The following is a 270,069-nucleotide window of genomic DNA, read 5'->3' on the forward strand; positions in this document are numbered from 1 at the left end:
CTAGCAACTTCCTCTTAGGCTGGAGTTCGGCTTCTTTCTGGAAATAAAAAACAAAACAAAACAGCGGCACACCCCGCAGAGTCGAGGGCACCCTGACATGGTTGCCTAGAAACCCCGTCGCTGACGCTGTGATTGGACCGTTCACTCGACCCTCCTCCACCACGGCCAGCCACCCGAAAGGACCTGACCGGAAACTTAATCTCGCTGGAAAACAAGGGCTGCGTGCGCGTTGCGCAGCAACCTGGCCCCAGCCCCGCCCCGTGCGGCCGAGTCAGAAACTGGCGCCCCGCTCAAAGATGGCGGCAGGACGCGCTGCTTTCAGCAGGTTTCTCTCTGGACCGTGCAGGAAGTCACTCCATTTTCCGCACCAGCTCTGCGAAGGGAGTCGCCTCGTTCCGTCCCGCTCGCAGGAGGTGCGAAGGGGGACGCACTCGCGAGCGAGGCACGGCGACTTCCCCGCACAAACATGGCCGCCGGCGCGTCAGGCGTGGAGCGCGAGCTTCCGGGGGTGGGGGGCGCTCCGCGCAGGCGCACTGCCGCTCCTTCCGCGGTGGCGGCGGCGGCGGTGGCGGCGCTCGCTCGGGGCATGGTCCCCGGGTCCGAGGGCCCGGCCCGCGCCGGGGGCCTCGTGGCGGACGTGGTGTTTGTGATCGAGGGCACGGCCAACTTGGGGCCGTACTTCGAGGGGCTCCGCAAGCACTACCTGCTCCCTGCCATCGAGTGAGTGTCGCTTCCGCGACGCCAGCCCCGCCTTCCGGCGGTAGGTTTCCACGGCCTCGGGCCTTACTGAACCCCGCTTTTCGCTTCCACCTGCGCAGGTATTTTAACGGCGGGCCTCCTGCTGAGACGGACTTCGGCGGAGACGTGAGTCTGGTGTGGGGGGGTCTCCTGGGTCTCAGGGAGGAGCTCGGGTGTCAGGCTCCTGCGTCGGAGGGAGCAGGGCCTGGAGCTTAGACCCCGGGGTCCGAGGGAGCAGGGCCTGGGCACTTGCACCCCTGGATCTGAGGGCTGAGAAGCTCGGGGATGGACTTTTGAGTCAGAGGGAGTAGGGGCTGAGGTGTTTGCACTGCGAGGTGTGATGGACGAAGAGCTGGTGGCCCGGACCCCTCGTCTGAGGGAGGAGGGACTGCGAGGCTGTATCCTCCAGTCTGAGGGAGGAGGCGTGGGGGCGGGTCTGAAGAAGAAGAGATCTGGGACCCCACACGAAACGTTTCTCTGCCCTCCCCTCCCAGTATGGGGGCACCCAGTACAGCCTCGTGGTGTTCAACACGGTGGACTGCGCGCCCGAGTCCTACGTACAGTGTCATGCACCTACCAGCAGCGCCTACGAGTTTGTCACCTGGCTTGATGGCATTAAGTGAGCTCTTTCCCCTGCTTGGGTCGCCTTCTGGGGTGAGGGCTGGGGAAGGGATGCAGGGGCGTTTGGAAGTAGCAGGAACCACTCTGCCCAGAATGCCGGCAAGGGGCATTGTGTTTGGGTTCCTTAGTCATTTGGGGGGGGGGGGGGACTCTGGGATGTGGGCCCAAGGATTGGAAGTCGTGGCCCAAGGATTGGAAGTGACGACTTCCTGGCTCTTCCCTAGCGACTCTCCTGCCTGGTCTCACCTTCCTCTTCCTCTTTCTGCTGCTGGGGTCAGACTGCACCCAGCCCTATGGGCTGTGAGTGGAAGGTTTTTGTTTGTGTTTAAGTTTTTATTAAAGCACAAAGTTATTCGTAGTTGATGCGTGGGAGAGCCTGGCCAGCTCCCCGTGGCGTATTCATATGTCAAAACCGGTAACAATGATGGGTCTCATTCCCCCGATCCTGAAAGAGCCTCCAATGCGGCACCGTTGGGAAGGACGAGTAAAGAGAGGCTGCTAAAATCTCAGGGCTAGGACGAATGGAGACGTTACTGAGCAAATCGACGATCAACGGGATGATGATGATGATTCGTAGTTGAACTTTAGACATACAGTGAGTGGTCCAGCACTGATCTTAGCACCCGTGTCAACTTCCTGCCTCCAGTGTCCTCAGGTTCCTCCCCCTATAGCCCCCATGGCCCCGCCCCACCCTCTAGAGAGGCATCTTTTAAGTTCAGTTGTTAATGTAGGGATTGGATTGGAGTTTCGATTACTCAGGTTCTTACAGGCAGAAGCTTCTCATTCTTTTCCTGCCCTGCCCCCCGAATATAATGCATGCAGGGTCCAGTACTTCCAAGGGCCTGGGAGAGGGAAGCATAGGCATTAAAATACTTTCTTTGCATGCAGCAGTCTCAGATTCCTTCTGTGCTACCTCACAGGGGCCTCTGTACACCCCCAGGAGTGGCCCCAGAGTATAGAGCACGGAGTAAGGCCTGAGTAGCCCGAATCCTAAGAAAAAGAAGTCCTGATTTCGGTTACTTATTGCTGACATTCCTGAAAGCTTCATTCCGGAGACAATGCCCTGCCTATCTCGGTTTCTGGAACAGGCGTGGCATAACTCAGGGTCTCTTTGTGAAAGCTGTGACCTTTGCCACCTGATGACTGGTGGCCTGGGTTCTTGGTGGTTTGCTTCTCAGTCTCCACAAGAGTCCCGGAGTATACCCCCACGCTTTCTAGAGTGGTCCTTCACTCTCCTGGACCGAGTCACTGGCCCTCGCCTCTGCCATGTTCTGTCTGGGACACCGGGCAATGGCTTTGGGGTGGACGGAATGCATGGTCAGTTCCTCAGTGTGAGGCAGGGCGTGGGGGGCTAGCAGCGCTGATGTCAGAGCCCATCCGGGAGTGCCGTGCATGTCTTGAGTTGAGAGAAGGGCACGGGTGCGCATGTCCAGTGCCCTGTGTGGCGCCTTGTTCTTTGCTTGTGGCTTCTGGAGGCTCTACCAAGCCCCACATAGGCCGCCCAGTGCAGGGTCCAGGCTCTGCTCAGAGCGTTGTGGGCAGCAAGTATTTTTGGGACTTGCTCTTTTTCAGGGTCAGGTTTGTGACTGGAGGCAGTTAACGGCCACACTGGCTCCTGGTGGTGCTTGGACTCAAGTCAGACCTTGCAAGGGCTGGGCCATGGGGCTCCCGCCTGCCCCTTCTGGCTGCTAAGCCTGGGTGATTGGGGGTTGTCCGGGGCCAGGTGGCCTCCACCCCCAGGTGCCACTTCTCTTTCAGCTGTCTCAAACAGAACTGTCTCCTGAGAGCTTTTCCCCCAAGTAAGAACCACTAGGACAGTGGGAGGGAAGACCTGAGTAATGAATGTGCACTCCGGGCTCCCGGATCTGCGTCCTTTGGGCTCTCAGCCCACACAGAACTTGGCACAAAGATGGCCCTCAGAAAACTTGGTAGAAGCAAGTAGAAAGTCAGTAAAGATGGCCCTGAATGGGCTCCATGAACCTTTGCTCTTTTTTCAGGGTCTTGATCATGCATTCAGGCGAGCGGCATCCATTCCCTGGGGGTGCCCCCCACACCCCACTGTACCGGGGCTTTCTCCTGCTGGGGGGGGGGTTGTTTGCAGCAAGAGGCCTCTAGGGACAGTGGCTGCAAAAGTGAAAAAGTGATCTCGCTCTGGGGAGGAATCCCCCCAACATTGATGCTCCTGGGGTGTCTCAAGGGCAGGAGAAGCTGCCAGACCCTTTAAAAATGAGGGTTCAGGGCAGATAAGAGGAAATGCCTTGCTCCTGCTTCCAGCGCCCAGCCCCCTTAGAACACAGGGTACTTTTAACGGAGAAGGCAGAGGCTGGGAGCTGCCCGCCAGGAGAGGGATCCTTCCAGCCAGATAAAATCCTCAGGCTCAGCTGTCTTCATTGTTCTCTCAAGGCAGGTGCAGCTATCCAGCCCCCCAATACCCATTTCTGGGAGCCGGGAGGCAGACCTGGCACAGAGTGCACAGTCAGCACGTTGCTTCGCACTCGGGCAGTTCTTATCTTGTCCCGAACGCTCCTGCTCGGGAACTAGGCCAGCTCTGCTTTCCCGGATTCCTGTCTGAGGCCCATGTCCCCTCCCACAGACACTGACCCGGTTGGTGGAATTGCAGGGAGAAGGAAGATGGCCCCTGGCATCTCCAGAGCCCCAGGCTGCTGCCAGAGGCCTCCTTCCTCCATGGTGCGAGTGGGCAGAGTCCTGGCTTTCTTGGAACTGGTGTTGGCGCAGGGTCACCAGTTATCCTAACTCTTAGCTCCCGGTCATAGTTGGCGGCTCACATTCATTTACTTGGGCGGGGAGGGGGTTCTTTGTGCTATTTTCTCAAGTGGACCCTAAAATCAGGTGGCAGGCAAGCAGGGCTTCCCAGAAAAGGGGACACCAGCTGGTGATAGGGCAGAGGCTGGGTCACAGGACGGATAAGGAGAGTCTCTGTTGGGCTGGGGCGACGGGTCCCTGGGGGGTGGGCAGCACGGGCAGCGGCCAGCATACACGGCAGATATGGCTGGAGAGATGGGACAGGGCTGAGGTGCTCCAGACCCGATTCAGTCTCTGCCACCACACCTGGTCCCCATAGCAGCATGAAGTGGCCCCTGAGCACTGCTGGTGTGCCTCCTGATCCTCAACCCCCAAAATAGGGCCTGGAGGCAGTTTAGTGGTCCTGGTCTCCATCCTGGGCACCACCAGAAAATGCAGTCGAGTGCGGGTTAGATGGAGTTTCAGGAGCCCCGTCCCCAGATGAGGGTGCCTGGGGAGTGAGCAGGCCTGGGACTTGACCATGTCCCTTGTTCTTGGGGTGGGACCGCTCATGTGGGGGGTGTCAGCAGGGCCTCAGTAGCATCAGCACTGTCCTGAGGGGCTCAACTCCATCCGGCTCCCTGTAGGTTCATGGGCGGGGGTGGCGAGAGCTGCAGCCTCATCGCCGAAGGTCTCAGCACAGCCCTGCAGTTATTCGACGACTTCAAGAAGATGAGGGAGCAGATGTGAGTGGGCACCCGGGCTCTTTCTGTTGGGGGAAGGGGGTGTTGGCTTGGTCTGACCTGGGACTTGTCACCCCCCTGATACATGGCTGGGTAGGCTCTGGGCTGCAGATGACCCTGGGCAACGCCCGTGTCCTTGTTGGGAAGGTTGCAGCTCGGAGGGGGTCTCCTGCCTCCTCCTGCTGCCTACTGAGCGCCCCCTGAGCCCCCAGGGTCCCGTGCTGTCAGTGGGGCATTCCTCTTGACTTCTGCGGCCCAGCCCCGTGGGAGAGCCTCACGCCTTTCCTTTCCCTGGCAGTGGGGAAACGCACCGCGTCTGCCTCCTTATCTGCAACTCGCCGCCCTACCTGCTGCCTGCTGTTGAGAGCACCACGTACTCAGGGTACACCACCGAGAGCCTCGTGCAGAAGATTGGGGAGGTGAGTGCCTTGAGCCTGAGGAGGAGGCCTGGATGCCTCGGCCACGCGCTCACTGAGTCCCCTGCCCCCTGTGCCCGCGGCCTGGGCTTCTTGCCAGCACTCCAGCTACCCTGTTGCCAAGCCTGATGGGAGCTGGGTTTAGGGCTCAGCCTGGCCCAGTGCAGTGGTGCTGAGCCTGGACCTGACGGCTGCCCATCCCCCTGTTCTGCAGCAAGGCATCCACTTCTCCATTGTGTCTCCCCGGAAGCTCCCCGCCTTGCGGCTCCTGTTCGAGAAAGCGGCGCCCCCAGCCCTGCTGGAGCCGCTGCAGCCACCCACTGACGTGAGCCAGGACCCGCGGCACATGGTGCTGGTGCGGGGGCTGGTGCTGCCAGGTGAGCCTGCCCAGGACTCGCTGTCCCTCTGAGAGTCTCCTGCCCTGTCCTAAACTCCTCACTGCTTCATCCTATCTTCTCGCAGTTGGCGGTAGCTCAGCGCCAGGCCCCCTCCAGCAGAAGCAGCCTGGCCCGCTGCCTCCAGCCGCGACCTCTGGCGCCTCACTGGCAGCAGTGCCCCAGCAGCCTCTGCCCCCTGTCCCCCAGCAGTATCAGGTAGGTGCCTCACCAAGAGGGAGCCCCAGCCCCCTGGGAGAGAGCTGGCTGCATCTGGAGGGTGGGGGGTGAGAAGGGTCTCCCCTGGTACCAGGAAGGTGGGCCTCTGGGTGTGTCCGTCTCAGGCACAGGTACCCTGTACACCCGTGGCATCAGAGCTGGTGGGTCAGGCTTCCTGGTGCTCACCAACCTCTGCCCGGTGCCTCAGGTCCCCGGGAACCTAAGTGCTGCCCAGGTGGCTGCCCAGAATGCCGTGGAGGCTGCAAAGAACCAGAAGGCTGGACTGGGGCCCCGCTGTGAGTCCCAGGGGAAGTGGGTGGAGGGGCAGGGCCAGCCAGGGCCCCTCTGACCCCAGCTCCCTACCTCTCCCCTTTGTCTTTCCAGTCTCTCCCATCAACGCTCTCCAGCAAGCGGCTCCAGGAGTGGGTCCCCCCTTCAGCCAGACTGCAGGTTCTCAGCTTCCCTCAGGGCCTCCCGGGGCCCCTAAGCCCCCCCCTGCCTCCCAGCCGAGTCTGGTTTCCACTGTGGCCACGGGCCCAGGCCTCGCTCCTCCTGCACAGCCCGGTGCGGCCAGCATGGTAGGTAGCACCCACTCCTCAGCCCCCGGCCCCCGCGCGGGGTTGAAAAGGGCTCCCCAAGCCTGTGGGCCATGGCGGAGGGGGGGATGTGGCAGGATGTGCCCGTGTGAACTGTTTGCTCAGGTTTGGATCCTGGAAGTCCGGAACGTCATGGGACTGAGATCCCCGAAGTCCCACAGTCCAAACACTTGGGGTCCCACAGCCATGTGGTGTTCGGGCCCAGAGGAGGGAATCTGCGTCCCCTTTCTGCTGGCCGGGCCCTCGGGCCAGCCCCTCAGTGACGATGACGGCCCTCACCTCCCGCCTTCCCTTGGCAGGCGGGCGCAGTGGCCCCTACAGGCGTGAGTGGCCCAGCGGCAGCAGCGCAGCTGGGAGCCCCGGGCCTGGGTGGGCAGCAGTCGGTCTCCAACAAACTGCTGGCCTGGAGTGGGGTCCTCGAGTGGCAGGAGGTGAGGGGGCCACTGTGGGTGGGGGTCCTGGGTTGGGAGTACAGGTGAGGACCGGGGTGGTCCAGAGCGTCGGGGTCCACTGTGGGTGGTCACAGATTGTGCTAGGGTTGTGGGGTGGGGGCCAGAGGTGGGGCCCCACCGTCCTGCGGTTTGAAGACGACTCAATTATAGACTGAAACGGGGGTGGAGGGCAGGTGTGGAGAGCCCAGTTTGGGCAGGGTGGCGGATGCGGGGGCTCAAGAGCCCTTCTACCTGGAACATGCCCATCACCCCCCCCCCCCCCCCGCAGAAACCCAAACCAGCCTCAGTGGATGCCAACACCAAACTCACACGCTCGCTGCCCTGCCAGGTCTATGTGAACCACGGCGAGAACCTGTAGGTGACCCACGGGGGTGGGGCAGGGTGGGTTGGGCATCGGTGGGGCTGGACTCACACTTCCACGCGGCCGCCTCTGATCCCCCGCCCAGGAAGACAGAGCAGTGGCCCCAGAAGCTGATCATGCAGCTGATCCCCCAGCAACTGCTGGTGAGTCAGTGGGAAGGAGGGCCTGCCTGTTGCCCCGCCCCTTCCCCCCATACCCTGCCCCTTGCATACCCATGGCTTCACAGGCCCCGCCCCTTCTAGCCCCACCCCATTTATTTGCCCTGCCCCTTACACACACACACACACACACACACACACACACACACACACACTCACTCACTGCCCCCTCCTTTAAAGTGCCTGCCCCTTCTTCCTGCCACGTGTCTTTCATATAGTGTCCCTCTCCCTGCCACATGGCTTTCATATGTCCTATCCCTCTCCCCCGCCCCACCCCTGTCACATGCCCGGGCCCTCACATGGCTCCACCTCCCCCAGACCACACTGGGCCCTCTGTTCCGGAACTCGAGGATGGTACAGTTCCATTTCACCAACAAGGATCTGGAGTCCCTCAAAGGCCTCTACCGCATCATGGGCAACGGCTTCGTGAGTTTTGGATACTCTTCTCCTGTCTCCTTCAGCCCTGCGGGGATCCCCGAGGCCAGGGTCTGAGGGGGCCATTTCTGGCATTGGGGGCTTGGAGATTCCAGGCTCCTTTAGGTTCTCCTGGAACTGGAACTTTCATGAGCCGTTTCAGTTCAGGCCAGGTGAAGGTGAACTCCGTGGTAGAAATCCAGGCATTGCACGGACTGTACCTTGTCCATCTGTCCATCTGTAGGTCCCCCCAACCCCCATGGTCGTCCCTGGAGCCAGGCTCAGCTGGGTCCCCTCTAGGAATCCTGCCTGTACCCTCAGAGCAGTGTTAAGGATGCTTCCATAGTGGGGACCAGCAAGGCCTTTTGGCATGTTGTGTTGTGTCACTGTCTGTGAGTTCCCAGGGTTGGTTCCCTCAGGACCTCTCTGGGGGCACAGAGACCGTGATCCTCTGAAAGCTTGGCGACCTGGGGAGCCAGGGGCCCTCTTGTCTCCTGGGGTGTTCCTATAGAGGGGGGAATCTTGTGTACCCCTGTGTGGGGCCTTCCCCTGTGGTAGTGGGCTTCTGAGGGGCATTTCCCAGTTTGAGCACTGTCTCAGGCATTTGTGTTGCACACAGGCTGACAAATAGAGGGGAGGGTTCTTCGGGAAACTTGTCGTCCCGATGCTGAGGCCAGGCCCTCTGGTTCTCCCCCTCTTATGTGCTCCCTGAGGGTTCTGGCAGCTCAGGAGTCTTGTTGGATTCGGTGCAGGAAGTTGGGGCCCGGCTTCTGGCCTGGTAGACCATGGGGGAGCAGGACCCAGTGCCGCCCCAGGCAGAATTGGGGTTCTGTCCACAGGGGAGAGAGGCGGGGGACTTTTGGGGAGGCAGAGAAAACAGAGGGGACTGAAACAGAGGAAACTAGAGTGACTTCACGTGGACCCTGTCCAGGGAGACCCGTGGCCCTCCCAGCCCCTTTTCTCTCCACGTTTCCGGTCCTCCGCCCTCAGTGGGCAGTGCATGCGCTTTCCCATGGCCAGGACTCAGGCGCTGGGCACTCCCTGCTGCAGCCTTGCAGGCTCAGTGAGCTCACCCCTGACACCTCCGGGGTTGCTTGGGACCGCCTCCCTGGTCAGGCCTGGGCCCCAACGTGCATGCTTTTGGGGCCAGCTCTGCCGAAGCTGTGCCTTCCCCTCCCCCACGTGGCTATCAGCAGTGTCCAGGTCCCTGAGTCCCCAGGCCTAGCACATTCTTCTCTCAGCACCAGCCCCGGCCCATGGCTGGTGACACCTCTCTGTCTGCAGGCGGGTTGCGTGCACTTTCCGCACACGGCCCCGTGCGAGGTGCGCGTGCTCATGCTGCTCTACTCGTCCAAGAAGAAGATCTTCATGGGCCTCATCCCCTATGACCAGAGTGGCTTTGTCAATGGCATCCGCCAGGTCATCACTAACCACAAGCAGGTGCAGCAGCAGAAGCTGGAGCAGCAGCAGCAGCGCGGGGTGCGTGACGCGGGACCCCAGCACCCTGCTCTAGGATGCAGGACCTCAGCCCCATCCTCCAGGCCTTGGCGCCAGGCTTGACCCTCCCTGAGACACTCTCCTTGGTCTCAGTGTTTCCTTCAGGCCCCTTCTTCATTCTATTTTGATCTGTTTTGGGGCCACACTCAGTGGTCCTAGGGGCTCCCCCATGCCAGACCTGTGTGAGCTATTCCCTCAGCTCCCCATCAGTGCTGATTGTCTGCAGGATTGGCCATGAGTATCCACCACCACCCCACAGACGTGGCCGCTTCCTCCCAGAATCTACCTGAGAGCTCAGCGCCTCTAATGCAGCCCCTCTGGGGCTGGAGCAATAGCACAGCGGGTAGCGCGTTTGCCTTGCACATGGCCGACCGGGGTTCGAATCCCAGCATTCCATATGGTTCCCCGAGCACCGCCAGGAGTAATTCTTGAGTGCATGAGCCAGGAGTGACTCCTGTGCATTGCCGGGTGTGACCCAAAAAGCAAAAAAAAAAAAAAAAAAAAAAAAATTAATGCAGCCCCTCCCTGCTTGCCACTGACCTGCTCTCTCTCCATACAGATGGGGGCCCAGCAGGCTCCCCCTGGGCTTGGCCCCATTCTGGAGGACCAGGCAAGGCCCTCGCAGAACCTGGTGAGGAACATGGTCCGCACGGCAAGGGCTGGGGCAGGGTGGGGAGAAGCAACCTGGGTGCAGGCTGTAAGGTCGGGGGTCTCTGTCCTCACCTCTCTCTCTCCCTACCAGCTCCAGCTCCGCCCACCTCAGCCCCAGCCTCAGGGCACTGTGGGGGCCACTGCGGCCTCAGGGCAACCCCCAACCCAAGGTGCTGCTCAGGCCCCCCAGGGCGGCCCCCAAGGCCCTCCAGGAGCAGCCCCTGGGCCCCCTCCTCCTGGACCCATCCTTCGGCCCCAGAATCCGGGGGCCAACCCCCAGCTTCGGAGTCTCCTCCTCAACCCGCCGCCGGTGAGACGTGGGGCGAGGCAGCGGGAGCCGAGGTCCCGGGCCAGGGGAGTTCCATTTTCGAAGCCTCACAGGAGGGGGGGTAGCTCTTCCACTGGGGGTGAGCAGAGCCTGCCAAGGGTCCCCCTTTGTCCTGTGGGCTGCAGCTAAGACAGACACCTGTGCCCCCATCTACTGGACATGACACCCTCTTGATCATGGGGTGGACACTTTCCTGGAGCCTCTGAGCCACTTTCTTTGTTCCCTCAGCCCCAGACTGGGGTACCCCCGCCTCAGGCCTCCCTCCACCACCTCCAGCCACAAGGGGCCCCTGCACTGCTGCCCCCACCGCACCAGGGCCTGGGGCAGCCTCAGCTGGGCCCCCCTCTCCTGCACCCACCGCCTGCCCAGTCCTGGCCTGCTCAGCTTCCCCCCCGGGCTCCACTGCCAGGTAAGGGGGCCCCAGGGAGGGTGGAGGTTTGGACAGGGGCCCTGCAGACCCCAGGCCCAGGGCTTCTGGGAAGCGAAGTGGGATTTGAGAGCAGTGGGCCCGCTTGTGTGTCCTGGGGGGCCTCTGAGGCCTGGGAAATTCGTCCAGGGGTTGATGGGCCTAGCGAGGTAGAGGTGTGACCCCCGGTGCTTGTCGTCACAGGGTCCGGGAAACACTGTAGTGTCAGAGAGACAGGTCAGGGGCAGGGCTCCCGAAAGGCTCACGGGAGACAGTGCGTTTGTGGCCAAGTGGGGTCAGAGGCATCTCTGCCACGCCCCACCTTTCTGGGCTTTCTAGAACAGTGCGTGGGGTGCTCAGGTGGAGGGAGGAAGCAGGTCCAGGGCCCTCCAGGGCCCCAGGGCCTAGTGGGAGATGCAGTCCCTTCCCCACTGCCCCCCAGGTCAGATGCTGCTGAGCGGGGGTCCCCGGGGCCCGGTCCCCCAGCCGGGCCTGCAGCCCAGCGTCATGGAGGACGACATCCTCATGGATCTCATCTGAACCCCCGACCCCCAATAAAGTTCCTTTTAACACACGCCCCGGCTCCCGTCACTGACATCCCCCAGGATTGGGCAGGAAGAGGCCAGAGGGGAGCCCTCACTTCAGACTCCCTAAGGCCCCGGGCTGGGGGCCTGCACTTTGTGGGGTGGCTGGCAGGCAGGGGCCAGTAGGTGTCGGACAGACAGGCAGGGGTCAGCAGGTGGGAGATGGGCAGGTAGGGGTCAGCAGGTGGCAGATGGGTAGGCAGGGGCCAGCAGATACGGTATGGGCAGACAGGGTCCAGTGATTGAGGGATGGGCAGGCAGGCAGAGGCCAGTGGGCGGGGATGGGCAGGCAGGTAGGGGGCAGCGGGTGGGGGACAAGCAGGCAGGTGGGGGTCAGCGTGTAGGGGACGGGCAGGCAGGTAGGGGCCAGTGGGTGGGAGATGGACAGACCGGTGGGGGATGGACAGGCAGGCAGGCAGCCCTGGCCCACAGGGGCTGCTGGCCCACAGGGGCTGCTGGCCCAGCGGGACTCGGAAGAGGTGGGAGTCCGTGAGGCTGGGAAGGAAGGTGAGTGGTCACCTGGGCTGAAGGGCAGCAGCATAAGGGCTGTGTGTGGCTCCACGTTTGTCCTGAGGACGCAGGGGAAGCCACGTGGGGCAAGCCCCACTAGATGTGTCGGGCAGAAGACTAGAGTCAGGCCAGTGTAGGAGGCTGTGTGACACACTGTGGGAGGGGTGCCCACGCAGAAGGGTGAGCCTAGGGGCTGGCCCAGGAAGAAATTGGGGGTTGGAATCAGGGCCAGCCCCTGGAATCTGGTGTGGGAGAGCAGGAAGGAGGAAGCCATGGGGATGGTGGCCTGAGAGATAATCCAGGTGACTCGGGCCAAGGCCACAGGGCATGGTCGAGTTTGGCTGTTTGAGCCCCAAGAGCGGAGATGGCCTTGGTGCAGGGGGCAGGCGGGTCCCATTCGGACCTTCTAGGGCTTTGGATGGGTTGGATGGGGCTGGGTGGTGGAATGGGGGGGGGGTCCAGTGGGCTGCGGTCAGGCAAGGGACCTGGGACCCTCCAAGTTGGAGGTGAGAGGGTGGGAGGTGTCTGTGGTCAGACATGAGCCCACAGCACGTGGTCCACTCCTGGACCACCAGCTTTCACCTCTGGGACTGCTGATGACAGGTGGTGTCCTGGGCCCCTTCCCAGAAGAGAGGTTGCAACCGGGGGACCCTCTGGGGCCGCTCTGTAGTTTTGTGTGGCCTTCCCGGTGAGCAGGAGATATCCCAAGCTAGTTGTGAAACTCAGGGTCATGAGCACACACGCACACGCACTCGCACACACAGTTTCAGTCTTGGCTGGCCTTCACCAGTCCGGAGGTCTGGCACCCGGGGCCGCCCTTCTGCCTCACAGTCACGGGCTGGAGCCGCCCCTCTGTGGGCCGTGCTCCCTGGTTCGCCACAGTCCCCACCACTCCCTCTTGGCTCTCCCCACTCGCCCTCTCCCCCCGGGAGGCAGGGGATCCTGGCCTTGGGCCCGGGGCAGTGCCGCGGTGGGCCCGGTGCCGCGCGGCGGACAGTGAAACCTTTCTTGTACCCATGTCTCTACCACAAGTGCCTAAACGCAAGCGTGAGCGAGAGGGCGGCGTGTTCCGAGAAAAGTGGGAGCGAGCCTATTTCTTTGTGGAGGTGAAGAGCATGCCTACTTGTTTAATATGCAAAAAAATCGTGTCTGTGTTGAAAGAGTACAACCTGAGGCGCCACTACAAGTCCAAGCACAGTAAGAGCTACGACCAGTACACGGAGCAGACGCGAGACGCCATCCTCGATGAACTGAAAAAGGGGCTCAAGTGTCAGTAGGGGCACTGCAGGGCCCGTGATAGACAGACAAGGCGCGGCTGCTGCCAGCCCACCTTGCGCCCCGTTGGAGCCGCCCTGAGCATTCCCCTCCTGCACGCGGCGAATTTTTTAAGGAGCCGTAAGAGACTCTGGGGACCAGACACTCCGGTCTGTGTGCGCCCACGCGGCTCCTGCTCACGGGCGGCCCGTGGCGTGGAAGAGCTGGCCAGTGATGTCCAAGTCCACTCTCCTGAAAGAATCCAATCCATTGTGGCCTTTCCTGTCGCTGCTCATGAACCCTTGTCACCTGTTTAGCTTTATTTATTCGCTGGGTCAAGAACTGGGGTGTGACCGAACGGCTGTGACGCGGGCCTAGGGCGGCCCACCGCTGGGAAGTGACTTGTGCGCAGGTACGCGCTGGGGCAAAGTGGCCCATTTGCCAGGTCCAAATTCCTTCACGCAGCTGTGTGCATCAGACCATCTGTCACCCGAGAACTTCTCAGGCCATCTGGAGCTGGGACAGAGGGGTTCAAAGCAGACCCCCCTCCATGGACAGCTGCGCCTGTACTACTTGAATTCAGGCAGGTGGATGGCACCCTCAACTTGATGTATTGTCCAGAAGCCTGTGACCTGGCCGACCCTCTGCCTCTGGGAGCATAGCTGTCCACCCAGTGGCCCTCACAGAAGGCCAAAAACACCCCTGGGCTTTCCCTGAGGAGGCTGGCGACAGCCCCAGTCGAGGTCACAGCTCTCCTGAATGCTCGCATGTCTCCACAAGGACTTTTCACAAACAGCAACTTGAATGTATGATGGTGTTGGGCAGACCGGGAGCACCCGTGGGCCAGGCGACCACAACACTTGGTCAAATGACATCACCTGACTGTATTCACCCAAGTAGGGGCGAGGGGGTGAGAGCCCAAACTCCCCCCATCCTGCCCCGGAAGGCTTTGTGACAGTGACCAACGTGTCGGCTAACGTGCTCCAAGGAGCACAGGCGTGGCTGGCTTTGGAAACGCGCAGTGCAATAGGCCCTGTTCCTAGGGCACCGGTTCCAGCCCCGCAGTGACTTCTGGTCGTTCATGGCCCTGCCCCTCTGTCCGTTCGTTGGCCCGAAGCTCCGTGTGTGAGGGCCGCTGTGCTTGGCAACAGCTGTTTTCCGTTACGAAACTGAATCCAGCAACACATGCTGAGAAGCTCTGGATTCTGGAATCTGCCCTTGGCGGGTTCGCCACGGCCTATGTTCCCCAGGGCAATCCAAGGCCCGACCGAGGTTCTAGGGGTCGCAGGGGTCGTGGCCACCTCTTAGCTTCAAATCACAGGAGCAGAAGAAATGATGAGAGAAGAAAAATTTTTTCATAGTTAAATATTTCTATTTTTCAATTTGTATTTTTTCAAGTTTGAATTTGAAATATACAACGCCAGTATCATACCTGTTTGTATTCTGTTCCATGCCTTCACCGTAGTTCAGTAAAGATGCAATTTGACTATATTTCTGGCCGTCGACTTTCCTTAGACCTGCCTCGTTCACTCATTTATGTGGCCCGCCTGGCCCTTGGAGGCATTTGAGTTGAGGGGCCCTGCCTTAGAACTGAAATCTGGGGGAGGCTGGGACTCAGCACATGGACAGAGCGCCAGCAACAGATGGAGGAGGCCTCGGAGGTGCAGGTGGGATGGGTGAGGCTCCCTGGCAGCAGAGGGTACAGCCGGGCCCCGGAAAGCTCAGGCAGGTGATGGAAATGTGTAATACAAGGGCCCGATGGGGACTATGGCGAACTTGGAGAGGGCTTGACCTGCCCGATAGCCCTCAAATTCAAGCAAAAAAAAAAACATTGCAAGGACCAAACAAAATTCGCTTGTGGGTCGACTGAGGCCACCGGGCTGCCATTTTGTGACCTCTGGAAGCTGGAGAGGACCGAGGACAAAGCCAGAGCCCTGTGGAAGGCCTACAGGGGAGGGCCGGGTAGAGGGTAAGGGGCTGCAGGACCACCATTGATATTTTCAAGGCCACTGAAGGAGCAGAAGATGGGCAGAGCGGCCAGGTTCCCTGCAGGGAGGCCTGTGTTCGGGCCGAGACAGATTGACCCAGAAATGTTACCAGTTGCCTGCCGTTTTGCTGGTTGGTTGAGGCAGTGAGGCCTCTTTTTTTATTTTTTTCGGGGTGTGAGGGGCTTTCCAAGAATTGTTCAGGAGACCTGAAAGGTTGGGGGGCCCAAGGGAGCCCCTCTAGGCAGTTGTCAGCCATCAGGGACTGTTGGTTCAGAGCAAGCGCCTGGGATGCAGTGTTGGTTGGGTCCTTTGGGGATGCTCAGGGGACTGTGATTGCAGAATCCAGCTGGGTCTGGCACTTGCAAGGCATGTGCGCTCCTGCTGTTCTCTGTCCTGACTCCAGCCCTTCCCATCCGAACACTGAGTTAGATGGAGCAAAGGGATTGTCCTGGACAGGGGGTGGGTGTGCATCTGTGAGGTCAGAGAGACCCTTGGGACTCCATGGGGCCAGACCTGGTACCAGACGCAGATACGCTTATTCACCACCGGGATGATGAGAGCTTGGCCTTGTGCTTAATCGTCAGTATGGGGGAAACTAGGTGGTCCAGTGATTCTTTGGCACACAGGAGAGGTGTCAGGTGGCTGGCAGAGCGTGTGGATCGCAGACCTCGGGCCCTTGAGGCCAGGATTCCCACTCTCTGCCTTTGTGCTCAGATCAGACTGTTCTGTCAACCCATCCATGAATATCAGTGACCTAATCTGCGTCAGTGGGAAGGGCCATGCAGTTTCCCAAGGTGGGGGGCTATTCAGGAACCCCCCCTCCTGATCACTCTAGCCTGTGGCCTTCAGCTGGGTCTTAACTAGGAAGCGTAGGGTTGATCCTGACCAAGGCCACGTGGCCACCCATTGGTTTAGGTTTAGTCCTTTTTTTAGGTTTTGGACCACTATTGGCAGTGCTCAGGGCTTACTCCTGGCACGCCTCAGGGACCATATGGGATGCCAGGGTTTGAACCTGAGTCAGCTGTGTACATAGCAAGCACCCTAACCACTGTACTAGGCTCTAGCCCCCCAGAGATTAGTTTGTGTTTTCTTTGGGGGGGTCACACCCAGTAGTGCTCAGGGCTTACTCCTGGCTTTGCACTCAAAAATCATTCCTGGGGCACCATATGGGATGCTGGGGATCAAACCCAGATTGGCAAACACCCTGCCCACTTTACTATCCCTGGTTAACTTCTTATTTTATTTTATTTTATTTTTGCTTTTTGGGTCACACCTGGCAATGCACAGGGGCCACTCCTGGCTCTGCGATCAGGAATCACCCCGGCCATGCTCAGGGGACCATATGGGATGCTGGGATTTGAACCCGGGTCGGCCGCGTGCAAGGCAAACGCCCTACCCACTGTGCTATCTCTCCAGCCCCTAACTTCTTATTTTAAATGTTTTTGGGGGCTGCAGATAGTACAGGAGATAAGGCACATAAAGCACTGGCTTATATGTGGCTGCATTCCCTCCCTGCTCCCTCAGCACTGCGGGGGTCACTCAAGCACACAGCCAGGAATAGCCCCTGGACAACACAAGCATGCGTCCATCCCCAATCAACTATCATTTCTAGTTTTGGTTATTGGCATTTTGTCATTTGGGGACCGCACTTCACAAACCCCTTGAACTTCCGGGGGTGGAGTGGTGTTAACTATTTCCAGCTGTATTTGGAGATTACTTTTGCTCCGAGCTGTGCTTGTGGGACCATGGGGTGCAGGTATCAACCCTGGGCCTCTGGCATGTGAAGCATATAACCAGTCCTTTGTACTCTCTTCGCCCTCCTCCTTATTTTCCTCCTCCTCCTCTTTTTTCTTTTTGCTTTTCGGGGTCACACCCAGCAGCGATGCTCAGGGGTCACTTCTGGCTCTGCACTCAGAAATTAGTTCTGACAGTGCACGGGGGACTATATGGGATATGCCAGGGATTGAACCTGGGTTGGTTATGTGCAAGGCAAACACTGTCCCACTATACTAGCACTCTGCCCTGCCTTCTTTTAAGTCATAGTTTAGATTACTTGGTTGCAGTAGTGTTAAAATATGGTGTGGCTGTTTGTTGTTTTAGGCCATACCTGGTACTCCTGGTTCTGTGTTCAGGGATCACTCCTGGTGTTCAGGAAAATGTGTGGGATGCTGGGATCCAACCAGATCTTGTGTTTCATTCCTCTCCGGTCTCTCCAGCCCCAGCATTTAGGATGTGGATGCACAAAGTTATGGCACTTTCACTACGTTGCAGTGCCCAAGACCCTCCGGCATTGACCCTCTCTCCCCTCATATCTGGGTCTCTTCATCCCTTCCTCTCTTTCCCACCCCTCCTCTCTGCTTGGGAATTCCCGTGCCCAGTCCAACCTGGAGTTTGTCATTTGATCATCCATTGCCTTGTTTTGTCTGTGTGCCACAGCGAGTAAGCTCATCTATTTGTCCTGCTCTCTCAGATGGATTTCACCATACGATGATGCCTCCAGCTCCATCCAAGGTGCCACAAACTGCAGGATTTTCCTTCTTGGGGAGAGACAGGACAGCAGGGAGGGCACTTTCCTTGCACACAGTGGACCCAGGTTCAGTCCCTGGCACCACAGAAGGTCCCCTGAGCCCCACCAGGAGTAATCCCTGAGCAAAGAGCCAGGAGTTAGCCCTGAGCAATGCCTGGTATCCTCCAAAAACAACAACAACAAAAGATTTAATCTGGTAGCCAAATAATAGACCATTAGGTAAATATGCCACAGCCTTTTTTATTTTGAGGGGGCTGTTTGGGCCACAACTAGCAGTGCCAGGAGCAACCACTTGTGGTCCTCAGGGGACCATGTATGCTGCTCCAGATTTGAATTGGGGTCTGTACCAGGCAAGGTGAGTGCCTCAACCCTTAGGCTTTTTCTCCTTCTGTACCACAGACTTCTTTTTTAAAAAAATTATTTTGTTTTTTGGAGGACCACACCCAGTGATGCTCAGAGCTTACTCCTAGCTCTGTCCTCAATGATCATTCCTGGTCTTGAGGGACCATGTGGGATGCTGGGAATTGAACTGGGGTCTGTGATGTGCAGGCAGGCACCCTGCCCACCGTGCTGTCTCTCTGGCCCCATAGCCTTTTGTGGGGTGGGGGGATCACTCCCAAAAGTGATGCTCAGGGGTTATTCCTGGATCTTCAGTTAGGAATTACTCCTGGCAGTGCTCAGGGGACCATATGGGATGCCGGGAATTGAACCCAGGTAGACCATGTGCAAGGCAAACACCCTACCTGCTATACTATTGCTCCCTCCCGCCCCCACCCAGCCTTTTTGATCCATTCGTCTGTTGTTGGCCATTTGGGTTGTATTAATGCTGCAGTGAACACAGGAGGTGAGCCTGGATCTTTTTGAGCTCACAGTTTTGGTGTTCTTTGGGTAGATGCCTAGAAGCAGAATCGCTGGGTCCTATGGAAGCTCTGTTCTTTTTGTTTCTTTTTGGGTCATACTAGGCAGTGAGTGCTAAGGGGTTATTCCTAGCTCTGCACTCAGGATCACTCCTGGTGGTGCTTGGGGGAACCATATGGGATACCAGAGACCGAACGAGGGTTGACCAGATGTGAGGCAAGTGCCCTCCCCGCTGTACTGTCACCTCAGCTTTCGCTCCTCTTTTGAGGGTCCCCACTACTTTCCACAGAGGGTCGACCCAAGGACACTCCTCACACAGTGAGGGCTCCTTTCTCACTGCCGTCTGCCAGCCCTGGTGGTTTCCAGGCTTTTCGATATGTACCATTCTCACTGCTGCCTCACTGTCCTTGAGGTTAGCATCTTGCTGTTACGTGCTGAGGAACATTTTTTATAATGTTTCGGGTGTTTCTGGCCATCCTTCTGTCTTTTTTGTGATGGTTTCTATTCGTCTCTCCCCATTAAAAAAATTATTTTTGGGATGGTGATGCTCAGAGCTTACTCCTGAGTCTGCACTCAGGACCCGCTCCTGGCAGTGCTCAGGGTACCAGGGAACGAACCCTGCTCAGCCACATGCAAGGCAAACGCCTTATGCACTGTACTCTGGTCCTGTGCCACAGATCCACCCCTGCTGATTCCGGAGCTCTCTCTAGACGATCCTCCACCATCCTGGGCCACATCTCTCACTTCTATCACCCAAGGAGGGGCCCTCTACCCTTCTCTGCCCATCCAGATGCTCTCTTTCCCTCTCACTAGTGTGTCTGTACAGAAACAAACCCATTAGCCTTCACCCCATTCTCTCACTCTCTGGGACTCTGCCTGAAAACAAAAAGAAAGGATAGCTCCCATTGCACCCCTCACACTGGCGCTCCTCCCTGGGCCCATTATTATGACTTTTGGTTTATTTTCTGGGACACACCTTATAGCACTCAAGGCTTACCCCTGGCACTGTGCTCAGGGTCACTCCTGGTCGAGCACGGGGCACCACATGGGGTGCTGGGGATCAAACCTGGGTGGAACCTGCCCTCAGCCTGTTCTCCCTCTGGCCAGAAATAGTACGAATAATGATGGTTCTTGACAAAAGGGGGGCATTTAAGCCTTTACTGTGACCAAATACAGATCCGAATACTTTTTCAACACTTTGGATCTTCATAACTGTTTAAGGGCTCACTATTTTTCCACACTTCAGGAACAGATACATCATACAAACTACTGGTGAATGAGGACACGGTGAGTGACTGAAAGTAAGAGGCGAGTGGAGAGGCTGGGGGGAGGTGCACAGCGGCGGGTGGTGCCTGGGTGGTGGGGCGCGATGGGCCTCCGTCACAACCTCGGAACCTCCCTGGGTGCCTGAACATGCTCAAGCACCTAACTTCCAAGTGGCTTTCTCTCCCCTGCGCCCCGCCAAGTCCGGGTTTCTCAGGTCTCAAGGGGTAGTGGGCCAGATCCGGGTTTCCGGGCTTACCGCCCGGCAGGCCAAAATAGACTCAGCATCTCAGTTTCTGCCTTCTGATCTTTCTCCACCACGTCTTCCCTGCCACACCCCCCCAAATCGGTTTCTCAGCGGTCCTACACGGTTCCCCTGAGTTCTCAATCTAGCCCCGCCCCGTCACGCTCCTGGGTCTCCCCCAGTACTAGGGTGGTACGCACCGCTCACGCCCCCACAACACGGTTGGCTGACGCATGCCACGCCCCATGACAGTTGCCGCTCCGGCCATGCCCCCTCACCACGCTCTTGGCCTGCTCCGGCCACGCCTCCATCGACGCTTTCGGCGCTCTGGCCACGCACCCTGGCGACGCCTCGGCACCCAGCCACGCCCCTAACGACTCTTCGGCGCTTGAATCACACCCCCAACGACTCTTCGGCACTCAACCTTCTGACAAGCCTTCTGACGACTCTTCGGCCACGCCCCCGGATGGCTCTTCGGCGCTCCGGCCACGCCCCCTGGCGCACGCGCTTCGTACGCGTCGCTCCCTCCCCGCTCGCCGCAGTGGTTCGGCCCTCTCGTGCGACCCCTCTCCGGCGCCGCGTCCCTCGCGCTTGGTACAGTCCAGCCCGTCTCCCCAAAGCCGTGCGTCCGCGCCCCTCAGTCAGTCAAGCCGCAGCCCTCCGCGCGCGGCTCGTGGCAACCCTCGGCCCGCGTCTGCTATGGTCCGTCCGCGCCGTGCCCCGCACCGCTCCGGCGTTGGGGGCCCCCTCGGGGATCGTGGCCGTCTACCGCGGCCCCTGACGCTGCGCGCCGTCCGCTCGCGATCCTGGCCCGCTGGCCCCCGGGGCCCGCAGCCGCCGCGAATCCGAGCCCGTTCGGCTCCTCCCATGGTGAGCTCCCCGCTCGTTTTCCAGAGCCTTCCACGGCCCCGCCCCCGCGGCCCCTCCCCCGGGTTCGTGTCTTTGTCCGCGGCCCACCCCTCCTCCCCCCATTCGGGGTTCTCCCAAGAAAGCCAAGGCCGGGGGCCAGTCTCCCCCCCATAGAGCCCCCCGGGTGGTACGCGCCGTGCTCTCCCCTTTGTTGTGCGTTCGGGCCGGGGCGGCGGGGTGGGGTACGGGGGCGGGGAGGACTCAAATTACTGCTGACTCGGCGGCCCGATTTAAACGCGGGTGGGGGGCGGCCGGCGTGTGCCCTTGTCTTTGCAGTTAAAAAGTTGGGTGACTGTGGGCCTGGGAGCTAAGGGCTGGCGGAGGGAGCCGCACCCCCAGGTGTTGCTCGCGGGAATTTGCCTCCCGGACTGCGCGGGGCAGGGACGCTCAGGACTGACCCGTCCCCGACTTGGGGACCCACCGGGATTGCAACTCCCCGGACTTGGGGCTTGCGGTGCGCGCTGTTGCTGCTGCCCCCACTGAAGTTCACGTTGGCCTCGAATCTTGGCCGTGGCTCGCGGCCGCTGCTTTGCCCAGCCGCTCTCTTGACTTTTGTCGAGTTAGATTCGGCGGGGGCGGGTCTACGCCGGTCTCCTAGTAGCTTCCCGGCCTAGACACCCTTCTGGAACCGAAATCTGCATCCCCGCGTTAGCGTCTCGCTGCGCGCTATACCAGCACCTCTTGGGGGGGGGGGCCTCTCCCTGCGTATTCCTGCCCCTGATGCGGGTGCGCCACAGTTCCACGCTCCCCACTGTTAGCTGTCACCAGCCTATCACATTCCCCTTCGAAGGGGTTCGGCCGGCCCGCCCCAAAGAACCGACTTGTTCTGGAGTCTGCGCAGAGTGGAGCGTTTGGGTGGTTCTGGTTCTTGAACCGTCTGCTGTGGTCCAGTCTGCCCGGCTCTCACATCCTACTACCTTGGGGTAGGGCACCGCTGGAGTGCACTCTCGCCAGCTGCACTGTCCGTTGAACCTCCATCTCTAGTTCCCCTTGCCCAGTGGGGCACCAGCACTGACTATACCCAACTCACCTTCTTTCCCCACCCCTGATATGGGTCTCCTGCTCCTTCCTGTTCTGGTTATGGTCTTCTTAAGGCCCACAATGAAAAACTTCCCCACCTGGGCTAGAGCTTCCCGGGGCACTTCACCTGCTGTTGTTTGGCAAAAGCTTCTCCTCCTGAGTCAATAGTGTGTGTGGTGGTGGTGGGTTGGGATCTTTGGCTTTGCTGCTGTGGGGATGTTACCTCGCTGGCTTCCCGTTGGCCACTTGCTGGAAGCTTCTGTTTCTGCGGTGGTTCACCGCAAGGGGGGCTGGGAAGCCCCTCTAGGCCAGTACTTCAGTCCCTGCAGCCTGTGGTGGGTGAGCAAATAAGGGGACTTGCCAGCGCCATCCCAGAAAGATTGGGGTGGAGGGGAAAGGCAGGGAGTGGCAGTGCCTGGTTCTAGCAGCTGACTCCTGAGCAGGTGGGGGACATGCGGAGGATGTGGCACAGACCCTGAAGGACAGTTCTTAGGGACTCTTGTAGCTCCCACCCAACAGGTGGGTTGGGAAGGTGCCATAACCTTGGGCATTTAGACCTGTCGGAGGGTTCGTACAGGGCAGGAGTTCTGGAAGGTGGGATTTGGAGATGAATGTGGGGTTACTGTGGCCCCCACTTCATGATGCTCCCCTCTCTCTACAGCAAGGTGCCCGGGTCTTTGGGGCTCTGGGCCCCATTGGGCCATCCTCACCAGGGCTAGCTCTCGGGGGCCTGGCAGTGGGCGGCCCTCGCATGGGCAGTAAGCTGCTGGCCTGGAGTGGCATCCTGGAGTGGCAGGAGGTGAGCATCCATCGGCAGGAGAGGTTGCCGCTGGGGGTGGGGGGGCGACATGCCCATGCATCCCCTCACTGAGCCTCTCCCACTGCAGAAGCGCCGGCCTTATTCGGATTCCACTGCTAAGCTGAGGCGGGTGCTGCCGTGCCAGGCCTATGTGAACCAGGGCGAGAACCTGTGAGTGGGAGGCAGGGTGGGTGGGCGTGGGCCCGGGGTGCCCCTGACTCTCCTCCCCGCAGGGAGACGGACCAGTGGCCACAGAAGCTGATCATGCAACTGATCCCGCAGCAGCTGCTGGTGAGTGGCCCCTGCACTGCTCCCCTGCCTCCCAGCTGAGCACCTTGGCCCTGGCCCTGACCCAGGGTCCCTTGTCACCCGCAGACCACACTGGGCCCCCTGTTCCGCAACTCGCAGCTGGCGCAGTTCCACTTCACCAACAGAGACTGTGACTCACTCAAGGGGCTCCGGCGCGTCATGGGCAATGGCTTTGTGAGTGGGGGCCCCTGCGAAGCGCCATGGGGGGAGGGTGGGGTCCAGATCTCCCTAGGAGAGCAGAACAAGACTCCCTGGCCCAGTCTTCTGGAGTGGCGGGGACCCGCTATAAGGCAGGAGACAAGGGAGCCAGGACTCAGTTTCCTTGCCTGACTTGGGTCCTCCTGGAAGGTGCTGGGGAGCAGGGTGGGGCAATAGGAGGTTCAGCGGGTGCCTCTGGGTCAAGGGTGGGGGTTGAATGCTCTGCAGCGAGTGGGGTACCTGTGCCACCTGAGCCTGTGGCTCAGTCCCCCTTACAGGATGCCTCGTGGTCAGTGGCCCCCCCCCATAGCTCGCCCCTGTGCAGCTGTGGCAGGGCGGCTACACGTGTCTCTCCAGGAACTTGGGGATTTCTATACAGACCCCACCTGTGCCCAGCAACAAGCGCTTGTCAGGATTCTCATGCACAGATGCGCCCCTGGCTGATGGGACTGGCTGGCTCTGCCCCGGGCCTGGGGCTCCCGGTCCACACCTAACCCTGGTCCCCGCCCGCCCACCTGCAGGCGGGCTGCATGCTGTTCCCGCACATTTCCCCGTGCGAGGTGCGCGTGCTCATGCTGCTCTACTCGTCCAAGAAGAAGATCTTCATGGGCCTCATCCCCTACGACCAGAGCGGCTTTGTCAGTGCCATCCGCCAGGTCATCACCACGCGCAAGCAGGTGCTCCCCCATCCTCAGTGGGGTGGCTGGGCCCCGCCTGTCTGGAGGAGCCAGAGAGGCACTGGGTGGTCCAGGGTGGTGTGGGCGGACACTGACAGCTGCCCTCTCCCCACAGGCTGTGGGCCCTGGCGGGGTGCACGCTGGGCCCATCCAGATCGTCAACAATAAGTTCCTGGCATGGAGTGGGGTCATGGAGTGGCAGGAGGTGAGGCGTAAGGCCCCCGTGGCTGGGCCCAAGGCGCCACCCCCCCCCCCCCCCCCCAGCCCTCATGGATCCCCTCTTCTCCCCCAAAGCCCAGGCCTGAGCCCAACAGCCGGTCGGAACGGTGGCTGCCGGCACACATTTATGTGAACCAAGGGGAGATCCTGTGAGTCAGGGGCTGGGAGGGGGGCGGGGGCGCTGCCTAACCTGGCCCCTGACCCTGTCCCTTATGCCATCAGGAGGACTGAGCAGTGGCCTCGGAAGCTGTCCATGCAGCTTATCCCCCAGCAGCTGCTGGTGAGTAGGGTGGGGTGCCGGGTGCTGTGGGGCGTAGGTGCTCGCAGGGCTGCAGCCTGAGCTTCCCACAGACCACGCTGGTGCCCCTGTTCCGGAGCTCACGCCTGGTGCAGTTCCACTTCACCAAGGATCTGGAGACGCTGAAGAGCCTGTGCCGGGTCATGGACAATGGCTTTGTGAGTGGACATGGCTCCCCTGAGAGCCACAGGGCCCGAAGCTGCCAGTGGGGTCTGGGACACGTGGGGCCACGCCCCCTGGAGGCACAGGCTAGAGTAGAGATGCTGACTCAGTTTTGGGGGGGGGGGCGTCGTCCATTCTTGCTGGGGCTATTTATCGGCCTTAGGGTGGGGGCCCGTGCTTCAGAAGCTATGGTGTCCATGTAGGGGTTGGTCCCCTGTAACCCCAGTACTTTGGCTTGTCCTAACAGCCACACAACTGAACTGGGTCTTCTTTGAAAACTTTGGGGCCGGGGGCCGGAGTGAGAGTCCAGTGGGGAGGGTGTTTGCCTTGCTTGTGGCAGACCTGGGTTCGATCCCGAGCATCCCATATGGTCTCCCAAGCACTGCCAGGAGCAAGTCCAGAGTGCATGAGCCAGGAGTAACTCCTGAGCATCACTGGATGTTACCCCAAAAGCAAAATATAAATAAGTAAAATTAAACTTTGGGACCTAGAGGGGCTCAGAACCACGTGCCCAGGGTGAAGCAGCTGCTGGAGGCTCAGGCCGGTGCTCTGGTGACCAGGCTTCTGCCTGGGCCCCTGCCACCATGTCTCCATAATAACCCTGGCTCAGCAGGGACCCGGCAGGCTCAGGGTGTCCTGTGCCTTGGGGTGACCCTGGTGTACTGACTGGCTGGCCCCCGCGCAGGCGGGCTGCGTGCACTTTCCGTACAAGCCCCCGTGTGAGCTGCGCGTGCTCATGCTGCTCTACTCGTCCGAGAAGAAGATCTTCATCGGCCTCATCCCGCATGACCAGAGTGGCTTTGTCAGCGGCATCCGCCGCGTTATCGCCAACCAGCAGCAGGTGCTGCAGCGGAACCTGGAGCAGGAGCAGCAGCAGCGCGGGGTAAGCGGGGCGGGGTGGGGGCGGGGCGGGGTGCCTCTGTGTGGCACCTGCTGACTCCTCCCTCCCCACAGATGGGGGGGTAGTGGCCATCTGGGCTGGCCCCTGTAGGAGTCACAGACACGGCCCCTGTGCAGACTGGTGAGTGGCCCCTGGTCCCCGCCTGAGCCTGTGGGTTCGCCCCGAGGTGTGGGGCCCTGGGAGCTGCTCCAGTGCCCGCCAGCTCCGCCCACTGTGGCCCCCCAGGTCAGAGGCTTCTGAACAGGGGCCCCCCCAGGAGCTGCTGCTGCCCAGCGCGATGGAGGCCATATGCCGAGATGCCTCTGAGGACGGTCCCTTCTCTGCGTTCCCCCAATAAAGTTTTAAATGCCCTCCTGCCCCTGTGATCACTGGCAGACCCCAGGGAGGATGGGCTGGGTGGGCACTGCAGGGTTCAGCCTATCTCGCTCTGACACCTCTGCTCTCTGGCACTGCCTAAGATCCCTGGAGCACCACAGGGGTGGCCAGATCCTTCCCCCACAGTTAGTTTTCAGGAGAGCAACTCATGGTGGTGTGTGACAGCTGAGACCCTTGTCCTTGGGGCACATTTTGGGGTCCCCAGGGCCTCTGCATCCACCTGGAGCACCCGGTGGCCTGGCCTGGAGAGGCCCCCAGTCCTGCTCCCCTCTCGGAACGTGGTGAGGCATGGAGAGCAGAGGCCTTTATTGGGGGCTTAGCCCTCCGAGAACTGGCGGTACAGCCGCTCAAGCTGGGGCTCCAGGTGCAGGCGGAAGGGGATCTCCAGGATAGCTGAGAAGCCTTCTGCCAGTGTGGGGGCCTCAAACTGCTTCCTGTGGTGAGGGACCTTCTGTTAGGCCTAGCCCCCTATCCCCCCCACCTCCCCACCCCCCAGCTCAGACTCCTGCCACGGCAGCACCTACCTGTAGCTGTACAAGACCATATCCGACACGTGGGCATGCGATGAATCCGTCATCTCCCGGAACTGCAGCAGGGGAAAGAGGGTGAGGGGTGGAGGGACTGCAGGGAGGTGGGGGGGGGAGAGGGGTGGCATGGGTACTCACCCGGTTGTTGTGGCGTGCCTGCTCCAGGGTGGCATTGAAGAGGAAACAGCGGCAGGGCACGCCTGCGTCCTGGGCACACTTGAGGTATCTGGGTACCGGATGTATCCAGTCAGGCCTGTGAGCTGCACAGCCCCATGGGGACCCGGGGATCCTGGGACCCTGGTACCTGGCTCGAGTTGGGATGTCAGGGTTGGTGTTGTCGATGACGACCCGTTTCTTCTGCTTCAGAGCTGCCTCACAGGTGGATACACAGCGCTGCCAGGAACCCAGCGAATCCTGGGGGGCAGTATTGGGTCCTGAGACTGGGGAGCAGACAGGTGCGGGGAGCAGGGTATGGGAGCAGGGGTTCCTACCCTGTTCACATGGACGTAGCCTGCAGACACGAGGTGCTTCTGGACGAAGGTGGACTTCCCAGCTGGGAAGGGGGGACACGGTCAGCAGCCACCCAGGATCCAGAAGGGACTGGGGCTTCTCATGGGGCCAGGGCAGTCACTCACCCCCTGGGAATCCCACGGCGACCACCACCTCTGGGTCAGCGCTCAGGAGGGAGCTGGACTCGGGGAGGCAGAGTGGCCCTGACGGGGACACAGTTCTCTGGGAGGGACAGATGTGAATGAGACCCGCACCCCAGCGCTGAGCAAAACCCCAACCCCTGCACTCGGTGCCTCACCGGGTCGAAGGCTGGGAGCTCGAAGGCTGCTACGGGCCACTTGAGAAAGAATTCCTCCGGTGTGGCGAAGGGCAGGCTGAGGTTGAGGGCAAACTGGAGGGTGGGGAGACAGAAATCAGACAAAGTGGGGCCAGGGGGCAGGCTCAAGAGTGTGGGGGCTCACCAGGCGGTCAGCACAGGAGAAGTCCTTCTTCTTCCGCCCAGGGGCCCAGTTGGCGGGTCTACCGGCAGCATCTGAGGCACAGGGGCACATCCCTCAGTGATATCAGCGCACAGATGCACCACACCCGCCTCCTGTGTCCCTGGCCCTTACCTCCCACGAAGATGCTGTCCGTGAGGGATATGGGCACACCCTCATTGGCCTGTGGAGGGGACAGGTGACAGCCGAAGTAAGAAACTGGTTCCTGCTACTCATCTTCTGGGTGCCAGTTGGTCTGTACCCTACACTGTCCTGTCAGTCTCTGCACCTCTGTCCAGTCCAGCCAAGTTCCACCCCCTGGCCTCCATCCAGCCCCCAAGGCCCCTGGGTTCTGGGACCAGCTTTGCCGGTGCCTGCTAGACCCTTGATCGACCACCAGAGGGCATGTCCCCAACTCCTGTCCACTACCAGCATTGGACCAAATCCTGCTCCTGAACCCCAGAGGCTCACTGTCACCCATATCACTTGGGTCCAGTCACATGAGTCTCCCCACTGTCCCAGCCCTCTCCAGTCCTCCCAAGCCAATGTGCACAGCCTGGCTCACCTGTTCTTGCAGATAGTCCCACATGCCGGTCACAGGCTTCCGGTACAAGCCTGCATGTGTGGCCACGAGCACCTGCAGACCAGAGGGCCAGACACTGGGTGCTCCCCGAAACCCACCAGTCCCAGGAGAGCCCTGAGTACCCCCCATGTGGTGCTGCTGTCTGGATTACTTCATGCAGGGAGCCTCAATACCCCTCCTCCTGATATGGTCCTAAGTTCTCCAGGGGGCAGCCCCTCCCTATCTTGAGGGTCCCTCCCCACACCGTACCTGAAAAGGGACCCCAAGCTTCTCCAGCACTGCCTCCACCTTGCCCTTGAACTCCTCTGCAGGCAGCTTCCCCCGGCCGATGCCCATCTGGTTGGTGAAGATCACCAGCTGGGGAACAGACAGGGGTCAGGGGGCCCTCCTCCCTGGGGCCAGCCCCCTCTTGGCCACCCCACACCCACCTTGTAACCATCAGCCTGCAGCTCCTGAAGTTTCTTTGGAATCTCGGGATACAGGATCCTGCAGCCGTGTGGCAGTGGCAGGTGACATGGGGTCCAGGGCTGATGGCCAAACCCCGCTGCTGCCCCCCTCGGCTGCTCACCTCCAGTCAGTGGGGCCCGAGGGAAAGACTTTCCCACTTTGGGTGCAGATGAGTGTCCCGTCCAGATCAAAGGCGGCCACCTGGTGGTATCCAAGAGAAGAGGATAGCACTGCGGTCACGCCTGCATCCTCATGGACCCACAAGGGAAATTGAGTCAGCGCCTACATCAGATCTAAGGTCCAGCAGGTGATGGCCCCTGGCCCATCCAGCTCGCTGCCTCCCTTTATGCTTCCTATGCCCAGCAGGAGTTTCGGCAGCTGACCCCTCAGACTCTGCATGACCGGCTGCAACAGGTCTGGAGCCAGAAGGCCTGGGTTTGATCCCCACCACCTCACAACCCTTGGATGCTCCTGAATGTGTGTGCCCCCAAACCTGGCAAAGCCAAAGCGAACCACTCCAGTCAACAAGCAAACAGGAGCGGAACGAGGCTCCCCTCAGTGTGCACTGTGCTAGGGAGGAAAGTGGGCTGCTGTGCTCTGAGGCTCTACAAGCAAAAAACGGGGGTGCCCCGCAGTATGTCCAAGAAGCGCAGCCGGGGTCCTGCCGCAGGCCCCCTTATTGATCATCAGGTTCCCTTCTCAAAAGGCTAAGTGTAGGGTACCAGAGGCCATCAGACCTGTCAGGAGAGCACCAGCAGGGACGAGTTCCGGTCGGGTTGGGGCTCCCTCACCTTGCCTCGGGCTGTCACACCGGGGGCCGTGAACACCAGCAGCTTCTCCAGGCTCTCCCAGCCCGGAGATGCCTTCCGCATGCGCTTACTCGGCTGCTTGATGTCCTCCTCTGGGGCTGCTGGCGGGGTGCCCGGTGGAGTGTCGGGCTGGGATCCATCTGGGGGCCTCTCTTCCCAGCGCAGGGTCAGGGGATAGAGGCCGTTGACCAAATACAACGTGTCCCCCACCCCCAAAGAGCCCTGCAATTCAGGTTTCAGCACTTGCGTCCCAGCAGTTGAAGGGTTAACTCCCAGCTGCAGAGAAAGGAGAGGCTGGCACTGGCTCTGCCCGCCCCAGTGGCCTCCTCCAATCGGGTAACCCTAGCGCCTGCCAATCAGACCACCTAGCCCCTCCTCCCCACTGAGGGCACCAATCAGAACTTCAGAAAAGTTAACAGGCTTCTTTTCCAATTGAAATAGGCTCCTTAGAATTAAATGAAACTTCTGAACTCTACTGGCCACACCCATTTCCCCCGGGACAGTGTTTTGCTTCTGGTCGGGTGTACTGCCGCCCCTGGCTAAGGCCCAGGTACCTGTTTCACTGCCACGGTCCGGGTCTCCAGGTCTGCGAGCAGCTCCACTGAGGGATGAGGGGATGGAGTCAGGATTGATTTGATAACCCTTTTGGGGTCGTCTCCCTCAATACTGGAGCTCAGTCCCAGAAAGGGGCTCTAACACTCATTTGAGAGGGGGCCGCAGTTTATCTCTAAGCGGAGACAGCTCACTCCCTGACATGCCAAATAAAAGCCTCTAGACTACGACGCTGGCTCGCCCAAGGTACGGGGCCCTTTTCCATGCTTCAGGACGCGGAAGTGGCCTTAGATGTAGGTCCTGGGCTGACTCACCATGCTCCTTATCTTTCATGGGATCGGCTGGATCTCTGAACAGGTTCTGTCCTGCCTGTGAGTATCCTCCGTTCGCTGATAACTGTCTCAGGATTAGTTCACTCCCTTCCCACACTAGGGTCTGGCTAGTCCTAGATCTGGCACTGCCTTTTCCTTTCTGTGCTAGCCAGAGGACAGAAAGACAGAGGACAGAGGACAGAGGACGCCTATCAATCTCATGACCGGCTCACCCACAGAATTCACCCGACAGCCAAGTAGGTCCTCCTACTTGCCCGACACGACGCTTTCTGGATCAACTAAGTCTTAGGGACCAGATTCCCGCGCCTAGAAGGCCACACACCCTCCGTCTAAAGCCCCAGCCACCTTGGTTTCTCGAACACTTCCGGTCGGTAACTTGGGTCACGGGACCCCGGCCCAGGACCAGGGCTTTCCCGTCCAAGGGCAGGAAGATGGGAGGCGCTCCTCCAGAGGGGCTCTCCAGCCACAGACGACCCTGGGTCTGTGCGTCGGCCATCCTGGCCGCCCTAAGGGAAAGGAGAAAAATAGATTTTGAATGGCAGGTCGCCCGCAGCGGGAGCCAGAAAAACCCCCGTTCTTAGGGATTCCCGACTTTCGCAAGGAAGTCCCACCCACTCGCCGGCCTCAGACTCCGCCGTCTCCCAGGCTACAGTGCCGCTCCACCTTCGGGTAGATCGGGCCCTCACGGGCTTTTCAGGGTCCTGACCGAGACTCTAGATCTCCCTCCTCGGCCATCCAAGCTCACCCGTGCCAGCCGCTCGCGTTCTTTCGTCCTCTTAGACCCAGGAAGTCCTGCCGGAGGCCCCCTGGCCGCTGGACTAGTGTCTCTGGGCGAGCGGAAGTGACTCGGGATCCCGGGGGCCGGGCTTCAGAGGGGGAGGCCCCGCCCCTCCCCGAGCCCGGCTTTAAGTCCTGGGTTTCTCCGCCCTCCTTCTCTCCCGTTGCAGTGGGAGACTCAGGCCAGCAGGGGCGGAGGTTCTATGTATATAGGTATTTCTTTCTCAAGATTCAACTGATTAGCTTCCCTAGAGAAATGCCCGTCCCCGACAAAACTCCTAGTGCTTTGTGATTTTGCCAGGTGAAAACAATCGTTTCCACTTCGGGATCCTTGGAAGATTAGACGATAACGTTAATACGAGTAGTTAACGTAAAAGTGAGAGGTCGTTGGGGCTGGAGCGATAGTCCAGTAGGCAGGGTGCTTGCCTTGCACAGGGCACCCGGGTTTGATCCCAAGCACCACGTATGCCCCGCGTCCCCGCAAGCCCTACCTGGGGTGATCCCTGAACACAGACCAAGGAGTAAGCACTGAGTACCATCAGGTGTGGCTCCCAAAAAAAAGCAAACAAAAAATTCGTCCTTTTTTTTTTTTGCTTTTTGGGTCACACCTGGCGATGCACAAGGGTTACTCCTGGCTCTGCACTCAGGAATTAACCCTGGCAGTGCTCAGGGGACCATATGGGATGCTGGGAATCGAACCTGAGTCAGCCGCGTACAAGGCAAACGCCCCACGTCCCACCCGCTATGCTATTGCTCCAGCCCCGAAAAATTCGTCCTTAATCGCCCCTATTGATAGCACTCCCCAGGAGGTGAAGGAAATGAGAGAACCCTTGTTTACTTGAGCCTTAACTCCTGAGACTGGAGGTACCTGGCTTTCTTTCCTAGTGACAAGATGAATTCCCTAGTGATTATCCGGATTCCAGCACACACACCCGGACGACTGACTCCACAGTCACATAGGACACTATACCAGAGGAGGTTCTACCTCGCACCCCCTCTAAAATCCGAGCAGTATTTCCGACTTCTGGCTCTGCACTGAGAAATCAATGAGACCATGCGCCTCAAGACGTTCGTTGAGTGAACACCCCAACACAACTCACTCTTTTATCAGAGGTAAAACTCTTTAATCTTCGTGAGCCCCTCCCGACTCCAGGCTCCCACCAGCCACTCTCTCCCGCGCCAGGGCCAGAGAGTGAGAGAGCCCCTGCCCCCCACCTTGGGTGGACGAGAGCCCTGTAAGGCACCTGTACGGTAGAACAAGAGGAGCAGGAGCTGGTACCGTCCTGATGCAGGGACGGACTTCGATTGGCAGGCTTTTCTGGGATGGAACTAATAAGAGGGGTCAAGGATGGACCGAGCCATCCCTGAGGGGCCCGAGGGGCAAATTATCAGGACCAGGTCCAAATATACGACCCCAGCCCCAGTAGTGTACAGAAACGTAATCTTAAGGCCACAGGCCAATCCTGGGAATACGAGAAGGGTTTGGCCACGCCCCCAGGAGGCGGGAACCAACCAGGCGGGAGCGCTCGGGCAGATGGTGGGTCTCAGAGATTGGTTAAACCCTTTGGTTCGAGCCAATCGGATAAGGAGGTCGCCCAATCTCTGAGAGGAAGTGGCGGCCCTCTGCCCAATCCCGAAGCTGGGCTGCTCTCCCGAGGCAGCCAATGTCGTGCTAGCAAAAGTCCTTGTCGCTAGGCAGAACGGGACTCGGTTGACCCAGTGAAGGTTTAGAACTCGCCGCGCCCTGAGCGGGGAGCGAGCCAGTCCCTGCAAAAAGACGCTGTCGCTGGTCCGAGCGACCGGCGACAGGCCCGGCTAGGGAACCGTTAGGCTCGCTCGCTCGTGGGGGATGTAAGAACAGCTGGGACTGTGGGCACGGGGACACACGGGAGGCCGGCCGCGGGCCGGGCCCGGATTGGCGGGCCCCGGGGGCGCGGCGGGGGTGGGGTACGGACCGGGCCGGGCCAGGCAGAGCACTCGCCCGGGGCCTCAGTATTGCCGCTTCAGCTTCTGGAAGTCGCTGGTGTTGAGCCGTGGTCGCGGCAGGTCCCCGAACAGCTGCGTGTCTTCGGCCTCTCGCAGCACCAGCGCGCGCATGCTCGCCGCAATGCGGTCCAGGTCCGGCGAGGAGGGCTGCTGGGGCAGTGATAGGTCACTGGATCATCGTCACTGGGTCATTGCACTGCACCCACCCCTCGGTCGGCGCCCCACTCCTGCCCCGGACACCCTCTGCCCTGGCCACCTCTTCCCGAAAGCGCTCCAGTCCTCGCCTCTCCCCTTCTTTGTCTGGCAGCCCTTGAGTTCCTTCTCTCACCGCACTTAGCGATCAAAGGTGTCCTAGTGTCAGAACAGGGGACCACGATGGGCAGCCGTGATGGCTCAAAAAAGGCGATCCAGGGGCTGCAGCTGACCCAGGTTATATCCCCGGCACCCCACGGGGTTCCCGAACACAGCCAGGAGTAATTTCTGAGCATCGCTGGGTGTGGCCCCCAAAATAAAACAAATAAAAAAACGGAAAAAAATAAATTAAATAAAAAGCAGCCTCTTAGGTACACGTATGTGATGCAGCACCGGAAGGATGGCCACAACCTGTGACTGTGCTCCCAGGGGTATGCTCCTGCTGCTGCTCCATGTCAGCGCCTGACCCCAGCAGAATGTCACATCCACCAACAGAAGCTGGAGCAGCCCAAGGCTGTCACCCTGATGAGCCCCTGCCCAGGGGCTGACCAGGACTCCCACGTGCCCTGGGCACCACAGGCCCCAGGGCTTTCTTGTCACCCTGAGCTTCTCACAAGGAAACTGGGCCTCAGCCCCTGTCCCCCTCAGTGGCTGAGGACACACTAGGATGCTGAGTGCCTCAGTTTCCTCATTGCTTCAGGGAGCTTGAGTAACAGGGACAGAGAAGCCCAAGAATTACACATAGAGGATCATGTGCCAAGAAGAGAAGGAGGGGAGATAAAAAAAAAAAAAAGAGGGGCCAGAGCGAAGTACAGCAGATTGGGCACTTGCTTTGCAAGTAGCTGACCCATAATTGATCCTCAGCATCTCATATGGTCCCCTGACTCTGCCTGGAGTGATTACTGATTGCAGAGCCAGGAGTAAGCCCTGAGCATCACTGCATGTGGCTCCCAAACAAATATGGGAAAAAAAAAAAAAAAAGGATTTGAGAGACTGAAACAAATTCTAGGATGGGCCTGCTGGATAGCAATGTGACCCCTGGGAGCTGTTTCCCCATCTGGAGGGGATGCCTCCAGGGCTGAGACCCCTGACAGAGCTGAAGCTGCAGGGTTAAAACCTGCCTGGGGAGGTGGGCCAGGGGTGAATTTGGTGAAACCCAGTGTGCTTCTTGAAGGAGGTGTATCCTTCCCTGCCCTCCTGCCTTCTCGCCATCAGCCTGCCCCTCACCGGCTCATTCTCCTCATCTGATGACCGTGCTTCTGTCCTCTTCTCCTTGAAGGCCCAGACGGGCACGGACACGGGCAGGGACTTGGCGTACTGCTGCGTAGGTAGGGCTGTGGCTGGGGGCACTGAGCAGGCTGCGGGCCCAGCGGGTGCCTCCTCACTCAGGCTGCCATCTGAGAAAGAGGGCGGCCATGAGTGCTGTGTGGTGGTGCCCACTCGGGGCAGGGACGGCCAGGCACTCACCATCCGTGCTCTCGGGGTCTGAGTCGCAGAAGGGCGGCAAGTCCTGCAGGGTGGCGTCCTCGTCCATCACAAAGAGCCCTGGGAGGATGTGAGAAGCCAGTGGGGTCCCAGCTGCGCGCTGGCTCCTGCCCCCAGCCCTGGGCCCTGCTCTTGACCTGCTGGGATCATTTCCTGGGCCACAAATGCCCCCGGCAGGCAGGAAGGAGCACAGCGCCCCGTCCCTTACGCTCCTGGGTCAGAGAAGGGCAGTGCAACCCTGGGTGAGTCGGGAGACACACTGGGGCTGTAGTGCCAACCATTCTGTCCTGGTTGGATCCCCAACACCACAAAGGGGCCCCTGAGCACCACCAGGGGGCACTCCTGAGCACAGAGACAGGAATGCCCCCCCTGGAGCAGCGCTGGGTGTGGCCCCAAACCTACAAAGACAAACACCTGAAATCTATGAGATCTGTTTGTTTGTCAGGAGCCGAGGGGATGAGGAGATGGTTCAAAGGGCTGGAGTTCATGGCTGGCATGCAGGAGGCCAGACCCCCAAACAACAGGCCCAGACTCGCCCCTGAGCACACTGGGTGTGTCTCTAAAACAGCAACAACAAAAACATGGTCAACAGAAAAATCGAATGAAAGAGTCAGGGTTGATTTGGATCTGTCTGACAACGGGCATAGGCTGCAGAGAAAAATGAGGTGGCTTAAGAAGTTAACTTGGGGGGCTGGAGCAACAGTACAGCAGGTAAGGCGTTTGCCTTGCACGCGGCCGACCCGGGTTCAATTCCCAGCATCCCATATGGTCCCCTGAGCACCGCCAGGAGTAACTCCTGAGTGCAAAGCCAGGAGGTAACCCCTGTGCATTGCCTGGTGTGACCCAAAAAGAAAAAAAAAAAAAGAAGTTAACTTGGCCCATCACCTGGGTTTGAGCCACCTGGTTCCGGGGTCTGTGCCCGCTGCCTCCCAACCCCCGCACCGAGTTGTCTCCAGCAAGTGAGAAAGCCAGACTGGTCCCAACAATCACGACTGACCAAGTCCTACTTAATTAAGCCTGCTCGAAAACTACTCACTCCTCAAAGCCCTAAGGTTCAAGGCCCGTATCTGGAAGCATCCACCTCCAGATACCTCCCTACCCCCACCACACCATCCCTCTGCTGTACTCTGCAGCCCTGACTCCTCTTGAATTACATTATTGCTCTTCCCAGGTGTCAGGCTCTGACTCCTGGGAAACCAGAAGAACCACTGCCCCTCAACACCCTCAGCCAGACTGAGTCCCTCACAAAAGCACTTGAGTAGTGTTCGTGACCTCAAACACAGAGTGGGACCCCAGATACTGTGGAAGGAAGCTGAGGCTTAGAGAGAACAAGAGGCTTATTAAGGTCACACAGCAACTCTCGGCAAGCCGGCAAGCCCAGCCCAGCCCGCCTCCGCCCCTCACCTCCATTGTCGCTGGTGCCCAACCGCTCCCCAGAGGTCTCTGTCTCAGTCGTCTCCTCCTCCACGTCATCGTCCTTGGGCAGGGCTGGCCGGGGTGGGCTCTGGGCAGGGCTGGGCAACTCTGGTGGCGGTGGGGGGCCAGGGGGCCTCGCGGCAGTGGCCACCCGGTGAGCCTGGGCGATGTCGTGGAGGCAGTGGCGGGCAGCTTCTGCCAGGGCCCCGCGCCCATGGGCAGCGTAGGCGCAGGGCCCTGGCCGGGGCGGCGGCGGGGGCGCAGCCGTTAGCAGCACCAGCTCTGTGCCCGTCCGTGCCCTGAAGCGCTCGGCGGCCCCCACCACCGCCTCCCAAAGCTCCTCGGGGCGCCCCGACGCCATCCGAGCCCTGTGGGGGAGAGGGGAGGAGCTGAGGCCGGTGCCTGCTCTGTCCACCTGCCCCTCACCTCCTGCTGGCTGCAGTCACCACTCCCTGCCCCGTCCTCCCTGGCCTGGCCACTCTCCATCGTCCCCACAACCCACTGCTTCCCCAGAGACACCCTGGGGGGCTTGTCCTGCCCCGGTACCCCTGGAGAGCCAGCAGCTCCTCGAATAGCACCTCCAGCAGCTGGAGGGAGAGGAGCGTAGGAGGCCCGAGAGAGAGCTCAGAGACGCTGCCACAGAGTCATTCTGAGCAGGGCATGGCGCCCCCAGATCTGTCCCCTGACAGAGAAAGAAATAAGATTGTGAATTTAACTCTTCTGAGCGAGCTGATGTTGATTCCGAGCCCAAACGCTGAATTTTGGGGAACTAGTCCCAGGGGCACTAGGGGGCCCACGAGGTGCCCAGGGTGGACTCCCAGCCTCACCTGGGCCAAGAGACTCAATCACACAGCGCACACGCTTGCCCACGCGAGCCCCGTGGCAGCCAGATGGCGTAAAGGCTGGGCACCTAGTTCTCTGGGCTTTCTTGGGGAAACAGAAGCGAGGACTCTCCAGGTCTAGGCTGTTCCATCCCGTGTTCCCACCCCGGCAGAGTTCCTCCATGCCCAGAGCCGTGCCCACCCCTCCCCAGCCCACCCTCCGACAGTTTCAAAGTGCCACAGTGGGGAGGGCACTTGCTTTGCATGCAGCCAAAGCGGGTTGGCTGAGCACTCCTGCACAGCCAGGAGGGGCCCCTGGGAATCTCCAGATGCTCCCTCCCAAAAAAGAACCCAAAGATCCAGAAGTGGGGTGTTGCGGCATCTGGCCCTGTCCACCGCTGTCCCCGGGCACCTGGCTTGTCCTCCTGCCCCCGGTGCCCCTGGGGGGGCCAGCAGCTCCTCAAACCAAGGCGGCTGGCCTGCCACAGTATTTGAGAGCCCCCACACACACACACTCTGGTGGTCCTGCCGGGGAGGGTGGTCCTGGTCCACCCCAAGCCGCCCGCCTCACCCTGCAGACGCTAAGTAGCACCGCTCACAGCTCTGCACCTGGACCCCAGCCAGCTCCGTGATCCAATCCTCCAAGCTCACTAGGGAGCTGGGCTTAAATCCCCAGCTCCTGATACAGATCAAATGCCTGGCCGGGGCCGTCGGCGCCCTGGGCTACCACCATCCCAGCCCAGGTCATGGGAGCAACAGCTCAGGCCTGTCCCCCACCCTCAGCCCCGCCCCAGGGGCTGTGCCTGATCTCCAATCGGCTGTGTGACCTTGGGTCACTCACTTGTCCTCTCTGTTCCTCATGCTCTTTCCCCTGAAAGGGGATTAGAATGGCTAAAGCAGAGCCGCCCCAGGGAGGTAGCAGGCCCCTCATCAATGGGGGGTTTCAAGCTGTGTCTGGTTCCTGGTGAGAGCTGCCGGATTTGTTTGTGAAAGCCGTGGGTGACTCAGGAGACAGTCCAGCATCTGCACGCTCTATGCAGAGACTCACACCAACTAAGTCCTGGCCATCTGGCACTGTGAACACACCAGTCCCCATGGCAAGTGCCTGTCACCCGCTTTCTCACCGAGAAGCACTGGGTCTTGGTGGAGCTGGGGGAGCCTGCAGGGGCAGACTGGGGGACGCCACTGTTCTGGGGGCGCTCTGTGGCCACCTTGCCCGAGTCTGGAGGGGCGGAGCTGGGAGAGTCCGCATGGGGTAAGGCACTGGCCACATGAAAGGCCCATCCTAGCTCAGTCCCTGGCACCACATAGGGTCCCCCCAGCCCTGCCAGGAGAGCACAGAGCGGTAAACTGCCCCCGCCCCCCCACCAACAAAACCAGCTATTTGCCTGTAGGTATTCACAGGCTCCCACCATTGCTGCTCTGGTCACCCCATCTCATGGAGAGGGAAACAGAAGCTCAAGGCCAGGAAATGACTGCTCCAAGGTCACAGCGGACCCCACAGACTGGGGCACTCACTTCCAGTGGTGGGGGGGGCGGTCACCAGGATTCAGCTACAGTTTCTGGCAACGATTAGTCACAGAGCTAGAGTGGGTGACACTGGAGTTTAAGAGTGTCCAACCATCAAGCAGAAGCAGGGCAAAATGGAAGTGGTGGCTCTCACAGGCCTGGGTTTGGGGCCACCCCAAACTCAAATGTCAAATGCCAGCTGGCAGGCTGGGATCTGGGGCTCTGAGGTACTAGGGTCAGAATATGGGGGTCAGGCATGTTGAGTAGTTTCCTGCCCTTAGGGGCTCTCTGGCCTTGGTGACCCAGCCAGAAGACTCCGTGGTGAAGACCTGGGGTGTCTCCGGCCCCTTGAGTTGGGGAAGAGGCCCTGCCCTGACTGAAGCAGAGAGCCTGAGGATCGCCCTTACCACATGGGAGAGATGGGCAGGGGAACCTTGCTCCTCGCAGGAGCGGGGAGACGCCGCAGGCTTCTCAGGATGAGATGAACAATGTTCAGGCTCCCCCAGGGTATAGAGGCTAGTGCCTGGTGCATGCCCTGCCAACCACCTGTCAAACAGCAAAGCGCTCTCTGCCTGCAGGCGGGAGCAACCCCCGGCAAGGTGCACGACGGGGATCAGTTTCAATGGCTCCGGGACCCCCAGACCCACGCACATCTCATCCAAGACCAGCAAAGACCCAAGGCTCCAAGAAGAAAACAGGAAATCCCGCCCAGACGGGGGCCAGGGCCGGAAGTCCCGCCTTTACACGGGGTGGGGGCGCCCTGAAGGCCCCCCGAACAAATCTCCGACCCTGTGGACGTGGTCCACGGCCAAGGTAAGGATGTCAGTGGGTCCGGAGGCCTGAGGGTCAAGCTGTCTAGGCTATGCCTTCGCTCAGACACACAAGTTCCCGCGGAGGACCCCTTTCCAGCGCTCAGCGCGGGGTTGCCGCACAATTGTGCCCACAGATCTACTCAGGACACTGCCCTCCCGAGAATGGCTAGCCCCTCCAGCGCCCCTCTTCCCTCCACGGCCAAATTCTCCCCACACCGCGCTTCACAACGCCGCCTCCACTCACGTGCCCGTAGCCAGCATGGCCGGTCCGGCGCCGTCGCCGCCCTCAAGTGACATGGCGGCGCCTGACGTCACGTCCGCGCGGTCGGCCCACCTCCACTAGATGAGCTCCGCCTCCCTGCCCCGAGCCGCCCGGGATCTAGATGGCGGCCACGGGAACTTCCTCCCCATGGTAGTGGACCAATGGCGAGGGGCCAACGGGTGCCCACAAGAAAGATGGTGAAGAAAAGGTTTCAGCCTGCTCGGAGTTCAGCCTAAACTATTTAAATTTGCCCCCAAGAAATATGGCAGCCTGCATTCAGGACACAGTGAATAAAGACACGGCACCTGACGTCCCTCACCCATAATCTCGCATAAGTAAAGGAAAGAAATGTCCTTTAGGGCCGTACGGCCAAACTGGTATGAATTTCTCATAATGCAGATGGGCCTTCCCTCTAACCTTGTCCACCTTGGCACCGTGGCGGGCAAAGATTAAATATGGCAGCCTTGGGGCCGGAGCAATAGTACAGCGGGTAGGGCGTTTGTCTTGCACGCGGCCGACCCGGGTTCGATCCCCGCCAGGACTAAGCCTTGAGCACCGCCAGGAGTAAGCCCTGAGCATCGCGGGGTGTGACCTAAATAGACCAAAAATAAAAAAAAGCAGCCTTTTCTTCTTCTTCCGGTTTGCCCATTGGACCGCTTTCTCTGCACGTGACTCAGTGAGTTGGTCAGGCACTGTTTCTTTCCTGGGGACACCGAGGCCCTCAGGTTCTTGGGATGTCCTCTCACCTTTTCCTCTATCTGTGTGTCTTCCAAGACCTCGCTGGCGCGCCCCGCAGAAGAGTAAGTTTGCCCCTTATTAACATGGCCGCCATAGGCCAGCCTTCGCCGTGCCCTCGAGAAAAATGGCATCTCTTAGGCTTCGATGCCAGAAGGAGGGAGGAGCGACCTGAAGAAGGGGGGGGTTGGAAGTTGTGGGCCCCGCCCCCTTGTTTACGGCTGGACCGCCGGGACGCACTGCGCCTGCGCGCGCTCGCCTGCCGGCTCCGCCTTTATCGCGTTGCGGCGTGACAAATTCCATGGTTCAAGTTCACCCACCCTATCCTGAAAAATGGTCACACCCACTCCGGTGCCAGCACTGCGGGGGACGCTACCACTGCCGCGAATTGAGGAGCTTCTCCTACCCGGATGTGACAGCATGTTGACCCGGAAAAGGAGGACGCTGGGGGATTGGGTACTCGGCCGCGGCTATGGAGGGAGCCGGCTACAGGGTAAGCTTCGGGGACACATTCTTTCGCCTTTCTCTGAACGAGACGGCCCCTTCCTCTGGTTAGATTTTCTTTTAGCCCGTGCCGGGGCTCTAGGAGCTCGGGGAGCCTTAGAAAACACACCATGGCATGATAACTGCGCTGTCACTCTCCTTCATGGCTCTTGGGAAAGGGTCTGGACTCCTGGCCCCGCCCCCGGGCGGCTGAGACGCTCCCTTGGGCCCCGCCCCCTCGCAGTGTCAACTGACCCCTCGTTTCTTTGTTCCTTCTCCCTTCTCCCCAGTCCCAGGACTCCCGGCGGATAGTTTGATTTCGATCCTCCCGCCCCGCCCCTTGTTGTGGTCCCGCCCCCGGCCCGCGTCCATTGGCTCCCTCCGGGGCCCCACCCCTCACCGCTTTCTCTCCACAGGTGGTGTTCGAGAAGGTGGGCGTGTACCTCCACACCAGTGCCAAGAGGCGTCAGGACCCTGACTCCCTCATCGCTGGGGTCATTCGCGTGGTGGAGAAGGTGGGCCAGGAGGACGCAGCATCTGGAGGCTGGAGATGGACGGTGGGGTGGAGGCTGAGCTGGGGAAGCGCGAAAGCGTGCGAGTTCCTAGTGGAAGCTCTGGCGGGGGGGAGGGGGGGTTGTGTATAGGAGTGCCCCTCTGACACCCACCTCTCTCCAGGACAATGACGTCCTCCTCCACTGGGCCCCTGTGGAGGAGGCCGGTGATTCCAGCCAGATCTTCTTCTCTAAGAAGGTAGGCTACACCCCACCCCCTTCCCTACATGCGTCACGCGGGCTGGATAGCAGACAGGCCTTATTCTTGGGATATGCCGCGATTGGGATCTCGGGCTGTCACTCTACCAGCAGTGGGGATGGAGGTACCCACTCTGGAAAGAAGCCAGACATCAAGAAGGCAGCCTCCTTGGCCCACCACCCCACTCTGGGTGCCCTGGCAGGGTGCAGGGCATAGCTCAGCCCGTGGAGATGGTTTCCTGAACTTGCCCATGAGTGCACCAGGGGATCTGGAGTTCCCTCGGCATGGCTGTAGTAGGCAGAGGGAAGAGGGGATAAGAGCGCCCCTCTCCCCCTGCAGGCCCCCCCATTGCCCTGTGACTTCTAGTGCCTTTGGTGGTCATGGTTGGTGCTGGCTGGTGCTGGCAGCTCCAGAGGGGGCCCAGGAGCAGTGGAGCCTTCGCCAGTTTCATGCCTGCACTGTGCCTCAGTTTTCATCTTTTGAATTCCATAAGGCTTCGTTCCAGGGAGGCCTTTGGGCTCCAATCTGGCAGCTGAAGCCGCTGCCTCTCATTCTTCTTTGCTTTCTTCCCCGCAGGACCCCAGTGGGGGTGATTCCTGCCCACCCGAGGAGGAGCCCACCTTTGACCCTGGCTATGAGCCTGACTGGGCCGTCATCAGCACTGTGCGCCCCCGGCCCCGCAGCACCAATCCTACGAGAGGTAAGGCTGGGGGCAGGGGGCAGAGATGCCCCTCACCCCAGGCTCCGGCCACTCTCATTTGCTGCCCCAGTCAAGGTGCCCCTGACCTTGCAGTCCCAAAGTTAGGCGAGGACACAGCTATCCCCAGCTGGGATCCAGGCACATAGCTCCAGACCTGGGAGGGGAAACTCAGGCTAGTGGACTGGCCTGCAGGAAGGGGTGGTCTCCAAGCTCGCATCTCTGGGGCCAGGAGGGCCCCACAGGCCTTGGATGAGTGGGCGCTGCCCTGTAGCTGACAGGGTCTGGGGTGGGGCTGAGCTGAGCAGCCAGGCGTAGGGGGCCAAGAGTGAGGTCTGTGGTCCCAGCTTGAGGGGTCTTGGGGAGACTTTGCACTCGGGTGTAGGGACCCCACTAGCTCCTGCCACTTTCCTTGGTTGTGTTGCCCAGCAGGTGGGGGTGACCCAGTGAGGTCCCAGGGCCTCGCATTCAGGATGTACGCTGTCCCCTATCCTGCATCATCTTCCTAGGTGCAGAGCCCAGCCCTCCTCGGGGCTCCTGGGCCTTCTCGGTGAGCCTGGGGGAGCTCAAGTCCATCCGCCGCTCCAGGCCGGGTCTAGGCTGGGCCTACCTGGTGCTGGTGACCCAGGCTGGAGGCTCCCTCCCAGCCCTCCACTTCCACCGTGGCGGCACCCGCGATCTGCTCCACGTGCTCAGCCGCTACCTGCTGCTCGCCACGTGAGTCTTCGCCTGCCAGGCTTTGAGGAAGCCCAGGGCAGACCGACCCAGAGGCTCTGCCCACCACAGGGCAGAGTGCATGCATTCCAGGCTTCTCCCATTGCCGGGGTGTCTGAGAAAACAGCTATTCCCTCTTCATCCGTCTCATTGAGGGGGTCTGTGGGGCTCCCACCCATCTGTGCTTAGCAGTCACAGGGGAAGGAGAGCCTCCCCCCTTTTCTGCAACCTCTTGGGGTTCTTAGTGGCTTATCCCTTGGCTAAGGAAGTGAGGAACCCCCTCCCTCTCTTGGCTATCCTGTGTCCCAGGCCCACCCTAGGGTTTGGCTGTGGCCCCAGCATGCCGGGAACGCCTGTCTTGTTGATGCATGATCTGAAGTTTGACTACCCTGCAGCCCATGTGCCCAGTACAATCCCCACAGCCTGACTGGCTCTGCTCCTGGGTGCCCCTGAGGATAAACAAGGCTTCTGGGCTGGGAGGGTGGCAGGTGGGGGCTACTCACGTGTCAGCAAAGCCCCTTGGCCCCAGCTCCCCACAGGATTCCCGCCTCTACCTCGTCTTCCCGCACGACTCCTCAGCGCTCTCCAGCTCCTTCCACCAGCTGCAGCTCTTTGACCTGGACAGCTCCAACGTGGTGTCGGTGAGCGTCGGCAGAGGGGGGAACAGAGGCATGCGGGGGGCAGAGGTGGGAGGCGGGAAGGCGTGTGCCGTAGGGCATCAGGCGGTGGGGAGCCCTGACACCTGACTGTGCCCACAGCGCTTCCTCCAGGACCCCTACTCCACCACTTTCAGCAGCTTCTCCCGTGTGACCAACTTCTTCCGGGGCGCCCTGCAGCCACACCCCGAGGGGGCCTCCCCAGACCTTCCTCCGCCCCCTGATGACGAGCCAGAGCCCGGATTTGAGGTCATTTCCTGTGTGAGTATGGGGGGATCTGAGTTCTCTCTCTGGCTGCTCCCCCCTGGACCAGTGACTGCATTTCCTGCATCTCAGTTCCTCTTGGGAAGTGGAGTCGCCTTCAGTTTTTTCAAGTGTGCATCTCCTCCTTTATTGTTCAGAGTCCTTCCTCAGAAGGGGGACACTTGTTTGGGGCCCCCTGAGGATACACTTGGTGCTCTCAGTTGTTGGTGGAACCATGTGCGCCCCGGGTCCCTGGGCTCACTCCTTACCCTTGCAGGTGGAGCTGGGCCCGCGGCCAGCTGTGGTGCGGACGTCCCCTGTCACCGAGGAGGAGTGGGCCCGCCACGTGGGCGCTGAAGGCCGCCTGCAGCAGATCCCTGCGTTGAAAGCTCGCATCTTCTCGGGGGTGAGGTGCTGAGGGTGGGCGGGATGGGGGTGCTGGTAGTGGCCTGCACGCGACCCTCTGAGCTACCTGCTTTGCCACCCCTAGGGTCTAAGCCCCGGTCTGAGACGCGAGGCCTGGAAGTTCCTCCTGGGCTACCTCAGCTGGGAGGGCTCCACTGAAGAGCACAAGGCCCACGTGCTTAAGAAAACGTGAGTCGCTTCCCCCTGGCACCCACGGTAGTCTGCGGGAGCTTTCCCATGGTCCCAAAGCTGCGTCGGCAGGCCTGTGCCCCACATGGGAGGCACCAGCTTCTGACTCTTCTTTTTTATTTTTTTTGCTTTTTGCTTTCTGGGTCACACCCAGCGATGCACAGGGGTTACTCCTGGCTCTGCACTCAGGAATTATTCCTGGCAGTGCTCAGGGGACTATATGGGATGCTGGGAATCGAACCCGGGTCGGTCGCGTGCCAGGCAAACGCCCTACCTGCTGTGCTATTGCTCCAGCCCCAGCTTCTGACTCGATCTATATGAGGGCCTCTGGCCTTCCTCCTGGTCTGGGCGGAGCCTCTGCCCAGGGTAGGTGCGAGACTTTCCACCAGAGCCCATGGGGGTTGCGTTCAGGAGACATCTGGGGGCCACAAATAGTACAGTACAGTGGGGACAGTGCTTGCCTTGCACAGGGCCAACCTGGGTTCAATCTCTGGCATCCCCTAGGGTTCTCCAAGCACAGCCAGGAGTAATTCCTGAGCACAGAGCCAAGAGTCAACCCTGAACACTGCCAGATGTGATCCAAAACCACCACAAAGGGCCCCTAGGTGTGGGGACAGGAATGAGCACATGCAGGGGACAGTGCTGGGGCTCTTAGAGGGGCCTGGGGGTGGCTGGGGTCCCTGGAGCTGCACCCCACCTCTGGCTCTCCTGCCCTGCAGAGACGAGTATTTCCGCATGAAGCTACAGTGGAAATCTGTGAGCCCCGAGCAGGAGCGGAGAAACTCCCTGCTGCATGGCTACCGGAGCCTCATTGGTACGTGGTGGGGCAGGCGGGGGGTGGGGGCGCAGGCTGCTGGGCGTGCAGCTGAGGGGTCACGGCCTGTGCCCGCAGAGCGAGATGTGAGCCGCACGGACCGGAACAACAAATTCTACGAGGGGCCTGAGAACCCGGGGCTTAGCCTGCTGCACGACGTCCTGCTCACCTACTGCATGTACCACTTCGACCTGGGTGCGCCCGCGGCTGTCCAGGGCGCTGGGAGGGCGTCAAGGGTCCAGGCTGGGGGCTAACCCTGTGTCCCCCGCAGGTTACGTCCAGGGCATGAGTGACCTCCTCTCCCCCATCCTCTTCGTCACTCAGAATGAGGTGGACGCGTTTTGGTGTTTCTGTGGCTTCATGGAGCTGGTGGTGAGGCAGGCGTGTGTGTGTGCATGCGTGTGTGTATATAAGTTCCAGGATGAGCCTCAGGGTGTGTGTGTGTGTGTGTGTGTGTGTGTGTGTGTGTGTGTGTGTGTGTGTGTGTGTGTGTGTGTATAGGATGAGTTCCAGATTGTATGTGATGTTTGTGGGTGTGAGACCTGTGGGATGTGTGTCCCAGTATGTGTGTATGGGGTTAAGTACCAGGATATATGTGTATGGGGTGAGAGTCCTGGTATGTGTGTATGGAGGGAGTCCCGGGGTGTGTGTATATGTGTGTATGTGTGTGTAAGTATGGGGGGAGTCCCAGGGTGTGTGTATGTGTGTGTATGGGGGGGGAGTCCCAGGAAGTGTGTATATTGTGTATGTATGGGGGGAGTTCCAGGGTGTGTGTTTGTGTGTGTGGTAGAGTCCCATGTGTGTCCCAGTGTATGTGATTATGGGTGTGAGTCCCGTGTGTGTGTGTGTGTGTGTGTGTGTGTGTGTGTGTGTTAGAGTCCCAGGTGTGTGTCCCAGTGTGTGTGTATGGGGACGAGTCCCAGGCTCTGTGTGTGTTTCTCCCTCGGGGTCCCTGCCCAGGAGGGGGTTCTGGCTCCCAAGCAGCCTTGCCCTTGCCCCCCCCAGCACGGGAACTTCGAGGAGAGCCAGGAGACCATGAAGCGGCAACTCGGGCAGCTCCTGCTGCTGCTGCGGGTGCTGGACCCGCTGCTCTGCGACTTCCTGGGTATGACCGGTGGGTGGGTGGGGCTGGGTCCACCAGTGCGGGGGTTGGGGCTGACCACTGGGCAGTGCACCCCTGGCTGTGTGTTTGCCTTGGTGCTGGCATCTGGGCCACTAATGTGTCCAGATATTTGGCCATAGCCCAAACAAGAGAATTCCCCCCGCAGGACTTAGGTTCCCAAGCTCCCTCGTAAAAGTAGAAGTGTGTTTGGAGCAAAACCTCCACTAGTGCATGCTTGGGCAGCCCCCTCCCCCCTCCCCGCCGCCGTTGCGGGCTGCAGTGGGTGGTGCATTCAGGCTCTGCACCCCCATCTCTCCTGTGCAGATAAACTGGGTTTGGACTTATGCTGCTTTGCTGGGCTCCAGGGGCTGTGATGGCGATCTTCGGACTTTAAATTTGGTCTTTATTACTATTTAATATAAAAACTGCAGGGGACTGCAGAGATAGTACTGGGGTTAAGGTACAAACTTGCATGTAACTGACCTGGCACTGTGTATGTTCCCCAAGTACCACCAGGGGTTATTCCCGGGCAGAACCAGGAACAGCCCCTGAGCATGATTGGGTGTGACCCAAGGTCCACTCCCCCCAAAATTGCAGGGAGGCCAAATAGCTAGCACAGGAGCGCCTGCGGTTGGCGTTGACATGCCGACCAGGCTCAATTCTGATGTTACACGTGGTACCCCAGCACTATGATTGAACCCTGAGCCAGATCCAGGCAGAATCCCTAAGAACTGCCAGGTATAGCCCAAAACAAACAAAAAAAGATTAAGATGCAGAGAATGTAGATAGCAGTGTTTTTTAAATTTGGGGGCCAGAGATCAAACCCAGAGCCACATCCCTGTGAGGCAGACTTCCTCCCACTAGCTCCAGTTCCTGCCCCTAGGGTGCACTGTAGCTGTAGCACTGTCGTCTCGTTGTTCATTGTTCATTGTCCCATCGTTCATCAATTTGCTCAAGTGGGCACCAGAGGAAAGCGTCACCACTCAGCCTCAGATGCCCACCTCCCCACCTGCCCGCCAGTTGTGAGACTTGTTACTGTTTTTGGTATATCATATACGCCACGGGTAGCTTGCCAGGCTCTGCTGTGCAGGCAGGATACTCTCGGTAGCTTGCCAGGCTCTCTGAGAGGGATGGAGGAATCAAACCCCGGTCATCTGTGTGTAAGGCAAACACCCTACCCGCGGTGTTATCGCTCCGGTGAGGTAAACTACAAGGGTAGGAGCTGGGCGTCAGAGTGGAACACCCAGCCCCAGTCCGTCATTCCTTTCATGAATCCAAGGAGTGAAACTACCTGGCCAATACTGGAGCAACACCTCTCCGGTATTGGGGAGAGGGCGAAGGACTGGAGCACGTGCTTTGCAGCGGAGCCCCAGGTTTGGGGTTTGGTCCCTGATCCCATGGGGAACAATGTCCCCCCCAGCACCTCACTGGTGGTAGCTGAGTGGGATGTGGCCCCAAATCCCAATTAAGAGCTTTAAAAGATACTTACCTCTTGGGTCAGAGAGTAGCTATGGGTCCCCTCAGCCCCCTAGTTCCGAACCTGGGAATCCTGAGCACACCTGCCATGGCTACCCCGCAGACGTGGGGTGGGGGATGTTTAGCCCTTGAGAGGCAGGGAAATGACCCGAGTGAAGGTTAGTCCTGTGTTTGGTCCCAGCACGCAATCACTGCCTTGCCTGGGGTGCTCTCCCCGCGCCCCTTCACAGGAGGGTGGGGATGCCCAGGCTGGTCTCGCTCGGGGCTAAGCCTTGGTTGCTTCTGCACTGGGCTGTGGCCAGTCCTGCAGCCAGGTAACTTGCTCTCAGTCTCCCCACGGGGACATGTAGCCCCACTGGGTAGGGGGCTGGTTTGGAGTCTGGACTTAGCAGCCCGCACTTGCACCCCTGTCCACATATAGACTCCCAGGACTCTGGCTCACTCTGTTTCTGCTTCCGGTGGCTGCTCATCTGGTTCAAGAGGGAATTCCCTTTCCCGGATGTCCTTCGCCTGTGGGAGGTGGGCCAGTCAGCCTGGCGGGCAGGTGGGGAGGTGGGCATCTGAGGCTGAGTGGTGACGCTTTCCTCTGGCACCTGAAGGTGCTGTGGACTGGGCTCCCTGGGCCGAATCTACACCTGCTGGTGGCCTGCGCCATCCTGGACATGGAGCGGGACACCCTCATGCTCTCTGGCTTCGGCTCCAATGAGATCCTTAAGGTGAGCCCTGGCTGTCCCCAGCCCACCCTGCGCACGGGGCTCCCCTACAGGGTGGGTCCACCCCAGCATCTCGAGGGTCCCCCTCCCTAGAGTGGGGAGGTGGCAGTACCTGGGCTGGGAGTGCAGAGTCCTGCTTATCTCCTGCTGGGCCAGCCGGACTCCTAGCACAGTGCTCCCTAAGCGTGTAGTCTGTGCCTGTGCCAGGCTTCCTCACCACTGTTCTGGAACTGGGCAGTGGCTGAGACTGCCTGGTGCCCCAGAGCACCCTGTCTGCCTCCACGTTTAGTGGCGCAGGGGCGGTGGTGGCGCCTGCATGGCTAAGCAGAGGGGCCTGACTGCCGGCTCCCACAGCACATCAATGAACTGACCATGAAGCTGAGCGTGGAGGACGTGCTGACCCGGGCCGAGGCCCTGTACAGGCAGCTGACAGCGTGCCCGGTGAGTGCCCACCCGTGCGCCCCTCCCCACGTCCCGCTGTCTGACCGCGCTCACTAACACCTGCCCTCCAGGAGCTACCCCACAATGTGCAGGAGATCCTGGGGCTGGTGCCGCCTGAGGAAGCCCGCAGCCCCTCCCCGCCGGCCTCCCCTCTGCCGCTGTCACCCACCCGGGCCCCTCCGGCCCCGCCGCCCTTCATGGACCCGGCCCCACAACCCGACAGCAGCCTTGAGATCCTGCCGGAGGAGGACGACGACGGCGCGGTCCCTTAATGCAGCGCACCTGGCGTGCACAGGCACTTTATCTGCCAGACTGCACCCCTGGCTGGGGGCGCCCCACCTTAACGACCTTGGGGTCGAGGGTTTCTTGGCTGGTGGCCGAGAGAGGCTGCCACATGTGCTGGGACCTCGACGGGGATCCCGCAGGGTTGCGGGGGTGGCCAGTGGCCCCAAGCTGACCCAGCCTGGCCCAACCCCGATCTGGCCAATGAGTCTGAGTCCAAAGAGGAGGTGTGTGTGTGTGTGTGTGTGCGTGTGTGTGTATGTATGTGTGAAGGCGCTGTGGAGCCCCCCACACCTTCATCGGTCCGGCTTGGGAGCAATGAAGATGGGGTGCGTTGCTGTTTGGGGGAGGTATCCGGACAAAAGCCAGATAGATGGGCTGTTCCTGAGCAGAATAAACACGTGTCCAACCGACCCTGCGTCTGGCTCCCATCACTCCGCGGGTACCCCGCACAGCCCACGCCCCCACCGGCATGGAGCCCGTTTGCGAAGTAAGGGAGCTGCTTGGGTGCGAGGTTGGGGAGGGGTCGCAGCCTCACTGGCTCCGCCCCCGCCCAGCAGTGAAGGAGCGGACAGGAGGACACGCGCTTTCCAAAATAAAGTAAGACTTTAATATGAGGTCCTCGGGGGCGGCTGGCTGCGCTCTGGCTCCTCAGTGTCCCCACCACTGCCACGCTCCTGCCACACCTTGTCCGGCCCGGGCACCGCATGGCCCAGCTTCCGGTTGTTGATGGCCACCGCGGCCCGCAGCGCTGACTTCACAGCTGTCTCCACCCAACCATGCGGGTGGGCCGTGTGCTCGCCAGCGAAGAAGATGCGGTTGTGGGGGGTGAACCAGCCGGACTCCTTGTCTATAGGCCAGAGCGCCGGCGGCTGCACCACGAAGCCGCCCTGGCTGTGTGGGTCGTCGGCCCAGCGCTTGACCACGCCAGTGCCATCCCAGTACTGGTAGACGTCGGATCCGTGCAGCGTGGCCAAGTCGTTGAGCGCCAAGTGCAGCGCCTCCTTCACGCTCAGGCCGGCGAACGGGGCCACGGCGTCCGACCACGTGTACGAAGCCAGCAGCAGCGCGCCCTCGCCCGGCGGCGGGTAGAAGATGGCGCGCGACGGGCGGTCTGTATTCGAGTGGCCGCCCCGGATGTGCTCCTTGTGCCAGAAGGGCCGGGTGAAGCTCAGGTACACCTTGGTGGCCGGCACGTAGTGCAGCGCGCGCAGCGCCTCCTGAAGCTGAAGCGGCAGGGGCGGCTTGAAGGTCATGCGCTGAAGCGCCGGCCCACTGGCCGTCAGCACCACCGCATCGGCTGCCATGACCTTCAGGTGCCGGGACCGAGTGTCGTTCCCGATGTGCACATGTACTTCCTTCGTTGTATGCGTCATCCTCACAACCGGCGAGTGCAGCAGCACCGAACCCGATAGCGAGTTGTACAGCGCACGTGGCAGCAGGTCCCACCCGCCCACGATGCGGAGGTACCTGCGGGCAGGCCAACGGGGAGCCTGACTCCAGGGGCGTCCCGCCCCTCCGGGCTGCCCCACTGGTCTGGCCAGTTCCCATTCGCTCCCCTTTCCTCTAAGCTCCGCCCCTCGGCCCGTGCCAGTTCCCCATTGCTCCCCTTCGCTCCAAGTCCCGCCCCATACTGGCGCCGTCCCTCACCGGAGCTGGTCGCTGAGGCAGCTGTGGCCCCGCAAGGCCTCGGAGAAACTGAGATAGAAGAAGCCATCCTTGGACATCACGTCACCCAGGAGCCGCACGGCGGGCTGGCTTATATTTCCCTCCCCGAGAAGGTATCCCTGGGGGATGCAGAGGTCCTAGGTCAGGACTCTGTCCAGAAGAACCTGTCATGGAGTTCTCTTCCCCAGCTGAGTCCAGTCCCCAGGACCTGGATGCAATGCCACCTCCTGCTTCTCCCGCTCCATCGCTTCCCCCTCCCTCGTCTTTTTGCTTGATTTGGCCACACCCGGCAATTGCTCAGAGCTAACTCCTGGCTCTGCTCAGAGATCACTCTAGGTGGGCTCAGGGGACCCTATAGAGTTCCAGGGATCAAACCCTGGGCAGGTGCCTTACCCGCTGTACTATCCTCTACCCCCGTGGTTCCTGAGACAGATGAGGGCAACAGAAGGACATGGGAGGGGACAGAGAAGCATTGGCATGGGCTTGATGCCCACAGGCAGCCTCAGCCAGTGAATCCCGGACCCCACTCACCAGGAGCGTGAGTTTGTCAAACTTCTTCATTGCCCTTTTGCACCCCATGGTCTTGACGTCTCTGATGGCCTGGGGAGCAGCAAGCAGAGAGCACTAAATTGGGGGTCCAGGCCTGCAGTCCAACATCCCCACCGGGCTGGCCGACCTTCGCCCTTGGCTGCCTGCAGCCCAGTGGTCCCCACTGGAAGGTGGCGCCCTTGCAGTCTTCCGTTCTCCTGTCTGGCCGGCCATGGTTCTGCTCAGGTGCTGGGGCACCATTACCCCCAGCTGCTCTCCTTTGCCTCCACCTGCTTTGCTGTCCATCTCATGCCCTCCTGGGACCACAGCTTCTCATCCTGTCACATTGTGGCTGGGGAGTGACCCAAAGTTGTGCCCTCATTCCCTCAGCCACCCACTCACCGCTGAGTGATGAGGGGGTGCTGTGGGGGGGGGGGGAAGGAGGGTTGCGGCGGGCTCCTGTAATGGGGTCACTCCCCGTAACAGTAACATGGGGCAGAGAGAAGAAAGACAAAGTGAGTGAGGATGGTGTTGGGTTGTGGGGAGACCAGTAAGTTTCAGGGTACATGCTGCTCTTGGTGGGGACAGGACGGTCTGAGTCTCAGGATTTATACCAGCCTGTGAATCTACACAGAAACCGAAAGTGTAGCTAGCTTGGTGGGCCGGGGCCAGAGGTGGCAGATGTGGTGCCAGGGGGGCTAGCAGTCAGGGCTGGGGGACGGGCACCACCTGGCCCACCTTGCTGAGAGCCATCTGGTAGATCTCCTCGGGCGAGTGGCCCTGCTCCCGAGGCTGCAGCTTGTAGCCCAGCCTCTCGGGCATCTTGTCCACCACGAAGTTGCGCAGTTTCACCTCGCGCACCTCCGTCCATGTGTTCTCGTCATACTGAATGAACTTGGTGAGGTTGAGCCCTAGATTCCGGCAGAGCTGTTGCAGGATTCTGTGCGAAGAGGATGGGCGGATCAGAGGCCTGGAGCTTGGAGCTGGGGACAGGGTGAGACACCCCGCCATCCATGTAGGGAGCAGGGCTGGATTGGGGGCCACCAGGCTGGGCACTGAGCCAGACACTGCAGAACTGGCAGCATTAGGAGCTGCCAGCAGAGGAAAGGCCTGTGACCTGGGACAGAGACGTGACCCAGGCAGGGATATGAAGGTGGGTCTGGGGGTGGGTCTGGGTCACGCACAGCCCGGGAGGTGTGCTGCAGGGCTAGGTGGGGGCCGGGTGAGGCTGCTGGGCAGCAGGGCTGGAGTCCGGTGTGGGACGGGTGAGGGTGGGGGCACCTAGGGTCAGGTCTCACCGGTGTGAGGTGGGCATGCGCATGGCACCCAGTTCCCCAATCCAGCCTGTCTTCTTATCTCGATAGGTTAAGATGCGGCCCCCGATCCTACCGTCTGCCTCTAGGACAGTGACCTGAGGGTGGGGGGAGGGGTGTCAAACAGGGCTCCTTCCACTGGTGCCATCTACCCAGAGACACCCGCCCACCCGATCTGGAGTGCTGCAGGCTACTTGAACACAGGGTGTCCAGCCAGCTCTGAGGGGAACTTTCTGCTCAGGAGGCAGGGTTTTCCCAGCAGAAGCTCTCAGCCCAGCCCACTCACTCTTGCACTGCCGTTAGGCCTCAGGGGGCACTTCCTCTCGGGAAGAGTTCCCAACTCCCCCCCCCTCCAAGCCCCCACCCCGAAATCCCTCCAGATGAGTGCGGGAGTGGGGGTGCCGAAGGTCTCTCAGCACCACTCCCAGCTCCCAGTTCCCTCACCCCAGCACCCACGGGATGCCCATCTCCCACCTCACCTTGTGGCCGGCATCACCAAGCAACTTGGCAGCCACCAGCCCGGCCACACCGGCACCCACCACAATCACCCTCTGCGGCGTCCTGGTCCGGTTGAGGCCCAAGGTCACGACCTTGAGCAGCCATTCATAGTCGGGGTCCTGCATGCACTTCTCAAAGGGGTCCTGGCTGTGGGGGGCCTTCCAGTCCAGGGAGGAGACCAGGCTGAGGATGGGGACCAGGGAGAGGAGGTGCCAGGCTGGGAGTCGGGGGAGGATCAGTGGGTGGGGGTCCTCATGCAGGAAAGTTTCCAGCTCCCCCACACAGCGTCCCTTCCTCTGCCAACTTACCCAAGTGGGCCATGACTCGGAGCGGGAGGCGGTGTCTGGGGTGGAGGGGAGGCAAGAGCCACCGTGATGGGGGCGTCGAGTCCTGGGCCTGCCCCAGCACTAACCCCTTGGCCGTGGCACCCTCTGACCCAGATCTGCTCGCCTCCCTCCCACTCTCCCTCCCAGCTCTCCCCCTAGCCAGCTACTCGCCTTCACCACCTCTGCCCCAGCCTACCTGGCTCTGGACACCTACTCTCTCTGCTCCCCACCTTTTAAAGGGCCCCGGCCTGTCCCCGTCCTCTTGGGACCCACACGGGGAAGTGAAACTGCTCTTCACCCTTAGGGTGAGATGAAGCTGGCGGGGGCGGCTGACGGAGCAGGGTGCGTAGAGGGAACACAATGGTCTGTTTTTTTTTCCCTTCTGGCCCCTAATAATTGTGGGGCTGCTGGGTGCAGGAAGCCAAGGGTGGGTGGCTGCCCATCCAAGCAGGGAAGAGGGGGTGCTGCCTGACTCGGGGCTGCATGCTTCCTGTGGACCTCGTGTGTTGTCCCCTCTCCCCCTCTGTGAGATGCAGCAGGAAGATTCTAGGGGGCATGAAGGTTTTACAGAGCTGGGGGGCTCTGGGTCTGAAGACCATTCTCGGACCTCCCCAGTCCTGCAGTCAGAACCATGGCAGCATGAACCCAGAGAACTGAGGAGTGACACTTCAGACAAAGGCTTTTTGTTCCTGGGCAGGACAGTGCAGTGTTTAGGGCTACTTGCATTTACGATCCCTCCCGGCAGGGCTCAGGGGACCATATGGGTGGGTGTTGGGGATGGATGCCAAGATCAGAGACATGGTTTGTGTGAGATGACCTGGCCCCAGAGACACTCCGCCACCACAGCCTCAGGGGGCCACAGGGACTTGGGGAGAGCTTTAGCCAAGGAAACCTGTCGGGGTTCCCTGAACCTGGGACTTTCTCTCCGTTAGGGGAAGGAAGAGGCAGCCAGAGGGCAGGAAACATTCCCTGCAGCAGGCTGGGAAGTCCCCCATGGAGTTCAAGGGGATGTGGTGAGTGGGACAGTGAGTCAGGACACATGTGACATGGGGGCCAAGGAGAAAAATGAACAGGACAGACACATCTGTGGCCACTGGGGAAAAGCCAAGACTATATCTGTGTCAGGGCAGCCGCACCCCATTTCTCTGGAAGTCTTGTGGTTACCCGGCAGAGCAGGGTGCTGGGGCTGGGGGTGACACGCAGAGCTTGACTGCTTTCTGCTCCCCAATTCTGGTGGACTCCCCTGTGGCCTGCTCCACTTCATGGTGAGACCCCTCAGGAAGAAAGCAGAGGGCGGGGGCAGCAGAGCCCAGAAGCTCCCTGGATGTGCCCATTAGGGTTGATCTGTGGGGCTCCAGGGGTGTCTCTGGCAGACACCCAGTCCCTCCCATGTGGACTGCTGTTCAGGGTCTTCCTGGCTCCAGGCACACCACCAGCTCAGCCCGTAAGCCAGGATACCAGAGCCTTGCTCAAGAGTCGGGGGGCAAGGGATGGGAACAGGGAGCCAGCGTCTGGCTCAGGCAGGAGCTACTCTGCTCTCCACTCAGTGAAATACAGAGCCTTGCGCTACAACCCGCCACGGCTGCCATTGTTCATTCATCAGGGATTTAGGCATCATGGCCCTCACCGTCTCCGAGTGCAGTAGGGGAAACTGAGGTGCACCAGGGAACAAGTGTCAGAACCTGCTTGTGGTCTAGTACCCTGGATCCGGCCCATGTTGTCGTTTGGAGGGTGCCTGGGATCAGTCAGTTTCCCAGTTTCAAGGCCAGCACTCTACCACCGGCCCACTCCTGACATAGGGCTGGGGGAGGGGAGGTGTAACATCTCAGCTTTTGGGTACCCATCCAGAGCACTACAAAAGAACACTAAACAGCCTAGTGGGCCTCAACCCACCAGATGCCAGGACAACAGGTCTCTTCTGGCATACCCACTACCCTGGCTGAGGACCCTGGGACTAGAGAGAAGGAAAGAGGCTGCCACGAGAAATCGGGGGTGGGGGGGACCGGAGGGTGACAGGCAGTATGTCCTGTGCACCTCCTGGCATCCGCACTCAGCACATTCCTTATACAGTTGTGAAGAAACACATGGGGGGCTGGGGCTATAGTACAGTGGGGAGGGCATTTGTCTTACGCAAGGCATCCCAAGTGGTCCCCCACCAGGAGTGATTCTTAACTGTAGAGCCGGGAGTAAGTCCTGAGCACCCCTAGGTGTGGTCCAAATAACAAAAAAGGAACCAACGGGAAGCAACACTTCAGCCAGGATCAAGCACCTATGCCTGGAACTCAACCATAACTCTAAGTGTGTCCTGATAAAAAACACCCACTACTGGGGCTGGAGAGATAGCACAGCGGGTAGGGCGTATCCCATATGGTCCCCTGAGCACGGCCAGGGGTAATTCCTGAGTGCAGAGCCAGGAGTAACCCCTGTGCATCGCCAGGTGTGACCCAAAAAGCCAAAAAAAAAACAAAACCCAAAAAACCACCCACTACTGAACCTCCCCCTCCCCCACGAGGTTGGTGAGCTTTGAAGCTGCCGGAGATCAGCCGGCCCCAGGAGAGCACTAGACCTTACCCACTTTCCTCCCAGTCCCAGGGCCCCAAGGGGACACTCACAGCACAGATGGCTCTGGGGGCCGCTCCCAGCGCCCATGGCCCTGAAGTTAGCCCAGGACAGAAGTCATCTTGAAGTATGTGTGAACCTGGCAGCGCTGCCGGCTGTCAGACCAGGTCCGGGTCCTGGCGGGGAGAGCAGGTGGGAGGCTAGGGGGGTGGCAGGGCCCTGCTCATACACATTTGCTTCGGAAAAGTCAAATGTATAAAACGGATGAGGGTAACAACCCGATGCTCTCGTTGCCTCACATCTGTCCCATATACATTTTGTCCCTCTGTCGATTTGTCTTTTGGGGGTGCCAGGGATGGAACCCAGGCTCACGAGGCATGTCATCCATCACTCAGCACATCCCCTGGCCCAAGGAAACCTCAGGCTGTTTCTCTGGAACAGGAGTCGCCAATCCTTTCCTGTCAGTATTTGGGGCCTTCAGGATGGGGCAGGTAGGGACAATGAGGCCTAGCTAGAATCTGAGTGGTTTGGAAACTTGAGAGCAGTGGTCAGCTGGCCTAGAGTGGCAGGCTTCGAGCGCCAACACTTTCGGTTCCAGAAGCTTCAGAAGCCATTGAATACCTTTCATCCAACAGAGCAGACATCCAGGAGATGGCACAGTGGGGGAAGGTGCTTGCCTTGAACGCAGCTGGAGTGGGATCCATCACTGGCAGGGCTTATGGTCCCCAGAGCACCATCAAGAATTGGGGGCTGGAGCGATAGCACAGTGGGTAGGGTGTTTGCCTTGCACACAGCCGACCCAGGTTCGATTACCAGCATCCCATATGGTCCCCTGAGCGCCACCAGGGGTGATTCCTGAGTGCAGAGCCAGGAGCAGCCCCTGTGCATCGCCAGGTGTGACCCAAAAAACAAACAAACAAAAAAAGAATGATCCCTGAACACAGCCCACCAGTGTGGTCAAATCCCAAGTCAATTTTAACAGTGGTTAAAATGCTTACTTTGCATGAAGCCAAACCCTCTAGAGACTGCATGTGTCCCAAGCACCACCATGAGTGACCCTTGATTACCGGTGGGTATGTGGCTCCCAAACCAATACCAGGGGCTGGAGCGATGGCACAGCGGGTAGGGCATTTGCCTTGCACACGGCTGACCCGGGTTCGATTCCCAGCATCCCATATGGTGCCCTGAGTACCACCAGGGGTGATTCCTGAGTGTAAAGTCAGGAATAAGCCCGTGTATCACCGGGTGTGACCCAAAAAGAAAAAAGAAGCAAAAAACAACAACAAACAAACAAACAAAAAAACCAAAAACAGAGTTCAGGATCCTGGTGCTGTCCTGAGGGCCTGAGCTGCACTGCACCGCTGGGGCCCAAGGACTGAACTGTGGGAAGCCCAGAATAAAGTCAAAGACTGGGATGGTGACTCAAGGGGCAGGAGTGCATGGTTTGCACGAGGGAGATCTGGGTTCAAGCCCTAGCAACACAACAGTTCCTCAGTACTGGCAGGAGCAACTCCTGAGAACCCACGAGTAGCCTCCAAGCAGGTGTGACCCCCAAAGTATTCAGTAAATAAAATGCCATACATCCACTCGCCACTGTTACCCCTCATATGGGAAAAAGGAAGTTTTGTGAGGAGTCACCTTCAAGAGCCTGATTCCGAATTAGTCACCACATTGCTGTGTCCGTATTAACTAAGCCACAGAACTTAAGCAGGTGTTTGTGTGCGCTGGCGGGGCAGCGAGCTTCCTTCCTGGAAAGGGAAACTGCAGTTATGATGAAGTCCCCCTTTGCCTCCCCGCCCCCGCAGGGTGGTACCTGGCCAGCTGTTGCTCTGAGACCATCAACCAGGCCGCCCTTTCCTCCTTTCATAACTGTGCCTGAGGACACCGCCACCAACCATCGCATGAGTAGACCCAAGCTGCTGTTTTTTTTTTTTTTTGGGGGGGGGGTGGGGTGTCACACCCGGCGATGCACAGTGGTTACTCCTGGCTCTGCACTCAGGAATTACTCCAGGTGGTGCTTGGGGGACCATACGGGATGCTGGGAATTGAACCCAAGTCGGTTGTGTGCAAGCAAACACCCTACCCACTGTGCTACCGCTCTAGCCCCTGCTGTGTTTAGTGGGGCATCCAAGACGCCATGGGCTGTAGGGAGAAAGAGCAGTCCTCTGATTTGGTTTTGGAGTCACTCTTGGTGCTTGGTGGCTTGGGGGAGTCAGCAGTATGCAAGCCAAGCTCTTTCCTCCTTGTGCCCAAACTCACCAGCCCCTCAAATTGTTTTTATTTATAAATGCAGCCATGAGAATGTTTGGTGCTCCGATGTTCATCTCTGGACAGGCATATTAGAAATGCAGGCTCAAGACCACCTGCCTCGACTGCGGGCTCCCTGCCCAGCCTCAGCGCCAGATTAGGGGCTTCAAACATGAGGAATTTGTGTGACACCCCCACCCCAGATCAGAGGTATTACACAGCTGCCTTATGGGGCAAAGTGACCTCATGGGTGTAGTGAAGTTTTTGAGAAGCCTTTTTTTTTCTTTTTGGGTCACACCTGGCGATGCACAGGGGTTACTCCTGGCTCTGCACTCAGGAATTACTCCTGGTGGTTGTCAGGGAACCATATGGGATGCTGGAAATCGGACCCGGGTAGGCCGCGTGCAAGGCAAGCGCTCTACCTGCTGTGCTATCACTCCAGCCCCTTGAGAAGCCTTTTTTTTTTGGGAGGGTGGGGGGTGGTCTCCCTCTTCAAGTTCACCTCTCAGATTGATTCTTCAGGGTTTCTGGGGGGTGGGACCTGTCTGCAAAGCTGAAGGAGAAGCTGGTCCCTGACTGTCACTTCCGGAAACCAGAGCACGGGGCTTGCCTTGGCATGCACATACCAAGGGTGCCAAAGGCCGGTCAGGCTGCCACGTGAAGATCCCATGCGACCCACACTCAACTGTGGACACACAACTATGCATGAAACAGCGAGGGGAAGACGGAGATGGGTACTGCCCTCTGCTCAGCAGAGCTTCAGAGGGAATTCCACTCAGCTGACCCTTCTAGAAGACATCCTTCCCCCACTGTAAGTCACCCACAAACAAAAGCCATTTTTGTTCCACGTTTTTATTTGAGAAAGTGACACCAAGTTCTGGGTATGTGAGTGCAGCTGAGCATACAGATGCTTACACAGGACACTCAGGATGCACCAGTCGTGCCATCTGCTCCAACCAGGCGGGACATGGCGTGGGAAGCTCAGATGGAGTCTGTGGACTCGGGAGTTGTGGCTGTTTCACAAATTGGTTAGTTTCATGTGAGTCTCCTCTAAGTGAGAGGGACTGTTGCCAAGAATCAAGAGGGAACAGAACAGTCCCCACCTATATGGCTCCTTATTGAAGGTTGAGGCCCGCATGCACCAGAGTGTGCCAAGTGTTAATCTAAGGGGCCAGCTCAGGACAGCAACGTGACACAGCTATAGGCAGCAGAAAGGGCTTCCTGGAGGAGGTGAAACCGAGAAGTCTGCAGGAGGTGGTAGCTGGGAAGAGGGCAGGCAAGGCTTCTGGCCCACCTGAGCCCTGCCACACCTCGGTTCAGTCCCTCACTTGACCTCCCACCTCTGCGATTCTCCATCTCTGCACCTGATTCACAGTCCACCAGGGCGGGCGCTGGTGGGAAAGTCTCGCTCACTGCCAACACCCCTGAGCCTTGGTCTCTCCGTAGTGCATGGGCAGAGAGGAGTGTGCGAGGAGCAGGTGGAAAGGCTGAGGGTACCAAAGACTGCTGATGCGAAGACACGCACACAGGAGCGTTCTCACAGCACGACCATTGGAAAGGAAGAACAAACAAGAATTTCATCGCTAGTGAACCTGTTCAGTACCCGGACCCTCCCGCCCCCATAGCCCAGCTCAGTCAAACGTGATCCGGAAGCTGCGCTCCTGCTCCTTGCGCCGCCCCTCGCACACCTTGGTCACCTCCTCCACCTTCCTCTGCAGCAGCGCGGAGTTCTGGTCAATCCACTGCAGTGAATCCATGTGAGCATTGAGGATCTTGCAGATCTGCTGCAGTGGGTCGCTGGTGTCCGCGGGTCCCCCAGATGTGTTCAGGTGCTCGATGATGTCCTTGAGGTCCTGGGCCATGCGCTTCAGCTGTGCGTCGATGTTCTCGGCCAGCTTGTAGGTTTTCTCACGCTCCTCGTCGGCGTGCTGCAGGTACACGGTCCCGCTCTGCTCCTTTACTGACTCCTCCAGTGGGCTCAGCAGGTCTTCCAACTCCTTCTGCTGCGAGAGGATGAAGTCGAGCTCCTGGTCCAGTCGCTTCTGGTCCAGCTTCACCTTCTCCACCTCACGGTGCAGGGTGGTGATCTTCTCACCGTTCTCAATCAACGTGCGATCCCAGGCATTGACCTGCGTGGCCTGCTGCAGGAAGTGGCGCTCCTGGTCCTCCAGCTCCAGGCTCCACTTGTTGATCAGGCTCTCCAGTTGCGCATAGGTCATCACAGGACTGGCTGACACTCCCGTGGTTGTACTGGAGGTTTGCAAGTTGGGCTGCAAGTTGCCAGAGAGGCCCGTTGGTGCTCCTGACTTCAGGGTAAAGGTGCTGCCAGTAGTGGTGGTGGCGGAGGTGGCAGTGGATGTCGCTGTGGAAGCCGAACTTACTCCAGGGGTCTTCAGGTTAAAGCCCTGTGTTGCGGTGCCGGGAGCCCCCGCTGAGGTCGAGGTGCCGAGGGAGAGTGCGCTGCTGCTGCTGCTGGCTGAGGCTGGAGTGGTGGCGATGGAAGCAAAAAGTGTGGTTCCAGCACTGGTGCTGGCAGCGGCAAGGGTGGGAACAGCAGGCTGTGTGGTCCCCGCTGCTGTGGCCGCTGCTGGTGTGGCTGAAGTGAAGGGCAACGTGGCAAGTGTCGTAGGCTGGGTTGTGCTCCCCAAGGAGCCAAGAGTGAAACCAGAGGATGCGGTCTGGGACGAGCCTCCACCTGTGAATGAGAAGCCTCCAGGTGTGCTGGAGGGGGCGGCAGACGTGGTCGAGGCGGAGCTGAACACGAAGCCAGTGGGTGCCGGGCCCTGGCTGGAGGTGGTGGTGCTGGAGATGGCATTGGTGAGGGTGCTGCCGCTCAGCCCGAAGCCGCCAGTGGCAGTTGTGGTGGGGGTGGCCGTGGCGTGGCTCAAGTTCAGCTTTGGAATGCTGACGCCCAAGGAGAAGCCCGATCCTCCTGATGCGGGGGTCGAGGCTCCAAAACTGAACCCCGAGGTCTGGGCTGCTGGAGTCTGGGAACTGAGTGAGAACAAGCTGGTGGAAGGGGTACTTGCAGCCGGCTGGGAGGGGGTCCCAAAATTAAACCCGCCAGTGCCGGTCGTGGAGAAAGAAAACCCTGTAGCAGGGGTGGTCGTCGCCGTCTTTGAAGTGCCAAAAGTGAACCCGCCTGTTGGGGCGCCCGCGCCTCCAAAGTTAAACCCGCTCATGGCTCCAGACTCTGGTGGCAGCAGCTACTCAGGCTCCCAAAGCAGATCCGCCGGCGTCTGCGACCTTGGGAAGATTTTCAAAGCAGAGGAAGTTAGATGGGGCAGGAGAAAAGCAACCAGGGACCCATGAGTGTGGCCAGCGGGGTGTGGGGACCAGGCAGCTCTAATGGTAGTTGTGGGGGTAGGGGGAATGCGGGGATGGAGCAGTTCTCATGGCAGCTGCGGGGTATGGGGCTGGGCAGCCACCCTCTTGCTTCCTGCAGTGGCAACCACAGAAACCAGAAAAGAAAGGTCCAGGAATACCTACAGGGTAAAGCAGGCACCCGAACCACCTCAGACCAGATTGCTAGGAACCTGGCAAGAGGACCAGGAAAGCAAGGAACGACTCCAGGACCTGCTTCAGCTTCTCGCTGACTGACTTCAGAACACAGTCCTCTGGACACAGAGACACAGCTCCAGTACCACACACCTCTCCCCTGGGGGGCTGCAGGATGTGTCCTTCTCCTAACAGCAGGCCCTAACACCTTTGCCCAAGATGGGCACAAGCCCAGAAGTCCACTGGGGAGCTCTGTGCCCCTGGCCACAGTGATGGCTTCAAGGAGACACATCCAGGACCCCCTCACTCACAGGCACTGGGACCACTAGGTGTGAGCCCGTAGCTCTCCCACAGGAAGGGGGGGGGGTCCCCTGCCTGTCCATCTCCCCACAAGATCTGAGTTAGGGGGCAACTGAATGGGAATGGAAAAGAGTCCCTGGGAAGGTGGGGTCAGGGGTAAGCAGAGTCCAGATTCACACTTTCCCTACAGAGGCAAGGAGAGGGGGCCTGGGGCCCAAGAGAACTGTGATGACCTGCCAAGGTTACCTGCACAGTCAGCACGGTGGGGGCAGGGCCCAGGTCTATTCACCACCCTCCCTCCCTGGCCCAGACTAGAGTATCAATCAGATCCAGGCCGCCCACTTGCACCATAAGAGCATGCTTCCCCAGGAGAAGCTGGCACTGCCAAAGTGAAGCAAAGAAGAGCAGGAAGTAAATGGGGCACACTTCCTGGGAAAGGTGGAGGATATGTCTGGGCAAGCATGTGTGTTCTAGCCGGCTGCAGACTGAGGCTTGCAGGCAGAAGCAAAGTTTCAAGGTCACTGAGGTAATTGGGGCACTGCTACCCACCCTCTGTCTCAGTCCCACATGCCACAACCACCTGCTGTCACTATCCAGAAAAGCTGTAAGACTCCTGGGATCCCCTCAGGCTCAGGCTGTTCTGGGAGTTGCACTCAGTCATGGCCACCAGGTGGAGCTACAACAGCAGAGTTCAAGGCAGGGACAGGCTCCACTGCCCCATCTCACATAGGTTTAACTATGTAAGACTTGGAGAAAGGGGACTGGAGTGATAGGTGACAAGCAGCAGGGAACTTGCCTTGCATGCGTCCAAGCTAGGTCCGATTCCCAGCACTCTATATGGTTCCCGGAGTCTGCCATCAGTGATCCCAGAGCAGAGCAGAAGTAAGCCCTGGGCACCACTGTGTGAGGCCCAAAAAAGAAGACTCGGAGAAAGTAGGGACCAGAGATAGTATAGTAGGGAGGGCACCTGCCTTGCCCACAGCTGAGCCAGGTTCGACCCCAGGCAGAACGGTCACTGAGCCCACCACTAGGAGCAATTCTGGTGCACAGAGGCAGGAATAAACCCTGAGCACCACAGGTGTGGCTACCCCACAAAAAAGCCAAAGATATGGAGAAAATTTTAATGGGTCCACAGATCAGGGGGCTCTGGAAGACTTTCTTCTTCTGCCACCATTAGTAGGCCCACTTGTAGCAGCCTAGCAGACACACCCAACAATCTCCTGGGTCACAGAAAAACCCTCTCTATTCCTCACCACAGGCAAGATACAGCCAGAGTCTACCTTCCAGAACACAGATCAGAAGCAACCACACTGGACCACAAACCCGATCTCAGCCAAGGTAGAGTCTGTCAGGAAGCTTAAGTAATCCAGGTGGGTTCCAGGGTTCCTAGTTCAGTTTGACCTGAACTAGGATTGAAGGACTTACCTGGTTGGGAGAGGTGGCAGCCTCGCATCCACCTGGCTGCCTCAAACCCCCTCCGGGGAGCACGGCCAACCCCTGCACAACAGGGTTCAGAGGCTGGAGCTCTTTTCTATGAGAACGCATGGCAGAAACCTCACAGTGCCACCTCAAATTCAAGGCTGTCTCTCCTACATACAAGGTGCCCCCAAACAGGAAAGGAAAGTGGCACAAAGACTCTCACCTCCAGGGCGGGGGGCACTTGCCTTGCATGCGAACAACCCAGGTTCAATCTTCGGCGCCCCATATAATCCCCCAAGATGCCAGGAGTGATCCTTAAGTGCAGAGTCAAAGGTTTGGCAAAAAATTTAAACCCTGAGCACTACCAGGTGTGCCCCTGCCCCCCTCAGGAAAAAAACAAACCCAAGAGACCGACCTATTACTGACAAAGCTGTCTCTGACCACCATTCTTTACTCTGGCTCCAACACCAGCAGGTTCCTGCCAAGAGGATGGACATTTGTGTGTGTTCACAGCCAACAAGGGTGTGTGGTCACGGCTCTTCCTTACCATATCGTGTTACTACAAGCTCTGTTTCCTTCCCTGTGGTCCCTCAGTCCCTACAGGGCAACAGCCCAAATTATTCTGCCAGCCTTACTTCGGGGTGTGCAGGAGGCTTCCGCAGACCGTCGCTGCAGCAGGTCTCTGGTTCAAGCCATGGGAACGAGACTGGCACTCTCCCAATGCAGAGTCCCAGGAGGAGCACCACTGGCCATGGAATTTGCTGCACTTGAACCTTCCCAGGGAATACCAACTTGTCCTCCAACCTGTTTTTACCTGTGTTAACACTAACAGGCAGCTCTCAAGAAGTATTCAGTTACCACCTGTCAGTACCTATGATTACTGAAGTTCTACCAAGCTAATGTACCAACAGCATTTATTAAAAAATTAGAGGAGCTGAGAGATAGTACAGCGGTCAAGTGTTTTCCCTGCACACAGCCAATCCGGTTTGATCCAGGGCCTCACATAGGGTACCCTAAGCACAGAGTCAGGAGTAAACCCGGGGCATTGGTGGGAGTAATAACCCACTTGCAAAAAGGTAGCAAAAATTATCCTCAGCTTACAAAGTCTTAGTACACTGAGTGAGTAAAGAGCTTTGATTAGAACCTACAAGAAGCCCAAGGGAAGTTGTGATTAAGTGCCTGGGGAAGGGCAATGGGAGTGCCATGGAGGCATGGAAACCCTCCTAGAGAGGGAAGCCATGTTTGAAGAATGTGGACAAATTATCTAGGAAGGTCTGCTTAGCATCGAATTCTGGCAAAGGGCTGCTGACATGGGTAAAGCCAAAAAAAAAAAAAAAGGCATGAATGTCCATATTAGAAGCAAGAGAAATATGCTCAGTGTCCCAGAGCCACTAGGCTGGACAGGCCAGAAAGGTCTCTCTCATGCGTAAGCCCCTGGAAGTGAGCTGTGGCCACACCCACCCCCCTAACACCCCTCACCCCACCAGCCAGCCAGGATGTGAAGAAAGTGGAATCCTCATTTACCCTTTACCCACAAGTGTTCTCTCTCTCTCTCTCTCTCTCTCTCTCTCTCTCTCTCTCTCTCTCTCTCACACACACACACACACACACAGAACCAGGATGTGAAGAAAGTGGAGTGAATGAACACACCCACACACCCACACACCTAGGATGTGAAGAAAGTGGAACCCTCATTTACCCACAGTGGAAACATGAAAGAGCGTAGCCAATTTTTTTTTTTTTTTTTTTTTTAGCTTTTTGGGTCACACCCAGTGATGCTCAGGGGGTTACTCCTGGCTCTGCACTCAGGAATCACTCCTGGCGGTGCTGGGGGACCATATGGGATGCCAGGGATCCAACCTGGGTCGGCCATGTGCAAGGCAAATGCCCTCCCCACTGTGCTATCGCTCCGGCCCCAGAGTGTAGCCAATTTGAAAACAGGTCAACAGTTCCTGAGATGCTGAAAGAGCTGATTAGTTACTATGATTCTGTGGCAAAATTGGACTGTGAATAGAAATGGTTTTTGTTAAAAGGGTAATGAAAATGGTCTAAAATTAGATTGTGGGGGCTGGAGAAATAGCACATGTACAAATAGTACAAACAGAATGTGTAGGGTGCTTGACCTGCAGGCAGCCAAAACCTGTTTGATCCCCTACCAGCACCACCTGGAGTTATCAAGCCTTGAGCAGTGCCATCTGAGCCATAAAAACAAAAACAAATTACACTGTGGTTACACAATTCTGAATGTGCTAAAAACCAGTTAAATATACATTTTAAATAAATGGTAAAAAGGAAGCTCTTTTCTGACTGGAACCATGGAGGGCGCAGAAGAGAAGAAAAAGAAGGTCCCTGCTAAGCCAGCAGCAGCGACCGAAGAAAAGAAAAAGAAGCTTCCTGATGTGCTGGAAACCCTGAAGAAAAAGCTAAAGAATTTCACAGAGCTGAAGATCAAGCGCCTGAGAAAGAAGTTTGCTCAAAAGATACTCCGAGGGGCTGAAGCAATAGCACAGCGGGTAGGGCATTTGCCTTGCACGCGGCCAACCCGGGTTCGATTCCCAGCATCCCATATGGTCCCCCAAGCACCGCCAGGAGTAATTCCTGAGTGCATGAGCCAGAAGTAACCCTTGTGCATTCGCTGGGTGTGACCCAAAAACCAAAAACCAAAAAAAAAAAAAAAAAAAAAAAGATACTTTGAAAGGCGAGGAGGAAGCTGATCTACGAAAAAGTTAAGCATTATCACAAGGAGTATAGGAAGATGTACAGGACAGAGATTCACATGGTGGGGCTGGAGCGATAGCACAGCGGATAGGGGGTTTGCCTTGCACGCGGCCGACCCGGGTTCTAATCCCAGCATCCCATATGGTCCCCTGAGCACTGCCAGGGGTAATTCCTGAGTGAAGAGCCAGGAGTAACCCCTGTGCATCGCCGGGTGTGACCCCAAAACCAAAAAAAAAGAGAGATTCACATGGCTAGGATGGTGAGAAAAGCTGGCAACTTTTATGTTCCTGCGAAACCCAAATTGGCTTTCATCATCAGAATCAGAGGTATCAATGGTGTGAGAGCCCCAAGGCCCGAAAGGTGTTACAGCTTCTCCGCTTTCACCAGATCTTCAATGGTACCTTTGTTAAACTCAACAAGGCTTCAATTAACATGCTGAGGATCGTGGAACCTTATATTGCATGGGGGTACCCAAACCGGAAGTCAGTAAATGAACTGATATACAAGCGTGGTTATGGCACAATCCACAAGAATCGAATTGCCCTAACGGATGATGCACTGATAGCGCGAACTCTGGGTAAATACGGCATTGTCTGCATGGTGTGCATGAAGGATCTGATTCATGAGATCTATACTGTTGGAAAACGCTTCAAAGAGGCTAACAACTTCCTCTGGCCCTTCAAATGATCTTCTCCCCGGGGTGGGATGAAGAAAAAGACCACCCATTTTGTAGAAGGTGGAGATGCTGGCAACAGAGAAGACCAGATCAACCGGCTGATTAGACAGATGAACTAAGGTATCTACCGTACTTTTATAATCTGGTCAGTAAATAAATGACTGCTTTCAAATTGAAATAAATAAATAAATAAATGGTAAGAACTGATGATTAAAAGGCAGTCAGGGCTGGAGCGATAGCAAAGCGGGTAGGGCGTTTGCCTTGCAAACAGCCAACCTGGGTTCGATTCCCAGCATCTGTATGGTACCCTGAGCACCACCAGGAGTAATTCCTGAGCGCATGAGCCAGGAGTAACCTCTGTGTATCGCCGGGTGTGAAAGGCAGTTAATGGAATGGCAGAAAGAGAAATCCCAACCTTTACCCACCTCCCTGCTGGGGCAGTGGTCTGCCAGTGTCCATGGCATCACACTAAGACTGATGGAGGAGCGGGGGGGTGGGGGGGGGAGAGAATATATGAGAGAGAGGGAGGAAGGGAGGGGGAGGAGAGAAAGAGAGAGGGAGAGAGGGAGGGAGGGAGGGAGAGGGAGAGAGAAAGAGAGAAAGAGAACACACACCTGTGCTTGTTCCCCAGCCTCACTCCTGTAATCAACACCAGCTTCCCAGAGGAAATGGTGATGTCACTGGGGGAGAATGGAAAGGTGCAGGTCAGGCTGAGGTAGAGACAGTTGCCATGGAGACAGTTTCTCCGTGCTCTAGGTAGGCACAAGCAGCCAGAGGTGCAGGGAGGGGTGGTGCAATGAATGGGGACCAACTATAGCCCCCAAGGACCTCCAATACTAACATTTTGGGCATTTATGAAGTGTGAGGCAAGCCTGTTCACAATACTTTTCCCACAAAGTGGGTTTTTTTTGGTTTGCTTTTTGTGTCATACCCTGTGATGCTCAGGGGTTACTCCTGGCTCTGCACTCAGGAATTACTCCTGACGGTCTCAAGGACCCATATGGGATGCCAAAGACCACACCTGGGTCAGCTTCGTGCAAGGCAAACCCCCTATGCTTTACTATTGCTCCAGACCCAAGAGCATTAATTTTTAAAGGGACAGGTGTTAGACTTTGTATGACTGAAACCAATCATAAACAACTTTCTAACTATCTCATGGTGATTCAACTAAAAAATACTTAAATTTTTTTCCTACACACAAACAAAAATCTCAACTTTCTCCACACAGCTCCCCAGTCATCAGTGTCCCAATTCACCTCAAACTAAGTTCCGATCTTAAGTAGCTTGCTTAAGTCACAAGCGGAAGTTGCCCCAGAATGCCCAGTCCAAGCTGGCTCTGATGGGGACTTTTCCAAGGAGGCAAATTCCCACCTCCATTCCCGCAGCAAATGCAGTCCCATTCCCTGATCTCTAAGGACATTCCTGGGCAGCTCTGTCACCTTCACTCTCAAATACAAGTCCCCCAGCTGCATACTCCAAGTTGTATGGGAACAATGGGCCATGTTCAGCTGGTAGGGCACCACACCTAGGTTCAATCCCCGGAACCCCATACGGTTCCTAACCCACAGGTGTGATCCCTGAGTGCAGAGCCAAGAGTTAGCCCTGAGCAGTCAGGTGTGGCCCAAATTAAAAAATAAACAAAAGAGGGATCGCCTGCTCTTTCCTAGTCCCACCCCTTAGGGTTTTTTGGTGGGGTTTTTTGGGTGTGGCCCCCAAACCAAAAAGCACGTCCTCCAGCCCACAGTGTCATCTAGGTTCAGCTCGGAGAGGGGACAGAGGGAATGCAAAGGCTCTAGAAGTAATCATGCGGAGTGGGGTTTGTTGCCAATGACTCCCCCATGCTCTGCCCCAACCTCCCTCTACACTTCACATTGTGATTGCCAGTGGGAGACACACGGCCAGGCTCACATCTGCTCCTTTTCTCTGTGCCTCAGGGACACTGGGGGGCCAGGTAGCTGCAGCCCACCATATGGCAGACACTGGCTGCCCTGCTGCTGAGGGGAAAGCAGCCCTGCCACAGGGCCCTCCTCCTGAGTCATTTTTGGGTTAGACAGAAGAGAGTGGCTGACCAGGGTTTAATCCCTGAGTGCAGAGTCATTTCCACCCATGCCAACACTGGGCATGACCACTCTGATCAGGAGGAATGCAGACAAAAATAAGAGCACCCTAGCTCACACCTCAGCACAGCAGACATATGGATGCTGCCCAGAACAATAGAGCCGAGGGCGGGTCTGCAGCAACAGCTGCGCTACCTTGTACCTCCTACTCCCCTAAGGAGACTCTGGCAACCATCCTGTCAGTCTCCAGAGCAAACCTCTGAACCTCTGGCAGAGTCATCCAACTCTGCCCAGATTCCTTAGATCTCCCGGACACCCTCTTCCTGGAGCCTTCTCAGGGTTCTATGGTGGGCATCCCAAGCCTCCCAGCAAGATAAAGGGGGTGCAGGGCCCATTCCAGAAATGGGTCTCAGTGGTAAACCACCTCCCTTGTCCGTATGTGACCTGGGTTTGATTCTCAGCAGCACAAAGCCAAACTAAAACCAACACTCCAAAACAGAGTTAACAGAATCCCAGCCAAACTCTTCCTCTCTGGGGCTGGAGCAATAGCACAGCGGGTAGGGCGTTTGCCTTGCATGCGGCCGACCTGGGTTCAATTCCCAGCATCCCATATGGTCCCCTGCACACCGCTAGGGGTGATTCCTGAGTGCAGAGCCAGGGAGCCAGGAGTAACCCCTGTGCATCACCAGGTGTGACCCAAAAAGCAAAAAAAAAAAAAAGAAAGAAAGAAAGAAAAAGAAAAAACCCAAAAAACAAAACAAAAACCAAACTCTTCCTCTCTGATTCTCTTCAGACCCCCTGTCTGATCCCCCCCAATGGAGTTGGGCTCTGCTCTGTCGAGCCCCTGAATGGGGGGGAAGGGCAGGGTCATCAAAATTAGTTGGTTTGTTTGTTTTGATTTTTGGGTCACACCTGGCTATGCACAGGGGTTACTCCTGGCTCTACACTCAGGAATTACTCCTGGCAGTGCTCAGGGGACCATACGGGATACTGGGAATCGAACCCGGGTTGGTCGCGTGCAAGGTAAACATCCTACCCACTGTGCTATCACTCCAGCCCCAAAATTAGTTTTCTTTTTTTTTTTGGGGGGGGGGTCACACCCGGCGATGCACAGGGGTTACTCTTGGCTCTGCACTCAGGAATTACCTCTGGCAGTGCTCAGGGGACCATATGGGGTGTTGGGAATCGAACCCGGGTAGGCCGAGTGAAAGGCAAACGCCCTACCCGCTGTGCTATTGCTCCAGCCCCCCCAAAATTAGTTTTTAAATGAACTTAAGGTCAACAGAAAACATGTGGCTTGTTGCCTGCGGGTGTGGGGAGGCTGAGCAAGCAGAGCCAGGACCAGCACTAGACCAGCTTTTTAGTTCTTGGTTCCCAAACACCATCTCCTGAGGAGGGGACTCTTACGGGCCCCACTTCACTGAAGAGGGAGGGGTGGGCATCCTCTTTACTGTTGGCCACAGAGTGATGGCCAACATGAGCTGAAGGACACCATCAATGACCTTGTTCGTCCTGTCCTTTTCCCAGAGTGAGATAGTGTGGAGATGAGAATGGGGACACCCCAGGGCCTTACCAGTCAAATGAGGAAAGTGAAGTTGTGGTAGGCTAGGTAACATCCCCCAAAATGTCCACATTTTAATTCACAGAATGTGAATGTGTTAGCATGTATGTCCATGCTAGGTACAAGCCCTGAGTCCTGCACCACCTCCCAGACCAGGACACAATTTTTTTTTCTTTTTGCTTTTTTGGGTCACACCTGGTGATGCACAGGGGTTACTCCTGGCTCATGCACTCAGGAATTACTGACGGTGCCCGGGGGACCATGTGGGATGCTGGGAATCGAACCCTGGTCAGCCACTTGCAAGGCAAACGCCCTACCCACTGTGCTATCGCTCCAGCCCCCGGACACAATTCTTGACTCCATGAATGTAGGGATTAAGCGCACTGCTGAAAGCCACAAATACAGTTACTCAGCCGCAGGACACAGAAAGGGACAGAGGCTCTGTGTGGGGCTTCAGAACTCCGAGCTGCTGGGCCACGTGGCCGGTCGCGGCTCTCTGCCCTTTCCCCAACTGAGCTGGCCTTGGCCTTCCTGCCCTTGTTTGCCAGGAGGCCCACCTCCAACCCAGGCCTGCATGACCCAGAAATCTGCCCCAGCACCTCTCCAGGGGTTGAGGTGTCAAATTCCAGCCTCTGCACAAGCCATTCACTTTACTAAGAACTGGAGGAGGGGCTGAAGGGACAGTACAGAGGGAAAGGCACCTGCCTTGCACACAGCTGACCCGAACCAGCACCATATATGGTGTCCAGAATCCTGTCAGGAGTAGCCCACCCCCCAGCCCCCCATGAACTGAGGCTGGAGAGACAGACCACACAGGGGCCCAAGCCAGGCTGGCATACAGCCAACTTTGGTTCCATCCCCAGCACCATTAGGAGTTACCCCTGAGTGCAGAACTAGGAGCAGCCCTGAGAACTTCTGGGTGTGCCCCAAGCTGCCACCCTCCAAAAAAGAACTGAGGTCTATTGAGGCATCTGTACTGGGGTGAGGGCTGGATTCTGGGAACAAGGAGAGTCTGACCTTGCCTTGAAGCACTTAAGAGAAACTGCCCTGTTTACAGATGTCTGTCCACGAGGCCATGCAAGCAAAGAGCAGTGGAACAAGTGAGAGAAGCAAGCAGGCCCAGGAAGTTCTTGGCTCTGCAGACTGTTTCACACGAACCCCTAACACCCTCAGGGCACTTCCCAGAGGGCAGGTCCCATTGAAAGGGTTCTATTACTCTATAGGCAGGGTCTCTAGCCCCATTTTATGGATAAGGAGGCTGTCACCAGGATGGTCACAAAAGTGGGGCAGGGATGTCAATCTGCCATTGTCTCCAGGGCTACCCTCTGACTCCTTCAGTGGACAGCAGCAAGCATCCCATTCAGGCACGTGGGCTCATGGGGTGGGGTAGGGTGCAGGGGTAGTGGTGTCTCTTCCCTCCAATAAACAGCAGGCACACCTGAGGTGAAAGGCTAGACTGGATGGCCCCTTGGGTCAGGATATGGACTCCAGAGCTCAGGAGGAGACAGCGTGCCCCCGGAGGCCTGAGGCACTGCAGTGTTCTTTCACCTCAGTGTGTCTGTCTTGCCCCCTGAGATTCACATTAGCCCCTGGGCTCTGAGACCCCCCCCCTTTTGGCATTCTGCCTTGAGGGTCCCTAGCAGGCACCAAGATCCCTGGCCTCAACCATCCCCCCTGCTGAAGTGCCTCTCCTGATCCAAGGCTCTGCTCACTAAGAGCTGTTTGTTGCCAGGTGCAGGCCCCCCAGAGAATCCCCTCCCATCAAAGAGGCGGGTGATGCAATCTGCCTGCAACCGCCTGACGCCTCACTCCCCAAGCCAGGCCCCTCCGCATGGAAAAAGAGTTCCCAAAAGCCCCACCCCTGCTTCTTGCCCAAGCTCTGGAGTCCAAGGGGCTGGGCACCCCTAGCCTGTTGGATACTGCAAAGTTGGGGTGGGGGGAGTGTAGGATAACATAGTCTCAGGTAGTTTAGGTTTATCGGGTCGGTCCCACCACAGTGCTCCCATTCCTGTGTTTATTTGTAATTTCTTTCTTTGTGCTCTGTGACTTGTAAATATTGTTTTTCTCTTTTCCTTGAGTCCTTTGTATAGTTTATTCAGAGCTATGTCCTTTTGTATGAGCACAGGAAGACTGTAGCAAATGCTATGCTTTTGTAACCTGGAGTCATTTGACTCTACATATTTTCCTCCTGGGCATCTGTTCTCTCAACCTAAGCCTCAGCTGCCCTTACTTCCTAGCACCCCCAAAGGCAGGGTCCTGATGAGGGAAGGGATGGACCCAGGGCAAGCGGTGAGTTATGTGCTGCCCTAGCATCGAGATGGGCCTGGCCAAAGCGCCTAATGCTTAACTGCAAGTTAAGAGCTTGGTCGTGGACAAATGCTGTAACGATCCAAAAAGCAGTAACTAGATTCAGACCCTGCTACGGTTAGGAATGATTAACCCGGCCTGAGCGCTGTAGTCTGAGTCTGTGGCAAGATGTTCCCAGGAGAGCTGCCGTACAAGCCTCAATGTATCGCTTACTGCGCTTACTGCGTCCATACAAAAATAACTAGTATTAAGATGTTGATTGAGTTATTGGACTAAGCAAAGGAGAAAAGCACCTTAAGAGGTATTTTGCCTGCAGACAGTCAGGAAGGGCTTTGGAACACCTCTAGGTAGTGTTTCCTTTGAACTTGGTGGGCCCTGAGGAAGGGCTTTCTTACGTTGATTTTGCTCCAGACTGGGTGTAGTGTGGGCCCAGAGGGCAAGATGGAGAGAGACAAGTAGAGGTGAAGAGACTAGTGAGAAGAGGATAATTCCAAGAGCTGGGATAGAGGAATGAAGAGTGCTGGGGGAGAGAGATGAGAGGCAGGAAGAGAGAGTGAGGGAGTCAGTTACTGGGGAAGAAGCAGTCAGAGTTAGAATCCAGAGAAGAGAGAGCGAGCCCAGGCTGGAGATGGAGCGCGGAGAGATGAGCGGGAGAGACAGGAGGAGATGGAAAAGAGGAGCAGTGGCAGACTAGAATGGGGAGCTTAGTAAGACTGGAACAGATGCGTGGAGAAAATGGAATAAAGGGCAACTGATCAATCAACCAGCTTGGCCCTATTCCATCTGCCCCATGGCCTGGGCCACCCTGGCTGGGTAAGCGGCCAGGGATCGACAAACCCCCCCCCCACAGGCGGCAGAAGGGGAGAGCCGGCCGCCCTGGCAGACTTTTATAAAGGGGAGTATTTGGCACTGGAGGGGATACAGGCCTGGGCTGGAGGTAGGCATGGATCAGGGCACAAGGTCCCAAGATCCCAGGCCACAAGGCACCCTGGATGGATACTCCAGGGCTAAACATCAAATAGGCAGGAAAGGACGAGTTGGGAAACGGAGCCACAGGGCCCAGTCAAGGTGCCTGGTGAGGAGTGGGGCACCTTCAGTATGAGTGAGGAAGTACAGATGCCCACCAATGGCCAGACAGAAAGGCACAGGGGCTGGAAACTGCATGTCCTATCTAGGACGTGCATTTCCAGTCAAATAAGGTATTCAGGGCTGCAGAGTCAGTGCAGAGAAGTGAAGCCCAGGCTTTGCATCCGAGAGCCCTGGGTTTAATCCCATGCCTCAATCTGGGCTCCATTTCCAGCACTATATGGCCCCCTGAGAATGGCTGGCTCCAGCCTGAGAAGTCTGGCAGCACAGGGCTTGAGCAGCATTGCATCCTCAGGCCCGGCATGAATGAACAGGCCCAGCTGGGAGAGAATTAATTGTTGTGGTGGGTCTCCAAACTTCTGAGCACGACTTGCAACCTGTCCTTCACCGAGGGGCTGCCTGCATTCTTTCAGGCACTACTTCCTTTCCTTTTGGCATTTCTCCTCTCTCTCTCACTTAAGAATCCCACATTCTCCTTAGAATCTGTCCCCGATCTCAATGGAACTGTATCACTGTCATCCTGTTGCTCATCAATTTGCTTGAGCAGGCACCAGTAACATCTCCATGAGACTTCTTGTTACTGTTTTTGGCATATCGAATACGCCACAGGTAGCTTGCCAGGCTCTGCCATGAGGGCGGGATACTCTCGGTAGCTTGCCGGGCTCTCCAAGAGGGACGGAGGAACCGAACCCGGGTCGGCCGCATGCAAGGCAAAATGCCCTCCCCGCTGCGCTATCGCTCCAGCCCCTCAATGGAACTATTTTACTTCATACAAAACCAACAAAATTGTTATCTCAGTCTATAAGGAAAAACCAAGTTAGGGATGCTTCACAGAATATCTGCTGGACACTGAGAATCTGAGAAATTTCAACACACCAAGAAGCTAAAGGGCAACGGACTGTAACACGGCATCTGGGAAGGTTCCTGGAACCAATTTGGGCCTTAGGTCACAAATAGCAAATCCAAATAGAGTGTGGCATTCGGCCTACAGAAATATGTCAAAATTACATTTATTCTTTAGGGGTGATATACACACCATGGCACTGTCGATGTCAGTGGGGACAGTGGAGAAGGATATATGGAAATGAAAATATTGCACTACCACGGCAACTTCTACGCAAGTCAAAAATGATCCCCAAGAAAATGGTTAGTACAACCATGGTGGGAGATAGCACAGGGCTAAGGCACTTGACTGGCAACCAGGTGATGAAGGTTCAACCCCCAGCACTACATACATAGGGGTCCCAAAGCACCCCCAAGGGTCTCTCCTGAGCAGAGCCAAAAAATACCTCTGAGCACCAACAAATGTGTGCCACCCCTTCTCTGAAGGGCAGACTGGATAAACTATGGTTCATAATATACACAAGAGTATTACTCAGCCACAAGAAAAGATAAATTGTACAATTTGCTGTTACAAGGATCGATCTGGAGAGTGCAGTTTAGAGAAACAGAGACCAAGACACAATGAGCTCCCTCATATGTGGGATTATAAAGAAAATTAACAGGGCCAGAGAAGCAGGACAGCAGTTGGGCACCTGCCTGCATGTGGCTGATCCCAGTTCAATCCCTGGTATCCCATAGGGTGGCTTTAGTGCCAGGAGTGAGTCCTGAATAAAGAGCCAGAAGAAACCCCTACGCACCACTGGATATGGCCCCCAAAACAAAACCTTAACAGTGGAATAACACATGCCCAGAGGCAACAGAAACAAAGAACAGGGGAGCTGGTCTTCAGTATAACCCTTGGGGAGGGACAGGACAAGAAGGGAACACTACACAAAGGGAGCCATGGTGGAGGTTAAAGGCAGTCAGTCCAGTGTTATTTGCCTTGCATGCAGCCAACCTGGGTTCAATTCCCAGCATCCCATATCGTTCCCCAAGCACCACCAGGAGTGATTCCTGAATGCAGAGCCAGGAGTAACCCCTGAGCATTGCTGGGTGTTGCAACGCCGGATGTGACCCAAAAAGCCCCGCCCCCAAAAAAGGTTGGGGGAAAAAAAGCGCCCCTGGAGGGTGGGATGGGGGGGCCCTCCCCACTGGTGGAAGAAAGTGGACAGAGGTGAAGGTGATTTATTGAAACACTGTATTCCTGAAACCTAATCATGAATAACTTTGTGATTCATAGGGATTTATTAAAAACACAAACCCAATCCCAATCCCAAAGCAGAATTCGAAAAGTCTTTAAAGATTGGGAGTGGGTAAGACTATGCCACCTCTTGCCAACAATTCTCTAAACCCCACCAGCCACCACTTCAATTTGGACACTGAAAGGCCCAAGAGACCTACCTGGTCCTTCAGTCTTTATTTTTATTTTTTTGCTTTTTGGGTCACACCCGGCAATGCACAGGGGTCATTCCTGGCTCATGCACTCAGGAATTACCCCTGGCGGTGCTCAGAGGACCCTATGGGATGCTGGAATTCGAACCCGGGTCGGCCGCGTGCAAGGCAAACGCCCTACCCGCTATGTTATCACTCCAGCCCCCTGGTCCTTCAGTTTTAAACTGCTGGTTGTTCCACAGTGTAGACAATCATCCCGGGTTAAGAACTCCTCTGCAGCTCCGTTGTGCAATGGGGAGGGTTGGGGGGGGGGGGCAAGGAAGAGGGCTAGTGAACCCACAGTTATCCTGGCAGCCCTAAATAGGTACTGCTCATCAATGGTCATCTTACCAGGGCGCAAACTGGACACCAGCAAGCAAAGGAAGCCGCTAGTGTCTCAAGGGCAGTTCAGGTTTGAACTCACAGCCTGACTCCATCATGGCCTTGAGCCCTTGAGCTACCTACGCAACGGCGTGCCCCTCACCCTTCAACCCCCAAGGCAACACTGGACAAGTGCTTCCACATTGTCTGAGCAGTTGAAAGTCTAGGAGGCTCTGGGCGTCCATCATTAGGCATGGGAATTGGGATGGAAATGGACACTGTGGAGAAACAGAAGATTTGGGTGCAGGATGAGACCGGGCCGCGGAGCAGCAGCACCTCCGCCAGGCACTCAGGGCTCAGGCTGCGGTTTCAAAGGCGGCCGCTCACTTTATCGGGTCTCTCCTCCATCCGCCTGATCTCCCTGACAAGTCCGCCCAGCTAGACAGCCACCTGCCTCCAGGACACCCCGCCGGCACCCGACTGAATCAAGTTCCCGGACTCCCGGCAATTTCGAATCCTCTGAAAACGGTCCCCAGCTAGGAACGGAGGCCGGGAGGATGGAGAGGAGGCCGCCGGAAGCGCGGGGAGGGGGCGAGGCACGGACCGGCCGAGTCCCGGGTCGGAAAGTGGGGTACCGGACCCCGAGTCCCAGGCAAAGGCTGGAACCCCAGTGATTGGGACGATAGCGGGGGACCGGATGCCGGGTCCGAGGCGCCAACAAGGCTGGGGCGTCGGGGTCGGGCGGAGGCTGGGGCCGCGTCCCGAGGGGGCAGCGCGGGGCGGGGCGCGGAAGGATCTGGGAGCGCCGCGCTGTGCCGCCCTTGGTATATCTGCCCGGCTCCCGCCGGGCCGTCTCATTCCCCAGCCTCCGCTCACCACTTCTTCTCACGCGACCGCGCCGCCGCAGCGCCTTCCGCGTCAGTCCCCGCCATGGCCCTGTAGGCGCAAACTCCCCCTGCGTGCCCCCGGCCCAACGCTGCGCTCACCGCGTCTGCGCTCCTCTACTACCGCCTTTCCCCTTCAGCCGAGGCCGCCGCCGCCTCTCCTTTGCGTAGCCATGGAGTGAGTAACCGCTCGGGCCACCCTTTCCAACCGCCTTTCCCGCCCTTTCGAAGCTCGCCGCCCTCACGAGCGGGCTTGAGGGGGGTGGGGAGACGGGAGTGAGGAATGACGGTCGCGCCGGCGCAGAAAAGGCCAGACGGCGGCAATGCGCAGCCGAGCATGCGCACTCGGCTCAGCGGGGCGGGCGGCGGGGGCGGGGGCGTCGCCGCGCTGAGCACTAGTCTCGCGAGGGGATGTTGGTTTGCCGGCTTCGGCGCGCGCTCTTCCCGAGGCGCATGCGCGGGGCGCCGCCACGCATGCGCACTGATTCCCCAAACGGACGGGACGAGCCCCAGGACGGCAGAGCATGCGCCTGAGCTTTCGGCCAGAGCGCCTCGTGGAGAAAGACGAGTTACAGTCTGGACGCCACATTGTTCAGGCGCCGTACACTGCTTCCGTTCTTTCACGCCCGCTGGGGCGGGACCTGGTTTAGATTGACCAATAGAGGGCGGGCTTTAGGGAGGGTGGGGCTAGCACTTGCGGCATCGCGAGGGGTGGGATTTGGAATTAGAGGCGTGGCTAAACTGCCTTCACCAGGGAAGGAATTAAGGCCGGAGAAAGAGGCGGAGCCTGGGATAACTGGAGGCGGGGAGGAGGTACCCCTAGGGACGCAGTTCCCCTTGGGAACTGGTTTGAGGGGCAAGTTAGGAAATGAAGAAAAAACTTTTTTTTTTTCATCACACCCGGCAATACACAGGGGTTACTCCTAAATTATTTCTGGCGGTGCTCGGGGGACCATATGGGATGCTAGGAATCGAACCCAGGTCTGTACTGAACTGGGTTGGATCTACAGCATTTCATATGGTAACACGGCCCCCCTCCCCCCACGCACACCACCTCAACCCCAAGCACTGCCAGGAATAATTGGGCACCATTGGGTGTGGCCCCCAAAACAAAAATAAATAAAAATTTTAGAGAAAGGAGTGCAGCAAGAATAAAACACCCCTTAGATTTTTTTCTTTCTTTCTTTTAATTTTAAATGGTATAGTGGAGCTGGAGGGACAGTACAGCAGGTAGGGCGTTTGCCTTGCATGCGGCTGACCCGGGTTGGATTCCCAGCATCCCATATGGTCCCCCAAACACTGTCAGAAGTAATTCCTGAGTCCAAAGCCAGGAGTAACCCCTGTGTATCGCTGGGTGTGACCCAAAAAGAAAAAAAAAGTATAGTATGGGGGGAGGAGGGCGCCTATGGAAATTCCCCTGGGAGGCCCCATTAAATTTCTGTGCTGAAGTTGATCAAGTCTAATGGGAATTCCCCTGGGAGTGGGGATGTTGGGGGGATTAGTAGAAAGGGCCAAAGCTAGACCTGGTTGGAGGGGTTGAGAATCCCCAGGCATCTGGTAGTGTGTTGGTTCTCTTTCACTTTGGCAGATGGCTGCTGTGACCCTGACCCTCCCCTCTCTCTCTTACTTTCAGGTCCTCCACTCACGCCTTGGTGTCTCTCTACACCCCACTGAGCAACTTGCCGAGTGTCTTTTCCACTGTTGGTGTCACCCGACGCCTCTGTGACCATCCAGGCCCAGCATCTGACCTGCAGCCATGTCTCTCCTGGCAACCCTGGGGCTGGAGCTGGACAGGGCCCTGCTCCCAGCTAGCGGGCTGGGCTGGCTCGTAGACTATGGGAAACTCCCCCTGGCCCCTGCCCCCCTGGCTCCCTATGAGGTCCTCGGGGGAGCCCTGGAGGGCGGGCTTCCAGGGGGGGGAGAGCCCCTGCCAGGTAAGGCCTCCTGAGGAATGGAGGGGGAATCATGGTGGAGGATGGTTCATTCATTCATTCATTCTCTAGCACAGAGGCCCTTGGATGTGCCAGGCCTAGGTTCAGGTGCTGGGGAAAACGCATGGAACTAGACCCACATAGCTTCGGTCTTTTTGGCCCTCACTCTGGAGAAGAGCTAGGCAGGGCATATTCCTTGACAACACGCTGGGCAAAATGGGAAGCATTTGACACTAGGGGCCCCACTCAGCTGGCCAGGAAGCCTTCTGAACATTGATCATGTTTGGGTCGAAGCCTAAGTGGAAAGATGTGAGTCATGAAAAAGACATGGGCAGGGCTTGGGAGGGAGCCTGGAGCACTATTGCACTTGCTTTGTTCCATTCGAAAACAAAATAAGTGGAGTTCATGCCCAATTCAATCAGCTTAATCAATGGCTGAATAAATAGTACTCCTACATTAAAAAAAAATAATAAAAAATAAATAAAACTGGGGCAGAGTGATCGGATAGAGGGTAGGGCATTTGCCTTGCACATTGCTCCCCGGCACCATGTACAGTCCCCACCAGGAGCAATTGCTGAACACAGCCAGGAGTAAGCCCTGAACACTACCAGGTATGACCTCCAAAACCAAAAGAACAAAAAATTGGGCCAGAGCGATAGTACAGCAGGTAGGGCATTTGCCATGCACACAGCACTATCTGACATCCCATATCATCCCCTGAGCACAGCTAGGAGTAATCTCTGAGCATTGCCAGGTGGTCCCAAAAAGCAAAAAAAAAAGAACTTAAGAGGTGTTTTTAGAAAATGAGGCTGGAGAGATAGTTTAGCAAGTAGAGCTAAACTTGCATATGGCCGACTTGGGTTCCATCTCCAGCACACAGTATAGTTCCCTGAGCCCCAGCAAGAGGGCTCCTTGAGCACAGAGCCAGGAGTAAGCAAGCCCTGAGCACCACTGGGTGTGACCCCAAAACCAACAAAGAAAAAGATCATTTAAATAAAACCTCTTTGGGGTAGAGAGCCTAGGGGGCTCAGGCTGGGGCAGGAGTCACTTCAGAGTACCACGTACTTCATATGGGGGGGGCGGTGCCGACCCTGGAGGAATTCAGGGCAACAGCACCTCGAGGGGAAGGATGTGCTTTTCCTTTGCCTTTGAACGGAAACCTTGAGTCAGCCGAGGATACACAGACATCGCAGAGATGGGGACCAGGGAGGTGCGGCCTGTAGGCCTGGGGACTAGCAAGCTGGAGGTGTGGAGGAGGCCCAGTGAGAGCACCTCACAAGGAACGTGTGTCTCCCTGCAGGTGACGGCTTCTCTGACTGGATGACTGAGCGGGTTGACTTCACAGCCCTCCTCCCTCTGGAGTCCCCCTTGCCCCCAGGCCCCCTGCCCCCCCAATCCCCACCACCCCCTGACCTGGAAGCCATGGCCTCCCTTCTTAAGAAGGAGCTGGAGCAGATGGAAGACTTGTTTCTCGATGCCCCCCTGCTCCCACCCTCCTCTCCGCCACCCCCAGTCCCCGCCCTGCCCCTTCCGCTCCCTCTGCCCACCTTTGACCTCCCACAGCCTCCAGCCCTGGACACCCTTGACCTCTTGGCCATCTACTGCCGCGGTGAGGCTGGCCAAGGGGAGCCAGGGCTGGCACCCCTGCCCCCGCAACAGTCCCCTCCACCCCCACCACCCCAGCCCTCCCGCCCAGTCCCCTACCCACATCCCGCCACCATCCGAGGGGACCGGAAGCAAAAGAAGAGGGACCAGAACAAGTCGGCGGCTCTGAGGTACCGCCAGAGGAAGAGGGCAGAGGGCGAGGCCCTGGAGGGCGAGTGCCAGGGCCTGGAGGCCCGGAACCGGGAGCTGAGGGAGCGGGCCGAGTCAGTGGAGCGGGAGATTCAGTATGTGAAGGATCTGCTCATCGAGGTTTACAAGGCCCGGAGCCAGAGGGGCCGCAGCAGTTAGGAGTGCGGGCCACTGTAGCCCTGCCCCCGCCACGCTCCTCCCCTGCCCTCAGCCCTGGTCCTGACTCCCTCCGAAGAACCATCACTATCTCCTCTGACCATCTCCTCCCTACACCCCTTCACCACCATCTCCTCCCTATACCCTCCACCACCATCTCCTCCCTACACCCCTCCACTCACACAGGGCTGAGGAATAGGCGGGCAGGAAGGAATTTGGAAACACAGGTGAGGTCAGGGGCAAGAGGCCAGGGGGCTACCCAAGAGGAGCAGGGGAGGAGGGTGAGCTGAAGTCAGGGAGGAGTGAGAGAAGAACAGGACCTTACAATAGGAGAGGAACAAGCCAGGTGACGGGGACCAGCGGTGGGGTGGGGTGGGGAGCACAGAGCAGGGGTCTCCAGGCGGGGGGGAGGGGTGCCGGGCAGGGGGTAGTGTGGGTTTTCAATTTTGCTCTGGGAGAAAATCAGTGTTTGGTGCAGGTGTTGGGGAGGGGCCATATCTAGACTGGGGGTGTGGGGAGGGTTGAGGGCGTTGTAAGCAGAAATAAAATGAAAACCCTCTGGCCTGTGTGTCTTGTATCAGAGAAGAGTGAACAGTCATAGGCTCAAAGCAATAAAAATGTTGGGCTAGAAGTGAGACCTGAGAGTGCTGGAGTGATAGGACAGCGGGGAGGGCATTTGCCTTGCAGGTGGCCGAGCCAGGTTTGATCCCCGCCATCTCATATGGTCCCCCAGGTCCTTCTGGGATAATTCCTGAATGCAAAGTCAGAAGCAGCCCCTGAGCATCGCCAGGTGTGACCCCAAAACAACCCCCAAAAGTTGGGCTAAAGCGATAGTACAGTGGGTAGGGCACCCACCTTGCACACAGCCGATCCCTGGCACCATGTATAGTCCCCAGAGCCCCACCACGAGTGATCTCTGAGCACTGGTGACCCAACCCCACCCCCTTGATATAATAATTCAAGGATTCTGACCAGCATCCACATATCAAATGCAAGTGAAACTGGGTGTGGAGCGATTTCTTAGCCCATATCATGATCAGCAATGCTTGGTTTCCAAGCAATGTCATATCAGACTGGGCTCCCCAACTAATCCACGTGCCCACAAACATTCGGCCTCAGTAGGACCCGGCTGCCAGGGGGCGCGCACCCCCACCGAGATGGGCTTTGCTGAGAGCAGGTTCCAGTCCTAGTGGTGATTTCTTCTGATCTGGCTCCTCCACGAGGATCTGCGTCCTCAATCCTGATGTCAGTCCAGCTGAGTGCAGCAGGAGGGCCATCTGGAGGGATACCCTAATCCTAAGACCCCTGTCACCCTCTGGGGTCCCCAGCATGTAAAATGGTTCTGAGGGCCCCACCAAGTCTTCCCCGTTGCATGCCAGCATAGGACAGGACAGGCAAGAGTCTGAGTTCACCACAGTGTGGAATAGGTATGGAGGGACCCAGCGTCAGTGTCATATAGCCCACTCTGGCTGGAATCCAATATGCTGTGTGACCTTGGACAGCTCACTTAGCCTCTCTAGGCTCCAATTTCCTTCGCTATTAACGGCCTAACTTCTCTATAGTTTCTTCGAGGATATGACATCTGCTTAGATCCCATCTGTGGGAGAGAAACAGATCCCCTCAGCCACTCAATTGTGGATGATGGTGGTGGTGGATCCCTTGGGCTCCTGTCCCCAAACGTGGTCCACCTCCTCCAGTGCTCCAGCTGAAGGGCACAGCCTCTCTGAGCCTGGAAGGACTGTGGGGAAGTCACCGCAGAGTCCTTGTCTGAGAACTTCCAGTCTCAGCTTTCCTGCCGTGCTCCTGGGGAGCTCTGGACTCAGGGCCCAGCCAGCCAGCTGGACGGGTGCCTATGAGTCCCACGCCCAGAGGTACCCATTTTCCAGCAAGGCTGGATTCAGCCTTCTTGTTTTCTGGGATTTGTGTGTGTGTGCGTGTATGTGTGTGTGTATGTGGGGGGGGGACGGGCACACTTGGCAATGCTCAGGTGTACTCCTCGCTTTGCGCTTAGAAATTACTCCTGGTGGTGGTCAAGGGACCAGATGGGTTTTTTTTTTCCTTTTTTTGGGGGGGGTCACACCCAACGATGCTCAAGGGTTACTCCTGGCTTTGCACTCAGAAATTACTCCTGGTGGTGCTTGGGGGACCATGTGGGATGCCAGGGATCGAACCCGGGTCGGCCGCGTGCAAGGCAAATGCCCTACCCGCTGTGCTATTGCTCAGGCCCCCTCAAGGGACCAGATTGGATGCCGGGGATCAAAGTTGGGTGGGCTATGTGCAAGGCAAGAGCCCTTGGCTATTGTTATGACACAATTTTGGCTTTTTTCTTGAGTCTCACTTTTCAGAGACTCACCAAGTACATCACCAAACAGGCCAGGAGGCTCCGAGAGGACACATACACACACACACACACACACACACACACACACACACACATCTCTTTTTCAGGGCCACACCCAGCTGTACTCAGGGGTTACTCCTGGCTGTGCACTCAGGGATCACCCAGGCGAACAGATATATATGTATATTAAACTAGGGGGCCAGAGAATCTGGTAGAATAGTTTTCTTTTTTCTTTTTTTTTTTTGGCTTTTTGGGTCACACCTGGTGATGCACAGGGGTTACTCCTGGCTCTGCACTCAGGAATTACTCCTGGCGGTGCTCAGGGGACCATATGGGATGCTGGGAATCGAACCCGGCTCGCCTCGTGCAAGGCAAACACCCTATCCGCTGTGCTATTTCTCCAGCCCCTAGAATAGTTTTCTTGCACACAGCCGATCCGGCTTTGATTCCTGGCACCCCATAAGGTCCCCAAGAGCTCCACTAGGAGTAAGTGCACTGCATGTGTTCTCACCACAAAACCCATAACCCACACCACCAAAGATCAGGAGCTGTCCTGCCCCCCACAAAGGCCCCTATGCCCATCCCTCCCACCCTCATCCCCTTTCCCTCCAGCGACCACCATGGTTTGTGTCCTTGTAATTCAGCTGCTGAGAAGTGGCATTCATGAAGAACCTGACAGGACAAGGCCTCAAACAGTGACAATGACAAGGATATGACATGGAGGCTGGCTACACATGTCATCATCGCTGTCACTTTGACTCACTTCCCTCTGCTTGTTCATGGCTACATTTTCTTTTTTTTTTATTTATTTTTTATTGAATCACCATGTGGAAAGTTACAAAGTTCTCAGGTTTATGTCTCAGTTATACAATGCTCAAACACCCATCCCTTCACCTGTGCCCATATTCCACCACCAAAGACCCCAGTATACCTCCCACCCCCCGCCCCCCACCCCCCATCCCTGCCTGCTTAGTTGATAAATTTCACTTCATTTTCACTTTACCTTGATTACATTCCATATTTCAACACAACATTCACTATTGTTGGAGTTTTCCCCCAAGAAAGATAGCCCTACTGCCCATGCAGCATTTGATAATTAGTTTTCCATTGCTGAAACTGGAGAGATATGAAGTCCCGTTGTTTTAAGTACATAGAGTTTTTTCCCCCCTCCTTCCCGCGCCACCAAGTTCGTGCCTGCTTAATGAATAGTCATGGCTACATTTTCTATGATCAGTTTCCACTTCTTTTTCTCCATGGGGAGCACTGTTCAAGAAAAAACTTGAAATCTCTTGTTCTATGTTGCTGGTGGCCAAGTTTTTTAAAAAGCCCAGAGAGGGCCGGAGCGACTGTACAGTGGGGGAGGGTGTTTCCCTTGCATTGTGGCCAACACAAGTTCAATCCCCAGGATCCCAATTGAATCCCCAAGCACTGCCAGGAGTGACCCCTGAAAGCAGAGCCAGGAGGAACCCCTGAGAATCCTTGCTGTGACCCCAATTCACATCCCCCAAAAAAAGCCCAGGAGAGGGGCTGGAGTTCCAGGGGGTAAGATGCTTGATTTGCATTCCACCCAACTCTCAGGGGTCACTCCAGGAATAACCCCTGAGCATTACAGAGCACGCCCACCTAAATGCTAAGTGGGGACAGGGACATGTCTCTCTATGCTGGAGCACATGGCACACACGTATGATGCTCCAGGCCCTCCTCTGAGTGTTCAGAGGCATCATGTTTGGGAGACACAATTGAGAAGTGAGGACCTGGCTATGGACACAGGAAGCAGAACATCTCGGTGGTGGGCTGGGAGGAGCCTGACCCACTTCTGCTTCCAAGTTTTTGATCAGCTCAGCACAATGTCCCCTATTTCCCTTGCTCAGCAACTTTAGGGCCACTGTGTAGTTGGTGGGGTCTCTCACCCCCACCTAGGGAGGCTTGCAGGAGCCCCGACAACTCATTCGTAGGACTGAGCCCTCAGGAGGATTCCTGGTGCCACTCCAGTGATAGGCCAGAGATGAAAAGGTACGGTGGCCAGCAGAGAAGGCACATGAAAGGCTGCATGCACACAGGCTTTTCACACGGGGTCCCAGGCACCATCCCCAGCACCACCCAACTGCTCCAGAGCACCACAGGGGCAACTTCTAATCACAGAAGTGGGAGCAACACCCAAGCCCCACCATGTGGCCCAAAAACAAACAAACACAAAGGGAAAGGGCTGGAGGGACAGTGGAGAAGGGACAGCACTCGCCTCGTACTCAGGCAACCTGGTTTAGTCCCTGGGTCCCTTGGGCCCTGCCAAGAATGATCCCTGAGCAGAGCACAGAGCCAGGAGTCGGCCTTGAACATCTCCAAGTGTGGATCAAAAAAAAACAGGGCCAGAGCCATAGCAGAGGAGGGCGATTACCTTGCATGTGGCCAACCCAGGTGTAATCCTCGGATGCCATAAGGTCCCCTGAGCACCGCTGTGAGTGATCCCTGAGCATTGCCAGGTGTGGCCCAAAAACAAAACAAAAACCTGCACACACACACATTATTTTGCTCAGGCTCAGAACATATGGCCTGAGAGTGAGGCTCTTCTGGGACACTGCCCAGCTTTTCAGTATGGAGCCAGAGGCTTGTGGGGACAGCAGAAGGGGGCCCAAGAAGACAGGGAAGCTTTGTGCTCTTAGGGATTCCCAGAGTTGTCTGGGTTGGAGTCACAATAGCATGAGGCTCTCCAGGGAAGGAGTGAGAAAATCTTAGTCCCAATCCCTGCATGTAGTAGCATTTGTCTGGCAATGAGAGAATGAATGAATGTCTTCATGAATGAGTGAATACATACATGCATGAATTAATGAGTGAACGAATGAACGCATGCATGAATGTGTGGGTGATTGAACGCTCTAGAGGGCAAGTGGAAGAATGAATGCATGAGTGGGTAAGTGAATGAATGAATGCGTAGTGGGTAACTGAATAAATGCATAGTGGGTAAGTGAATGAATGAAGGTGTAGTGGCTAAATGGGTGAATGAATGCACACATGGTTAAGAGAGTGAAGCCTAATACTGTGCCCAGCACCTCACTGGAAGCCCAGGGAAGCCCCTTCTCTCCAGACTGTGCTGCGGAGGTCCTTCCCATTTTTAGGGAAAGAGCCCTCTGGTCACTTCCCAGTCCACTGTTCCCCTCTGAGGAGCTGGAGCGATAGCACAGCATGTAGGGTATTTGCCTTGCACGCAGCCAACCTGGGTTCGATTCCCAGCATCTCATATGGTCCCCTCAGCACCACTAGGGGTAATTCCTGAGTGCAGAGCCAGGAATGGCCCCTGTACATCACTGAGTGTAACCCAAAAAGAAAAAAAAAAAAGAAGAGGGAAGTGGGAAATCTTCTCGGTCATCTGAGGCTGCCAAGCTTCCCCTTCTGTAATGGTCACAGTTCCCGTCACCCAGACCCAGAAGCTTCCAGCTGCAGCACCCTTGGGACACTGGGCAGCCCCCAGACAGTCCAGCTCCTGCGCCTCAACCTTGGGGATGCTGCTTCTGCTGCTGCTGCTGCCACCCCAGCTTGGGGCAGGTGAGTTGGGGGTGCTGTTGGGTGCTGGTGTTGGGTGTGGCCTTTGAGCCTCTGTGTCCCTCCCCCTCCCCAGGGTCGGCATTGCTGAAGAATCCAGAGTACCAGGTGCAGCTGCAGGGCTTGGTGATGGTGCAGGAAGGGCTGTGTGCCCTGGTGCCCTGTTCCTTCAGCTTCCACAAGGCTGGCAGAAACAACTCGAAATCCACCCCCCTCTACTGGTTCCGCAAGAATGAAAGTCACCAGAATGGTCAGGACTATGTCCTGGTGGCCACAAGCGGCCCCACCAAGAAGGCCCAGGTTAAGGTCAAGTCCTCGTTCCATCCTGTTGGCGACCCCAGAGCCCACAACTGCACACTGAGCATTGAGGCGCCCCGGCGCACAGAGAGTGGCTTCTACTACCTGCAGCTGGGCCAAAGGAATTTCTCGGCCAGGGCCAGGAACCTGCTGGTCCTGAGCGTGACGGGTGTGCCAGAGAGGGGTGCAAGGGTGGCTGAGGAGTGTGGGGTCCTCGCTGGCAGTGCCCCTCAGCCCACCTATTCCCCTCTGCTCCCCAGAGCTGACACAGACCCCTGAGATCCACATCGACCAGCCCCTGGCGTCTGGGCAGAGCAGCAGCCTGAGGTGCTCCCTGCCTGGGGCATGTGCCCACGGGGGGCCGCCCATCGTCTCCTGGCATGGGGAGGTTCTTGGGCCCCTGGGCATGGTCACCAACTCCTCCGAGATCTCGCTGGCCCCCCGCCCGCAGGACCACGGCACCCAGCTCACCTGCCGGGTCACTGTGCTGGGAGCCAACGTGAGCACAGAACGGACCATCACTCTCAATGTGTCCTGTGAGTGCAACCTGGTGGCTCTGCTCCCTGTTTGTGGTTTCTGCGTTGTGCATGATTCCTGTGTGCAGAGCCAGGAGGGACCCCGGAGCCAGCCTCACCGTGTCTCTCTCCTAGATGCGCCCCAGAACCTGACCCTTAGCGTCTTCCGAGAAGACTGTGCAGGTAGGCTGTGGGGTTGGACGGAAGGGATGGACTGTGCAGGGCGCTGGGCATCGTCAGCCCAAAGAGGGAATGCCACCCTCACCAGCCCGCCTTGTGCGCCCAGAGCTTCGAAAGTCCGTGCTAAGGGCAGGTGGCCAGAGAAAGCTTGTGAAAGAGCAAAGCGGGGGCACAGCACATCCGCCAGCAACTTTTGGTTGCAATTTCTAGTCCTAGGGTTGTCCCAGGTGCTCCTGGTCGCTGCACCGTCTGGGGTCCCCGGCACTGCCGGCAATTTCTGGGTGCAGCGTAGCAAGACAGGTTTGAGCCCCCAAGACAGGGAGTGGCCCCCTGCATTGTGCGTGAGTACTTGGCAGCACTGAACAAGAGTTTGGCCCTGGGGCTGGAGCCATAGGACAGCAAGTAAGGCACTTGCCTTGCAAGTGAATTACTCAGGTTCGATCCCCAGCATCCCATATGGTCCCTGAGCATTTTCAGGAGTGATTCCTGAGTGCAGAGCCAGGAGTGACTGACCCCTGAACATTGCCAGGTGTGCCCTCCGGACAAAAATAAAACCATTTGACCCTGGAGCTAGAGAAATAACTAAGATGGCTAGTGTCAGGGCCAAAGCAATAGTACAGCAGGTAGGGTGTTTTTTGCCTTGCACGTGGCCAACCCGGGTTCAGTCCCCAGCATTCCATGGTTCCTGGCAACCCATCTCATGGTTCTCTGAGTACGACCAGGAGTAATTATTTTTCTTTTTTTTTTGGTTCACACCTGGTGATGCACAGGGGTTACTCCTGGCTCTGCACTCAGAAATTACTCCTGGCGGTGCCCAGGGGACCATATGGGATGCTGGGAATCGAACCCGGGTCGGCCGCGTGCAAGGCAAACACCCTTCCCGCTGTGCTATTTCTCCAGCCCCTAGAATAGTTTTCTTGCACACAGCTGATCCGGCTTTGATTCCTGGCACCCCATAGGGTCCCCAAGAGCTCCACTAGGAGCGAGTGCACTGCACTGCAAATGCCCTGCCCACTGTACTATGGATCCAGCCCCAACTAAAAGTAATTCTTTTTCTTTTTTAAATTTTTTTTAGTGAGTCACCGTGGCGTACAGTTACAAACTTATGAACTTTCATGTTTGTATTTAGTTTACATCCCTCCACGAGTGCCCATTCTCCTCCACCAATGATCCCAGTATCCCTCCCACCACCCCCATCCCAACCTCCACCACCCCATCCTGCCTCTGCAGCAGGGCATTCCCTTTTGTTTGATCTCCTGTTGGATGTTGTAGTTTGCAATAGAGGTATTAAGTGACCATTATGTTCGGTCTATAGTCTACTTTTGGTGCGCAGCTTTCTTGAGTGCTGAGCCAGGAACAAGCCCTGAGCATCGCTGGGTGTGGCCCCCAAACAAACAAAAAACAAAACGAAAGACTAGAGCATGAGCTCAGCCTGCAGAGGCCCTGAGCACCATCTCTGGCTCCACTGGGCTTCATGCCAGAAGCCCCGAGCATGCTGAGCGGGACTGCAGAATGCTGTTGGGGAGCCGCCCAGTATAAGAAGCACACGGGAAACACAACTACAGGGGTGCAAACCTGACCAGTAGGGTCGAGGTGCGAACCACCTGAGGTGTGACCTGAAGCAAGACAATAGGGGCATGTGATACACAGCGAGCCTGCAGGGTTAGACTAGACCAGACCAGTCCGGTCCAGAAGGTTCAGAGATGTGGGGGTGGCATGGGTGCCTGAGAGCTGGGATGGGGAGTGGAGTGAGAAGGAGGAAGAGAGACGGGGGGAGAAAGAGGGAGAGAGGTGGAGAAAGAGGGAGAGATAGAGGGAGAAAGAGGGAGAGGGAGAGAGGGGGGAGAGAGAGAGGGAGAGGGGGAGGGAGGGATGGAGGGAGAAAGAGAGGGAGGAAGGGAAGGAGGGAGAGAGTACACAGGGGGTGCAGAGCTGGCCTGGCACAGTCATTACTCGATCCCTGGCATCACATAGGATCCCCGAGTGCCTCCAGAATCCCTGAGCACAGGGCCAGGAGTAAGTCCTGACACTATCGAGGACTTTACCCCTCCAAAAAAGCTTAGGGCAAAGGAGAGGTGGAGTGATGGCTAAGGGGCACAGGTCTCTCTTGGGGGACACAATGTGAGTTTTAGAGGAGCTGGAGTGATAGCATAGCGGGGAGGGTGCCTGCCTTGTACACGGCCAACCCTGGTTCCACCCCTGGCACCAAAATGGTCCCCCAAACTCTGCCAGTAATTTCTGAGCACAGGGGCTGCAGCAATAGCACAGCAGGTAGGGCGTTTTTGCCTTGCACACGGCCAACCCGGGTTCGATTCCCAGCATCCCATATGGTCCCCTGAGCACCACCAGGGGTAATTCCTGAGTGCATGAGCCAGGAGTAACCCCTGTGCATCACTGGGTGTGACCCAAAAAGAAAAAAAGAAGTAATTTCTGAGCACAGAGCCAGGAGTAAACCCTAAGTACTGCTGGGTGTGCCCACCCCGCCCCCCGCCCCATAATGTACAAGGAGTTCTCACTTCCTGCCTGTCTCTCTCTGTGGCCCCAGAAAGAAGAGAGCTGGACAACGGTTCCTCCATCGTGGTGAAGGAAGGCGCATCCCTGGTCCTGGTCTGTGGTGCCCACGGCAACCCTCCCCCCAGGCTGAGCTGGGTCTGGGGGAGCAGGCTGCTACCTCCCGCCCAGTCCTCAGGAGCCGGGGTCCTGGCGCTGCACCCCGTGGAGCAGAATCATGAAGGCAAATTCACCTGCCGAGCGGAGCACCCCAGGGGCTCCCTGCACGCTTCCTTGCATCTCTTTGTGGGCAGTGAGTGGGGGACCAGGATGGGCACCCTGGGTTACGGGGAGACACCTGGGTCCTGGGAAGGGGCCACGCACCTGACGCTCCCCCTCCCTCCCACAGCCTCCCCGCAGCTGCTGGGCCCCTCCTGCTCCTGGGAGGCCCAGGACCTACACTGTAGCTGCTCCTCCCACGCCCGGCCCGCCCCTGCCCTGCGCTGGTGGCTGGATCAGGGGCTGCTGCTGGAGAACCGCAGCAACGCCTCCTTCCAGGTCACCTCCAGCTCCCAGGGGCCCTGGGCCAACAGCTCTCTGAGCCTCCGGGAGGGCTTTGGCACCGGCCTCACGGTCCGCTGCGAGGCCCAGAATGTCCATGGGTCCCAGAGTGCCTCAGTTCTGCTCATGCCAGGTGGGGGTTGATGGGGACTGGGGTGGGGGGATGTGGGAGGCAGCCTAGGATCAATGGCATGAGGAGCTCCCTGGCAGCCTGGAGCAAACGCATCTTGAAGCCCTCTCACTTGCAGGGCAGCCTGGGCTCTCGGGAGGAATTGTCCTGGGAGCCGTCGGTGGAGCTGGTGTTGCCAGCCTGCTCGCTCTGTGTCTCTGCTTCCTTGTCCTCACGTGAGTGTCCTCCGGGAGGCCACTGTCAGGGATTGGGCCTGGACCAATTCCTGGGACCCCGGGCAGTTGGATTGGGATGGTGCAGAAGTGGAAACAGGGCTGTGTGCCCGTGGGCACCGCGTAAAAGGCAGCCAGCAGGCCCCCTGGCCCCACTTCTGCCCCTGGGTCGGCCCTTCTGGCCTTCTCACAGAGGTGGAGTGAGAGGGGCCCCTCCCAGCCACGCCAGCCAAGTAGCTGAGAGTCCTGTTCCCCCCAGTGTGAAGGCCTGCAAGAAACGGGCCCCTGAGAAGGTAGCTGGCCGGGACGAGGCCCCTGCCCCTTCTGGTCCAACCTCCTGGGTGAGTGACATGGCCTCTGTCCATGGGGACCCCTCCTCCCCCTGCATGGTCCCTATCACACGCCTCCCCACGTGAGACCTGCATCTCAAAAACTTGAGGGGTGCTTGGAATAAAATGCAAAGTTTTCTGGGTTTTTTTGGAGGGGGTTTGGAGGCCACACTTGGCGGTGCTCATGGCTTACTCCTGGCTTTGCATTCAAGGATCACTGATCCTGAGGGGTCACTGATCACTGATACTGCACTCAGGGATCCTGGTGGGGCTTGGGGATCCAGGGATCAAACCCTGGTGGGCTGTGTGCATGCTGTCCTCTCTCTTCGGTCCAAAAGGCCAGGTTTATTTTGGACAAAGCCAATGCTTCACCGTTGCAGTCTTGGACCTTCTCCCTTCTTTTTCCCCCCTTGGTGTGGAGAGAATAATTCAGGTCACACCTTGGAATGCTCAGGACTGACTTCTGGTTTCGTGCTCAGGGGTCACTCATAGTGGTTCTTAGGAATGACTCCTGGCTTTGTGCTCTGGTCACCCCTGGTGGTGCTCAGGACTCCTGGCCCCTGTGCTCAGGGGTGCTTTGCGGTAGTTCTGGAGGAACCCTCAGCCGGAGAGAAAGCCGTGTCGGCCGTGTGTGAGGCCGGGTCTTTCCCCATCTCCCCTTCACACAGCCTTTGCCTCTGCCAATGTGAGGAGGCCTTCAGCTGCGCTCAGGAGTGCAGGGGTGGGTGAGGGCCTCTCCCATGAGACAGCTGAATGTGGAGTGTGGGCGGTGGCTCCAAGCCCTCCTCTCACAGGAAGTTCACTGGAGCAGGAACAGGGGTCACCAGGATCGATTCCACTCCAGCCTCATCAGCATCAAGGTCTCTTGTGACCTGGGGACCAGGCACCCCAACTCTCCATTGCTGTCTCCAGGGCTCCCGTGTCTTAGGTGCCTGCTGGGGCTTCTGGATCCCTTCTGGCACCCCCATTTGGACCCCTCCCCCTCTCCACTCAGGGATTTCAGCTTGAGCACCTCTCAGGTGGCCCCCCAGACCCCCCCATGGACTCCTTGGGTCCCAGGGAGAAGCCTGAACTCCACTACGCAGTGCTCAACTTCCAGGGGCTCAGGCCCTGCGCCCCGGTCCAGGCGGCGGCCAGCACTGAGTACGCAGAAATCAGGACCCACAAGTGACGGCACCATCTGCTCCGAGGGCATCGCTGTCCACAGGCGTGGCTAGGCGTGGGGTGCAGGCGGGGTTCAGAGTCCACACCCCCCTCTCGATCCTCTGGTAACCCCAACTCACGGGTGCAGGTGGGAACGTGAAAATGAGAGCATGCCTCTTCCTGGCGCCCCCTGACACAGGCTTCGAAGCAGCCCCAGGCTCTGCTGTGACTGACCCCCTCCTTTTGCCCCTGTGCTCCCCTAGCCTGTGTCCCATGAAAGCTCCTTCCCAGCCTGCAATAAAGATCGGTGACTTCTCATCCCCTAATGTTGCCTCCGAGTTTGGGTCTGGCTTTCTCCTCCCTGCGGAACCTCCTTCTTCTTTTCTTTAGGGGAAGGGGGTGTTTGGGGCCACACTGATGGTGCTCAGGGTTGACTCCCATCTCTGTGCTCAGGAATCTCTCCTTGCTATGTAAGTCCTTCCCGCTGAACTGTTGCTCCGGGACCTGAATTCCCTTCCAAAAACAATGCTGTTCCCATCTCTGTTCTGCAAAGATCATAAATTCTTCATTTTTGGCTTTTTGGGTCACACCCAGTGATGCTTAGGGGTTACTCCTGGCTTTGCACTCAGGAATTACTCCTGGCGGTGCTTGGGGGACCATATGGGATGCTGGGAATCGAACCCAGGTCAGCAAACGCCTTACCCGCTGTACTATCACTCTAGCCCCAATCATAAGCCATCACCTCCCTATGCCAGAACTGGTCGACACAGATGATGAAGCCCCCCAGCTCAAAAGGGCCTCCTCAGCAGATGCGGGCTGCTGGCTGGCTCAGATGGTGGCAGGCAGGGCTGGACACTGCGACCAGCTCTTACCTGCTTGAAGGGCCTGGAAGCTTCCATGCAACTTTGTGGGTGTCTGTGTAGAGTGGGGTTGGACAGAAGCCTCTTGATCTCCCCTCAGAGGATGCCCCTTGCACAGGGCCACACAGCCACTGCATGAATGGTCCAACCTCTGAGTGGGACCCTGGGGGTGGCACCAAGCACTTTCTCCCCTACTTGGCCATCCTCATGGTCCCCAAATCTGTAGGGTGGTTCAAGACCCCCAAGAATGAATTCAGAAGGTCTACATGTCCCCCTTCACCTCTTGGCCACAAGCTGCTGAGTCTCTGAGTCAACCTTTTTTTTTTTTTTCCGCTCACACCCGGTGATGCACAGGGCTTACTCCTGGCTTTACACTCAGGAATTACTCCTGGCGGTGCTCGGAGGACCATATGGGATGCTGGGAATTGAACCCTGGCTGGCTGCATGCAAGGCAAACGCCCTACCCACTGTACTATTGCTCCAGCCCCCACTGGGTCAATCTTTGAACTCACCCCAAACCCGTTCGCACCCTCCTGGCTGGTCCTTCCTGCTGCTGGATCCTAGCATGGCCCCAAAGGTCCCCTGCTCCCCAAGGCCCAGTGCTTTGCCTGCTGGGCTGGTCCCACCTGGACAAGGCCCTGCAGGTCTTCCTTGGTCTATTTCACCCGGGAGCTTGAGGCTTCCCCACACCTGGCACAGGGCAGGGATCTAGAAGCCTCTACTTAAGACTGCAGGTCAAAGGACGGACAGATGGATGGGGGAGTGGGAGGGGAGGTGGACCGGGATGAACACTACCCGAGCAGAGGGATGGGGGACGGTGGGAAGGACTGGGAAGGCAGGATAACAGACAAATGCACGGAAGGGAGGGTGGAGGCGTGGGTCACAGGAAGGGAACGGGCTGGGCGGATGCAGGAAGGGGTACTGGAGAGGTGATGGACGGAGGAATATGTGGGCAGAGGTATGAACACAAAGGGGATGGATGGTGAGTAGATGAATTCTTTTTAAAATATTTAATTTTGGGGGGAGCAGAGCAATAGTACAGCAAGGAGGGTGTACTACAAGGCTGACCCAGGTTCTCCAGCATCCAATAGAGTTCCCCAAGCACTGCCAGGAGTGAGTCCTAAGCCCAGAACCAGGAGTAACCCCTGAGCATTGCCGGGTGTGGCCCAAAAAGCCAAAGAAAAATAGAAAAAAATTTCTTTTTGGTGCCACGCCCGGCAGTGCTCAGGGTTACTCCAGGATCTGTGCTCAGAGATTATTCCTGGGGGGGCTCTGGGGACCCTATGGGATGCCAGGGATGGAGCCTGGGCCGGCCCTGTGCAAGGCAAGTGTCCTCCGCTATACTATTGCCCTGGCGGTTAGCACTACCCACAGGGAAGATGGATGAATTCTACCACTGGACATTTGGGACCAGCAAGGGGAGGCGGAAGAGATGAAGGGGTACAGGGAGATGCAAGAATAAGGAGACAGGCAGCTACATCAGAGCCTGGTCAGATGAGATAGTTACAGTCGGGGGTAAGGCTACATCAGATGAAAGGTGGTTCGACTTTTCCAGAAACTTCTTTCAAAGACTCGGACCTCTCCAAGCTCCAATAAAACAATTTATTATCAAAGCACAGGGGTGTCAGAAGAGGATGGATCCCACCGAGTCGATGGCCCTGGCTCTGCCGCTGCAGCGACATAGATGAAAGGAATGGGCTAGCCTGAAAGAAGAACGAGACTTCACAGTGTCCGAGACTGGGGGCTGGGCCGAGACACTAACACCAGCCCAGGAGCAGGACTGGCCTAAAGCAGCAGCAGGAATGCACAATCAAAGTGATGGATCTTTCTAGACCATCTGTGAATCTACAGCAGGCCTGGAGTCACATTTCTTCTTTGATTTCAGACTGCAAGTTGGGAATCCTAGAAGGCAAAACTGACATGAGTGTGTAAGCAGGATGTCACAGGCCTGTGGGGACTGCAAAAAGGGAATCATAAACCAGTGATATGAGACACACATCCCTTTTCGGGGAGTGAGCAGGGCTAAGACTGAGTGTGTGTGACTGAGTATATGTGGGAGCAACTGCTGATTGTGTGTGCTACCTGCTGGACTACTGTTCTGGCCGAAGGCACTTGCTTTATCTGCGGAGAACCCTGTTCACTCCCCCGCAGTACCCTGAGCACAGAGCCAGGAGTAGGCCTTAGGCCACCAGGTGTGGCCCAGAGACTGGTGGGCTTGGAGACAGTGGCCCTCAGACCTGAAGCTGCCCCTCTGCCTCTTCTATTTAGAGCTAACACCCCGTTTTTCTTCTCTCTGTCTTTTTGTTTTGATTCAGTGGATCAAGAATAGGATATTTTTTTTTTCTTTTTGGGTCACACCCGGCCATGCACAGGGGTTACTCCTGGCTCTGCACTCAGGAATTACCTCTGGCGGTGCTCAGGGGACCATATGGGATGTTGGGAATTAAACCTGGGTCAGCCGCGTGCAAGGCAAACGCCCTACCCGCTGTGCTATTGCTCCAGCCCCACCCCCCTGTTTTTCTAAAGGTCAGTTTTCTTTCTCTTCCCCATCCCATCAACAGTCCATCTGAGTTGGGTGTTTGCCAGCTGAGGAGTCCTGGAGGTTGGAAAACTTGAGACCAGGAAAAACAATCTGGCGCCCACCAGTCTGAGAAGCAAGGGTGTGGTGGGCATGGAGCAGGGAGAGGACTGCAGACTAGCAAACCTCGTGCCCCAAACCCACCTACGGCACCATCTGGAGGTCCAAGGGGTCGTAGGCTGACAACCGGCAGTCCTGCAGCAGGGCGTCAAGATTGTTCCGCAGAACGCTGTAGGGCGGCTTCTCATCATACTGGAGGGCCATCACCACCTTCAGGTACTTCTTCAGGGTCTCTGCGGGGGAGAGACAGCCCAGCATGGGGCGTAGAGGCTGAGGGGGAGCCTCAGGGTCTGGGGGACTCTGCCCAGAGGGACTCAGCTGTGTTGCCTGCTGGAGTGGAGCTAGGCCCTACAGATGTTTTCCAAGTCTCAGGAAGCAACTGTGCCAAAGAAGAGAACTCCAAACCAACTCCTTCCTTCCTGCTCAAGTTCATGTTTTTTTTTTTTGGGGGGGGGGGGGTGCAGGGGAGACCCAAGCCCGGTGGTGCTCAGGATATCATACAGGGATCAAACCTGAATTGGTCACATGCAAGTCGAGTGCCCTCCTCACTGTACACTGCTCTGGGCCAACAGTTTGGCCTTTAGATTTTCCTATGGTCAGGGATCAAATCTGTGGTCTCCCATGCCTGACAGGCCAGTGTATCTGAGCTAAGCCCTGACCCTTTCTCTTTTCTTGTTATTTTGAAATGTTTAACATCCTGGGTCAGAGTGATAGCACAGCAGGGAGGGCGTATGCCTTGCATGTGGCTGACCTGGGTTTGATCCCCAGCATCCCATACGGTCTCCTGAGCCCTGCCAGGATGACACCTGAGTGCAGAGCCAAGAGTAAACCCCTGAGCACCACTAGGCGTAGCCTCAAAACAAAAAGAAACAACATCCTATTATCGAGAACCAAGAGATAGTACAGCGGGTGTAGTACTTGCTACACACGTGCCTGACTCCGGTTCAACCCCTGGTACCGCATGGTTCCCCAAGCACCACCAGAAGCAACTCCTGAACACAACCAGTTGTAAACCACTCCCCCCACCAAAAAAAAGTAATTAAAATTCTACTTTTGGGCAGAAGCGATAGTATAGTGCAGAGGGCGCTTGCCCTGGCAGCACGTGTGGTCCCCGGACAGCACTAGGAGCGACCCTAAGGACCTTAGGACCCTTTGGGGTCCTAAGCCAGGACCCCAAAACCGAAAAGAAAAAGAAACTATAAAAAAAAATCCTATTCTTGGGGCTGGAGCAATAGCACAGCGTGTAGGGCTTTTGCCTTGCACGAGGCTGACCCGGGTTCGATTCCCAGCATCCCATAGGGTCCCCTGAGCACCACCAGGAGTAAGTCCTGAGTGCAGAGCCAGGAGTAACCCCTGTGCATGGCCGGGTGTGACCCAAAAAGAAAAAAAAAATCTTATTCTTGATCCACTGAATTGGTTTCCTGACCGAGAAGCCCTAAGAACTTAAAGGGGTGGGGAGGGAGGCAACCCCACGGTGACCCGAGCTTTCCTCTCCCCTTCCTATTTCGGGACATACCTGAGGATTTGAGCCGGTGGCTGCACTGGGCCATGAGAGCATCTGGGTTGTCCAGAAACCTGGCAGGACAGATGAAACATGCCTTGCAGGCAGAAGGGAGCGCGGGACTCCCGGTGCCTCAAGCAAGGTTTGCCCCTAAGCACCCATCCTCGGATTCAGAGAGTCAGGAGACACAGGTCATATTCCTGCAAGTCTCTGGTCACCTCGGCCCCTATATGCCTGGGACTCCTGTGAAGGATACCTGGTTTCACCAAGCCCCTGGGAAGCTCAGTGTCTCAGGAGACAGGCCCACCCACGCAGGCCCATACCGGTGTGGTGCGGTGGATGGTTGGGTGTGAGGGGAACACTTCTGAGAAGCTGGGAGGTCGGCGGGGAACAAGCTCCCAGGGCCTCATATCCTGACAGCGCCTACCTCAGAGTGGCTGGGAGGATGGTTGGCAGGGGGCCAGTGAGTTTCTGATAAATGTGAGCCTGGCCTGGGCCACTGTGCAGAGGCCAACAGGACAAGTGAAGTCCCTTACCCGGCCATGGACAGACAAAGGGCAGGAGAGAGCGCCTGGGCAATGGGCTGAGCTGAGGATGAGACTCAGGGCACTGCCAGGTACAGCAGCAACACCCGGTGACATGACCTCCTTCTTGCTGAGGGCGTGGAGGCCGGAGACAGATGTGAAGGCTGCAGGAGTGCTTCTGCAGACGGACATACAGCAACTCTGTGGGACATGCTGGGCACAGACAGAACCATTCCAGCTGGTTCCGAGTGAGGGGCTCGAGTGAAGCATCGTGAAGAACGTGTCGGGACGTGGCAAGGAGGCAGACTCCGCGCCCATCGCCAGGGACGTGGTGGTGCTGCACCCCACTTCGACACAGCAGCGGGGGCTGTGCTGCATGCACGTGTGAATGAAAGGGGCAAATGGACCATACTCGCTGCCAGCCCAATGGGGCAGCTGGAGCCCGGGGCTGTCCAGTCCCTGATCCCAGCCTGCTCCTCCCTGACCACTTCACCCTCTCCTGAGCTTCTGCTGACAATCCAGGCAACAATGCCGGCCACAAATCTCCATGTTTACTTCCTGCTCAAACTCAGTGGCCTCAGTGGCAGAGGCCCTTGCACCCCACGTTTCTGTCCCGGGTGTGGAGCACTATTAGAGTAGCACTTCCTCCCAACACCTCTGTCCCTGGGGCTGAACCCCACACCCCTCCAGGGCGGCCCAAACCATTGTCCATAGTGCTGGAGCCAACAGCAGTACCCTTGGCTAAAGCCTGGGGTCCCCAGGTATGATGCCTCCTGGCCGCTGTCCCTAGTGCTGATCGTGCCCCCAGCAGGCGGAGCTGATCCCGGCTTCCATGCCGAAAGGACATCCAGGCTGCTGTGCTGCCTGCAGGAGGCCCAGGCCTGATCCATGCTGGCCCTGTAGTGAGCACTACCCCTGCCCCCTTGCCTGAGTTGGGAGCTAACAGGATCCACCTCCTGAGGCCAGGGAAGGTTTGGTGAAGCCAGTGGCCCTGGTGCAGCTGGATGCATGCCCCCTCCTGTCCTCTCCTGAGTCCTTATTTCTGTCAGTCCCTATACTCACTTCTGTTTCTGCTTCATGACTTCCTCGGTGTTGGGAAGGTCTTTTGTCCATGGCAGGAATCCGTAGAGCCACTTCAGCATACAGTAGCCCAGAGACTGGAGGTCACTGCGACGGAAGGGCCCTGGGGATGCAGGGGAGGGAGGCAGCTGAGTGGGAGGCTCTGCTCTGCTCTCCTCGTCTGTCCTGCCATTTCTTCCCATCGGGTCCATCTGCACTTGCCTTTTTGGGAGGCCCCCCCAATGATGCCCCTTCCCTCCTTGCTACCCTTCCTGTGGGCCCTGCTCACCCCTTGTCCCACTCAGAGGGCCTCAGGGTCTGCTGGAGATCCTGCCCCCCATTCTGGAATCTTTGACAGGTGAGTGGGGGGATGGGCACAGTTGAGATGACCTGAGCTACAGGAGACAGCAAACAACAGGGCAGAAGGGGGCCGGGGGGACCGTGAGCTCTGCCTCGGCAGGAGGCACCGGAAGAAAACCATGGGGATGAATCACAGACAGGGAGCGCACTCGCCTTGCATATGGCTGGCTTGGGTTCATCCCCGGCACCCTATATGGTTCCGAGCAACACCAGGAGTAACTCCTGAGTGCAGAGCCAGAATTAAGCCCTGACTTCCGGGTATGACCCAAATACATATGCCAAATACACACACACACACACACACACACACACACACACACCAACAACAACAACAGAAAGAAAATCATGGGATTCTCTATCTCTCTCTCTCTCTCTCTCTCCCCCCCACTCCCCTTAAATATGGTGAGTCGCGCCAGGCCTGTGGCGGGGATCTGGGAGAGAGCCAAGCACGTCACCACCCTGTCACATCCAGACTTCTCCCGTGTCCCAGATATGGGCGGCAAGATGCCTCTCAGACTCTCCACGCTGTCCTTGCTGCTGAAATGTCTCCCCAATGGGCCCCCCCATGTTCTGCACACCCTTCCCGGAGTCCCTGAGAGTCCAGCCACAGTGCGTCCTCACGGTGCCCGTTCTCTGGCCTCTTACCACAGCCCTTATGCAGGTCCATGCTGATGAACTCGAGGTTGCCCTCGTGCGGGCTTCTGCTGCCTTCTGAATAGGCCACGTGCTTCCCACCTGGGGAGTAGCGGAAGGTGAAGCCATATCCCATGAGGGTCACCTGTGAGGACGCGCAGGGAGAAGTCACCGTTTGGAGGTTGGGATCAGAGATGCTGACAGGGTGCAACATGAAAGCACACGCCAGCCAGTGCAGAGGGTGTGAGGAGCGGGGCCCCCCAACCACCCCAGCTGCTCTCTGGGCCTGAAACCCACTGCCAAGGACAGTGTCAGACTGTTTTCTTGGAAGTACCCATGCTGGGGGGGGACCCGGAGGGCGGGCCCCTGAGGGTCCTATGACGCCTACTGCTGGGTTTCCGGTCTTCAGTTGCCAATCAGGGCAGTAACTGTAGGCCCAACGCAGACCCAGTTCAAATGCCCAACTGGCCCCATGGCACCCACACAGCTAGTCTCCATCCACTGAGTAAGTGCCATGCTCTGACTTCTCCATTTGCAAAGTGGTAACAACAATAGTTCCCGACCAACAGGGCTGCTGGGGGTTGGAACAAAAAGCCGGGTGCTTCTGTTACATATATGGCCAACCCACCTGCCAGGCAAGGGCTGCATCCATTAAGACCATCACCCGGGCAAGCATGGCGACTGTCCATTCGGTTCAGTCTGTGCTTGTGGGCACTATGCGTCACCCAGACTAGGACACAGGGTGTCCAGACACTGGGCCAACATTACTCTTGGTAAGTCTGAGGGGATATTCTGGGGCAGATCACTGATCTTCAAGTTTTCTTTTTATTTTACTTCAGGGTCACGATCCGGCTTGGTGCTTGGGGGTAGATGCCGATGGTGCTGGGTGTGCACATCTATGGGGGATGGGGGTCTGGGGGACACACCCTGCAGTGCTGGGGAACCAAACCCAGGCTTTCTACATGTAAAGCTCCTGCTCCAGCCTGCTGAGCTCGCTCCAATCCTAACACTAAAGACTGGGCAAACAGCTACCAGTAAACCAAGTGAAGCAGATTACCCTGCTGAATGTGGGCGGGCCTCAGAATTGGTGAAGGCCTGGGGCTAGAGCAATAGCACAGCAGGTAGGGCGTTTGCCTTGCATGCGGCCAACCTGGGTTTGATTCCCAGCATCCCATATGATCCCCTGAGCACCGCCAGGAGTAATTCCTAACCCCTGTGCATCGCCGGGTGTGACCCAAAAAGAAAAAAAACAACTGGTGAAGGCCTATCTAGAACAACAAGGAGACCACTGAGAGGTGAGCAGGGGCCGTGCCCTTCAATGTCCTGCAGGCCAGGTCAGCTCCCAAGGGTGGGAACCAGGCAGCCAGGAGCAGTCTGAGCAGGCAGATGCCAGTGTTGACCCCTTGGGCTCACCAGCCCTGCCCGGGGCGTGACGGGGCTGTCTGGCAACACCCGCTGGTGTTGCCTGAAATGAAACTCAATTTGCCAACCAAGCTTTTGCCCAAGGAGACAGACTTTTGAGCCGAGCTCAGCAAGGCACACCTGCCCATCTTTGTGCGGGCTGGGCAGTGAGATGGTCTCTCTGGGCTTCCTGCTCCACCAAGCCAGGCGGGGCATGACACTGACCTCTTCCCTAGACTTAGTGACCTGTACCTGATCCCCTTAACTGCCTTTCCCACCCTCCAACCATCTTCCATTAAGTTCCTCCCATTGCTCATGTTTTCCCAGATAATGGACAAGTCTTGGCCAGCCATAAGCATTGTGACACAGAAGTGTGGCATTAGGCGACACCTGGGCCGTGAGCACCCCCAGGGCAGAGCCCTGGCACTTTAAATCCTTTTTTAAATTTTGTTTTTTGGGGCACACCCAGCAGCGCTCAGGGATCACTCCTGGTGTAGCTAGAGGGATCCTGTGCCGGGCCCGGACGGAGCCTGTGTCAGCTACAGGCAAGGGGTGCGCCCTCCCCACTGTAATACGCTCTGCCCTGGTGCTTACCTGGCTTAGGTCCTCTGGATTCACAAAGATGTTGTCCGCTGTCACATTGCCGTGGATATACTCGTTCTCATGGAGGAACTCCAGGGCGTCCAGCTGGGGGAAAGGCAAAGCACTGGCCATGTAGTACAGAGAGGCTGTTACGCGGAGCCCCATCCAAGGACATGCGTGGGGTCAAGCAGCACTGTCTGGACTGGGGGTGCAACCAAGGCACCTGGGTGAAGCCTCCAGTGCCCATTCTGACGGCACACGGAAGCAAGGCTGCTGAAAGGCTCAGGACTAAGGCCAACAGTTTTCCTTATTTTATTTTTTTTGGTGGGAGCTACACCTGGAAGTGTCACTTCTGGTGGCCTTGGGGGACCAAACACAGTGCCGGGGATAGAATCTGGGTCAGTTGTGTGCAAGTGCCCTGCTCGCTTACTATCTCTCTGCCCCCACTCCAAGCCAACAGCTTAAAATCTCTTTCTCAGGCCGAGAGTTCCGGCAGACCGCCGGCTGCGGCCCTGCTCCCAGCCTGGTTCCCTGGATCTATTTCACAGATGATGCAAACTTGAGGCCAAGAGGCTCTCCTGCGGCTGCAGCCACCTAACACTGTGAACAAAGAACCTCACTCATTTCCCGACTTAATGGAATCCATTCCATCATGCAAAAATTTTTTTTTTCCAGGGGAAGAGTTACGCCTGCAGGGCTCAGGGGGACTCCCAACACTCAGTGCTCAAGGAACTATGTGGTACCGAAGAATGAGCCAGTCTTCAGCATGCCAAGCACATGCCATGGCCCAGTCCCTTGTCCTTTCTCTGTAGTCACAGAAGCGCCTCTATTTCTGGTTCTAGCTCAAAAATTTTCTTTTCGGGGCTGGAGCGATAGCACAGCAGGTAGGGCGTTTGCCTTGCATGCGGCCAACCCGGGTTCAATTCCCAGCATCCCATATGGTTCCCTGAGCACCTCCAGGGGTAATTCCTGAGTGCAGAGCCAGGAGTAAGCCCTGTGCATAGTCAGGTGTGACCCAAAAAGCAAAAAACTAAACAAAACAAAACAAAAATAAATTTTCTTTTTCTTCTGTTTTGGGTTTTTTTTTTTTCTTTTTGGGTCACACCCAGCGATGCTCAGGGGTTACTCCTGGCTTTGCACTCAGGAATTACTCCTGGCGGTGCTTGGGGGACCATATGGGATGCCGTGGATCGAACCCGGGTCGGCTGCATGCAAGGCAAACGCCCTACCCGCTATGCTATCGCTCCGGCCCCGTTTTGGTTTTGAGGCTACTCCTGGCTGTGCTCAGGGCTGGCTCATGGCTCTACACTCATGGGATCACTCCTAACAGCCCAGGGACTGTATGGCATGCCAGGGACAGAACCGGAGTTGGCTGCGAGCAATGCAAATGCTCTCCCCACTGTCAGGTCACTGGCCTCTCCAGCTCGGAATTTTCTTCTGAGCTGCAGACCGAGACACCAAGCGCCTATAAGCCAGTTATACACAAATAAGGCCCCCAAATCCCAGCTGCACCCCAAGGCCTGAATATTTTTTTTTCTTTCTGGGTCACACCTGGCGATGCTCAGGGGTTACTCCTGGCTCCGCACTCAGGAATTACTCCTGGTGGTGCTTGGGGGACCATATGGGATACTGGGAATCGAACCTGGGTCAGCCACGTGCAAGGCAAACACCCTACCCACTGTGCTATCGCTCCAGCCCCCAAGGCTTAAATAAATATTTGACAACTCTTCATCTCAGGTGCTGAGCCATGCCTCCAACAGGGCACCCATCAATCCCTTCCATCCCTTCCATTTCCAGCACCGTGTCTATGTGTGTGTGTGTGTGAGTGCATATGCGCGCGCTTTTTTTGGTTTTGGGGTCACTCTCAGGACTTACTCCTGGCTCTTCCCTCAGAGATCACTCCTGAAGGGCTGTGGGGATTCTATGGGGTGCCATGGATTAAACCAGGTTGGCTGTGCGCAAGGCAAGCATTTTTTTTTCTTTTTTGGGTCACACCTGGCGAGGCACAGGGGTTACTCCTGGCTTTGCACTCAGGAATTACTCCTGGGGTGCTCAGGGGACCATATGGGATGCTGGGAATTGAACCCGGGTCAGCTGCGTGCAAGGCAAATGCCCTACCCGCTGTGCTAACACTTCAGCCCCGCAAGCACTCTTCTTGCTGTGCTATGGCTTGGGCCCCTCCAGCACCTTCTGAAAGCTCCTAGAGCCAATGTCTTCTACAGCCACAAGCAGGGGTGCTCAGGTGACACCCGGTGGGTAAATGTGCCTGCGGTGCCCCCTAGTGGCAAGCCCAGGGCTTGCGGTTGGCAGATCGGTACGTACCATCCGATAGGCCACCTGGAACACACACTGCACCGTCATCACATGCTTCGGGTTGTCATCCAGGACTGACTGCAGGCTCCTCCCCAGATGGGGAAACACCAGGAACCTGCAAGACAAGAGACCCCTGGAGGTAGCTGACGTAGGGCGGCTGCAGGGTAGTCAGTATCCCACTCAGAGCTGAAATGGTGTGGCCCCAGGGTCCCAGCGGAGTTGGCTCACCTGTACTTGTCCTGGTGAATGCCGAAACCAACACAGGTGGGCACTGCCAGGAGAGGTACTGAGTACAGCTTCTTCCACTTGTTCACTGTGGGAGGTGGGGGCATGAGGGATCCAGGCCCAGACACAGCAGCCCTTGCATGCTCAGCACCATGTGGAGCCCAGGGCGGCCCCCAGGCCCCAGGCTGAAGATGGCACCTCTGCAGGGAGGCCTGACACGGCTTACTGTAGGGCTCTGATGCTTCTGGAAGGTAGCTGAGCCCAGGCCATGTCTACACCCTTGGGGAACATGGCTGGATGGCACACAGCCAGCAGCAGGAGGTGGGGGCTTGGCCTGATGTATGGCATTTGTTCACCAATTTCTAGAGTAAACTGTTCCCATGACCAAACTGCAAGAAAGCAAGAGGCCCAGTATAGGCCTTTCCGGAATGTTCCACCATCACACATGGGAGGACCGTTCTGAGTACCGACAACAGCTGAAGAAAGAGCACAGGTGTTTAGGTGCTGGCCTCACATGTAACCCCGGCAACACAGACAGTCCCCTTGAACAGTCAGGAAGGGTCCCTGAGCACCAATGGGTGTGGCCCACCCTCTCCTCCCCCAAATGAAAGTGTAGGTGACAGAAACAGAAGCAAGTTTTCAGTATTCACTTCCCATATATATATATTTTTTCTTTTTGGGTCACACCCGGCGATGCACAGGGGTTACTCCTGGCTCTTCACTCAGGATTTACTACTGGCGGTGCTCAGGGGACCCTATGGGATGCTGGGATTCGAACCTGGGTCGGCCGCGTGCAAGGCAAATGCCCTACCCATAGCTGTGCTATCGCTCCAGGCCCTCACTTCCCATATTTCTAACAGTCTGTCTGATTACAGATTGACATGATTTTTTTTTCTGAGGCCAAACCTGGTGTTGGCCACATGCCCAGGGAGGCACCTAATACAAAGCACATGCTCAGCCTTTTGAGTCATCTTGAGGCCCGATTTTCTTGTGTGTGTGTGTGTGCGCGCGCGTGCGTGTGCATGCGTGCATGTGCTGTGGTACTGCGACTGGACCTTACACACAAGGAAAGTGGCTTAACAGCACAGCCACGCCCCTGGCCCGTATCACTGACCATTAGTAAGAGCTCTAACTACCGTTGTTAGTCCAGAAAATATTGACACTTGACTCACCAGAGCTAGGAGCACTGGCCTCAGCGCATGACAATGCCTGTCCTGAGCCTGAGGGCCTGAAGGGGTGACTGGGCAAAGCTGGATCCTCAATCCCTCCCTCCCCACATCCACACGCTGTTTGGACCACATGGCAGCGCCAGCCCCCCTTCCCTGCTGGGTACCTTGCAAAGGCTTGGCGGCCCGCTGGAAGAAGTTCTGCTCATTGAACAAGCGTCCGTCCTTGGAGTCCTAGTGGAGGGTGGGGGGGCTGTCACGTCGGCCTCCCTAGGGGCTCCCAGGTACCCCACAAGCCCCACACATGAGAACTACTCCTTGAAGTGCTGCACACATAAACCTGCATCAGAGTCTGACAGTGCCCCCTCAGGCCCATTTTCCTTTTCTTTTGCATTAGAATCTGCCACCATTTTCCCTGATACATGGTCTGCTCCTTAAAACACTGTCTTCCAGCAGCCCTTGCAGCGAGGCACGTCCTGCCCAATGTGCTTTGAGCAGGCCAAGTTCTGTGCAATATCATGTGAGCAGGGGGATGGTGGCAGCTTTCAGACCAGGTCCTTCAGGGGCTGGGGCAGGCTCTTCCCTCTTTCTTCTGCACTGTGGGGCTGTGGGGATGGAGCACCTTGGCCCTGAGATGGAGATTATGGGTTGAGGAGATTGGCACAGAGAAAAGCAAAGCAGGTTCCTTGTTTATGAAAACAACGTCCTATCGGCCCTGAGCCACTGTCCCAACCCTGCAAATAATCCTATTGGGCCACTTCCTGGCAGTTCAGCCATGTAGACTCCTGGCTCTGTACTCAGGGAACATCACTCTCGGTAGAACCTGGGAACCTATGCAGTACAAGCACCTGCCGCGCTGCACTGCACCCTCTCTCCGGCCCTAGTTAGTTTTTTTTTCCCCTTGTGGTTTTTTGGCGACAACCAGCTGTGCTCCTGGCCCTGTGCTCAGGGATCACTCTTAGTGGGCTCAGGGGACTATATGGGGTGCCAGAGATCAAATCTGGGTTGGCTGCATGTGAGGTAAATGCCATGCCTGCTGTACTATCGCTTTAGCCCCTCCTTAGCAGTCACTTTTGGCGGGCTCAGGGACCATATGGGATGGTGGGGATTGAACCTGGGTCAGTCATATGCAAGACCAGTGCCTGTCTGTTGTCCTGTGCCCTGGCCCCACACTTCTTCAGTATTTTAACAGCGCACGATGCATACAGATGGTGTCTAAGGAGCAGCCGGCAGAGGAAGGGGGCGGGGATGGAGCCCCCGATCCCTGCACTTCCTCCAGAGCCTCACTGAGCCAAGTACCATTCTGAGCTTTTGGGGAGGCAGCAGTGAGCAACACCCTGGAATTCTGGGGGTCCCTACACAAGAGCCTGACTCCCCACTTCCTTCATAATCAAACAGGGACCTTAGCAGCACCCATGGGCCAGCAGAATCGGCTCTCAACCAGCAGCTGCTCGGATTCATCCGGGAACTTGGCCCAGGCGCGTCTCTGAAGCCCATGTGCGGCCTCTGTGCATGACTGTCCTGGGGTTGCAGCTCTGCATGTCACTCCGCTCTGCAGCAGAAGCCTGCCTGTCTGCCACCAGCACCCTGAGCCAAGGCTGTGGGTCAGTGGCGGGGAAGGGCCCAGAGCCCCCACTGTGCACAGCACCTTGTCCTGAGCTCCCCCGAAGGCCATATTCCATTTCTTGCCTTATTCCCCCCCCTGCCAGGATGTGGGTTCAGGCATTCTCCCCCGGGGCAGGGATCTCCTTGAGCAGCTTCTTTAGGAGTTCCCCAGCTGCACTCACTGGAGAGCCGCTCAATAAAACTGTTCACCCCAAAGTGCAGACGGTAACAGAGCCCCTGAGCCTCTGCCAGTGAGCACCAAGCTTCCGGAGTGGCATGAAGGGGCCTGGGGGCTGAGGCCAAGGCTGCTGGTGAGAGGAGGTCCCATCCCTGGTGAGGCCGGGGACTGAGGGTGCACTGGCGAGCACCCGTTCCTGCTCTTTTGATGTGTCCAGGACCACTCACCAGCTTGAGCGAGAACCTTTTTTTCTGGGAACTGCTCTTGGAGGTGGATGCAGAGGCCGGCTCAGCTGTGGACAGACAGACAGACAGATAGGCGATGTTGGAATTGCAGGCCCGGCACGGGGTATGGTCTCAAGCCACAGCATGTTCAGGCCAATGACCCACAGCTCAGGCTCATCCAAGCCTTCCCAGGCAGGATCTCGAGTCACCACCCAAGGTTCTCCTCCTTCCTGCCCCCTGGTCCCCAGGACTGAGCCAAGAGCAGTCCCCGAGGACTGCCTGGTGAGGCCCCAACACCAAAAAGATAAATGGGGTGGAGAAATAGAGCAAAGGACACTTGCCTCAAATGCGGCTGACCCAGGGTTTGATCCCAGTGAGTCCTGTGCCAGGAGTGATCCCTGAGCACTGCCTCAAACCCAAAATAAATAAAATGGTGAATTAAGTAGGAATTTTATGGTGCTTTAAAGGCTATGGAAAGGACACAGCAGCTCAGGGCCTGGCTTTGAACCAGCATCCACAGATGTGAGGCACGAGTGAAACACATTCAGCTAGAAGTCTCGGTTTCCCCCTGGAAACACCAAGGGTCTATTCTCAGGGTCTGGGCAGAGATTCTGGGGTCTCACTCCCAGAATGTTCTTTCTGCTGAGGCACATCTCTCTCAGAGCAGACAGACATGCCCCCACTCCTCATCTGTGAAAGCCACAAACCTTTCAAGGGAGAGAGGAGAGAGAGAAGGGGGAGGGGGCGATCATCTGTCATTTATGATTTTTTTTTTTGGTGAGTGTGTGGGGTAATGTTTTGGGCCATACCAGCAGTGCTTAGAGACTCTTCTTGGCATTGTGCTCAGGGATCACTCCTGGGGGTGCATGAGGGATCCTATGCGGTGCCAGGGATGCAATCAGGGTTGTCTGCGTGCCAGGTGGCACTGATGCCCCGTGACATCTCTGGGACCCCCCCAATCATCACTTTTTGTTGTTGTTTTTTGTTGTTAATGTAGGAGTACTGCTATATGTTCAGCCATTGATTAAGCTGCCAATCATCATTCTTGACAGGCAAGCCTCAGTCCCTGCCAGGCCAGCTAGTTCACCCCGCACTCACTACTGCCACCTGTAGGTGGGTCAGTGTCACCGCCCAAGTTTAAGGGAAGGTTCCGGAGCATAGGGCTGGGCTTGCAGGCCACACTAGGAAGGGGGTGCCCGCCCGCTTCCCAGAGCCACTCACCCCAGGACAGAGTACCTTCATACAGAATGCCCTGATCGCCCCTGGCCTGGAGATGGCTCAGTTTCCAGAGATTTCCACTCTTGTCGGTTAGCAGTGTTCCATCTGGGAAAGCCTCGAGTGAAGCGGTCACCTGGCTCCTCCGCTTTGGCTTCTGCGGGCTTCGCGAGGTCTGCGGGCTTCGCGAGGTCTGCGGGCTTCTCGAGGTCTGCGGGCTTCGCGAGGTCTGCGGGCATCGCAAGGTCTGCGGGCTTTGCGTGGATGTCTTTGGACTCTTCCTGGCTGCCTGCGGGCTCTTCCTGGCTGCCTTCGGGCTCTGCCGGGTGGTCTGCGTGCTCTGCTGGCTGGTCTGTGGGCTGGCTTTGAGGACTGTGTTTTCACTCCTGGTGCCTGCAGGGGCTTGTGGCACTGAAAGGGAACGGTGCAGTGGGGCAGGAGGCCACATAGCACAGCCCCGGGGCTCATTCCTGCATTCAACAAACACTTCCTGTCATTTCTTATGGGGTGGGTCTTGTTTTTCTGGGGGTTGGGCCACTCAAGCAGTGTTCAGGGGTCCCAGGGGCCACTGGGGCTGCATGTTCGATTCTCGGGCCTGGTGATGCCATGCTGTGTGGGGGCCAGGAGGTGGGAGCTGGGGCTGGAACACAGGTTCCTGTACACACAGGCACGTGTGCCTGCCTTGGGCCCATGGGGTGGGTTCTTATGTGACAAAACTGGGGATCCATACAAGGCACCTAACTGGCAATCTGGACACAGTTAATGAGAAATATGTCTGAGATGAGGCAACTCAAGGGGACATAAAAATGACTGGCTGGAGAAGTCAGGGAAGGCTCCCTGGAAGGGAGGGCCATTCCAGGCACCTCCTGCCGGAAGAGCAGAAGGTTGCTGGCGGGTGGTAGGTAAAACATTTCGGACAGTCACCCGAGACTTCCTTCTGTAGGACCTGATGACCTGGTGCTTAGTTTGAAGAAATGCGTCCTGAGCTCAGCAAGGTGGCAGGGGAGGCCCTGCCCTAGAGAGGGGACCCCAGGTTGGCAAGGAAGGGGCGAGCACAGGAAAATACAGACGGGGACCAGGGAAAGTGACGCCTTACTTCATTCAGCCTACTGACATCTGTCCACAGTACAAGATGAAAAGAGGTGGCAGGGCTTGAAGGACAGCAAGACCCAACAAGGCCTGGGGGCTGGGGGCTGGGGAGAGAGACAGACATGCGGGGTCGAAGCCTCCGTCTGACCCTGGCTGGCAGCAGGCACGCGAACAAGAGTCCACCTGGTCCCTGTGGCTCTGGGTGTGGGCAGGTGGCAGGAGGGAGTGGAGGGTGGTGAAAAGCAGAACTGAAGTCCCAGGCCTGCTGTGCAGAGAATTTCTATACAGGAAGGGTAGTGGTGCGCGCACACAGCGGAACCAGGCCAGGTGGAGAGCTCTGACCCAAGTGGGAACAGCGGGGAGAGGGCTGGGGTAGGTCAAACAAGGTCAGAGACGCCTGAGCATCAGAATGATGTCCCCTTCCTTGTCCCCCAGCTCGAGTGAGGCTGTGTGCCCAACCCCCACTCTCACCTCTGGCTCTTGCACAGGGACTCAGGGTGTCTTCGGACCCGGAACTCTCACAGTCTGGGCAGAGGAATAAGGGGCCAGAGGAGACAGAGCTGGACCACTTGATTTTCTTGCTGGCTTCAGAACGGGCCCTTGCCACCTTCCTTGAGCCTTCGAGGCAGAGAGGCAGCAGGCAGCAAGGAGGGCCTTTCCCGGCCACGGGCCCACCACACCTCCCAGCCAAGCTCTGCCACTCCGCCTCCGCCACTCTGCAGGAGATCCCGCCTCCCACTACTCTTTACTCTCACGGTCTTAGTTGCTCTTTTTCAAAGAAAACAGACTGGACAAGTTAATTGGAAATTACGATAAAAGTTTTGCAAAATTTTCATTTTCGTTTGGTTTTGGGGATACACCGACGGTGCTCAGTGGTCATGCCTGGCAGTGCTCAGGCGACCCTAGGCAGTACTGGGAACAGAGCCTGGATCAACAGCAGGCCAGGCAAGCGCCTGACCACTGACAGCGCTTACAGGGTCTGTGCAGTGCGCAGTCCCTTGGCCCGTGCTGGGCCCTTGGCGCTCTCGCCTGGCCCGAGCTCCACCAAATCATGAGAGCAAAAAGATGCTAAGAGCTGGGGACACGGAGATTCATCTGGGCCTGGCTTCCCCACACTCAACACAGAGCAGGCAGCAGAGGCTTCAGCTCCTCTAGCCCCACCCCCATGAATAAACACCGAGCCCCTTTTCCCCTGCTTCTTACCTCGGAAGGAGGCCAGAGGTGGTCTGAGAAAGGCATCAGCGCCATGGTGCTGTTCTATTGGCAACAGTTTTCCGCAGTAAGGGCAGAATTTGAATGTCGATTCAATACTTTTGCCACATTCTGGACAGAAGGAGATCATGCTAGAGAACAGACGGGAAGGAGGAGCAGCTGGCGTCACAAGGTCCTGAGCATGGTCCCTAGCACCCAGAAAATACAAGGAAGTCTGAAATTACAAAGAGGAGGGCTGCGGGGGGGCGGGGAGGGCGGAGCAGGAAGTGAGGAACAAATAGCTGTAGCACCAGGGCAATGGCAGTGGAGTTGGGGCACTTCCTTGCATGAGCCTAACTGGCACCACAGGGTCCCAAAGCATGGCAGGGTGTGGCCCGGAAGGTACAAATTCCAGGTCCCATAAAGAAGACTCAGGTTCACATCAAACTGTTTGTTTTGGGAGCCACACCTGGCAGTGCTCAGGCTTCCTCCTGGCTCTGTGCTCAGAAAGCACTCCTAGTGGGACTCAAGGGAGTGGGTGCCAGGGACCAAACCCAAATTGGATGTGCTAGAAGCAAGTACCTTACCTGCTATACTCTCTCTCCAGCCCACCCACCATAAATACCTTTTAAGTAGCAAACAAAATATTGATTTGTTCATTATCCTTTTAAACTATTTTTAGGGGGCTGGGGAGCCCACACCTGGCAGTGCTCAGGGGTACTCCTGGCTCTGTCCTCAGGAATTTATCCTGGTGGACCTTGGGGGACGACATGGACTGTCTGGGATCAACATGGATCAGCCGCATGACAGGCCAGTCCCCTACCCGCTGTAATGCTGCTCCGGCCCCAGGAACAGACTTTTAGGTCACGGGTTGTTATGACGGTATTCATGCCTGAGAGCCCATTTGTTTAGATTCCAGCGACTGATGTTGCCACTTTTCCCTTTCTTCTTTTCACATAGTGAGTTCGGGGTCTCTTGGGCCTCACATTTTCTCTGCATGCTTTGGTGGGGAACTCTGGAGTCAGACTTGAGAAAGGGCGAGGCTGAGAAACTGCTCCGGAAGTAACCTCAGAGAAGCGCCTCTCCCACTGCCCCTGTTCCAGGGTGGTCACACTGTGGCACAAAGCGCCTTTTCTGTTTTACACAATGGCGGTATAGAGCGTGGCTGACAGCAAAGACTGCCCCAAGGGTCTCTGAGCTTAGAGAAGCATTTGTTTGGTTAGAAAACTTACTGTGTTGCACAAACAAAATGATTTTTTATGGGTTGGGGACCTCCCCTGGCAGAGTCCTTCCTGAAAGTCCTAAGAGACCCTGTTGGTGCTCAGGATTGAACCTGGGGTTCCAGCCCTGCAAAACACGGTAGGTACTCCAGTCCTTTTGCCTTTTTGGTCCTAGTACTGGAATAAACATTGAAATGGAGACTTCAGGCCTGGAAATAATTATTACAGGGCTTAAGGGACTTGCCTGCCACATGGCTGACCAGATTTGATCCCCTGTACCAAGTATCACCCCCTGAGCACCACTTGGAGTGACCTCTGAGCAGAGTCAGGAGTAAGCCCTGTGCACTGCCAGGTAGGGCCCAATTTCTCCCCTCAACAACAAAAAAACTCATGAAATCACCTCCACTTCTCCCTGTCCCCTTTCAAAGAGCTCTCACAAGGGAAATGAATTCAAGCTTCCAAAGTGCCTCTAGGGCGTAGCCCTGGAAAGCAGCTCTAGTCTTGGTGATAGTAGAAAGAAACTTGTATTTGTGTGAAGTCATAGATTGATTGGAAGGGGGAGGAGGAAGAAGAGGCCTGGGGTGGGGGCAGGGCGTGCAGCAGTCTGATTTCATCCAGCTAGTACACTAAGGCTTAGAGAGGTGATTTAGGCGGCAATTTTAAGTAGCTCTGCTGGAAGCAGAATTTCCCCAGGTGCCAAGTACCTTGGAATAAAGATAGTTTCCAGACTATCTAAGCACCTGATCCCGCTACCCTGTTCACAGTGTGGTTTCTCACAGAGGGGATGGAGCAGGAGCAGAGGCCTAGAAGGGAACCTGCTGGAAGAGATGGTACCTTTAGGGGGTCACAGACTGGCCCTTGGCTTCAATGTGCTGCAAACTCTTCCTTAACAACATCCTGCAAGTGAATAAAGGCAGAGAGGTTGACTCAGACTCACTTCCCATAGCCATGAAAATTAATAAGCTAATGCTTGCCAGGCATTGGCGACCGTGCCAGCCTGTGAGTTCACCCGTCGTTTAATCACTACTATTATTAAACATCTATATGTCAACCCCTGGAGATAGGGCAGCAAGTGAAGCACAGCTCCCGATCTGAGTAAGCTCCTGCTCTGGTCGGAAAAGGCAAGATAATAAATGAATGAATGAGGTCAGAAGGAGGCGGCCCAATGTCAGAGACTTGGAGAACGAAGAAAGAGGGGTGTCTCCCAGTGCCGAACCAACTCACATGGCTAGTTCGTAACATCAAATCAAGGCTCTAGTGCTCCTCGGGGTGAGGGTTTTACACCCATCCGCTTAATCTGTCAATACTGACGGAACATCCGCTCTACCGTGCACTTTCTGTCCTAGAGGGTTTCGATTCCTGGCACAGTTAAAGGGAGTCTAGAGTTCCGACACAGTACGGATTGAGGAGTTACCATGGCGACCATCCCTCGCCTCGGCCCCGCGCCCCTGCAGAACCCGGGGAAGACACACATAGCCCAGGCCAGGCGCAAATCCGACCCCCTAAGCCTCGCCTTCCTCGGCGGAGCCACGCACAGCACGAGATCCTCTCCTTCAACCCCCAGCCATAGCGCCCCCAAACGGCCAAAGATGGTGGGTCTGGGCCTCGCACCGAGTCCCCGGGCCCGAGGGCTCCGCCTCCCACCAAGGCTTGGGGTGGCGTCACAGCACCAGGACCCAGCGGCGACTCGGGGACGGAGGGCGGCCTTCCTACTGCTCCTCCTGGTGTGTCCCTCACCTCGGTACCCAGGGATCTTTGGCCGGGCGGGAAGTGGGACTCACCTTGGCGGCCCCGCGGAAACTTCCGCCCGGGCGGACGGCGCTGCGCGCGCATCCCACTCGCTGCCGGCGCCCGCGCAGACGAGGCCCACCTCCCGACTGCCCTGGGGCTCTGACTAGCCGGAACTCCATTTCCCAGACGCCCTCGCGGCGCCTCTCAGACTGGGAAACACAGGGAGGGATTATTTCCTCACTGTCCACTCTGCTTGGAACGCTTCCGAGCCCTATTGCGCACGCGCTGAAGGGGAGCCAATTGGAAGGAGGGAAGAACGATGGACTTATGCCTCCCACCAATCGGACTGCGGTCACATTATCCCGCCTCATTCTCCCGCCTCAACCCCGCCTCTCCTTGGGAGCCCACTCCCCCTTCAAGTTTCCTCTAATGGTTCCTTTTAGGTGTGTAAAAAGCCTCCCAGCTTTTCTTTTATTACCCCCTTTTTTGGTTTTAAGACCACACCCGGCGGTGCTCAGGGCTTATTCCTGCCTCTGCTGCGCTCGGGGATCACTCCTGGTGGGGTTCGGGGAACTCTTAAAGGTTGCCGGGGATCCACCCCGGGTCTGCTGCGTGCAAGGCAAGCTCCCTCCCCGCTGCCCTGTCGCTCTGGCCGAACCTCCCGGTTTTCTTGAAAAGCCAAGAGACGGTCGCCCTTAAGTAAAGTAACACGCTGGGTCTAGATGCTACGCGGCCCCGATTCTGGCGCTCAGCAGGGTCGTGAGCTGCAGCGCGAGCACCCTTCGAGAAAGCAGGGCTGACGGCCGCACAGCCTTCCGGGAAGCGGGATCCGGCTGCCTTCGCAGAGGATCTTGGGTAGAGTAACTGAGGCGATGCGCACGGCACCGGAAGTGGTCGTGGGAGGCTTGTGTGAGGGGAGTGGCGTCGCGCTTTCCCTCGGATCTCGGCTTGCGGCTGTTAAGGCCGTGGACGGCAGCCTGCGGGGAGACACCCAGTCTGGGGTTGTTGAGGACTCTGGAAGCTGGGGGTTCGATCCAGTACGTGTGAGGTGAGGGGCTTTTGGGTCCTTCGGCTCAGTGCGTTATCTCTCGGCGGCCTTTGGGTCCGGCTCGTTGGGAGTGATTACCACAGCTTGCCACAGCCTTGGCGAGATCCTTTCGGTGTTCTTTGGGGCTGGGGAACCTAAGGGCAGGATCATGAGTAATGGAATTGGCCTGGCGGTCGGAGCGGGTGGCCGTTCACGTGCTATTCTCGCATTTTCTCTGGGCCCTGGGCCTCCGAGGGCCACCCCAACAGTCAGACTTGCCGGGTTCAGGAAGGGAATTGGGGAGGCGGAGCGCCCCGTAGCCGCTCTCCGGGGGTGACTTGGAAATTGCTCGGTGGGGGCTTGCATGAAATGTCCCCTGGAGGGGTGGCAGCCCGCTCTCGGGACGGCCGGGTGGCCTGCCATGGCATCTCCGATTTCCATGAGCTTTCCGGGTTGGCAGGCGGCGGGCGGGCTCCGGGTTCTGTTGTATCTGGTCCTTCGCCGCCGTGGCCCGGAGAGGGACACCCGAGCTGTTGAACACGCAGAGTCTTGGGATTCGACCGCGCTGAGATGTGGGCGTCTAGCAGCCCTAGGTGTCAAGTCTCTCTGTTGGGGCCGAATTCTACCCACCAGGCTTCCTTACTTTTCTCCCGGGGCTGAGCGTTTGTCAGAAGAGAGCGCTGAAACAGCCCGTGGCCGGAACACTGCACAGGGCTCAGACCAAGCTGTTTCCTGCCTCGTACACAGGGGAAAGAATTGTCAGTGCGGTGGGACCCAAGCGGTAGGACAGTGGATAAAGCGTTTGCCTTGCTTGAGGCTGACTAGGATTTGATTCCCAGTACCTCACGTAATCCCCGAGGTCTGCCAGGAGTGAACCCTGAACCAGTGCTGACCATAAAATTTGTCAGGGTGCTGCCCGGAGGCCATTGAGGAGCTCTTGCTCAGCTAAGAGTAGCGCTAATTGGGGCTGGAGCGATAGCACAGCGGGTAGGGCGTTTGCCTTGCACACGGCCGACCCGGGTTCTAATCCCAGCATCCCATATGGTCCCCTGAGCAATGCCAGGGGTAATTCCTGAGTGAAGAGCCAGGAGTAACCCCCGTGCATCACCGGGTGTGACCCCCCCCCAAAAAAAAAGAGTAGCGCTAATTGGTTTGGGGCCACACCCGGCAGTGCTCAGGAGTTACTCTTGACTCTGCACTCAGAAATCAGTGCTGGAGGCGCTCCGGGGACATATGGGGTTCTGGGGATCGAATTTGGGTCAGCCATGTGCAAGGATACATGGCTTATTCACTGTACTATAGCTTCAGTCTCTACATTCTAACGTTGTATACTGTGCTATAGTTCATGCAGATAAGGGGTTGTTTATTTTGGGTTTTTTTTTTTTTGGGGGGGTCCATACCCATTGGTGCTCAGGTTACTCCTGACTCTGCAGTGAGGAATCATGCCTGCCTCCTGGAACCAAATGGGATGTGATGCCAGGAATTGAGCCCACGTCGGCCACATGTGTGCAAGGCCACGTCTTGCTCACTGTAGTCTCTCCAGTTTGTTGTATCTAAGTAGTATTGAAGACATAATTTTAGACTATCTTGCCTGGACCTGGGGTAGTTTCAATAGATACTGTTGCTGTTCCTGCAGGTAGATTCTAATCTAACAGATCCTCTTGCTTCTGGACGACATTTTGGAGGCTTGTCCAGCATGTCCAGGGAGTTGGTCCTAGGAGAAAATGGCCTTTCCTGGCTCTGCCATGCATCCTGCATTCCTGCCGACCAGCACTGTGGAGCAGACAGAGGGGGAGCTTAAACCAGGGGTCAGACTGCTGGGCGCCCATCAGCTATGACGAAGGTGAGTCAAAATCGCGTCTGGCCTCATCTCACCTCTCCAGAGGCTGAGTAGCAGACCTTCCGCAGTTAGGCCTCACTCCTCCAATCTTCTTTTCCCTTTTTTTTATTAGGGGTCAGGGCCAGAGAGATAATGCAGGGGTTTAAGTGTTTACCTTACAGCCAATCCCTATTTAAACATCAGCACTGCATGTGGTTCCCCAAGGGTTTGCCAGGGTTACTCCTAGGTGCACAGAGATAGGAACTATCTTTTGTTTTGGGCCACATCTGGTGGTGCTCAGGGCTTACTCCTGGCTCTGTCTCAGGGATTACTTCTGGTTGGCTCAGGGTACGATATGAAGTGTTGGGATCAAACCCACTTGGCTCCGTGCAAGGCAAATTCCTTTCTTGCTGTAATGTCACTCCAGCCCTGACCTGTATTCTTCAACCTCTTTATCTGCTGCTGTCCTGGTCAGGAATCCTTATTACTTACAGGGTTTATATTCTTTTTTGTGTGGGTGGGTGGGTGGGTCGGAGGATATGGCGTTTGGACCACTTGCTACAGTGTTCGGAGGCTATTCCTGTCAGTGCTCAGGAGACCATACATAATGCTGGGATGGAATTTGGATTGGCCACATGTGCTCTCTCTCCAGCCTTTTCTACTTTGTCTTTGAAATCCGGTAGAAGTTCTTTTTTTTTTTTGCTTTTTTTTTGGGTCACACCTGGCGATGCACAGGGGTTACTCCTGGCTCTGCACTCAGGAATTACCCCTGGCCGTGCTCAGGGGACCATATAGGATGCTGGGATTTGAATCTGGGTCGGCCGCGTGCAAGGCAAACCCCCTACCCGCTGTGCTATCTCTCCAGCCCCAGAAGTTCTTTTCTAACAGATGAGTCCACTAGATGAGCTAGTGGTCACATGTGGTCACTTGTATCACAATGTTCACATGTATCAGATTGCCACCTTGTAATAACTAGAAAGTATTTTATCAAAATAAAAATGTGGAGGGAGGGCCAAAAGGTAGTTGAAAGGGCTAAATTGCTCGCTTCATATGCAGAGCACCAGGTTCATTTCCTGACATAAGATCTCTTGAGCACCTCCAGAAGCACCTGACTTAAAGGGGTCCAGGAGAAGAGGGGTTGTTTGTAACTTGTTTATGTGATTGCCCTGTATGTGGTTCCCCCTGCCCTCAGCATTGCTAGGTATAGTTCTCGTGGTTTTTGCCTTGTGGAAGCTAAGCAGCCCCTCAGCATAGGACCTGAGCACCACCGTCAGGAAGCGCACAAAGGAGGAGAAACCCTCCTCCAGCAACAGTGTAGAGTTTGGGAATGTGGCTCAGTGGGAAAGTATATGTCTCACATGTGGGAGATCAGGGTTTTGCTTCCCAGCATTGGGAATCAAAGTATTGTGCATTCACATCAATAAATATTAGTAGGGGTTGAAGTTGAGTGAATTCACAGACATTTAAAATTCTTTTTTATAAATACTTGAGTGAATACTGAAAAAAAATTCCAAACTTGATAGATTAAGGATCAGGGTGACCTTCACGCGTGACCTTATGTCCCCTCCAGAACTGATCCTTGCTTTAGGTATGTGCTGTTGAGTCTCTCATTTTCGAGGTTCTTCTTCTGCTAATGGCCTGAATGGTGAATGTAGGTCACATTGAATGAGGTTTAGGGCCCCTCTTTGCCTCTAATCCTAGAGACCTAAATGTGTTATGTTTCAGGAATTTGCGACTCTGACGAATGTGGCCATGGACTTCACCCTGGAAGATTGGGAGAACCTGGGTCTGGACCATAGGGACCTGTTCTGGGACACAGCCCTGGACAACTACCAGAACCTCTTCCTGCTGAGTGAGTGTCCCAGCGCTGGGGGAAGTGTATTGTCCCATGATGATCATTTACATACCTGATCACCCACAGAACCAACTCTCAGCTCTTGTGCACCTCAGAACCAGCCTGATCCAGCCCAGCCGTGTTCAGCTGACTGATTCTGCCCCCAGAGGACAGTAGCACTGCCTGGCAGTGGTTTTGATTGTCACTACTTGGGTATGTACTGCTGACATCTAGTGGGTAGAGCCCAGGAATGCTGCCACACACTGCAGTATACAAGGACAGCATCCCCAGACTGAGCTCCTCCCATCTCCACTGTCCGTAGCACTGAAGTCGAGACTTGGCCTCTGACTACACCGGCCCAAGCTGTACTTTTCGTCGAGGGCCTGGCCCAGAGCAGGTGTGGGGCTTGGTGGTACTGTCCAGCACTGAGGATGGTCCCTTGAGCTCCCCATCACCTCCCCCACCCCCCCATCAAGAGTGACCTCTGAGTACAGCTGGGTATGTGCTAAAAAACATCAAAAAACAAACCCCAAATTGGTCCTTGAGCTGGGGGGCTTTGACTTTATTCTTTCTGCCTAGAAAACTCTTTCTGTGCCTGCCTTGGATTCCCCTTTTTTTCTCGTCCCCCACTTCTTTGGCGTGGGGAGTACACACCCGGAAATGCTCAGGGGTTACTCCTGACCCTGCACTCAGGAATTACTTATGGCAGGGCTCAGGGGTCCATATAGGATGCTGGTGATCGAACCCAGGTCGGCTATGTGCAAGGTAAGCGCCCTCCCCACTGAACTACTTGCTCTCGCATTCCCTTTTTAAGACTTAAAAACTATTTAAGCCTATTTTAATGGCCTTGGTAACATGCGTGCACACACATATTTGACTTGTTCAGCACTCTTTCTCTTCCTGTTTCTAAAGTGTGTGTGAGTGGGCAGCTTGTGGGCAGGGACTTTTCACTGTTCTGTTCAGTGGCACATTGGAGGGCCAGCTAACAACGGTCACTGTGTGGGTCCCCAGCAGACAGTAGTTCAGTGAATAAATGAGGGAGTGGCAGGACCTGGGCCTGTGGTGGTACTATGCTTTCAGGTACTTCCCGAGAAAGCATAACAGGCCCTATTTTGTAGAGCTTCTGAAGAAGGGTCACAGAGGGGAAGTCTCTTCAGCTGTGTTGGGATCCCCATGAATGAGCCCAGGCTTGGTTGGTGATTAATAGGACTTGGCATATGGTTTACTCAGGCTAGGTGGTGAGTGAAAGGACACCACAGTCAGTAAAGGCAAAAGACGTGTTAGGTGATCTGCCTGTTTCTCTTCCTCTGAACTCCTCAGTCCCTTCTCTTACCAAAACAGAAGGATTTCTTTCTAAAACTGAAACAATAAGAGATTGTACACTGGAAACTCTCATTTGTTGTAATTTTGTTGTGCAGGGGATGGTTTTCTCCAGATTCTGCTCCCCGCTACTTGAGCATCTCAATGTCTTTGCAATTTTTAAACTGACTCTGTAGTAGAAGTACGTTTGTTTTTCATTTCCTGCATAATCTACAGTCACACATCACTTAATGATGGGGATGTGTTTTGTGAAATGCATTATGGGGAGATTTGGTAGTTTTGTAAACGTAGAGAATTTTGTAAACGTAGGGAGTAATTACAGTAATCCCCTGAATCTGAGGTTGGGTGGTACAGCTGGGATTCTGCACTGGTCAGAATGTGCTCTGTGACACTTAACTATATAATAGCTTCTGATTGCTATGAGGAGTGTTGCATAGTGACTTTATTCTGGAGGTGAGGAGTTGGAAATGGATCTGACTGTGCTAAAGTCAAGGTTTTGGTAGAAATTCCTTATGGCTGGCCAGGCATAGGCCTGCATGAGATCTGGGATACCGACGTGTGGTGACTGGCCCTAACCACCTCAGGTGATAGGCCAAACTTGATGAAATTAATTAAGAGGAAGTACAAACTCTCTTCTCAGCCTGAAGAGGGCTTGGGCCTCTAGCCCTGTTGAAACCCTGATCACTCTGGATTGTGACTGTCCTTATCCTCCACTGGACCAGGAATCCTGTAAGACTGTGTTCCCAGGGGCTGGAGCGATAGCACAGCAGGTAGGGCATTTGCGTTGCACGTGGCCATCCTGGGTTCGATTCCAAACATCCTATATGGTCCCCTGAGCACTGTCAGGAGTACTCTCGGTGCATTGCCGGGTGTGACCCAAAAAGAAAAAAAAAAAAAAGGACTGTGTTCCCAGGAGTAGGCTCTGGATTAAGTGGCCAAAAGGCAGTAGTCAAAAGCTCTTGCTTGATGGTCCTCCAACCGCCCCATCATGTTTTATAGCAATGCCATTCTCTCCCTATAGACCCTCCCAGAACCAATATGGCCTCCTCTCCACATGGTGGGGAAAAAGAGCCGGAAGCCATGGGAAAAGGAAGCCCAGAAGAAGCCGACTTTGGTGAGTGGGTTAGGAAGAACTGTTAGTGTCCCTCAGGAGAGGCCATGGGTCATGGAGTATGGCCCTCTGTCCGCAGAAGCCCTGTCCAGACACTGTGACAGACACCACCTTCTGGTCTTAGTTTTCTCACTTGATTTTCTCCTGTCCCCTGTGTCAGTACTGACCACCTGTTCTGTCTCCTCAGTCCATCTAGACTCATGAGTAGATGCCCTCCATTCTCAGAGTTTGTCTCTACTTTTACCCTGTCCTGAGCACCAATGTACCCCCGGTTTACATTTTAACTCTCCTTTCTAGCACGAAGGGCAGAGCAGATAGCCGCATCCATGAGCTCAAATCCAGGTTTTTAATAATGGAAGAACATTTGCCCTGTCTTCTCTCAAGAGCTTCTAGGGGCATTGAGTCAGGCAGAGGGTGCCCTGATTGAAACATCTTTATTGAAAGAAAGCAGGAATAGGCACCCTGCCTGATACACTAGAAGGTCTCTCTCTCTCTCTCCTCCTTCTTCTCCTTCTCCTTATCCTTCTTCTTTCTTCTTCCTTCTTCCTTCTTCTTCTTTCTTCTTTTCTTCTTTCTTTTCTTCTTCTTCTTCTTCTTCTTTCTTCTTTCTTCTTCTTTCTTCTTTCTTCTTCTTTCTTCTTCTTCTGTTTTGTGCTACATTCAGCAATACTCAGGGATTACTCCTGGCTTTGCACTCAGGAATCATTCCTCGAGGGCTTGGGGGACCATATGGGATGCTGGTTTTAAACCCAATTAAACCCAAGTTGCTGGTTTTAAACCCAATTAAACCCAAGTTGGCTGCATGTAAGGCAAGAACCCTCTTTGCTATACTATCTCTCTGCCCTCCTTTTTTTTTTTTTTTTTTTTTGCTTTTGTACCCCATTTGGCTGTGGTAAGAGATTACTCCTCCTGACTCTGCTCAGGGATCACTCCTGGTGGGACTTGGAACCGTATGTGGTGCCAGGCATCAAACCTGCATCAGCCGTGTGCATGGCAAGCGCCCTACCTGCTGTGCCATCTCTCTGACCCACTGGAAGCTTTTCTCATATCCTGAGCCAGGGACCCTGTAAATGCCGAGCGTTGTCTAAACCTGCACTCCTTTGCTCTGTCCAGAGCAAACCACTCCTAACTCAGCTGGCATGAGCCCCCTCTAGCATTCCATTCCGCACCTCAGTATTTCCATGGAGATGACCAACTCAGGCACAGAACTCGGCAACCTTGGGGTTCCATTCACTGACCTTTGCATCTGGGCCATTTCCAGGGTTTCTCCTAACAACCAAATAGTAGCAAGCTCTTGCCCTTGAACTTTGCATTTCTCTGGGAAGAAGTCCTTCGCTGATGAAGGTGGTATGAGAGTCTTGTTGAGGGGTCCTTACCCCTTGTAGCCCTACTGGTTGCACAACTCCCTCTTAATCTGTCTGAAAATGGACTGTTCCTCTGGTGCCAATTCCAGCTGAATTACCACCGTAGTCCCTTTGACAGAAAGGCTAGGCCAGGAACCTCTGTTTGTTCCCCTTCCCTATATTCTCACCCCACTCCAGTTTCTGCCTTTTCATCCTGGAAGACAAGAGACATTTGTGCTCTCTCTCCCTTTCAGACATGGTTGAAGTCAAGAATTTTCCTCTGCCACAGGACTTTGTGGAAGAGGGCCTCTCTCAGGAGATGGTAGATACCATTTCCAAGGACAGTCTGAGGAATGTCAGTTTGGGAGGAGCCCACATAGGTGAGAGCTATTTAGAGAGTCTGCTTGATTCAGAAATTCTTATGAGGTCTGACATCACCGACAAGGGAAGTCCTACAGATGGCAAGACCCACAGATTCGGAAGCAGCCCTAGTCCCGAGTCCATGCTTTTCACTGGAGAGGAGTTCCTGATTCGTGACCTTCCCCCAAAGAACCTAGCAGCAGCTAAGGTCCAGCAGTGCAGGGAGGACTCCGGTTGCTGCTCGAACCAGAACCAGAAGGGTGACAGTCTCCCAGAACAGGAACTGTACAAATGCAGTGAATGTGACAAGAGCTTCTGCCGGAGTTATCTCCTTATCCAGCACTGGATTGTTCATGCCAGGGAGAAAGCCACAGTTCACCAAGAGAAAGATTGCAGCCAGAATTCCTCTCTCCTTACGCCTCTAGTGACTCATGCTGGCTCAAAATCTACTGTGTCTGATAAAGGCAGGGAAATGTCTCATCCGAATATGCACATTCTATGGCAACAGAAAATAGATCTTGGAGAAAAACGACAGAAAAGTTCAGAGAGTGGCTGTGAAAGATGCACAGAGTGGCAGGAAACCAGCCCAGGCAGGGAGGCTTCTGAAGGTGGTGAGCAGGGCAGGAACTTCAGCTGGGCTTTTCATCTTCTTCTGCCTCAGAAGCCCCAGCCTCAGAGACCCCAGCCCCAGATGCTTCAGTCTCAGAAACCCCAGCCTCAGAAACCCCGGCCTCAGAAGCCCCGGCCTCAGAAGCCCCAGAAGCACTATCAGTGCACCAGGTGCACAGCAGACTTCAGCTTGAGCAAGCAGCTCCGAGAACATCAGAAGGTTCATGCCACTGACGCTGCCTCCGAGTGTCAGGAGTGTGGCCAGACCTTCCGGCGGAGCTTGTCACTCCTCAGACACCGGACTGTGCATACCAAAGAGAAACCTTTCAAGTGCGCTGAGTGTGGAAAACCCTTTAGCCACAGCTCAACGCTGAAGATCCACCAGAGGACTCACAGTGGAGAGAGGCCCTTCCAGTGCAGCGAATGTGGGAAAGCCTTCTCCCGGAGCACTCACCTTCACGAGCATCAGCGAATCCACACCGGCTACCGGCCCCACCAGTGTCCCACGTGTGTCAAGAGCTTTAGCCGCCCCTCCCACCTGCTTCGGCACCAGACCGTTCATGCCACGGAGAAGCCCTACAGCTGTTCCCAGTGTAGTGAAACCTTCAGTCACAGTGAGCACTTTTTTCAGCACCAGAAAATTCATGCCCTGGAAACCCCCTATGAGTGTCAAGACTGTGGTGAGCGCTTCGTCTGCCACTCAACCCTCGTTTGCCACCAGCACAGTCACTCCGGAGACAGACAGGGACTCGACGAAAGCAGGGCAACCTTGACGAGGAACCCAGGCCCCAGAAGGCATTCGAGGCTGGCTGAGAAATGCTTTACATGTAAGACATGTGAGCAGAGCTTCAGCAGCAGGAAACACCTGGCTCAGCATGAGAGGACCCACCCCAAGGTAAAGCCCTTTAAGTGTCACCAGTGTGACAGAGCTTTTGGCCAAAGCACACAGCTCATTCGCCACCAGAGGATTCACTCTGGACTGAAGCCGTACCGGTGTGAGGACTGTGGGAAAACCTACATTTACAGCACCTCCCTCATGAAACATCGGTCCAGCCACACGAGGAAGAGCGCCCCACAGGAAGTTGGGGACGCCTTTGAGCAAAGTGCAGGTCTCTCAGAGCAGCAGTCAGCTCAGATTCCAGAGAAACCCTTTCAGTGCACCATGTGTGACAGAGCCTTTACCTATCGCAGCTGCTTTCTCCAGCACCAGAGCACTCACGCTGGAACGAAGCCCTTCGAGTGTCAGGACTGTGGGAAAATGTTCCACCAGAAATCCTCCCTTACTAAGCATCAGATAATCCACACAGGGGAGAAGCCCCACATCTGCAATGACTGTGGGAAAACCTTCGGCCTGGGGTCCCAGCTTCGCCGACACCAGAAGACCCACACCAGGACCAAGTCTTTCATCTGCCAGGAGTGTGGGAAAGCCTTCAGCCAGAGCTCGTGCCTTGCCGTGCACCAGCGACTACACACAGGCGAGAAGCCCTTCGTCTGTGCTGATTGTGGGAAAGCCTTTGCCCAGAAGGCCAATCTCACTCAGCACAACCGCATGCACACGGGGGAGAAGCCTTATGCCTGTGAAATATGCGGCAGAACCTTCAGCCTCAACTCCCACCTCACTCAGCACCGCAGGATTCATACCCAGGAGAAACCCTACCAGTGCCCACTGTGTCAGAAAACCTTCCGGTGCTGCTCAGGGCTCCTGAGACATAAGCGCAGTCACACACTACTGCCTGTGACCTCCAGGGGCATCGGGGGCCCTGGCATCCAAGAAGGTGTTTGAGGTCCAAATTGGAGACCGTGACACTAGAAGCTTTCTGCCAAATAAATCTCTTAATATTGAGTAGGACATTTGCATATCATTAGTACCATGAAAACAAAATTGAGAAACAACCGGGATTTGGAAGTAGATATCTACTGTGTCTGCTGAACTAAAGCCTAGTTTTGCCATGTGCTATCGAAGTGACCTAGGGGGGGTCTTGGACCCTCTCAGAATCTTAATTGTTCTTATCTGTGAAATGGGCATGATGGTAACTACCTCAGAAGGCTGCTGAGCGTTAATAGATGAGAAGCACTTAGAACGAAAGCCTAGCACGTTGTAGAAATTCACTGAGTACAAACTACAAATATCATTGGATATTATAACAAATACAGCTTTTCATTTTAAGGGAAGAGAAGTAACAACCTCTCTAACTACAATTGATGTTCTCTTTTTTATATTATGGCTTGCTGTTTTAAGGTTTCTTCCAAAGTGCACTTTGCTTAGTTTTGTTTCCAAAGTCTGTCACTATTTTTTGTCTTGATTTCTGTCTGGAGGCCACACCCAGCCGTGCTGAGGACTTACTCCTGGCTGTGCACTCAGCAGTGGCCTGACAGGCTGCAGGGATCAAACCCTGGCCGGCTCCATGCAAGGCAAATGGGATACATGGGGTCTCAGGAAACTTTGTTAGGAGAGTTGCAGTGACTTTGCAGCACAGTTAACCATCTACAAGAGACATGGTTGGTGAACGTTGGGAATGGTTGCTGGAACATTCTCTCATTTGTCCAATCTGGCTACTCACCAGTTGCTCTGCTAGGCTCTAGGATGGGAAATCCCAACACCAGGAAATCTGGTTCTGCCTTGAAACTTTCAGAATTAAAGGGAAATGAATGACTTCATTTGCATAGCATAGTGGACCAATATTTATTGACAGTATTTATTAACACCTTACCTTAAAATACTGCTTTGTTTTTGGTCCCAGAAAGTTTTCCAACGGTGGTTGGAGAGAACCTAGTGAGGAAGCTGCTTACCAGTATCAAAAGTTCCAGTGACCAGGCTGGTTCTCTAACTGATCCTCCTTGGGAACCCACACAAGCAACTCCCTCCTGATGGCACCACATTGCCCACCAGTGACACATTTGCTGAAGCACAGTAACCCAATGATGACACTGGACACTGACACTAGAATTAAAAATGTTTTGGATGTTCGTTTTTTTGTTTTTGGACCACCTCAGTGGTGCTCAGGGATAACCCCTAGCAGGCCTTGCAGCGCCAGGGATTGAACTGGGTTAGCCATGTGCCCTTGCCCTGTGCAATCACTACGGCCTCTGAAAATGTTTTAAAGTCTGTGTTCTTGGTTTAGAAACTTTGCACCTTGAGTTCCGATTTTGTTGCTGAAACTTGGAACACACTGACTGATCCCTGGGCCTACACTGTGGTGGGGAGCAGGCTGGCTTCAAACATTCCCTCACGTGGCGCAGGCCCTTGGTGACTTTGGTTGACATGTCAGGCCTATGACATATCAAAGGATGACAGGGTGAGAATTTATGTTAATATGTTCTGTGAGCATTTTCCCCCCATAGTCGTCAGAGGCGCTGTGGGAAATCGATAGCTTGTATTTGTGGGCATGTTTGTGTTTTGTGATAAATGTCCTATGTTATGGGGCCAGTGTTGACACGCTTTTCTTGTGTGCCTATTGCTTCTGATTAAAGTTCTGATCCTAAAAGCATTGTTGTTTCTCTCAACCAGACACTTGCACAGGGTGGGGGAGGCTCATAATGATGTAAAGTACCCCCTACCCTATCCTGAAGTTAGGGTATGGCTAGGACCCCCAGAGAACCTTACAGTGTGAGCTGGCCTTTTGGATTCCAGGAGAGCATGAGTAGCATGCCATCCCCCAAAGAGCAGCAGCAGCTGGAAAGGTATGTAGATCCGTATCCCCCTACCCTTCCATCCTTTACTGAGAATTGGTACTAGTTCCCCATTCACATAGTGGTCGGAAACCCTCTTCACATATCTTGTTTTTTTGGGGGAGAGTGCATTTTATTTTAGGGGCGCCACAGCCAGTGGTGCTTAGGGCTTGCACCTGGCTCTGGGCCCTTGGGGCTTTCAGGGAACGTATGGGGTGCTAGCAATTGAACCCAGGTCAAGAAGCAAGTCAGGCGCATTACTATCTCACCAGCCCCCTCTTCAGATGGTCTTGATGAGCTGAGTGAAAGGAAAACAGTTTCCTTCTAGAGCAAAAAGTTGAGAGACGTGTAACTGAAGGAAGTGGAGGGGAAACCATGCCAAGGCCTAGTTTCTCTACCACATACAGTCAGAATGAACTAATGTCATTATGCGGGGCTGCGGAGGGAGCAGGAGGGCTTGCTTTGCCCCGGGTTTGATCCCCAGTATGGTGGGGCCCACAGAGCACTGCCAGGTGGGACCTAACCCCTCCCCAAAGCAGAAGAATAGTGTCCTACCCCCACACAGGGAATGTGTGGTCTTGGTCACTGCTGCAGGAGAGTCCTAAAACTGGGCGCTCGTGCATCTGAAAGAACTGTGTCCATCCTCTGCCTGGGCAAGACCTGGGTGCTAATGGGCACCTTCATGGCTGACAAGGCACTTACTGGGACACATTCTGTTGACCCTGGGAAGAGCTAGTACCAGTAAATCAAGCAGGAATTCTCAGAAGTTAGTCATTTCCACATGAAAGCAGCTGTAGGGCTGGCAAGGCACTTGCCTTACACATGACTAACCCTGGTGCAGTTCCCCAAGCACTGCCAGGTGTGGTCCTAACCCCCACCGCCAAATAAAATCAGTTCTATGATTACAAAGACAAGTTTAAAATATTAGATTGATTAAATGGTTTTATTAATTTTTTTCCCCATCTTGGTGACCAAATTCCATTTTTCCCAGTAATTTAAAAGGATAGGAAGGAGAAAGGGATGGAATGTCTTCTGCAGTATGGGAGGGATCTTGTAAGGGTTCCTGAACAGGCACCATTTTATATTGTCATGCTTGGACACATCATGGTTTTTTGTTTAGCTTTGGACCCAGCAGTGCTCAGGGCTTACACCTGGCTCTGCACTCAGGGATCTCTCCTGACAGGCTAGAAGGACCACATGGGATGCCAGGGATCGAACCCAGGTGCAAGGCAAGTACCCTACCTGCTGTACTATTAATTGCCTTACCCGCTATACTATTGCTCCAGGCCCTGAACATATTCTTTTAAAAAGATTCAGTGATGGGGCTGGAGCGATAGTCCAGGGATAAGGTGCCAACATTGGTTCTATCCCCAGTACCACATACCACTCAAGCACCAAAAAAAAAAAAAAAAAGATTCAGAGCTGGAGTTGGTGGCTCAAAGTGTAGAACAGATGCTTTCCATATGTGAGGCCCTGGCCTCGACTCCTGGCATCACATGCTTATGTCCCCATCTCTGCTGTGTTGGACCCTGGTAGCCCCTGGCCCCCACAGCATCTGAGCTTTTTTTTTTTTTTTTTTTTTTTTGCTTTTTGGGTCACACCCAGCAGTGCACAGGGGTTACTCCTGGCTTTGCACTCAGGAATTACTCCTGGCGGTGCTGGGGGACCATATGGGATGCTGAGAATCAAACCCGGGTCAGCCATGTGCAAGGCAAACGCCCTACCCGCTGTGATATTGCTCCAGCCTTGAGCATCACTTCTGAGTCTATCTCCAGGCTGGGGGACCCAACAGGGCTGGGGGATGTCGCTCACTGGTGGAAGACTTGCCTTGCATGCATGAGGCCGGATACAGTCACTGCCACTGCCATGTCCCCAGCACCACTCCACATCGCCAGTTGTGATCCCGGCACCACCACAGCAAACACTCAAGAGATATACAAGCATAGAGCAAAACGTGGCTGGCATCCTGCACCGTGTCATTTCAATCTAACTAAATCTTCAAGTTAAGGTTGCTTCCTTTCCCCTTGTGAATTCTAGCACTTTAAATAGCCTCTGAAAGGAGTAAACCCTGAGAACTGCCTGATATACCCTCCTGCCTCCCTCGCCAAAAACAGCCTCAGGGGCTAGAGAGATAGTATAGTAAGTAGGGCACTGACCTTGTATGTGCCCAACCTGGATTTGTTCCCAGCATCCCATAGGGGCCCCCAAGCTCTGCCAGAAGTAATCCCTGAGTGCAGAGCCAGGAGTAACCCCTGAGCACTGCCAGGTGTGGCCCCAAAACAAAACCAATAACATCAGCATGTCATTGTGTTATTCCTAATGCCATTACCCCCCCAGATTCATTCCAAGGAGAAACTCTAGAATGAAGCTAAACTCTCCATTGTCCACTTCTTCAAACCCAAAGGCTGCTAAAGGTCAGGTGATGACTGATTTGCCGTGTGGTCAGTCCTGCAGGCTCCCCTCACCCACACCCCGCCAGCACTTCCCATCACGGCCTCTCTCCCAGGGGAACAAACAGGGATGGCCCCTGGGGCCTGTTCTCTGGAAGAGGGACCCACACTCGCCTGGTCCTCAGCTGCGAGGGGCTCCATAGCCAGCGCGGAGTTCCAGGCTTGCATCTCCTGAAACAAGTTCCGAGGGTGAGTCTGCAGAGCTGGAACAGGAGACTAGATGAGGGGAAGTGGGACGTCAAAGCCTCAGGGCAAAGGGGACTTGGAGGCCCCCCAGTCCGTAATCCCACCACTAGCAACCACTCGCAAGGTTCAGCTCACTGCACCCACAACACCTCTCCACAGAGGAGAAAGCTGGGGTATAAGAAATAAATATCAGAGATACCAAGTGTCAGAGCAGGATTTGAACCCAAAAATCTGGCCACAAAACCAAGCTCTCCTTTTTAAAGGAATAAAAAGCCTTTTTTATTGTGGGAGATAACTAGTACTTAGGCTTTGCATATAAAAGACACTGGTTCAATCCTCAATACTTCAGAGTGTCCTTAGCACTGCAGGGTGTGGCCCCAGAGCAGTGTGGCAGTAGCTCCTGAGCATGGCGGATATGACCCCAAAATGTAAAAGTTAAATTATTATTATTTTTGGTTTTGGGGCCACACCAGGCAATGCTTAGGGCTTACTCTTGGCTCTGCACTTTGCACCACCAGGGATTTTTAATTACTCCTGGCGGTGCTCAGGAGACCATATGGAATGCCAGGGATCAAACCCAGGTCAGCCATGTGTAAAGCAAGCACTCTACACACTGTACTAGTGCTCCGGCCCCGAAAACTTATTAAAAGACAAAAGTGTTTGTCTTTTAAGTAAGTAAGAGGCTTATGATGATGCTTGCAGAGCATGTGGCTGCAGCAGCTACTTGGTTGGAGTCGGTCATCATATATGGTACCAAATATGGTGCCAAGCACCGAATTTTCATCTTTGTTCAATCTTTCTTAGCAACTCCTGTGCCGTCACCGCAGAAAGCCTTATGATCTGAATCCTCGAGTAGATTGTAGTAGCTCTAAAAATAGGTTCATGAAACTGGAAACTTTGATCCCCAGCATCCCATATGTTCCCCTGAGCACCGCCAGGAGTAATTCCTGAGTGCAGAGTCAAGAGTAACCCCTGTGCATGGCCAGGTGTGACACAAAAAGCAAATAATAAATCAAAATAGGTTCATGACACAACACAATGTTATCCAAATCCATCTGCTTCCTTCTGACCAACACCTGGAAATAGTTCAGTTAGCAAAAGACTGACATAAAAATGCATTCATATTCATGTAGGAATGCATATGGGGAGGGAAACCTGTATTCTTCACGCTCAGGACCCCCAATCATGCCAGCTTTTTCTTTTATGTCTTTGTTGTTGTATGCACTCAACAGTGCTCAAGACTTGCTGCTGGTTTTGTGCTCCGGGAATCACTCCTGGCAGGGCTCATAGTCCTAAACCGAGCAGCTACGTGTAAGGCAAGTGCCTTGACCACTGTACAATCTTTCTGGCCCTTGTTTTGGTTTGTTTTTGTCTTGGGGCCACACCTGGCAGTTACTTATGGTTCTACGCTCAGGGATCGCTGGGGCTCCGGGTGCCGGGAAATAGAACCCAGGTCCTCCACATTCGAGACAAACACACCCCCTGTTGTGTGATCGCTTGGGCCCCTGTTCTGCCCCTTGACAATTATTTCTACTAAATCAGAGTGTTTGGCGTCTGCAAGGCAAAGTGAGACCTGGTCCCAACCCTTGGGTCCCCCACCACCCCAGTCAGGTCCAAAGAGCTGAAACCCCTCACTGGGAAGAGGAGACAAGGAGGAATTGTTCCAGACTTTATTAAACATTTCCTTTTCCCTTACATAACCCCAAACCACCACCCTAATGGAGCAGGAGTTTCCGGTTCTCTCTATAGGTGATAGCCCTGGTCGGAGAAGGAAAAAATCCTGGAGATTAGAAAAAGGACTCCCAGCCCTCGGGCTCAAGCCCCGCCTCCAGGCATGCCCAGTCAAGCTTCCCTCTAATCACCAGCCTTCCCTGCACTCCGGCCATTCAGCTATAAATAGGGGAAGTAGAAAAAATTGGCGGGGTTGTCAAGAAAGGCAGAAGGAGCTTTAGAGACTCAGAAACTGATTGAGAGTGTAAGACAAGTGAGAAAGATGAGGGAGAGAGAAGCTTTGTTTTTTAGAAATTGTCTTGGGGCTGGAGCGATAGCACGCTCCAACTCTCCTTTCCCTGATGCCTTGATTTCTTCCCATTCCAAAAGGGGACGACCCCTCAGATGCACCTCCCCCATTCCATTCAGGAGGTCTATTGCCAGTGACACCAGCACCTCCGGGAGAACACTACTGGAAAAACATTCAGATTCAGGAGAGAATGTAATAGTCAAGTTGTTCATTTAAAAGAACAGTACAGTAAACTGTCTGCAAGCAGGGTCGGGATGGCGGGGTGGGGCGGGCATGCTCAGGAGAGAAAGCCTTAGCCAGGCCCATGCCTTCATCACATCTGCAAAGACGATTTATTTATTTATTTATTTGTTTGTTTGTTTATTTATTTTTGCTTTTTGGGTCACACCCGGCGATGCACAGGGGTTACTCCTGGCTCATGCACTCAGGAATTACTCCTGGTGGAGCGCCGTGGACCATATGGGATTGCTGGGAATCGAACCACGGTTGGCTGCGTGCAAGGCAAACGCCCTACCTGCTGTGCTACTGCTTCAGCCCATTTTTTCCTGTTTTTAATGGAGTAAGAGACCCACAATGGCAAAAGTGCTGATGGCCCAGGAAAGACATGAGGGGGGTCAGAGTACTGGGCCCCAAGGGGGAGTGAACCCCTCTGAAGGGGGGTCCCAAAGGACACAGTGATGTAGGCAGGGCCCCTACCCTTTTTTCTTTCTTCCTTTTTTGTGGTGCTGGAACTTGAACCCAGGACTGGCTTCATGCAAGGCCAGTGCCTGCAGCCATATCCTCACTCTGCTCATGCCATTTTTGAGGGGCCCAGTGGGACATTTGGGGCCCTCCAGAGAGGGCAGGGATAACTCACGCAGCTATGATGGCCCCGAAGAGAAAGATCGCCAGCCCCACAGAGATGATGATGGCCGGCAGCTCCAGGCTCCGCACGGCTCTGCTGTCCTGGTACTGCAGGTCCATGCGGGGCTGCCCGTCCACTGAGGCGGGGGGAAGACAGCAGGGCCTTCCATGTCACCAGCCTTCAGTAGCCTTGTCCTCACTCTGCCTGTTTTCTGGGGTCCCTCTCTTCCCTCTCCTGTCCTTTCTCTCATCCTTTCTTGGGGGGCAGTGGCCACACCCAGTGGGGCTCAAAAATACACTCAAATCTATCCTGGTGGGCTGGCTCTACACTCAAATCTATCCTGGTGGGCTCAGGGGACCATAGGTGGTGACAGAGATCAAACCCGCATTGGTGTTGGCAAGGCGAGATCCCTACCCACTGTTCTATTGCTCTGGCCCAGAAAACCTTTTTTTTTGACACACCCAGCAATGCTCAGGAATCACTCCTGGCAGCATGCAAGTGTTGAACCAGGTTGGCCACATGCCTTACCCCTGTACTATCTCTCTTTTGCCCCAGGGAGATGTCTTCAAGGAGGTCTCTTTGAAAGCTGATTGAAATGGGGACCTGAGGGAGTGATGGGAACAGTGTGAGCCTGAATGGAACAGCCTGAGTGTTCCATTCAGTGGTCCATTCCTGAGTGGGCCAGTGTGATGGCTGGATGGAGGTTTATCACATCATTCTCCCTGCTAGAAGGACTTTTGTCTTTGGCCCAGATCTGCCGCAGGAGTTGCTCCTGGCAGGGTTTGGGGGGAATCATGAATACCAGGGAACAAACCCGGACCTCCCGTATGCATTGCATCCGTTTAGTCTATTTGAGCAATCTCCCTGACCCCAGCTAGAAAAACTGAAATCTATGAATGACCATGAGAATTCAGAAAAGTCAACTAGATTCTGTGGTCGATAAAAGTGAAGAAAAAAAAATTTTCTAGAACCATCTATGACACCTCCCACCTCAACCCCTCCCCACTTAACATGAGGGAGGAAATGGATTTCTGACTGTGGGGGCACTTCTGGACCACACCATCAGCAGGTGAAACCTTTGGGACATGATGTGTCCATAGCTCTTCTCTGTCCCATCAGCCCCAAGCCCAGAAACTCACCAAAGCAGTACTTGGTCTTGATACATTTGGGGCGGCTCTTCTGGCAATGTAAACAGTTCACTACCTCCTCCCTGAGAAACTCTGGAGAAAGTGAAAGGGTTAAGTGAGACTGGGGCAGATATCAGAAGATAGTCAGAGGCAAAGAGACCGAGTCCAAGAAACACTCCCTTGGCCCTTTCAAATTTGCTCAGAGCCAGATGTACAAAATATACTGACGGTCGCCATTAAATAATTTCAAATGAAATCATTGAAGAATTGAACTGAGTTGCTTTTGTCTCATTCATCCAACATTCCCTTGTGTAGACATTTGGAGGAGGGTGTGGATTTTGGGGCCTCACCTAGTGGTGCTCAGGATTTACTCCTGGTTCTATGCTTTTGGATCACTCCTGGCAATGCTCTGTGTCTCCTGGAGTGTTGGGAATTGAACCCGGATCAGCCCTGTGCAAGTTAAGTGCCCTCCCTGCTGTACTATTGCTTCATTCGGGACATAGACTGGCCTATCCTGGCTCACATTTCCAAAAAATACTTTTATTCACTTTTTTTTCTTTTTGGGTCACATCCGGCGATGCACAGGGGTTACTCCTAGCTTTGCACTCAGGAATTACCTGTGGCGGTGCTCAGGGGACCATATGGGATGCTGGGAATCGAACCTGGGTGTGCCGAGTGCAAGGCAAATGCCCTACTCGCTGTGCTGTCGCTCCAGCCCCTTATTTTGCAGGTTATGACTCATCTGACTACATCCTAAAAATCAAATGTGGGGGCTGGAGCGATAGCACAGCAGGTAAGGCGTTTGCCTTGAATGTGGCCGACCCGAGTTAGATTCCCAGCATCCCATATGGTCCCCTGAGCACTGCCAGGGGTAATTCCTGAGTGCAGAGCCAGGAGTACCCCTGTGCATCGCCAGGTGTGACCTAAAAAAGCAATAAAACACAGATGTGGTAAGTACTTTTGAATGAAGTTGGTATACAGATCTGGGAGGACACCTGGTAAAGAGGCTTCCTACAGGAGGGCAGAGAAAGATGAGATTAAAAGAAGAGGACGGGGCTGGAGCGATAGCACAGCGGGTTTGTCTTGGACACGGCCGACTCGGGTTCGATTCCCAGCATCCCATAAGGTCCCCTGAGCACCGCCAGGGGTGGTTCCTGAGTGCAGAGCCAGGAGTAACCGCTGTGCATCGCCGGGTGTGACCCAAAAAGCAAAAAAAAAAAAAGAAGAGGAAAAAGGAATCCAGAACTCACCGCAAATTTTGGGATCGCAGGCTGAAAAAGAAAAGAACCGAAGTGAGGTCAGTTGCTTTGGTAATTTGGGAATTTGATGGGGAGGCTGAGGGGTCGGCAGAGAGGGGAATGCTGGGGGAGGGGGCGGGGAAGGCAGAAATGCTCAGAGCTGGGAGCAGAGGAAGCTGCCTAGGAGGACAGGGGAGAAGGCACAGGGACTCCTGTGACCCACGGGCCGGGAGGCGGGGCTTGGTGGAGAGCCACGATCACCTTTTAATTCATAGGATCTTAAATATTTCTTCAGTTTCTTGACCACTCTCTCCCGAAACGCCTCCAGCTCCTCCAGCAGGGGCTCGTCTGAAGAGAGAGAAGTCTGTGGCGTGGGGTCACCTAGCCCAGTCAGGCCATCCTGCAACCACCTTTTCTTCACCAGAAGTAAGGTCTAAGCACCCCAGGTGTGGCCCAATCCCTCCTCTGCCTCATTATAAAATTAATTCAATTAAAATTTTTTTTTGCTTTTTGGGTCACACCCGGCGATGTTTAGGGGTTACTCCTGGCTCTGCACTCAGGTGTCACTCCTGGTGGTGCTCGAGGGTGCTCAGGGGACCCGATGAGATGCCATGGACCCAGCCCTGGTCGGCCGCATGCAAGGCAAACGCCCTCCCCGCTTGTACTAGCGCTCCGGTCCCATTTTATTCTTTTTTAAAATTGAAATTTGTGGGAGGGCCACACCCAGAGCGCTCAGACATCACACATGCAGACTCTGGGGACCATATGGGGTGCCCCAGATCAAGCTAGGTCAGCCACCTGCCAGGCAAGTGACCTCCCTCCGCGCCCGTGGGTGAGATTTCCCTGGCCGTTGTGAGGTAAAGTTCCCGCACACCAGCTCCCCTCTCCTCAGAGAGGAGGCTTGACTAGCGCTTTTGCAGGGCGGTGGGGGGGAGGGCCCGAGGTGGGTGAGGGGGTGCTGGGAGCCTCCTTCCCTCCGCGCCTGCCTTTCAGAGGGCTGTGCTGTAAGAAGTTGCTTTGGTTCTTGACGAAGGAGGCCACAGCTTGGAGATGATCCACCTCTGCGAGCGAGAGCGGGACAGAAGCCCCCAGGGGTCGCCTCAAGGGATGCCCCGCCCTGTCCCCGGGCTAGGCAGCCCGGCCATCCGCCGGGTGTCTGCACATCCCCCGCCCCCGACGCACCCACTTTGCCCACAAACGCGTTGAGCGCGTAGTCTCGGAAGAAGGAGCCCTCCATGCCCATCAGCAGCATGCGCGCGTGGGCCTGCAGGAGCTCCTGGGCGAAGCGCTTGGGGACCAGGGCTGCGCGCAGCTTGCCCAGCGCTTCCCGCGCCACCTCGTCGCACTGCAGGCAGCCCCGCACCCCCTGGGCTCCGAGGCCCAGCAGCAGCAGCACGGCCCAGACCTCAGGCATGCCGGGCCTTTGTGAGGTCACAGGGAACCCAGCCAGCTGCATTCAGCCGGAGTTCCCGACAGGGTTCTAGAATACCCCAGAGTCAAGAGCAAAAAAGAAAGAAGGGGTGGGGAGGGAGGGAAGGAGGGAGGAGGAGGAGAAGAGAGAGAGAGAGAGAGAGAGAGAGAGAGAGAGAAGAGGGAGGGAGGGAGGGAGGGAGACAGAAAGGAGAGGAGAGGGAAAGAAAAAGAGAAAGGAAGGAAAAAAGGAAGAAAGAAAGGGGAAAAGAAAGAAAGAAAAAGAAAGGAATAAAGAGGAAGAAAGAAGAAAGAGAAAGGGAAAAAGAGGAAGAAAGAGGAAAAAAGAAAGAAAGAGAGAGAGGAGAGAGAGAAAGAAGGTTGGGGTGGCGGGAGGTTCGGAGCCATTGCACAGCGGGGTTGGGCGCTTGCTTTGCACTCAACTGACCCCAGTTTAATTCTTGGCACCCCAAAGGGTCTCCAGAGTACGCTGGGAGTGGTCCCTGAGCACAGAACCAGGAGTAAAGCCTTGCACACCGCTGGTGTGGCTCCAAAACTCTTTGGGTGGGGGAGGTTAAAAATCTTTTGGGGGGGGCTGGAGCGATAGCACAGCGGGTAGGGCATTTGCCTTGCACTCGGCTGACCTGGGTTCGATTCCCAGCATCCCATATGGTTCCCCGAGAACCGCCAGGAGTGACTCCTGAGTGCAGAACCAGGAGTATAACCCCTGAGCATTGCCAGGTGTGACCCAAAAAGCAAAAAAAAAAAAAAAAATTGGGGGGGGGGAGGGTAAAGCACTAGCCTTGAATTCCACCCACCCTGGTCCCATCTCCAGCACCCCCGGCCCCAGCACCACGAGGGAGGGGTCACTCCTGAACTCAGCAGGAGTAAGACCTGAATACAGCCAGGTATAACCCAACCCCCTTACTCTTTCCCACCCCCCAAAAAAGTTTCTTTTCATGGGGCGAATGACTGTTGGTTCACACTTGGTTGTGCTGGGGTGAGGGGGACGATTATTCCTGCTCAGAGGCTTTCCCACCTGGACGAGGAGAGATGCAGGTGGGTACCCCTACCTGCTGTATTATCGCTCCAGCTTCCAGAGCCTGTTGCTTTTTCATGCATGTGGCCAGGCACGGTTCTCGGAGCTGAGAGCCCCTGGTCCTTCCAGCACCAAAGGAAGCTGAGGAGCCACCACTTAGGGAGCCCCTCTACCTCTAGTGGGGGGACCCACCAGGTCCGAGGCGCTGCAGGTGGGACTGCAGTTCTACCTCTTGGCCGACAGATGTCAGTGAAGTGCCTCCTGTGTGCAGCGAGGGAGGCTCGGCTGGTGGGCCCCTGTCCCGATACCAGTGACCCTGTGCCAGGGGGCTGTGTGTGTATGTGTATGTGTGTGTGTGTGTGTGTGTAGACGTGTAGATGTGTCGCTCACAGAACGCTAAGACTGAGCATGGAGGGTTCCCCTGTTGGGGATTGGGACATCATTTATGATGTGTTGGAGCTCAAAATAGAACCTGTGTGCAAGCCCTCCACCCGGGTCCTGTGTCTTGTATGAGGCGTGGGGGCAGGGTTGGGACATCCGGGTTCTTCTGACTCAGTGCTCAGACCCCAGAGGTACTGCTGCTCCTCTACGGTGCTGGAGATGGAACCAGGGTGGGCTGCACTCAAGGCATGCGCCCCCCAGCTGTCTCTGGCCCCACTGAGTTCATGGGAGCTGTCTAACGGCTTGAGGAATTCGCTGAGGTGGCCCCCCCCCGTCCCCCAGCCCCCCCCCTCCCGCTAGCTGACCTGGCGAGCTGGGGAAAGGCACTTGGGAAATGCTGGAAAATGAACCGCCCCTCCAGGAGGGCGGGACAGCAAGACTGGGGGCAGGGAATTCTTATAGAATTAGGGAATGGAACAAGGGCTGGGGGGCCCCTCCACTTATCTTCCTTCGGGAGCTGGAAAAAATTACTTTCTTGCTGCACATCAGAAAATTTTACCCATAGGAGAACATTCCTGGGTTAGGCCGAAAGCAGAAAGGGCGGGGTGAGAAGGAATAGAAATCACAGTCAGGTTAAATTTGAGATTGGTGGGCATCGTCTCCTCCTCCTCCTTCTCTTCCCTTTTTTTTTTTTTGAGGGGGGGGAGAGTCACACCCAGCAGTGACTTTGTTCACCTAACTGCTCAGGGGACTATATGGAGCCAGGGATCGAACTCGGGTTGGCCACATGCAAGGCAAGGCAAGCACCCTACCTACTGTGCTATCTCTCTGACCTCTCCTCCTTCCCCTTCTTTCTCTCTTTCCTTTTTTCTTTCTCTCTTTCTTTCCTTCTTTATTTCTCTCTTTCTCTCTTTCTTTCTTTCTTTCTTTCTTTCTTTCTTTCTTTCTTTCTTTCTTTCTTTCTTTCTTTCTTTCTTTCTTTCTTTCTTTCTCTTTCTCTCTTTTTTCTTTCTCTCCCTTCCTCCTTCCTTCCTTCCCTATTTTTCTTTTTTTATGGGGGCCCATACCCTGTGGTGCTCATACTCCTGGCAATACTCCTGGATCTGAACTCATGAATTACTCCTGGTGGTGCTTGGGGGACAATATGGGATGCCAAGAATTGAACCTGAGTCAGCCACATGCAAGGCAAGCGCCCTCCCTGCTGTGCGCTCTCTCCAGCCCTCTTCCTGTCTATTTTAGTGCCCATCAAGCACTCTGCAAAGGGCCCACCTGTGAATGTATCAGGCTCGGTGACCCAACCTGACCGTAAGTGGATCAGGCTCAGTGAACCACGGTTTTCTTCCTAGCATAGCAAGGAAGCAGCCCAAATGGATGGTTTTATGTGATGAGCGTTATTTGTGGACACTGAGTTGTGAATTTCACATCATTTTCAGGTGGCACCACTTTTAGTTGTTTTGATGCCACACCCTGGTACTCCTGGGGGTTACTTCCAGCACTGTCCTGAAGCTCCTCCTTGTGGTGCCCTGGGACCAAAAGATGCCAAGGCTCAGATTCCGTACTCCTATATGCCAAGCTTGTGTTCAGCCTTTTGAGCTCACTGGGGCCCACAAACTCTCCTTTGGACTGTGGATAAAGCATCTGCAGCTCAGTGTCATAGTTTAACATTAACTCGAACTCTTGATCCTACTGGTTTCTACCGCAGTGGTAATTATAATGGACAATGATTGTTTCTTCTTTCTCTTTCCCTCTCTTGTATCAACTAATAAATCTCTTAAAGTCAATAATCATGTATATTATGCTTATCACTTTGTCCCCAATCTCAGAATCCATGATAGGCATTCAATAGATATTTGTCAAGTGACAAAAGTCAGTTTTTCTTTCTGAGCCTAGCTGGGACAGAGCTTGCCTTGCACGAGGCCAACCTGGGTTGGACCCCCAACATTCCATACGGTCCCCTGAGCCCCACCGGGAGTAAACCCTGAGCATCACCAGGAGTGGTCCAAAGACCCACTTTTCAAAAAAAGGGGGTAATAGGGCCAGAGACATTGTACAGAAATATGCTCACCTTTCATGGGGTTAATCCTGGTTCAATTCCCAACACTGTGTAGGCTCCCTGAGCACTGCCAGTAGTGAGCCCTGAGTACAGAGTTAGGAGTAAGCCCTGCGCACAGCATAGACGAGTGTGCCCCTTCTGGCCCTCCCCTCCTCCGAAAAGGGGAGTAAAATATAATTGCTTTCTCCCAGAGCTGAGATAGCATGAACCGATGTTTGTGCTGTCTAATAGATAAGCCATATTTCAAATGTGGTGGTACTGAGTTGAACTTTTAATGTCTTTTTTTTTCTTTTCGGGTCACACCCTGCGATGCACAAGGGTCACTTCCTGGCTCTGAACTCAGGAATTACCCTTGGCAGTGCTCAGGGGACCCTATGGGATGCTGGGAAGCAAACCCAGGTTGGCCTCATGCAAGGCAAACGCCCTACCTGCTGTGCTATCACTTCAGCCCCAGAGAAGTTGAACTTTTAATCTGATTTTACTGTAACTCAACTTAAAACATTTGAAAGTGGGGACTCAGTTCAGTTACTGGACAACCTTTAGAGCTGTTTGGCTAGCCTGCCTCTGGATCTGGGCTTCCCTGCTTGTAAACGTGATGAAATCTGAAGAAAGATCAGATATTTTCAGTGAAAACTTGGTATCCAAATTGATAAATGCTGAGAACATTGCAAAGATGTGGTACCCCAAACCAGTTAAAACATTATAATAATAATGTTTCTGTTGGTTGCATGTTGAAATGGTAATGTTTGGCTGTCTTGACTTAAAATAAAATGTACTCTTCAGGGCACTGGAGTGATAGCACAGAGGGTAGGGCGTTTGCCTTGCATGCAGCCAACCTGGGTTCAAATCCCAGCATCCCATATGGTCCCCTGAGTACCGCCAGGGGTAATTCCTGAGTGCAGAGCCAGGGTGACCCCTGTGCATTGCCGGGTGTGACCCAAAAAGCACCCCCAAAAATGTATTTTTCAGGCAAGAGAGATTGTACAGTGGTTTAGGTGATTATCTTGATCCTGTACCACTTACGGTCTCCAGGGCACCCCCAGAAGTGATTCTGAGCCCTGAGCTCTGCTAGGTGTGGCCCCAAAAATTTATTAATACAATTAATGGCACAGATTTCTTTTTGCTTTACTTAGTTTTGTATTTGGGGGTTCTGTTCTGGGAGTGACCCTGGCAGTGGAGTTGGGGCTTAAACTGGGGCAACCAGATACAAGGCAAGTGCATGATCTCCTGTACTATCTCTCCAGCTCCTTTTTTTTTTTTTTTGCTTTTTGGGTCACACCTGGCGATGCACAGGGGTTACTCCTGGCTCTGCACTCAGGAATCACTCCTGACGGTGCTCAGGGGACCATATGGGATGCTGGGAATCGAACCCGGGTCGGCCGCGTGCAAGGCAAACCCCCTACCCGCTATGCTATTGCTCCAGCCCCTCTCCAGCTCCTTTTTAAAAAAAATTTTTTTTTTGCTTTTTGGGTCACACCCAGCGATGCTCAGGGGTCTCTCCTGGCTCTGCACTCAGAAATCACCCCTGGAGGTGCTCGGGGGACCATATGGGATGCTGGGAATCGAACCCGGGTCAGCTGCGTGCAAGTTAAACGCTCTACCCGCTGTACTATTGCTCCAGCCCCTCCAGCTCCTTTTTAACTACTTTTTTGGGGGTATTCTGGGGTCACACCCTGATCTTGGGGATCACTCTTGGAGGTGCTCTGGGACCCTACGTTGGTGCCTGAGCAACTCTACTTTCTCTTTTACTCACTTTTTACACACCACGCCTTACTTTTTTTTACACATCTACTGAAACGCTTGGAATTATGCATGAAGCTTGAATCATGTTTCTGTTGGACATCGCCATCCTGACCCAGGGATAGTGTCCTTTGAAGGAAAGACAGGTCAGGAAGAATCTCTCAGCGTGTTGTGGCGCAACCTGACCACAAGGGGCGCCCACCCATAGGAGCGTCTCACCGAGGCTGCCCGCCCACCTGCGTTTCCCAGAATTGACAGAAGAATGTGTCCATCTTTCTCCTTCCCCATTACCAGGCCTCATGCACGAACCAAGAAGGAGTTGAATTGAGGTGTGCGCGGGGCGGGGGCAAACAAAGGTGGGCGGGGAACAAAGGCGGCAAATTCTTCAGCTTCTAAGCCCCAAAGCCCTGGGCCCAGGTGTGCATGAGGGAGCCAGGAGAAGCAAAACAGGTTTTTTTTTTTTTTTAAATATGCAAAGTGCAATTTGGAAAATATGAGGTCTGAAGATTTCACCAGTTCCTGAGTCCACTCTCTAGAGCCAAGATGCTCATCACTTGTTTTGGTGGTGTTGGGGGGGGGCGGGGGCGGGGGGAGGTAAAAGATTACTCAGTGCCCCTGGCTTGGGAAGGGCAAGTGTCCAGGATGGAGAATTTGGACTCTGGGTAGTACACAGTGTGTGCAAAATAGGAACACAGATTTGGTGTGAGAACAGACAGAAGGCAAGGTCCCATGCACTGAAAATCCTTGCTCCCCACCCAAGCATGCCTCGTTTACTGATGCACGCAAACCCAACCCATCCTCATCACGGGAAAACGAGCAAGGAATCAATAAAACCAGCTCAGGCTTGTGTGGGATCCAGGAGTAGTTTGAGGGGACCTGAGGGTCAGCCTGCCCAAACTTGAACTCTGCTTCTGCCTCATGACTCTAGGGCGTGGCTGGCACCCCCATAAAACAGGCATTGGAGAGCCCCTCTGTGCAGACCCTGCCTGAGAGGGAACCACACTAAGGCAGCGAGTCTTGGCCTGTTTTATGCTTTTTTAAAAAAATCATTTTGTGGGGCCAGAGCGGTAGTACAGCGGGTAGGGCATTTGCCTTGCACGCGGCCGACCTGGGTTCAATCTCCGGCATCCCATAGGGTCCCCCAAGCACCGCCAGGAGTAATTTCTGAGTGCAGAGCCAGGAGTAACCCCTGAGCATCACTGGATGTGACCCAAAAAGCAAAAAAATATAATAAATCATTTTGTGGGGCAAGAGAGAAAGGATGGGGGCATTTGCCTGGCTTCCAATATGGTCCATCTGAGCATGAGCAGGAGTGATTCCTGAGCAAAGTTACCCTTGAGCATCACTCACAAGACTAAACCAGAAGGTGACTTGGACTCATTCCAGCCACAAGCACACCCACTTGCTGGCCACACGGGCTGGTGGGACTAGGGTGACAGGGCCCCTTGAAGAGAGTTTATATCCTGGCAGCCCTCCCAGCATTGGGGTCAAATCTGGGGGTGACGAACATTCCAGAGCAGAGACCCCACGCAGTGGATTGAGCCCGAGTTGAAAGCGGATACAGGGGCTTTGGGGGCAGCTCTCAGTGTCTGTCGCGTCTCCTGGGGCATATCACGTGAAGGCCAGACCCGTGTCTCCGAAGTGGCTCAGAGTTGACTCGAAAGCGCGTTGGGACAGGCACACGAGCGCTTGCTTGGGGCCTCTGGATTGCTCCTGAGCAGCTCCCAGAGATTGTAGGGAGAGAACAAGGAGGGCCCAGTCCACTCTTCTGTGAAGGGTCCCTGCCCCCACCCCAGCTCTCTGTTACCCTCTTGGGTCTCTTTCTCCATATCTTTTTTCCTACTTCCTCCATCATCCCTGCCCTTCTTCCTTCCTTCTTCCCCCAAGGACCCGCATATGTTCTGTCCTTCGGACCAAGTGTCTTTGACTCTGTGGTTCGAGTCATAATACAGGGGGGAGGGCACTGACCTTGCATGTGGCCAACCTGGGTTCGATCCCTAGCACTGTCTTGAGCCCCGCCAGGCCCTGAGCACAGAGCCAGGAGCCCTGAGCATTGCCAGGTGTGGCCCAAAAACCAAGAAATGAAAATGATAAAAGGGCCCCCAAAGGGCTGAGACAGCAGGGTTCAGTGCAGATGAGGCCCTGCTTCCATCCTTGATACCCAGAGAAACCCAAGTTTTTCTCTATTTTTGGTCACACCAGCAATGCTCAGTTGTTACTCCTGGCTCTGTGCTCAGGAATCGCTCCTGGTGGGCTCAGGCAACCATATGGGATGTCGGAGATTGAACCCAGATTGGCAGCATGCAAGGCAAGCACCTTACCCCCTGCACTAATCTCTCTGGTCCCAAACAAACCCATACTTAAAAAAAAAATGTGCCAGAGCTGTTCGGCACCAGCCCTGTTTAGTCTCCGAAGGTGGCAGCAACCCACTTCCCAGGGTCAGGTGAGGGAACTAGCAGAATGGGGCCAGTCTCCGCCACATTATTATTATTATTAACAAGTCTCAAAATGGAGATGTTACTGGTGCCCGCTCGAGCAAATTGATGAGCAATGGGATGACAAGAGACAGTGACAGTGACAGTTGTTGCTAGCAGAGTCAAGTGCTCTACTGCAGAGCCCAAGGCCCAGCCCCTGGAATATTCCACAGCCCCATAAAGGAATGGGGTATTATTAGCATCTCTAACATGGGGGAACCCCAACAACTTGGGGCCCAGAAGCCAAGCACAAAAGCCTCCATTGGGGCTGACTCAGCCTTGAGAGAGAGCAGGTAGGCAGCGGGGGTGGGGGAGGGGGAGGGGCCTCGGGGCCCTCACAGTGCAGGGTTTCTGTCTGGAATGAGGAAAATGTTCTGGAATGACCGTATTGATTTCGCCACCTCATGGTCATCCAAGACGCAGCCATGTGGCACGCATGACCAGAGACAAGGGTGCACCCTGTGGAATGTGAACATGGCCTTCCAGCCGCCCCCGAGCAGAGCTCCAGGATATTCTGTGGCACCCCAAAAGCCCAGGGGTTCTGCCTGGGCTTGTCCTGTGCTGTGTAGAGAACACGGCATCGTCTGCCCTCTGACTCAGTGTTCCTGGCTGGAAATGGGTAGTGTGGGCTGCTCCAGGGGGCCCATCTCCCCACTCCCACCCACTCCAGCACAGCCACCCTCGGTTGCCCTCACCTCTTCTTGCCCCCCAGCACTCCACTGACCACCCACTCTCTGGGACAGGGTCCAGTACCTGGCCTGGGGGACAGCTGGTCACCCTATCCTGTGTTTGCCCCTTCATGTCCCCATTTCTCTCCCTCTCCTGAGACCAAACCCATCGGGCCCTTGTGCCCTCACCCGGACAGCTGCCCCGTGAACTCTGTCATCCTAGGCTGAAGGTGCAGCCTGCATGTGGCCTTTGACCCCGAAACTCCAGCCTAGGAATTTGGCTCCCAGGTGACACTCACATGGCTGCAGACCTCCGCACCCAGCACTCAGCCCAGGTATTCCTCGGGGAATGCTACCTGGCCCTCCCCCACTGTGTGGCCTCTGGGAAACCTCCCTCCACCCCCTCTGAACCTGCCTCATCCACGTCCGGCAGCCTTTGAGGTGACAGGGCTGACGAAGTCGCCGAGTTGTGTATGTGGAAGTGTCTAAGTGGCATTCGGAAAATGTGAACTTTAGATTCTTGGGCGGAGGGCAGCAAGCCGGCCCTGCAGGGACCCGAGGTATGTCTTTGCCGGCCTCAGGGCCTGTGGCTACTGCAGAAGCAGAGAAGCTGTGTCAGAGGCTGGACAGAGCTGTGTTCCCACACACAGAACCTTCTGGAAGGAAAAAGCACAGTATTCCCTGAGGAACACCTGGGCTTAAGGCACTTACCTTGCATGTGGCTGATCTTGGTTTGGTCCCTGAGCCCTACCTGAGCCCTACCTTGAGCACAGAGCCAGGACGAATCCCTGAGCACTGCTGGATGTTACCCAAGCCCCCAACCCCCTTAAAATAGTCTCAAGCTGGGGCTGGAGCGATAGCACAGCAGGGAGGGCGTCTGCCTTGCACACATTCGAACTAAAAGTCTCAAGCCTGATAAAATGGAGAGTTCTATGTTCAGTGATCCCGTGTCCGTGACATCAGAGAGGCTGACCCCCCCAGACCAAGGCAGCTCAGCCCACTGTGTATCCCCATGTGGCACCCCCACATCTCAAATATTTATTCTCTTTGTAGAGAGCTTCGAGGGTAAGGCGGTATCTGCAGCAGTGTCTGCAGAGGCATGGATGTGAGCCAATAAAACTTTATTTATATGGACACATCATTGGAAGGATCTGGCTCACAGTCATGAAAACCAGAGGCTTGTGTTTGCCATATGCCAAGGGAAAGGGAGACAGATGGTACTTTTTTTTTTTTTTCTTGGCTGCTGGTGGGGGATGGGACCACACTCAATGGTGCTCAGGGCTGACTCCTGACTCTTCACTTAGGGATCACTATTGGTGGGGCTCAGGGAACCCTATGGGATGCCAGAGATTGAACCTGTGTTGGCTGCATGAAAAACAAGTGCCTTACCAGTTGTCCTATTGCTCCAGCCCCTCCAGGGCTTTGATTTTTCAGCCTAGCTGCAGAGCCTGCACTAGATTTGAGTGTCTCTGTCTGTGCCCACAAAGCTGGCGGGCCGTTGGCTGGGGTCAGTTGGCACTGGGGATTGACAAGCTCTGGCAAACACTGGCACCCCCATCTCCTCCTTCCTGGACCCCTGATCTCTTTGCGGGCACACACTTCCCCCACCTCACAGCTGGGACACCTGAGTGCCAGACTCTGAGTGAACCTGACAGGACGGAAACATTCTCAGCGTCTCTCTCTGTGACTCCCTTTTAATCTCCCCGCTTTCACACCAGGAAATAAGCAGGAGAAAAACAAAGGGAGCACTCCAGGGGCCCGGGATGGGGGTGTGGGGTGAACGTCCATGTCCAGGTGAGACTTCAGAGGTGCCTGCACAACCTCTCTACTGGGACTGGGGCTCAGGCCACCCGCAGGGAGATGAATGCCCAGCCCAGGGACGAACCCCCACCTCACCCCTTCCTGCCCCTCTTTTCCTGCTGGTGTTCTGCCTTCATACAGATTTGGGTTTGAATTTGTGGACCCTCAGAATCTCCCAATAGGGTCTTATTTGGAAATAAGGTCTTTGCAGAGGTAAGGAATTAAGATAAGCATAAAGGGGTGCAACGGAGAGAGAATGAAGATCAGGAGCAGGTTTGGCCACCTCCTGGTCAACCCCCCTTCAGCATCACCCAGAGTGACCACCAAATATCATAGACCCTGAGCATGATGCGATGCTCCACAAAGCAAAGAGAAAGAAAAGGGAAAAAAGCACATCCTGGGAGTGGGAGTACGGGGATGGCTCAGTGGTTGGGCACCTGGGTTCTGTCCAGGCTTTTTCAGAAATGCCTTCTTTTTACCCCTGACTATTTGATTTATTATTATTAATATTAATATTATAACTATTATTACTATTGACATCATATTGAGCAATTGACTTCAAGAGATTTATTTTTAATTTTATTAATAGTATTGTTTATTGATGATCTATGGACTGAAGCAGTAGTACAGCGGGTAGGGTGTTTGCCTTGCACACGGCCGACCCGGTTTTGATTCCTCCGTCCCTCTCGGAGAGCCCGACAAGCTACCAAGAGTATCCTGCTTGCATGGCAGAGCTTGACAGGCTACTCATGGCATGTTTGATATGCCAAAAACTGTAACAAGTCTCACAATGGAGACGTTACTGGTGCCGGCTCAAGCAAATCAATGAATAAAACGGAATGGCAATGATACAGTGCTACAGTGCTATTACTATTATTTGCATTTTGGGCTACACTCAGAGGTGCTCAGGGGTTATTCCAGGTTCTCCACTCAGGAATTAACTCTTGGCAGTGCTTGGGGGACCCTATGGGTTGCCAATCAAATAGGGTTCGGTGGCATGCAAAGTAAGCACCTTACCTGTGTACTATTGCTCAAGGCCTCGGAGGGGTGAGGAAAAGATAAAACAGACTGACCTGAGCTAGTCGTTTGGAGGCTGTGACTCCATCTCTCTGGGGGACACTTCTCGGTACCCCTATGCATTCTCTGGCTATGACTGGACCAAGTTAGATGTTCAGAACATTCTCACCGATAAGGATCCTCAGATCCCCGTCTCAAGCCCTCCTCTACCACCTCTCACTGCCTCTTCCTCCCCATCCTAAAAACATACCCTCCTTGGTCTGTCCCTCTGGTGTGGTTTATTCTAGGTTCCTTAACTGCAAACATGAATATGCATATATTCCAGCGGTGGGGCTACTACAGTATGTATGAGTGGTGACGTCACTCTGCAGCTGGGCCCACATCTACCAGGCTCACTCTCTTTGAAGCTTATTCCCACGTTTTGCTGAGAGGGGGGGTCATCCTTCCAAACTCATATCTTTATGCCAATGAAGTCCCTCATTTCCAATCCTCCTTATGCCTCTTTTCTGTGATGCTTCAATCCTGTACCCTGCGAAAATAGCAAGAGGGTGCCAAAGAGATAGTCCAGGGATACTACCAGGTAGTATCGCCTTGTGCATCCAGTTGAACCTGGTTCCACCTCTGGCACTACTCAGTGGTCACTCCTGAGCAATGATGGACATGCCCCCCCCCACAAAAAAATGAAAGAAAATGGAAAAGAACTCTCTCCTGCAGGTTTTCCCCATAGACCCCTGAGCTCAATCTTGGACACACCAGCCCAACCAAATAATACACTTCTTCTGTTCGCAGCCACTTCATCTGTATAACTTTCTTCCTTCCTTTTAGTGTGTGTGTGTGTGTGTGTGTGTGTGTGTGTGTGTGTGTGTGTGTGTGTGTGTGTGTGTGTGTGTTGGGCCACACCCGGCACTGCTCAGGGTTTCTCCTGGCGAGGTGTGGTGTCTGACCTTTTATGGTGCCACGGATCAAACTGGGGTTGGCCATGTGCAAGGCAAGTGCCTTACAGGTTTTCCTGTGGCTCTGGCACGTTCCCATTCTTTTTTGTGGCTGTTGTGATGACGGGGGTGGGGGTGAGAGTCGGGGTTACTTGCAAATGGCGATTCCCATGCTTTGTCGTGTAGCTGGGAATCCCTGTGTGGGTGGATGGTGCCAGGATTGAGCTCCCAGCCTTGTGCTTCTAAGATCTCTGAGCTGTGCCCGGAAGGAAGGGTCAGGATCCAAGCTGAGCCTTGTCTGGGTATCTGCTGTCACCTCTACCAACAGATGGTGACGTCCTAATCCCTGGAATGTGTGGCTGTTTGTGACCTTATTTGGACAGTGGGTCTCAGCAGGTTCAAGAGCTGCAGGCCTTCACCTCCTGTGCCCGAGGCCTTACGAGGAGGAGGAGGCCCGTGGGCGAATAGGGAGGGAGGGGCAGGAGAGGATGTAAGCAAACATCCACACATTGGGGATCACCTGAGGCCCCGAGAAGCTAGGAGAGAGGCCCCGGGTCAGGCTCCTCTTCAGAGTGCGCTCATGAAATCAGCCCAGAGTACCCCCAGATGGGAAAGGATGCTCCGTTCCGGGGCTGCGAACACGGCAGTTGTCAGTCATTCTGCTAGGTTATAGGTGACTAAAGCAATACCGACCCGGGATGTGTGGGCTGGGACGCTGAAGACTTCGGTGAGGATTTTGCACATCAGGAGGCCGTAAGCCCTGGGCACTGGGCTGGATGCACCCAGCTCCAAATAAATGAATGAATGAAACAATTCAGGTCTGTGCCAAGGCGGCTCAAGGGCAAGGAAAGCATCTGGGCAAAGGCTAGGAGATAGGATTCCCTGATGCACAGACACACGTGTCATTGATGGACAGGACACAGGCGTTTCTGGGGCCTAGAGATCTAGGACTCTTCACCGATGCTTTTGTGGGGGTAGGGCACACCTGGCAGTGCCCTCATCCATGGGGGTGGAACCTGGGTCTTCAGTGCAGAAAGTCTGTGCTCGGGCTGTGGAGCCATATCTCCAGCTTCCTGGCAATCGTCAGACTGATGCCAGTTTAAGAAGCTCTAGCAGGGTGGGAGTGATAAGACAGTGGGGAGGCACTTGTCTTGCACACAACCAGCCTAGGTTTGATCCCTGGCACCACACATGGTTCCCCAAGAGTGAGCCCTGAGCACTGCTGGGTATGGCCCCAAACCTAAAATAAATGCCTCTTTTTTTTTTTTTATAATTTATTTATTTTTAATTAGAGAATCACCGTGAGGGTACAGTTACAGATTTATACACTTTTGTGCTTATACTTCCCTCATACAAAGTTCGGGAACCCATCCCTTCACCAGTGCCCATTCTCCACCACCCGTAAACCCGGCGTCCCTCCCACCCTCCCCAATCCCCATCTCCCCTCTTTTTTTTTTTTTTTGCAGGAGGGATACACATGGCAATGCTCAAAGGTTACTCCTAGCTCTGTGCTTGGGTTCCAACTTGGGTCTGTCGCATGGAAGGCAAGTGCCCATCCCTGCTGTACTGTCTCTCTGGCCTCCGAACCCTTTTTGCTTTTTTTTTGCGGGGGGTGTCGCACCTGGCAATGCTCAGGGGTTACTCCTGGCTCTGCATTCAGGAATTACTCCTGGCGGTGCTCGGGGGACCATATGGGATGCTGAGAATGGAACCCGGGTCAGCTGCGTGCAAGGCAAATGCCCTATCTGCTGTGCTATCACTCCAGCCCCTTCGAACCCTTTTTGATGCCACACCTACCTGGCTCTGCGCTGAGAAATAAGAAATGATTCTTGGTCGTGCTCGAGGGACCATATGGGACAGCTGGAGATCAAACCCGGGTCAGCCGCGTGCAAGGCCAGAGCCCTACCCAGTGTGCTATTGCTCTGGGCTCTTTGAGAACATGTTTGCGCTGATAAAGGCCTTCAGGGCCTTGAGAAGCGGCTGGTGGAGACTGGGCAGTAGAGCCCCTCTAAGCTGGCAGCTCCTCATTTGCATACCCTAAGCCACGCCTCCGTGGCGTTCTGAAGCCAGGGTTTGTACCTGCAGCATATGTTCATGTCAGTTCCTTGGTTGCTCATCATCGCGCTTCTCACTCATGCATATGTATGAGTTTCCTGGAAAACTGCTGGTGTATGGAGAAGCGGTTCTCTCCTCTGGGCATCAAACCAGATCCCTTTCTTCCTCTTCTCAAGCTGTTCTTCAGCCGATGTCAGTGGGCGTCCTCCCTAACTTGTTTTCATGCCAACAGCCTTCAGTTCTAGTCAGTTGTTCTTGTGTTTTTTGGTTTTTTTGTTTTTTTTAAGGGGAGTTGGGCCACATCCAGCAGTGCTCAGGGTTAACTTCTGCCTCACAAATCACTCCTGGCAGGGCTTAGGGGAACCTATGCAGTTACCAGAATTGAACTGGGGTTGACTGCATGCAAGTCAAGTGACTTGAGCCCTGGAAGGTCTCACTGCCTCTGTTTTCCATTGTTGGCTCTGGTATGTAACGCTTCAGTGAATGTGTCTCTACAAATGAATGTTTTCATGTCCTTTGAATAAATGTCCAGCAGGCATTTATCACTGAATTTCTATTTTTTCATTTTTGGAGCTATCTCCAGGTACAGCAAATCTTAGAGAAATCACCTTTCAGGAGATCTGGTCCTAGGCAGAGTAAGGGGCTGCAAGAATTAACAAATTAACCCCTTTAGGGGCCAGAGATATAGTAAAGCAGGTAAGGAGTTTGCAAAGCTAACCTAGGTTTGATCCCTGGGACCCCATATAGTCTCTTGAACCCCACCAAGAGTGATCCCTGAGTGCAGAGCCAGGAATAAGCCCTGAGCATAGCCAGGTGGGGCCCAAAAAAACAAACAAACAAAAAGAATTAATCTCTTTGCCATTTGGAACAGGAAGGACTTGGCTGGGATGTCTTCCTTCCTTGCCAATCCTATTTCTCTGGGAATCAACAAACATATGTCCGATAATGCAGTTATGAAAGTACCTGCGATTCAGTAAATACTCATTAATGGTACTTACATGAGTACTTTTGTTAATGTAATGAGTACTTACAACATGCCCAGCAATTATGATTACGGTAGGGTGAGTTTTTCTCATTCTCGCCTCTCCTTTATCTCTCCTTCTCACCTTCAGGGGGAAGGTGGTTGTTTGACACAATAGCACAGGTGCTCACTCAAGGGAAAGCAGTCACTTTTGCAAGATGGTAGTTCTGACACTTTCAGGATTTTCTTCCTTCTTTCTTTCTTTCCTTCTTTCTTTCTTTCTTTCTTTCTTTCTTTCTTTCTTTCTTTCTTTCTTTCTTTCTTTCTTTCTTTCATGTGGGTTTTCTTTCATTTTTTGGGCCACACCAGGCGATGCTCAGAGGTTACTCCTGGCTCTGCACTCATGAATTACTCTTGGCAATGTTCGGTGGACCAAATGGGATATCGGGGAACCGAACCTGGGTCAGCTTTGTGCAAGGCAAACACCCTCCCCACTATACTATAGCTCTGGTCCCTCTTTCAGAATTTTCCAGATCTTTCTCTGATGATGAGAACATCATGTCTCTGTGCTATTTATATGACAGCCTCCAATCTCATGTGGTGACTGAGCCCTTGAAATAAAATATGGCCAACAGGGGACCAGAGACACAGCCTAGGACTTTTTTTTTTTTTTGCTTTTTGGGTCACACCCATCAATGCACAGGGGTTACTCCTCCTGGCTTATGCACTTAGGAATTATTCCTGGCAGTGCTCGGGGGACCATATGAAATTCTGGGAATCGAAACTGGGTTGGCTGCGTGCAAGGCAAATGCCCTACCCACTGTGCTATTGCTCCAGCCCCAGCTCAGGGCTTAAGTTACTTGTCTGCTTGCATGTGACTGACACAGGTTCAATTTCCAGAGCATTACATTCAGTCCCTGAGCATTGCTGCATGGTCCAAGCAGGTCCAAATCCTCAGGCCCTCGCACAGATCCACCAGGCTGGTGGGTTAAAGGACTGCTGAGAGGGGCACCCAGGCCTCCTGACTGCTTAGGACACCCAGAAAACAAAACAAAATATAAGAAACAGCAGTTCTCTGAAGAGATGGCACATGGTTTTAGGCACGTGCCGTGCACGTGGCTGACTCTCATCTGATCTTGTCACCACATATGACACTGCCAGGAGTGATCCCAGAGCACAGAGCCAGGAGAAAGCATGAGCACCACTGAAGGGGTCCCCCAAAACATACACAAAAATATAAATAAATGTGGCAAATGGGACTGAAAAACTGGCTTTTCAGTCTCATTTAATTTTCAATTTTTATGTGTGCGTGGTACGAGAGATTGAATTTATGAACTCACACGTTAGTTTGTTTAAGTCTTAAAAGCTTCGAGATGGAGAGAACTCAACAGGCTCCATGCGGAGGGCTCGGGTCTGATTGTCAGCATCACATAGTCAGGACTTCTGGGAGGGCCTCCCGTGAATGGTGCCCCCATACAAAGCAAAAAGAAAATATCTGAACATCCAGGCATGGTTAGATGCCACCCTCTAGAACACAATTGCATCCACTCCACCAGAAGTGTAAAAAAATCACTCTGCTATTTTCCCATGGCACGAATCCTCAAGGCTAGGGGTTATGGATAGGCATGGAAGAGCGAGGAAGAAAAAGAGGGGCAGCTCTGAACCTTCCAAGGGCATGGTGAGTGTCTCGCCGCTGAATAAGAAGGTGCCTCTTATTGGGGACATTGTCCATTGGTAGGAAATGTGCACTGGTGAAGGGACTGGTACGGAAACATTGTATGACTGAAACCCAATAATGGACAACTTTGCAACTGTGTATCTCACAGTGACTAAACAAAAAGTTTTTTTTTTTAAGTTTATACTAAAAATATAAACAGGCAAAGTAAAAATAAAGCAGATATGTTAATTGTGTTCATTCATTGTAAAACACATGCATGTATATGTATAAGATTTAACTATAAAACATATAGTAGCACTGTAGCACTGTAGTCTGGTTGTTCATAGATTTGCTCAAGTGGGCACCAGTAACGTCTCCATTGTGAGACTTGTTACATTTTTTTTTCTTTTTGGGTCACACCCCATGATGCACTGGGGTTACTCCTGGTTCTGCACTCAGGAATCACCCCTGGCGGTGCTCAGGGGACTGTATGGAATGCTGGTAATCAAATCCGGGTCAGCCTTGTGCAAGGCAAATGCCCTACCAGCTGTGCCATTGCTCCAGCCTTTGTTGTTACTGTTTTTGGCATATCGAATATGCCATGGGTAGCTTGTCAGGTTCTGCCTTGTGGGTGGGATACTCTTGGTAGCTTGCTGGGCTCTCCGAGAGAGATGGAGGAATCAAACCTGGGTCGGCCTTGTGCAAGGCAAACTCCCTAACCGCTGCACTATCGCTCCAAAACATATAGTATAAACAGAAAAGAAAAGGTGCCTCTTGGAACCCAGTAATAAACACAAACAACCCCGGAGCAACCCCTGAGCATCCCCAGGTGTGACCCAAAAAGGAAAAAAAAAGACAAACAACCCCGGTTGGAGCCCTAGAACAGTGGGGAGGGCACTTGCCTTGCAACACAGCATATCCAGGTTCAATCTCCGGCACATGATAGGGTTTCCTAGCACTACCGGGAGTGGCCCTTGGGCACTGAGCCAGGAGGAAGCCCTGAGCATAGCCAGGTGTGGCCCCCAAACCAACTGAACACAACCAGTGTGACCCTCAGCAAGCAGCAAATGAACAAAAGATGAACATCCCGCTTCAAACACAGACTAAAGCTCTTCGCATATGCCCCTCCAAGGAGAAAATACAAATGAGCACTTGGGTGGCAGGGGGTAAAAAAACAAGTGAAGCTCAATCACATGAGTCATCGGGGCATGGAGGCCAAAAGCCACGTGAATGCTCACAGTTGGCAAAGGTGACCACTGACTGTCGCAGGGTGGCCACGAGAGGGCGGAGCCCCGAGATGCTCTCACAGCAGTTCTGGGAGTGTGGCGGGGCCAAGTGCTCCTGGGAGCCACACACACACATCCTGATTCACCCCGTCACCCCCAGGACCACAGACTGCTCTTATCTGGCAGAAGGTACTCACGGATCCGTCCCTCCGAGCCAGTGGACAAACTCGGGTCTAATACTACTTTGAATTTCTTTTTTTGGGAGAGGGGGTGTGAATGGTTTGAGGCAGTCCTGGCAGTGCTCAGGTGCGGCTCCTGGCTCTGAGTCACCCCTGGCTGTGGGTGGAGAACAGTGCCAGGGATTGAACAAGGGAGGCCACATGCAAGGCAAGCACTAACCACTGTGCTATCTGTTGCCTCGTTATTTTATTGATTTTTTTTTGTTTTGTTTTTGTTTTTTGGATGGCTCCTGGCAATACTCAGGGCTTACTCCTGGCTCCATGCTCAGGAATCACTCCTGGCAGGCTTGGGGGACCCTATGTGATGCTGGGACCCTATGTGATGCCGGGTTGGCCACATGCAGGGCAAATATCTTACCCGTTGTGCCTCACTACTCTGATTATAAAAGCTATTTCGGGTACCTGTGTCCAATGCTACACATTTGGGCTCTTTTCCGGCACTCTGATGGGACGTAGGAACATGCGTCGTAGCTTCAGCAAAAGGTTCAATAGTCTGGGGGGGGGAGGGTGGCGAGGGGGACCTGTCTGTTTTCGGTCAATCTAAACATGCACTCACTCCACAGCTAAGAAATACCACTCTCGGGTATCTTCTCAGGAGCAATGAAAACGTGTGCGCGCGAGACTCAGCAGCACCATGAGCGGCTTTGCTCATAATAGCCCCAAGCTGGAGCCGTGCCAAGCGCCCGCCCCCAGAGGGATCAGCCAGCGACAGGGTGTAAGCCTGCCCGGGAAGGTGCCCAGCAGGGAGAACGTGGACCACCCATTTATTCTGTGGGGATGGGAGCCAAAAGCTCTGTGTGCACTTGGAAGGGAAACGGGGTGCAGGTGAACACCCGCCAAAGATTTCTCCTTTTTTTTTTCCATTTGTTTTGGGAACACACCTGGCAAGGCTCAGGGCTTATTCCTGCCTCTGCACTTAGGAATCACTCCTGGTGGTGCTCGAGGGACCCTAGGGGGTGGGGTGCCAGGGATCAAACCCGGGTCAGTGATCACAAGGCCAATACCCTCCCTGAGGGCCTAGCACCCCGACTCCCCTGGGATCATTGTTCTGCACAGTGCGCCATCCTTGAGGACCACAGCGGGCAGCGAAGGAATCCAGGGCTGTCCCTGACACCGTGGGTGGCTCCGAGCAGAGGTACAGGGAGGATCCCGAGGTCTGTAAATGACCCTAATGAGCAGGTACGGGCAGGGTGGGGGCGGGATAATGAGGTGCAGGGCAGGGGCTGCGCTGCCCATGGTATCGTGGGCTTTCGTTGGCATCTCCCCCATCACCATGGGAAACAGCGATCTGTGTCTGGGTGTTGCCACATCAGTCCCTGGTTCTGACGTCCCAGAGACAGGGAGGGCCAGAGGATAACACAGGTGACTAGGTCAGGGGAGAAGTTGGCAACTGGGACAGAACCAAGCCCTGATCTGTCGCTGCCACATTCTATGGGCTCAGTTAGCGACCTCGGCCATAAATGACTCAGGAGCAGGGACTGGTAAGTGAGTGCTTGCCCTGCCCACAGCCAGTCCTTGAGCACAGAACCAGAAGTAAGCCCTGAGCACCACCGGTTGTGCTCCCCTGCCCCCTGAATAAAAAACAGAAGTAAACAAATAAAAAGACTCCGGAACAAAGCCTGTCTGTGGATCCAGCAGCTCTGCAGACTGTCCTAGGAAAGAACAATCCAAGCCTGTTCACAGAAGCCAACACACAATTGTATTCCCAGCCTGTTTACACAGCAAAACTCCGGAGCCTCTATTTTTTTTTTTTGTCACACCCGGCAGTGCACAGGGGTTACTCCTGCCTCATGCATTCAGGAATTACTCCTGGCAGTGCTTGGGGGACCCTATGGGATGCTGAGAATCAAACCCAGGTCGGCCACGTGCAAGGCAAACGCCCTACCCGCTATGCTGTCACTCCAGCCCCTCCGGAGCCTCTAGAAGCGCATCCCAACCCCAAGTGTCAAGGAGCCAACTTGCTGATGGCACGGTGCTGCCTGCAACTGTGTTTGGGTCTGGTTCCAGGTGAAAAAGACCTGAATTTTTAGAGTCAGAAATCTTGCAGGGGGCAGGAGTGATAGGACCACAGGCGGGGCACCTGCCTTGCATGAAGCAGACCTGGATTCAATCCCTGGCACCACATATGGTTCCCCAAGCCCCGCCAGGAATGAGCCCTAAGCACGGAGCCAGGAGTAAGCCCTGAGCAGCACTCCTGCAAATTACTGGCAGTGCTGAGGTGGAGCCATTCCCAGTTCCCTGCTGGTGTGTCATGCCTGGGGGTGCTCAGGGGACCATGTGGTACCTGGGGTGAAACCCAGGCTCCCACACACAAAGCATGTGATTCTGCCCTTTCAGTCATCCCCCTATTCACAGACAAGCTTGTTCAGAACATTTATTGGCGGGGCCAGGCCCATAGTACAGTGGGTAGGGCACTTGCCTTGCACACAGCAGACCAAGGTTTGATCCCTGGCACCCCATACGGCCAGTCCCCTGAGCCCCACCAGAAATGATCCCTGGACACAGAACCAGGAGTAAGGCCCATGCGCTGCTAGGTGTGGCCCCCAAACTAAAAGAAAACAACTATTCTGACATTTTTGTTTGTTTTCTTGAGCCACACCCACTAGTTCTCAGGGCTCACTCTTGGCTCATGCTCAGGGATCACATGGCATGCTCAGGGCAGGGGGTTGGGTTGGGGTGCTGGGGTGCCGGGGTCAAACCTAGATCAGCTTCATTCAAGACTGTCTATCTACCTGCGGTCTATCTCTCTGACCCCTATTTTTTTTTGTCTTTTTGGGTTACACCTGGTAATACTCAGGGGTTATTCCTGGCTCTGTACTCAGGAATTACTCCTGGCAGTGCTTGGGGGACCATGTGGGATGCCAGAGATTGAACTTATGTTGGCTGCATGCAAGGCAAACTCCCTACCTGCTGTGCTATCTCTCTGGTCCTCTTACCCCTATTCTGACACTCATAATCTTGAGAATTGGCCACATCTTAGCCTGAGACGTTCTCCTGAGTTTTTTCCCCTCTGGAGAAGCCTTCATTCTCTCTCTTTTTTTTTTTTTTTTGCTTTTTGGGTCACACCTGGCGATGCACAGGGGTTACTCCTGGCTCTGCACTCAGGAATCACCCCTGGCCGTGCTCAGGGGACCATATGGGATGCTGGGATTCGAACCCGGGTCGGCCGCGTGCAAGGCAAACGCCCTACCCGCTGTGCTATCGCTCCAGCCCCTTCATTCTCTCTTAAACATGTTTCTTCTTTCTCCTTCTCTCCCCTACCCCTCCCTCTCATCCAATTTCTAGAAACAGAACCATTTTACGTCACTTAAAAAAGATATTCTGAGGGTAGGGCTGGAACTCAGGTGAATTTAAGTTTCACCTGTTTACTCCCCTTCCCCAGTAAAACATGGTTTGTGACTGTTCCATCCCTAGAACAACATGGCTCCAGGACAGTGCCAGGTGTAACTCTGGGGGCCCCAAGCTGCACAGGAGAGAGGAACTCCAGCCATGCTAGACCCCAGCAGCAGGCATTCTTATTTTGGGGGGTCACACTCAGTGACGTTAAGGGGTTACTCCTGGCTCTGCACTTATGATTACTTCTTGCAGGGATCAGGGGGACTATATGGGATGTTGGGGATCAAACCCAATTCAGCCAGGTGCAAGGCAAACGCCCTCACCACTGTGCTCTTGCTCCGGCCCCTGCAGCAGGCATTCTTGGCTCACATTTTCATTGTCAGCTTGTGACTCACGGGCACCTGGTTCATTTGATTGGGAAGGGTCCCCGTTCCAGGTGGGGCATGAGTTTGGGTCAGCTGATGAGGAGGAACAAGGGTGGGAGGCCCCCCGAGGAGAGAGTTCTGCATGGAGCACTGGTCGTGGTGTACCTGGGGCAGCCAGAGAGTAGAGACTGGGCTCTAGGCTGTTATCGGACGCAACCTGCCATATATTTGTTAATTATACACCTGCCTTATCTCCCCTCCCAGCCCAGGGGTGGGGGGGGGCACAGCTGGGTTCTCAGACCTGAAGAGCAGCAGTCACTTGGGAGGGCTCAGAGAAAACCGAGGTGAATCAACTTTGCTCCCTGCCCTCAAGGAGTTGCCAGCCTGGACAGTAACAGCTGAAGGGTGGTGCCTACCCCTGAGGAAGTGTCCGTTATGGAGGGGCTGCAGGTGTCTGCAGAGGTCCCTGCTAGAAATCAAGGAAGGCTTCCTAGAAGAAAGACATTTTGTGTATGTGTGTACGTGTGTGTGTGTGCGCTCATGCACGTGCCGTCTGTCCCAGCGTTCAGAGGCCAAGTTCAACAATAATACTGATGTTAGTAATGATAGTGTTAGCCACTGACATTTACCAAAAGACCACATTCATGGCACAACGCCCAGGATTAAAACTCCTGCTGGGATATGTGTGGGGTTTGGGCAGAGCCTTTCACTTGCCCTGCACATGTGAGGCCCCGGGTTCCATCCCTGGCAGGGTGGCAGGGGTATTTCTGAGTGGGCAGATGTGGGGCATTGGGTCCTTCCACCTCAAATGGTTGCTGGAGGGTTGAACATGGACGCTGTGTCCTTCCTTCTGCTCCTGCCCTGTCGTGACTATCAATCACATCCCAGTCTGGCTTCTTCCCTGTTCTATGATGCATTTGTTTACTTACGGGTCCTCTAAGTGGTTCTCAGCAGACCTGGGAGGGGCCTCCTGATAATTTGCCTCCAATGTGAGGGTCTCAGGATTTGGTGCTGCCCTGCGTGGGCCCTGCCGTGCCAGGGGGGTCCAGGGCTGCCCCTGATGTGCTCCAGGGATGCTGTGCAGTGCCAGGGGTTGAATAGGGCTCAGCCACATGCAAAGATGCTCAGCCCTGTCCTGACTCTCCCACCCACACAAGTCTGTCTGTCTTCCTTTCCTTCTTCCTTCCATTTCTCCCTCATTTCTTCCCTCCCTCCCTCCTTTCTTTCTTTCTTTCTTTCTTTCTTTCTTTCTTTCTTTCTTTCTTTCTTTCTTTCTTTCTTTCTTTCTTTCTTTCTTTTCTTATACATTTATTTATTTATTTTGCTTTTTGGGTCACACCCAGCAATGCTCAGGGGTCACTCATGGCTCTGCACTCAGGAATTACCCCTGGCCGTTCTCAGGGGACCATATGGGATGCTGGGAATCGAACCCGGGTCGGCCGCGTGCAAGGCAAACGCCCTACCCGCTGTGCCATCACTCCAGCCCCATCTTTCTTTCTTTCTTTCTTTCTTTCTTTCTTTCTTTCTTTCTTTCTTTCTTTCTTTCTTTCTTTCTTTCTTTCTTTCTTTCTTTCTTTCTTTCTTTCTTTCTTTCTTTCTTTCTTTCTGTTTAGTGGCTTACTCCTGGCTCTGTACTCAGGAATCACTCCTGGAGGTGCTCAGGGGACCATGTGGGATGCTGGGGATCAAACCCTGGACAGCCATTTGCACAGCAAATGCCCTCCAAGCTGCGCTATCGCTCCAGCCCACGATTTTTATTCCTTACTCGTTCCATTCAGTAGTGAACATCCCCCCATGCTCCTGTAGGGACATTTGACTAACTGCACGTAGAAAGGTCTGGGAAGGCAGACATCCCCTTTCACATCTCCACATCCCACACAACAGAATGTTCTCCCTGGATGCCCGTCCCACCACACCCACAGAAACACAAGATAAGGGCATGGAGTCAACTAAGGGGGCTCTGGAGATACCACCTCAGTATTTGCTGGACAGAGGAGGAGAAGAGACGGCACAGTAATCCACAGGGTGGAGGGAGTCCAGGGAGGCCTCTGCAGGGCGTGGGGCCCATCCCCAAAGTGCCATGTCGTAAATATCCAGTCAGATGAGTTTCTTTTCATTTTCATTCCTTAAAAGGAAAATTGTCCTCTGGTGGGTGGGGCCTTGGCACATCTATTAAAGTCTTAACTGCATTATGCCATGACTCAGCAGTGGCCCTTACCGGGCAGAAGGAAACAGACAAATGCTTCCGGGACTAGCTTTTGTATAAGTGCAAAGCAGAAAACCATTAGGAGTTTCTTCAGGGGGGGCAGAGCTGGGGGTTATAATCATGTGATGACTACTGACACAAGGTGTTGATAGGTCCCCTGGATATAAGCAGTCCACATGGAAGGCCCAGACCATGTCCGCTTGTAGAACCAAACTCTATGAGGTTGGCACAGCAAGATTACCCAGCACTGTTTTTCTCAGAGCCTGACCCAACATCAAAGAACACACATTCCTATGCATCGTGAAATACGATGATCACCTGAAAAAGATCAAGGTAAAATTTTTAGTGTGTGGGCCATACCCAGAGTACTCAGGGGTTACCTGTTTCTGTGCTTAGGGGCCACCTCTGGTGGTGCTTGGGGGCTCATAAGCAGTGCTGAGATTTGTTTGGGGGCCACACCCGGCAGTGTTCAGGGCTTCTCGCTCTGTGCTCAGGGAACAGGTCTTCTGACAGGTCTCAGGGGACACTATGGGGTTTCCAAGACTTAATGCAGTTCAGCAGCATGCATGGCAAACACCCTTCCCACCTTACCGTCTCTCTGGACCCCAGTGCAGTGCTGGAATTTGAACAGTGTCATCATTGCATGCAAGGCAAGTGCCTTAACTTCTATAATCCCTCTGTTAATATAGGGACATGGGAAGATCCCCAGGACATTAAGTAAGAAAAGCAAGTCTCCAGGCCAGGGGAGGACTAGAGCACACGCATTGCATAAGGAGGTCTAGATTTTGTGCCTAACACTACACGGTTCTGTGAGCACCAAGCTGGGAGTAGCCCCGAGCACTGCCATGTGTGTCCCTAGAACAACAACAACAAAAAGAAATGAAAAGAAAAATCAGGGCTTGGAGCCAGAAAGATGGTATAAAGGTTTTTTTCTTTTTATTTTATTGAATCGCCATGTGGAAAGTTACAAAGTTCTCAGGCTTATGTCTCAGTTATACAATGCTCAATCACCCGTCCCTTCACCAGTGCCCATATTCCACCACAAAAACCCCAGTATACCTCCCACCCCCCACCTGCCACCCCTGCCTGCGTAACTGATAAATTTCACTTCATTTTCTCTTTACCTTGATTACATTCCATATTTCAACACAAAACTCACTAAAAAAATCAGCCCTACTGAGAAGGAAGCATTTGATAATTAGTTTTCCATTGCTGAGAATGAAGAGATATGCAGTTGTGCGGCCGCGGTAGCGGCCACGCAGTTTAGGATTTCTGTATTTTAGTAATTAAGTCCAGGGAGTTTTATGTTAGAAATTGCATCATTTTCCTTTCTGGGGCAGCTTGGGGCAATGGCTTAGTTCACAGTCTGGAGACATGGCTGCAAGCCCTTGCTGGGACCAAAAGTAGTCTAGCTGGCCTCTGGATCTTGGTCGATCAGCAGCAAGCAGCTGCACAAAAGCGTGGCCACCCGGGTCGAATCTCGGTGGAGCATGAGAAGATGGTATAAAGTTTAAGGTGTTTGCCTTGTATCCTACAGACTCAAGTTTGAGTCCCCCAAGCTCCATCAGGGGTCATATCTGAGCACATAGCCAGGAATAGTCCCTGAGCATCACCAAGTATAATACAAAAACAAAATAACCTAACATAAAACAAAATAAAGAACTAAAATGGGAAGGCTCAGTGAAGCATATAAAGCATCATTTGAAATAACATATGAATCTGTAAGAAATCATGGGGAATATTTTTCAACAACTTGTCTTGATACACAAATCACAAATTGGTGATTTTTTCTGGAAAGTCTCCAATATTTTCAGCTTGAAGCATCACCAGATCTTCCCCATAGCTCCTTGACTTTCTCGTATGTGAAACTTCTCTAGGGGAGGGGGCTGGAGCGATAGCACAGCGGGTAGGGTGTTTGCCTTGCACGCGGCCGACCCAGGTTCAATTCCCAGCATCCCATATGGTCCCCTGAGCACCGCCAGGAGTAATTCCTGAGTGCAGAGCCAGCAATAACCCATGTGCATCGCCAGGTGTGACCCAAAAAGAAAAAAAGAACTCTAGGGGAAACATAAACCAATTGACACGGCTGTGTGCCAATAAAACTTTATTTACAAACACAAGTCAGTGGCCAGATACAGCCTCCAGATTATTGTTTGCTAAGCTCTGATGGAAATGAAAAGTAGTTGTTCCGGGGCTGGAGTGATAGCACAGCGGGTAGGGCGTTTGCCTTGCACGCGGCCGACCCGGGTTCAAATCCCAGCATCCCATATGGTCCCCTCAGCACCGCCAGGGGTGATTCCTGAGTGCATGAGCCAGGAGTGACCCCTGTGCATTGCTGGGTGTGACCCAAAAAGCAAAAAAAAAAAACAAAAAGAAAAGTAGTTGTTCCACACCAAAATGTACCTGGTTTGGCAAGTGAGAAACTATGTTCCAGTCAGGGAACTTTAGTCTGAGAGCTACTGAGAGCTACTAACTACCCTCTTCTTTTAATGTTCCCATCTTATGTGATTAAAACTGTTTTAACTTAAAAAGAAAACAATGTTTTTAACCTTTGGGGACTGGAGAGGTACTGTAGCAGTTAAGGCATTTCCTTGCACTCAGTCAGCTGGCCTCAAGCAGTAGCACCCCATATGGTCCCCTGAACACTGCCAGTAGTGATTACTGAGCACAATCAGGAATAAGTCCTGAGCACAGCCAGGTGTGGCCCTGAAACCAAAACAAAACATCCTTGGCCACCCCATCCTCCAGGTCTACTTTCCTGTTGTCATGTTAGAAAATGCCCACCGAGTCCAGTAGCAGGGAGGGAGCAGAAAACTCTCGCTGTAGTCTTTGGAAGCAGCTGGCGAGTTTCTTAAAGATTTGCTCCAGCAGAAGCTAATCATGTGCCAGGAACTGTCCTAGGTGCTGGAACGGGAGCGGTGAGTAAAGCCCATCCCCAGTCCCCTGCAGGCTGGGCATGTTCCCAGATCAAAGCAAGATAGGCAATAAATAATGAAAGAGAACAGAAATGAATAATATCCCATGCTGAAAGCATCAGAGGGGGTCTGGAGTGACAATGCAGTGGGTAGGGCATTTGCCTCGCACGCAGCCGACCTGGGTTTGATACCCCACATCCAATAGGGTCCCCCGAGCACCACCAGGAGTAATTGCTGAGTGAAAAGTCAGGAGGAACCTCTGAGTATTACTGGGTGTGACCCCAAAAGTCCCCCCACCAAAAGAAAGTGTCAGAGGGTCCCAGGAAGACAAACAGGAGAGAAGGGGAGTGGGGTGGGATGCCTGGAGCTGGCTATGGTTGAAGTGGACAGTGTGTGCAGGATGTTGCTACAAAGGTGAGGGGCTGAAGCATAGGGCAGTGCCTTTCCACGGACAAAGACACACTTGATTTTGGTGTAAACATTCGTGTTCCCCTACCAGCCTGGGCAGGAGTAGGTGAATAGTTGATGTCTGGTAGGGCCGGGAGTATGCCTCCATTCCTTCCATCTTCTCTGTCCCCAGAACAGGGCTCTCAGAGTCCACCAGCCCACCCTCTCACTGCTCTGTGTGTCAGTAAAGTTTTATTCAAGGCTGGAGAGCTGGACACTGGGTTGCTCGTAAGCTCTGCACGTGGGATGTCCCAGATTCATTTTCTGGGGCCTCAGCCACAACTGACCCACACTGGTGCTGTCAGATTGCTCTAGGGCCAGACTCAGCCCCCAGTGCTAGGAGAATGGCCCAGCCACGCAACATAAAAGAAACTGAACCATTTGCTTCTTTGTCAGGGAAAATTCCCAGACAGCATTGTGATTGGGGCCCACAGGGAAGCTGTGTCCCAAGTAAACGTTACCTCTGTCCCTCTCTTACTCTCTTGAAAACAGAGAACCAGGGGCAGGAACGATAAGACAGTGGGGAGGGAATTTGCACTGCAAAGAGCCATCCTGAGTTTGATACCCCAAGTCCACCATGAGCAATCCCTAAATGTAGAGCCAGGAGTAAGTTCTAAGCACTGTCAGGTATGCCTCCCCCCAAAAAAAATTTTGACTTTTTTTGGGGGGTGGGGCGCCAAACCTGGTCATGCTCAAGGGTCACTCCTGGTGGGGCTCAGGTGACCGTATGTAGTGCCGGGGACCTAACTGGTATTAATTAGCCAGTTAGACGTGTTGCAGTCACACGTGCAAGACGAGTGGCTGCACCCCTCTTCCTACCTCTCTGGCCTCCTCAACATTTTTGCTTTTGACTCTGAACTTGGCACTCTGATGCCTTTCCCTCCCGCTTGGGAGCTCTGAATAATGAGAGCTCTAGGGGTTTTCTCTGGAAACTCCAGAATGCACCCACATGTCCCCTCCCACCCCAACACAGATCCATCCTGACTTTTTTTTTTAATTTTTTTTTCCGTCCTGACTTTCTATTCACTCGGGGGCCCCACTGAGGGAACAGATCAGGTCCCTGATCACCAGGCTACAGTCCCTGCAGTCCAGACAGAGGGTTTGCTGACTCTGGAGCCCGGCCCCCTGTTCATGGCCACCCTGTCCGCTGTGCCACCTGGAGCCACTTTCTCTTGTCAGGGCACAGGGTCAAACTCCACCCTTCTGAGTTACTCCCAAGTTATATGAATCATCGAAATGACACCAGACAAGCTGGAAAAAGAGAAATGAATGGAACAGCACCCAGCAGAGAATCCGTATGCCAGAGAATTCTAAAGCAAAGCTGCGCAGACGGGCAGGTGGGGCCTAGATGTTGAGGCCTGGGTTGTCAAGTGATAGGAGTCACACGACTGGGAGCCACTTACTTCATCTTTTCTCTGCGTTTGGTTTAGGGGCCACACCTCATGCTGCTCTCCGCTTACTCCTAGCAGGGCTTGGAGAACCATATGTGCTGCTGGGAATGCACTCTGGGTTGGCCGTGTGCAAAGCAAAAATAAAGTCTAGGGACTGGAGCAATAGCACAACAGATAGGGTGTTTGCCTTGCACGTGGGTGACCCAGGTTCAATTCCCAGCATCCCATATGGTCCCCTGAGCACTTCCAGGAGTAATTCCTGAGTGAAGAGCCAGGAGGTAATCCCTGTGCATTGTTGAGTGTGACCCAAAAAGCAAAAAATAAATATATAAATAAATAAAGTCTAGCTCCCAAACATACAGATGAATAAAAGCTACACACACACACACACACACACACACACACACACACACACACACACACACCAGGAATAACAAGAGAATAATATTCAGGATTGTTGAGAGGCTCCAGAGGGTGAATGCCACCAAGATGGGCCAGGCCAGCTCCTCACCTCTTTGCTCCAGGAGGATTTGGGTGGGGGCACCCCACAGGGATGCCGCGCTCAGCAATGCTGTCTTCAATTCAGAAGCTCAACTGGCTGAGCACGTGATTTGCCTGCAGGAAGCTGAGGTTTGAGCCCCAGCAGTCCCTGAGCAACATGGGGACTGACACCCTAACACAGAGCCAGGAAGAGCCCCTGGACATTATACAGAGTGTGTCCCAAACCCCAAACCAAAACTTAAGTAGACTCAGAAGTGAGACACACAGTAACCTGCACCCTGAGGGACCCCCGGAGCAGTGAGCAGGACCTTCACACCCTGCCTGGGCTGTAAAGGGGTGATTTCATGATGCCCTTTGCTCCTGTGAGCTGCAGGCAGCTCTCGCCTTGCCCCCCTAGCCCTGATCTCTGGCCTCACATCCATCTGTCCTCTTCCGTAACCCCTGAACCTTGTTCTGCACTCTCTCCCCTTCTCCTGTACACTGTCATATTGCTTATATTAGGGAAACACCTAGCAACAAAATCATCACCTTAATCACCTTGTCTTCCTGCCCATAGGTCAGCACTGCCCCAGGCTTTTTGCACAGCTGTGCTCAGACATTGATTTCTGGTGCTCGCATGGAATCAGGGCCACACACTCATGAGCATGTGCTCTACCAATGAGCCAAGTCCCAGACCATCCAGTGCTTGTTGCAAACAATGCCAGGAGTCGTGTTTGCCCACTTAATAAATGCTTATCAGGCCCCCACTGCATACCCCACAGCCCTGGGCAAGAAAACCCAAGATTTTTTTTTTTGGTTTTTGGGTCACACCTGGCAATGCACAGGGGTTACTCCTGGTTCTGCACTCAGGAATTACTCCTGGCGGTGCTCAGGGGACCATATGGGATGCTGGGATTTGAACCCGGGTCAGCCGCGTGCAAGGCAAACGCCCTACCCGCTGTGCTATCACTCCAGCCCCCCAAGATTTTTTTTTGAGTCACACCCGGTGGTGCACAGGGGTTACTCCTGACTCCGCACTCAGGAATTACCCCTGGTGGTGCTCAGGGGACCATATGGGATACTGGGAATCGAACCTGGGTTGGCCACGTGCAAGGCAAACGCCCTACCCACTGTGCTATTGCTCCAATCCCAGAAAGCCCAAGATTTTTGTCCTTCTGGAACTTTATTTTTTTGTTGCTCTTTTGTTTTTATTAAATGACCGCAAGAACAGTTACATGGCTTTCAGGTTTAAGTCTCAGTCATGCAATAATCAAACACCCATGCCTTCACCAGTGCGCAAGTTCCACCACCAAGAACCCAAGCATACCCCCCTCATCCCACCCCCCACCCTGCCTGTGTGACAGATGATTTCCACTTTACTCTCTTTACTTTGATTACATTCAATTTTCAACAGAAAACCTCCTATTATTATTTGGAATATTCCCCCAACAATCAGACCTGCCGAAAAGGCATCATTAAATCATTTGTTTTCTGTTGCTGATAATGAAGAAGATATGATGTCATATGGCCGCAACAGCAGCTGCACGGTTTTGGAATTCTGGTACTTTAGTAATTAAGTCCAGAGGTATTTCTGCCAGCAGCCGTTGTGTTCTGAGATTGGTTTGTGTGCCTCTGGGATCATGGCTGTTCAGGAGTGGAGGAGCCGTTTGTGGGTGGCTCCTCGGGGTCCAGTTTGGGCGGGGGGCAGGGCCAGTTCCGCCCCCCCCATCGAGAGATTTCCCGCTCACCCCATCACTGGAAGCTCCTATCTCTCTATTCAATTGTCTCTGAAAGGTGGCAGTCACCATGCTGCCGCGAAGGGGAAAAGGCCAAGGGACAAAAACCCTTCCCCTCTGGGGCTACACGGGGCCATAGCTTAGTTCACAGTCCAGGAGCATTTCTGCCAGCAGCCGCTGTGTGGAACTTTATTTTTTTATTTGTTGATCACACCAGTGATGCTCAGGGCTTATTCCTTGCTCTGAGCTCAAGGATCACTCGAGGCAGACTCAGCCACTACTATGGGATGCATAGGTTCGAACCCGGATCACCATCATGGAAGGCAGGCAAGTGCCTTATCCACTGTGCTATCGCTCTGGCCCCCTGGAACTTATAGTGTAGCAGGAGTCAAGTGATAAACTGATTCTGGAAATAACTTACCAATAAAGTGAGATCATCACTGGAGCATGATGGGAGATGAGGGAACTATTTTCTAGGGAAGGTTCCGGGAAGGTCTCAGGGAGAAGGTGATGGAGGAGAGCTGAGATGGCAGAGAGATGAGCTGGGATAGCACAGGGCCCTCCGGGGTTGGGACCTTGTGGGCTGCAGTTTCTCAGAGCCAGCAAAGGTCCTGAGTAGAGGAGGGACTTGGTTCGAATAGAATTTGCCAGGATACCATTGGCAATATTCAATATGCCAAAAACAGCAACAAGTCTCACAGTGGAGATGTTACTGTTGCCCGCTCGAGCAAATCAATGAGCAACAGGTTGACAGTGACAGTGACCATTGGCAATAGATAGGGGGAACTGTGTGTGTATGGGGGTGGGGGTGGCAAGGGAGAGGAGGAGAGATCATTACTCCCCTCTTTTACAGTCACATAACTAAATGGAACCTCAGAAAGGACAGCAACAGCTCCAGAGCTCACAGCTGCTAACAGCTGTTGAGTCAAAAAGCCAGGCTGGCAGGCTGGGTAGGGGTGGGGGGTGGGGGGGCAGTTCCCAGCAGCCCTGGGCTCCCTCCTGCCTGCTCACCCTTCCTGGAGCCAGGAAAAACCTGTAAGATGGGGATCAGCTAAGAACTGGCAATGCAGGACTCAACAGCAAGGGGATAGTTTCAAATCCTTCCCCCCACCCGTGAGTGTTGGAGATCATTAATCAACATTTGGGTGTAGTCCGGTGGGTTCAGAGCACACGTTCTGAAGTCAGAGTTGGCACGATCCCGTTGCCACCCTTCCAGCTCTGTGACTTCGGGCAATAAACATCATTCTTCTAAGCTTGGGTTTACCTCATCTGCAGGACAAAGATCTTAATAGCATCAATTTCAAGGTGCAGTTGTAAGAATGAAATGAGATCATGCGAGGAAAACGCTGAGCACAGCTCCCGGGGCACTCAAGAAGCAGCCGTCACCGTGGCTGTCCTGAGCGCCCACGCCGCGGCAGTGGGTGAGAGCCCCGGAGAGCGCCTGGCACGAGGCCGGAGGGCTACAAAAGTGAATTCTCTCCTCGTCCTTCCTGCCCGCCTGCTCCCGAGGGACCCAGGCATTCCGGCCTCTAGTCGCCCCCCAACCCCCTCCCACCGGCACTCACAAAGGCCCCCATTCACGCTCCTTGCACAAAGGGACCCATTCAGTCGGGCCCCTTGGGCCTCCGGTCCCTGGCCGCCCCCCGTACCTCGCCATTGGTCGCGCCTCTTGCCCGTCAGGACTCGGGTCCCGCCCACAATCGCGCCGTCAGGCCGCGCGCTCCAGTTCGCTTTTCCCACGGCTGGCACCCGCCGCAACTTCGGATTGCTCCGCCCCCACTCCCCGCCGCCTCTTGGGATAGGTGCACGCCTACCGCCTTCGTGGGCGGGGCCGGAGAGCGCCGCAGCGGGCGCCCATTGGCCCCTGGGGGCTCGTCTGGGCGGAGCTTTCCTGGCGGACCCACCCCTCTTCCTCCCCAGGCCGAAGCCTCCGGACAGCCCGGAGAGCCGGTGAGTGCCAGAGCCCACTGCCCGCGGGGGGCGGCGGGGCGGGACCTCCTTTGGCAGGAGGACCCCAGTTACGGGGCTGCTCCCGGGACCCGGTGGCCGAGGCGGGCGGTGGGGCAGCGGCGGGGACGCGGACACTCACCTTGGGCGCGCAGCGGGACGGCGGCGCCGCGGGACTGGGGCGCCGCGGGACGGGAGCGACTGGGCGGAGTGTCCACACTTGCCCCCCAAGTCGAGTTCTCCCTGCGTGTCAGGCAGGATGGGGGTCCCAGATGCCAGCGTCGGGCCTTTTTCCGCTGACGGGGAAACTGAAGTTCACTTTGGGACCTTGAATGCTTTAATACCTGAGTCATCGCCTCTTCCACCGTCCACCCCCAAGATGACAGCGCCTCCGTTTTCCTTAGTAAAAGTTTCTGGGCAGAGAGTGAGAGGGTCGGACTGGCAGGGGCAAAGGGGCTGAGGGTAAAGGCTTTTTGGGGGCGATTCCGGATCACACCGGGCAATTCTTCGGGGCTTCTTACTCCAGACTTAGTGCTCAGGGTGCATGAGGTGCCAGGGATCGGAGCCAGCAGCCCTGCCTGCGCTCCAGCCCCTTGCGTTTCTGCTCAAAGACACTTTGTACTTGGGTACTTTTAGCTTGATCACTAATTTCTTATATTAACTTTATATTAACCAGAGCCGCGGGTGGCTTTTGCATCCTTTGACAGCAAGTTGAACACAGAGGCGGGGCAAAAGCAGCAGCTGCCCGCAGCAGGCTGATAATAACATGTAGGGGACCAGCGGGGACCGGGGTCTCTGAGATGTTTGAGGTCGCCCCCTCCCCCAGTGGTGGGATCAGCGGTCTCATCTAGAGTTGCAGTGCCCAGGAAGACACAGTACCTTTGGTATAGGAGGGCGGACAGGACCACCGAGGACCAAAGGCATCCTCCAAGACCCACTGCACCTTCTAGGAAGGCGGATTCATCTGCCTGGGCTCTCTCTCCTCCCGTCACAGTACCGTGCCTCACTTTCCCCGAGGGAGGGATGGGGATTCCCATGCTCCGTGGTTTGGTGGACTCTATGAGCTAAAATTCCCAGTGCAGTGCCCAGAGCAGAAAAGCTCCGGTGCCCAGCTGGCACCAGACCATATCCAAGCCCTTCCAACCACGGCTGTGTCGCTTCACTTGGGGAAACTGAGGCTCAGGGGGAGAAAACGCCGCCGCGGGGCATTGCTTGCATAAGAACCGGCCTGACACCTCCTCCCGCGTCGTCGTATTGTCTGTCTTTGGCCGCGGTGACGAGCCGGAGGCCCGAGGCTCGGCCGGCGCGCGCGGGATTCGAACCTGGTTTGCGCGCGGCCCTCCCTCCCGGCCCCGCCGCGGGGCCCTTGACCTCTGCCCGGCAGCCGCAGCAGCAGCAGCAGGAGGAGGAGCCCCGGCGCCGAGGCCGCCGCCCACCTGGCACCCGGCAGGTCCCCGCCCTCCTCCCCGGCCCGGCCAGGTGCGGTGACATCAGAGCCGGCTCCCGCCGGGCGCCGCGACGTGGCTCCTCCCCGCGCTGGACCGCCGGGGCCACCGCACCTGAGAGCTCTGCCTGCCGCGCCGCGCCGCGCCCGCGCCCGACTCCCCGCGCCGCGCGTCCCGCACCGGCCCGCGCCCCCAGGTAGCCGGAAGGGCGCGGGTTCTCCGGGAGGTAGGGGTTCACTCTGGATTCTTGAGCCCCAGAGGGAGAAGGGGTCGCTGGGGGCCCGGAATCCCAGGGTGGAGCGAGGGAGGACAACTAGGGTGGAAGTCACAGGCCGGGAGCACGGGCTGAGGGAGGAGGCCTTGCGGGGCGCGTGGATTCCTAGATCTGAGAGAGGAGGCTGAGGGCCCGGACTCCTGGGTCTCGGGGAGGAGGATCTGGAGTCTGGACTCCTGGGTCGGAGGGAAGAGTTTGGCTGGGTCTGAGGGAGGAGGGCTGGGATCTGGACCTCTGCCTGAGTCTGAGGGAGGAGATATAGGGTCTGGAGGTCTTTGTTTTGTCTTGTTTTGGGGCCACATTCAGCGGTGCTCAGGGTTTTCTCCTGGCTCTGCACTCACGGATCATTCTTTTTAAAAAAAATTTTTTTTCCCTTTTTGGGCCACATCCAGCGATACTCAGGGATTACGCCTGGCTCTGCACTCAGGAATTACCCCTGGCGGTGCTTGGGGACCATATGGAATGCCAGGAATTGAACCTGGGTCGGCTGTGTGCAAGGCAAACGCCCTCCCTGCTATACTATCACTCCAGCCGCTCACGAATCATTCTTGGCAAGTTTGAGGGATCATATGAGGTGCTGGGGATCGAACCCGGATTGGCTGCATGTGGATGCCCTACCCGCTGTCCTATCTTTCCAGTCCGGGGTCTTAAGCGTCTTAGGAGAAGGGGAGTGGGGGCGTCCGGACCCCTGGGTCTGAGGGTGGAGGGGCCTGGCTTCAAAGGTCTAAGAGGAGAGGGCTGAGGCCCAGATTTGGGGTGGGGGTAAGAGGGCCTTCCTCATCCCAGGCTGAGGTCAAAGGGTACCAACCCCTGGCCCTGGCGTGTCCCAGCGTTCCTGGGAGGGCAGTCACCTGCTGGGTGCTGTAATGACCCTTGGTAGCTAAGGGAAGGCGGGGTGCCTGGGGTCTCAGTCTGTGCAGCAAGAGGGTTCCTCAATGCCGTCTGTCATTGGTGCTCTTGAGTTGGGATACTGGGCATCCTCACTCTAGCCTGCTCACACATGAGGTGAGGTGAGGGGCCGTGACCCTCGAGTGTCAGGAGGGGGGCTACGAGGCGGTGACCACAGAAACTCCGAAAGCTTCCTGGTCAAAGGCTACTGTGGGTTTGGGAGGAAGTGACTGGAGTGGGGTGCGGGTGGGGTTAAAGTCTCACTGGGCTGTGGTGAGCATGCGCAGTGAGACCTGGAGGCAGTTGGGGATCTTTGGGGGACAGAGCCTTCCTTGATGGTGGGAGCACCATTCTGGACAAGTTGGGGCACCCAGGGTTTGAGCCCCCAGAGCATCAAGGCAAGCATATCCAGAGCCTGGAGAAAAGGAACCAGAGGAAACTGAGGGGGGCGCGGTGCTGCTGAGCGAAGACCCTGGCTTCTCCCGGGAGCAGCTCTGTGGTCAAGAATGAAACTTTCAGGGACCAGATCTAGGGGTGTCTCCAGGGTGTGGGGGGACTTTATCCAAAGCCTGGGACTTAGAGGGCAAAGGAGCCCCTAAGGTGAGAAAAATAAAAATGTTGGGGTGGGTAAGTCTATGGAAGCATCTGGAAGCTCTTCAGGCTCCTAGACAGTGCAGGATTGGAAAGAAGTTTGTTTCCTGGTAGATGCTGGGATTGCACTGATGTTGCCACCAGTGGGTCCTGGCTTTTCTGAGCCCCACTTTTATTTGGGGGGAGTCCGGCTTCCCCAGGAGCGTCCCAGGCTCATGTCAGGCCATAAGGTTCTGAGCGCTGGGCTGCCCACCCCCCCACCGTGTGACTCATCTCTGAGTCTGTACCTCACTCTGGGTGGAGCCTGGCACTGGATGGGCGGAGGGGGGACACGGCTGCCTGGCAGGACGCACAGCAAGTGCTCAAGGAGACCCAAGTTCGGGTTCATTCTGCAATCCTGGAGTGGACCCAGGAGATCAGGAGCTGAGAGACGCCAGATTTGTGCCCTCTTAGGACACACATATCAGAGTCAGAGTCCTTGCCCAGGACCCAGGGTAGCCCCCGTGGTTCCTAATCATCCCCTCTGACCCCCGAAGGCTTGGCCTCCGTCGCCAGGGCCAGTCCCAGTCCATGGCTGCCCTGGAGCCTTTGCACATCCTTCCTCACAACCTACAAGACTTTTCCTCCAACATTCCCACGACACACCCCCTTCATCTCCCTCAGGTCTTTACTCAAATCCCACATCAGAGAGGCCGCCCTTGGCCACCCCAATTACAGCCCCCCCCTCCTTTCTTCTTTTCTTTGGCATTTCTCTCCGCAGAGCATACTGTGTAATTTCCCGTTTATCGCTTTATCTGTCTCCTGGGATCAGCGCACCGGCTGGCCCATGGAAATGTCAAACAGGCCCAATGTGTAATTTAAAATTTCCTAGCAGCCACATTAAAAATTTAAAAAAAGAAAAAAGGAAGCAGGAACAGCGACATTCACGCTAATGCCGTGTTTCAAAGAGCCCGGCATATGAAACTCTGCCGGCTGCCCATCTCCTCTGACAGGAAAGAGACGGCGAGCTTTGTGTTGGCTCAGGCTTTGCACTCAAAAGAGGATCTAATTTCCATGGAGTTTTGGTTTTTTTTTTTTTAGGGTGGGTCTCACTGCCTCTATCCCTACACCCCCGCTCAGTGGGGAGGGAGCTAGCTGTTCCTGGCTCTGTGCTCAGGAGTGACCCCTGGCAGTGTTTGGGAGGGGGCATGAGGGATGCCAGGGATAATGCCAGGGTGGGCCAAATGCAACATAAGCCTGTTAACCTGAACTGTCTCTCTAGTTCGTGTCTTGGTTTTATTTTATGTCGGGGCCACACCTGGTGGTGCTCAAGGCTTATTCCTGCCTCTGGCTCAGGGATCACTTCTGATGGGGCCCGTGTGGCTGAAGCATCTGCAGGGCCAGTAGCTAACGGTGTCTGCAGTGTGTGTCTTGTACTCGGCACCCCGTCTTATGTGGGGTTCTCCTTTCTCGGGCCTTTAGCCATGTGGAGGTGGGGCTGCACATTCGAGGGGTGCAGGTTTGGGCGTGGGCTGGCAGCTCGGACTGGAACACAAACTACTGAAGAAGGCAGGGGTATTTTTCCAGCCTTTAGGTCCAGATAGCCGCAGGCTGATGAAATCATTACGGAATGAATGCATGAACAGATGAATGAATGGAATGAGTACAAGGATTCTCATTCATTTAAAAAAAAAACCTTTTTGTTGTTGTTGTTTTGGGGCCACACCCGGTGGTGCTCAGGGGTTACTCTTGGCTCTGCACTCAGGAACTGCTCCTGGCACTGCTGGGGCCCCTATGGGATGCTGGGGACCAAATCCAGGTTGGTCACATGCAAGACAGCTGCTCTCCCTGCTGTCGGATCGCTCTGGCCTTCTCATTCATTTTAAAGAAATTCTCAAAGGCTTTGGTTCTGGGGCAGGTGACCCAGGGGTCAAGTCCAGGCCTTACAGGCGGAAGGTCCTGGGTTCGATTCCCAGCACTATCGTTGAAAATAACCACATCCCCCACCCCCAACCTAGGATGTGTGGAGGGGAGGAAGAAAGCTGCCTGGGGGGGGCTCACACCCACCTTACCCGCCTTACCACCCCTCCCTGTCTCTCCCTCTACAGACCATGGCTGCTGCAACTATGACAGTGCCTGGCAGGAAGGTGCCCCCCAGGCCAGGGCCCGTGCCCGAGGCCGCCCAGCCCTTCCTGTTCACACCCCGTGGCCCTGGGCTGGGCGGCGGGCCTGGTGGTCCGGGCACCTCCCCGCAGGTGGAGTGGACGGCGCGGCGCCTTGTGTGGGTGCCCTCTGAGCTGCACGGCTTCGAGGCGGCGGCACTGCGAGAGGAGGGCGAGGAGGAGGCCGAGGTGGAGCTGGCAGAGAGCGGGCGGCGGCTGAGGCTGCCCCGCGACCAGATCCAGCGCATGAACCCGCCCAAGTTCAGCAAGGCTGAGGACATGGCGGAGCTGACGTGCCTCAACGAGGCGTCCGTGCTGCACAACCTCCGGGAGCGCTACTACTCGGGCCTCATCTACGTAAGTCATGGGGGCAGCACCCCGAGTGCAAGACACGCTCCCCAAGTCCTTGATTAAGACCTCGGTCTCACAGTGGGGACTTTCCCTGCACTGCGTTGCAAGATTTCATCATTATTATTGAATACATATATATATATGTATATATATATATATATTTTATTTGGAAGACACACCTGGCAACCCAGGTCAGCCACGTGCAAGGCAGCACCATCCCCACTGTCCTATCTCTGGCCCAAAGATGTCAAAAATTCTTCATCGGGGCTGGAGCAATAGTACAGCGGGTAGGGCGTTTGCCTTGCACGCGGCCAACGCCGGTTAGATTCCCAGCATCCCATATGGTCCCCTGAGCACCGCCAGGAGTAATTCCTGAGTGCAGAGCCAGGAGTAACCCCTATGCAACCCTGGGTGTGACCCAAAAGGTAAAAAAATATATATATGCACCTGCAAATTAAATGCATTGGAGAGCAGGAGAAAGGGGATTGAGCCTTTGCAGCAGTAACTTGGAAGGCTCATCCCTCGGAGTCTAGACCTGGCTGAGAGGGCCGGGCTCACTGGAGAAGGCCTTGCACATCCTCCTGCTGCCCCTGAAACCACTCGGCCTCTGGCATCCCAGGGAAATTGAGACTGAGAGAGCTGTAACATGGGCAGAAACTGTGGAACTTAGTCCTCAAGAAGAACATGGTCTCTGTACATTTCTATTTTGCTGTTGTTGTTTTGAGGTCACCCCTGGAGATGCTTAGGGCAAGTGACCGACCCGTCACCTGGTGGGGCCCTCTGGCCCTGCCTCTTTGCTGAGGTTGACAGGGTGCGGTTGGCACAGTGAGCCTGACCTTGCAGCCCTCAGGCCTCCCTGGCCATTTTTCATCTTTGCAGCCAACACAGCTGCTCAGAGTCCAGCCTCCACGCGTCAGGGGGAATTTCCCCCCCCCCCCCAAATACCAACTGCTGAGCCCCACCCTGGTCCCACTGAGCTCAGGTCCTCTTCGGGTGTGGCCATCCTTGGGCACCTTTTTCCTCTCCCAGGGCAGCCGTAGGACTATTGAGAGCAAACAGGATTAGAGAGACAGACGAGGAATGTCAACAATAATGACGAATAATAATAAGGGGCGACCAGCAAATATTTATCCGGCACTTGTGAAGTGTCAGGCGCTGCCCTGGAGGCCACGGGCAGGCTCCTGACTGGAGACTCTTGTGACCTTCAGGAATGTGAAGTGTCTTGGGCCCAGGTCACAGCCATGGAGTTAGAGGGGATTCAAACCCAGATGGCTGGTCCCAGAGTCATTCTAAACCGCAGCTCAGGGGTAATGAGAAAAATAAATCAGCAAGCACAAAATACCCAGCATAAAAGTAACCTGGTAGGGTGTTTGTCAGTTAGTTTGTTTTTGGAATTCACCCAGCGATGCTTAAGGCTTATTCTTGCTCTGCACTCAGGAGTCACTCCAGGTAGGCGCAGGGGACGCTATGGGGTGCTGGGGATGGATCCTGGGTTGGCCACACGCAAGGCAAGTACCCTCCCCCACCGTACTATGACTCTGGTACCAGAAGTCATCCAAGTTTTATATATTAGAAAGCTTGATCGGGAGGCTGGGGACAGAGGTTAAGGTGCTTGTCTGATACGTGGATGACACTGGTTTTTATTGCTATAACTGTCTGGAGTGATCCCTGAGCGCAGAGCCAGGAGTAAGCCCTGAGACTGCCAGATGTGGCTCAAAACCCACCCTCCAAAAGAAAAAAAAGCCTAAATAAGAAGAATAAAACGTTGAAATAAATAGTTTTAGTTATTTCAAGCAAATATAGCGCAAGGAGGCCTTGCATGCTGCTCACGTGGCTGCGACCCAGTTCCAATCCCTGGCACCATAAATGGTCCCTTGAGCACCCCAGGGCATGGTCCCTTGTTACCCAAAGCAGTGAAGAGGAGAGGAGACAATTACTTTTATTATTATTTGGTTTTGGGACCACCCCCGGCAATGCTCAGGAATCACTCCTAGCAGTGCTTGGGGGACCATATGGGGTGCTAGGGATGGAACCCTGGCCGGCCGCATGCAGGGCAATTGCCCTGCCTGCTGTACTATCGTTCCAGCTAGATGCAACAATTAAAATGTTACTGCATGGGGGCTGGAGTGATAGCACAGCGGGTAGGGCGTTTGCCTTGCACGCGGTCGACCCGGGTTCGAATCCCAGCACCCCATATGGTCCCCCGAGCACCGCCAGGAGTAATTCCTGAGTGCATGAGCCAGGAGTGACCCGGGTGTGACCCAAAAAGCAAAAAAAAAAAAAAAATGTTACTGCAGGGCTGGAGCGATGTACCGCAGGGCGGGCACTTGCCTTGCACACAGCCAGTCTGGGTTTGATCCCCAGCACCCCATATGGTCCCCCGAGCACCACCAGAAGTGATTCCTGGGCACAGAGCCAGGAATAAGCCCTGAGCACCACCAAGTGTGGCCCAAACACTTAAAAAAAAAAAAACTGACAGGGGCTGGATCGATAGCACAGCAGGTAGGGCATTTGCCTTGCATGCGCCGACCTGGGTTCGATTCCCAGCATCCCATATGGTCCCCTGAGCACCGCCAGGAGTAATTCCTGAGTGCAAAGCCAGGAGTAACACCTGTGCATTGCCAGGTGTGACCCAAAAAGCAAAAAACAAAACAAAACAAAACAAAAAAACAAAAACCGACAACGCCCAAAACATAAAACCATGCTGAGGGATTGGAGATAGTACAGCAGGAAGGGCACTTGCCTTGCACACGGCTGACCTGTGTTCCTTCCCCACCACCCTGGAGAGTCCCGAGAGCCCCACTGGGAGCGATCAAAGCCAAACAGTCTGGGTGGAGTAAGACCTACGCACTTCTGGGTGTGGACCCCAAACAACAACAAAACTACAAAATACTCTCCAGCACTCTGCACCTGTCTCTGGCCCAAATCCCCAGCTCCATGTAGAGTCCCCAAAGCATTGCCAGGGCCAGTCCTGGGGCCCAGAAATCACCCCTGAGTCCTGCTGGGTATTGCTCCAACCCTACCTCCCCCGAAAGGAGCTACATCATTAGTTTCATTCAAAACAGGACAGACTGGCAGCCTTGGGGGCACGGGGCCAGCAGCAGGCCTTAGAGAGGTCAGAGGTGGCCGCGCGGCCGGCAGCTTGGCAGACAGACATGGTGGGTCCCCCGGCTCCCAGTCGCTCCCCTCTGACTTCTTACACACTTGGAGCTGTGGCAGTGAGGCCGCCGGGTCAGTCCCTGCTTGTCCGCAGAGGTCAGGCGACAGTGGGGCGCTCTCCTCTGGGCACTCCCTTTGGCCTTTTAGTTTGTCTTATTTTTAAGGGATTATTTCTTTTTTAATTTTTTAAATCGAATCATTGTAAGATACAGTTACAAAGTTGCTCATGATCGGATTTCAGTCACAGTATCCCAGCACCCTCACTCAGCCCACCTGCCACACTGCCACCACCTGTGTCCCCAGTTACCCACCCACCCCCCAGCCTGCCACTGTGGCAGACACTTCTCTTCTCTCGCCTTTCTCTCCCTCTCTCTCCCTCTCCCTCTTCATCTCTCTCCCTCTCTCTCACTCTCTCTCCCTCTCTCTCTCTCTTTCTCTCTCTCCCTCTTCTTCTTTCTCTCCCTCTCCCGTTCTTTCTCTCCCCCTCCCTCTCCCTACCTCCCGTTCTCCCGCCTCCCCCCTCCCCGCCTTTTAACAGACACTCCGTATCTTCCCAGCACCCCTTTGAACTGGGTGGTTGAACCCAGACCTCCGACTTTGCACGTCTGTTCTGCTGCTACAGGAGGAGAGTTACTGCAGAAATTCTGAGGTGTTGTGGCCAGTCTAATGGAAGTGAGATGGAAGATTCTGGAAACGCCCATGGGCTGTCCCATGGGTTAATTAACGTTAATAATCATCAGGGAGGGAGTGCCTGCTTTCTCCTGGGCAGGGTGCTTTTGCTTTTTGGTTTTGGGACCACACCCGGCCTCAGGGCTGCCTCCTGGCGTGTGCTCCCAGGCTCCGGGACTGTATGCAGGGCAGAGGAGCGAACCTACATCCTGTCCTTCTGGCCAGCAGGCTGTGTTCTACAGCACACGCCTGGTGATCCTATAAAGTGCTCCCTCTACACTGCATTTCCGGTGTGTGTCAGCCACCTAGGCGGCGCTGCGCCATGGGGCTGCCTCTGGGCACTGCCAGAGCTGGCCACAGGGCCCCTGGCGAGCAGAGATCAAACTTGGCAGCTCTGGCAGTGCCCAGGACGCATGGGTGTTCCTATGGGCCTCAGCCCATTTCCCAGTTGAGCCATTGCAGCTGAAGGTCGAGACACCTGGTGGGTAGTGCAGGTTGAGAGCCCAGAAGGCCAGTCCCGGCCTCCAAGGCACTTGTTCTTCAGCAGGCTCCGACTGGGTTCCCTCCCTGCGGATGCCAAGGCAGAGGGATGCCGTGTGTCCTGCATGCACCCGGGGGCACGAAAAGGCCCGTCGCCCCACCCCAGCTCTCAGAATCTACTACAGTGACCTCCAAATTCCTTCTCTTTATTCACTTCAGAGGCCTCGTCCAGCTGTGCTGGGGATCCTGTGATTCCCAGGATTGGACCCGTAGCCAGTTGAAAGCCAAACAGTCACCTAGGTGCCCCGTTCCCTTGGGCCCATGGTGGGGTTCAAAGCCCATTTTCTGAGTGGCATGGAGGTGCCACCTAAGCAGATAACCCGCCTCTGCACTGAAACTTAGCTCTTGCCCCCACCCCCAGCTCCATGGTATGCCCGTGTGGACTTTAGCTTCTCAAGTTGGGAACTTGGGGGGGGGGGAACCCCAGCATGGGTCCTTAGACTCAGTCTCCCCAGCCTTTTCTGAGTCCACCAGCTTCTACCCCTTCCCAAGCCCTGCCCTGGCCTTGGCAACCAGGCTTGGCAACGGGGTGGGGGTCAGGGTGGGTGAGCTGTGGGGAGTGGGGAGGGGGCTCCTCCTCCGGGGTGCCCACAGCCATGAGATACCCTCCCAGGGAATGTGGTCTGGCTGCCCCGCCCTCCGGGAGCCCAGCAGAGCTCCCCCAGAAAGGGAGGGCAGATACCCAGCAAACCGGTTGTTCGGCTCTGGGCTGGCCACCCACCTTCCCTCCACCGTTAAAAGGTTGGCACCGGGGAAGCCGGGCAGCCAGCCGGGGACACACCCTGCTCTGTGTGAGCAAACTGGGGGCTCAGCAGCCCTGGCATGCCCCCCCCCGCGCCTCCAGCTAAGTAGCTGCCTTAGATTCTAACTGGTTTGTTGCCCTTTGGGGAACAAACTGCCCCTCCAGCTCTCTGGCCTCTCTGGAGTCCCAAGAGTCTCTGACACTGAGGGTGTAGACCATCTAGCCTGACAGTCTGACTCGACAGGTGTAGACCGTACTTTAGTCTCTGACATTGAGGGTGTAGACTGTCCTCTAGTTTGACGCCTCGGATGTAGACTATCCTCTAGCCTCTGATGCTGTGGTATGGATACAAGGTCCTGAATCCCAGGCCCCTAGTGTGTGTGTGTGTGTGTGTGTGTGTGTGTGTGTGTGTGAGAGAGAGAGAGAGAGAGAGAGAGAGAGAATTCAGGGCAGTTGGTAACTTGGATACACACACACACACACACACACACACACACACACACACCATCTATTTTTCATGCCCCTAGAGTGAGTGGAGCAGCAGGACCTCTGACAAGCTTGTCCTGTTCGAGGCCTGAGTGACAGGACAGTGCAGAGGGCTCTGGCCTGGCATGAGGCTGACCCATGTTCCATCTCTGGTATCCCAGAGTGTCCCCCGAACACTGCCAGGACTGATCCCTGGGCACAGACAGACCCAGGAGGAAGCCCTGAGCACTGCCGGATATGGCCCCCCCAAATAGCACCTCCCCACCCTGCCCTGCCAAAAAAAAAAGATTGTCCTATTTCAGTGACTGCAGGGATTTTGAGCCCCTCCTAGACAGGTCCTGGTAGGATTCAAGGCAACATGAACGAGACGCCCCTCCCCCCACTCCCACTGCAGATGACTCTACCCTCCCCATTAACTTGGTGGGGTATTGGGGTTCTGAATCTGAACTCCCGAGCTTCCCCAAACCTGCCAGCTCACAGATGAGCTTCACTTTGTCATTCCATGCTGTGTGAGCTGGGCGGCAGGCTGAGGCTAGCAGGCTTCCCTTTGTTTTTGTTTTGTTTTGTTTTGTTTTTTTGGCTTTTTTTGGGTCACACCCGGCAATACACAGGGGTTACTCCTGGCTCTGCACTCAGGAATTACTCCTGGCGGTGCTCAGGGGACCATATGGGATGCTGGGAATCAAACCTGGGTCGGCCGCATGCAAGGCAAACGCCCTACCCGCTGTGCTATCCCTTCACCCCTTAGCAGGCTTCCCTTTGGAGGGTGACTCCTCACCTGTACATCACTGCTGCACAGTGGGGCCATTCCTGCCTGCCGTCAGCCCGGAAATGTCGGGAGCAAATGTTCCCAAGGACACTGTGGTCATGCTTTAAGGGCGACCACATTGCGCACTGCGTGACCTGTGTGATCGTCCAGGGCCAAAGGCGTACTCTTCTCTTCTCTTTGTGCCCGCTGCAGACCTACTCTGGCCTCTTCTGCGTGGTCATCAACCCCTACAAGCAGCTCCCCATCTATACCGAGGCCATCGTGGAGATGTACCGGGGCAAGAAGCGCCACGAAGTGCCGCCACACGTGTATGCAGTGACTGAGGGCGCCTACCGCAGCATGCTCCAGGGTGAGTGGGACTTGGGGCCGGGCGGCAGGTGCCCAAACTTCTCTTGTCCCTGTGCCATGTTCCCCACTTCCTCGACACTCAGGAATCTGGGGGTGCCTGGCGTCTGCAGAAGCATCTCTCGAGGTGCTGATCCCTCAGGTGTTCATTCCTTCCGCCTGGATGTGGGTCCTGATGCCAGGGTGCGGGGAGCAGCAGCCCCGTAGATGGTGGGTCGCTCTGTTCAGCTGCGCAGGTTGCACACTGCACACGGCACCACCACCCCTCCCCCCGCCCCAGGTTGATCATCTAGAAAACATTAGAATGTGCTATCTCTCCAGCCTCAGTGTCCTCACCTATAAAAAGGAACAAATAAACCGCCACCAAACCGGGTGTAATTCACTCAACCAACTTCAAGCCTGTCCCCAACAGCATGTCACCTTGCACTGGGTGTGTGATATTCACAGACCCAAGAGCATGATCCATGTAGACAGAACTAGACATCAGATAGAAGCAGGCCCAGGACAGCTGGGCTGGTGATTGGCAGCCTGGGGGCTCACCTGCCGGGCAGGGGGCAGAGGGCAGGAGGCGTAGGACAGGGCAGAGGGCAGAGCTCGGTCATCACCTCCGGGTTGGACACAAAACCCCTTCCACAAACTCCCCCTGACCACCTCCAGGAGCCAGGCCCTGAGGGGGGTTGACTCAGACCCCAGTGCACGTCCTGGAGACTGACAGAGTGACCAGATTCCCCGGTCTAATTGGCAGGACCTGTTCAAAGTGGTGCCAGCCCAGTTTTTTAAAAAAGCTTCACACTGGCCCGGAGAGAGCTTAGGGAGCTGGAGCCTTACCTGTGGGAGTATGGGGTCAGGCCTGCACCCCTGGCCACAGCGGGCTGTGACCTGAAGGAAGAAGGGAAAACGCCTCACAGGGTAGTTGCAGCACACAGTTTTGTCCTTCCCAATTTCACATAAAATCTCTATTTTGACTGCAGTAATAGGACAACGGGGAAGGCATTTTGTCTTGCATCTAACCAACCCAGATTCGATCCCCGGCATCCCCTAGGGTCCTACAGGCGTGATTCCTGAGTGCAGGGACAGGAGTCGGGCCTGAGCATTGCCAGGTGTGGCCCCAAAATTATAAAACAAAACAAAAAGACAAAACCACTGCAGCTGATTCCATAAACGGCCAGGCCTGGGGGGGCGTGTCCCAAAAAGCATCCTCCCACCCAGCACAGCCCCCACCACCCGGGACCATCCATCTCTGAGAAACTCTGGTCAAAAGAACTAAGGCGCAACCGAGTGCTGAGGGTTGAGAAGGATTCTTGGAGGAGGTGATGTTTCTGCTCAATGCCCAAGACTAGGAAAGAGTGTCCCGGTAAAGGACCAGTGGCGGGACCGGGATGAGGGTAACGCAGAGATAGAGAGGGGCCCAAGAGACTGGGAAGAGCTGGGCAGAGCCGCATGCGGTCTGGCGGACCTTGGTCGGAGAGGCTAGAGGCAGAAGCTCAAGGCGAAAGGAACTGGATTCAGGAGCACCTTAGGGAGAGCAGCCTGAGTCGGTGCCACCGGATATGGATTCAGAGCCCAGTCCCTGCTCAGCTTGGCTGGGACTCCATGCCTCGGCTTCCCCTGCTGAAAGTGGGCCTGCGAAACTATCTCACCGCAGACAACTTGAATTCAGAGTTCAGAGGTTCTCGAGACCAAAGTCCGAGGGGGCAGCTGCCTGCTTTGTGCCAGGGGTCGAGCCCAGGCTCCTGGCCCTCACTCTGGGGCCCAGCCAGGCAGTGCATCCAGGGCGCCAGCTGAGGCCTGTGGTAAAACCCTGTTCTGTTGGGTTGAGGTTTACTGGGTGAGGATCAAGGCTCAGAGAGGCAGCTGCTTTCCCAAGGTCACACAGCAGCAGCGGGTGGAGTCAGCGGGCGGGATGGTGTTCTCATGGATCCAGAGGACAGCTTCTCCTTACCTTTCGGGAAGGGCTTGGGAGAGGGGGGCCTGGCATAAGGGATCCCCTGGAGAGCCCCTCCCGGGTGACGTGCCGCCCTTCCCTCCCCTACAGATCGCGAGGACCAGTCCATTCTCTGCACGTGAGTAATCAGAAGGACTTCCTGGAGGAATTGGGCCAGTTGTGACTCTGCTTGGAATGGGACAAGGTGACCTGGTAGAGGCAGACCCCTTCACATCTTCCCGTCTCCCCCCACCCCTGCAGCGGGGAGTCCGGGGCAGGGAAGACAGAAAACACCAAGAAGGTGATCCAGTACCTGGCCCATGTGGCTTCGTCCCCCAAGGGCAGGAAGGACCCAGGAATCCCGGTAAGTCCCCGTGCGGCTCCGTGTCCCTTCATGCCACTGTTGGGTCCCCTGGGGGGTGCACAGCTGACTGGGCCCAGACGTGGGCACCGGCCTCTGCCCTTGCTGGCCTTGTCGCTGCCCATGGGCACCCTGCACCCTCCACACTGCTGCTGGGCACGCCCGGAGACGGCTGGAGCTGGGACCTCCCTGCGCCCCCTTCACCTGTGTCTGTCTGTCCACGCTCCATGTACCTGCGTCCTGCTCCGTGTCCTCCTCCGTGTCTCGTGTCCTGTGATCTCAGAACTCCACCAGCGCCATGTCTTATGTAAGTAGCCGGGCAGCCCCTCGAGCCTCAGCACCCTTCAGCCACTCTGTGTTAGCCTGCTGTATGCATGTAGTGTGTCTGTGTGGGTGCGTGCCTGTGTTTACATGTGCCTGTGTGTGCGTGTGTACATCCATGTGCACGTGTGTGCATCCTGTTCCCCTCTGCGTGCTTCTGTCTCACTGTGTCTACAATCTCTGCATTTCCGGCACAGTCATCTGCTTGTTTGGGCAGGGCCAGACACCCTGGAGGCATTTAAATGTGGAGGGAGCAAAGAAGGAAGGGATGGAAGGGAGGGAGGGAGGGAGGGAGGGAGGGAGGGAGGGAGGGAGGGAAGGAAAGGAGGAAGGAAGGAAGGAAGGAAGGAAGGAAGGAAGGAAGGAAGGAAGGAAGGAAGGAAGGAAGGAAGGAAGGAAGGAAGGAAGGAAGGAAGGAAGCTGGAAAGGAGGAGGGGGCAGGCCACAGCGGGGAGGGGGCTCAGGCAGGCAGACCAGCCCCACCGGCTGCCTTGTGGGACCAGGGAGGCACCCTCAACCTAGTGCTTGTGTCCCCCATGTCTGCGGGAGGCGAGTCCAGTGTCCCATGGGCCCTTGCCCTGCGCCCCTCAGCAGTGCTCCACCCACTCAGGCGCCACAGCCGGCTCTGCCCAGCCCTTCAGGACACTTGCTCCCCTGAGACACGGACACATGCCCTGGGCCCACTGCGCCCTGTCAGATGATGCGCGGCCCTCCTGAAATGTTGGTCAGATTTCGCAGTCACCCCGGGAACAGCCCTAGGCTATTGGGGACCCCTGGTGTCACAGCTTATGGCTGCGCAGACAAGGTGTGGACACGTGGGCTAGCATTTACTAAGACCCTACTGTGCGCCTGGCGCTGACATGGAGACTGAAGCTCCACTATGAGGCCCCCGCTGTGGATCAGCCTGGCTGGGGGAGGAAACTCCCTCCTGTTTTGGGGGGGCTCCACCTGGTGGTACTCACGGCCGACTCCTGACCCTCCCTGCACTCAGGAATCTCTCCTGGCAGGGGTTAGGGAACCTTATGGGGTGCCAGGGATGGAACCCAGTTTGGGCACGAGCAAAGCAAGCGTCCTGCCCACTGTTCTGTCGCTTGACCCAGGGGTGACGCTCATTAGTTTTGCAGCGCGCACACGCAGCTGGCCGCAGGGTGGACAGCAGTCACTGGCTGCAGAGCTGCCAGCATCATGCTGAGTACATGCAGGCGGCACTGGGGATCGAACTCTCGGCCTCACGCCTACAAGGCCAGGGTCTGAGCCCCTGAATCCCCTCTGGGCACCGTCTCCAGGCAAACACTAAATTCTCACTTCATGAAAATGCTGCAGTTTCACAAGTCGCTTATGAGCATGGGTCCACTGTAGCGACAGATGGGCAGAGTGACCTCCACTTCTTGGGACCCCAGTCGCTGCTGGCGGGTGGCGTGGAGCCTTGCGGCCTTCTTCCCCGTGAGGAGGAGCCCATCTGGCCCTGGAGACGTGGGCCTGGGGTGGTGCCGGCACCTTCCTGCTGTCACCCGGTGTGAGGGCACGCATTTGGGGTTTGGCTCTGCTGCTTGTTTGTCGCTCAGCTGTGTCCCTCAGAGATTTCCCTGTCAAGGTAGAAGACCCAGCAGGACAGGGACACTGGCGAGCGGCCTGCCCCCGACGCCCCAGGCCCTCACCCTTCACTGAGCCCCGTGTTTCTCACACTCACGGTCTCTCCCACCGCAGGGCGAGCTGGAGCGGCAGCTGCTTCAGGCCAACCCCATCCTAGAAGCCTTCGGCAACGCCAAGACTGTGAAGAATGACAACTCATCCCGCTTCGTAAGTGCGGGGATGGGGCCTGCAGGGGTGCTGCGGGGAGCAAGGATACTGGGTCTGCAGAAAGAGAAGACCCGGGGCCTGGACCCCTGGGTCTGAGGGAGGAGGTCTATTGGTCTGGACCCTTGGTTCTGAGGCAGGAGTTGGGGGATCAGGTAAAGAATGAGGAAATTGAGTAGGAGTGATGGTACAGCGGGGAGGGGATCTGCCTTGCACACGCTGACTCGGGTTCAATCTCTGGTATTCCATATGGTTCCCCCAGCCCTGTCGAAAGTGATTCCTGAGCACAGAGCCAGGGAGTCAGTCCTGAGCACTGCGGGGTGTAGCCCCAAAACATAAAAAAGAATGAAGAAAGCAGAGTCTTGGCCAGGAGTGACCATCAAGCACAGAGCTGGGTGTGGCCCCCCAAAAGGAAAAAGACAAGGAGCCTGTAGGGTCGGGTGTCTCCAGGAGCCCCTACTCAGCCCCCAGTGGTGGGGGTGCAGGTGGGGAGTGGGGAGGGTTCCCAGCTGGAACCACCTGCCTCGTCCCTCCCGCCCAGGGCAAGTTCATCCGCATCAACTTCGACGTGGCTGGGTACATCGTGGGCGCCAACATCGAGACCTGTATCCTTTCTTGCTCCCGGAGCAGCACCGCGGTCCTGGGCGGGGCGGGACGCAGCACCCCCACGTGACGGGAGGTCGCTGTCGCTCCTAGGAGCCAAGCCAAGGGGGGTTGGGGGCGAGGAGTCCTCTCCTGGTCCTGGCAAGTACTGAAGAATTCCATTTTGGAGGACCAGAGCCACACTACAGCGGGCAGGGCGCTTGCCTTGCATGCGGCTGACTGGGGCTCGGTTCCCGGCACCCCAAATAGTCCCCCAAGTCCCACGAGGAGTACTTCCTGAGTGCAGAGCTAAAAGTCAGCCCAGAGCACCCATGGAATGTGACCCAAAAAGCAAAAAAAAAAGAAAAGAAAGAATCCGATCCTGAGGCCTGAAAGAGTCCAGCGGGTTGGGCTGCATGCAGCCAGACTGGGTCTGGTCCACACAGCATCCCTGAATCCAACCAGGAGTGGCCCCAGAGCACAGAGCCAGAAGTAAGCCCTGAACATAGCCAGGTAGGACCTTTCTCCCTTCGCTCCCAAAATCCACTCTTAGTGTCAAAAAGATCGTTAAAAGGCGTAAGGCTCTTGCTGTGCATGTAGCCGACCCCAGTTTGAAGTCCTGGCGCAACATACAATCTCCCCGGCACCACCAGCTACCACTGAGAGTAGCACCAACATGCTGACCCCGCCCCAAAATAAAAGAAAAAAAGAAGGTGCTTCCGTCCCTGGAAGGTCCTGGTTGAAGGGTGTTTGACAGCGACATCTCTGATGAGCTGCTCAGGTGCATGTCTGTGCGCTCAGCACCCTGAATCCCCCTCCAGCCACAATGACCTGGAGGTCCCAAAGAAGCAGTGCCAGGAATGGTCAGTGAGGAGACCCTCTGGAGACCTTGTTCTGACACTCCCTTTTCTGCACTGTCACCTGTGCTGTGGATGATGCTGTTTCTGAACAGGAGGGGGAAGCTGCCCCGCTGTGGTATCCCCCGCTCCTGGGCTCCCCCATCTCACTCCAGATGGTGCTCAGGGGACACTGTGTGTTGCTGGGGATTGAACCAGGCAAGCATCTTCACCCCTCTACTCCCTCCCTCGGGTTCCCCGAGTTCCGTTGTTGTGGTTGTCCTGTGTATTGTGGCTCACGTGGGACAGACAGGTGCAGGAGCAAGTTGGTAAGTGGGGTGTTCTGACCATCTCTTAGGGTATCCAGAACCTAAGAGCATGCCTCAAAGGGAGGAACCGATGGCCCAGCCCCGTCCAGGGAACTGAGGCTGGCAGAGTAGTGATGCTCAGGAGATTGCTCCATCATGGGCCAGGGGGTGGTGCTTCACTCCAAGTCAGACTGGGTTGGGGCACTGACTCTCACAGCAGCTTGGCTTCGTGCCCTGGCACAGGTGGAGAAACAAGGCACAGACCATCGTGATGGGATCATGTCCACCAGGCCAGTGTGTGGCAGTCACTGGCTGGGCTGGGAATGACTCCAAGGATTCTTTCTGGGAACAGTTTCGAAGGGGAGAGGGCAGCACAAGCCGATGAGAGGAAGGGGAGGGCCTCCCTGCCCCCAGCCGTGGTTCCTTGACTCCCCTCCACTCAGACCTGCTGGAGAAGTCTCGGGCCATTCGCCAGGCCAAGGACGAATGCAGCTTTCACATCTTCTACCAACTGCTGGAAGGCGCTGGGGAGCAGCTCAAGGGTAGGTGTGGGGCTGGGAGCTTCAGGGGACATGACTTATCCCAGACTCTGGGATGTGGCTTCCTGCGGGCTCCGGTGGGCGTGGCTTCTCCCTACTCCAGGGGCGTGACCTGTCCCAGAGTCTGGGGCGTGGCTTCCCACGGGATCATAGGGGCGTGGTTTCTCCCTGTCTTAAGGGGCGTGGCTTATAGCATGCTCCAGGGGCGTGGCTTATCTCAGATTAAGGGGCGTGGTTTAGCCTCTATTCGGGCGTGGCTTCCTGGGCCCTGCTGCCCCTTCCCTGTCCCCTGCCACCCTCTCTTTGCCACCCAACGGGGTCCCTCTGCCGTGGGCTCATGCAACTCCTCCGCGCGCTCTTCTCTCCCAAAGCTGCTTCCTTCGGCGGCTCCTCGGCCCTCACGCCGGCTTGGTCACGGCTCGCACCGCCTCGGGGGTCCCGACCGTCTTGGTGTGTGTGGCTTTGTGGCCCTGCTGCCACCCTCGTGCCTGAGACGCCTCCTGCCTCCTGCTTCTGCTCCTGCCGGACGGTCTCGCCCCCCGCTTCTCTATCTGGCTCCTTCCACCCCGGAGAGGGAGGCGCCCGCTCCTGGGGGCCCCTCGCTGCCCCCAGCCTCCTGCACGCGGGGACCCCTGTGCCCTGTTGCCCGCTCTGGGCCTTTCCTGCCTCTGTAGGAGTGGGATGAGGAGTGGGAGGTTTGCTAAGCCCCCACCTCTGCCTTCGGGGACAGTGGAGCCTGGGAGTCCCCTTGGGGAGCCCCAGCACCTCCCAGCGGGACTGACTCACCCTGCCTGCCCGCCCGCAGGTGAACTGCTCGTGGAGCCCTACTCCAACTACCGCTTCCTCACCAATGGGCCTTCGTGCATGCCGGGCCAGGAGCGCGAGCTCTTCCACGAGACGCTGGATTCCCTGCGCATACTGGGCTTCCTGTATGACGAGATCATCTGTGAGTCTCCCCTGGGTGCCAGCGGAGGGGAACAGCCTGGGGCACAGTTGAGGATGGGGTGACACTGCAAACATGCCGGCCCTCAGAAGGACATTGGAAGTGTGTCTTGACCCCAACCTTGGCTCCTGGCCCGCTCTGCTTAGAGGGGTCAGGCAACAGTGGGTGAGATATCCCACAATCACTTCATGTTTGCTGCCAGCGCCTCCCCCTTTCCACCAATCTCTTGGGGATCTTTTGTTGTTTTGGGGCCTCATCCACCAATGTTCAGGGGTTACTTTTGGCTCTGCACTCCAGAATTATCCTGGCAGTGCTTGGAGGACCACGTGGGATGCTGGGGATTGAACCAGGGACTGCCATGTGCAAGGCCAGCGCCCTCCCTGCTGTGCTCTTGCTATCGTTTGCTCTTTTCAGAAGTTTGTGTGAACTCTTTCATGGACAAGAGCAGCAGTTGGCATAGCGCTGATGTGTCTCTGGTTTCAGAAAGACACATTCTGTTTCTGCCGTACGATGTGATGCCTGATCAGCTGCGTGCCTGGCCATACAATAGGATAATCAGAAAAATAGTGGTGCTTTATTGCGTGGAATGATTTTGTTTGCAAATCATTCTTTTTCCGGGCTACTAATGTGACCTGCTGGGACTCTGTTTGCCTCTTTGATCGTGGAAGATTTGCTTGACAATGTTCCAATTGGTCTCAGGCGTCCAGATTTGGTATCTGCCGTCATCTATGTCACTGCATGGGGTGCGTTAGTGCCCAGGTGCAAACTGTGTGATCAGTGAAGTTTGGATGGTGAATTTTTTTCCCGTTTTTCTTTTTTTTTTTTCTTTTTGGGTCACACCTGGTGATGCACAGGGTCACTCCTGGCTCTGCACTCAGGAATTACTCCTGGTAGTGCTCAGGGGACCATATGGAATGCTGGGAATTGAACCCGGGTCAGCCGCATGCAAGGCAAATGCCCTACCCACTGTGCTATCGCTCCAGCTCCTTTTTCCCGTTTTTGTTGTTTGTGGGGTGAGAATGGGGGTGTCACATGCGGTCAATTCCCAGTGCAGTGCTCAGTGATCGGTCTTGGCAGATCTGACTCAGGCCCCGGCAGAGCCAGAGCTCAGTGCATAGAGATGGACAGAAAAGTGGCTTTCTCAAAGCCTGGGGCCTTAAGCTGCAGATGTCATTGTTCTGGGGGGCCATCCAGAGCCAGGTGCCAAACCCAGGACTGCCCATGCTAATGTAGCTCACTCTACCCTTTACGCCTCCCCCTCCGCCCCACCCCCGCCCCTGACTTAGCAGCTGTTCAGGGTCTCTGGGTTCTGCCCACTGGAAGAATGGGGCAAGCCCCGGTAAACTCCCAGAGGTGCGTCCCCAGCCACAGCCCCTGAACCCTGGGTAGTTCTGGGCCATCTCTGCCTCTCCTTGGCATGACGAAGCAACACGTGGTCTTCCCCTCAGTGCGCCACTTTCCCTTTCTGTTGGAGCTCGTGTTCCCGGAACAGGCACTGTCTTAACTTAGATAATTACATCTGCTATGACGCAGGACCAAAAAGGGGACACCACAGGGGGCCTGGGACTGCTTGAACCTAGCTTTCTGGGGAGGCAGGGGCAAACATGCCCCCCCAAAAAACATCCGGAGCAGCTTGTTTGTTTGTTTATCCTGGGGTGTGGATGCGACCACACCCGTAGGTGCTCAGGGCTAAGTCCTGGCTCTGTGCTCAGGGCTCACGCCTTGCAGGGATCAGGGCACCCTCTGATGGGAGTGTACCCACACAGTTGGGAGTTTTGTTGTTTGGTTTGTTTGTGGCTGCCTGGCATTGCATGGTTTGAACTGACCCCCGGGTAACAGCTCGGGCTGTCACTGTCCCCTGGTCTCTGGCATGCCCCCTCCCCCCACACACACAGCCCCAACTGCCCAGCCTCCCACTGAGTGTGAATGCCAGCTTATTGCCTGACACGGGGTCTCAGGCCCTCCTGCATCCACTGATTGCCCAACCCTGGTTGCGTAACTCCCTGAGTCTCCGCTCTCCTCCCTGGCAAACAAACCCCAGGCGGCCACAGTGGGGGCCTCGCCCCTTGGGTCCCTCCTGGACTCCCTTACTTCCTTACCTCAAGTGACCTCTGGGCGGCTGTCCTGCGGGGTGATGGGCACAGACAGCAGGTCCAGCTCTAGCCATTTCCAAACAGAGCTGGGAACACCCCTCAAGGCTTCTGAGCCCAGATTGGAATCGGACCCAAGATGGTTTGTGTGACCCAGTCTCTCTTGATGCTGGGTGCCAGGTCTCCCATAGCTCTGTAGTCTGCCTGCCCTTCTAGAAATATTCCCCGTGTGGAAGGCAAGAGCCGTCCATTCCCGGGGCCAGAGCCATAGGACAGTGGGGAGGGTGTTTGCCTTGCACGCAGCCAACCCAGGATTGATCCCTGGCATTGCATCCCATACAATGCTCCTTCAAGGACTGCCAGAAGGAATTCTTGAGCACATAACCATGAGTCAACCCTGAGCATCACCTGGTGTGGTCCTCAAAAGAGCTTATTAAATAAAATAAAGTAAAAATAAAAAAGAACCAGACCTTGTCCCGCAACCTTTTCCACAGGTATCATAGGTTTGCAGCATTGGCTTTAAAGCCTCGTCTTTCTTCTCAACTCTGAATTCTGAGTCCCTTGAGAGTAGGGGTCCCCAGGAGGTAGCCCCTTCACACTGTGTCTGGCTTATTTCCTGGTGTCAGGTCACAAACGGTCACACACACAATGGCTTCAAAAAACCATGCACACTTGGGGCCAGAGTGATAGTATAGCAGGGAAGGTGCTTGCCTTGCACTCAGCCGACCTGGGTTCAATCCCTGGCACCCCATCTGGTCCCTGTGCACTGCCAGGAGTAATTCCTGAGCACAGAGCAAGGAGTAAACCCTGAGCACTGCTGGGCATGGCCCAGGAAACACGTACACACACACACACCTACACATACACGTTCCAGATCCTCAGTTCAGGGCTCGAGGTGGCTATTTCTGACCTCTCCAGGCTCCAGGCTCCCAGAGCCTTCCTCTACCTCCAAAGCACCAAAAGCACCAAAGAGAATTGGTAGACTGGTGCCCGCAATTTGCACTTCTCTGTGTGTGCCCCAGGGTGCAGATTCCCTGCTAGTGACTTAACAGCTAAGAATGTAGGTTCCACCCTGGGGCTGGAATCCACCTGAGTCAGGCCACCAGAGATCCCCAATAAGTTCATTCCCAGGAGGTTCCTCAGTGTACCCATCTCAGCTTGCTGGGCTCTCTGAGAGGGGCGGAGGAATCGAACCTGGGTAGGCCACCTACAAGGCGAAGGCCCTACCCGCTGTGCTATTGCTCCAGCCCAATAATAACAACGGAAGTTAGCCTCAGTTTCCCTTCTGTGGAATGCTGCTGCTGTGCCTGCTAGGTGCTGGCCTTCTAGAAGTTCCAGGATTCTGTGAGGCAGCATTAGGGGTAGGACCTGGCCCCATACATTGCTCAGAAAAAAAAAATTGTTGTTGGGCCCGAGCGATAATATGGCAGGAAGGGTGCCTGCCTTGAATGCAGCCAACTCAGGTTTGATCTGAGGCATCCAACAGGGTCCCTGGAGCACTCCAGGAATGATCCCTACGTACAGAACCAGAAATAAGCCCTAAGCAGCGCCGGGTGTGGACCCCAAACCATAATAATAATTATAATCATAATCATAATCACTGTCACTGTGGGTCACTGTCATGCCGTTGTTCACTGATTTGCTCATGCCGGCACCAGTAACGTCTCCATTGTGAGACTTGTTTGTTACTGTTTTTGGCATGTTGAATACGCCAGGGGTAGCTTGCCAGGCTCTGCCGTGCGGGCCAGATACTCTCGATAGCTTGCTGGGCTCTCTGAGAGGGGCGGAGGAATCGAACCTGGGTAGGCCGCCTACAAGGCGAAGGCCCTACCCGCTGTGCTATTGCTCCAGCCCAATAATAATAATAGTAATAAATTTCCCACTTCAGCCCACCAGCCGTGAAAATCGTTCCAGAATCAACTATTGTGGTGGAGTGAGGTGGAGGGCGGGGATGGGGTGAACGCTGGGGCAGAACCGGATGGGCGCGGCTCTCCTGCGCCTAAGGGCGGCCCCTCCACCACAGTGCGGGGCCTCCCTGCTCCCTACCGACCAAACCCTGCAGTTCCCGAGATGTACTCTAGGTGGCAGCCAGGCGCTCCCAATGCCTGTCCTTCCATGGTGGTCAGCGTCTGGTCCAGCTGCCTGGATCCGTGGCCTCCCAGACACCTGCACTCCAGGACTCGGTGCCCGCACAGTGGGCCACGGTCTGAGGCACACAGACACACAGACACACACAGAGAAACACACACAAAGGCACCAGCCTTTCCAGGCGTCCTGGGCAGGATCTCTTGCGGTTCACTCCGTGAAGCTGTAGCCTCAGCCAGCCAGATCCCTTTGACAGTCTCCAGAGGACCTCAGGGTTCCCGTTTTTTTGTGGGTTGTTTGATTTTGTTGTTTTTGTTTTGCTTTTTTGTGGTTTTTTTGGTTTTTTTTTGTTTGTTTTTTGTTTTTTGCTTTTTAGGTCACACCCAGAGATGCACAGGGGTCACTCCTGGCTCTGCACTCAGGAATCACCCCTGGCGGTGCTCAAGGGACCATATGGGATGCCGGAATTCAAACCCGGGTCGGCCGTGTGCAAGGCAAATGCCCTACCCACTGTGCTATCACTCCAGTGCCTGATTTTTTTTTTTTTTTTTTTGCTTTTTGGGTCACACCTGGCGATGCACAGGGGTTACTCCTGGCTCTGCACTCAGGAATTACCCCTGGCGGTGCTCAGGGGACCATATGGGATGCTGGGATTCGAACCCGGGTTGGCCGCGTGCAAGGCAAACGCCCTACCCGCTGTGCTATCACTCCAGCCCCCCCAGTGCCTGATTTTGATTTTTGTTCTTTTTTTGTTTTTTGGTTACACTTGGTGGTGCTCCTGGCTCTGTGCTCAGGGGTCACTCCTAGAGGGGCTTGGAGGACCCCATGGGATTAAACCTGGGTCAGCCATGGGCAAGGCAAACACCCTCCTCGCTGTCTATCATCCCAGTCCCTGTTTTCGTCTTTTTTGCTGCTAAAAATGACCCCAGACACAGGAGGCTGGAATGGGGTCCCCAGGGAAAAGACGGGCATGGGGGCCCTTCCTGAAAGTGGCAGGGCGCAGGTGTGAGTGATGGAACTGGCCGTGGCTGGCGAATCAAGACGGATGCACATGTCCCTCAGGGGCTGGGGGCCACATGAGCCCCTTCATTTCCCTGGATCCTGAGACCAGGGAGAATCCACTGACCTTTCTCTTTTTTTGTGTCTTTTGATTAATTGGCTGATTTGGGGGAGGGGTCTGGGCCACACCCAGGAGTTCTAGAGGCTATTCCTGCCCCTGTGCTGAGGTGGGTCCCCTGGCACCTTTTGTGGCACCCGGTTGGTGCACGCCAGGCACTACCTCTCTCCTCTCTCTCTGTCTCTCTGTCTCTCTCTCTCTCTGTTGGCCGTGCCTGTTTGGGTTGTTTGGTTTCGGGATCACACCCGGAAGTGCTCAGGGCTGACTCCTAGCTCTGTGCTCAGGGAAACAGTTGTAGAGCTGGCGGTGGAATGGGATCGGCTGCCCGCAAGGCAAGTGCCTCATGCTTTCTTGTGGCTGCAGCCTCTCCCTCCCCCCGCCCCCCGCCTTTTAACTAACAACGTTGGCTGTGGTGCTCGACGACCAGTTTTAGAAATCTTCCCTCACCAGCATAGCTGTGGTTATTTTATTTTATGTTGGTCTTGGGGCCATGTCCGGGTTGCTGGGGGCTTCTCCAAATAAAGGGCTCCAGGCTCCCTCCCAGCTGTGCTTGGGAGATTATGCGATGCGGGAAGGGGACCAGACCCAGGTCTTGTGCATGTGGCACTGTGGCCCAGGCCCACAGGCCCACAGGGGGGCTTGCGCAGTATCCAGGAGCCCCCGGAGAGTGGGGATCCGCCTGATCCTTCCCCACTCTGTGGCCCTCAGCTATACTGCGGATAGTCTCGGCGGTCCTTCAGTTCGGCAACATCATACTGAAGAAAGAACGGAACACGGACCAGGCAACCATGCCTGATAACACAGGTATGGCCAGCCACCCCTCCTGCACCCCCCATTCATGCCCCCGCGGCGTGTGCTGAGTCCTTCTCCAAGTTCCTGCTGCCCAGGTTCTCCTGAATTCTACCCCCTCCCTGCTACCACCTGCCATCCCTCCTCTCCACCACAGAGGCTGCACCCCACCCACCTGTCCCTTCTTCAAAGGGGACGCTGCCCCTTTAAGATCGACAGGGCGTGGCCAGAGCCAAAGGCTTTTGCCCTGCAAGCCAGCCGCAGTCCCAGGCTGGATCCAGCAGCTCAGAGCACCGCCCCGCCCATGGCCCCCCAGCTGCCTCCTGGCCTTTGCCACCTGGGCCTGCGGGGCAGGGCGCCTGCCAGCTGCAGCGTTGGTGCCCAGTTCTGGGCGTTTCTGCTGGGTGTTGTGGGGAGTGCGCACCACACGGTGCAAAGTGGTCCTGTGCCCCCTCCAACCCCTGGTCCCTGGATCGTGCACCCAGCATCCCGTGACAAGCATTCCCAGAGCCCAGCCATGGCTTGTGCCCAGGATGATTTTTGTCTGGTTTCTGGCTGGACCAGAAATATCCACGTGGGGCCCCAGGACTGGTGTGGATGCATGGGCCCCCGTGCTCTGTCCCTCACCCGCCAGCCAGACTGTGATCTTGGTGCCTCTCGCCCACAGCTGCTCAGAAGCTCTGCTGCCTCCTGGGACTGGGGGTGACCGATTTCTCCCGGGCTCTGCTCACGCCCCGCATCAAAGTTGGCCGAGACTATGTACAAAAGGCGCAGACCAAGGAGCAGGTGAGAGGCCCTGGGGCTTGTCTCGCTCCCAGGCCCCGTGTCACCTGGTTTTCTCACTCTAATCCGGCATCAGATAAATAACAAGAGCAATCAACACTGATACCCGCTGTGAGAGAGAGGGTCTGGGAGTCCAGGAATGTTCTTCCTGGGGAGGTGGTGACCAATGGAGACACAGGAGCTCAAGCCAGGCGCAAGAAACAGCATGTGTGAAGGGGAGGTGGGGGGGTGGGCAGGACAGTTGTGTCGCTGAAACTAGTCAGGGAGGTTGGAAGGGTCATAGTACTCAGGGTCTTAGGAACCAGAGTGAGGAGGTGCATTGTATTTGGCAAGTAGCAAGGGACTATTAAGGGACACTCTTAAACAGCCAGTTTTTCCACTATAAGGATTTTGCTTGTCTGTGTGAGGGAACGAGATTGGCCACCCCTGATGGCCCTGGGGAGGCATTAGTAGACTAATTAGTGCCCAGGGCACCTCACACAGTGCCTGGCGCTCAGTGGGGCATCAGCAACACCTTGTGTCCCCATCATGGCCTTCCCTGTCCTGTAGGCTGACTTTGCCCTGGAGGCCCTGGCCAAGGCCACCTACGAGCGTCTCTTCCGCTGGCTCGTCCTGCGCCTCAATCGTGCTCTTGACCGCAGCCCCCGCCAGGGCGCCTCCTTCCTAGGCATCCTGGACATCGCCGGCTTCGAGATCTTCCAGGTGCCCCGCCAGGCCATTCTGGGTCCCTGTCCCCCTCCCTTGGTCTCTGTCCCCCTCCCTGGGCCTCTGTCCCCCTCTCTCTGGGTCTCTGTCTCTCTCTGGGTCTCTGTCCCCTTCTCTCTGGTTCTCTGTCCCCCCTTCTCTGGGTTTCTGTCCCCCTCCTGGCCTGTGTCCCCTCACCCCCTCCCCATCTGTCCGCAGCTGAACTCCTTCGAGCAGTTGTGCATCAACTACACGAACGAGAAACTGCAGCAGCTGTTCAACCACACCATGTTCGTGCTGGAGCAGGAGGAGTACCAGCGCGAGGGCATCCCCTGGACCTTCCTGGACTTCGGCCTCGATCTGCAGCCGTGCATCGACCTCATTGAGCGGCCGGTGAGCCCCAGCCCCGCCCTTGGACCGTGGGCCAAGCCACCGTCCTGGGAAAGTGGGGTGCAGGGACGAGGCCCCATGGGGCCTGCCAGCATCACGGGTGGCTCTGCCTGTGCCCCTTCCCAGCTAGGCAGTGTGACCTGGTGTCACTGATAACATCTAAAAGTAGCAGCCCCGGGGCCAGCGTGATGGCACAGTGAGGAGGGCGCTCGCCGTGAATGTGGATCACTAAGTTTAATCCCCAGCACTTCATAAGGTCCCCTGAGCACAGAGGCAGGAGTAGAGTCACAGCTAGGTGTGGCCACCAATGACAAGCAAAACAAAAACCAAAAGTAGCAGTGTCCTGAGTGCCCTGTGTGCGGGGTTGTGACCCGGCTCTCGCCCTGTCACCAGGCCAACCCCCCTGGGCTTCTGGCCCTTCTGGATGAGGAATGCTGGTTCCCGAAGGCCACGGACAAGTCCTTCGTGGAGAAAGTGGCCCAGGAGCAGGGCGGCCACCCCAAATTCCAGCGGCCGAGGCAGCTGCGGGACCAGGCTGACTTCAGTGTCCTGCACTATGCCGGCAAGGTAGGAGCTTGGGTCAGCAGCCTGGGGGCGGGGACCCACTGGCCACCTCGGATGGAGGGTGTGAGGGCCAGCTAGGCCCATGGGGACAAAATGCACCTGGAACTGGCCTGGGAAAACCAAAGGAAGGAGAGACAGAGACTCTGGTGAAGTCACCAAAGGCTGCCATCGGAAGGGGTTATTTGCCATAGGTTTTGAGGGACCAATAAGAGTTCCCTGCACAAGAATTCTGATGCCTCTTACGCTCTCAGTGCAGCCTGCTCGTGCCTTTCGTGCACTTGCTCCTGTGCTGAGCCAAGCTGGGGGCAAGGGTAGAGCCCAGAGCAGGGGGCACCTGGGAAGGTTTCGCAGAGCAGAACTGTGCTGGGCTCCAGCCCTGAACCACAGGTAGCAAAACGGGGCTCTGGGAGGCCAGAGAAGAAATAAGCCCAGCCCTCACCCTGCTCAGAAGGCGCGTGGCTGAGGGCGGGATCAGGGCGTCCACCTGGCACTCGCACCCATTCACCAAAGGCTGGAGCTGCAGGGCCAGCGCAGGTGGCGGATGAACGGGCCTCCTGGCAGGAACCAGGAGTCAGGTCAAGTGTGGCACCTGTTTATTTCCCAAACGTTGTCTAAGACACCCAGCGAGTTAGATACCACCCCCTGCCCCGCGCCAGCTGGGCCCACGCTGCAGGGGGTGCTAGTCGGTGGGGGTCAAGGGTGAAGTTCATTGGGGAGTAACCTGCAGGAAACTGGGCTGCCGGGTGCAGTTCAGAATTTGTGCACCAGGTGGCGCCGACGCCCTCCCTTGTAGGAGGTTTGAGGGGGGTACCCCGCGGGTCTGTGGTCTCACCTGTTTCCCGTGCAGGTGGACTACAAAGCCAATGAGTGGCTGATGAAGAACATGGACCCGCTGAACGACAGCGTGGCTGCTCTGCTGCACCAGAGCACAGACCGGCTCACGGCGGAGATCTGGAAAGACGGTAAGAGGTGCCCCAGGCAGCCCCTGCGTCCCCGTGCGCCCCAGCACTGGGGTTCCGGGCTGCCACACTCCCCTCCCCCCACCCCCCCTTGCACCCACCACTGTGGGGTCCCAGGTTGGGTTCGTACTGCACCCGGCCAGATGTGCTCCCCGAACAGTCAGTGGGTCGTCTGGCACCTCGGCCCACACCCTCTGTGAGTAGGGGAACCCACTTCTCCTGGTCACCGACAGAACCCAGCTCCCCTGGGACTGCCCCTGCACCAGAAAAAGGGGGAAAACCCCGGATTCATAAACTGCCTCGCACTCCTTGCGTCTAAATGGCAGAGGAGCGCGCCGAAAATCTCCAGCGTACCCCAGAAAGGAATTCATCATAGGAATTCATCGGGGAGGCACCTCCCACGTGGCTGCCTGGGCTCGAACCCCGGCTCCCATAGGTTCCCCCGAGCACCAGGGGAGGAGGAGCCTGGATTGGAACAAGGCCTGTGGGTCCCAACGCTCAGTTCCTGCCTCCCAGTGCTCTCACTCAATCACCAGGAGTGATCCCCGAATGCAGAGCCCTGAGTCAGCCCTGAGCACCTCTGTGGCCCAGAAACAAACAAAACAAAACAAAATCACAGAATGCAAAGGACCCGCAGAGCAAAGATAACAAAGGGATGTTTCTAGGAGCCAGAGTGTAGGCTTCGTGTGGGGATGGCCGTAATCATGCCCCCTCAGACTCAACCAGAATTGGGGGCTGGAGCGATAGCACAGCGGATTGGGTGTTTGCCTACCCGGCCGACCCGGGTTCGAATCCCAGCATCCCATATGGTCCCCTGAGCACCGCCAGGAGTAATTCCTGAGTGTAGAACCAGGAGTAACCCCTGTGCATTGCCGGGTGTGACCCAAAAAGAAAAAAAAAAAAACTAAACCAGAATTTCTGGCCAATATTCAGTTTGTTTTTGTTGGGGTGGGGGAACACGCTGTAGTGCTCAGGGGTCACTCCTGGTGGTGCTCTGGTGACCTCATAGGGCGTCAGGGATCGAACATTGGCCACATACCAGGCCAGCACCCAACCCGCGGGACGGTCACCTGGCCCCTCTCAATCAGGTCTTCCCTTCTCAGCTGGGCGCTGTGACTAATAACTCTTCTCCTCCCCCTTTCCTGCCACCTTCTCTCATTCCTCCATCCTCATGCTGTACCCTCTGCATCCCACCACTCATCTGCGATTCTGCCCCCCTCCATTCTCCTCTCCACCCAGATCTTGGGGGTTTCCAGCCTTTCTCTATCCTGGGTTCCCTCCCGCCCCCAGGAGCCACAGGGCGGCGTGGCCCCGCCCTCTCCCCGGCAGGGGGCGGCTGCTGCTGCGGGACTTCCGGTGAGCTGGACCAGAGGGACGGGGCCTCGCCAAAGCATCTCCCCTGCCTCTCTCCTGGGGGTTGCCCGTTCCCATTCCTCAACCTCCTTCTCCTCCTCTGGCTGCTTCCAGAACCCCGGCTGCCCCACTCTGGGTAAAGCATAAAGCTTGAGACTAGCAGTGGGCGGTGCTTACCACTGCCCCGCCCAGTCCAGAGCATCTTCTTCCATGCAGCCCTGGGAATCGGGTTCTAGTACCGCCCCTCCCCTTGGAGTCGCAGAGAGGTTCAGTCACTGGCTGGAGGCCACACAGCGCAGGGGGGAGCCTGAATTGGAACCCAGGCCTGCAAGTCCCAAAACTCAGTTCCTGCCTCCCAGTGCTCTCACTCACTGGCAAGAACCACTTTGCTCACAGCTGGGAGGGTGGAGATTGGGGCGAGTTGGAGGTGGTGGCTGGGGTGCCTGAGCCTGCTTGGTCCAGCCTCCCACCCCACTTCAGCTGCTGGTTGTCAAGAAGCCTGGCTTGATCTGATCGGTGTTCAGGACCACCCCCCAACAGTGGGAGCTGAGCCCTACGGGGCCCACGAGAACAGTTAGGCTTGTCTCCATTAGGTGATCCAGACAGATATCAGCGACAGGGCAGAGCTGGCTGGGTACAGCGCAGGTTCTGCATGCAGGGGGCCGGTCTGGGTTTGGTCCCCAAATCACTGAGCACTGCTAGGGGTGGTCTCTAAACATTAGCAAAATAAAACAGATGGAGGTGGCGGGCCTTCTCATCCATAGCACTGCACTGTAGCACTGTCATCCCGTTGTTCATTAGTTTGCTCGAGCAGGCACCAGTAACGTCTCTACTGTGAGACTTGTTGTTACTGTTTTTGGCATATCGAATACGCCACGGGGAGTTTGCCAGGCTCTGCCTTGAGGTCGGGACACTCTCAGTAGCTTGCCAGGCTCTCGGAGAGGGAAGGAGGAATCGAACCTGGGTTGGCCGCCTGCAAGGCAAATGCCCTACCCGCTGTGCTATTGCTCCAGTCTCTTCTCATTCCTATGGCGCACAAAACCAGGCATGCGGTAGACCAGTGCAGAAGGCACTTGTTTTGCACTCAGCCCACTGGAGGTTGATCCCTGGCACCATATTTGGTTCCCTGAGCATTGCCAAGTGTGACTCCCCCAAACAAAAAAATAACAGAACCAGAACCCACCCAGGCTCTATCCCATTTGCCTGCAACTTTACCTTCAATTCCTGAACATACACTGGGCTTCCTTCGCTCAGCAACCCCTAACCCCTACGCCCAGGGCCAGCCATAGCACAGCAGGGAGGGTGTTTGCTTTGCATGTGGCCAACTGGGGTTCAATCCCTGACACCCCATATGATTCCTTTGAGCACCACCAGGAGTAATTCCAGAATGAAGAGCCAGGATTAACCCCTGAGTATCACTGGATGTGACCCAAAAAGAAAAAAAAGTAAATAAGAAAGAAAGGAAGAAAGGAAGAAAGAAAGAAAGAAAGAAAGAAAGAAAGAAAGAAAGAAAGAAAGAAAGAAAGAAAGAAAGAAAGAAAGAAAGAGGGAGGGAGGGAGGGAGGGAGGGAGGGAAGGAAGGAAGGAAGAGAGAGAGAGAGAGAGAAAGAAAGGTCCTCATGCCTCAGTTTCCTCATTTGAATGGAGTTTAGGCTCACTGAGGCACTGGTGGGTTTTGAGTGCTCTAAGTATTCCATTCTTCATGGGGTGGAGGGAGATGGAGCACCAGTGTCTGAACCACAGGTTCAGGCCTCCTCGGTTTCCATCCCTGACCTTCCATTCCAAAGCTGTATGGCCGTCTTTCTGAGCCTCAGTTTACCTGACAACCCTTTCCTTACTAGGTGGTGTAGGTTTTCTCATGTAAAGTATAGGTCCCCCCAAAAATTAAATAAATAAATAAAAATAATAAATAAAAAAATGTACAGGTCCCATAAACCGAACACGCTTGGCTGGAGAGATAGTACGGTGGGGAAGGCGCTTGTCTTGCATGCCTGAACCGCATATGGTCCCCTGAGCCCAGTCAGAATGGGTCCCTGAGCACAGAGCCAGGAGTAAGTCCTGAGCACCACCAGGTGTGTTCCTTCTCCCCCTCCCCCCAAAAATAAACCACAAAAAGCTGATGGGGGGATGCTGGAGCAATAGCACAACGGATAGGGCGTTTGCCTTGTATACGGCCGATCCGGGTTCGATTTCCAGCATCCCATATGGTCCCCCAAGCACTGCCAGGAGTAATTCCTGAGTGCATGAACCAGGAGTAACCTCTGAGCATCGCCGGGTGTGACCCAAAAAACCACAAAAAAAAAGAAGCTGATGGGATCACACAAGCTGAATGCTTCCCTGCATTCAGCTCACTCCACATATGCTAGAACTATATGCGGTTCAGTTCCCAGCAACCCTGAGCACTGCCAGGAATGTTCTCTGAGCACAGAGCAAGGAGTCAGCCCTAAGCACACCCAGATGTGCCCTCCCCCCATATCCCTGCATGCCTGAGAGCCAGGTTCCTTCCCCGGTACCGCATGACTCGCCTGAGCACTGACCCTGCCAGGTGGGGCCCAGAGAGCAGAGGGAAGAAGGTAAATCACATGGAGACACCGGCCGAGCCCTGACCACCTCTCTCTCACTTCCTCCTCCCCCAGTGGAGGGCATCGTGGGGCTGGAACAGGTCAGCAGCCTTGGGGACGGTCCACCAGGGGGCCGGCCCCGCCGCGGCATGTTCCGGACCGTGGGGCAGCTGTACAAGGAGTCCCTGAGCCGCCTCATGGCCACACTCAGCAACACCAACCCCAGCTTTGTCCGCTGCATCGTCCCGAACCACGAGAAGCGGGTGAGTGAAGGGCGAGGGGGAGACGGGGTGGGGCGCCTCTTGCTCAGCTAAAGGCTGAAGTCCCAGTGGCCCAGGCTCACTTCTGACGGCAGTTTCCTCTTCAGATTCAGAACCCTGTCAGGGAAATCCATTCACCCATGGGACTTAAATTTTATTGAGCACCTACTAAATCCAGGAGGTAGGAGTGCATTTGAGAGAAGCAACTCAGCCAATCCTGTCTGTGTAGGAGCTCACTTTCTAAATGAGAGCGCAGACATCCAACTGATTATCCCCACCAAATGAACATCCAGTTGAATTTGGTGGGGTGATAAGTTTCGGAAAAGGTGAGAGAGTGTGGGGGCTGGAGAGATAGCACAGCGGGTAGGGCGTTTGCCTTGCACGCGGCCGACCTGGGTTCAAATCCCAGCATCCCATATGGTCCCCTGAGCACGGCCAGGGGTAATTCCTGAGTGCAGAGCCAGGAGTAACCCCTGTACATTGCCAGGTGTGACCCAAAAAGCAAGAAAAAAAAAAAAGGTGAGAGAGTGTGAGAGAGTCAGCAAAATGAGGAATCACATCAGTGACGATGCCACAGTTCAATTGGGTTCAGGTATGACTGGATCCAGGTGCTTGGACACGAAGTCAGGAGTCTCTTCCCTTTGCTTGGCTCTTGTTTCATCTTCATTCTGAAGGCCCCTCACTCAATGTGACGAGGTCCACCACCCACCAGTGGTTGTCACTTGCTCTCGAGAAGTGCTTTTGGCTAGAAAGAGAGGGCGTTAGGGGATGGAGCGTTTGCCGTGCACACAGCCAAGCGCATTTCATCCTTGGCATCCCACATGTGTGATTCCTGAGTGCAGAGCCAGGAGTAAGCCCTGAGCACTTCTGAGTGTCACCCAGAAATCTGAAAAAACAAACAAACAAGGGTTTAGTAACTGATACACAGATGTCCCCCCCTGCCTCGCTGCATGCACAGTCAGGGAGGGGCTCTCCCCCCCCTTTTCACTGGAATCCAACTTGGCACCCAGTGACTGTTCCGTCAATGCTTTCTGAGTACATAAGAATAAGACAGAGACATGCAGACACCTCAGCAGGAGACCCAGGAGGCGCTGGTCCAGGTTTTCACCCCCGCGCTGCAGAAATCCCCAGTCTGTTACGGGCTGCAACTCCGAGACCGGCGTTCAGTAGGAGGGGCCGAGGGGAGCAGTGTGGCTGGGATGGAGAACATCTGTTCCAGAAGATTTCATAAGAAATTGGGGGCTGTGTTGACTGCGTGGCAGGGGTCTGGGTAGAGACGGCTGGGCATGGCCTCATTGCTTCGGAACCTCTGTGCTCTTTAAGTGCTTGGCGCTGTGTGTTCTGAGAACACTCAGAAAGAAGGAAAGAAAGAAGACAATGAAAGTTAGCTGCCAGAGCAGTAGGAGAGCAGGATGGGCTTTTGCCTTGCACATGACTGACCCAGGTTCAATCCCTGGCATTCCATATGGTCCCACAAGCACTGCCATCAATAATTCCTGAGTGCAGAGCCAGGAGTAACCCCTGAACATTGTTGGGTGTGACCCAAAAGACAAAAATTAAAAGTCAGCTACCAAACACGATGGTGGGCTGTGCCTATGCATCCCCTTCCCCCTCCCCAGTGCAAAGTTTCACTGACTCTGCAAACCCTGGCGTCCTTGGCCTGCATTTCCCATTTTCTCTTCTTTATTAGTGATGCCTTGGCTTCCTTGGGCGTCATTCTCGCCCAAAGAACTCCTGCAGATGGACTTTTTTTTTTTAACTTTTTTATTGAACTACTGTGAGATAGAGCTGTTCGTGATTGGATTTCAGTCATACGGTGTTCCAGTACCCATCCCTCCACTGGTGTACATTTCCCAGCACCAGTGTCCCCAGGTTCCCTCCCATCACCCTTAGCTCCCACCCCTGCCTGCCTCTGGTAGGCGCTTCTCTCTCTCTCTCTCTCTCTCTCTCTCTCTCTCTCTCTCTCTCCCCCCCCCCTTTTGGGTCTTGTGGTTTGCAGTATTGATACTGAAAGGTTATCAGAAATATCCCTTTACCTTCTTTTAACCCTCAGACCTTGTCCAGCATGATCATTCCCAGCCATTCCAGCCATTACTGTCATACTGGTCTCTCCTCTATCTTACCTCCCCTCTGCATCCCACACACTCATGGTTAGTTCCAACCACTGACCCGTCCTCCTCACCCCTGTTCTCTCTGGGCAGGCAGATATTTATGCCCGGCACATAGTAGGTTGAATTATACAAAGTTGCCACTATTCGACTCTTTTTGATGGTAAAGCCTGTCCTGGCCCCAGGGTTTCTGCCACATGTGGTGGCCGGGGCGTGACACCCAGAGTGGCCACAGCTAAGCTCACCTGTCCGCCGCGCTCTCCGCAGGCAGGGAAGTTGGAGCCACGCTTGGTGCTGGACCAGCTGCGGTGCAATGGAGTCCTCGAGGGGATCCGCATCTGTCGCCAGGGCTTCCCCAACCGAATCCTCTTCCAGGAGTTCCGGCAGCGGTGAGCAGGCAGGGGGGTGGGCAGGGGCTCCCCACTCCTGCCATGCTGCAGCAGGAGAGAAGGCAGAGAGCATGCAACCGCCAGGGCAAGCGCCACTTGCCTTACCTTGCCGGTTCGATTGCCGGCATCCCGTATGGTCTTCTGAGCACTGCCAGGAGCAATTCCCGAATGCAGGGCCCTGAGTGACCCTTTGAGCATCGCCCACCTCCTGCCGCAGGCCGAGAGGCATCGGCTACGTTTCATGTTCTCACCTTTCCTTCCTCTCCACTCGGCCCCACTTGTCAGTGCTCTGTGGCTCTCGTCGTCCTTCTCCAGGTAGCCCTGGGCCCCAGCGCCTCTGTGACTGTCCCCACCCCTCCCTGCCTCTAGGTATGAGATCCTGACTCCCAATGCCATCCCCAAGGGCTTCATGGACGGGAAGCAGGCCTGTGAGAAAATGGTGAGTGGGGAGGGGACTCCCACCCCCTGGCGGGCAAGGAGGAAGCCGGGATCTCGCCCTCCCCTAACACTCCTCCCCCACCCCACACAGATCCAGGCCCTGGAACTGGACCCCAACCTCTACCGCGTGGGACAAAGCAAGATCTTCTTCCGGGCAGGGGTGCTGGCCCAGCTGGAGGAGGAGAGGGACCTGAAGGTCACAGATATCATCGTGTCCTTCCAGGCAGCCGCCAGGGGGTACCTGGCTCGAAGGTGGGCCACCGTACTTCCTCCCTGCGCGGGAGTCATGGGGGCCAGAGGCTGAGAGGGCAGGCCAGATGGCCCAGGGAGGGCGAGGGGTTGACCAGCTGGCCCAGGGAGGGTGCGGGGTTGACCAGTTGGCCCAGAGGTCAGGGCCTCTGAGACAGTGGAGGAGCCCTTGGCTGTGATGGGAGGGGCTTTGCTCCTTGCTGCGGGAACAGAGCCCAGAAGGGCCCGGCATCCACTCACCCACTTGCCCATGTCGTCCGTGGCCCTCAGAGCCTTCCAGAAGCGCCAGCAGCAGCAGAGCGCACTGAGGGTGATGCAGCGAAACTGTGCCGCCTACCTCAAGCTGCGCCACTGGCAGTGGTGGCGGCTCTTCACCAAGGTGAGGGCACTGGGGGTTGGGCCCGGGCCGGGCTCTGCTCGGTTAAGCTTCAGTTTTCTGCCTCTAAAAGTAAAACTGGGGGGCCAGAGCAATAGTACAGCGGGTAGGGCATTTGCCTTGCACGCTGCCGACCCAGGTTTGATCCCCAGCATCCCATATGGTCCCCCGAGCAGCGCCTGTAGTGATTCCTGAGTGCAGAGCCAGGAGTCAGCCCGGATCATTGCCGGGTGTGACCCAAACCCCCCCCCCAAAAAAAAAAAAGAATTTGGGGATGGGGAATTAAAAAAACAAAAAGGAGAATTTCAGGCCAGTGCCATCTTATAGTGAATAGGACACTCGCCCTGCACACAGCCAACCCAATTCTATCCCCAGGACTCCCTGGTTCCCAGCCTGCCGGGAGTCAGGCCTGAGCACAGCCTGACTGTATGGCACAGAAACCAAATAAATAAATAAATAAAATTAAGTAGACCTGGGACTGGATCAGTACTACAGAGGGTCAGGCGCTTGCCTTGCGTGCAGCTGACCCAGGTTCCATCCCGAGAATCATATGTGGTCCCCCAAGCACCACCATGAGTGATCGCTGAGCACAGAACCAGAGTGATTCATGAGTACTGCCATGTGTAAACTAAAAGCAAACACACATAATAAAATAAAAGCAAATAAAAGTAAAAGCAAACACACATCTGTGCAGCCTTGCTCAGGCAAGATTCTTTTTGTTTGTTTTGAGGCCACACCCAGTCATGCTTTGGGCTACTCCCAGCTCAGTGTTGGAGAGTTGTTCCTGGCACTCTCTGGGAACTGTATGCAGTGCTGGGGGTCCTGTATGCAGAGTATGCAAAACATGCACTCAGCCAGTTGAGCTGTTCTCCAGCCCATAGCCAGGATTTTTTCCTTGGGGTGGGGGGGAATACGCAGTGTAGGGTCCACACCCTGCAGTTCTCAGGGCTCACTCCTGGCTCTATACTCAGAAGTCACTCCTGGAAGGGTCTAGGGAGCCATTTATGGTGCTGGGGATTGAATCCTACTGGTCCATAGGATGCAAGGCAAGCCACTTAACTAGTGTACTATCACTCCAACTACCTAGCCAGGATTCTTTAGGTCACAAGCAACAACAACGAATCATACTAGAATGCACATGGATTAAAGATTCAAGATAGCTTCAGGTATAGTTGGATCGAGAACCAAGTTGGAGGTACCCCAAACACCCTCTGTGATTCAGTGATTCTTTGAAAGGACTCTGAGACCCTGGAGAACTGATTATACTCATGAGTTCAGCTTATGCGAGTAAAAGGAGAGATGAGAATTAGTCAAGGAGGTCTAAGGAGTAGAGCTGTGAAGAGAACAGGCACCCACTACCCTCTCCCTGGGGAACTGCACGTGATGACACATTAGGGATATTGTCCACCAGAGATCCAGTGGACACAGGACCTCAGGAGAGCTATTCCAAGCAAGGGTTAAAAGATAAAACTCCAGAAACCAGTCCTGAACTAGGCCTCACTTAAAAATATGCAGTTCTTGGGGCTGGAGCAATAGCACAGCGGGTAGGGCATTTGCCTTGTCCGCTGCCGACCTGGGTTTGATTCCCAGCGTCCCACATGGTCCCCTTAGCACCACCAGGAATAATTCCTGAGTGCAGAGTGCCAGGAGTAACCCCTGAGCATCACTGGTTGTGACCCCCCCAAAAAATTTAGGGGGCTGGAGTGATAGCACAGCGGGTAGGGCATTTGCCTTGCACGCGGCCAACCCGGGTTTGAATCCCAACAGCCCATATGGTCCCCTGAGCACCACCAGGAATAATTCCTGAGTGTACAGCCAGGAGTAACCCCTGTGCATCGCCGGTGTGACCCAAAAAACCAAATTTAGTTGTAAATAAAAGTTATTTAGTAATACCCTTTAAAAATGTGCAGTTCTGGGCTGGGGCAATAGCACAGCGGGTAGGGCATTTGCCTTGCACACGGCCAACCCGGGTTCAATTCCAGCATCCCATATGGTCCCCTGAACACCGCCAGGAATAATTCCTGAGTGCAGAGCTAGGAGTAACCCCTGTGCATTGATCGGTGTGACCCAAAAAGCAAAAAAAAAAAAAAAAAATGCAGTTCTGGGCCGGAGCAATAGTACAGTGGGTAGGGTGATTGCCTTGCACGCAGCAGATCTGGGTTCTGTCCCCGACATCCCATCAGGTTCCCCAAGCACCACCTGGAGTGATTCCTAAGTGCAGAGCCAGGAGTAACCCCTGAGCATCAATGGGTATGACCCAAAAAGCAAAATCAAAATGAATAATATAAAATAGGCATTTTGGGCAGCCCAGGCTCTCTGAGTTAACCCTTTTATTCACAAAACCTACTCCTCCAAATAAGCTATTATGAGTCAGTTATATTCCTTGAGTACTACTGGATGCTCAAAACCTTATCAACCATCACCCTAAACAATGTTTGTCTACTTGAAGTCTGGGGGACAAGGTGTCAATGAGTGAATCCCACAAATAAATATTTTCAGCAGTGATACGTGCCTTGCACTGGGCAGACATAACAGACTAGAAAAAGAATGAGATAGCAATACTACAGTGAGTAGAGTACTTGCCTTGCATACATCCAACCTGGGTTTGATCCCCAGTAGCCCATATGGTCCCCCCAGCCCTCCAGGAGTGATCCCTGAGCACTGCTGGGTGTGGTTCTGCCCCACCTCCAAAAACAGAAAAGAAAAGTATATCACAGAGAAGACCCAAGAAAGCAATGAAGCTGACACTATAGCATGGGGTGGTTGGTTTGAACTTGCGCCTCTCCCTAAGGACCTTGGGAGAACTTTGTCCACACCACAGAGAGCGAGAAAGGAGTATGCGTGGGTCTCTGGCCCCGAGTTTCTGACTGTTCAGGCACCGAGAACTCAGCAGAGTGGGGGTGTTATTCCCTCTGTCCAGGTCACACGAACAGGGTTAGGCAACTTCCGGACCTGGAAACTAGACATCCCCCCACCTCCCATCTTGTCCCCAGGTGAAACCACTGCTACAGGTGACGCGACAGGATGAGGTGCTGCAGGCGCAGGTTCAGGAGCTGCAGAAAGTACAGGAGCTGCAGCTGCAGAGCGCTCGCGAGGTGGGCGAGCTCCAGTCCCGCCTGGCACAGGTGAGAAGCGGGGCCGGCGGAGAGGAGGGGCCAGAGGAAGGGGCGGGGCTGTGTGGTCTGGGAGCGTGGAGGCGGTGAGGCAAGAGCGGGGCCAGACAGAAGAAAGGGTTAGACTAGTTTCAGAGTCTGGGGGTGGGGCCAGAGAAAGGGGGCGGAGCTGGTGTCCTTGAGGAGGGATGTGGGGCGTGGCCAAAGGGAGGGGCGGGGCTAGAGGAAGGGAGCGGAGCTGAGTGCTTTAGGTAGGATTGGGGTGGGGCCAGAGGAAGGGGCGGGGCTAGAGGAAGGGAGCGGAGCTGTGTGCTTTAGGTAGGATTGGGGTGGGGCCAGAGGAAGGGGCGGTGCTTGGTGTGGAGGCAGGAAATGGGGGCGGGGCGAGAGGGAGGGGTAGGTCCTGCTGGAAGCTGCAGGTGGGCGTGGTTTTTCGGGGCGGGGTCTACCTGGCGCGGGTAGGGGCTCGATTTAAACCTCGGTTTTATGCCGGACAGGTCTGTGGTGACAAAGTTTCACTGGAGACCGAATCACAGTATACCGGGTCTGGAAAGTCCTTTAGCTGGGCTGTATCGAGAGCGGAGTCCTGTGGGTGTAACCAGGGAACGGGACCCTGGGGATTCCTGGCCTGGTCATCTGAGATGCCGGGGTGAGGGGGGGCTCCGGAATCCGTCTGGCCGGGGTCTCGTTTTTGCTGCGGTCTTTCCCAGCACCCGTGGCGGTGCGCGGCACTTTTATTAGTGCTGGTTTTTACATTAAAAAAAAATTTTTTTTCTTGGCATCTTAAAATAATGCTGCAGCCAACAGCTCCTGGAGCTTTTTTTTTTCCCGTTTGATTATTATTTTTTTTCCTGAATTATTCCCTTGGGTAAAACTTGCAGGCGTAGGAGTGTTCCCTGACATGAGAGATGGAGATGGGGGTGTTTGGAGGATGGTCTAGAAAGGGAGAGGGGCTAGGAAGCCAGGGCAGAGGCTGGGGGGAGCCCAGCTGGAGAGCGCTGACCAGAAGGTCACGGGGCGGGGTGAGGGGTGGGGGGAGACAGGGAGACCGGACAGAGCTGAGTCGGGACAGGACTGGGGGGGGAGGCGAACACAAGAGTCTGACTTGGTGACTAAGGTGTGGGGTCATTCTGAGGGCAGAGGTGGGGGGTATGAGTAGGTCGGGTGTGTCTTTGCTTCCTGCCCCTATTTACTGTGGCCTCAAAGGATGGAGTGAATCCAGGGGCAGGGGGCCCTGGTGCTCCGCGTTGCGCCCCGGAACACCGCCCACTGCCCTCCCCCCTGTCCGCACCCCCAGGTAGAGGAGGAGCGCAGCCGTCTGGCCGAGCAGCTGCGAGCAGAGGCCGAGCTGTGCGCGGAGGCCGAGGAGACCCGGGGGCGGCTGGCAGCCCGCAAGCAGGAGCTGGAAATGGTGGTGTCGGAGCTGGAGGCCCGCGTGGGCGAGGAGGAGGAGTGCAGCCGCCAGCTGCAGGGCGAGAAGAAGCGGCTGCAGCAGCACATACAGGTCTGACCCGCGCGCGGGCCGCACTCCCAGCCCTGCCCGCTCCGCTTTGTTTCACAAGCCTGGGCTCTTCCAGCCACGTATCTGCAGACTTTTCAGCTCATGGGGCTTGAGCAAAAAGCATACACATGTTATCAGTCCGGTTCAAGTGCCATAACAGCTAGGCTTCAGGCATGGCTGGATCCAGGTGCTCAGGTGCTCAGTGCTGGCCTCAGGATTCTGCCCCTCCCCATCTTCCAGCTCCATTTGCCTGCCTCTCCCCCTCCTTCCTTCCTCCCTCCCTTTCTCTCTCCCTCCCTTAAGTCTGGCCCCCCCCCCCATGATGCTCAGGGTCTGCTCCTGCCTCTATGCTTGAAAAAGCTGGTGGGGGACCAGGGTTCCCTGCCTCAGGTTCATGCAGTGCTGGGGATTGAACCCAGGCCTCCTGCATGCAAAGTATGTGCTACAGCTCCAGAGCTCAGTGGCATTTCCATTTTTCCTTTTTTCATTTTGGGGTCACCCCAATGATGCTCAGGATTGGCAGTGCTCTGAGGATTCTAAGCGGGTGCACCAAGAGCCTCCCCCTGTGCTGTCACTCGCCCCCTGTGGCACTGTCATTGCATTCTTTTCAGGGCACTGGGGAGCGAGGGGTCTTCTTGGGGCGACGGGGATGGCCGTGCACCCTGCCCATCTGGGCAGTGGGTCAGGCAGCAGCTGATGGGTCACACGCCCAGGGGGAGCTGCAGGGATGGGGGACAGGGGTACAGAGGGTGCCCTCCTGGCCATGGCAGGCAGCTCTGATGAACCCTGGCTCCCTTTGGGGGACAGGATGGGCCTACTGGAACATGGAAGGGCAGGCGAGTCCCTAAGGTCACTGCAGACATGGGGCCTTGGGTCTTTCTCCAAGCAGGTGGCCTGTGGGGATGACTCTGTAGGGGTGACCCCTCATTTCCCTTCTTGTCTTTTGAGGCTTTTGTTTTACTTTGGGGCTGTGCTCATGCCCGAAGTGCTCAGGGCTGAAGCCTGGCGGAGCCCAGGGGACAGAAGCAGTGCTGGGAATTGAAACCCAGTGTGTCCGTGCGCTGCAGACGCCCTCCCCTCTGCTCTGTCTGTCCAGCCCTCACTGTCCTTCTGACTCCACAAGTCAGGCCTGTGGTGGACTGTGCCGTCAGTGTGATAGTGTGGTGCTGCCATCATCGCGGCCCTCAGATGCACACCATTCCTACCAGCTCCAAGAACAGTGCCGGGGGCACCCACAACCCCCTGTCCTAGACACGCGGGAGGAGTGGACGGAGTGGGAGCGCTTTCTCCACCCTTCTGCACACCACCAGCCCGAGGCACCCCTGACCAAGGCTCACCTCTCGCTCCTCCTGCCTCCCCAGGAGCTGGAGGCCCACCTGGAGGCAGAAGAGGGGGCACGGCAGAAGCTGCAACTGGAGAAGGTCACCACGGAGGCCAAGATGAAGAAGTTCGAGGAGGATCTGATACTCCTGGAGGACCAGAACGCCAAGCTGAGCAAGGTCCAGGGGTGCCTGTGGCAGGGCCGGGGCATGGGGGTGGGGGGCCAGTGGGGTCTGCCTACCTCTGACCGCTCTAGCACCAAGCCTGGGGAGTTCTGGGGGCTCCAGTTCCCCCCTCTGCTGCCCGCTGCCCTCACAGGGGGTCCCTGGGCTGCTCTGGTGCATTAACTGCCTTTGCATTCTCAGACACCCCAAAGCCGCATGGCTGAAACTCCCCTCACTTTACTTGGGCTGCCATGGGTGCCTCCGTGCTCTGTGCATGGCCTGTGATTTCAGGAATGGCAGTGAGAAGGGGTGTCTCTGCACTCCAGCCCAGAGCTGTGTCTGTGTCTCTTTCGCTGCAGATCGGGTGTGACTGAATGTCCAGCCGAGGTCCCGGTGGCCTCCTTTGAGGCTTTGGGGCCACCCCAGCCCCTTACCATCACAGTGGCTCCGTTAGAGTAACAGGAACTGCAGACGCAGTGTGGGAATGAGTCTCCCCTACCCTGGGATTGTGCTGTGTAGCAGACGGTCCTCAAATTTTGGCAGCATTTTTATTTCATCTTGGGGGGCCACACCCAGCGGTGCTCAGAGGTGATTCCTGTCCGTGCTCAGGGATCACTCCTGGAGGGCTCAGGGACCATATGGGGTGCCAGGGATTTAGCCTGGGTTGACCTTGTGCAAGGCGAGCGCCTTCCCTGCTGTACTGTCACTTCAGGACCTCTTGGCAGCATTTTTTAAATGTTGTTTTGTGGGGCAGGAATCATAGCACAGTGGGGAGGGCGCTTGCCTTGCATGAGGCCGGTCTGGGTTTGATCTCTAGCATCCCATAGGGTCCCCCAAATCCCGCCAGGAGTAGTTCCTGAGCACAGAGCCAGGAATCACCCCTGAGCATCGCTGGGTGTATCCCCCCAAAAAATTGTTTTTTGTTGGATTTTTAATGTTTTTGGACACACCAGCGATGCTTAGGGATCACTCCGAGCAGGCTGGGGGACCAATATGGGATTCGGGGAGCAAACCCCGGTCAGCCCGGTGCAAGATAAGCGCCCTCCCCATGTACTGTCTCTGGGGTCCCAACACTTGTTTTTTGAATCTTATCCAACTGTGACCCTGAGGGTTCGGTGAGGAGCTAAGGGCATGGGGTGGGGGTGGGGGGAGTTTCACACAGGTGAGGGGGTAGAATCTATGCTGCACTTCCACAGAGCAGCCAGCAGGGGGAGACAGGAGGGCCGGGTAGGATGGGGAAACCCTAGACCAGTGACAGCGGAGGAAGCTGGCCCCTACTCCCCACCCCTCTACTGTGAGTCCCTCGGCCTAGGTCTGACCCCAGTGTCCCCCACAGGAGCGGAGGCTCTTGGAGGAGCGGCTGTCCGAGTTTTCCTCCCAGGCAGCCGAGGAGGAGGAGAAGATCAAGAGCCTTAACAAGCTGCGACTCAAATATGAAGCGACCATCACTGACATGGAAGGTGAGTGGACCCCTCGCCAAGCCATGGGGGCTGGGGGGACAGAGCCATGGGGCCCCCCCGTGGTCCTACCTGCTTAAGGAGGGTGAAAATGGGGACTCGGCAAGATGGGGTGTCTCTCTCCAGCTGTCCCCACCCCAAAAAAGGATCATGATTCAGAGCCGAAGCAATAGTGATAGCACAGTGGGGAGGACACTCAACTTGCACGTGGCCCGCCCGGGTTCCATCTTCGGCATCCCAGATGGTCCCTGAGCACCTGGCAGTGATCCCTGCGTGCAGAGCTGGGGGGAACTTCAAATCGCCATGGGGTGTGGTCCCAAACAAAAACAAAAGAAAACAACAAAAAAGACCGCGTTTCCTCCGCTTCTCTCTCCATCCTTACTAATGATTCAGAAGCATCAATGGAAGGGGAGCCCAGGCCCCAGAGACAGGACAGCGGGTCGGGTGCTTGCCCCGCATGTGGCGAATCTGGATCTGATCCTCAAAACCCCATATGGTCCCCACTGAGTCCCACCAGGAGTTATTCCCCTTGAGCACTACCAGACGTGGCCCTCCCCCAAAAAAGTGGGGGCACCTGGAGGGCACCAGAGAGGAGGGGAGAGCACAGAGATGACCAGGAGCCCACAAGGGCTGCGGGGGAGGTTCTGGCCCAGTGGCTGGGGGGCAGCAGGGTGGTCCCCAAGATGAGGAAGCCCGCGAGGGCCCGAGTGGACATGCCCTAAGCTCTGGGTTCCCGCCCACCCCCTCCCCGAAGACCGGCTCCGGAAGGAGGAGAAGAACCGGCAGGAGCTGGAGAAGCTGCGGCGGCGGCTGGACGGGGAGAGCTCGGAGCTGCAGGAGCAGGTGGCGGAGCAGCAGCGGCTCCTGCAGGAGCTGCGCGCCCAGATGGGCCGCAAGGAGGAGGAGCTGCAGGCCTCCCTGGTCAGGTGCGCGGCGTCGGGCAGGGGCGCGGCAGGGCGGCGGCAAGGCGGCGCAGGGCAGCGGGGCGCGCGGGGCGTCGGGGCGCCTCTCAGGCTGTGCCAGTTCCAAGCCAGCCCATTCCCAGGGGCCCTTTCCAGCAGGAGCGGGCTGGCGAGGGGCACCTGCGGGTCGGACTCGCCCCTCCCCCTCACGGCACCCCCACAAACTGTCCCCGCAGCCTCTGTCCCCTCACAGAGCCGAGTCCAGCCCTGAGCTGGGTGACCAGCAGCGACCCCGGAGCTCCCCTGGGGGCCTGAATTCAGCTGCTCTTCACCAGGGGCGGCACCAGGGGGCGCTACTGCTGCTCAGACCCCGGACCTGCGCAAGTTCTTCAAGAATTTGTGCCTCCGTTTCCTCATTTGGCTTGAAAGAAAGGTCTGGGCAGAAGCTGGAACTCAAGAAATCATCCTCGCCCGTTTCACAGCTGGGCATGACTCTGCGTCCCAGAAATCCTCTGCCCACAGCGCCCCTTTCTCTGCCCCTGGGCCAACTCTACCACCCTGTTCCCCCAGGGTGGAAGAGGAGGGCGGGGCCCGCGCACAGCTGCTGAAGGCCCTGCGGGAGGCACAGGCTGGACTGGCTGAGACCCAGGAGGACCTGGAGGCCGAGCGCTTGGCCAGGGCAAAGGCAGAGAAGCAGCGCCGAGACCTGGGGGAGGAGCTGGAGGCGCTGAAGAGCGAGCTGGAGGACACGCTGGACTCCACCAATGCGCAGCAGGAGATGCGGTGAGGCCGGGCAAGGCATGCACGGGGGAGGAGGCAGATGTGGGGGCCAGCCCCCTCCCCATACTCCCCCCATCTGCGAAGTACCAGCTCTGGGCCACACCTTACCCTCAGGACTCCCCAGAAGGGGTGGGCACAGATTGGAGCAGAGATAGAGCACATCCAGGACAAAGAATGCCAAGTGGCATGTCGTGTGCGGCACAGTGCATAAGAGAGCTTAAACTGTGTCAGTGGGAGGCAGGCCAGGAAGATGTCCTGAAGAAAGGGCTTTTGGAAGAGGGTTTTGAAGTATGTGTAGTTCATTTACATCCCCACTCCTGTAACAGCACTTCCCAGGTCCTGTGAGAAGTGTAGGGTGAGAGTCCCCATCTTTGGCAGAGAAGCACTCAGGAGACTCCCCTAGTCTGAAATTCTGCCTCCTTCTCACCACCCCCCAATCAAAGGTCCAAAAGGGAGCAGGAAGTGATGGAACTGAAGAAGGCGCTGGAGGAGGAGGCTCGTGGTCGCGAGGCAGCAGTGCAGGAGCTTCGGCAGCGCCATGGGCAGGCGCTGGGAGAGCTGATGGAGCAGCTGGAGCAAGCCCGGAGGGTAGGGGCGGGAGCAGGGTGCAGGGAGGCATGTCACGGGTAGGTCCTGGAGTGGCCGGTCCCTGCAGCGCCCCTCCCCCCGCCTGCATCTCTGCCATGCCTGTGCTGTCGTCAGCATTCACAGATGCGAAAGGTCTGGAGAGCGTCTTCATTACTGCACCAACCAGAGGGGACGCAGCCTGTGGGCTCCTTGGGCTGAGCCCGTCTCTCTCCCGCCCCCTCCTGGGCATTAAGAGGACCTGTTGCTCCCCTGGGGTTCCCGGGCAGTGCGGGGTTTTGGTGGGAGGGACGGGGACTGAACTCTAGGAACCCTCATGCACTAAAGATCCAGGCAGGAAAGGGGAATCCTAGGGAGAAGGGAAGGCTTCTGGGAGGAGGTGACATCCAGGTAAAGACCGGAGACAGGGCTGGAGTGTTAGTACCGCAGGGCGGGCACTTGCCTTGTGTATCACCAACCAGATTCTATTCCCGGTAACCCATATGGTCCCTGAGAGAATAATCCCTGAGTGCAGAGCCAGGAGTAAGCCCCGAGCATTGCAGGATGTGGCCCCCAAGTCAAAACAAAGAAGTCTGGAGAGTTGAGGGGTGGCCTTGAGGGGTGGCCGCCAGAGGGGTACATGACTGGTCACGGGAACAGACGCGCCGGGGCTTGGAGGCAGGAGCCAGCACGGTGGAGACAGCGATGGGACTTTTGCCCACCCCTCCAGGGCAAGGCCACCTGGGATAAGGCCCGCTCAGCCCTGGAGGCCGAGGTGAGTGAGCTTCGCGCGGAGCTGGGCACGCTGCAGACGGCGCGGCAGGACGGGGAGCAGCGGCGCCGGCGCCTGGAGTCGCAGCTCACCGAGGTGCAGGGGCGCGCGGGCGACGTGGAGCGGGCGCGAGTGGAGGCGGCCGAGAAGCTGCAGCGGGTCCAGGTGAGCAGAGCCGGGCGCCCCCGTGCGGTCCGGGGGCGGGCCCTGCGCTCTCTGGGCGAGGACAGGTTGGAAGAAAAACCAAGTGAAGGACAGAGTGAGGGTGGGGAGGGCCTTGCCTGGGGGCCACCCAGCGTGGTCCCCGCGCTGCTGTGGGGGGGTGTCCCGAGCCCCTCTAGAGTGAGCCCTGAGCACAGAGCCAGGTGTCAGTCCAGAGCGCGGCGGGTGGGTCACCCGGCTGCCCCGTCCCCGCAGGTGGAGCTGGAGAGTGTGAACGGGGCCCTGAGCGAGGCGGAGTCCAGGGCCATTCGGCTGAGCAAGGAGCTCAGCAGCGCCGAGGCCCAGCTGCGGGACAGCCAGGTGAGCCGGATCCCCGCAGCCCCCGCGCCCTCTGCGGCCCTGCCGCCGCTGTCACCCACCCCTGACGTCCTTGTGCCGCCGTCCCTCCACCCCTGACGTCCTTGTGCCGTCGCCGCTGCACAGGAGATGCTGGGCGAGGAGAGCCGGCTGAAGCACGCCGCCGAGGCCCGGGCACGCGCCCTGGGCGCCGAGGCCACGGGGCTGCGGGAGCAGCTGGAGGAAGAGGCTGCGGCCCGCGAGCGCGCGGAGCGCGAGCTCCAGACAGCGCAGGCGCAGGTGAGCCGCGGGATCGGCCCCGGGGCCCCACCCAGCTCTGTAGGTCGCCGCCCCCGTGCAGCCCCGGCCCCACTGCCTGCTTCTCACCGTGGTTCTCAGCTTCCCTCTCCAGTGCTCCAAGGCCAGCTCCTCCTCCCTGTCTCACGGCTCTTGGGGACTCTGGGGGGCTCTGGCCCCCATTGTCTTTCACTGATTCACGGGTCAGCCCCCCCCCACCCCAGCTTTCCCTCCAGGAAGCTCTTTTCACTCTTCTGAGTCTTTCATGGCTAAGTCTCCTGTCGGACTAGCTCCCAACCACGCCAGTTCTACAGCCAGATGCGTATTCCCCCCCACCCACCCCCCGTTTGCTCCGCCCCAGCTGGGCGTCTTCCCATGAGCCTGGGAGCCGCTGGAAAGGGGCTGGGCAGAGGAGGTTGTGGAGGGAATGAGTGGGAAGTGCAGAGCCAAAGGCAGTGGGCTTACTAATTTTCTTGCAACAGGCAAACTCCTACACATCCCTCAATACCCATCTCCAGTGACCCCTCCCTCCAGTCAGTCTCTCCTGAACCTTCTCAGTGGCTACTGGCCCTTCTCTGCACCCACCCTGGTCCCCATAATGCTCTTAGTCCCCGTCACTCAGGGCAGAGCTTCAGATCCACCTCTCAGCCCCCAGGGCAGTCATACCTCAAAGGAGCTGGACTGCCACATAGATATGCGGGCAGTCTCCTGTGGGAAGTGGGCACAGTCCCAGGTGCCACCCCCTCCGCTCCCCTCCCCCAGCTCTCGGAGTGGCGGCGGCGCCAGGAGGAGGAGGCGAGCGCTGTGGAGGCTGGCGAGGAGGCCCGGCGCCGGGCGGCCCGCGAGGCCGAGACACTGGCTCAGCGCCTGGCTGAGAAGACGGAGGCAGCTGAACGGCTGGAGCGGGGCCGGCGGCGGCTGCAGCAGGAGCTGGACGATGCCACAATGGACCTGGAGCAGCAGCGGCAGCTGGTCAGCTCCCTGGAGAAGAAGCAACGCAAATTCGACCAGGTGGGTGCTCGGGCAAGGCGCGGTGGCCCCACGCCCAGGAGAAAGCGAGCATGTGGCTTCTGTGTCCCCGAGTTCCAACGGGGAGCAACCCTGAGCGTTACGTCGGTGCCTTGTTTGGGGAGGGGTGTTGGGGTCTCGCCCAGCAGAGCTCAGGAGGCCCCCAGAGGTTGTGGAGCCTGGGCTGGTGCCTCCCCGCCGTGCTCTCGGGGTCTCTCTGCCCGCTAACCCCCGGCCCTGTCTCTGCAGCTCCTGGCAGAGGAGAAGGCGGCCGTGCTGCGTGCCGTGGAGGAGCGGGAACGCGTGGAGGCTGAGGGCCGGGAGCGCGAGGCCCGGGCACTGTCGCTGGCCCGAGCACTGGAGGAGGAGCAGGAGGCACGCGAGGAGCTGGAGCGGCAGAACCGGACACTGCGGGCAGAGATGGAGGCGCTGCTTAGCAGCAAGGACGACGTCGGCAAGAGCGTGAGGGCCGTCCCCCGGGGCCAGGGTTGACGATAGACAGATGGACACACAGACACACACGGATGGACACACACAGACACATATACAAACAGATATACCACACATAGACCCACAGACACACACACACACTGGAACCCAGGCCACGTGTGAGCAGACACTGTCTGCCTTTCTGACTCACCTGTACCCCGGGTCCCCCTGCTGTCTCGACTCCTCAGCCATCCTGGGATGCGGGAGCAGGTTTGATGCATCCAAGTAACCAGGTGACAGGCAGGGGTGGAATAGGAGGGCGCCCTGGGCCTGGCCGGGCGGAGGGGGCATGCTGCCTCTGATTAGCCCTTTCCTGAGGGTTCTGGGCTGTGGAAACTCATGTTAAGTGGGTACTATGATAGGAGAAGGTGTGCCAGGAAGGCCCTAACAAATCAAGGAAGACATCTCAGTGGAGGTGGAGATCAAGGAGCAGCCTGAGGGAGTGTTGGAGAATCCACGAACTCACCCCTTCCCTTTTCCCTCTTCCTGAGGGCCTCCAGGATGGGGGGTTACAAAAGGGGTGGGTGATCGCCTATGGAGCCACACGGCTCAAGGCCATTCTCACTGAGGTGCAGGGGTGAGTTCTCAGCCAATGCTTGACTTGGGTCTAGAGATCTTTGGCCCTGGGCATGATTGAGGCGGGTTGCCAGATGAAATGCGTTTTTGGGGATCCTGGATGAGGTGCCCAGGTTGAATGAGCCAGTGATGAACTCAGTGATGAATTCCCTGGCGGAGTGATGAGACGGCGGGGAGTGTGCATGACTCGCATGCTGCCAACCCGGGTTCAATCCCCAGCATCCCATTTGGTCCCCCAGGCACCTCGGGGAGCGCGCATGCCAGGACTGACCCCGAACATTGCTGGGTGCAACCCAAAACCCCAAAATAAATGAACTCAGGAGAGACAGAGAGCAATACCTCTGCCCGCTTCACCCTCCGATGGATCTTTCTAGAACCCTGGCCTCGCCCCCACCCCAGGGGCCCCTGAGTCCAAGCTCACGCCCATCACCCCCACCCACAGGTGCATGAGCTGGAGAGAGCCCGCCGCGTGGCTGAGCAGGTGGCCAGTGACCTGCGGACGCAGGTGACAGAGTTGGAGGACGAGCTGACGGCCGCCGAGGACGCCAAGCTGCGCCTGGAGGTGACAATGCAGGCCTTGAAGGCCCAGCACGAGCGGGACCTGCAGGCCCGGGACGAGGCGGGCGAGGAGCGGCGGCGACAGCTGGCCAAGCAGGTAGGGGTCAGCCTGGCCCGGAGCGTTCCTGCCAGAGTCTCTCTGCTAGCCACAGCCCCCTCCCCAGAATAAACCTCCTGTCTCCTGATCCCAGTTTTGCACCCTGACCTGTTTGGGGCACAGCCTCCAGCTGCGCCCCCAGGCCCCTTTGGCCATCGCGCAGGCAGCCCCCCTGTCCAGTACTGAATTCTGAATTCCCAACTCCCAGTATCTGTGTTATTCCATTATAAATAGACCATCGGTTATTGCCAGTCTCGCTAACTCCCTCACACCTCCAGCCTGTCTTGCATTCCATCCCCCCCTTGTTGACTCCCCTCATGCATCAGTCCTCATTAGCCCATGTCCTGCCATGCCCTTTCCAGGTGAGGGGACTCTGGGTGGGGGTGGGTCTGGTCCTTGCATCCCCTGCCTTCTCGCATCCAGCCGTTGGTTAGTGTCGAGGCCTGGGTGAGGTCCCTGGGGAGCCCCCGTCTCCAGGATCTTGGGCAGGGTCAGCTCTGAGAAGGGAAACGCCCTTCCAGGCTCCAGGGAGCGGCTAGGACAGAGGCGGCCCCAGAGGGAGTGAGGAGGAGGGAGGAGTGTGGGGAGGGGGGTAACAGGGCTGGGCGCGCGGGCGGGCAGCCAGGCCTGCAGCCCCGAGAGGGACCTGGGCATCCTGGCTCCTGAGCCGGCCCCTCTGGTCACCCCCACACCCAGCTGCGGGACGCAGAGGTGGAGCGGGACGAGGAGCGCAAGCAGCGCGCCCTTGCCGTGGCCGCGCGGAAGAAGGTGGAGACCGAGCTGGAGGAGTTGAAGGCGCAGATGGACACGGCGGGGCAGGGCAAGGAGGAGGCGGTGAAGCAGCTACGAAAGATGCAGGTAAGGGGCGGGGCCAAGGCCGAAGGGGCGGGTCGGCCGCAAGGGGGCGCCCGGCGCCCAGTGTAGTCAACACCTTTGAGACATTCATCTCCCCAAAGGCTACTTGGATTCTTTATAATTTAATCTTAATTTTTTTGGGGGGGATCAACAACCCAGTGGTGTTGGGGGGACTGCAGCTGGCTCTTTGCTTCAGATTGTTCAGGATAGTGCCAGGGTCTGCAGGGTCTTCTGCAGACAAAGCTACTGCCATACTATCTCTCCAGCCCCTCAGTTCTTTATTTTTTATTTAAACGCTTCGTTTGGGGTGTGGGGGAGGACCCTACGGCCGGCACTCATGCGTCGCATGTGGAGCTGTTGGCTTTCTTCCCAGCTCCATATAGTTCCCTAAGCATCTTGCTGGGAGTATCCCCTGTGACCGTAGGATATGAGCCCCTCCAAAAAATAGAAGCAGTTTAATTTTGGGTTCACATCCGGCTGTGCTTAGGGTTTATTTCTAGCTCTGTGCACAGGGATTACTCCTGGTGGGGTTTGGGGGAGTAATATGCAGTTGTTGTAAGAGGCCAGAGATCGAACCCAGGACCTCATGATTCCAAGTCTAGTGTTTACCATTGAGCCACCTCTTTGGCCCGTTGACTTACTTTTTGAGCCCAAAACATCGACAAAAAAGAGCTAAGAACCCTGCACTGATGCTGGGGTTGAGCTAGGAGGGAGCACCAGGTTGAGCCCTCTCATTCAACTTTTATGTGTATGTGGGAAGGAGGGGGGGAGGTTTGCGTCACACCCAGCGATGCTCAGGGCTTACTCCTGGCTCTGCGCCCAGGAATCACTCTGGCGAGCTCAAGGGACCATATGGGATGCTGGGAATAGAACCCGGGTCAGCCACATGCAGGACAAGCGCCCTTCCCGCTGTGCTCTTCTCCGGTTCCACCTTTCACTTCCTTCACCCAGGCCCAGATGAAAGAGCTGTGGCGGGAGGTGGAGGAAACGCGTACTTCCCGGGAGGAGATCTTTGCCCTGAATAAGGAAAGTGAGAAGCGCGTCAAAGGGCTGGAGGCAGAGGTGGTGCGGCTGCAGGAGGTGAGACCCAGAGGATGGAGGGGGGGCGGGGGGGGGTCCTGGAGTCAGGATGGGTTCTGGGAGGGCGGTGCTGGGGTAGCAGACACAGAACCTTATGTGGGTTCCAAGCTGCAGAGGGCGCTCTTGGGCTTGAAGGGAATGGACCGGAAAAGGGGAGCCTGGGGCCTGGGCTATAAAGTACTGGGGCAGGGTGGGCAGAGTCAGAGTGCAGTTAAGGGGGGTCAGAGGGCAGAAGGAGGTGGAGACCACCTGCAGGAACCCCCTGGTGGCAGGGGAGAGAGAGGGAGGAAGGGAGAGGAGGGCGGGAGCCAGAGGAGACAGATGGTGAGCGCCCAGGCAGGCAGGTGGGCAGCAAGAAGGGGACACTGATCAGTGTCCAGGACCAGACAGGACACACAGACTGGCTGAATTGCTCCAGATGGCACCTGTGGGGAACAGGCCATAGAACGCGAGGTGTCGGCCAGCAGGCCCTGTGTCCAGCACAGCCTCTCCTGCACCCCCCTAACCATATCTTCTGGGACTGCAGGAACTGGCCGCAGCAGACCGCGCCCGGCGCCAGGCCCTGCAGGAGCGGGACGAGATGGCTGATGAGGTGGCCAGTGGCAGCCTGAGCAAGTGCGTGACCCCTGGTCGGGGCATTCCGTCCCCCTGCTGTCCTGCCCTCTCCCCTTACCAGCCCCCATGTGTCCCCCAGGGCAGCCATCCTGGAGGAGAAACGACAGCTGGAGGGGCGCCTGGGACAGATGGAGGAGGAGCTGGAGGAGGAGCAGAGCAACGCGGAGCTGCTGGGTGACCGGTACCGCAAGCTGCTCCTCCAGGTGAGCCAGCCGGGGGCTCCCGGGGCCCCAAGGGACACACACCTTTGGTCTTTGTCATTGCAAGAACACCAAGGCCAGACACGTCAGAAACTCTTAGAAGAAAGAGCTGCAACTCCAATGAGGATGGCTTTGTTTACCCATTCGCCACTTTATTTTTCACCTTATTTTTTCTTTGGGGGCCACACCCAGTGGTGCTCAGGGCTCACTCCTGGCAGGCTCAAGGGGACCTTATGAGGTGCCAGGGATCAAACCTGGGTCAGCCTCATGCAAGGCAAACTTCCTCCCTATTGTCGCCTTGGCCCCAGCCTGTATACAAATTTTTATGTATCTGGACTGGAGTGATAGCACAGCGGATAGGGCGTTTGCCTTGCAGGCGGCTGACCCGGATTTGATTCCTCTGTCCCTCTCAGAGAGCCCGGCAAGCTACCGAGAGTATCTTGCCTGCATGGCAGAGCCTGGCAAGCTCCCTGTGGCGTATTCGATATGCCAAAAACAGTAACAACAGGTCTCACAATGGAGACATTACTGGTGCCTGCTCAAGCAAATCGACAACAGTGCTACAGTGCAGTGCTTTTTATTTATTTATTATTATTATTATTATTACAATTTTGCTTTTGGGGTCATACCCGGTGATGGTCAGGGGTTACTCCTCGCTTTGCACTCAGGAATTACTCCTGGCAATGCTCGGGGGACCATCTGGGAGGCTGGGGATTGAACCCGGGTCGGGCTCCTGTTGTACCCTGGCCCCAACCTGTGTGTAATTTTTTTTTTTTGCTTTTTTTGGGTCACACCCAGCGGTGCTCAGGGGTTACTCCTGGCTTTGCACTCAGGAATTACTCCTGGCGGTGCTTGGGGGACCATATGGGATGCCAGGGATCGAACCAGGGTCGGCCGCATGCAAGGCAAACGCCCTACCTGCTGTGCTATCGCTCCGGCCCCCTGTGTGTAAATTTTTAAGAGAGGATCCAGTGCTCTGACCTTGGGATGCAACTTTGCATCCAGCATATCAGAAGAGGAGCAGTGGGGTCTTTCCTTGCAGAGCCAAGGGAGGCACTGGGGGGCAGGGGTGCTGTTAGCAGCAAAGGCAGTCAGGGACTTCAGGAGCCCTAGTTCTTGGAGTGGATGCAGGTGACCACAGCACCGGCAGTTGTTAACCCCTTAAGCCACACATGGGGTGAACCTTTTCTTGTACCACTGTCTTATTTTACCATCACAAAGATTTTTTTTTCTCTCCCCCCTTCCAAGAGCCGTGCTAAGCACGTCAGTGGTTGTTCCTGTGAGAGTCAGATGCTCCAGTGTGACTCAGGCCCAGCCCAGTGACTCATTTACCCAACCCCCCGCCAGTGCCCCGCTTGTGTCCATGCTTAGTAAACAAACAAACAGTATATCCCCACAGAGTGGCTGGTGGTCCCTTTTCTCGGGGTCGCCCCGCACTCAGCTCAGACACCCACCCAGATGCTTCTACATCAGTGCAGACCTGGGGACACCGCTCTCGAGGTGCCAAGTCAGTGCAGACATTCAGGGGCAGAGTTTGGGCCATGCAGGCCAGATCTTTCTCACAAGCTCCCAGGTGATTGAGGTACAGACAGAAGTGTGAGAACCCTCAGAATAACTCCTTTGCAGCCAGAGGTGCCATTTATAGCCTCCTGGTGATGGTCTTGTGGGTTTATGAAAATAGCAAAACCCACGTCGAAAGGTTCCATTCCAAGACTGACAGCTGTTCTGTTTTGGTGACCCATTGGGGGTGGGTCACAGACAGAAAACAGACACAAAAAGTATCTGTTGGCATTTGTCCTCTATTGAGGAATGGCTCAGGATTCAAGCTCTGCGTAGGGCCAAAAAGATAACACAGAGGGTAGTGCCAGAGAGACAGCGCAGGGGGGTACTTGCTTGTTTTGCATGTGACACCTAGTAACCAGTTCAATCCCTGGCACCCCATAGGGTTTCCTGTGCCCCAGCAAGAGTGATCCCTGAGCACTGAGCTAGGAGTCAGCTCTGAGTACCACTAGGTGTGATACCAAGACAAGATAGAAGTTAGGCATTTGGTGGAGTGATAATACAGCAAGGAAGCCATTTGCCTTGCATGTGGCTGACCTATATTGGATCCTCAGTATTCCATAGGGCCCCCCACATGCCTCCAAAAGTGATCCCCAGAGCACAGACCCAGGAGTCAGTCCTGGCCAGTGCTGGGAGTGGCCCAAAACCAAAAAAGAAAAAAGGTCCCACATTTGACCATCATAAACTCACCCGAGTCACACGGCCTTGACACATGACACTCCGTCCACTCCAGGTGGAATCGCTGACCTCAGAGCTGTCGGCTGAGCGCAGCTTCTCAGCCAAGGCGGAGAGCGGGCGGCAGCAGCTCGAGCGGCAGATCCAGGAGCTCCGGGAGCGGCTGGGCGAGGAGGATGCTGGGGCCAGGGCCCGGCAGAAGATGACCATCGCTTCTCTGGAGTCTAAGCTGGCCCAGGCCGAGGAGCAGCTGGAGCAGGAGACCAGGTAGCTGAGGAGTGGGGTGGGGGGCGGGGCAGACAAGTCCCTCAAAGGCACTGGGCACTCTGCATGGAGGTGGGTGTAGGTAGAAGAGTAGCCCTTGGCTACAACTGCATGATTAGTCACCTCAAAGTTTAGGGATTTGAAACAACGGTTCTTTTCTTAAGTTTGTGGGTCACACCTGGCAATGCTCAGGGTAACTCCTGGCTCTGCACTCAGGAATTACTCCTGACAGGGCTTCAGGGACCCTCTAGGATGCTGGGGATTGAACTCGTCAGCCATGTGCAAGGGAAGTGCCCTCCCCACTGTGCAATCACCCCTGAACAACAGCACTTTGTTATTTCTTTTATTGTTATTTTTGGGGCCACACCAGGCCGACTCCTGACCCTGTACTCAGGGCTCATTCCCAGTGGGCTTCAGAGAACCGTATGGGATCCTGGGGATCAGACCTGGGTCAGCCATGTGCAAGGCAAATGCCCCACTTGCTGTCCTCCCTTAGTCTGTGCCCAGACCTGTCCCCTGACCCCAGAAGGAGAGTCTCATGAGCCACACAGAGCAGGAAAGGGAGGTGCCGGCAGTGAGCGGGGCTGGGGCCACAGCCTGGGTTAAGCTGGACCAACATTTCCGGTGTGGTTTGGGAAAGGTCCCTGACGGAGGAAGCCTTTGAGCTGGGCCCTTAAGAGGGGGCGATTTCTGAGGTGCAGACCCCAGGCAAGCACTTGGAGGGGTATGAATCAGCCGAGGGATGGTGGCCCAGGAGAGGCCACAGAGGGATGCCAGAAGGACTGATATTCCAGAGACAGGGGCAGATGTCTATCTTTACACCCACTGCCCACATTAAACAGATGGAGAAGTTGAGTAGATGACCTACTCAGAGTTACCCACTGAAGGGGTTCCCCCGTCCTACCTGATCTGTCACTGGGGCACCTTCCCAAAGATGTACCCCAGGTGTGAGAGTCACCATAGGAGAGGTTAGGGGTGGGGAACATTGGGGAGAGAGGAGGGAGCACATGTGAGGGGGTTGTAGAGGTGAGACTGGTTCAGGGTTGTCACAGGGCTGTGAAGGAGGGCAGGTGTGGGAGACGGTACCAAGCCCAGGCCCCCGAGAGGGGGACGATCAGGGGCCTCTGCAGCTGTGTGTGTGTGAAATGCTTCTTGGAGCACAAAAATATTGTGTTGGGGAATGTCCGGCATCCTAGGGAATGTCCGGCATCCTAGTGGAGGCCCTGAAATGGGAGGTTGGCGGCTGGGGTGGGGGCGGGGGCAGGGACTGTCCCATGTACACTGGGGGAGCCAAAGAGGGGTGGGGAGAAAGAGGAGACCAGCTGGAGAACAGGGTGCCAGCTGACACTTGACACCACGGGGATGGATGCCAGTGACCCCGCTCCGTGCTCCCTGCAGGGAACGCATCCTCTCCGGCAAGCTGGTCCGCAGGGCTGAGAAGCGGCTGAAGGAGGTGGTGCTGCAGGTGGAAGAGGAGCGCAGGGCAGCTGACCAGCTCCGGGACCAGGTGAGCCCCTGGAGCCGCTGACCAGGCCACGCCCATGTGGTCCCCCAGGGAAGGACTTCTGTGGAGAGCTGGAATCTGTGTGACTTTTAATCTGGAAATTATTTTGGTTGGTTGGTTGGTTGGTTGGTTGGTTGGTTGGTTGGTTGGTTGGTTTGGGGGCCACACTCAGCAATCCTCAGGGCCTGTTCCTGGCTCTGCACTTAGGAGTGGGCATGGTGGGTCATATGGGATCCTGGAGATTGAACCTGGGTTAGCTGCATGCAAGGCCAATGCACTCCCCACTGTATACACTATTGCTTCAGCCCTGCAATCTAGAAATTCTGAAATCTGAGAAAATCCTGGTGAGACAATCAGGAAAGGGCAGTCAAACCTTATGCAGAAGCCAGCCCAGGGCAAAAAATTAATGACTTCTTCATCCAGTAGGCATTGTGCTACAGATCTCAAGTATCAGCCCTTGAGACAGGGCTACAGCTTCCCCCTCTCATTCAAATGAGACAACAAAGGCACATAAAGCTGAAGTAACCATCTCAAAACAATCAGAGATGGAATCAAGGTTCAGAATGCCAGAGTCTGTGCTTTTAATGGTTTATCGAGCAGTTACTGTGTCCTGAGCTCTGTTCTGCCTTTAAAAAAAAAATCCACGGAGACAGCTGGGGGAAGCATGGTTAGATATGCATTCTGCATAGGGAACCGAAGTTCAGTTTCCCAGCTGTCAAGTGTGGCCTGGGGACCCTACACACCACCTGGTGTGACTCTGAGGGCCCCCAGCTCTGTTGGATGTGAGCACTGTCATATCACTGGGCACTAGCATGGAACCATCCAGTCTGTTTGTGTGAGCATGAATGAGATGTCCCCCACTGAGCCCTGCTTGAGATCTGCCCCCCCCCTTGTGAAATACATGGTCTCATTCACACAAGAGGAAACAGAAACTTTAAAAGGGAATATAGGGGGCTGTAGCAATAGCAAGCGGGTAGGGCATTTGCCTTGCACATGCCCGACCCAGGTTCGATTCCCAGCATCCCATATGGTCCCCCTGAGCATCGCCAAGGGTAATTCCTGAGTGCAGAGCCAGGAGTAACCCCTGAGCATCACCGGGTGTGACCCAAAAAGCAAAAAAAAGGGAATATAGGGGCTGGAGAGAGCACAATGGAGAAGGTGTTTTCTTTTTTTTTTGCTTTTTGGGTCACACCCAGCGATACTCAGGGGTTACTCCTGGCTTTGCACTCAGGAATTACTCCTGGCAGGGCTTGGGGGACCATATGGGATGCCGGGGATCGAACCCAGGTCGGCCGCGTGCAAGGCAAATGCCCTACCCGCTGTGCTATCGCTCCGGCCCCGAGGGTGTTTTCTTTATACACAGGGACCTGGATTCAATCCCTGGCACCCCATACGGGTGCCCTTGCCACCCCAGGAGTGACCCCTGAGCACTGTCTGGTGTGGACAAAAAAAGACATTTAAATTTAACAAAATAAAAGGGAAAATCTTTTGCATCACATTCACAGTCACCAAATCTGGCTGGAGTGAATCTCCGTGCCCTTAAAAGCTCAGCTGAGGTTGGGACCAAAGAAATAGTACAGTGGGTAAGGCACTTGCCTTGCATGTGGCCAACCCAGGTTTAATCCCCAGCACCCCCATAGGGTCCCCTGAGCTCACCAGAAGTGATCCCTGATCACAGAGCTAGGAGTAACCCTTGAGTACTTCTAGGTGTGTCCCAAAAACAGAAGTTCACCAGAGTGTTTGGCCTGGTCATCCAGCACTTACTGAGTGCTGCCCCTCCAGCCGAATCCCTCCTCAGTGCCCTGCCTGGTGCTGAGCCTTGGAAATATGACTGTGAAATTTACAGAGTACTCCCCCCTCACACTCTCAATATAGGAAAAGACACAATAAGTGCTATCGGTAAGCAAAGATCATTTCAGACTGTGACAAAAGGTTACAAAGGAAGGAAGAGAAAGAGAATGAAGAGATGGGGAGACAGAGAGTCAGTAAGACCTTCCTGGGGCTGGAGCAGTAGCACAGAGGGTAGGGCGTTTGCCTTGCATGTGGCCGATCTGGGTTCAATTCCCAGCATCCCATATGGCCCTCCAAGCACCGCCAGGGGTAATTCCTGAGTGCAGAACCAGGAGTAACCCTTGTTCATTGCCAAAATGAAAAAAAAAAAAAAAGACCTTCCTTAGACTGGGGCATCTGTTCAAGTGTTGTCCAAGAATGCAACACTTGAATCCTATAACCCCAGGAGAGCTAGCCAGGGGGGACAGCAGGTACAAAGGCCCTTGGGATGCCACTAGCTGGTTTCATTGCAACAAGACTGGTATAGCAGGAAGAAAACTGGGGTTTGACCAATAGGAAATGAGACTTAAGGGGGATGCTGAGCAATGTAGTACAGCAGGACGGTGTTTGCCTTACATGCAGCTAATACACATTTGACCTCTGGCATCCCATATTGTCCCCTGAAGCATCACCAGGAGTGATCCCTGAGTGCAGAGCCCAGGAGTAGTCCCTGAGCATTGGCATGCATGGACCCCAAAAAAAATTTGAAAAAGAAAAAGGAGACCAAAGGTGTTGGTAGGAACCATGCTCACAGGCAACTCCTTCTCAGGGAGAGACAGTGGCAGGATTTGGGGCGGGTCTGGGTTCTGGGAAGGAGGCCCCATGGGCCCAGAATGAAGGGCCTGGGTCTCAGAGGGACAGAGTCCGCTCTTGTCTGAGGTCAAGTGTCAAGGCAGAGGCTGGGGCCAGGGCAGGACAGGGAGTAGAGCAGGCTGGGCACCCTGTGGCGGTACACCCCAGGCATGACCCCACTGCCCTGACCCCTGCCCCCCTCTCCCCATTGCAGCTGGAGAAGGGGAACCTTCGGATGAAGCAACTGAAGCGGCAGGTGGAAGAGGCTGAGGAGGAGGCGTCCCGGGCCCAGGCCGGCCGCAGGCGGCTGCAGCGGGAGCTGGAGGACGTCACCGAGTCAGCAGAGTCGATGAACCGAGAGGTGGTCACGCTGAGGAACCGGCTCCGGTATGCCTGGGGATGTGGTGGGGAGTGAGGACTGTGGGAGCAGGGAACAGGGGAGGGAAAGGCACCAGGGGCAGGGGGCCTCTCTCTTCCACCCATCTCTTGGGTGTCTTGTCTCTCAGCAGCTCCCCTTGACCCTTTGCCCTCATCTGTCTTCATCCTCCACACGTCCCTCCACCTCTCCCCATCTTGTTCTCTCTCCCGGCAGCCGCGGGCCCCTCACCTTTACCACCCGCACCGTGAGGGAAGTCTTCCACCTGGAGGAGGGCGTGGCATCAGATGAGGAAGCTGATGGGGCGGATCCAGCGCCTCAGGAGCCTGAGGGGTCCCCAGCTGCCCAGCCGCAGTGACCACACCCTGTGCCTGCTCCGGGTGGCTGCCCTCTCGCACTTTGGAAATGGGGCCGCTCTCTGGCACCACAGCACTTATACCCCCCAGGGCAGCAGGGCACTGGACAGCCCCTGTGTGTTCCCAACATCATTGGAGGGGCTGGCACCGAGGCAAGGCCTGGGGTTCTCCCCCTGGGGAGGAGATGTGGGTGTGATCCAGGCTGAGACCTCCCAACACTTTCAGTGGTTACTGAATGCTCCTTCTCAGGAGGGGGTCCGTAGATCCCCTGCCCCCCCAACAGGAGTCCCCTCCTCTTTGCCCTCTCTCCCCTCTGGGTATCTCTCTCCACCTAACCACTTACCCCCAAACTCTGGGTGGCAGCGGTCTGCACCCCAACCCTCCTCCCCCTGCTCTGTACCCACTGCTGATTGAACGTTCTCCTGTGATCTCAGCTCTGCTGGAGATACCCATGAAGCCAGAATCTGGGGTCCCCGCAGCCTCCCAGGCTCTGGAAGAAATAAATTTCAGCTCTAGGCCCACCTGGTGTCTGTCTGTGTTACTGGGGGTGGGGTGGGAGGGGGCTCTGATGGAACTGGAATCTGAGCCCAGAGAGCCTGGCACAGAAAGGGAGAAGTCAGGGGGCTAACTGAAGCAGCTTCCGAAGCTCTGGGGTCAGGGATGACAGCCCGGAACCAGCACTCAAGAGCCTGCAAGCCAAGAGCTTCCCAGCATGGAGGGGCCCTTCATTCCACGTTAGAGGATTCACCAGGCCGCCTGCGCCCACCCTTTTATTTTATTTATTTATATATCTATATTTTTTTGCTTTTTTTGGGGTCACTCCTGGCTCTGCACTCAGGAATTACTCCTGGCGGTGCTTGGGGGACCATATGGGATGCTGGGAATCAAACCCGGGTCGGCCACGTGCAAGGCAAACGCCCTACCCTCTGTGCTATCGCTCCAGCCCCGACACCCTTTTATTTAATTGCCATACCTGGTGGTGCCCAGGACTAATTCCTGGCTCTATGCTCAGGGATCACTCCTGGAGGGACTCAAGGAACCATATGGGGTGCCAGGGATGGAACCCAGGTAAGGCAAATGCCCTAGTTGCTCTCCTATGTTTCTGGCCAGCTCCCACCCTTTTAGACTGGAGGAAACAGGTTCAGAGAGGTTGAGTGACCTGCTTAAGAACACACAACCACTCAGGAGCTGAAATCACACCAACCCAGTCTGACTGGGTCAGGAATAGGGGTCTCAGGTGCAGAGTTCACTGGGAACTTGTCAGCCTGGCTCTACAGAAGCATGTAGCACCCAGGTGCCAAACTTAGTTATTTTCTTCGAAGTCCTAATGAGCCCTTATGATTTCATCAGGAAAACGGAGGCAGGCACTCCCCTTCACCCGCCCCCCCCCATAGCATGGTGAGACCCCCTTCCAGGGCAGGTGCTCTGCAAAGTGCATTCTCTCTCCCCCCTTTGTCGTTCCCCCCCTTGGGACCTCCCCCACTGTGCCCCCAACTTCCCCTCCCCCAGCACGAACCAGTCAATAGATAAGCGAAACTTTTAAATGAAAAGGAAACTTTTATTTTGGTGGGGAGTGAGGGTGGTGGGAAGGGGGGGCATGACACTTTTTCTTTGGGGGGGGTGACATGCGGCAGCTTCTGCATTGGGCGGTTCATGCACCCTGGGTGGGCGTAGGGGAGGCCTGGGGGAGGCACCATAGCGACCCTCCTTCCCGGCCCTGGGGGTGGGCTGGGAAGACCCGCCATTAGCACCAGAATTGGACGTTTTTTGCAGACCTCCCCTCCCCCACACGGACTCCGGACCCCCGCCCCATCCCTGAGAGCACCCCCTCACCACTGCCATCACCGCCCCCCAACACCACTGGCCAGGCCCGCCCCACCCACGTTTGAGTGAGAGAAACTTATTGCTGTGTGTGTGTGTGTGTGTGTGAGTGTGTGTGTGTGTGCGTGTGTGCGTGTGCGCGCGCGCCTGCGTGTGTGCGCGTGTGCGCGTCAGGGAGAAGCCGCCGAGCGCGGGAAGCCCCCTCCCCCCCCGCCATCCCGGCCCCCAGCCGCGCCCCTGGCCCGTGTCCGTGCTCCGGGGCGCAGGGGGCGCGACATGCGTGCGGGGGCGCGTCATGCAGCGCATGCGTGTGCGTGCAGGCACCCCGGCGGGGGCGCGGGGCTACTCCCCGCCGCTCGCCTCCCCGAACCCCACGCATGTTGTTGGCCGGGGCTTGCTGGGGCGCGGGAATCTCGTTTTTCTCGTTTCTAATGACCGTGGTGTTTCAAGCTGAACTAAAAAGCGGGCTTCGGTGTCGGGGATCGGCGAGCGTGGGGAGTCGCCACGAGGTCAGGAGACTGGAAAAGATCCTCCCCACCCACATCGGGCTCCTGAGGGTCAGGGGCGGGGGGGGGGGGGGTTGGCTTTTGATCTTGGGGTGTTTGTAAAGAAGTTAAACCCTTTGGCAATAGAATCGTCCCCGCCCCCCAGACCCTGGTGACGCAGCCCCTAGCCCTTTGCCCCGCCCCACCCCCACCGGAACCCGCCCCACCCCGCCCCCCTGATTCGCCAGGGTTTAGGGGCCAGGGGAAGGAGGGGGACTGGAAATGCCCCTTGCATAGGAATCATTGCATCAAGAATCGTGCTCAGTGACACTCCCCACCAACCCTCGGGTGTCTGGGGGAGAGGGGAAGGTCCTGAGGTCCTTGGAGCGGAGGGAGAGGAGCGGCTAATTCTGGGGACCCCCCAACTCCAAAAGGGGGGACATCCTCTAAGGAAATGGGGGGCCCGGAACGTGTCTGGGCGTGGGGGAGGTAGCGAGTCCTTGAGCCAGGATGGGGTGTGAGATGATTTCCCACCCGCCGTTATGGAGGGGCGGTGGGTGGGTGACCCCCTGACCCCTGAGTCGGCGCCCCTTCCCTCGTGCAGCCTAGGGCAGGGCGGGGCTTCCACTGCCCCAGGAACCGCTGAGCAGCGGCAGCCTTGGTACTTGGCTCAACCCCCCAAACCCCGACCTTGGCCCCTGCGGACTCCGGAAAGACAGGGTGTCCCTGACGGATGCCTTTGGGCACCCCTGAAGGGAAGGAGGTCTGGTGGGGCGGGCCAGCCCTGGGAAGGTCTGGGTCCCCAGCGCTGCTTCCAGGGCTAGCGCATCTGGCGCGGGCCACGGGGGACCTGAGGTGGATGTCTGAGATTTGGGGCAACTGAGAAGGGTAAGGGCGGCCTGAGGCTCTGGGGGTGTCTCCGGGGAATGTCCGATTTGTAGGAAGGATCTGGCGCATCCCAGAGGCTGAAAGTGAGCTGAAGGGAAGGGGGGGGGGGTCTAGTCTTGGAGAGTTCGGAAGGGCTAGGAGGTGGGGCATGGAGGGGAGGCATCCCATGCGCAGTGGCTGTCCCCGGAGCGTATGGGGGTCAGGGGAAGCAGGGTGTTGGGGGTTCTGGGTGCAGGTCTCTGGCAAAGGGGAGAAACTTATGCGCAAGAGCCGATCATCCAGGGGGCTGGAGGGCACCCGAGTCCATGCAGAGGGAGGCTGCGAGCACGTGCAGGACCCGAGTCCCACCCCCATCTGACTCTGCTGTTCCAGGGGACCGAGTGACTGAGACCCCTTCCCTCACAGTGCTATTTTCCACCCCCCACCCCCCCTGCCGTGATCAGTACTTGCTGGGTTGCCCTCCGGGGGTGAAAATTGGAGGCCGGGGACCCTCTGGCTTAATGATCAGCCTGACCCCCTGGGGGGTCCCGCCCCTGCCCAGCGCCCATCCCTGGAAGGCGGCATGCAGTCCGAGGCTTATTGCTGAGGGGGGCGTCCAGGCCGGGGCAGACATGCAGAGCAAGGAGGGGAGCCCCGAGATGTTGGTCACGTGGTTCTGACGCTTCTGCACAAGGTGCCGGGGATAGGGTTCCTATGGCTCTCGGAGACCTGAGCAGCTTTATTTCTGGGGGGAGGGGAGCTAGGGGGCAGGGCTGGACTTTGGCTCCTTCCCCCCCCCTCCCCATCTTGGGGGGCCCGGTGGGGGTGAGGGGCCCAGGGGTGTCTGCTGGCGTCTCTCGGTTGCATATTATTGACTTTTTTCCTTAAAAGTAAAAACCCTATTCCCACCCCCCACCCGCAGCTCCTTTGACCTTCTTCCCTGTCACCCCCGAGACCCCCCACAGGGGGGTAGGGGAGCACTAGAGGATGGACGGCAGGGTGGGGGGAGCACGGCGGGTGGTCCTGGGAGAGCTGGGAGAGCCAGGGGGAGTGGTAAGGGGTGCGAGGCGCAGGGACACCCCACTCAGGCCAGCGATGCTGCTTAGACTGCGGGATTTCTCGTAACCTGGGGGGCAGAAATACGGGGTGGGGGAGCGTGGGGGGGACAGAGACCCCGAGACAGAAAGGCAGTAGAGAGACACAGAGAGGAGAGACAGATGGATGAAAAGAGACAGACAACCAAGACAGACGGACAGACAGACAGCAAGAGGCGGAGAGGGGACAGGCCGAGGAGGAGGGGAGAGAGGTGAACACAGTCAGTTGGCATCGGAACAGGGTCAGACAGGGGTGGGGAGAGAGACGGGGGTTAGGGGGCGCGGTGGCTCCCACCAGCCCCCGCCCCATCCGTCCCCACCGCAGCCCACACCCCCCCTCGTTGGTCCCCTCATCTGAGGCAAAAAGGTGGGGCAGCGAGGCAGATGGGCAGCAGGGCATGGGGGAGCTCGGTGGAATGCACATGGGGAGCAGCCGGTGGAGGGGACCCAGGTGGGGGGGGGCTGCAGGGGTGCTAACCAAGGTGTAAGAAAAGGTGAGATGGTAGTGGGGGGCTCGAGCAAGTGTCTGCTCCTGGTCTGCTGCTTGGGGGGGGGGGGTGTACCCAGTGGTGCTCAGGGCCCATGCCTGGTGAGCTTGGGGGCCTATGGCATACCAGGATGGAACCAGAATCGGGCATGTGCATGGAAAGGGCCCCCGCTCCATGCTGTCTCCATGGATGGGGTATCTGTAAGGGGTTCAGGGGCCCAGATGTGGCCCAGTGGTGAGCGCAGAGCTTCTGTTCAGGGACAGGAAGGCTGTGGGGAGGTGCGGGGGGGCCCCCCCGGCTCTGATGCTGAGGAGCTGGTGCGGGCTTTGTAGAAATCTCTGGGGTGTCTCCGAGGTCATGTCTAGGGGAGTTCCAGGCTCCTCAAGGCATGGTGGGGAGCCTCCTGCCCAGAGGCAAGAAGGCCCAGGGGGGTTTGGGACCCCAGTTGTGGGGAAAGCCCCCCTCCCAGCCATTCCCATTGCTAACCTGGGGGGGAGGGGCGGGGGGGACCGAGGGTCTTGCGCGGTCTCAGGCGGTGACAAGAGCTGGGGACAGAAATATACAGAGTCACAGCAGGGAGAGGGCGGTCAGGGGGGACCCCCCAACACAGCCTCACTGTTGGGGGGATGGAGAAACGCCGGAATCTCTTCCTCCTCTCTGGTGTTTTCCGGGGGAGGGAAGCAGTGAGATGGGGCGGCGAGAGACTTCAAATGTGGAAGGAGCTTCCGGGGTGACTGAGCAGGGGAGGGGAGGGGAGGAGGGGCACCTGCACATCAGGTGTGGAGGTAGGGTGGCTTGTGGGGAAGGCAGGGAAGGGAGGGGTTGTGGGGTGCTGGGAAGGGTGTGAAGGGGAGGACAGAGTGAGGAAGAAGGGGTGTGGGAGGGGGATTCAGTCAGCCCCATCGGCTCAGGCCATCATTTGAGTTCAAATGAATGGATTTTGGCATCAGAGGCAGAGAAGCAAAGACCCTCCCCCGCACCTCCTCCTCCCATGCCCACGTCCCCCAAACCCTCCCATCCTTCCACACCCCAAACTCCAAACTCCAGGGGCCCATCCAGACCTGGAGGGGTGAGGGACAAAGGGTGGGAACAGGACTGGGTACAAGCACGGTGGGGACAGGGGCGCAGGGGACGGGCTGGTGGTGAGATGGAAATGGAGAATGATGGGGTGGGGGGTTCAGGGACGGGGGTGCGGGCGGGAGCAGACAGGCTGATGCGACTCATCCCTGTCTGTGGTGCTGTGGGGCTGACAGGAGATCATCTCAGGAGGCTCCCCAAATCTGGCTCCGTAAGGAAAGGGATGTCCTTTGAGTGGCCTGCAGGTGGTTTGTCACTGCAAAGCTGAAGTCTGTCTTCCAGGGGGCTCGCTCCAGGACCTGTCTGGTGCCCACTACTGTCTGCTGGCGCCTGCTCCTCCTCCCCTAAAAGTTGGGGTACCCCTCCTCACAGAAGGTCGTGCTCAGGATTCATTCCTGGCTCTGAGCTCAGGGAACCCTGTGCAGTGTTGTTAATGGGACCCGGGCCAGCCGCGTGCACGGCGAGTGCCCTCCGCCACGAGCAAGCTCTGCTTTTTAGTCTCCTGTCCCTGAAGGGCAAGAGGCTCAAGAACGGGCCAACCCTGCCACAGCGGCACCAACAGGGCAGCCATGTGGGGCAGGGGCTCCCTCGGTGACAGGCACCAGGGCTGATGTCGCCTGAGGACGAGTTTCTGTGTCCCTGTCACTTGGGGGCATGTGACATTGCTCTCTGCTGCCTCCCAGCAGGACCGGCACCCGCTTCCTGTCAGGAGCCAGAGAGGGACTATTTTCAGTCCCCTAGGCCACCTGGTTTGTGTCTTGGCTGGGATGTGACGATGGCTGTGTTCCAATAAAGTTTTACTCACAAACTGGACAGTGGTCACACGGGCCTCAGGATGGTCAACCCTGCGGCTGCACCTGACCGGCGCTCCGCCTAGCCCTGTGCATGGGGGAGTCTGTGGGGGAAGTTAGGGGTGAGCTGGGGGCCGGAGTGCAGAATGGAAGTATGTTCTGTTTGCTGAATGAGTCCTCTGCAAACTGTCCACTCACTGCCCCTTGCTACCCCGCAGACCCCATCTCCCTGCCTCTTCCTTCCTCTCCCTCTCCACAGCCCTGACAAAGCGGCTCCTCTCCACCCTACCCCTCCCACCTCCCTGCCCTTCCTGCCGTTCATCCATCTGCGTGTCTCTGAGGCCCCCTCTGCCCCAGGGGCCTTCCCCAAGCCGTGCTTTCCTGCTGCTGCGGGTCCCAGTCCTGGCTTGCTCTGTGTGTCCCCCCCTCAGTGAAGGTCATGGCTAGGGTCACAGCAGAATGGAGATTCTGGCCCCCCAGGAAGTCCCTCTGCTCCCCCCACAGTAGATCCCCTTCCTGCCGTGTCACCCCAAAGTTAACCTAACTTTGCCTCTCAAAAGCAACTGGGGGTGCAGGGCGGCCCCTGTCTCTGTTCCCTGCTGCCTTCCCTGGCCCCTCCGGACTCGGCGCAGTCCACGAGAGGTCAGGAGTGGGGGGCTGAGTCTCTCTCCCCGCCAGGCACTTAGAAGAGCAGCCTGGGTGTGCGCCCCCTTTTCTAGACTGATCCACAGAGCAAGGTGAGGGGGTGGATGCAGGGAGATCGGGGGCTTGGGGGGGTCAGTTGTGGAGTTCAGACGTGCGGTGGAGGGTGGGGGTTAGTGCCCGGGGTGAGTGAGGGGCAGAGCAGGCCCTGGGAGCAGCGGACAGGGTCAGTGTCGGGGTGGGGGCGCTCTTCAGATAGGGACAGGAGTCTTGGTCAGTGAGGGTGCATGTTCTCAGGGGTGTTAGTCAGAGGGAGAGGGTGGGAGGCGGGGGTACTTACCCCGGGGGGAGGGGGCCGTCCGCTAGGGGGATATCCAGGCCGCAGCGTTGGCGTTGAGGTCGGGCAAGAAGCTTGGGGGGCCTGGCTTATGCCAGTCTTGGGGGGGCAATGGGGGAGCACCAGTGGCTGGGGGTGGGGGAAGAGGCCAGAGGTCCAGGGTGGGGTGGGGGGGATGGAGATGGAATAAAGACAGGTGAAGGATCAGTGGAGAGGAAACGGGGGGGGAGGGGCCGGGGCTGGGAGGGAGGAGGGGGCTGTGGGATGAGGGAGGGGAAGGGGGCACCTCCCCCCATGCCCCTCTCCCTGCCTCCCCAGGGGGGAGAGGGGGATTGAGGGTGCCCCAGGGGTGGGGAAGGTGCCTCACCTTTTCGGATGGAGCCATCGGGGGAAGGGGCATAGTCCGTGAGGAGGAAGCAGGCTCGGTCACGGCTGTAGCGGCCCCGACTCCCGGGGGTGATGGGGCTCTTGTCTTCGGGGGACAGTGCTGGCTGGTCGATGGCTGGACAGTCCTCATGGGCCAGCGCCGCCGCCGCCGGGTCACCGTTGGGGCGGGGATCTGCACCCCGGGAGGGGTCAGAGACAGAGGAGAGAGTGAGGCTTGGGGCTGGGTATCAAGAAGAGGGGACAGAAGCCCGTGTCCTGGAGGTGCTGAACACTGGGGCAGGGTGGGGGGGCTGGGCCCTCAAACAAGGTGGGGGGCTTGCCCGAATTGTGGGGTGTGGGGGCAGCCATGAGGGAGACAGGGGCTGGGCTGGGGCAGGACGCAGGGTTATGGGGTGAGGTGGGGGTCCGGCAAGGGTGCCAGACATTGCAAAGTGCATGCTGGAGAAGGGTTGAGGTGACAGCTGAGGGATGGGGGGCTGGGGGTCCCCAGGCTCTGACTGCAGCTATTTTTAATTGGTGAGAATCTGGGTCAGCAGCTGAGGGAGAGAGATGGGGGCCGAGCGGCCCAGCTCCTTTTCTTGACCTAGTTAAGGCATGGGGGTGGGAGGCCCCCAGCCTCTCCTGCCCGGTCACCCCAGGAGACACAGGCACCGCTACACTCTGGCCCCTGCCCTCCTCCTCTGCCTGAGCCCAGCGGGGTCTCGAACCTGGGCACCAGGTTGCCCATGTGGCCATCCTGGGCCTCCCCGACCTTGAACTCCTGGACCCCAATGTCCAGCCCAGCACCCCCAGCAGTAAGTCACCTTGCTGTCTCAGGGTGGCCTCAGCTGGCCCTGGTCCCTCCAGGTCACAGCCCTCTGAAACACTCCTGAGCCCCGTCTGCCCTCCCTGTACAGCTGCTGGCCCCTGGAACCTTCTGAGTGGTCCTTGTCATATGAACCCCCTTTCCTCTCACAGCCCCTTTCCCAGCTCTTGCAACCCCAGACCTCCCTACCTCCTCCTCCAAGGTGCCCCCTGCTCACCTGCCTGGTTGATCTCAGTCACTTCTTCCTGAGCCAAAGGGCAGGGCTCACCGGGGGCCGGCAGCGGGGGCAGCCCCATGATCCCCAGCCCGCCCGCTCCCCCCCTGAGCAGCCCGGGGTGCGTGTGGGGCCCAGGCGGGTAGGCCCCAGACACTGTCACCCCCATGGAGGGTGGGGTGATGGGCGGGGGCGGGCTGATGCCCCCGCTGCCACCGTGGTGCGGGTGGGGGGGCGGGGGTGGGGGCGGGGGCTCAGGCTTGCAGTAATTGGGGGAGCCAGGTTGGGGGGGCCGGGGGATGTGTTTGTTCTTCTTCTTGGGCAACTTCTGCTTGGCCATGGCCAGCGAGTAGTACATGCCAAAGTTGTTGACGATGACGGGTACGGGCATGGCGATGGTCAGCACCCCGGCCAAGGCACACAGCGCCCCGACCAGCATCCCCGACCACGTCTTGGGGTACATGTCGCCATAGCCCAGTGTGGTCATGGTGACCACGGCCCACCAGAAGCCGATGGGGATGTTCTTGAAGTAGGTGTGGTTGGAGCCCAGGATGTCATCCGGATCGGCACCGATGCGCTCGGCGTAGTAGATCATGGTGGCGAAGATGAGCACCCCCAGCGCCAGGAAGATGATGAGCAGCAGGAACTCGTTGGTGCTGGCACGGAGGGTGTGGCCCAGTACCCGCAGCCCCACGAAGTGGCGAGTGAGCTTGAAGATGCGCAAGATGCGGACGAAGCGGACGACACGCAGGAAGCCCAGCACGTCCTTGGCCGCCTTGGAGCTGAGCCCCGACAGGCCCACCTCCAGGTAGAAGGGCAGGATGGCCACGCAGTCGATGATGTTGAGGCTGCTCTTGAGGAACTCCACCTTGTCCGGGCAGAAGGTGATGCGCATGAGGAACTCGAAGGTGAACCACACCACGCACACGCCCTCCACGTAGGTCAGGAAGGGCTCTGTCTCCACCTCCACGTTGGTGATGTTCTCGGGGGGCGCCCCCGGGATGGGCGAGGCTTGCGTCACTGTCTTGTTGCTGATGTGGATGAAGCCCTCGTGCGTCTCCAGGCAGAAGGTGGTGATGGAGATGAGGATGAAGAAGAGGGAGGCAAAGGCCACATACTGTGGGCAGGGCGGGAGAGAGAGGGCAAAAGGTGACCCAGGCATCTGGTCGACCAGCTGTCCCCCAGAACCCTCCTGAGTAACCCCTTTCCAGTGACAACCTCTAGGGAGATTCAGGCGGCCCAAACCCATCACTCCTAAAACGGCTCCATCACTTCCTAGATCCTGCCACCACTCACCCCCCAAAAAAAATGCTTTGAGAAAAGGAGGGAAAGGAGGGGCAGCAAGACCCCCTTGGTGATGGGGCAAGGACCCAGCTGCACACAGATGGATGGCTTCCTGGGAGCCACCAGTTCGGCCTCTGGGGCCCCATACCAGCTCTCAGATGTTTTGGGGCTGCAGCCAGGCAGGTAGAGGGGACACAAGGACAGGAGAGGTGGGACCCAGAGGTGAAGAGTAAGGAAGCAGGGCTGGAGCCATAGTACAGCGGGGAGGGCGCTTGCCTTGCATTTGGTACTCCAGGGTTCAATCCCCAGTAGCCCAGAGTCTCCTGAGCCCAGCCAGGAGTAACCCCTGAGCATCGGCAGGTGTAGTCCCACCCTCCCCTGCCAAAAAAGAGTAAGGAAGCCTGGGTTCTGAGGGCTCAGGCCCCCCTGCCCCAAACTTGGATAAGATGATCTCAGCTCTTTCAAACCTCTAGTACTTACAGGGTTATTGTAAGGACTAACTTAGACTGCCTTAAGAGCTTGATTTCAAAAAACAGGGCCTGGGGCTCTCAAGGGTTCATCAGGATATTGGGGAGATGCCCATGAGCAAGGGCTGAGAAAGGCGCCTTAAGAACCGTAAGGTGCCAATGTACAACCGCCTCAACTGCAAAGGGAGCTGCTGGCTCCAGGCCTGGCCGTGGCTTAGGGGGAGGTGGGTAAGGCGCAGGCTCTGGAAGGGCAGGGGCTGGCGGTGAGGTCAGAAGGGGCAGGGTCTGAACATGGGGGTACAGGCTTAGGGCCAAAGAGAGCTGAGGGGGCCTCGGTCAGAGTACAGGGAGTTGGGAGGCAGCTGGCTGGCTTTTTGCAGGATGAAGTAAGAGAACCAAAGTCCTGCCCACAACAGTGAGTGTTCAAAGTCTCAGCAGCGGCAGGCACAGGGGGCCTGGGCATGCGGGCGAGCTTTGCCGGAGGGGCACAAAGTGGGGAGCCAGGCTCAGGCTGCACGCGGACCCTGGCCCCGGGGGCGGGCAGCGAGTCGCCCCTGGCTCGGCCCCCTCCTCCTTTCTCCGCAGTGGGCCGAGAGGCCTGAGGCCGCTGCAGAGCGCAAGCCCCAGCCGGGAGCGCGGCGGAGGCTGCGGCACCGCAGTGGGGGCGGGCCGGGGGCGGGGCGCGGCGGCCAGCACCGCGGTGGCCAGTACCGCGGACAGCTCCCCCGCCGCAGTGCGCAGCCGCGGGCGCCGGCACCTGCGCAGCCGCAGCGCCGCCGCGGGCCCCGAGCCCGCTTAACCCCCGCGCCGCCGGCGCAGCCGAGGGGCGGGGTGGGGGGGTGCACCCGCCGCAGTGCGCCCAGGAGAGGCCGGAAAGTGTCCCGGGCCAGAGGGGGCTCAAAAGTCCAAAGGAGTAGGAACGGGCATGGAGTCCCCCTGTAAGAAGCAAAGGAGAGATTACGGCCCGGGGAGGAGGGAGAGGGGAGCTGGCACACGACCCCTCTCCACCTGCACGGCCTCCTCCCAACTCTCTCCAGCTCTTCTCGCTTGGACCATGCAAAGTGCTTTGGGGACCCGCCAAAAGAAGGAAAAAAATGTAGAGTAAACGAGTGACCCTCGCAAGCCGTCCCGGACCCCAAGTCTCAACCCCAGCACCTTTCAAAGGGGTCAAACTGAGGAAGCGCGACCCAAGCCGTGGGGGGGGAGGGCCCCCACCCCCGCTCAGAGGCCGAAGGGGGCATCTAGGGCCGCGTCCTTTCTGCACCTCCTCCTCCCCCCACCCCACCCCAAATCTCGCCAACTCAGCGCTTCCTGGGGACCAAACTTTATGCGGAGCCTCCGGGGTCCCCTCCCCCTCCCTCCCCCGGCGCGAATGCGGCACTGCGGCTCCGCGTCCTTCCCGGCCCAGGACGCGGCACGGTGGGGGGAGGGGGCCCCAGGCCCCAGGAGCCTAGAGGCCCCCCCCCAGGCGCGCCTCTTTCTCGCTCTTTCGAATCCCCCCCCATTTCCAACCATCTCCTCTTCCAACACCTCAAAGAAGTTAGGCAGAGGGAGTGGGTTCGGGGGAGAACCAAGTTGGGGGGCGGAAACCTATTTCACCTGGGACCTTACGGGGAGCGATAAGGCAGGGGTGCGGATTCTATGGCTCACTTGGCGGGGGAAGCCCAGTCTTGGGCTTTGAAGTAGGGGTGGGGGCGTTGAGTAAGGGTAGGAGACGCGCGGAAGGTGCAGGCTCTGAGAAAGGATCGGGAGCTGTTTGCGAAGGAAGTTACAGGGATTGAGAACGTGGGGGGTGCGCCCAAGTTCTGGAGCAGGAATTCTTTCTTCGTTTGACTGAAGAAAGTGACGGGGAAGCTCTCGGGACAGGGACTGGCAGATGGAGCGGGCTGTGCGGGTACAGGAGGGGAGAAGGTGGGTCCGAAAGAGGTGATGCTGGAGGGCAAAGGAGAGGAAAGGCGGTTCGGGCTCTCAGGCTGGGGAAAGTCCTTGGGAAGCCGGAATGGCAGAGAGGATCCGAGAAAGGACATAAATACAGAGGGGGCTATATGATCACAGGACAGGAGATGCCCCCAGACCCAGGAACGTACAGGGGTCAGTGGGGGGGGGACAGAGCAAGTGGGCGGGGGTCACAGAGGGGTTCAGGAGGCTGGGACGGGGGCAGATCTGAGACGCTAAGGGTAGAAGAAACGGGACACCTCAAACACCAGAGACTTAAACTTGAAGAGAGGTAGGGGGTGGGAGGGGAAGGCTGGGGATTTGCTGGCTAAGGGGGGAGCACGGGACAGTGTAGGAAGGTCTGTTCCCTGAGGGTTTAGGGGCAGGGGCGTCTCGGAGGGGTGACCAAGAGAGGTCAGCATGGTTGGCAGGGTTTATAGGGGCTCCGGAGACAGAATTGAGGATAGTCTTGGGAGGGAGGGCGGTATGGAGTAGTTTGGAGAGCCCTGGAGATCCATGGTGGGGAAGGAACTTTCTAAGGCTCTGAAGAGACAGGGAGGGGCCTGGGGTTTCTGGAGGTTGGAGAAACGTCTGAAGGTGCGGGGTTAGTCGGGAGAGAGGGGTGTGTTCGAGTCTGGAAGCGCGGGGTCAGGGAAGTTGGAGGGGCAGGGCCACCCCACGGGGTCCCGAGGGTCAGGGAACGATCAGGCAAGCCAGGGGAGTGGGGGGTCCCGAGAGCACGCTCACCCTGGCGGCCCGCGACGAGTAGGGGTCCTCGAAGAGCGCCCACACGCGAGGCTGCCAGCGACGCCACCACGTGCCGCCCGCGCCGCCCGCGCCCCCTGGCGGCCCCCCAGCGCCGCCGCCCGCGTCCTGGAAGCAGAGACGCTTGAGCTCGCCGCCCGCACCGTCCAGGCCGCCGCCGCCCGCTCCCGCCTCGTCGTCCAGGCCCGCGTCGTGCGCGCCCCCCGCGTTGGCAGCGTTGGCGGCAGCCGAGGAGTCAGGCGCCTCAAAGGAGTCGAGCGCCTCCTCGGCGTCGCGGTGCTGCCTGTAGGTCATCCAGCAGCAGGCCTCCACGTCGGTCTCGTCGATGCCCCAGAAGCCGAGCTCCTCCTCGAAGAGCGGCCCGCACACGTCGGACGGGCAGTGCAGCTTGCCGGTGCGGTAGTAGTTGAGCACGTAGGCGAAGACGCCCGGATGCCGGTCGAAGAAGAACTCGTCCGAGCCGGGGTCGTAGTCGAAGCGCGCCGCCGCTTCGGGCTCCGTCAGGCCGGCCAGCCGCGTCCCCGGCAGGGTGCGCAGCGTCGAGCGGTACGTCTCATGGCGCACGCCGCCCACGTTGATCACGATCTTGCCGCTGTCGCCACCGCCGCCGTGCCGCCCCATGGCCGCCGCCGGCAGCCCGGGGCATGGCTCGGCGCGCCGGCCCCCGGGCCCGCGGGGTGCCGGGGGACCCGCCGGAGACGCGGCGGGGTCGGGCTCCGCAGACTGCTGCTGTTGCTGCTGCTCCTGTAGCGGCGGCGGCGGCGGCGGAGGCAGCGGCGGTGGGGACTCGGGTGGCTGCGGCGGCGGTGCCGGCTGCTGCTTGCTGGCCCCCTGGCGCCCGCGGAAAGACGAGACGCAGACTGAGCTCAGCATTGGACGGGGGGCGGGGCTGGAGGGGCGGGGCCCTCGGGGCGGGGCCGCGGAGGGAGAGACAGGTGTAATTGGACGGGAGGAGGTGATGGGCGGGGGCAGGGGGCACAGTGGGCGTAAAGAAGGAAGCGATTGGCCCGGAGGAATTGAGGCGGGGTTGAGACTGGGAGGAGGACTAGGTTTCTAACGGTTCCTAGCCGGAGGGGGCGGGGCCACAGAGGATAGAAGCGGAGAGGCCGAGCAAGGTGTTAAAGGAGGCGGGGCGAGAGGCTTACGGCGGGGCAGAAAAGCACTAGGAGAGCGGAAGGGCGGGGCATAATAGGAGGAAGATCTCTGATTGGGCCTAGAGACAAAGGGGCGGAGCACGGGGAAGAGAACTAGTACAAGCTATTTAAAGAAGCCTGACCATGACAGTGGAGATTGGAATGGGGACACGAGGGGTGGGAAACAATCCTGATTGTTCGTTCAGAGAAGGATTTCCTGGCCTGGGCAGAAAGCGGGGCAAGCAAGGTTCCGGTGCGGAGAGACCGGCTGAAACCGCCGATTCGGATTCTAAAGTTACACGGATGAGGGAGGGCGACTCCTAAGAGGCGGAGCCGAAAGAGTGAGAAATTGTCCTGATTGGGTTGGACGGACAAACGGGGCGGGCTGATGGAGCGGCGGGAACTGGAAAACAGTGGAGGGAAGTGTAGCTGGAGTTTGCTCAGAAAGGTTAGGGGAGCAGAGGCTGGGACCCAGTGAGAAGGGGAGGAGATGAGAGAGATCAGGACATCGGAGAGTAGGTCTGAATAGGACTAAGGGAAAGGCGAGATCAGAATTCCTGGGGCAGAAGCTGCAAGTTAGCCGTGCTAGACGGAGTTGGTTGATAGAATGAGTGCGCGTGTGGATGGGGAGGGACTGAAGAAGGTAGAGTTTAGAATTGTCAGAAAACAGCCCGACTAAAGTAGGAGCGGGATCTTTAGGGGCTTATATGCCACCAGGCCAGGCGGGGGTGGGGCAGGATTAAAGAGGTAGAGGAACGAGAAAATGGGTGCGATGAAAGAAATGAAATGCCTGCAGAGTACAGAGCTGCCGGGCTGGGCAAAGGTGTGGGGTCTGGGACCGCGGAGTGTTGGGGACCAGAATGCCTGGGAGAGAATCTTAGGGTCCAGTGGGGCCTTAGAGAGCAGGGCGAGAACTTCCAGTTGGTGAGGGAACAACGGGGACGAGGCGTAGTTTTCACGTCGGACTGCAGAGAGAAACACCAAGGCACGGATGAGGCGCTTGCCTTGCAGGCGGCTGACCCGACTTCGATCCCCGGCATCTCATAGGGTCCCTCAAGCTCACTCAGGAGTCATCCCTGAGCACAGAGCCAGGAGGAAGCCTTGAGCACCGTCGGGTGTGACCCCCAATAAATAAAGTGGAGGGGATAAACCTAAGCGTCCAAGCCAGCGAGCACTTCCCGGTTGGCTTAGTAGGTGCGACCCGGAGGAGATGAGGCGGGGTTAGGTGCCCGAGAGGCAAGGGGGAGAGCATTAGGAGGCCCAGTGGGAAGAATTAGGAGGCCCAGAATTAAACCGCTGGGCCCGTAGGGGTCCAGCCCCGCCCCCTGGGCTGGCTGAGCCGCCGGGAGTCAGGGCGCAGGCGCAGGCGCAGGGGCTAGGGCGGGACTGGTGGCTGCGGCGGGGGCTGCGGCGGGAGGAGGCGGTTCCTGCGGGCGCGAAGGGGGCGGGTCAGGGGCTGCGGGCGTCCTCGCGTCGCAAGGTCCCTGGCCCGCAGCCTTCCTGTGCAGGTGCTGCGGCTGGTCAGTATCGCCTCCCCACCCACCCCCGTTGCCTTTCTGTGTCTCTTTCTCTCTCCCTCTGGGTGTTTGTCTGCGACCCTTCCCTCGGTTCTGACCCCTCTTTGCAAAGTCTGCCATCCTTTGATTTTTTTTTTTTGCGGGCGCGGGGGTGGGGTGTCCAATTATTCTCTGAATCCGTCCTCTAACGTGTGCGCCTTTGCCCCTCTTTTCTCCTCCCCACCTTATATCAATCCTTCCTCCACACACACATCACTCTGGATCTCTCTGTCTCTGTCTCTCTGTGTCTCTATATCTGTCTCTGTGTCTCTGGATCCCTCTCCCTGGGTTTCTGTCCCCTATGGGTTCTTCCCTACATTCCTCACCCCCCAGAGGCTGTTTCTCTCTCTGGCCTGTCCATCCGCCTCTAAAACGACCTCCCTTCCCATGTTTTTCCCACTTCTATCTGCCCTTTCTCTTTCTCCAAAACACACACACACACACACACACACACACACACACACACACACACACACACACAAACCACCTTCCGTGTCTCTTTTGTTCCTTCTGAATCCCTGTGACCCTCTTTTCTGAGTGTTTCCCTTTTCTTTAGAATTTGTCCCATTGTCCTTCATCTGTACCTCTCTGAGTCTATGTTCCTTTCACTCCTGCCCCCCCCCCCATCAACCCCTCTAACCCTCATCCTGGCCAGGACTGAGCCTGCGTCACTGCAGAGTTGCAGAAGTGGGTCCTGTCCTGCAGCACAGGGAGGTCGCTTCCCCCAGGTGCCGGGCTCCTCCACTGCCCCACAGCACCTGACAGAACCCAGAAAGCAGAGAGGGGTCCTCTCGACTTCCTACTTTCTGCCCCAATCTTGCGGGGAATGTTTAAATAGGGGAGTGGGCTGGAGTTGAGTGAGTGAGATGCAATGAGTTACGGCAAGTGCAATGGGGTGGGGCTGGGGGGCTGGGGTGGGGAGGGTCATCCTAGGTGCTGGAGTGGGAGCTAGGGCAAAGGATCAGGTTCTCTGTCCTCTCCTCCACCCTCCACCCCTACCCCACCTCCACTCTTTCTCTGCTGCATTTGACAGCTGCCAGGCAGGGGATCAAGTTACCAGATCAGCGACTTTGCAGCGGTCAGATGGTGTGGGAGAAGGTGGAGTGCAGGGAAGAGAACAGGGGAGAATTTGGAGGCTCCTGGAGATCTGAGATCTTGGGAGGAGGAAGACAGGGCAAGGAATGACAGAACTGTCCAGACACCATGAAGCCAAAGGAAATTTGCTTTTTCTTTTTGTTCTTTTCTTGTTTAGGGGCCCCGCCCGGTGATGTTTAGGGCTTCCTCCTGTGATCCTCGTGGATCACTCCTGGTGGGCTTGGAAGACCATCTGGGGTGCCAGGGGACTGAACCCAAGGCAACAGAGTACAAGGCAAGCACCCTCCCTGATGTACTATCACTCGGGTCCCACCAAAGAATATTTGGGCAGGGTCATCCTCTATGAATATATGGGGAAAATCACTGAACCTGGATTTTCTCCTCAGGAGCAGGGGTGGGGGAGGGGGGCCTGTGCAACCTGACCTGGACTGGGGTTAAACGCCATCCTCACTGCCAGCAAACGAGGTAAGTGAACTTGATTTGATTTTCGGAGAGGCCAGATGAGAGGCGGAAGGAGGCCCCTCTTCCCACCCCTCTCCCTCCCCCAGATCTTCAAGACAGAATTCCTGACAGCTTCGAACTCCTCCCTCCGGTGACCTCCGTACTTCCAATCCCCCCTTCCACGCACCCCCCCTTTCTCCTCCACCCCCAAGACCTAGAATTGGGGAAGGGTCTTTCCTGTTTTTCCGACTTCTGAAGGGCCCCCCTCCTTGTCCCTTCGCCCCCACTCCCATCGGTTCCAAATCCCGGAAAGGGGGGCCTCCCCGACACGGATCCGAAAACACGGGGACTGCCTGCCATCATCATTGGTGCTCCCCCGCAACACCGAGCCCCTTCTCCCCCCACCGAAGCTCCTGATGGAGGGGCAGTTCTCCGCTGTCATCTTTCGGTCACCCGTCACCCGGGCCCCTTGCCTCCAAAGCTGGCATTTGGTCTCGCTTGCCACCCCTGAACCCCAGCCTTCTTCCCCTCGCCTGTACTCACCCCAAGTCGAGGCGGGGCGAGGCTGGGGGAATCCGGGGCTGGCGATGGGGGGGAGGGGTGACCCAGCCCCGGCAGCTCTGGGCAGCAAGAGGCTGCGAGGGGGGTTGGGGAGTGACATCATTGCCGGAGGAGGGGCACCACAGCTCCCCCCAACCCAGGGGCTTCAAGCCCCGCCTTGATGGCGGACCCAGGGGTCCGAGAATTCCAAGGGACGAGAGGAGCAGCGGGTGATGCGGTCTGTGAGAACGGTATCCTCTGCCGTGAAAGCAAGGGTTGGAAAACCCTTTACGATTCCAACCACCCCCCCGCTGCCACCTGTCGCTGCCGTCGCGACCTGTCGCCTCCCACGCATGTTGTGGCTGCGCCCGCCCCCGGCCCATGGGAAACACTCCGTGGACTACAATGCCCGTGATGCTCTGCGGTGCCGACACCTCCACGACAGCCGCTCATGGGCGAAAGGCTTCGTGGGATTCGTAGTACCCGGCCGGCCGCGCACGTGTGAGCCCGGGAGAAAAGAGGTGACACCCGTCTCCTCCCTCTTCTCTACAACTGGACAAATCGGGACACGGAATTCCCTCTCCAGAAAGCACTGGCGGGTGAGATCGCTTAGAGGGATACTAAACATGCTGTGCATGCCGGATTGGGCGGGGGAGGGGGCGCTGGCGGCTGGGAGGCTGATTCGATAGCAGGAACCTGTTCGGTCCTGGAAACGTCTTGGGGAGCGACCCCCCTCCCCCCACCACCACCACTCCTCCGAGCACTGCAGGGTGTGACTCCAGGCAAATAAACAGAAGCGACCTGGGTAGGTCCGGGAAGGGAATATAAGTGTATTTGTAGTGTGTGGCGGGACCCCGGCTGTCACCCGTCGTGCAGGCGCCTAAGTGGAGCGCCCACCCGAGAAACGCAGCTGCGCCGGGCCACCCTGCTGCCCCCCGACCCCGCGGGGACGAGCGCGCGCCAGTCCCACCCTGGCCCCGTTTTTCTCGTTCCCGCGGTCGAAGACGGCTACGTAGGTGCCCAAGAAGACATCACCAAGGATCCAAAGGGGCCCTGCTGGTGGCGGCAAGTCCAGAGCCTGGAAGCCGGACAGGCAGAGGGTGACACCGCCCCGTGTGATCTGCAAGGTGACCAGACGGGAGGGGCGGGGGAGAGAGTGGTCACGCCTCTTACCTGGAGCCCAGGTTCTGGAAATAATTGGCAGTCCCCGGCTCCACCCTTCCCAGCCTAGCCTCTGCCCTGGTGGGGACAGCCACCCACCTGGATGACGTAGTCCTCCGCCGTGAGGTTGAACCACACCCCGCCCAGGAGGAAGGAGGCTGGAGGGAGCGCTGGGACACTGGCGCACTGGATGACGTACTGAGGGGGAAGAGGAGATCCCCCACGTATTAGGGGGCTTCGCAGCGGGATGCTAGGTTTTCAGAATCTGCCGCGCCCCCCCATCTGCCTCCTCCAGCCTAACTTCCCTCACCCCATTATCATTGAACTCCCAAATCAAAGTCTTATGTCGTTTAACTTTCCATCAAAAAATGGTGGCTTGGGGCCAGAGCGATAGTACAGGACGCTGTCCTGGGTTGGATTGTTGGCACCCCATTTGGTCCTCCGAGCCCCATTCGGAGTGATCACTGAGTCTGAGTGCAGAGCCAGGAATAAATTCTGAGAACTCCTGGGTGTGACCAAAAAGCAAGAACAAAAAAAAAATATCACAATCAAAAATCGGGGTTGGCACGGTAGTACGTCAGGAGGGCACTTGGCTTGCATGCAGCCGACCAGGGTTCTGTCCCCAGCACTACGTGGGGTCCCTTGAGCACTGCCAAGAGCGATTCCTGAGCACCACAGGGTGTGACATAATAGCAAACAGACAAAAGTTGGTGACCCCTGGTGTAGTTCATTTGTCTTACCCTGTGTCATTTGTCTTATACTTTTTGTTGGGGTGCACACCTGGCAATGTTCAGGGGTTACTCCTGGCTCTGCACTCAGGAATCACTGAGCGGACCATATGGTATGCCAGAGGTTGAACCCATCTTGGTCACATGCAAGGCAAACACCCTATCCTCTGTACTATTCTCCAATCCCTGCCTTACACTTTTATATTTAAAAACCTAGTGACCAGAGAGATAGTACAGTGGGTAAGGCACTTGCCGTGCATGCAGCCTACCTGGGTTCAATCCCTGCCATTCCATATGGTCTCCTGAGTCTGCCAGAAATGGAGAGCTAGGAATAACCCCTGAGCACCACCCAGTGTGGTTCCCAAACCAAAAATCAAACCAAATCTGGTGACCATCAGAGGGCAGGAAAAAGCACTCAGCTGGCTGGCTGATGGACAGGCTTTGCCCACAGGTGGCCTGATTTGATCATAGGCACCACAAGGTCCCTCTGAACAGTCAAGGGTATGGACAAGAGTTTAACCTAACGGGGCCAGCATCCTGCCCACCACCCGTTTTCAGAGCCTGTCCGACCCCCTTCAGCACCCCCCACACACACCCCTTTCAGGCAATGGGTCCTCACCTGCCCACCTATCAGGGGAAAGCCCCCAATGGCCTCATTCAGGGCCCGAATCTCCTCAGTGGGTCCCGTGATGAGAGAAGTGCCCGTGTCCAGGATGGCAGCACAGCCCTTGGCACAAACAGTCAGACCTATGCCCAGCATCACCCTGGGAAGGGGGCAGTCAGCATACCAGCTCCCTCAGGCCCCGGAACACAACCCCAATCCCCCACTCAGACCCAGGAGTCCATCCCCAACCTTTGCCCTCAAGGTTTTTCCCCCCAGCTTTCCCCATCAACACAAGGGTCACCCCGTCTCACCACCTCCATCAGACCCAGGGTCTAGCCCCCAGCACTCTATCAAACCTAGGGGTCCAGGCCACAGTCCCATTCATCTGATGCAGGGCCTAACTAACCCCTTACTTCTCCATCACCTAGAATTTGGGGTCCCCAGCCCCCCTTCTCCAGGACCCTGGAGAGCAGGCCCCAGCGCCCACTTCTGAAGGTGAGGCCCCCACTCACCGCTCCATGTGAACCTGCCAGTAGGCAGGGATGGTGACTGGCAGGAAGGTGAGAGGGGGAATGTAGTGGCTTGGGTCAGATCCCCCCAGAACTAGCTCTCCTCCATCCGCTGCTTTAGGGTCTCTAGAGAAAACAGAGTGTGATCAGGGGTGAATCCACAGGGGTTCTCCCAGGAATGACTGCCAGAGGACTATGCTGCTAGGGAGTGGTTTCGGAGTGTGAGATAAGGTTCTGGGGTACAGGTAGCACCTGGATACTGGGACTTGAAAACAAGGCAGGAGTAAGAAGGAGGGTCTTTCTGGGTGGGACTTGGGATTTCAGGGTGCAGATGGCTTCCTGAAGAGGTGATAAGATTTGCTCATTTAACCATAGACAGTAGAAGCTGTGTGGGGGGTAAATTTAAGTGGGGTTTGTGAGTTAAGTCTGGACAGAGTGGGAAGATGGGAGCTGGTGGATGGTGAGACTTTTTGATGTGCTTTTTTTGAGGGGGAAAGTGGAGTTGGGCCATACAGGACCCATATGTGGTACTGGAGATAAGTGTGGGCTGGCAGGTAGCAAAGGCAAGAACCTAACCCTTCAGCTACCTGTCCCGCTCTGAGGGTGAGGCTCTTTGAAGTGTGTGCCCTGGAATTCACAGGCATTGGTTGAATGAGGGTGATGAGAAGAGGGATGGAGACTTACTAGAGGTGTGCAAGGGAAAGACGGAGACTGAAGGGTGGTGGGATTCCCTGCGTAGGTCAGAGGTCAGCTGGCTTAGGACTTTATGTATGGGGAACAGGACCTCCAAGAGGGAAAGGGGATACTGCCTGATTGGTGGTGACACTCACTGGTTGGTGAGTAGGATTTACAGATTTATGGGTAAGAGCTCCTGACCGGTGGCTTCCTGGACTCAGTAAGACTTTCTTTCTTTCTTTTTTTTTTTTTTCTTTTGGCTTTTTTTTGGGCCATACCTGGCGATGCTCAGGGGCTACTCCTGGCTCTGCACTCAGGAATCACTCCTGGTGGTGCTCGGGGGACCATATGGGATGCTGGGAATCGAACTCAGGTCAGCCGCGTGCAAGGCAAATGCCCTACCCGCTGTGCTATTGCTCCAGCCCCTCAGTAAGACTTTCTTATTGGTGGATAAAACTTCCTGGTTGGTGGAGATGCTCCTGGATAAAAGATTTCCTGGTTGTTCAGTGAGACTTCCTAGAGCTTCCTGAAAGGTGAGTGGAACTTCCTGAATGAGAAAGGGCAATTCCTGACTTCTAGTGTGTGTTCGCAAATGGAATTTGGGCTTTCTCTGTGGTCAAGAGAGGAGGCTCCTGTGTTCAGTGTTTGATTGAGCAGGCCATGGCATTCTCTGGGGTGAGAACTCCCTCCTCCATTGGAGCGTTTCTGTGGTAGTGAGTTTCTTCTGTTTATCACCTTCTTTTTTTTTCTTTTCTTTTTCTTTTTTTTTTTTGCTTTTTGGGTCACACCCAGCGATTATTAGGGGTTTCTCCTGGCTCATGCACTCAGAAATTACTCCTGGCAGTGCTCGGGGGAGCATATGGGATGCTAGGAATGGAACCTGGGTCAGCCGCGTGCAAGGCAAACACCCTACCCGCTGTGCTATGGCTCCAGCCCGGGTGGATCACATTCTGAATGGACAGGCCTGTGTGGGTAGAGTCCCTATATGGAAAGTGGCTTGGTGACTTCCTGAGTGGAGGCTAGGGCTTCCTATATTAGGAAAAGGACTTCCTCCTTGGGACTAGAGACCCCGCCCCGACCCAAATACCTGTTGAGGTAGAAAGAGAAGACAGGCTTGTCCAGTAGCCCCTGGTCCACCATTGCATCCAGCGGGGGCCGAACTCCTTCCACCGCCAGAATAGGAAACCCGAGCCCCAATATCCCATCGAAGTGGGCCAAAGTGAAGACCAGGCTGGGCTGCCACAGAGCCTCCCCGAACATCACCGATGCGCCCTCAATACCTCCAATCTAGGGGCAGATTCAAACAAGGGAGATTACTTCTGAAAGGACGATAGTCTTTGTAGGGCCTCTTGGAAGCTAAGCCACTAGTTTAGGAAGCTTTGCCTCCTCGCTTGAGAGCCCCGCTCCGGCCCCGCCCCAGGATTGGGAAGCCCCTCCCTCAACAGAAGCTCCATCCTGAAGGGGAGCCCTGCCCTCAAAAGAAGTTCAGCCCCGCCCCGCGGTGGGAAGCTCTGCCCTCAACAGAAGCTCCTCCCTCTTAAGTCTTAAGCCCCCCCTCCTCCCTTGCTTCCCTGGAAATTCATGTTCTTCAGACTCCTACCTAAACCAGGTCATCTTTAGACTTTGGGGTGTTCCCAGGACTCAGGCCCTCCTGGGGTCCCGGATCACTCACAGTCAGCTTGTCCTCGCTCAGGATTCCGTCCAGCCTACCGGTTCCGTACTGAATGGCGAACTTGGTGCCATTGGGTCGGAAGGAGCTGGAAGCTTTGGAGTTGAAGCGATGATGCACCCCTAACCAGAAGGTCAGAGAGGTGTCACTGGGCCCCCGAATGCTTCCTGCCGCCCCCCCCCACCTTCCCACCTGTGACCATGTCAGAAGAGATCAGGGCCCCACAGGGGACGTGGCTCAACGCTAAAGCTCTGCCTTGCCAGATTGAGGCTGCAGATTGGAGCCCAGGACCGCTCCACATGCACCACTGAAATTCCAGCAGCACAGCACATGTATGTGTCTGACACGGCAGCTAAAGCATGTCCCCGGCAGCGGCTACGTGTCACCACCAAGGCGATAGCTGGGAATAACCAAAACAGGCGGAAAGGGAATATTTTGCCCTCCCTTTTCCCTTCAGCCTGTTCAGCCACGTTCTTCCCTCCTCCAGACCCCTAAAAACTCACAGCAAGGAAGGCTCAAGAAGTAGCATTTCTTGGATGGGACCCAGAGATTGGAGGAGCCGGTGTCGAAAACAACAGAGAAGTTTTGTGGGGGTGTCCCCAGGCCAATCTCTCCAAAATACTGGGCCTGAAAGCAAAACCAGGACAGAATATGGATGTGGAGTTAGGAGGCATAGGCGGGGAGTTGTGGGGAGTAGACTCACGTTCACATAGTTGGACAGAGGCACGAAGATGGGCTTGTCTCCGGGGGCAGGGGTCCTCGACCTGGGCGGCACTGCTGGTGGCTCCCAGCCCCTCAGGCGGTACAGGCTCCCATGTCCAGTGTGGACACGACGAAGAGGGATCCTGGAGGAAGGAAGCCACTTTCATCTCAGAAGTTACCTTCTGTGAGCATGTGTCTAATGGACCTTCCCGGAGAGGATCCAACAAAGCAACACCTGACACTCCAATAGTCTCGGCCAGAAACCCGGCAATAACCCAAGAGCCCCTCTGGCACCTCAGTGCCAATTTTGTACAAGATTGAACCATCCAAAACAAACCTTCCCTCCCACCTTTCCCAGTCGGGTCACATACGCCAACCCCCAGGGAACCACGATTCACAGAGGTTCCCAATGATCCTAAGGTGGGGGGGAATCTAGCCTCTGCAAAAAAAAAAAAAAATTGTATTTTTCAATTCTTGCTAGAGATCAGATGAGATCGGGCGCGTTCAGGGTGGTATGGCCATAGATGGCAGGAACGATAGCACTGCGGGTAGGGCATTTGCCTTGCATGTGGTCGACCCGGGTTTGATTCCTCCATCTCTCTCGGAGAGCCCAGTAAGCTACCGAGATAACCCTGCCCGCACAGCAGAGTCTAGCAAGCTCCCCGTGGCATATTTGATATGCCAAAAGCAGTAACAACAAGTCTCACAATGGAAACGTTACTGGTGCCCACTCAAGCAAATTGATGAACAACGGGACGATAGTGATACAGTGCTATAGATCATTTTCCCCACTACTTGAGAGAGAAATGGAAGCAGCAAATTTCATATTCACTCTCCACAGTGAATTGCATCCCAGATATATCAAAGACACTCCAAACTCATAAGAACACTAGAAGGAAGTAAAATACTTAAGCAGCTGGATAAAAGTTTCGTCATGCCTGATATCAAGGGCAGAAGTGGGTGGAGGGGTTGGATGGCTCTTGAGAAACTTTTAAAATTTCTTTTTTTCTTCCCTTCCCTTCCTTCCCTTTCCCTCCCTCCCTTTCTTCCTTTTATTTTATTTTTTGTGTGGGGGCCACACCCAGCAGTGCTCACAGTTTCCTCCTGGCTCTCCACTCAGGGATCCTTCCTGGCAGTGCTCAGGGGACCTTCTGTGGTGCTGGGTATCAAACCCAAGTGGGTTCTGTCCCCAGCCACTCTGGAGCCCAAGAATTTGCGTCCCTCACATAGTTCTCTCTGTCATAGCTGCTGGTTCTGCGTGAGTCCCCAGAAAATCACTGTTGTTTGCATTGGCTTGGGCAATGGTTGAGAAGCTGCTGGGCACGCAGCCTGGGCTGGTCATGTGTTGGGGCCTGCAGTCACTGATGGCCCCCCTGCAGCCCTGGCTCGAGAGGCCTAGGAATGTCAAGTGGGACAAGTTTCCTGGAAGAGCGCCCCTTCCACCCACAGAGAGTTCTGGAGAGTTCCAGGCAGGAGGAGGAGAGAGGGGAGGAGGGTGATGGGGTGGGAAGACAGCAGAGGTCAGATGAGGAGGAGATCATTTGGGTCCCCCCAAACGACATTGGGGGCCACATCTAGCAGTGCTCGGGAGTAATCCCTGGGTAGCGCTTGGGGGCCATGTGAAGTGCCATGATTTGACTCAAGCTCTCATTGGCTTCACTGCATGCACATCAAGTGCCTGGCTTCCTGGACCCCAAACTGGACTTCTGGAGACCGAAAGAATCAATCAATCAGTTCAGAGTCAATCTTGGTTTAGAACCATTGATCTGAGGGCCAGAGCCATAGCACAGTGGGGAGGGCTCTTGCCTTGCACGCAATTAACCTGATTCAAGCCCCAGCATCCCATATGGTCCCTGAGCCCACCAGGAGTGATTCCTGAGCACAGAGCCAGGAGTAAGCCCTGAGTATTGTCGGGTCTGACCCAAACTCTCCCTGCACACCCCACTCCCTCCCTGGTGAGAAAGTCTCCGGGCTAAAGCTGGAGAGATAGTTCAGGGGTTAAGGCATTCGCCTTACACACAGCAAACCCTGGTCTGATCCTGGGTACAGAGGCAGGATTCAGCCCTGAAGACTGCTGGGTGTAGCCCCAAAACTGAAACAGAAAAAAATACCCTTAGGGTTTGGGGATCTTTGGGAAGATGGGAGTGGGGCTCGGGGGCTCCTCAGGAGTGAGCTCACTCTGCAAAGCCCCTGAGCGCCAAAGACAGGCATCCAGGGAGCAGGTGGGGAGCCACGGGATGAGGAAGCCCCGGACGAGGGGAGTCCATCCTGGGACTGGGAGGTCCCAGTACCGGATCAGCGTGGCCTCAGCAGGCTCCGAGGTGAGCGGGAGCAGCAGCAGCAGCGAGAGCAGGGCCATCTCTGGGCGAGGAGTGGGCCCAGGCATGGGGGCGGTGGCTTATTTATTCCCCCAGAGACTCCGCCCTATCAGCCACCCTCCCCCAGAGCTACCCTGTGGGACAGGCAGGAGTGGTGGGTGAGCAGAAGAGGCGGTGTCATTCTCAGGGTCACTGGGGGGTGTTGCCACTTTGTCGCTGGCACTCTGCACTCCCCAGTTTGAGGGTGGTGTCAGGGGTGCTCAGATGGAGTTCCTGGGCCCCCTTTCTTTAGCACCTTCGCGTTCACTCCACTTACTTTTCTGGGACTCATTAACCACAAGGATTTCCTGAGGCAAACAGAGGGAGGTTTCGGGGGGTGGGGTGGGGGGAGTCTGGGGAGAGTTGAGGTGTGGCGGTCCAGCCCCATCTTCACTCCCACAGGCTGTGGAAAATACTGAAACACACAGCACACACCATCCACACACATGGCACATTCCACCCACACACATGACATACACACATCACACATGGCACAAGCATGACACACATCCGTCACAGACACAGCACCACTGCATGGCACGGCATTCACAGCGCAAATAATTTTCATGGGGCTGGAGCAATAGCACAGCGGGTAGGGCGTTCACCTTGCACGCGGCCGACCCGGGTTTGGTTCCCAGCATCCCATAGGATCCCCTGGGGAACCACCAGGAGTAAGTCTTGAGTGTAGAGCCAGGAGTAACCTCTGTGCATCGCCGGGTGTGACCCAAAAGGCAAAAAACATATATAATAATAATGTTCACACACATATATAGTGCCGAACACAAGTGGGGTCAGCTTCGTGCAAGATAAGCACCTTCCACCTGTCACTATTACTCTGGCCTCTGCTAATTTATCTGACTTGAGGGGGAGGGCCACACCCAGCAATGATTAGGAATCCCTCCTGCCTCTGCACTCAGGGATCAATCCTGGCAGGACTCTGGTGACCTGATGGGATGCCGGGGATTGAGCCCAGCTCAGCCCTGTGCAAAGCCAAGTGCTCTGCCTGCTGGAATGTCATTCCGGCCCCATTGCAGTGGTTTTTACAATAGCTAAACTATGGAAGCAACCAGCTACCCATTGAGAGCTGATCAGATAAGGAAGATGTGACCTGATTTCTACCAGCAGTTAAAATATTCCCTCAGTTGGGGCTGGAGCAACTGTACAGCGGGTAGGGCGTTTGCCTTGCATGCGGCCGACCCGGGTTCGATTCCCAGCATCCCATATGGTCCCCTGAGCACTGCCAGGAGTGATTCCTGAGTGTAGAGCCAGGAGTCAGCCCTGAGCATCGTCAGGTGTGACCCAAACCCCCCCCCAAAAAATTCCCTCAGTTATTTAAAAACAAAAGTGAACAGTTGACTCAGCACAATGGAAGGAGCTTGAGGGAATCGTGGAAAGTGAGGTTGGAAGGAAGAAAGGCTGTGACAATGCGAGAGGGAGCAAAGGGACGGACCCCCAGGAGAAGTACAGGAAATTTCTTTTTAAATGTTGTTTTTTTCGGGGCCATTTGTGTGCCAGGCAAATGTCCTACCCGTTGTGCTATCGCTCTGGACCAGTGACTTATGGCTGTGTCCCCAGGTCCTGAGAGTCCCTGCCAGCTGGCTCAGTAGAGAATATTCCACCTGGCACACCTGTTTTTCTGGGTGGTTTCCCTGACACAGTGATGGTGTCCCTAACCACTTTCCTCATATCTCTCCCTCCTTAGTCTCAGGTCTTTTTTGGGGGGGGGTTCTCTTGGGGTCACTCTGTGATGCTCAGGGGTTACTCCTGGCTACTTCTCTTGGCAGTGTTCGGGCACAAAAAGGGGTGCAAGGCAAGCACCCTCACTGCTGTGTTATCACCCTTAGCTTTCAGAATTCCTCCCCCCACCCCACGGCCCCCTGAATCTGTCTTTCCAGTTTACTCCATGGAGAGGCCTTGCTTGAAGGTTTTTCAAATGGCCACAAGGCGGCGATGTAGGCCTGTTTCCCTAGCTCAGGGAGGCGCTTTTTTTTTTTTCTTTTTGGGTCACACCCAGCGATGCACAGGGGTTACTCCTGGCTCTTGCATTCAGGAATTACTCCCGGCGGTGCTCGGGGAACCATATGGGATGCTGGGAATCGAACCCGGGTCGGCTGCGTGCAAGGCAAACGCCCTACCCACTGTGCTGACTCTCTAGCCCCAGGGAGGTGCTTGTAACTCCGATAAATTTATATGCTCTTTTTATTATTATTATTATTTTATTATTTTGCTTTTTGAGTCACACCTGGCGATGCTCCTGGGTTACTTCTGTCTCTGCACTCATGAATTACTTCTAGAAGTGCTTGGGGGACCGTATGGGATGCCGGGGATCAAACCTGGGTCAGCAGTGTGCAAGGCAAACGCCCTACCCGCTGTGCTATCACTCCAACCCCTACACTCTTTTGCACCACTAATACAAACTCACGCCAAGTCCCTAACAAGTAGAAATGTAAACCTGGGTGACTATTCTCTATCCAGATCTAGGGAAATATTTTTTAGTCTGTTTTTTGATCACACCAGCAATGCTTAGGGGTTACTCCTGGCTCTACTGTCAGGAATTACTTGTGGGGATGGTTGGGGGACCATATGGGATGCCGGGAATCCAACCGGACTGGCCATGTACAAGGCAAAATAGGTTACCCGCTATACTATCCCTCTGGCCCTGGGAAACAAGTCTATTTTATAGAAGTCTGCGAGTCAGTTGCAGAAATGTTCTGAATGTTTGGGAGGGGTGCTGGGTAAGGAGTTTATAGTGAGAAAGGAAAAGAGCCAGTAAAAATGTGCTGTACAGCCCACACAGATGGGAAAGAAATCAGAAAACTTGCCTCTCATGGAAAAAATAGACTTTTGTGAAGATACTACAAAAGTTAACTGCTCTGGGCATTCATGGGCTGGAGAGAGAATACAGATGTGAGGCGCTAGCCTGACATGCAGCCGGCTGAGGGTTGCAGCCCGGACACCGCATGATCCCCCAAACACCTCCAGGACTGATCTCTGAGCACAGTCAGCACCGCTGGGTGTGGCCCCAAAACAGAAAAAAAAAAACGACAGCATTTCATTACTCCCTTAAGCAAACAGCACTGACGCTCTGAGCCATCTCCTGAGACTCCGACCAAAGACAGGTCCTTAAACATAGGTATCATGGGGCTGGAGTGATAGCCAGCGGGTAGGGCGTTTGCCTGGGTTCGATCCCTGGCATCCCATATAGTCCCCTGAGTACTGCCAGGAGTAATTTCTGAGTGCAAAGCCAGGAGTAACACTTGTGCATCACCAGGTGTGACCCCAAAAGCAAAAAATAAATAAGTAAATAAACATAGGTATCATGTTATGGCCTTTTTTAAAAATATTTTTGGGTCACACCTTGCACAGGAATTACTCCTGGTGGTGCTTGGGGGACCATATGGGATGCTGGGAACTGAACCCACGTTGGTCTTGTGCAAGGCAAACGCCCTACCTGCTGTGCTATCACTCTAGTCCTGCCCACAGTCCTCAACCCATCTTGGACCATGTCTCGGCCATGCACCATGCTGGGAGTTTCATTTTTCTGTTGTTGTTTTGGCTTTTTGGGTCACTCCTGGCAGTGCTGGGGACCATATCGGATACTAGGGATTGAAACTGGGTTGGCTGCATGAAAGACAAATGACTCATGCTATTGCCTGAGTTCCAAAGTTTCATATGTTTTTTCCAAAAGAATTAATGTTCTACAGACGGTAAACACAGTCCAGAATGAGAACAAAGCTGCTGAATACTTATTGGAGCCCAAGATTGGTTGGAATCAAGAGAATCCAAGAGAGGGGGTGACTCTTGCCTTGCACGTGCCTGATTGAAGTTCAATCCTTGGCATTCCATATGACCCCTGGACACCACTAGGTGCGACTCCAAAACAAAAACAAACAAGAGAATCCAAGAGAGAGAGAATCAGTTGAGGAATGGGTGTCTTGTCTGCATGAGGTGCTCATTGCAGTACATTCCTAAAAACCCACATCTGCCCGCATCTGACAGTTTACAGGGGCCCTGGGGACCCCAGAAAGAGAATAATCATGGTTTGAATATGGGTAGCATCTTGACCCTGGGAGCCCATTTCTCTAAACTCCCCATCGTCTCTAAAATATCATGAATGTCCCACCACTATTCCGCTTTATACTGAAATAAACGAATCTGTGTAGAAATAGCGCTTCTTCTTCCAGACATTGTCACTTTGCCTGAGCGAGCACTCTTTAATAAACTGCCTGTTTTATGCCTGGGTCCTATGTCTCAAATGTCTACTGATCTCAAACAAACCTTTTCCTATGATTTTATATATCTCTGCCTGGAGATTACATTCTTATTTTTTCTCTTCCTTTTTGGTTTTTGGGCCACATCCAGTGATGGTAAGGGTTCACTTCTGGTCTCTGCTCTGGGATCACTGCTGGAAGTGTTCAGGGGGAACCATATGAGGTGCTAGATTGGTGCTGGCCACATGCAAGTGCTTAACTCTGGTACTGAACCCTGTTCAGGGACTACTCCTGGCTCCTTGCTCAGTGGTTACTCCTGGCGGTGCTTTAGAAACCATATACAGTGCCAGGAATTAACCAGGCATGACCCAGTGCCAGGCAAGTGCCTGAACTCTGGTGCTATCTCTGATATCTCAAAGTGATAATGTAACCGAGTTTACTGCAACGCATTAAGTAAATAACTGTCCCGAAGTAAATTTTTGTTTGTTTTGGGTTGCAAAGGGGAGACTGAAAGGGAGCAATAAGAAATTGTCTTTTTTTTTAAAGGTTTTTTTTTTTTTTTGGTTTTTGGGTCACACCCGGCGATGCACAGGGGTTACTCCTGGCTCTTCACTCAGGAATTACCCCTGGCGGTGCTCAGGGGACCATATGGGACGCTGGGATTAACCCGGGTCGGCCGCGTGAAAGGCAAACGCCCTACCCGCTGTGCTATCACTCCAGGCCCTAAAGGTTTTTTTTTTTCCTCAACTAATTTAACTGTGTCATTCCATAAGTACACTGAACTTTTTGCAAGGCATGGAAAACCTGTCACAGGTTGCAAACAGGAACAATGGGCTGGGTCCTATAGGGAGTGGCTAAGAGGACCGATTGTATGCTTCATGTTCTTGCTACTTTTCTCCCTTGTGTAACAATGCTTGCTTCCTATGCTTGTGTGGACTTAGAGAGTGTCAGGATGTGGCTGTGGTGAGCTAAACTAATTTTTCAGGTGCTTAGGAGAGTAAAGGGAGCACCATGCTGCGGTGCTTCTGCTGTGAGGCTGCTGCTCTTGCTTAGTAGGATAGCCCCTCCCGCTGGTGTCGATAAAGACTCCAAATTCACATTTTTTTTAGTCCCCGGTGGTCTTTTGATCACGACCCCACAACAGGGTCACAGCTGGCTCTACACCCAGGGATCACTCCTAGCAGTGTTTGAGGGACCATGTGGGATGCCAGGGATCGAATCCGGTCGGCCACGTGCAAGAAAAGCATCCTACCCGCTGTATGATCGCCCTGGCCCCAAGATTTTTAAAAGCACGTGGGGGGGGGGGCAGGCGGAACAGTAGTAGAGTGGGTAGGATGCTGACCTTGCACGTGGCCAAACCGAGTTAGATCCTCGGCACCCCACATGGTCTTGGCGCACAATCAGGAGTGATCCCTGAGTGCAGAGCCAGGAGGAAACTTGGGTGGCGCGGGTTGTGTTGCTCCCCCCCCCCAAAAAAAAGTGTAAGCGTGGTGCTGAAGATCAAACCTAGGGCCTCACACATGCAACGGATGTGGGCTGACTTACACTTCCGATTCAATACTTTTAAGTTTTCTTTTAAATTATTTATTTTGGTTCTGGGGCCACACCCAGCTGCGCTCGGATCATGCGGTGCAGACAGGGGAGTCGATTCTCGGAATAGAGGACGCTGTGAGCGCAGAGTGGCTCGGGAACAAAGTAAAGTCACACGACGCCAGGCGGGAAGGCCTGAAGCGGTCAAGCCGCCCCGCCGCCCAGCATGCGACCTCCTGATTCCGCACCTCCGCGCCAGACCCGCAGACACAGCCACGGAGCGCACTTCCGCCGGGCTCCACGTCTCCGCCCGAGGGGCGCCCCCGGCCGAGCCGGGCCGGGCCCCGAGGACCGGAAGTGTGTCACCGCTGACGCCCCGCCCCTCCCGGAAGTGATGCGCGGTGGGGTTGCCGGAAGAAGTGGCGAAGTTACTTTTGAGGGGACTCGAGCCGCGGTGGCGTGCCAGGGCTTACAGAAGCGGAGGAAAAGAAGCAGAGCGAGGGGACCGAGGCAGGTGCACTGAAATGTGGGAAGACGCGGGGGGAGCCCTGGGCCCCAGGCTTCCCGGCGTGCCCCGCGCTGCTCCGCTCAGCCGTCCCTTCTCTCCTCCCACCCCTCCCCTTTACAGCTCGCGCCGCCCCCGGCTGTTTCCAGGGCAACGGGAATTGGAGACCCCGAAGAGGCTGCCCACGAGACCCTCGCACGCAGCCATGAGCCCCGCCCCCCAGTGGTGTTCGGAGAGGGGCGGGACCTGGAGCGAGGTGTGGGGGCGGGGCGGGGCGTGATTGATGGAAGGGAGGAGCGGGGGCCAGGACCCGGAACCAGGGGTATGGGCAGAGCGTGGTGGGCGGGGTCCGGACAGATGGGGCGGGGCTTAGGAGGAGCTGGAGGCGGGGCGTGATCAGAGCTGGAGGGTCCATGGAAAGAGATGGGTAGCATCGTGAGATGAAGTTGAACAGCGGAAGGAGAAAGTGAAGGTGGAGGATGAGTTAAGCAGAAGGTGCGGGGCTTGAGATTAAACTGGTGGGTATCCGGAGGCTGGACTCTTCTGGTGGAGTTTAGGGGAAGGCCATCTGCCGGAGTGTGTGTGAGGGAAAGGTGAAAGGGAAGTGGCCCCGTCACAGTAGCGGGCCTCTCCATGATCAGTTCAACTCCCCTGTCTTCTGCAGGCTGCCCCGTGACCCCACCATGTCCACCCCCACCACAAATTCCCCGGAAACTCCCTTGCCTGGTGAGTGACCCCCGCCCCATTCCTGAACCCTTCCAGACATCACATGTTCAGGAGAGACTCACTGTGACTCTCTCTCCCAGGAAATGACCCCCCTCAGCCCAGCACCCCCTCTTCACCTGTGGTAAAGGAGGAGGGGCCTGAGCCGTGGCCTGGGGGGCCGGACCCCGATGTCCCAGGCACAGATGGGGCCGGCTCGGCCTGCAGCGTGGGTGAGACCCAACCCAGGGCCAGGGGTGGGAGTTCATATGGGGCTGTGGGGGGTGGAGGAACTCAGGGTGGGATCTAGGGAAAAAGATCAGAAATTGGAATGGGGGAGTGGAAGTCCCAGTGTCTGGTGGGTTGTTCTTCAGTTCTTTCCTATATACCTCCTGGTTTGGTTCATCCTTTGGGGTCCAGTGACTGATACATTTTTCCCTTTGAATCTGTTGGAATCACCCTCTCTTTACTCTGGCTTCTACCTCTGGGCCTGCCCCTCTGCCTGTGGCTTGTCTGTGGGACGCCCACCCTCATGGCCCCTGTCCACCCACCCCAGTCACCCCAGACCCCGCCGAGGAGCCGGAACGCAAGCGGAAGAAGGGTCCGGCCCCGAAGATGCTGGGTCACGAGCTGTGCCGTGTGTGCGGAGACAAGGCTTCGGGCTTCCACTACAACGTGCTCAGCTGTGAGGGCTGCAAGGGCTTCTTCCGGCGCAGCGTGGTCCGTGGCGGGGCAGGGCGCTATGCCTGCCGGGGCGGGGGCACCTGCCAGATGGACGCCTTCATGCGCCGCAAGTGCCAGCAGTGCCGGCTGCGCAAGTGCAAGGAGGCCGGGATGAGGGAGCAGTGTGAGTGCCCGGGAGAGGGGGGCAGGGTGGCCCAGCCTGACCCAGACTCCGCTGAGGCTGTGCCGCCTGCCCTGCCCCCAGGTGTCCTCTCTGAGGAACAGATCCGCAAGAAGAAGATCCGAAAGCAGCAGCAGCAGCAGCAGACACAGTCCCCTGGGGGCCCGGGGAGCAGCAGTGGCTCGGCCTCCGCACCCGGGACCTCCCCAGGAGGGTCTGAGGGCAGTGCCCAGGGCCCCGGGGAAGGCGAAGGTGTCCAGTTAACAGCTGCCCAGGAACTGATGATCCAGCAGCTGGTGGCCGCTCAGCTGCAGTGTAACAAACGCTCCTTCTCTGACCAGCCCAAAGTCACGGTACTTCTCCTCCAGGGGCCTCGGCATGAGGGGCCTGGGTGGAAACGGGGCCTGGGTGACTCTGAGGGTGAAGGCTTGGCCTTTTAGATGTCCCCCAGGTTCGGGATGCAGGACAGAGACCTGGGAGTGACCCCGGCCCCCTGTGTCCCTAGCCCTGGCCCCTGGGCGCAGACCCCCAGTCCCGCGATGCTCGCCAGCAGCGTTTTGCCCACTTCACGGAGCTGGCCATCATCTCGGTCCAAGAGATTGTGGACTTTGCCAAGCAAGTGCCTGGTTTTCTGCAGCTGGGCCGCGAGGACCAGATCGCCCTCCTGAAGGCGTCAACAATTGAGGTAAGGGTCCACGGCAGGGCACCCAGCACAGCCCAGGGGCAGAGCCCCTCCCCCATTCGCCCTGGTGGGGGTGACATTGGCAGGCGACAGTCAGGCTACTAATCATGCTGCACAGAGCTGGGAGTGGAGACTGGGCGGCACGTAGAGTGCAGGAAAAGCCATTCCGGGGTTCCTGCACAGAGCCCCGGGTCCACCAGGCCCTGGCCGGGGGCCTCCGATGGCGGCGCTTGAGCCAAACATGGTCCTTGCCCCCTGGCACCCTCCGCGCTGTGGGGGACCCTGGGGAGGCAGAGTCTGGAGAGTTGGCTAGGCGGGTGGGCTACAGGCTGGTGTGGTCCCCCGCGCCCAGAGCATGTGTGGGTGCATGGCCGGCTCCCCCACAGATCATGCTCTTGGAGACGGCCCGCCGCTACAACCACGAGACGGAGTGTATCACCTTCCTGAAGGACTTCACCTACAGCAAGGACGACTTTCACCGCGCAGGTGCGGCCTGCCAGCTGGCTCTAACTGGGCTCTGCTCGCTCGTTCTTCCAGGCCTGGCTGTGTCCATCCCCACAGGCTGGCCATACTCTAGCTGGGCTCTGCTTGCTTGCTCTTCCTCCCTTTTCTCTTACTGATGCCTTGACCTGGAGTTCGGGGCCCCACTACCTGCTGGTGCTTGGGGGACCCTGTGCGGTGCTGGGGATGGAACCCTGGCCAGCTGTTTGTGTATGTGTATGGGGGGATACCTCCCTCCACCTCTGGCCTGTGTTTCCAGCCCCATGTCTCTACTCTGTGCACCTCCAAAAGCAGGCTGAAAGGAGCCCTGGACAGCACGCAGGGTGCCAGGAAGAAGGAGATGCCCCCCTGCACGCCAGGGCTGCACTCCTGGGGTGTCCAGCTTCCCTGCAGGAGTGTCCCTGGCACGGGGCCTTGGGTGGCCTCTGGCCTAGGGAGAAGCCGCAGCTGCCGCCTAGGGCTTCTGGCTCCTGCTCTCTCCTGGTCTCCTCTTCAGGGGCCTCCTCACTCCGGGCCCTCCCAGCAGCACCCACTTGCTTCCTGGGGGGTCATGCTCTTCCCGCATCACCATTGCTCCCCAATCTGTGCCCCAGAACATTGCGGGGGGTGGGCAGCACTGCCAGTGTCCTCATTGTGGCACTACATCCCACTCCTGTCTGCCCTCAGCCCTGCCCTTGCTCCCTCACCCTCCTCTGGCCACTGTGACCTCCTTACTCTTGCTGGGTTTTGGGAGCAGGGTGCTGCAGGGGTGCACACATCTATCGGTTGGGAGGCGTATCTCCCCCGGGTCCCTGCAGCCGCCCACCCGGCGCACTCAGCGCACTCCTGAGAACCCACAAGACTCCCACCTCAGCCTGCTGTGTTTCTGCACTTGGACATTCTCACATGCTCTTGTCCCTGCTTGCCCCCCAGGGGACTGTTCGCTCAGTCCAGGGAGACAGCAGCTTCCCATGGACCTGTCACCCTCCAACTGACCTGCCTCCGTAAACTGTCCCACTGTCCCCCAAACCAAAGTTTGGGTGCGGCCCGAGCCCTTGGGGGATTGGCGCGGAGCTTATGAGTGAATGAGGGACTCGCTCTTGAACTTCCTGCGTTTGGTTTAGCCTTCAGGACAGGGAGCTCTCCTGGGGTGCTGGGAAACAAGGGAAGGGGTTGCTGAGAGTGGGAAACGTCGCAGGCTAAGCCGGTCATACCTTTCCAAGTCTGGCAGGGCAGCCTGGCAGGGGCTTGGCCCTAGGGGATGGGGACCGGGGGTCAGGGCCCTGTCGGGCTGGGAGTTCAGGGCCGCCTCCCACCCCCCAGGCCTGCAGGTGGAGTTTATCAACCCCATCTTCGAGTTCTCACGGGCCATGAGGCGGCTGGGTCTGGATGACGCCGAGTACGCGCTGCTCATCGCTATCAACATCTTCTCCGCGGACCGGCCCAATGTGCAGGAGCCCGGCCGCGTGGAGGCGCTACAGCAGCCCTATGTGGAGGCGCTGCTGTCCTACACGCGCATCAAGAGGCCGCAGGTGGGAGGCCGGCCGGCAGTGGGGGGTGGACGCGGCCGGGAGGGGTCCGGGGAGCCCACAACGCCTGCTATCCCCGCCCCGCAGGACCAACTGCGCTTCCCGCGCATGCTGATGAAGCTGGTGAGTCTGCGCACGCTGAGCTCGGTGCACTCCGAGCAGGTCTTCGCCCTGAGGCTCCAGGACAAGAAGCTGCCACCTCTGCTCTCCGAGATCTGGGATGTGCACGAGTAAGGGCCAGCCCACCGCCCCACAGCCCTGCACTTCCCACGGTGGACACTGCTGCCCCTTCCTTCGGGGGTGCCGGAAGGGGCCACTGGCCTGGGCTCCCACCGAGATTCGCCTTGGAGCACAGGCTCTGACCCGCCCGTGGCCATCGTATGAGCCCCAGTTGGGGTCCAGGAGGCCCCCTCTTGCCCACCAAGTCTTCCTGGAGGGGGTGGATGGGTCAGAGGTCCTGGCCTCTGACTTCTCCTAGCACTCCAGCTGCCCTCCCCACCCAGCTTACACCTCAAACCTCCGCGCATTGCACCTTGAGCAGAGGGAGGGGTGGGCCCCTGGCTCTCCCCGCAGCCCGAGAGACCACAGGCCCCCCTCCCCTTCTGCTCCTTTTATTTAAAAAATTAAAAACTAAAAGAAATTTTTAAAAAATCATGAAAATAAAATAAGCATAGCAACCTGAGCACTAGTGAATCGATGGGCAGGGAGGGGGCCTTCCTGGCACGGAGCAGGCTCCTGTCACCACAGCAGCGCTGGAAGGGATGGGCTGGGACTCCAAGGGAGGTTTGATTCGGGGGCAGGGAGAGCGGAGTGTGCAAGTGAAGAGGGTCGTCCTCTCGCAAGCAAGAGAACCAGAGCAGCTCCGCGAAGTTTACACGTGGGGAAACAGGCCGAGAGAACAAATCCGGCCTGGGCGGCTGCGCAGGCATTAATCTGAAGACCGGACGCAGTCGGGAAGAGCCTCCACGAACCGCTGCGCGCCAGGGCCAGCAGGGACGGGGCGGGGCGGGGCGGGACCGGCGGATGCACGCGCAGCGCCCAGGCAGCCCAGGGCGGCTGCGCGCGCAGACAGCGCGAGCCGCGGGGCGGAGCCTCAAGAAAGGGGCGTGGCTTGGGGCCTAATATTGAAGAGGGCGGGATGTGCTAAGGATTTACCCTCTGGAGCGTGGTCACATACTAGGTTGGGGGCGGTGTCCAGGGCCGTATTGGGCGGGGCATCTCCCTATTTGGGCACGCGGGGCGGGGCCCGGCTGGCGCGCGGCGGCTCTGCGCCTGCGCCGCGCCGGAGTCAGGGGTCACGGCGGTGGAGGCTGTGGCGGGAAAAGCTGTTTGAAGCAGGTGTGTGAGGGGAACGGGCTATAGCGGGGCCGCAGCCCGGCAGGAAATGGGTCTTAAGGAGCCAGGCTCTAGGCTTGAAAGAGCTACGAGGAGTTGTGGGGCGCGGGCCGTCGCGTCCCCCTGGCCGGCGCAAGGGGCCTGGGGCGCAGGACGCGTGCGCG

The 270,069-nt window shown here is 56.5% G+C and overlaps 17 protein-coding genes and 1 pseudogene across 51 annotated transcripts in view; 10 read left to right on the top strand and 8 right to left on the bottom strand.

Moving 5' to 3' along the window:
• Positions 1 to 533: 533 nt before the first annotated feature.
• Positions 534 to 14,495, top strand: MED25 (mediator complex subunit 25). Of its 3 annotated transcripts, none has more exons than XM_055145177.1 (18): positions 534 to 720; positions 819 to 864; positions 1,233 to 1,357; positions 4,749 to 4,847; positions 5,143 to 5,263; positions 5,475 to 5,637; positions 5,723 to 5,853; positions 6,062 to 6,149; positions 6,238 to 6,431; positions 6,749 to 6,880; positions 7,170 to 7,255; positions 7,348 to 7,405; positions 7,739 to 7,846; positions 9,119 to 9,313; positions 9,891 to 9,962; positions 10,074 to 10,292; positions 10,539 to 10,719; positions 12,843 to 14,495. In XM_055145177.1, the coding sequence occupies exons 1-18, from the start codon at positions 587 to 589 to the stop codon at positions 13,085 to 13,087; spliced, it is 2,397 nt and encodes a 798-aa protein (XP_055001152.1). In that variant the 5' UTR covers positions 534 to 586; the 3' UTR covers positions 13,088 to 14,495. The 3 variants fall into 3 exon arrangements, with proteins under 3 accessions (XP_055001152.1, XP_055001153.1, XP_004619909.1); XM_055145178.1 differs by having other exon boundaries at positions 12,972 to 14,495; XM_004619852.2 differs by lacking the exon at positions 12,843 to 14,495 and adding an exon at positions 11,159 to 11,291.
• A 5,665-nt stretch (positions 14,496 to 20,160) lies between these two features.
• PTOV1 (PTOV1 extended AT-hook containing adaptor protein) lies at positions 20,161 to 25,786 on the top strand. Of its 2 annotated transcripts, XR_008631218.1 has the most exons (13): positions 20,161 to 20,814; positions 22,535 to 22,672; positions 22,761 to 22,843; positions 22,906 to 22,963; positions 23,048 to 23,155; positions 23,701 to 23,856; positions 23,972 to 24,061; positions 24,151 to 24,224; positions 24,298 to 24,355; positions 24,427 to 24,531; positions 25,221 to 25,418; positions 25,490 to 25,556; positions 25,662 to 25,786. XR_008631218.1 is itself a non-coding variant. In XM_004619753.2 (12 exons), the coding sequence occupies exons 1-12, from the start codon at positions 20,644 to 20,646 to the stop codon at positions 25,499 to 25,501; spliced, it is 1,251 nt and encodes a 416-aa protein (XP_004619810.1). In that variant the 5' UTR covers positions 20,161 to 20,643; the 3' UTR covers positions 25,502 to 25,786. The 2 variants fall into 2 exon arrangements, 1 of the variants encoding a protein (XP_004619810.1); XM_004619753.2 differs by having other exon boundaries at positions 25,490 to 25,786.
• Positions 25,787 to 26,106: 320 nt separating this feature from the next.
• Positions 26,107 to 30,923, bottom strand: PNKP (polynucleotide kinase 3'-phosphatase). 2 transcript variants are annotated; one of them, XM_004619853.2, is made up of 17 exons: positions 30,793 to 30,923; positions 30,393 to 30,553; positions 29,718 to 29,764; positions 29,146 to 29,439; positions 28,476 to 28,555; positions 28,336 to 28,393; positions 28,157 to 28,264; positions 27,890 to 27,961; positions 27,460 to 27,508; positions 27,310 to 27,380; positions 27,147 to 27,239; positions 26,974 to 27,070; positions 26,830 to 26,891; positions 26,643 to 26,752; positions 26,477 to 26,564; positions 26,336 to 26,397; positions 26,107 to 26,245 (listed from the first exon to the last, which is right to left on the bottom strand). In XM_004619853.2, exons 2-17 carry the CDS (start codon positions 30,541 to 30,543, stop codon positions 26,128 to 26,130), a joined length of 1,560 nt encoding a protein of 519 aa, XP_004619910.1. In that variant the 5' UTR covers positions 30,544 to 30,553; positions 30,793 to 30,923; the 3' UTR covers positions 26,107 to 26,127. The 2 variants fall into 2 exon arrangements, with proteins under 2 accessions (XP_004619910.1, XP_055001722.1); XM_055145747.1 differs by having other exon boundaries at positions 30,754 to 30,876.
• Positions 30,924 to 31,924: 1,001 nt separating this feature from the next.
• On the bottom strand, positions 31,925 to 40,154 carry AKT1S1 (AKT1 substrate 1). 7 transcript variants are annotated; one of them, XM_055145496.1, is made up of 5 exons: positions 40,054 to 40,154; positions 35,892 to 36,271; positions 34,470 to 34,547; positions 34,230 to 34,399; positions 31,925 to 32,960 (listed from the first exon to the last, which is right to left on the bottom strand). In XM_055145496.1, the coding sequence occupies exons 2-5, from the start codon at positions 36,262 to 36,264 to the stop codon at positions 32,814 to 32,816; spliced, it is 768 nt and encodes a 255-aa protein (XP_055001471.1). In that variant the 5' UTR covers positions 36,265 to 36,271; positions 40,054 to 40,154; the 3' UTR covers positions 31,925 to 32,813. The 7 variants fall into 7 exon arrangements, with proteins under 7 accessions (XP_055001471.1, XP_055001473.1, XP_004619911.1 ...); XM_055145498.1 differs by lacking the exon at positions 40,054 to 40,154 and adding an exon at positions 39,725 to 39,743; XM_004619854.2 differs by lacking the exon at positions 40,054 to 40,154 and adding an exon at positions 39,290 to 39,398 and having other exon boundaries at positions 31,925 to 32,957.
• Positions 40,003 to 49,420, top strand: TBC1D17 (TBC1 domain family member 17). Its single transcript, XM_004619855.3, has 18 exons — positions 40,003 to 40,107; positions 40,401 to 40,535; positions 40,942 to 41,040; positions 41,201 to 41,275; positions 41,852 to 41,975; positions 42,482 to 42,689; positions 43,216 to 43,327; positions 43,445 to 43,603; positions 43,863 to 43,991; positions 44,076 to 44,179; positions 44,899 to 44,993; positions 45,072 to 45,188; positions 45,265 to 45,365; positions 45,999 to 46,098; positions 47,993 to 48,090; positions 48,171 to 48,287; positions 48,639 to 48,725; positions 48,797 to 49,420. Exons 2-18 carry the CDS (start codon positions 40,515 to 40,517, stop codon positions 48,995 to 48,997), a joined length of 1,947 nt encoding a protein of 648 aa, XP_004619912.2. The 5' UTR covers positions 40,003 to 40,107; positions 40,401 to 40,514; the 3' UTR covers positions 48,998 to 49,420.
• Positions 49,421 to 49,615: 195 nt separating this feature from the next.
• Positions 49,616 to 53,573, bottom strand: IL4I1 (interleukin 4 induced 1). Its single transcript, XM_055146465.1, has 8 exons — positions 53,537 to 53,573; positions 53,323 to 53,357; positions 52,996 to 53,197; positions 52,502 to 52,614; positions 51,942 to 52,143; positions 51,207 to 51,275; positions 50,658 to 50,794; positions 49,616 to 50,477 (listed from the first exon to the last, which is right to left on the bottom strand). The coding sequence occupies exons 3-8, from the start codon at positions 53,137 to 53,139 to the stop codon at positions 49,616 to 49,618; spliced, it is 1,527 nt and encodes a 508-aa protein (XP_055002440.1). The 5' UTR covers positions 53,140 to 53,197; positions 53,323 to 53,357; positions 53,537 to 53,573.
• Positions 53,574 to 58,982: 5,409 nt separating this feature from the next.
• NUP62 (nucleoporin 62) lies at positions 58,983 to 77,584 on the bottom strand. 3 transcript variants are annotated; one of them, XM_055145787.1, is made up of 3 exons: positions 77,389 to 77,584; positions 67,372 to 67,437; positions 58,983 to 61,392 (listed from the first exon to the last, which is right to left on the bottom strand). In XM_055145787.1, the coding sequence occupies exon 3, from the start codon at positions 61,326 to 61,328 to the stop codon at positions 59,778 to 59,780; it is 1,551 nt and encodes a 516-aa protein (XP_055001762.1). In that variant the 5' UTR covers positions 61,329 to 61,392; positions 67,372 to 67,437; positions 77,389 to 77,584; the 3' UTR covers positions 58,983 to 59,777. The 3 variants fall into 3 exon arrangements, with proteins under 3 accessions (XP_055001762.1, XP_055001760.1, XP_055001761.1); XM_055145785.1 differs by lacking the exon at positions 67,372 to 67,437 and having other exon boundaries at positions 77,389 to 77,583; XM_055145786.1 differs by lacking the exons at positions 67,372 to 67,437; positions 77,389 to 77,584 and adding an exon at positions 77,279 to 77,356.
• Positions 65,679 to 66,876, top strand: LOC101544211 (60S ribosomal protein L7-like; annotated as a pseudogene).
• ATF5 (activating transcription factor 5) lies at positions 77,328 to 81,542 on the top strand. Its single transcript, XM_004619858.2, has 3 exons — positions 77,328 to 77,464; positions 78,920 to 79,220; positions 80,518 to 81,542. The coding sequence occupies exons 2-3, from the start codon at positions 79,043 to 79,045 to the stop codon at positions 81,168 to 81,170; spliced, it is 831 nt and encodes a 276-aa protein (XP_004619915.1). The 5' UTR covers positions 77,328 to 77,464; positions 78,920 to 79,042; the 3' UTR covers positions 81,171 to 81,542.
• A 5,393-nt stretch (positions 81,543 to 86,935) lies between these two features.
• LOC101544475 (sialic acid-binding Ig-like lectin 5) lies at positions 86,936 to 93,214 on the top strand. Its single transcript, XM_004619755.2, has 9 exons — positions 86,936 to 87,048; positions 87,122 to 87,511; positions 87,603 to 87,878; positions 87,993 to 88,040; positions 90,583 to 90,840; positions 90,937 to 91,221; positions 91,337 to 91,433; positions 91,690 to 91,771; positions 92,754 to 93,214. Exons 1-9 carry the CDS (start codon positions 87,006 to 87,008, stop codon positions 92,928 to 92,930), a joined length of 1,656 nt encoding a protein of 551 aa, XP_004619812.2. The 5' UTR covers positions 86,936 to 87,005; the 3' UTR covers positions 92,931 to 93,214.
• Positions 93,215 to 95,350: 2,136 nt separating this feature from the next.
• VRK3 (VRK serine/threonine kinase 3) lies at positions 95,351 to 114,822 on the bottom strand. Of its 6 annotated transcripts, none has more exons than XM_055146051.1 (15): positions 114,668 to 114,822; positions 113,721 to 113,783; positions 111,679 to 111,818; positions 110,947 to 111,093; positions 109,393 to 109,797; positions 108,175 to 108,239; positions 106,332 to 106,398; positions 105,002 to 105,086; positions 104,783 to 104,888; positions 102,473 to 102,565; positions 100,490 to 100,622; positions 99,488 to 99,608; positions 97,917 to 97,975; positions 96,485 to 96,633; positions 95,351 to 95,664 (listed from the first exon to the last, which is right to left on the bottom strand). In XM_055146051.1, the coding sequence occupies exons 3-14, from the start codon at positions 111,815 to 111,817 to the stop codon at positions 96,485 to 96,487; spliced, it is 1,569 nt and encodes a 522-aa protein (XP_055002026.1). In that variant the 5' UTR covers position 111,818; positions 113,721 to 113,783; positions 114,668 to 114,822; the 3' UTR covers positions 95,351 to 95,664. The 6 variants fall into 6 exon arrangements, with proteins under 6 accessions (XP_055002026.1, XP_055002028.1, XP_055002025.1 ...); XM_055146053.1 differs by having other exon boundaries at positions 110,947 to 111,000; positions 111,679 to 111,875; XM_055146050.1 differs by having other exon boundaries at positions 95,351 to 95,677; positions 111,679 to 111,875.
• Positions 114,823 to 115,059: 237 nt separating this feature from the next.
• On the top strand, positions 115,060 to 127,528 carry ZNF473 (zinc finger protein 473). Of its 13 annotated transcripts, none has more exons than XM_055145969.1 (5): positions 115,060 to 115,665; positions 117,281 to 117,487; positions 119,189 to 121,387; positions 121,639 to 121,731; positions 123,326 to 127,528. In XM_055145969.1, the coding sequence occupies exons 4-5, from the start codon at positions 121,656 to 121,658 to the stop codon at positions 125,821 to 125,823; spliced, it is 2,574 nt and encodes an 857-aa protein (XP_055001944.1). In that variant the 5' UTR covers positions 115,060 to 115,665; positions 117,281 to 117,487; positions 119,189 to 121,387; positions 121,639 to 121,655; the 3' UTR covers positions 125,824 to 127,528. The 13 variants fall into 13 exon arrangements, with proteins under 13 accessions (XP_055001944.1, XP_055001945.1, XP_055001943.1 ...); XM_055145970.1 differs by having other exon boundaries at positions 119,189 to 119,795; XM_055145968.1 differs by having other exon boundaries at positions 119,189 to 119,510; positions 119,620 to 121,731.
• A 4,532-nt stretch (positions 127,529 to 132,060) lies between these two features.
• IZUMO2 (IZUMO family member 2) lies at positions 132,061 to 136,988 on the bottom strand. The gene is made up of 6 exons (XM_004619758.2): positions 136,757 to 136,988; positions 136,561 to 136,635; positions 135,836 to 135,922; positions 134,349 to 134,429; positions 133,222 to 133,345; positions 132,061 to 132,103 (listed from the first exon to the last, which is right to left on the bottom strand). The coding sequence occupies exons 1-6, from the start codon at positions 136,986 to 136,988 to the stop codon at positions 132,061 to 132,063; spliced, it is 642 nt and encodes a 213-aa protein (XP_004619815.2).
• A 32,970-nt stretch (positions 136,989 to 169,958) lies between these two features.
• Positions 169,959 to 231,973, top strand: MYH14 (myosin heavy chain 14). Of its 6 annotated transcripts, none has more exons than XM_055145731.1 (42): positions 169,959 to 170,052; positions 175,335 to 175,745; positions 182,297 to 182,453; positions 184,485 to 184,512; positions 184,635 to 184,737; positions 186,763 to 186,855; positions 187,394 to 187,457; positions 189,022 to 189,120; positions 189,923 to 190,063; positions 196,061 to 196,156; positions 196,809 to 196,927; positions 197,474 to 197,626; positions 197,828 to 198,001; positions 198,392 to 198,565; positions 199,410 to 199,524; positions 200,761 to 200,877; positions 203,511 to 203,698; positions 206,071 to 206,192; positions 206,562 to 206,631; positions 206,722 to 206,882; positions 207,150 to 207,258; positions 210,249 to 210,380; positions 211,666 to 211,872; positions 213,231 to 213,368; positions 214,690 to 214,813; positions 215,565 to 215,736; positions 216,283 to 216,495; positions 216,936 to 217,080; positions 217,787 to 217,993; positions 218,246 to 218,350; positions 218,474 to 218,626; positions 219,386 to 219,634; positions 219,881 to 220,093; positions 221,139 to 221,351; positions 222,048 to 222,209; positions 223,158 to 223,286; positions 223,813 to 223,901; positions 223,981 to 224,104; positions 226,395 to 226,603; positions 227,999 to 228,107; positions 230,941 to 231,113; positions 231,319 to 231,973. In XM_055145731.1, exons 2-42 carry the CDS (start codon positions 175,338 to 175,340, stop codon positions 231,458 to 231,460), a joined length of 6,099 nt encoding a protein of 2,032 aa, XP_055001706.1. In that variant the 5' UTR covers positions 169,959 to 170,052; positions 175,335 to 175,337; the 3' UTR covers positions 231,461 to 231,973. The 6 variants fall into 6 exon arrangements, with proteins under 6 accessions (XP_055001706.1, XP_004619918.2, XP_055001708.1 ...); XM_055145733.1 differs by lacking the exon at positions 169,959 to 170,052 and adding an exon at positions 170,149 to 171,690; XM_055145732.1 differs by lacking the exon at positions 169,959 to 170,052 and adding an exon at positions 171,704 to 171,720.
• Positions 231,974 to 233,801: 1,828 nt separating this feature from the next.
• Positions 233,802 to 245,928, bottom strand: KCNC3 (potassium voltage-gated channel subfamily C member 3). Its single transcript, XM_055146200.1, has 4 exons — positions 244,900 to 245,928; positions 240,470 to 241,583; positions 239,428 to 239,619; positions 233,802 to 235,757 (listed from the first exon to the last, which is right to left on the bottom strand). Exons 1-4 carry the CDS (start codon positions 245,788 to 245,790, stop codon positions 235,612 to 235,614), a joined length of 2,343 nt encoding a protein of 780 aa, XP_055002175.1. The 5' UTR covers positions 245,791 to 245,928; the 3' UTR covers positions 233,802 to 235,611.
• A 4,239-nt stretch (positions 245,929 to 250,167) lies between these two features.
• Positions 250,168 to 269,252, top strand: NR1H2 (nuclear receptor subfamily 1 group H member 2). The gene is made up of 11 exons (XM_004619862.2): positions 250,168 to 250,281; positions 263,910 to 264,342; positions 264,457 to 264,589; positions 264,998 to 265,059; positions 265,140 to 265,268; positions 265,592 to 265,882; positions 265,964 to 266,232; positions 266,385 to 266,564; positions 266,948 to 267,047; positions 268,365 to 268,573; positions 268,658 to 269,252. The coding sequence occupies exons 4-11, from the start codon at positions 265,017 to 265,019 to the stop codon at positions 268,802 to 268,804; spliced, it is 1,368 nt and encodes a 455-aa protein (XP_004619919.1). The 5' UTR covers positions 250,168 to 250,281; positions 263,910 to 264,342; positions 264,457 to 264,589; positions 264,998 to 265,016; the 3' UTR covers positions 268,805 to 269,252.
• NAPSA (napsin A aspartic peptidase) lies at positions 250,275 to 258,629 on the bottom strand. Its single transcript, XM_004619760.2, has 9 exons — positions 258,022 to 258,629; positions 255,732 to 255,873; positions 255,532 to 255,655; positions 255,032 to 255,150; positions 254,447 to 254,646; positions 252,688 to 252,810; positions 252,191 to 252,335; positions 250,943 to 251,041; positions 250,275 to 250,802 (listed from the first exon to the last, which is right to left on the bottom strand). The coding sequence occupies exons 1-9, from the start codon at positions 258,114 to 258,116 to the stop codon at positions 250,563 to 250,565; spliced, it is 1,287 nt and encodes a 428-aa protein (XP_004619817.2). The 5' UTR covers positions 258,117 to 258,629; the 3' UTR covers positions 250,275 to 250,562.
• A 567-nt stretch (positions 269,253 to 269,819) lies between the features above and the next one.
• POLD1 (DNA polymerase delta 1, catalytic subunit) overlaps positions 269,820 to 270,069 on the top strand; it is a 14,432-nt gene continuing 14,182 nt past the window's right edge. Inside the window, exon 1 of the mRNA XM_055145483.1 lies at positions 269,820 to 269,908. The gene's annotated coding sequence lies outside the window, so the exon portion shown is untranslated. The remainder of the gene's footprint in view (positions 269,909 to 270,069) is intronic.

The sequence above is a fragment of the Sorex araneus genome, chromosome 8 (assembly GCF_027595985.1).
Source record: "Sorex araneus isolate mSorAra2 chromosome 8, mSorAra2.pri, whole genome shotgun sequence".
In the NCBI taxonomy this organism is placed as follows: domain Eukaryota; kingdom Metazoa; phylum Chordata; class Mammalia; order Eulipotyphla; family Soricidae; genus Sorex; species Sorex araneus.

Bases quoted from the DNA above. Each gene is read 5' to 3' on its own strand.
- MYH14 (XM_055145731.1), top strand. From the start codon at position 175,338: ATGGCTGCTGCAACTATGACAGTGCCTGGCAGGAAGGTGCCCCCCAGG. The intron at 189,121-189,922 runs GTAGGTGTGGGG...GCCCGCCCGCAG, and splicing joins CGCTGGGGAGCAGCTCAAGG to GTGAACTGCTCGTGGAGCCC. The intron at 217,994-218,245 runs GTGAGCAGAGCC...CCGTCCCCGCAG, and splicing joins AGAAGCTGCAGCGGGTCCAG to GTGGAGCTGGAGAGTGTGAA.
- KCNC3 (XM_055146200.1), bottom strand. From the start codon at position 245,790: ATGCTGAGCTCAGTCTGCGTCTCGTCTTTCCGCGGGCGCCAGGGGGCC. The intron at 239,620-240,469 runs GTGAGCAGGGGG...CCCGGGGTGCAG, and splicing joins GACTGAGATCAACCAGGCAG to ATCCCCGCCCCAACGGTGAC. The intron at 235,758-239,427 runs GTGAGGCACCTT...TCTGCCCCCCAG, and splicing joins CGATGGCTCCATCCGAAAAG to GTTACGAGAAATCCCGCAGT.
- IZUMO2 (XM_004619758.2), bottom strand. From the start codon at position 136,988: ATGCCTGAGGTCTGGGCCGTGCTGCTGCTGCTGGGCCTCGGAGCCCAG. The intron at 134,430-135,835 runs GTGATCGTGGCT...CACTTTCTCCAG, and splicing joins AAGATCCTATGAATTAAAAG to AGTTTCTCAGGGAGGAGGTA. The intron at 132,104-133,221 runs GTGAGTTATCCC...TTCTCCGACCAG, and splicing joins TTCGGGGCCATCATAGCTGC to GGCTATCACCTATAGAGAGA.
- AKT1S1 (XM_055145493.1), bottom strand. From the start codon at position 38,765: ATGCACCAGGCACTAGCCTCTATACCCTGGGGGAGCCTGAACATTGTT. The intron at 34,548-35,891 runs GTGAGGGGCGGA...ACATCCTCCCAG, and splicing joins GGGCACCAGCGACAATGGAG to GGCTCTTTGTGATGGACGAG. The intron at 32,961-34,229 runs GTGAGGGGCAGG...TCACTGCCCCAG, and splicing joins CAGATGAGGAGAATGAGCCG to CAGCCCTCCTCGCCGGACCT.
- PTOV1 (XM_004619753.2), top strand. From the start codon at position 20,644: ATGGTCCGTCCGCGCCGTGCCCCGCACCGCTCCGGCGTTGGGGGCCCC. The intron at 22,964-23,047 runs GTGAGTGGCCCC...TGTCACCCGCAG, and splicing joins TGATCCCGCAGCAGCTGCTG to ACCACACTGGGCCCCCTGTT. The intron at 24,225-24,297 runs GTGAGTCAGGGG...TTATGCCATCAG, and splicing joins GTGAACCAAGGGGAGATCCT to GAGGACTGAGCAGTGGCCTC.
- PNKP (XM_055145747.1), bottom strand. From the start codon at position 30,782: ATGGCCGAGGAGGGAGATCTAGAGTCTCG. The intron at 30,554-30,753 runs GTCAGGACCCTG...CCTTTCCCTTAG, and splicing joins GAGGGAGATCTAGAGTCTCG to GGCGGCCAGGATGGCCGACG. The intron at 28,265-28,335 runs GTGGGTGTGGGG...TCTGTTCCCCAG, and splicing joins TGCAGGCTGATGGTTACAAG to CTGGTGATCTTCACCAACCA.
- TBC1D17 (XM_004619855.3), top strand. From the start codon at position 40,515: ATGGAGGGAGCCGGCTACAGG. The intron at 42,690-43,215 runs GTGAGTCTTCGC...CCTTGGCCCCAG, and splicing joins CGCTACCTGCTGCTCGCCAC to CTCCCCACAGGATTCCCGCC. The intron at 46,099-47,992 runs GTATGACCGGTG...GTCCACATATAG, and splicing joins GCTGCTCTGCGACTTCCTGG to ACTCCCAGGACTCTGGCTCA.
- MED25 (XM_055145177.1), top strand. From the start codon at position 587: ATGGTCCCCGGGTCCGAGGGCCCGGCCCGCGCCGGGGGCCTCGTGGCG. The intron at 6,150-6,237 runs GTGAGTCCCAGG...TTGTCTTTCCAG, and splicing joins GGCTGGACTGGGGCCCCGCT to TCTCTCCCATCAACGCTCTC. The intron at 9,314-9,890 runs GTGCGTGACGCG...CTCTCCATACAG, and splicing joins AGCAGCAGCAGCAGCGCGGG to ATGGGGGCCCAGCAGGCTCC.
- ZNF473 (XM_055145964.1), top strand. The intron at 119,316-121,638 runs GTGAGTGTCCCA...CTCTCCCTATAG, and splicing joins CCAGAACCTCTTCCTGCTGA to ACCCTCCCAGAACCAATATG. The intron at 121,732-123,325 runs GTGAGTGGGTTA...TCTCCCTTTCAG, and splicing joins CCCAGAAGAAGCCGACTTTG to ACATGGTTGAAGTCAAGAAT.
- VRK3 (XM_055146051.1), bottom strand. From the start codon at position 111,817: ATGATCTCCTTCTGTCCAGAATGTGGCAAAAGTATTGAATCGACATTC. The intron at 109,798-110,946 runs GTGAGAGTGGGG...GTTCCCTTTCAG, and splicing joins TCCCTGTGCAAGAGCCAGAG to TGCCACAAGCCCCTGCAGGC. The intron at 108,240-109,392 runs GTGAGTGGCTCT...GTCTGTCCACAG, and splicing joins TGAAGGTACTCTGTCCTGGG to CTGAGCCGGCCTCTGCATCC.
- NUP62 (XM_055145787.1), bottom strand. From the start codon at position 61,328: ATGAGCGGGTTTAACTTTGGAGGCGCGGGCGCCCCAACAGGCGGGTTC.
- IL4I1 (XM_055146465.1), bottom strand. From the start codon at position 53,139: ATGCAGGACCCCGACTATGAATGGCTGCTCAAGGTCGTGACCTTGGGC. The intron at 52,144-52,501 runs GTGAGACCTGAC...CTCTTCGCACAG, and splicing joins CGCATGCCCACCTCACACCG to AATCCTGCAACAGCTCTGCC. The intron at 50,795-51,206 runs GTGAGTGGGGTC...TGCATCCCCCAG, and splicing joins TTGACAAACTCACGCTCCTG to GGATACCTTCTCGGGGAGGG.
- NR1H2 (XM_004619862.2), top strand. From the start codon at position 265,017: ATGTCCACCCCCACCACAAATTCCCCGGAAACTCCCTTGCCTG. The intron at 266,233-266,384 runs GTACTTCTCCTC...CTGTGTCCCTAG, and splicing joins CTGACCAGCCCAAAGTCACG to CCCTGGCCCCTGGGCGCAGA. The intron at 267,048-268,364 runs GTGCGGCCTGCC...CCCACCCCCCAG, and splicing joins GGACGACTTTCACCGCGCAG to GCCTGCAGGTGGAGTTTATC.
- ATF5 (XM_004619858.2), top strand. From the start codon at position 79,043: ATGTCTCTCCTGGCAACCCTGGGGCTGGAGCTGGACAGGGCCCTGCTC. The intron at 79,221-80,517 runs GTAAGGCCTCCT...GTCTCCCTGCAG, and splicing joins GGGGGGAGAGCCCCTGCCAG to GTGACGGCTTCTCTGACTGG.
- LOC101544475 (XM_004619755.2), top strand. From the start codon at position 87,006: ATGCTGCTTCTGCTGCTGCTGCTGCCACCCCAGCTTGGGGCAG. The intron at 87,879-87,992 runs GTGAGTGCAACC...TCTCTCTCCTAG, and splicing joins CATCACTCTCAATGTGTCCT to ATGCGCCCCAGAACCTGACC. The intron at 91,772-92,753 runs GTGAGTGACATG...CTCTCCACTCAG, and splicing joins CTTCTGGTCCAACCTCCTGG to GGATTTCAGCTTGAGCACCT.
- NAPSA (XM_004619760.2), bottom strand. From the start codon at position 258,116: ATGCCTGGGCCCACTCCTCGCCCAGAGATGGCCCTGCTCTCGCTGCTG. The intron at 255,656-255,731 runs GTGAGTCTACTC...TTTTGCTTTCAG, and splicing joins CTCTGTCCAACTATGTGAAC to GCCCAGTATTTTGGAGAGAT. The intron at 250,803-250,942 runs GTGGGTGGCTGT...GTCACCTTGCAG, and splicing joins CGGAGGACTACGTCATCCAG to ATCACACGGGGCGGTGTCAC.